This window comes from Solea solea, chromosome 20 (genome assembly GCF_958295425.1).
Source record: "Solea solea chromosome 20, fSolSol10.1, whole genome shotgun sequence".
NCBI classification, from domain to species: Eukaryota; Metazoa; Chordata; class Actinopteri; order Pleuronectiformes; family Soleidae; genus Solea; species Solea solea.
Genome location: NC_081153.1, coordinates 7449778 through 7732893, shown reverse-complemented (window position 1 = coordinate 7732893; position 283116 = coordinate 7449778). Strand labels below are relative to the sequence as shown.

The 283116-nt window shown below is 39.6% G+C and overlaps 22 protein-coding genes and 3 long non-coding RNA genes across 40 annotated transcripts in view; 16 read left to right on the top strand and 9 right to left on the bottom strand.

Moving 5' to 3' along the window:
* The window catches only part of trhrb (thyrotropin-releasing hormone receptor b), a 5696-nt gene extending 4547 nt beyond the window's left edge, over nucleotides 1–1149 (top strand). Inside the window, exon 2 of the mRNA XM_058618485.1 lies at nucleotides 1–1149. This exon is cut by the window's left edge and continues 1887 nt beyond it. The gene's annotated coding sequence lies outside the window, so the exon portion shown is untranslated.
* A 6947-nt stretch (nucleotides 1150–8096) lies between these two features.
* Nucleotides 8097–41008, bottom strand: nudcd1 (NudC domain containing 1). The gene is made up of 10 exons (XM_058619615.1): nucleotides 40784–41008; nucleotides 37919–38073; nucleotides 33150–33335; nucleotides 31021–31204; nucleotides 30018–30206; nucleotides 24190–24397; nucleotides 19090–19234; nucleotides 18567–18692; nucleotides 10574–10733; nucleotides 8097–8585 (listed from the first exon to the last, which is right to left on the bottom strand). The coding sequence occupies exons 1-10, from the start codon at nucleotides 40896–40898 to the stop codon at nucleotides 8296–8298; spliced, it is 1758 nt and encodes a 585-aa protein (XP_058475598.1). The 5' UTR covers nucleotides 40899–41008; the 3' UTR covers nucleotides 8097–8295.
* Nucleotides 41009–41144: 136 nt separating this feature from the next.
* On the top strand, nucleotides 41145–44796 carry LOC131447671 (transcription and mRNA export factor ENY2-2-like). Its single transcript, XM_058619616.1, has 5 exons — nucleotides 41145–41269; nucleotides 41363–41437; nucleotides 41549–41619; nucleotides 42367–42441; nucleotides 44519–44796. The coding sequence occupies exons 2-5, from the start codon at nucleotides 41370–41372 to the stop codon at nucleotides 44593–44595; spliced, it is 291 nt and encodes a 96-aa protein (XP_058475599.1). The 5' UTR covers nucleotides 41145–41269; nucleotides 41363–41369; the 3' UTR covers nucleotides 44596–44796.
* Nucleotides 44797–49864: 5068 nt separating this feature from the next.
* pkhd1l1.1 (PKHD1 like 1, tandem duplicate 1) lies at nucleotides 49865–95324 on the top strand. The gene is made up of 77 exons (XM_058619075.1): nucleotides 49865–49961; nucleotides 50594–50701; nucleotides 50806–50883; nucleotides 51609–51753; nucleotides 51838–51946; nucleotides 52694–52751; nucleotides 52831–52924; nucleotides 53747–53800; nucleotides 53962–54035; nucleotides 54669–54711; nucleotides 54814–54884; nucleotides 55173–55283; nucleotides 56557–56649; nucleotides 57600–57865; nucleotides 57974–58062; nucleotides 58157–58316; nucleotides 58961–59096; nucleotides 59249–59392; nucleotides 59605–59759; nucleotides 60085–60195; nucleotides 60302–60451; nucleotides 60695–60819; nucleotides 60894–61057; nucleotides 61143–61303; nucleotides 62399–62525; nucleotides 63548–63702; nucleotides 63896–64018; nucleotides 64276–64381; nucleotides 65325–65432; nucleotides 65523–65687; nucleotides 65814–65935; nucleotides 66401–66533; nucleotides 67522–67714; nucleotides 67926–68068; nucleotides 68802–68906; nucleotides 69035–69220; nucleotides 69957–70130; nucleotides 70552–70754; nucleotides 70886–71858; nucleotides 71991–72242; nucleotides 72937–73086; nucleotides 73854–74028; nucleotides 75056–75212; nucleotides 75310–75466; nucleotides 75794–76003; nucleotides 77256–77385; nucleotides 77929–78170; nucleotides 78767–78903; nucleotides 79056–80085; nucleotides 80661–80852; nucleotides 81793–81944; nucleotides 82042–82201; nucleotides 82556–82727; nucleotides 83398–83486; nucleotides 83621–83781; nucleotides 84572–84701; nucleotides 85547–85665; nucleotides 85788–85917; nucleotides 86040–86213; nucleotides 86705–86808; nucleotides 87205–87331; nucleotides 87986–88107; nucleotides 88202–88292; nucleotides 89171–89319; nucleotides 89634–89756; nucleotides 89851–89962; nucleotides 90694–90810; nucleotides 90905–91070; nucleotides 91184–91416; nucleotides 91523–91687; nucleotides 91772–91929; nucleotides 92436–92571; nucleotides 92766–93110; nucleotides 93199–93350; nucleotides 93444–93590; nucleotides 93962–94115; nucleotides 94624–95324. Exons 2-77 carry the CDS (start codon nucleotides 50629–50631, stop codon nucleotides 94875–94877), a joined length of 12654 nt encoding a protein of 4217 aa, XP_058475058.1. The 5' UTR covers nucleotides 49865–49961; nucleotides 50594–50628; the 3' UTR covers nucleotides 94878–95324.
* Nucleotides 95325–96444: 1120 nt separating this feature from the next.
* On the top strand, nucleotides 96445–101885 carry gdf6b (growth differentiation factor 6b). The gene is made up of 2 exons (XM_058618500.1): nucleotides 96445–96965; nucleotides 98603–101885. The coding sequence occupies exons 1-2, from the start codon at nucleotides 96569–96571 to the stop codon at nucleotides 99499–99501; spliced, it is 1296 nt and encodes a 431-aa protein (XP_058474483.1). The 5' UTR covers nucleotides 96445–96568; the 3' UTR covers nucleotides 99502–101885.
* A 21873-nt stretch (nucleotides 101886–123758) lies between these two features.
* LOC131447566 (deleted in malignant brain tumors 1 protein-like) lies at nucleotides 123759–132448 on the bottom strand. Of its 3 annotated transcripts, XM_058619432.1 has the most exons (13): nucleotides 132358–132448; nucleotides 131279–131374; nucleotides 129947–130228; nucleotides 128720–129034; nucleotides 128013–128327; nucleotides 127362–127424; nucleotides 127084–127224; nucleotides 126493–126609; nucleotides 125942–126064; nucleotides 125695–125766; nucleotides 125084–125251; nucleotides 124278–124361; nucleotides 123759–124182 (listed from the first exon to the last, which is right to left on the bottom strand). In XM_058619432.1, exons 1-13 carry the CDS (start codon nucleotides 132407–132409, stop codon nucleotides 124136–124138), a joined length of 1875 nt encoding a protein of 624 aa, XP_058475415.1. In that variant the 5' UTR covers nucleotides 132410–132448; the 3' UTR covers nucleotides 123759–124135. The 3 variants fall into 3 exon arrangements, with proteins under 3 accessions (XP_058475415.1, XP_058475416.1, XP_058475417.1); XM_058619433.1 differs by lacking the exon at nucleotides 124278–124361; XM_058619434.1 differs by lacking the exon at nucleotides 125942–126064.
* A 2325-nt stretch (nucleotides 132449–134773) lies between these two features.
* On the top strand, nucleotides 134774–136509 carry LOC131447232 (uncharacterized). Its single transcript, XR_009234009.1, has 5 exons — nucleotides 134774–134932; nucleotides 135012–135062; nucleotides 135913–136061; nucleotides 136160–136267; nucleotides 136388–136509. It is a non-coding gene; the product is annotated as an uncharacterized LOC131447232 (long non-coding RNA).
* An 805-nt stretch (nucleotides 136510–137314) lies between these two features.
* LOC131447231 (G1/S-specific cyclin-E2-like) lies at nucleotides 137315–142350 on the top strand. Its single transcript, XM_058618851.1, has 4 exons — nucleotides 137315–137406; nucleotides 137483–137617; nucleotides 140714–140825; nucleotides 141083–142350. The coding sequence occupies exons 1-4, from the start codon at nucleotides 137338–137340 to the stop codon at nucleotides 141265–141267; spliced, it is 501 nt and encodes a 166-aa protein (XP_058474834.1). The 5' UTR covers nucleotides 137315–137337; the 3' UTR covers nucleotides 141268–142350.
* Nucleotides 138940–139522, bottom strand: LOC131447233 (uncharacterized). Its single transcript, XR_009234010.1, has 2 exons — nucleotides 139269–139522; nucleotides 138940–139191 (listed from the first exon to the last, which is right to left on the bottom strand). It is a non-coding gene; the product is annotated as an uncharacterized LOC131447233 (long non-coding RNA).
* A 221-nt stretch (nucleotides 142351–142571) lies between the features above and the next one.
* ints8 (integrator complex subunit 8) lies at nucleotides 142572–152763 on the bottom strand. Of its 2 annotated transcripts, none has more exons than XM_058618847.1 (28): nucleotides 152610–152763; nucleotides 151511–151670; nucleotides 151237–151411; nucleotides 150999–151139; nucleotides 150736–150807; nucleotides 150417–150468; nucleotides 149567–149746; nucleotides 149345–149452; nucleotides 148833–148985; nucleotides 148566–148666; nucleotides 148297–148438; nucleotides 148077–148147; nucleotides 147700–147875; nucleotides 147471–147601; nucleotides 146758–146868; nucleotides 146448–146652; nucleotides 146226–146347; nucleotides 145949–146133; nucleotides 145823–145856; nucleotides 145673–145732; nucleotides 144953–145014; nucleotides 144750–144868; nucleotides 144209–144312; nucleotides 144070–144120; nucleotides 143868–143941; nucleotides 143716–143780; nucleotides 143570–143613; nucleotides 142572–142774 (listed from the first exon to the last, which is right to left on the bottom strand). In XM_058618847.1, exons 2-28 carry the CDS (start codon nucleotides 151662–151664, stop codon nucleotides 142658–142660), a joined length of 3009 nt encoding a protein of 1002 aa, XP_058474830.1. In that variant the 5' UTR covers nucleotides 151665–151670; nucleotides 152610–152763; the 3' UTR covers nucleotides 142572–142657. The 2 variants fall into 2 exon arrangements, with proteins under 2 accessions (XP_058474830.1, XP_058474832.1); XM_058618849.1 differs by having other exon boundaries at nucleotides 151532–151670.
* Nucleotides 152764–153197: 434 nt separating this feature from the next.
* LOC131447230 (probable C-mannosyltransferase DPY19L4) lies at nucleotides 153198–161612 on the bottom strand. Its single transcript, XM_058618850.1, has 19 exons — nucleotides 161221–161612; nucleotides 160947–161087; nucleotides 159520–159644; nucleotides 159339–159429; nucleotides 159113–159234; nucleotides 158551–158696; nucleotides 158123–158246; nucleotides 157890–158024; nucleotides 157508–157639; nucleotides 157298–157399; nucleotides 157117–157190; nucleotides 156860–157018; nucleotides 156605–156724; nucleotides 156401–156521; nucleotides 156096–156152; nucleotides 155913–155995; nucleotides 155671–155803; nucleotides 155238–155387; nucleotides 153198–154606 (listed from the first exon to the last, which is right to left on the bottom strand). The coding sequence occupies exons 1-19, from the start codon at nucleotides 161312–161314 to the stop codon at nucleotides 154442–154444; spliced, it is 2274 nt and encodes a 757-aa protein (XP_058474833.1). The 5' UTR covers nucleotides 161315–161612; the 3' UTR covers nucleotides 153198–154441.
* A 3228-nt stretch (nucleotides 161613–164840) lies between these two features.
* On the bottom strand, nucleotides 164841–170360 carry LOC131446939 (uncharacterized). Of its 2 annotated transcripts, XM_058618338.1 has the most exons (12): nucleotides 170013–170360; nucleotides 168957–169019; nucleotides 168732–168854; nucleotides 168513–168635; nucleotides 167767–167892; nucleotides 167570–167674; nucleotides 167341–167481; nucleotides 167141–167248; nucleotides 166897–167034; nucleotides 165831–165971; nucleotides 165423–165569; nucleotides 164841–165343 (listed from the first exon to the last, which is right to left on the bottom strand). In XM_058618338.1, the coding sequence occupies exons 1-12, from the start codon at nucleotides 170062–170064 to the stop codon at nucleotides 165267–165269; spliced, it is 1344 nt and encodes a 447-aa protein (XP_058474321.1). In that variant the 5' UTR covers nucleotides 170065–170360; the 3' UTR covers nucleotides 164841–165266. The 2 variants fall into 2 exon arrangements, with proteins under 2 accessions (XP_058474321.1, XP_058474322.1); XM_058618339.1 differs by lacking the exon at nucleotides 168957–169019 and having other exon boundaries at nucleotides 170013–170359.
* Nucleotides 170361–171349: 989 nt separating this feature from the next.
* LOC131447589 (lysine-specific histone demethylase 2) lies at nucleotides 171350–181780 on the bottom strand. Its single transcript, XM_058619468.1, has 21 exons — nucleotides 181627–181780; nucleotides 180771–180913; nucleotides 180226–180347; nucleotides 180017–180106; nucleotides 179482–179593; nucleotides 179273–179386; nucleotides 179140–179178; nucleotides 178419–178611; nucleotides 178087–178271; nucleotides 177254–177424; nucleotides 177074–177148; nucleotides 176829–176963; nucleotides 175691–175862; nucleotides 175146–175273; nucleotides 174728–174859; nucleotides 174539–174613; nucleotides 174216–174332; nucleotides 173996–174121; nucleotides 173616–173738; nucleotides 173162–173314; nucleotides 171350–172477 (listed from the first exon to the last, which is right to left on the bottom strand). The coding sequence occupies exons 1-21, from the start codon at nucleotides 181640–181642 to the stop codon at nucleotides 172394–172396; spliced, it is 2505 nt and encodes an 834-aa protein (XP_058475451.1). The 5' UTR covers nucleotides 181643–181780; the 3' UTR covers nucleotides 171350–172393.
* A 54-nt stretch (nucleotides 181781–181834) lies between these two features.
* Nucleotides 181835–195643, top strand: LOC131447588 (cilia- and flagella-associated protein 69-like). 5 transcript variants are annotated; one of them, XM_058619467.1, is made up of 24 exons: nucleotides 181835–182267; nucleotides 183567–183626; nucleotides 184636–184701; nucleotides 185569–185678; nucleotides 185783–185859; nucleotides 186082–186177; nucleotides 187214–187366; nucleotides 187636–187813; nucleotides 188437–188560; nucleotides 188630–188678; nucleotides 188784–188905; nucleotides 189065–189296; nucleotides 190100–190255; nucleotides 190356–190471; nucleotides 190608–190726; nucleotides 190847–190928; nucleotides 191645–191837; nucleotides 191936–192070; nucleotides 192306–192382; nucleotides 192484–192681; nucleotides 193348–193434; nucleotides 193542–193613; nucleotides 194104–194200; nucleotides 194614–195643. In XM_058619467.1, exons 1-24 carry the CDS (start codon nucleotides 182178–182180, stop codon nucleotides 194646–194648), a joined length of 2724 nt encoding a protein of 907 aa, XP_058475450.1. In that variant the 5' UTR covers nucleotides 181835–182177; the 3' UTR covers nucleotides 194649–195643. The 5 variants fall into 5 exon arrangements, with proteins under 5 accessions (XP_058475450.1, XP_058475449.1, XP_058475446.1 ...); XM_058619466.1 differs by having other exon boundaries at nucleotides 190356–190486; XM_058619463.1 differs by having other exon boundaries at nucleotides 186082–186246.
* Nucleotides 195644–195952: 309 nt separating this feature from the next.
* Nucleotides 195953–199593, top strand: LOC131447595 (uncharacterized). The gene is made up of 3 exons (XR_009234057.1): nucleotides 195953–196266; nucleotides 196870–196961; nucleotides 198446–199593. It is a non-coding gene; the product is annotated as an uncharacterized LOC131447595 (long non-coding RNA).
* A 1552-nt stretch (nucleotides 199594–201145) lies between these two features.
* Nucleotides 201146–213405, top strand: LOC131447914 (Na(+)/H(+) exchanger beta-like). The gene is made up of 12 exons (XM_058620005.1): nucleotides 201146–201807; nucleotides 207109–207569; nucleotides 208231–208481; nucleotides 209363–209580; nucleotides 209663–209859; nucleotides 210082–210171; nucleotides 210379–210449; nucleotides 210746–210919; nucleotides 211269–211383; nucleotides 211633–211731; nucleotides 212023–212095; nucleotides 212996–213405. Exons 1-12 carry the CDS (start codon nucleotides 201498–201500, stop codon nucleotides 213280–213282), a joined length of 2346 nt encoding a protein of 781 aa, XP_058475988.1. The 5' UTR covers nucleotides 201146–201497; the 3' UTR covers nucleotides 213283–213405.
* A 2424-nt stretch (nucleotides 213406–215829) lies between these two features.
* Nucleotides 215830–217500, top strand: LOC131447395 (fatty acid-binding protein, liver-like). Its single transcript, XM_058619152.1, has 4 exons — nucleotides 215830–215948; nucleotides 216033–216205; nucleotides 217148–217237; nucleotides 217324–217500. The coding sequence occupies exons 1-4, from the start codon at nucleotides 215882–215884 to the stop codon at nucleotides 217372–217374; spliced, it is 381 nt and encodes a 126-aa protein (XP_058475135.1). The 5' UTR covers nucleotides 215830–215881; the 3' UTR covers nucleotides 217375–217500.
* Nucleotides 217501–217850: 350 nt separating this feature from the next.
* Nucleotides 217851–223438, top strand: LOC131447340 (serine/arginine-rich splicing factor 10-like). 3 transcript variants are annotated; one of them, XM_058619070.1, is made up of 6 exons: nucleotides 217851–218010; nucleotides 219769–219875; nucleotides 220839–220940; nucleotides 221222–221393; nucleotides 221478–221531; nucleotides 222215–223438. In XM_058619070.1, the coding sequence occupies exons 1-6, from the start codon at nucleotides 217946–217948 to the stop codon at nucleotides 222429–222431; spliced, it is 717 nt and encodes a 238-aa protein (XP_058475053.1). In that variant the 5' UTR covers nucleotides 217851–217945; the 3' UTR covers nucleotides 222432–223438. The 3 variants fall into 3 exon arrangements, with proteins under 3 accessions (XP_058475053.1, XP_058475052.1, XP_058475054.1); XM_058619069.1 differs by having other exon boundaries at nucleotides 222209–223438; XM_058619071.1 differs by lacking the exon at nucleotides 219769–219875 and adding an exon at nucleotides 220035–220323 and having other exon boundaries at nucleotides 217858–218010; nucleotides 220834–220940; nucleotides 222209–223438.
* Nucleotides 223439–223843: 405 nt separating this feature from the next.
* On the top strand, nucleotides 223844–228622 carry LOC131447337 (gap junction alpha-9 protein-like). The gene is made up of 2 exons (XM_058619067.1): nucleotides 223844–225652; nucleotides 226080–228622. The coding sequence occupies exon 2, from the start codon at nucleotides 226104–226106 to the stop codon at nucleotides 227622–227624; it is 1521 nt and encodes a 506-aa protein (XP_058475050.1). The 5' UTR covers nucleotides 223844–225652; nucleotides 226080–226103; the 3' UTR covers nucleotides 227625–228622.
* A 173-nt stretch (nucleotides 228623–228795) lies between these two features.
* On the bottom strand, nucleotides 228796–230644 carry LOC131447338 (c-Myc-binding protein-like). Its single transcript, XM_058619068.1, has 5 exons — nucleotides 230267–230644; nucleotides 229923–229995; nucleotides 229366–229414; nucleotides 229090–229219; nucleotides 228796–228996 (listed from the first exon to the last, which is right to left on the bottom strand). Exons 1-5 carry the CDS (start codon nucleotides 230279–230281, stop codon nucleotides 228964–228966), a joined length of 300 nt encoding a protein of 99 aa, XP_058475051.1. The 5' UTR covers nucleotides 230282–230644; the 3' UTR covers nucleotides 228796–228963.
* Nucleotides 230645–231809: 1165 nt separating this feature from the next.
* On the top strand, nucleotides 231810–243901 carry si:ch1073-513e17.1 (sialin). 6 transcript variants are annotated; one of them, XM_058619782.1, is made up of 13 exons: nucleotides 231810–232013; nucleotides 233719–233812; nucleotides 234412–234463; nucleotides 235355–235454; nucleotides 235853–236073; nucleotides 236642–236875; nucleotides 236971–237145; nucleotides 237414–237532; nucleotides 238180–238341; nucleotides 239168–239300; nucleotides 239990–240137; nucleotides 240243–240333; nucleotides 241072–243901. In XM_058619782.1, the coding sequence occupies exons 4-13, from the start codon at nucleotides 235364–235366 to the stop codon at nucleotides 241237–241239; spliced, it is 1542 nt and encodes a 513-aa protein (XP_058475765.1). In that variant the 5' UTR covers nucleotides 231810–232013; nucleotides 233719–233812; nucleotides 234412–234463; nucleotides 235355–235363; the 3' UTR covers nucleotides 241240–243901. The 6 variants fall into 6 exon arrangements, with proteins under 6 accessions (XP_058475765.1, XP_058475766.1, XP_058475762.1 ...); XM_058619783.1 differs by having other exon boundaries at nucleotides 235303–235454; nucleotides 235856–236073; XM_058619779.1 differs by having other exon boundaries at nucleotides 235303–235454.
* Nucleotides 243902–252127: 8226 nt separating this feature from the next.
* Nucleotides 252128–255852, top strand: LOC131447405 (elongation factor 1-alpha). Its single transcript, XM_058619163.1, has 8 exons — nucleotides 252128–252282; nucleotides 253113–253267; nucleotides 253845–254024; nucleotides 254106–254402; nucleotides 254494–254644; nucleotides 254729–254985; nucleotides 255072–255306; nucleotides 255409–255852. The coding sequence occupies exons 2-8, from the start codon at nucleotides 253124–253126 to the stop codon at nucleotides 255528–255530; spliced, it is 1386 nt and encodes a 461-aa protein (XP_058475146.1). The 5' UTR covers nucleotides 252128–252282; nucleotides 253113–253123; the 3' UTR covers nucleotides 255531–255852.
* A 208-nt stretch (nucleotides 255853–256060) lies between these two features.
* LOC131447404 (elongation factor 1-alpha) lies at nucleotides 256061–263274 on the top strand. The gene is made up of 8 exons (XM_058619162.1): nucleotides 256061–256163; nucleotides 257330–257490; nucleotides 259682–259861; nucleotides 259936–260232; nucleotides 260351–260501; nucleotides 261153–261409; nucleotides 262155–262389; nucleotides 262900–263274. Exons 2-8 carry the CDS (start codon nucleotides 257347–257349, stop codon nucleotides 263022–263024), a joined length of 1389 nt encoding a protein of 462 aa, XP_058475145.1. The 5' UTR covers nucleotides 256061–256163; nucleotides 257330–257346; the 3' UTR covers nucleotides 263025–263274.
* Nucleotides 263275–263897: 623 nt separating this feature from the next.
* LOC131447457 (elongation factor 1-alpha-like) lies at nucleotides 263898–275878 on the top strand. Its single transcript, XM_058619256.1, has 8 exons — nucleotides 263898–263958; nucleotides 269247–269402; nucleotides 271123–271302; nucleotides 271377–271673; nucleotides 271749–271899; nucleotides 272501–272757; nucleotides 273918–274152; nucleotides 274347–275878. Exons 2-8 carry the CDS (start codon nucleotides 269259–269261, stop codon nucleotides 274466–274468), a joined length of 1386 nt encoding a protein of 461 aa, XP_058475239.1. The 5' UTR covers nucleotides 263898–263958; nucleotides 269247–269258; the 3' UTR covers nucleotides 274469–275878.
* A 525-nt stretch (nucleotides 275879–276403) lies between these two features.
* On the bottom strand, nucleotides 276404–282420 carry LOC131447456 (elongation factor 1-alpha-like). Its single transcript, XM_058619255.1, has 8 exons — nucleotides 282312–282420; nucleotides 280561–280716; nucleotides 279908–280087; nucleotides 279525–279821; nucleotides 279298–279448; nucleotides 278197–278453; nucleotides 277386–277620; nucleotides 276404–276631 (listed from the first exon to the last, which is right to left on the bottom strand). Exons 2-8 carry the CDS (start codon nucleotides 280702–280704, stop codon nucleotides 276510–276512), a joined length of 1386 nt encoding a protein of 461 aa, XP_058475238.1. The 5' UTR covers nucleotides 280705–280716; nucleotides 282312–282420; the 3' UTR covers nucleotides 276404–276509.
* Between the last annotated feature and the right edge of the window lie 696 nt (nucleotides 282421–283116).

The window sequence follows — 283116 nt, the reverse complement described above, 5'->3', positions numbered from 1 at the left end:
ATGTTGTTGTGTGATTGTTTGTAGGTTGATTATTAGTTGTATTGTCCATAAAATGACTGATTGGTTTTTAAAATAATTTTAATGTTAGGGTTTTGTGGTTAGTGTCATCAATAATTAATAACTTAATCGAATTGGACAATAGTGTATTTCCTTAACTTAATAACATTCACTATAAGTTAATACCTGGTTTAATGTGTGTTGCACCTGTGGCCACACCCACTGGTGATGTCACTGTTTACTGACACGCCTGCATTGAGGCCTGCATAGAGGCTGTTGCTCCTGCCAACGTAACCTTTAAAAAACACACAAATTAATGTATTAATCTTCATAAAATTTGAATGTGATGAACAGCACTAGTTTCAACTTCAAAAATATTGACACTGAATATTGACACTGAATATCTTAATTAAGATAATTCTACAGTTTTGAGCAGCATTGGATTGGTCTTAAACACAGTATGTTTTACATTGAGTATAGATTGTATATAGTGTTACAGAGCTGCAGTATTGTGTGTGTAAACGTGTGAATTATGCTGGAATCATTTACCTGAGGCACTATGAGTTCCACTGAAGCGTCAGTGTTTGTGATTCCAGGCCGAAGCAAAGTGAATTTATTGTTTTGGCTGTTTGTGGCGCTTTCTGTCATTTTATCAGTGGCTGCTTATGAATTTCAGAGCACAGTTTACCACACACTCACGCACACACACACACACACAAGGAAAAACAGTGTAATTGTGCAGCAGCAGAAAACACAGTGGAGAAAAATGAAGCTTTCACTCAATAATAACAGGGTTATTCCATTCACTACTGTATATGGAACATATCAAATAACAGCTACAGTGTTTGTTTATAATGATTGTACCAGTGCTGTTTATGCCTTGAGTATCAGTAAATGTATGCACTTGTGTATGCTCCCTGTGTATTTTAAGTGATTGTTATTATTATTATTGTTGGCAGCAATTATAAAGCAATGGTATCTGTAACTTTCATTGATGCACAGGAAGACAATAGAGTTATGATTTTTGTGATGTGCTATTTTAAAAACTGCTGCCACTTTTTTTTTTATCTTGTGAAGATGTTTATGATTGTCTAAAAATAATTAATTTGTATATTTTATCACTTTTTGTCCTGAATAAAGTTGCTTATGGGATTTTTTTTCTTTTTCTCTCTCCACATTTTTCTTTTTGGTGTAGAAAAATAAATAAATATTGGATGCTCATAATATATTATTAACTTCTAAATCTACTAGATTTATGTCCGTGAACAATCCAAGATTTTAAAAAGGACAAATTCAAAATATTTGGGAATGAATATATATATATAATATCAAGGTTATAGTTAAACCTAAAGTTGTATATGACTCTGTTAGCTTGTTTGTGTGCTGAAGAAAGTTTAAAGTAATTATTTTGTTTCAACCTCAGTAGCTGCTTAACTCATTGGGGCATTTAGTGGCTAGTGGCTAACTCTGTTGAACGTGGTGCTGAGCAGCTATTGTTTCTTTTAGCGAGCATTAGCTCATGCTAAATTAGCTAATGCTCATCTATATTTCTTTAGAAAATAGATTACATTTTTATGTATAATACCAAAATTATAGTTAAGTAAAGTTTATAAACTTACCAGGTAAGGTAATTGCTGTGTTTCCCAACCTTCTTAGCTGCTTGCGGCCAGTGACTAACTCTGTTCAACATGTGGTGCTGAGCAGCTACTGTTTCTTTTAGCTAAAAGCTCATGCTAACGGGAGCTAGCTGGCGAAGCAAACACAAAGTAGAGCTTGATTGGCATTTGATAAGCCAGTTATTTTTCTTGGAAGAGACCAAAATAGTGCTAAAAGGAAAGAGAATGTAAATCTCAAATTAGCCAGGAGACAATTAATGAATAAAAAAGTTGTTTTGATATAATGGGTTAACTTGTTTTTTTGATACACTGGATTAGTAAAAGCGCAAAAAGTGTTGCTCGGGGAACAACTGAATTACCACCACATTTCCTCTAACTTTCTTTGCTACTCGTTACTATCAAATAAAATCTATCTAAAAAAAAAACAAATAAAAAAAAGAAATCAGAAAATTGCCATAAATGTGATTTTCTGGTGGGATTACTTTTATTCAAGTATCAATTTTAGGTACTTTATACATGACTACCCAACTGTAAAATTGGCCATGATAAATATACAGAAGTGGAGAATGTGTATCAAACCACAGCTTTCCTCCCATCATTGCCCCATAATCACATGACATCTGTGTTCAAACATTGGATTTATAATAACGTCATCAAATCTATAGAACGCCACTTTCAATAACTTGCCTGAGAGCAGTTTCAGTAAACATCACAGGAATACAAAACTAAAACCTGTGTGAGTGTCATTTCAAAAAGGCGTCATGCAGTTTCGCTAGAGTGTAAAAAATTGTTCCTCACTCTCTCACAAATGCTGGTCTGCAGTTGGCTCAGGTCTCAGAGGTGATAATGGCTATAAAACACTACAGTGAGCAGACAGATGGTCCACAGAGACATTGAACCTTTTGTATACGAGGAAAAAATGGAGGTTTGTGATCACTGGCCCTTGTGTCATTATCACTATCATTTACAAAGCAATATGTGCTGAGTGGCTTGTACGCAGGTGTAGCCCAGTTAAATCGAAATTGACTCATTATAAAAGGTCCAATGTGTTCAGATTGTAGGTGATTTATTTTTCCAGTTGGCAGATATTGAGCGTCAAAAAATGATGTTTTGTTTGGTTGTTTTTGAATGTGCAGCGTTACATAGCGCTAAGTACAATCGTTTCTTCTTCTTTTACTCAAAATATATTAAGAGTTGAAAGTGTGATGGGCTAATAACTTGATTAAATAAGCCCACACAACCGTCATAAGCCTTAAAATATTTAGTGCACTACTCAGAAACACAAAAATCCATATAAGAGAGTGCTGCCAATGCTATGATTGACATGTGATTTCAGGGATATGTCGAGAAGAAAACAGCAATCAGGTAGGACATTTGAAAAGAAAACTGATTAGTACTTAAAATGATGTTCTCGTATGACAGGATATAATTAAGAAAACATTTGCGGGATGCAGGCCTTGAATTAAATGAATCACACTAGTGCCCCTCTGGAGGTTAAATAACAGCTTTATCTGTGCTACAGTATGATATTAACTTGTCTGAATTCAGCTCAATCAAGTGTCAAAACAGACAAGGTGCAAATAAGGAGAGGCTGCGGCGAAGAGTAAAGTTGACAGAGTGAGATGTGGCAGCGAGGAGGAGGAGGTGTGGTCGAGTCAGAGGAGAGGAAAATGAGGGAGGACGTGTAGCGAGAGGCGTGACCAGATAAGAAACTTTCTGGCTCATTAGCCATGAAATAATACAATAAAAAGAGCCTGTTTTGCGATAATGGCACTGTAATGTTCGTCATGACACCGTGGACAGGGACAACAACAAAGACAAGGGTTGGTGTGATTACAGCTCTCCTGCAACGAGGTCGCAACTTCAGCTTTTAGGAGTAATTACACACGGAAGGAAGCGCGAGAGACTGCCACGGAAAACTACTCTCTCGTCACACATTTAAAAGGAAGTAAACCAAGTGACCGTGCCATATTACCTGGTTGCAATGTTATTGTCGTGAAGAAATTCAAGTATCTTTTGTTTTGCACGGCTTTTCTTTTCTAGGTCTGTTGTGGCAATAAACGAACACACAAACATTAGCATTTTTCCTGTTAAACTTTAATACATCTTTATGATAATGGAAAAAGTCTAATCTGGAAATTAGGTAAACAGCTAGCCTGTCAAAGGGAAAGCCAATAAAATCACGATAAAAACGATCTCTAAAGTTCAATAATTTACACTTTGTAAGTCTATAAAAGACAGAATGTGACTTTACTGTTGTTTGTGTGTCCAGCTACAAGCTACGCTAACACACTGAGGCAGTGACTTTATATTGCAGTAGAGATAAGAAAGTGCACATTTTCAGTAGATGATCTGAAATTAAAATTAGAAAGAGAAATAGAAGTGAGAGAACATTAGACTTGTTTTTATCAGGGGCACAAAAGCACAGCTTTGCAGTGATTAGCACTTAGCTTAGTTTAGCCTAGTGCAAAGATTGGAAAAAGAGTTAAACAGATAATCTGGAAGTGCTACAGACATTAGAATCAGCATAAATATCATCTCTAAAGTTCAATTATCAACACCTTATGGTTAATAAGAACAAAAGGTAAGTAAATGAATGTGACTTTACTGAGGTTTTATGTGTCCAGCTACGAGCTAAGCTACCACCTTGTGACAATCACTTCTTCATTACAGTAAAGTGTGTAAAACTGTGTTTTATGTTTTCTACAATGCTGTCACGCTTCCTCCCCGTGTGGACAGACAGGATGACGTCCACATGGAATCATTACTTTCTTTCCGTCCACTGATCACATCAGTGAGCTCCATTCTCGACAGAACAATGTGCAATCAGCTGGGTTACAATTGAGCCACAGTGCGATTGTCTGACAGAATGAATATGTGAGTTTGTTTACTTTAATTGTTCAATCTTTAAAGGTGCCAATTACAGCAGCAGCTAAACTCACAGGGAGCAGATTTAGTTTTCTTCAAAATAAAGATGAAACAGTGTCACCTTGTTGCATTCGTATTACACTTTATTTCATTTTATCATTTTACGATAGACTAATAATTACAAGTGTGTTCCCACACCTTGGTTGACATCCAATTCAAATACTTTTCAAGGACTCCAGGATCAGGAAATTCAAGGACTGAATATGCTGACACAGCTTAAGATGGGAGGGCAACTTGTAAGCGCCGCTTCGTCCATGGCATCCACTTTTATTGATTTGCAGCACGCTCTGCATCTGGACAATTGATGGTCAGTCTTTTTTTTTTTAATTATACAGGTTTTCCATATCCATCCCTGTGGTGAAGCGGTTACCGAGTCACCCCACAGCAAAAAAGGATGGTGGTTCAAATCCGATCTACAAACTGCTTCTCTGAGTGCAGTTAACAAACTCCTCTTGTTTTTCCGTGCAGGTAAATGAACGTCATCAAAACAATTGAAATGCCATATGACTCAGTGTGCGGCTGATTTGAGTCATGCATTAATAACCCGAGTGTATACCTTTATTGCACAGCGTGATTGAAAACAACACTGGTGGAGAAATATGAGCCGGATCAGGTCCACGAGGCGGCGGCTGTCGTCGTCTCAGGAAACCCGACTTTAATTTAGAGCCTGATCAGGTTCCCTGACCCTGCAGCCAATTGAACTTATTCAGAGGAGCTGATTAAATCTTAGAGAGAAAGAGAGAACGCGAGACTATCAATCTCAGAAATGGTCTTTTATTAAAGTTTTTTTAAAAGCTGTGGTTTGGAGGCCCGGGGGACGCACACACAGCGAGCACTTATACTATCCAATTCTCTGTGTCAGGCGGCTCCATGACACTTTTTTTCCTCTGCACGTTTGAGCAAATAGAGCTCATCCTCCGAGACATTAGTGGACCTGACAAGATTGTCTCCAAGCAATTTAGGGATGCTGGTAAAGCTAATAAAAACAAGCAGTGGAGTCGAATTCAATTGTAAATCAATAATTAGATCAACGTGGGAGTAAAAAAAAAAGGATTTTCTTGTGAAAAACAATGACAGAGTTAAGAGGTAAGAGTGGTTACCCCTGGTCCGTCGTGTGGCTGAGCAGAGTCTCCCCAGAGAGTGTCGTGACGCGGGGGGGAGCAGAGGACACAAATTGCAGTCTTCACAAAATTGCCCATCCTGATGAAGACTATTGAACTGTGAAGCTTTTGACTTGGACAAGACGATGTGCACTCTTCCTCGGGTTGTTCCAGTTCATACATCACTGGCCTTTTGAGCAACTTGAGCAGTTCTTCAATCCTTTCCGAATATCATACACCTTCAACTGAACGTAAAAAAGACACTGCCAGGGATTTTAAAAAAAAGACGTTTTTCCATGTTTGATACCACTATCACAATCTTGAGAATCTTCCGATAATATCAGTCTTTTGACATCTTTTAAATTACTTTCTTAAGGAAACTACTAAACTGTCTGAGTGCATCACCAAACCAAGTCTGTGCTTAGTGAAGCATTGACGTGATATTTAGGGTTTAAAGAATGCATCAGATTCTAGGTTTTTCCTCGACATATCAGTTCATCCCTAGTTTTATTCAGGGAAAACCTGCCTCTGCCAGCAGAGAAACAAGGAAAGTTTGTTTGATTTCAGCCACTTAACTTAAGGTTCATAGATAAAATATACACCTGCTCAAGTCTATAATATCTTTAGGATTATGTTTGCAACTTTATATCATTATTGGAAAACCTTTTTTGACTGGAAATAGAAATAGTTTATCAACCAGTTACTTTTCTGCACCAAAGTCCATGGAGAAAATCCCCGTTTTTAGCCCACAGCAGGGACACAGGAGCTGCTGGTCCAGCGCTGCCTTGTTTCAAGTCCCTGCTGACAGCCATGTTCTCAGTGAGTGCACTCATCCACGTCTGAGGCTGCATCACACGCGTCAAAACATTTATCCCTTTCTCTCCTCTGCTTTTGTATCTCGGTGCTGTTCGTTTTTTTTAATTGAATGAAATAGAAAGAAGAGTTAGTGGATTATAATGTGTTGGAGTCCATTATCGCCCGTGTTGAATCTTTTCATACCTATTAGGAGGTCGAGGAGGATGAGAGGTCTTCTTCAGGGTTTCTCAGAATGGAGGAATAGAAAATGTCAGCCTTGAGCAAGGAAAGCAGAAATGTTTGTTTATCGGCTGGATGTTACCTTTTAGATAAATACGGAGAAAGCACAAAAGGTTAAAACATGAACTTTTCTCAATTATCTGTCCAAGGTTTCTAAAGGTGCAGACGTAGAGTGCATCAGATTCCATCTGCGGTGTTTCTAATAATAGCCTCAGCTTTTATTAAAGGTGCTACCGTTTCCATTTAATCCATCGTCACAACCAGAGAAGAGTTAAAGATCATTCGCTAATGACTTGATTGAACGTTTGTCCCTCTGGAGAATTCATCCAGCGATGTGTCCAAGATGGAGTCAAAGGCAAAAAGAGCCAAGTGTGATTTGTAAAACGTGTTTATGTAATGAATGGGAATAAAAATGGACGCGTGTGTGAAGGATTTCCTCCCCCTCCACCCTCCTACTCCCCACTGACCATCTGACACACACACACGCACACAAAGTCTTCAGAGAACTCATTATTCATCATCAGATGTACACTTTGTTGCACTGTAAATGTATTGATATAGTAATTTGGTTCTTGTAGGCTTCAAATAAACGTTTTATATTATAAATACTTTAAATAAAACCTTGCTATACTGAGGGCGCCATTTGTTTTTACAGTAACTTGAATGGACGAACCAGCCAGAGTGCATTTTTCATGTTTTAAAGCAGAAGCTTATGACGTAAACAAAGGCGAACAACATCCATAGCAGAATGTGAAGGCCATCATAGTTCCCTGATGTGTAGCGCTGTCACCTTTTCCAAGGATTAAGGACCCGTAATTCTGCGTAAAAACATCAAACATTTGAAATCATCTCTAAAAAAAAAAAAAAGTGACAGCCCTTCTGATGAGTTTAGGAAAGAGAATGGAGAGTGGAAAATTGTTGTTACAATCTACATTTTCACCATTAAATGTCACTTATTCTCAGACACTGGACCTAGGCTCCGCCCACCAGATGAGCATGGACAGGTGCACACTCTTCACACATGACAGATGACCCCGAGGCAATCACTCCATCTCTGAAAGGCCCATAATGACAATGTCTTATTACATTAAGTGTCTCCTTTTTCCTTTGTTTAACAGTTAAAAGCAAAGACAGGTGCGACTCAGGGCCAGCCAATAGGAGGCGCACTGTCTCTCTCTGAGCTGTCCTGTGATAAGTCAAAGTCAAAGAGGCTACTTTTCTCTGATTTCACATGATTAATATCTTGTGAAATGGATATTATGGAATTATTGACCAACACAATGTTGCCTACCGCAGCTTTAAAAGGTTACTGAAATGTACATTTATGAATAATCCAGTATGAGATGATGATATCCATGAGAAAACAGTGTCATTAATATTATTCAATCATTTTTTTCCCCCCAATAAATGTTTAAAAACATCAGCTTGTGAATATTTATTATGGTTTTGTTGATATTTTCCAAACTGCAAATGAAGATTTGCAGCATAAAAAATGAAAATTGAAGCGAATAAAAACCTCATTGTTGACAAATGCAGTCTTTTTTTGTTGCTGTTGTAGAAGAAAACAAATGTTCAGTGTGGAATGAGAGGCTTTTAGAGGCAAACGAGGCGACTTTAACCTAATTGTTATTGACCTTAAGAACAAAGAGGTTACCAGGGGTCAGGACGTACAGTCTTTCATTGGTCGCCCTGAAGCCCAGGATGGGTTTGTCGCAGTCCAGACTGGCCACTTGTTGCTTGGCAACCTGAGCCACCTGGCGGCCCTGCTTCCGGTTGAAGAGCACCGTCTCCACGGGCGACGGCTGGCGGTAGATGAAGGCGCGACAGAGACACTCGCAAATCGAAGAGTAGGAAAAGTTCGGAGCGCAGGATGCAAATTTTTTGGCTTGTTTGGACGCCTGGACGTATCCTGTGAAGACGGAGAATAAATCAGTTCAGAAACATGCACACTGTAACATTAATCCATTCATTGATTATTCAGAAGACCACAGGGGGGCGATAGATATTTAAATTGTTGATCGATTGTGAGCATCTTACACTTGCTCCACAAAATGTCAGAAAATGTTTCCCAAAACTTGAAATGTGTTGTTTTCTCCACAAACCAAATGTATTTGGTTTTAATGAGCAAATAATCCCAAACATATTCACATTTAAGAAGCTAAGAAGTCAAAAGGCTTGTTTTAATTATTAAACGTAATTAAAATTACTAATCGATAAATGGTTGCAGCCTTAAAAAATAGTGCATCTTAGCCAAGAGTCTCACGAGGGATTAATCTATGAAGCGAAAACATAATCCACCACATCACGCAGACTGATTTGAATGGTTAATGTGCACCATAGGGAGAGAGATCCGTTAATGACCCTGTTTTCAAACAACATCCATGTCTCTTTCAAGCTACAATCAGTGTCAGCGTTAACTCCCTCTCATCGTCAACTGCAGCCAGTTAAGACGTTCCTCCATCTTTCCAGTGCAGCGCTGTAGGCAGCGGAGCCGCGGGACGGCAGATGTAAACAGAGTTAATGGCTTTGAGGATGAATTATTCAGCTGGAGCTGCTGTGATTTATCAAAAATGGAAATGAGACTGCTGTTCAGTGAAACCTCTGATCGCACGCTCGTACTCGGGCTAATAAGATAAGATATGATGACTGGACCACTCACATCTACCTATAAACGTGAGGAAAGTCCATGTGACTTTTAATCGCATAACTGTCAAATGGTTCGCTTGATGGGATTGAAACTTGGCAGATGATTTACTAAAGGCACCAGTGTGTGCAGTTCCGACTTTGAGCATGTTTGGATAATGAATTCAAGAGATATCAGTGAAAGAATAAGGGGACTGTACTAGTACAAACCAAAAAAACAAGGGGGGAAGTAAACATCACATCGTGTGTCAGTGCGACAGAATAAGTCGGCAAAGAGATTAGAGAGAAGGGCTGCACAATTAATCACAGCACAGCCGAGTGTAACATCCAAACCCAAAGAGACTGTAGTTATTTGATAAAGATAAAGTGTGTGTCAAATCATCACGATGATGAAACTCTGCAGTGCAGCAAAAATCACTGGATCCAAAAAACCTGCGCTCTTCAGATATATACAAAAAATATATTGTTTGTTAAAGGGACTCAAAAAATAAATATCATACAATTTGTTCTTGCATTTTCATATATATATATACATATATACATACATATATACATCATATATATATATATATACATACATATATACATCATATATATATATATATACATATATATATACACATATATACATATATATACATGTACTGTATATATATATATATATATACTGTATATATACACATATACAGTACATGTTTATACATATATATATAAAAATGCAACATTTGAGAAGCCATGTTGATTAAGAATCAAATAACTGTCAATTTCAGTATTACTTAAATAATAAGATATTTATCTTTCCATAAACTTAGCATCTTCATAGACACAAAAGATTCTAAGCGCTGTAGTGTATATGCCAGGCCTGAGTGTGGCGCTGTAGTGCTGCCACGGAAATACACCAAAACAATGGTGGAGAAGATGGTTCTGTGTGAATTAAAAAGCAGATACAATACAAAATGGATTCCCCTGAACTTGCTCTTCACACAAGAAGATGGAGTCTACAGTCAATGAACAAAAAAAAACCTCCTCAAATACGAAATATTATAAGCTTTTCAAAGTTTTATAGCTTTGTACATGGACTTCGGGCAAAGGGCCTTGCTTCATTGTGGCAGCCATCTTGTGCCACCATGTTTTTACAGCAGCCGGAATGAACAAACCAGCCACGACTGCCATGGTAACAAACTGATGCAGTCTCACCATTGGGGCTCACTAATAGCTACGTGTTGGACTCCTGATGTTGGGTGCAGCTCTTACCCAGGGCGTTGAAGGTGGCGACGTGCTCCCACATGTTACTCGGCTGCTCGGGACGCGGCTGCCACACCAGAGCGTCCACGTCGTGTCGGAGACAGAGGCAGGGCATTTCCGAGGGATTCACGTCCACGGTGAACAGGTACTGATGGCTGCTCAGATTCACCTGGACACAGAGAGAGAATATTTGTATCATTTCTATTCTTTATGCTACACTGTGAAGACTAGCACCTGGATCAACAGATGACATTACACACATACACAGGTTTACACCTTGAAAAAAAAGGTGGTTTAGAAGTTCAGTTACACAGATTTCACCTCAGTGACTCAGGTCGTGTATATTCTCTTAAAAATAGAAAAATTGTGTGGTGAATATGATTATGCATCCCGTCTGAGCCATAAGGAATCCGCTTTTAAAAGAGGGCAAATTACTGTGACCAAAATTAAAATACACAAACCTAATACAATTTTGAATTGGTGCTGATGTTTCATAAAATTGATTGAAACCTATCTTAAAGCACATCATTTATAACATATACACATACATCTGAATTAAAAGGTTGGGAAAAGTCTGCAAATTAAAAAATAAATAAAAATCAACCGCGACCCAACTTTGGGTCTCAACCCAGCCTTTGGGAACCACTGACTGAATATAAGTTCCATCTTTTTGGTTATGTCAAAGGTTTTTACGCTCAATACTGGTCTTTTGCATCAGTGTTCCATACCCATTTCAGGTTGTTTAATTTTAATATTTCATGTATTTTATGATTCTCGTCTCATCTGTTGTTCGTGTTTTTTAGTTGCTCTTTGTTCTCGGGTCTCTCTCAGAAATCCTGACCTCAAAAAAATAATAAAAGTCGACAACTCCAGTTTGAAAATAATAGAGAAATGTGTTGATTCCAACTCATTTTCACAGGATTGTTGTTCCTCTGTTTATGTTGGTGATACAAGACGATAAAAAAAAAAAAAAAACATCAATAACATGCTTCTTCCCACATGAGAGATTCCCATCAGAGGCAGTTCTCCATCTTCAAATTGACCTTGGCTGTACTAGCCCAGGCTCTGTCTCGATCGCGGTGTGATAACAGCCATAAAAGTCTATTTATTTGCCGCGCAGTCGTCTCACTCTGATAAATGAGCTTGACGTAACAGCCCAGTGTGAGCGCTGCTGCTATTCTGGACTCTGCCTCCATTTGTCTCGAACAGAAAATGACCAATGCTGTGACACTATCGCTCTTCGGCATCTGCCTGTTTCACACTGATCCTCGACACCCTGAGTCAACACACCTCCTGGGAATCCGCCCGCCGACGCGTCTCCGAGTCCGTCATCTCGACGGACCCTTGACAGGCATTGAAACTTCAGCATGAACCAGCCCATATGTTGTTGTTGGTGGTGGCGGTGGATGCTTGATGGTGTGCGCACATTGACAAGCCATTTAGCAAACCATCACTCCTCCACTCAGAAACTCATTTTCTTGCCACTTGTGTGTTTGACTGAGAGCATGTGACAGTCGTGAGCGACATACTCGAGTGAGGCCCGTTGATTCAGAGTCGAGCGAGCAACAACAAAGTGTGATAAATACAGTTTAATGACAAGGGCTTAACCCGACCGTGGTCTGAGATAAGATATGGCGCTTTTACGTTACACGTTTCCAGCTCGAATCGGCTCGACTCTACTCTGTTTTATTATTTTTTTTTAAAGGAAGGAAAGGAGATCAGCTTTATTTTATTTTACAAGGGACCAACCTGACCGAACGTGTCTAACATTCTAACTTTCTATTCTATATAAATTCATATTTTTGCTTTTCCATTAGGGATGGTACCTGCTGCTCTTTATGGCAGCTGTTCTGCCGAGGTTCATGTGGGAGACACAGCAAACAGAGACCAAAACAAAAAAAACACTACATGTGGCAGAACACAGGGAAATCCTTGCACTACTCGGTACCTGGTGCTTTATTTGGTACCCAGTGATGTTCCAAGCGAGCTGAGCCGATACCAACATGTGACGTCAACAGACTGCACTGGAAGAGTCATGAGCGCGACGTCCAACAGTATGACTTTCTTTGACCGAGAATAAAGTTGTCTTAAATTGTGTCAGGAGAGTCCGTCACAGAGGGTGTAAAAGTCTCCACCTCCACCTAGCATTTTTATTAAAAACTAAATCATCAAAGAAAAACTATTCAACCACACACACACGCACACACAAACATGGGATACCGGATACTGTTAAATTGCTTTTCAAATTGCTTTTCAAATTCACCTTTTCAAAGCCAGTGACTAAGCAGTGTTATATGATGACTAATAAAGTGTATGACTGACTCTGTCATACCACTGGGTCTAGGAAAATAAAACCATTTCCTCTGACACCTTGGACTGGGCTTTTTTTTCCCCCCTCATTATTTGACAGCCAAACCTCAGGTCTGGATTATGAGGTTTTTCTCATAGGACAAGACATACCAAGACAAAGTAAACAGATCAGTAACTGTATAATAACAGCAGACAGTCGGATCTACTTTAGTTTCTTGACAAAAAAATCATTATTGAATGACGAGGATTTCGGTGCCAGAAGCCAAACCGAGCACAAGATTACATTTTAAAACACAGACAATCAATTCTCACCAATTCCTGTGAGAAAAAAAGGAGAAAATGAATTCAAGATAAGGAATAAAAAAAACCAAGCACAGATAAGCTCAGTGCCAAGGGTTTTTAAAAATGAATGACAAAGCACTTCACTACAGTAGTCGACCATTTAAGAAGTTGAATGTATTTAATAATATACTGCAAACGTAGAACGAAGGGGGATACATTTAATTAAATTACTAAGACATTTACTGTATTATATCATGTTTTATGTCCTTTGATGTCCAGGGAAGAAAAAATGACTGATCAAATCAAATGTATGTATTTAAGCCAAAAGCTATGCTGTGAATAAACATGGATGACGTGTCTCTACTTTCTCCCACTGCCAAAAATGAATTGATAACTATTCATCTTTCATGTGTCCAGTGACGAAGTTGACAGATTTGTTTTTATGTTGGTACGTATGATAAACCTGCTCAGATGAGTCCGTTCATTTACAGAGTGCCAAAATGGACGCAAAATCCAACATGGCCGACTTCCTGTTTGGTCAAAAGGGAGGCACTTAAGAGTGAGGCAGCAAACTCAGCAAGTTTCAAAGACTTTCAATCGGGGGCGCTATTGAGCCTTAATGCCAACACACAGGTCCATGCTTTATGCCACTATCACATTTTTGCCTCACCTGACGTTCGTGCATAGTTTCTAGAGTATTTATGGATCTTAACCCCCTCAAAAATGACCGCAAAGCCACGGAATAATAAAAATAATCTAAAGAAAAACAGGCTGTTTTCGAGCCGTTTTCGGGCCCGAATGCTCATGCTCAGGCCCTTATAAAAAGGTATATTTAAATTTGGTTAAAAATAGCACATAAACCAAACCAAACTATAGGTAGCACTGTGATTCTGTTTGCCCATAATAATATTAATAAAAAAGCACAGACAAGTACCGAGAGTGAATTACTGGGAGTCGCCTGAACCAGTCTGTAAAAAAGCTTTTAGTGAAAACTTATTTTCATCAAAGAGGTTTAGAGGCTTTGAAGGACAGGAAATGAGAGGGTGACATTACGAAATGAAAAGCACTTGCACCTGCACACAGAGGCCAGATGTCTGTAATAACAGCCAAAATGTCAACTCTCTGTCATCGCCTCCACTGTTGGCGTCATGTTCCTGTTAAGATTGCTGCTGCTGCTGCTGCTCACTCGCCTTCAGAGCCACAGGACAACGAGGAAGGACGAAAGGAAAAAAAAAGAAAAAAGAAAAACTATTTATTTAGACTCTCTCTCTGTGTCCATGACGATGAGCCTTTTAAAACCACCCACGCATTCACTGCCACTGAAACCAGATGGTTTCACGTCAGACATGATCAGATATGACATGTGATTTCTGAACACGACGGTCTCGTGGAGACGCCACGGTCCTGTCGGCACCCGAGAGCAAACAGGTTTCACACCCTCTTTGTGTCAACAGTGGCGTCACACCAGCGCTTACGCAAAGCATGACAATGGAGCTTATGATACACTGCGTCAGGCTGGTGTCATCATTTAGACAGACAGACTTTAGCAGTACATACAGTATATGCCGAGGCATTAATCTCATGCACTCGATCATAAGAACTCGACTGAATGTCTGCAAAGCTCTTCATGACGTGGTCAGCCAGGCTTCCATCGCTCGCCTTCGGATTCACAGGCATGAACACACATCACATCGACAAAAGTATTGGTCCACAACTGTTGAGTATTGAATTAAGGTGTTTCAATCCAGCGTTGGTCTAGTTCCCTTATCTCCAATTTTAAAGCGTCAGCGTACCAAGACATTTTGGACAATGCTATGCTTCAGTTTGAGGAATGCCTCTTTCTATTCCAACATGACTGTGTGCCAGTGCACAAAGCAAGGACTATAAAGACATGGTTTGACTTTGAGTTTGGCGTGGAAGAACTTGATTGGCCCGCACAGAACCCTGAGAATGTGAGCCAGGTGTTCACATCGTAAGGAAATCGTTAAAATAAAGCACAAATACATATTATCGGCCCCTAATAATCAGCCAGGCAATAATCAGTCAACTAATGCGAACCACTAATAATCCACATTAAAATCTGTAAAATGACACCTGGCACAAACCAAGAAACAAGCTCATATTTCTAAATCTCTGCTATGTCTCATTGTAAATAATATTACAATGTAAGATGTTCCAGAATATTCCCCCGAAAATGACATTTACTGAGTGCATTTCACATGTGTTAGACCGGTGGTTGTCAAATTTCTTACCCCAAGTATCACCTGAGAAAATATTGAGCTCCTGGGGTAACACCATTATCGCCAACGTTAAAATACAACATTACAATACAGTGGAACTGGCAAAGAGAGACAGTCTAGGCCTAGTCTACATATCAATCAATTAGAGATGTTCCCTCCCGATACCGATTCCGATACTTGTGCTGTGGGTATGGGCCGATACAGAGTACCGATACCAGAGTGTTATAAAAAAAAAAAAATATCATACATGCATGACTGTGATATGATTATCATTGGTGGTAAGGTTTGGCTCAGGTTAAACCCTCTGTAAAACATGAACAAATACAGCAAATGGACACCATTTATTTTTACCAGTGATATGTTATTCCGTTTTTCAGCTTGTACGTTTGTTTTGACTCTGGTCCAAACATCGCAGGGCTGGCAGAGCTTTCCATGACGACTGACCGGGAAAGGACGCGCGTGACATCATTTTTACATGACTCCAGATTGTTAAAATTAGTCTCTGAAGTAACGCTAAACTTTAAAAACAGAGGCATACATACGCAGGACACAGGTACGCTGGTTAGTTGTAGCGCTGCTCTTTTCGTTTAATAAAACGGGCCGCTCCAGTTTGACTGTAGGCGTGCTAATAATAATGAAATATGCAGATGTAGTACAGGGAGCAGAAATCAAATTGCACTTATGATTTGATATAAGGTTGAGATTCAAATTGTGTTTGTGTTCCTATTTGTTAAACTTCAAGACGTCATTTTGGTTTTAAATTATAAAAGAGAAAAAGAAGTTTGTCATAGTGGTACGAGAAAGCAAATGAAGGATTAAAGCAGATACGGTGAGGAGGGGGGAGAGTAAAGAAAGGAAAAAGTATGGCTTACTGTAAGACAAACATATAGGCGCTGACTCACATATACATGCATATGCAGACCAAACTGTCCTTCAAATGGAGGACGGTGTACACATAGGATTATAAGGCAGCGGCTCGACCAGGGTGCACTTTAGCAGCGTAAATGGAGGAGGAAACATAAAGGGCTTTTATACACTTCCAACTCTTCATCATAGCCTGGACACAGACACTGTGCATTATATTTAATACTCATTATCAGCCTTTCATTATATAATGAATGGCTTCTTTTTCACTCAGACTTTTGAGTCTTTGTGGTGTTTTTTTTTTAACCATAAACACAGAGGTTATTTAGTCCATTGAAACAGAAACTGAAAGAGGAGCACCAGTGATGGACGAAGACCAATGTCCACAGATGACCTCAGCTTTTGCAAAATGCATTGTTGGTGTTTGGGAAGAAACAAACATTCATCTTGGCTCATTATCCAGCATTTTCACGATAGAGAGTTTGTTACATCTGCTTCTACAAATACAATGTTTAATTTTGTGACACCAATTCCTTATTTCCATCTAAGGAATTTAGGATCCAAAGATGTCTAAGCCTGTTTTGAGATAAAAATGCATCGACCAGTGTTGAAGTAAATCTTCGACATGCGACACGTAGATTTTTCACCTTGAAAAGTAAAGCTGAGGAATGATTGTGGCAGTTTTTCTCTCACATGTTCTGTTCTGGATGGAAAAAAAGACAGATTTCAACCCATGGATGTATTATAAGAAATAGATATTCCTATGGAATTGCTCACCCAGCACATATGCCAACAAAGTTTCTGATTTCCTGGTTTATTTCCGGGTTGTGCGGCCCATAGAGCATGTGCAGTAGTGTTACTCCCATAATGCCTCTCGGCTATGTGAACGAGCCGTCCACATTCTCGACTTGCTCGGTGCGTCGATAAACCGCGAAAGGCATGATGGGAGTATGATACTGACTTGTGCAAGCAGTTTTCATGAATACCAATTGCACGTTTGCTTCAGGCTTCAAACCATGAATTTGTAAATGAATGTCAAAACCAACGACAGTGAATACAGTAAGCTGAAAAGTATAATGACATCATTACAGGTTCAAATTATCAATTTAATAACCTATATGGCTATTAGTTTATATGTGGAGTGAGGAATTATGTGAGCCACGTATAAATAACTAAAACCTGTTTTGTCCTAATATTTAAAAAAAATGTAAAAGAAAACCTTTCATTGCCTTCATTCATTCACATTTCTCATAAAGTTTTCACATCGTACACTTCCCTGACAGTAGCGCCGTTCCCGAGACGCCACATGACCGCGCTTTGCTGTGCTCGTACACACCTGTGACGTCACTCTGGGAAATAAGATTTATCTTGGCTTGTTATGGCCTTTAGGAAGGTTTTACAAATGTGAAACTCCATGAATTAAAAATATATTTTATAAAGATCTACACATGCCTATGTCCATGTCTTCAGGTGTCCTGTGGACACTTTTACAGGCGTCTCTTTTACTATTGTGGTCAATGGGAAAATTGCTTTTTGGGCCGCATGAGTATATTTTGTTGCAGTACCATGAGAGGCCACCATGACAAAATTCTCTTCAAGGCAGAGGGGGCGGTGCTCTATCCAGTTCTTATAATACATCCATGCTTCAACCTTTATTAATCCTTTCGATATTTAAGTAAAAAAAAAAATGGTAAAAAAAAAAAATACAATGAATGTGTAGAATTTCAAATTAAATGTTAGCAAACCCTCAAGCCCCAGCTCTTCAAGGTTGCTGTAAAAAAAAACTTAAGAATGTTAGCTTGTGCGTTCTTTGTTTAGTAATGGAAAATAGTCTCTTAATGGGTAAAGTGAGAATTTGGTTTAAATTAAATTAGTTAATAAAAAAAAATAAAAAAATGTGTATATATACACACATATATATATATATATATATATATATATATATATATAAAAACCAGCTCCACTGGTGCAAGTTCTTACTATTCTTACTATTCCTGTCACATAGGTGATGCAGATGAAGTGGGCATGAATGTTCCTTATTTACTGGGCTTATGGGGTGCTCTTTGCTTGAGTGGCTTGTGAAAGCCAAAGCCAGCAGTGGCTCACAGGCTCGCTTGGAGCTGGGCTGAATAAAAACAGGCTCTCACAGAGGCAGTGAGCATCAGGTAGCCAACAGCACACTTGAGGGGGGAATGAGAAATGGAAGGAGACGGCCGAAATGACTGAAAATGTTAAACAGGATCACTCAGACCTGAAGGATTGGAGACTCAAAGTGGTTGCGAGAGAAGCAGTGAGATGTTACTCACCACCTGAGTGGGCTTGAGTGATTCTCCGTCAAAGTGTGTGAGGCTGGAGCTGTCTTCTGGGAACCCATCACAGTCCTCCAGCTCTTGAATGTTACAAGCGGGCTTGTCCTTGTCAGGGTTTCCGTTCTGCACAGAAAGGAGAAAGAGTAATACAAATCAGAGGCTATGGCAACACTTGTTTTGCATTTATTAACATGTAAAAAAAAAGGCTTGATCTGTATTGTGTGCCTTGAGTGGACCCTGATGATACTAGTGGAAAATGAGTGCGAGACAGGAAGTGGCTTAAAATGCTGTCCAACGTAAGACTGGGAGTGGCGACTCTGGGGACAGTGTGACGATGTGTGCAAGACGTCAGGATGAAGAGGTCTCTGAGCAGCTGAAGAGCAAAGTGACAGAGTTGAGAGGCCACGTAGGAGAGAGGAAAGACGTGAAGCTAAAAGGTGGATTGAATAAACAATGTGTGTAAGGTCACGACACCTGAGAAACTAAAGTGAAAGCAAAAGTTTTGAGCTTGAGGTCTCACCAGGTCTTCAGATGTGAGGTGGGTCAGTCTTTCATGGATCAGAGCGGCCTGCTCTTCGTTCATCACAAGCTCACCCCTCCTGTCGCCGATCACCAGCTCCGGCCACATAGGTACCTCGCTGCGTTTCTCCAGCGTCACCTCCAGGCTGTGGACACACATTCATATGACATTTCTCATTCAAAGTGATTAAGATTAAGATTAAGATTAAGAATGATTAAGAAAGTTTGTTTAATTATTTGGTTTCAAATAATTAAAATAAATCAGTAACATCCTCTGCTTTGAGATGTTGGGGTTCGTCCTCTGGAGGAGCGGAACACTGAAGCGATGAAACTGATTACTAATTGATAACTAAATTAATTAATTGTAAACTATTTTGATAATTGATTAATTGGACTTTTGAAGCCTCTTAAATGTGAATATGTCCTTGTTTTCTTTGCTCCATATAACAAAGAAATCATTAAAAATATAGGTTTTTGGGGAAAAACATGAACATTTTATGGACCAAAAATTGACAAATGAATCAAATAAAAAAAGAAACGTTAGTTGTATACCTACACACACACATACTGAAGGTTTAGTGAAATTAAATTAAGATGGAGCGCGAGATAAGGTGACTCTAATTATTATTATTTAATTTATTATTAAAGCTCCACTCTGATCACATGCTCCGGTATATACACTAGAACAGTAGTTCTGATTTTCCTTCAAGTACCACCAGAGGAATCTTGTGTACCACTGGTGGTACACACGTTTGAGAACCATGCTTCTAAGCCACTAGCAGCATTTGCTTTACAGGAATTTTCAGTTGTTAGCATTTACAAGCAAGAAGAGTCGAGTCACTCCTCTTTCCTAAATGCCACGATCGGTGAGACACTTCAAAACATTTTTTTTAAGAACTCTGGTTTACGCCATTTTCAGAAATTGTACGAGAGCAAGAAGTGCACCTCAAATGAGAATGAAGCAATCAACCTGTAAACATCCAATCAGGAGCAGTGTAGTGGAATATAATGTAGTGTTGATGAGAAAGGTCAGAGGAGGGCAGACAGAGCTGCGTACACCCAAATACTATCTAAAGAAGGAAGTGAGCAGTTTGGAGTCGAGCAGCAGAATAAATCGAGGAAAAACAAACTCAAGTTCACAAATCCAAAAAAGCAGGAAAGCAGCACATGTCCGCAAATACAACGCAACATACAGGCAGAAAACACAGACATTTCGATTTGATTTATTCATTTCTATAACTAATAAGATGTGTTTATTATTTATTACAGTACAGAGCCAATAATGAGCTGTTTAGGATGCACTGTGTGTAAGGACATTAATTCAATAAAGATCAGGCTTCAAGGATTGAAGGAAAAAAAACGAGAATACTAGATCTGCAACTAACGATTACTTTCATAATTGATTAATCTGTCGATTATTTTCTCGATTAATCGCTTGTTCCATAAAATGTCAGAAAACCTTAAAAAAAAATGTTGATCGGTGTTCGTCAAACCTGGAAATGATGATGTTCTCAAATGTTTTGTCCACTAACGAAAATGAATAACTTTGAATGATTTCTTTGTGATCCAGAGCAAAGAAATGAAGAAAATTCAGCTCTAGAAAATACATTTGAATAAAATGATATTTTCTGGAGGTATGAGTATATATTTGCATGTCTTACATGTCATGATACCCTCACATGTTCCTATCAGAATTAACAGTCACGGCAGAGCGTTTGTTCTTCTCCGTGAAGCAACAAGGACATGGTGAGTCACGCTGGGGCTTCATTATGTGTGTGTGTGTGTGTGTGTATGTAGTTTGGCACTGAATGCATAACAATCTCACTAATGCATTCTGGTTTAACTGGGGAGTAGAAAGTTCTCCCAGTGGCTCCTTGGATTCTCCAAGACTCATAGGGATTTGTTGATACAACATTTGGGCCAAAAAAAATAAATTCTAATACTGGCTTGGAAAACGAAAAAATAAAATGTTAAGTCTTAAGTAAACATGGGTAACATGCTGTAAAGATGTTTTTGAAATAGCCGGTTATGGTTAGGTCATAAATGCATCAGCACAAATGTCTTTTTAAAAGCTTTCCGACACGAGAAGATGGTATCAGTCTATCCCCAAATATAACAGTTCAGTAGCTACTACTGATACTTATGATTGTCATTTGGCTTTATCAATTAACCAGCTAATCAATACAATTCCAATTAGAAACATTTTATATTACAATGCAGTAATTATGGTGATAATGTATATATTTCTAATGTAATATACAGGAAATTACTTCACATAAAAATGTTTGGGATATTAAACAATTATATTTTACCACATTATAGAGTTGAAATTCATCCTCGTTATGTCCCTCACATCCTTATTTTCAAGGTCATACGGCTGATGAAATGTTTGATGTAGGGACTCATGTTTCTATTTAATTTTAATACACTATTACAACGTTATTGCATGACCTTATACAAGAAAATGACAGGAAAATGATGGATGAAATGCTTTCCCTTTTTTTTTTTTTAACCAAGAAATAACAATTCAACACTGCTTTATTTCTACTGATCGTGATGTTTTCCTTCCAGGAATAAAAAGAACCTGCTGCTTCACAGTGAGCGCACACTGCAGCTCCAGCCTAAGACTGAATCAATCCTTCTCTATTGTCGTGGAGAAAACCACGTGTAAAGCTGGAGAACCATAAGAAGATATGAGAGCGACACAAAGGGCAGCTTGTTAATTCAGCTCCGGACAAAGGGAAGCAGGATGGTGCTCAGCTGTCTGATCTATGAAGAGCATCACTTAATGTCCATATAGAAAAACATGCTCGATATCACGACGGGGAGTGCTTTTTACTTTCCTTTTTTTTTTTTGGCCTTCATATTTACATTGTCAAAGGACATGCAAATGCAATCTACAAGCTTAATGCACAAAGATGCGTTTCCTCCGAATAGATTTACATCACAAATGCAAATTTAGCTCATAATGGAAACAAACCGAAACGAGTCTTATTTGCATTTTGTTTGGCTACTAATATGTCCTTTGAGTGTCCATGGAAAAACAGCTGTATTAAATGAATGAAAGTGTGTCCGGATATACACACAGCTGCCAATCAGCAGATATGAAGAGCAAAACAAAAAGGTCACAGGCTGGACATGTCATGCAGTAAATGCTAAATGACTAAATTTGGTAGATCCGCCGGGATAAGATTTATTTACAAAAATAAAGAAATAAAGCCTCCAGGACAAATACTCCTGAGTGCAATGTACAGTATTAGTATGACACAGCAATGTACAGTATGACATTGCACTCCATTATGCCACTCCTTTATTATTGCACTTTTTTCTTTTCTTACTGTTGCACATTTTACATTTTATGTTTATAATATTGTTTGTATTGCTGCTTTGTTAAAACAATTTCCCCTTGGGGATGAATAAAGTATTTCTATTCTATTCTATTCTATTCTATTTAGACTTCAGCCTTCAAACCTTTCGAGAGTTACCAGGAAACTAACAAACAGGCTTTGTAACGTCATGTTTTTTACAGTGAATGGAGGAAGAGGAAGAAGACAGAGCTCACAGAGACACAGAAGAAGGCTCTTAAAATAGGGGATATGACGCAACTTGTATTGACGAGTAGATTAATAGAATCAGTGCTTATGAAAACTGCTCAAACCATGTGTCGATGTTTTTTTTTTTAATATTCCTTAGTGTTATGCCACAGTGAATCAACGTGAATGTTGTTATATAAAAGTCTGAAAATAGAGCTTTACAACCAGAACACCTTCAAACCCTCGGCTGCGTCTGCTGCTTAGCAATCACTGCCCTTCCTGTTCTTCAGTGTGCTGTGTTTTGTTCTCAGACCATATTTGGAAAATCATGGGTGAACCTGACTGAGGTTCAACTTACTAGGCTCCAGTGCGTGCAGCAAGACATATCGGTAGAAATACAACCTATATATTACTAACAGAGCCACTTTTACCCCGTCTAACAAAGCACGCAACTCTCCGATAATTGGTCAACCACTGAAACAGATCATCTATTATTTACATTAAAAACAGCTTAAATTAATTCAGAAACACACACTAAATTTAAGTAACCTGACGCAAACCAAGACACCAAGCTCATAATTCCAATAGTGCTTTTCCATTATACAGTTCTAGCACCACTGAGCTCTACTCTACTCGGTTTGGAATCAGACACGGGCAAAGCAGTTGTTTTCAGTGTACTGAATCATTAGAATCAGTTCATTAAAAAGATTAAGATTCGGTTCTTCCTGCATGACCAGAGCGCAGACTCCGTCTGACACATTTCTGAACTGAAACACGACTGAATGGGTTGTAATTGGGCTCACGATCGCCGGCTTTCAGCTGTGTTGTCGCTAAATACACCAGACTCCTCTGTTAAATATTGAGATGTTAGAAATTCCCTTGCTAAATGTTGGAGATTAACGCATGCTTTCAGGATTTTTAAGTCTTTTTATCTGATCTACAGTTCCGCATTATTCGGTTTGATTCTTGTGTCGGACGTCACGCTCATGACTCTTCCAGTGACGGCGCTCTGTGACCAATCAGTGGCCAAGCAGTCTGTTGACGCCACATTTAAGTGTTGGCTCAGCTCGCTTGGAACCTCACCAGAGCAGGTACTTAAAAAAAGCGGCAGGTACTATCCCTACTATAAAACTGAGTGGAGCTGAGTCATGCTAGAATTGTATAATGGAAAAGTGTCATAAATCTGTCTCAGTCACTATGTTTACATGTACTACAGATGTAGCCCGACTGAGTCAGGCAATCGGACAACTTGCCAAGTCCGGGTAAATATGCGGAGGAGAAATTCGATTTATTGACCGTGACGCTGCATCTCTCTATAAGCTAGTGCTAGTGAATCAGTTTCATCTCAGTCCGACTAAAATCTGATTTTTACACAATGTAAATGTTCCATGTATTCCCAGAAAATATAACTAAAATGGACATTAAATGGGTACAATATGTGAGATGTATGTTTTTTTTAAGATAAAAACTGTCAGAGAATGTCATTTATATACGCTGCGGTGTTCCATTGTGCTCACATTCAGAGATCAATTTAGGGACAGCAACTGTGTCGATGCCAGGCTGCAAACCTTTTGTCGTTTTTGATGATCCAAGTGCTGCCTTCAGGGTCTACACTTCCATACATCTGACCTTCCAGCAGAGGAGGAAAACCCTGAACTCCAATGGAGATGTTGTCTGGTGTCAGCCGGAACTGCACCTCCTCTTTGGTGACACCCTCAGGCATGCGCACACACACGGTGATGTCCTCCGCTGTCTGCTGCCAGAAGTAAATGGCATCTGAATTGAAACAGGGGAGAGAAATGTGAGGTAATAAAGTTAATGGCAGTTTCTGTGCCAGCTGTTACTGAGTCACTCACACACACACACACACACACGGATGAGTGACAGCATGATGGAACTGAGGGGGAAATTACAGCAGAATATTCACTGACATTTCAGATGGGAGTCTATTACAATAAATCAGTTATTATAGCTTGAGAGGAGAACAAGAGGACTGGTCATCAGTCCGTTGCACAACAGCCATTTTGACATAATATTTTAATCTGGAAAGGCACAGGTCACACACTCATGATCACATTAATAACGGCTCTGTTCAGGTCAAGTAAGACAGGACAGTGTAACAGTGAACCGGCGTGTGAACTTGAGGAAGCTAAATGGAACTCAGCCTTCATTACTTTGATTATTCATACCTGTGATTTTATAACCATGACCTGACAAATGGCTGCTGTGAAAAGGTGGACGGATGAATAGATGGATATACTGTATGAATGGATGGATGGATGTATAGATGGATATACTGTATGAATAGATGGATGGATGTATAGATGGATATACTGTATGAATGGATGGATGGATGTATAGAATAGAATAGAATAGAATAGAACTGTATTGTGGAAATTTGCCTTTGGCTCACCTGCATGAAAATCATAAAAGGAGAAACAGAGGAAGTCATATAAACGCCACACAGTTAAAATAAGATAAGAGACTGTCATAAAAACAAGAGTGGTCACTTTGTGAAGTTAAGAATACTTAATACCAGGCCAGTATTAGACCAATATGTTTGCCTGCCAGGGGAACTCTGTAGTGCCTCCCAGACCTCAAAGGCAGGGGATTGGAGGTGTCTGCCAGAATACACCTGGCTTTTTCCCCCAGAGTTGAGACAGATTTCTGGGTATGGGTTGGATAAATGGGATAATGGATGGACAGATGTATGGAATACGGATGGATGGATATTAGAGGTGCCAAATGTAAAAATATATCCCATAATGCAAAGATATAATGATGTACAAATGAGGCTCAACAGTGAAGCACTTCTGCAGCGATGAGCCAACACCAGCTTTAATCTCAAACCATTAACACCAATTGATTTTTTTGTGTCATCTCTGTCGAGGATGAATGGAGGAGAGTATGTGTTTTCCGGCTGGTGAGAATGAGATCTCCAACACCACTTTCACATTTAATCAGATTTAGTGCAGCGGTCGGGCCACTGGCCAAGAAACGAAAGAGAGTTGTTTCTGAAGCGGAGCCAAGCCAAGTGCTGACTAATGATTTTTGGTTCTTTTAAGGGATCTCTTGATATTAAGAAAATGAACAGGGACATTTGTCATGAGCTGAAGACATACTGTGTAAAAATACAGCATGTCTTTCATCACTGACTACTTTTACGTGGACAGAATTCACTAGATTAAGAAAATAGCCTGACTAAGACACTGTCACGTAAAACTGTCACTTTCTTTCATTATATTAACCAGATTGGTTCTCAATTATTTTCTGTCATTTTCTTCATGCACCTCAGCAGGTCGCAGATTTACATCCATCTGATTTTTTTTTTTTTCTCCAGTCATCCCCGACGACGCCTGTACTGTGTGGTGGTAGCCCATAATGAAAAACACAATCATTTATCAGAGGGAGAGAGAGAGAGAGTGCTGGTGGACGCGAGAGCTGACGTATGAATGAGAGAAGGAAGGTCAGCGGGGCCGTGTAATGAATGGATGAACACCAGGTCTCTCTTTTTTTCTCGTGTCCACACAGATGAGAACATAACCATGAATGAAATAAAAACTGTGCTATCATATTGATCGGAAACAGTTCCGCTGCCTCATCTTTGAGTCACTGTTTTCTCACAAAGAGTCAGAGGTTTCTGGAGTTCAACAATAAACATTTTCATAAATACACACTGACGTCACGACAGCTTTCAAGAGCAAAATGATGCTTTTAACGAGTCTGACTGCACAGATGAGTCTGCCGTCATCATATTAGAGTGCATGCTTCTTCTTTTTCTTCTGGCATAATCACTGAACTTGTCAGGACCAGCACTCTGGTCCTAAAAGGACAGAACCTCATTTCTGAGAACCTGGTTAATTTTAGGACTCAGGTTTGACTTGTGCATGAGTATGATCAATCTGATTAAGCTGAAAATGAAGACATAAATCCAGAGTGGATGCTTTTCCTCGCTATTAATAATGAGGCACTAGTTAATATTATTGGACCGTCGCTTCCTCCTTGTCTTACTTGCTTGTGACCTCTACAACTATTATTCTTTTACGTTTATTTATGTGGCTCAATGAAGAAAATTGATATCTACACAAAATGTCACTACAGACGAGACTAAATGACCTTTGCAGTTGGACAGAGGTAAAAAAAACAAACCCAAATAGATATATTGACATACTGGCAAAAAGTCCAATATTGTGCAGCCCTATAACCAATATAAGTATTTCTGAATGTTTTTGTTTTATTTATTTATTTGTGGTAACTTCTACCACAGATTATTATTCATCTTTGCATCACACACACACAGGCAGCAACACACTGAATATGTAAATGTCGCCCTCTATTATAGAGTGTAAGTGTAAATAGTGAGGCAGAGCAATATGGCTTATAAATAATATCTGCATGTTTTAAGTCTATATCCAAATATATATAGGAGATATATGTGGATATAAAGGTTGTTTCTCTGGACTTGTGCAAAGTTTTCTTTTGAGACGTTTGTGCTTCTCAACGACTGAGAGGGACAATACACTGTAAATACACTCTCTATATAAAATAAAATGTTAACAAATGCAGATTTGTGCGTCGCAAACCATATTCAAATATTTTATATCTTAGGGTTTTTATTTTTATTTTTTATTCCATATAAATGCACCAAAACACCCAAGTCAAATTCCTTGTATGTGTAACTGTACTTGCAATAAATACAGATTGTGATTCTGATTACATTTAATTTCTTTGGCTTTTTAATGTTAAATAAAGTACATTTATGTGTGTAAGAAACAACAAAATTGATTGTAAATATGGTCAAATTCTGCAATAAAACAAATAATAAGGGTTAAAATTAAAGACGTGTTAAGTGCCTTGATTTTATTTAATTTTGTCAATTCCATGCATATTTTTTGAAAAGTGCTACCATCGATTACTTAATTAAGTGTCAACTACTTACAATCATAATCAATTATTCTGTTTTTTAAATATTTTAAAAAAAAATGCTTTCTGATTTTTCAGCTTCTTAAATGTGAATTTTCAATTCTCTGTTGTTTTTTTGACAAAAAATATCAAAATTTTTCAACATTTGATCTAAACAAATACTCCATTGATTGATCGATTATAAAAAATAATCATTAGTTGCAGCTCTAGATATAATATCAATATGTTGTCCAGATTAGTCCAAGCTTCATACACACATTTCTGTGCCAATATTCTCACAATAAACCGCTTGTTTAAAGCGAGCGGTGAGCCTGAAAGTGTCATATACTGCACACAGTAACACTGTGTGATTACTGGCACAGTCTTAAACACTGACACACAGTCCAGTTCTGATGAAACTAAGAAAAAAAAATAAAATAAACTGCTTCATATCTGGCAGCAAAGTGAGGAACTGAGACGACGTGTTCATGATCATTATCACCTTTTTGTTGTTGCCTGAATCAACAGAGAAACTAAAAAGGGGGGGAAAAAAAAAAGAGCAGCGCTGCCAAATCTCTCATTTCACTTCAGCGCCGCTTGTTTTTCTTCACTCGTCGTCTCTTTCACACTTTTCTGTTTGAACTCCGTAAACCGTCGACCCGCCGTGACCAGCAAATGGAAAATTTCGACCAAAAAAACACAACATCCACTTTAATTTCAGAGACTCTAACCACACTGTTTTTCCTCCTGTTTGTGTATAAATACACTTTACTCTGTACTCTGTACTGCGTCAGCTGCTTCCTCTCTTACCGTCTAATACACTTTTTACTCTTTCAAAAGAAGAAGAGAAGCAAAGCACCGATGAAAGGTTTGGCTAAAACACTGCCATTATTCTACATCTGCACCAACAGACACACACAGGTTTGTGTAGCTATTCTTCTTAGGACACTGCATTGACTTCCATACATATGGACAGTCTTAACAAAGCATTATACCTCACCTAAGTAAGTTTTTTGGACCTCACACACACACACACACATTTGCAAGGGTGACAGAATGTCCTCACTCCGTAAGGTTTAGAGGTTTTTTGGTCTTCACAAAGTGACCCATACAAGAACACACACACAGCTCTGTCAAGGTCACCCATGCCTTTTTTTTTATGTGTGTATTCAGACCTTTGTCAAAAATATTTTTCAGAGGTTTTAAATGTAACTGTGTTAAAAAACATTGAAAGGTTTAAAAAGAAAAACCAAACAAAACCAAACAAAAGAAGCGGCTGCACACGGACGGACGGACGTTCACTTTTGTTTTGTTCAGCTGTTCAGTCGAGTGTTTTGTGGAGAAAAGTTCAGCTGGGTGTGAAAACCGCCCCCGTGATGTGGTGACAGAGTGAGAGTATGTGAGATACAAGAGTGCAGCCAAGTCAATAATTCCACTGTAACCATGAAACACACTGTAATTACTGGAGAGGGATGAATTCCATGCTTTTATACCACATTATTCACTCGTCGTTTCAGGCCCAGTGTGTGGCATTTTTTGGCAGAAATTGGGTCTACTTATGGCGATCACAATTGTCATCAATATTTAGATTATGAATATTTGTGATAATTCATTGCAATAGAGACAAAACTATTTCATTTTAAAGTTAAAGCTATGAACAAAATCTGGACATCACGCCGTGAAATGAATTGAAAATATTCTGTCATATATGGCTGCAACTAATCTGTCAACTCTTAGTATTCTTAATTAGTTGTTCAGTCCATAAAATGTCAGAAAATGTTGAAAGATGTCTCCCAAACCTGTCACACAAACCAACATGATTGAATGTTAAGGAATGCTTTGTTATATGGAGCAAAGAAACCAGAAAATATTCACATTTAAGAAGCTGAAAAACACTCAAAACATTGCATCGATTAGAGACATTTATACAGAGACACACATTAATGTGAGAGTGTGTGTCTTTCAGACATTTTCAGGCTTTGTCAGCACCAAAACCTGGTCCTAATGGGACAGAAACTCATTTCTGAGTCATTTCTGATACCGTGAAGTATCAGTGATGACTCCTCCTGCTTTTAAAGGCTGTTGTGTTAATTTTTCGAGAGCCAGTGTTTTTAAATAAAAAATTCTGTCAAAGCGAACACCTCTTATTTAGAGGTCAAGGCGATAAAAACAAGGGATTTAATATTTTGTGCTTCACATCCAATAACTACGTCAAATGCGATATTTAAAAAGCCTTGAAAAACTGTTTGAAATATGTGAAGCAATACTTGAATTAATACATGAAGAAGTACACATTTGGAGTTCTGTCTGTATATATATATAGTAGTGTAGTATATCTGTATAAAAACCTTTATATGTGTTATTATCTCCTTTTATGTAAGTAAATGTCCTTCATGTTACATTAAAAAGCCAATGAAATGAAGTGTGGTTAGGTTACAATGAGGGATTAACTCGTGTCCTGACACAATGTTTTCTTTGCAGAGTTGAGACCCACCTATCTTGTCCACCTCCATCGCCTCTGGTTCAGGCTGCTCCACAGGACGTCCGTCCACGTGCGTGAAGACAAACGGTTTCTCCGACGCCACCATCAGTCCCTTCCCCTGCGGCTCCACCGCTGCATAGTGAGGCACCACCTTCCCCCGGAGGACTCTCTGCTTCCTCACCTCATACTTCTTCTCCTGACCTGCATGAAGAGACCAGACGATTTAGAGACTCAAGTGGAGAGACATTTTGTCCTCGGTTAAACTCTTGGAGTCTAGAGTGATTTCCTGCTCGACAGTTGATAACTACATCATCCTATCAGCCTATTTTTCTGCAAAAAAATGCCTTGAAATATCACATGGCTGAAACTTCACTCCAGATTTTGCCATATTTAGTTGTACATAGTATTTATTCTTACACTAAAAATACACATTTTTAGGTTATCTTTTTTATTTTATTACTTATTCTCACAAAATAAATACACGTTTTGAGGTTATATTTTGTTTTAATACCTATTCTTACACAATAAATACAGATTTCTTGGTTATATTTTGTTCAAGTACAAAATAAATATAAATGTTTTGGTTATCTTTTTCATTTTAGTACTTATCCTTACAAACTGTGAAAGAAATGACTAAATATTCGAAAATGCTGTTCAAATTTGACCAGAAACCATGCTACGATTGTTTTCTTACAATGTTTATTTGTAGATAAAACCATAAGATTATCAAAGTGCTGCATCTTGAAATCCAGCTAAATGAGGAGGAGACTCTCAAGTGACCATTTCTCTTTTTAGTTTGACTCATTAGTCAATTTAATGAAAATGTGTTTGACAAATGTTTACATCAGAAAACATTAAGCTCAGCTGGGATTTGATAATTAAAGCCCATTAAAAGGCAGGCCACGTCTACATTACTGGTGTTTTTCTTACACTGTGACAGACGCGAAGAACAACCTACTGCATGTTCTATACGTCATTCTATGTGAATCACGAGGAGATTCAGTGCTTCACTCGCCTTGTGCTGCGGTGTTGGCGACTGTGATCCAGTCCAGGGACACCGATTGTCCACTTCCTTTGGTTTCCTGCGGGTCCATCTGGATGCGGAGCAGCAGAACCTCCATGGTGTGGACGCCGGCCTGGGCGTGAGACACGCTGTGGACGATGATGAAAGGCCCGCCCATGTTTTCACTGAACATTGGCTGCAAGAAGACAAAGATACAGTCATTTTGAGTTGAACTAATGAATTAATAAGATAATATGGGGAGTAAAAATGTAGAAATAATGTAAGGAAATAAAGACTAAATATGTCCAAGTAGCAAAATCGAATGAAAACAAGACAAACGAGAATAGCTTCGCTATATACAGTATAAACAACAGTGCACTCACAGGGAAGACAGTGATATAATTTGCAGTGTTGCACAGGGAATGAGGCAGTTTCAGTGCAGGTGTGGTCTACTGACAGTGCTGGATGTCCAGGGAGGAAAGACCTGCGATACTTTATATAGACGTCCCACAAAAACGCCTCCCACAGTGGGAAAATCTCAAAACGCCAGCCTTGCGATTCCATGTAGACAGCGAATACGATCCTTAAGGAAAAGAAAAACAAGTCGCCGGGGGTCTGTAAAGTCGCTACATATGCACACGGAATCGACACTTCTCTGTTTTTTGGGAATAACGCAACTACAGTGCCGTCATATGTACTACAGAGTTTTGAGTCGTTTCCGGGAGTTCCGTGTGGATGGAGATGTTTCCTGACACGATGCCGTCCTTAAAGGGAACTTTCATGCCGTTTCCATCTGGACGTCAACGCCGTTTTGGCAGGCAAACAACGCTGTTCACATCCATTATGTTGTGTTGCGTCGTGTGTGATGTGTTTTCCTGGTTTTAAACAATAAAAACTGTCAAAACTGTCTCTGTAATTTGCACTCTAACAATTTAGTTAATGGCGTCAATGATTATTCGATTAATTGGTCGTCAACTATTCCAAATCAGTTTGCGTGTTCTGTGATTTTTCAGCTTCTTAAATGTTAATACTTTCTGTTAATACTTTTCTTCTTTGCTCCATATCACATAAGAAATTGATTATAAAAATAACCGTTAGTTGCAGACCTAGTAATTTGCACTTTCACTTCTTTCACTGTATTTCTCACCGAGCCTGTCATGTCCCGACTAAATTTCACATGTGTAATCGTGTGTGTCGTGTCAGCGCACATTTTCTCCCTGTTCTGCTCACTTCCCACTGATGAGATGAGATAAGACGTACTTTATTAATCCCCCGCAGGAAAATTCAGTCGTCCGGCAGTTTATAAAAACAGACAAGACAGTAGAGGAAATAAATAAATGAGCGCAGACATGAAAAGGCAGCGCAGTCAGTAAATAAAGGCATAAATAGAAGATGCAGTCAACAGGTCGGGTAACGACAAGTGAGATGAGCATATAAATGATTATAATTAATCAACATGTGATGTGTACTTTTGATATTTAATAACACTTTATCTCTGTGTCCTTGAGTGTTTTAAATGGTGCTTCTAAAATGTTTTATTATTATCATTATGATGATTATTACTTTATTTTGTATATTATATATTGCTAACATTATAGCGTAGTGTAATACTGTCAGAAATTTCCCAGTGCGGCTTCAATAAAGTCAAATCTAATGGAACTGAAATCAAAGGGTCAGAGTTAGTGTGAGTTTTTTTTAACGCATCCATGTTTGGCTTTCTCATTCCACCCTGATGCCTTTTCTAAAGTTATGGACACCGTTGTCTTCCACAGTCTCATCCTAAAGCCTCTGTTGATCGCCATGGCTACTGCTTCCTTGTTCCGGTAGAGCAGTGAGGGTGCATACCATAATCTAACTTGTCTTTTATTCCCTCCCTGTCTTCCTTGATTTGTCGGGACACTTGCTAGTGCAGTGGGAGTGGGTTTAGAGTCATATAAGACTGGGCCCCACTAATGGACTGTTCTTTGTGTCTTGTTGCACTTCTAATGTCTCACCAACAGAGGTCAGTAAAAGGTCACAAAGCAATCAGACCTCAACCTTCACCTTGGCTGCGGGATAACGTAACAACTTTCTACTCTATTGTTGTTGTATACACACAGAGAGAGAGAGAAACAGAGAGTGTAGGTTGCTGCTACACTCACCTCCCACTTGGTATGGGAGCCGTCTCCTCTCTTGCCGGTGCGTAGGAGGAAGAGGCGTCCGCTGCCGTCACTCACGGCAGCCCAGGTTGCGGAGGTGAAGCTGATGGAGGCACAGACACGATCCTCACACTGGCTCGAGGCAGCGGAAAGACAGAAAACTTCTCTGGGTTTCCCGAGGGCAGTGTCCTGGATTCACAACACACACACACATATATATAGAGTCAGTGTTGCGTCCAGGAAAACACAAAAGAATGACAGCAGATTCAGGGACTTTTGATTTATTAATTATACTTCATCAGGTTTATAAAATCAAATTATGTGACATGTCTGGGGATATTTTAGCGTTTTTTTTTTAAATAAGTCTAAGTCAGTGTAGATGGTCATTTATTATCCAGGTCATAGTTCTCCAAAAGCTATTCAATCAGTAACAAATGGACCTTTACATTTCACGAAACAGATTTCTTCAAATCTTTGAGTCCAGATGCTACTGATTCACTGACTTTCGGAGAATTTTGACTTTATATTCCACATAAAAATCCTCCAAAAGTCACTTGAACTCATAGATTTTAAGAAACCTCTTTCAGGAAATGTAAAAGTCAGCAGTGCCTGGTCTCCAGCACAATGTTGCCTCTATGACTGGACCATTCATTTGTCACTTTGACATAATATGCTTAAGCATACATTTGTGGAGCTTTAATTTTATTTACTGTATATGTTTGTATATTTATCTTCTTATGAGGAGGGTGGAAACACTGATTTTTCCGACATTTCCATTTTCATGAATGAAAGAAATTGACTTCTTTATTCCGAAAATTTGCCAAATCCATTGATCCACATAAATCGGGGTGCTTTTTTTCATTTGTTTTTAATAGTTAGTGGGGAACTAGTGGGGAAAAAGCAAATGGATGTCAGAAAATGGCTTTTGAATTATCTGTATACTAAAACAAAAAAAACAACCATTCAATATTCTTTTAGCACTGAGTCAAAGAAAGGGACCTATTTTAATGTGCAACATGTAGAGATGCAAACAACAAATAGTTCTATGTAAGACAAAACAAATAGTTCTATGTAAGACAAAACAAACAGTTCTATCCAAGACAAAACTGCAGATTTTTTTCAGGTCGTTCACATGATCTCGTTTCATGTGCCGTAAACAGCTTTGTAGTTTAAAACATTTAAGAATCAGACAGATTTAAGCATCGGTGGTAGGGCTGCAACTAAACGAGTACTTGATTGGTCCATAAAATGTCAGAACATTTTGAAAAATGTTGATTGGTGTTTCTCAAGCGTGGAAATGATGTTGTCAAATTTCTTGTTTTGTCTTGTTTTTGATTTATTTGTTATATGGAGCAAAGAAAACAGGAAATATTCACATTTAAGAAGCTGAAAAATCAGAAAACTTGCTGTAATTATTGAAAGAAAACACTCAAACCAATTAATCAAACCTATTCATTAAGACACTCGAGATTGTGATATCAGTATCGGGCATGAAACAGCCATTACTGAGAAGAAGAGAAAGTGCAGAATAATAAGATGGAGGATATACAGTATATACACGTAGTTGCTGCCATTAAATCAAATTATGAAGGCAGTCCAGTCATGTCTCACAAAGACTCAAACACAGAGACTTAATGAGAAGGATTTTTGAGCTAGAGATGCAGAGAAAGGCCACGGCTTTCATATCAAAGGGCAGATCCTGCAGGAAAACTTGGTGATTAACATCTGAAGTGAAAACACATTACAAGATCATTTGCAGAACAGTGTAATAATATCAAAGTGGCACAGAAGGAAACCTATGAAGCAGATCCTGAACATCGTGTGCTCATCACAAAGGGCCAAAGGTACCAACTGTCATGTGGCCGCCCGTGTGACTTGGCAGTGATTCACAACTCTCACAGCCGTATTAGTAATAGACAGATATGCAGCCACATGAGCATCGATTACTCATAGCATGAGGTAACAGGGTCTCAAAAGGACTGTGCAGCCGCAGCAGCCGTGTTGTTGCCATGGTGCGTGACACCGTCTGTGATACATCTCATGCAAGACGCACCTTTGAGGTGGTTTACTCCAACATCTGAGCCGTGACGGTCCCAAAGAGATTGCGAACCGTGGACGGTGCGCACAATGTGCAGGCTAGTGTGATAATTCGCCGTGAGCGCACACAAAGGCTCCTGCCTGGGATGATAATTATCGCGCGATGATTGTAATTAGAGTTTCGGCAAACGCATATCCATAAGGAGTCATTTAATGGAGCCACTGAAAGCTAGAAAATCAGTGTCTGATGACCATTATTTGCTACAGTTTAGACATGAAAGAGCACACAAATGTAGCAGCAATTATCTCTAATCATGGTCAATAATGTCTTGGACATAAAAGGAGCCTCGGAGGAGAAGGTCAGTGTCAGTGGGCTGATTCTGCTCGTGCTAACAAATCTGGATCAGAACCATGAGTCAATTCTGCAGGTAATCACACCTGTCATTAACCACAGGCACACACGGCTCTGAAGAACTTCATCTTCTGGGCTGATTCATACAAATGGACAAAAGACAGGGGGAAAAAAACTAATAAATAAATAAAAAAGGTACAGTGTGTCAAATTCAGCCACATTCGGTGGCCTTCCCTTCAAAGTGGGCTGGAGAAACTACGTAGGCTTCAGATTAAAAATGGGCATTTCAAGCAAGAATGTTACTCGAATATTCAACTTAATCCATATTTAAATATTCTAAATCCCAAACTTAAGAGTGCAAGGGTTTACGGGGATACAAAAATCCAGTGCAGATGAATAATCACTCCACTTCACTTTTAGCCTTTAACAGGCAGGAAATATTACTTGAATGTTCTGTAAAGAAAAGACACGCAAATCAGAATAAGGAGGGGAAACCATGGCTAACAAAAACATTGACAAATGCCTGCAAGAAGAAAAACACCCTGTATAGACAATACATGAGATTAAGGACGGAACAGTCAGAAACGAGATACAAACGATATAGGAACAAACTAAATAGCATCCTAAATGATTGCAAGAAAGAATACTACAGTAATCTGCTAGCAGAAAACATGAACTATACTAATAAACTATGGGATATTCTAAACGATGTGATCAAAAACAAAAACACAAAACCTAGCTATCCTCTCTACTTCAAGGACAATAACACGAAGGAAGATAACAAGGAAATCATAGCAGAAAGATTTAATTAACTCTTTGTCAATGTGGGGCCCAATCTGGCGAAGAACATTCCTGCCTCACTCCTTCACTGGGACCACTTTGATAAGGACAGAGACAGAAACCCCAGCCCAATGTTTCTCACCCCAGTGAAGGACACAGAGATTAGACACCTGGTCAACAAATGTGTAGCAAAAACATCCACGGATGTAGATGACCTCGACATGAAGCGAATTAAGAAAGTAATAGATGGAATCGTTTCACCTCTAACATATATCTGCAACCTGTCATTTCAGACGGGGACATTTCCCACCAAAATGAAAGTGGCAAAAGTAGTGCCATTGTTCAAGAAAGGGGACATACACACATTTACTAATTACAGACGAGTCTCAATACTACCACAACTGTCAAAAATTCTGGAGAAACTATTTAACGATAGGCTAGACAACTTCTTCACAATCAAACACAATCTGCTATATATTGATTGGATCATTTTGGGACTCTGAGTGCTACCTGATGCTGAAACATGTTTTTGTCAAAATGTCATACGAAAAAGAAAAAAGAAAAAATGAGTATGATGCAATGATGTATTGTACGAAAAATATATGTATTCTGTGGGTAATGGGGGCGGGACTAGATAAGCTTTTGCTTCTTCCGCTTTCGGTTATGTGTATTGTGTGGACTACACTAAGATGATGTGTGATGATGTGGGATCTAACTGACATGACCAAAATTAATAAACATACATACATGCATATCATTCACTTCATATCCTTCTAAACATTAATTTTGATGCATATATTAAAACCGCTGCTTGGGCTCAGTGTAATATTCGAGGTGTTTATCGGGCCTTCGTTTACCCGCCGCTGTGTTGACCGCATCGAGCCACAATAATTCATAACTCATACCATCAGTGAAAATAATTTACGGCTGCAACGAACGATTATTTTCATAATGATTCATCTGTTAATCAGTTTTCCCAAACACGGAAATGATGATGATGTTCTAAAATGTCTTGTTTTGTCCACAAACCAAAATGATTCAGTTTTAATGTTTTTTGTTATATGGAGCTCGTGTTAATCATTGGAAAAACACTCAAACCATTTAATTGATTATCAAAATAGTTGACAAATTATTTAGTAATTGATTAATCGCAAAGTTGTTTCAGCTCTAAAATAATTTCATACATTTTTTTGACACTGGACCTTTAATAAAAGCTTTTTTCCAAATCTTATCCTTGTCCGACTCTCATCTTAGCATGAGAACACATTTATCTGTGTATTTAATTGCATCCTTTAAAATGTGCAGCATAAAGAATGTGTTTGTTTGCACCTGCCAACAAGCCATTGTGGGCCTGATGCTTTTATTATCTTAAGTATTTGATCACCACCTACTGGTGTGCCAATAATAATCCACCAATAATCCCACTGTCACAACATGAGAACATCTGACTCAAAAGCATTTTATCTGACACGAACAGCGAACAGACAGTCAGTTGAAAGGACACGGTGACAAGTGACAATTAAAACAGACACACGTGTTATACGAGCTGCACGGGGCTGCGGGAGCACGTTGAAGAGCTGCTGAAGAGCATTGAACAGCTTACCAGGGTGACGCTGAGGCTGAGAACACGTCCTTTGCAGTCCACAAACAAAACACTGTCTTCATACCACGGATCAAGGTGCAGGTAATTGTACATGCCAAAGGCGCGCATATGTTCCAGGGTATACTGCGTGTCCTTCAGCATCACTTCACCTACAGCTGTGGCACAGATAAAAAAAAAAAAAGTGACAGGTTACACAAGACGTGACTTGGCACTACATTAATTTCTCCTGTCAGTTATGAATCAGAGTGAGCTAATGCAACAATTGCTGTCATTATCTTGAGCGAGCTATTGTTGTGTCCCACTGTCAATCAAATGCTTGTCTCATGTTATATATGTGATAAACATTATCTGAGTGGGAGAATAATGGTCCCGATTATGAAAAACCACAATCTAGCGTGACACGTGCAAGAAGCTAAACGTGTTTTTCAACGTAATGTTGTATAAGGTTTCACCCGCTTGAACTTTTCCCACACATTACAACCACAAATTTATATTTGGGGTTTTTATGTGGTAGACCAACACAAAATTGAGCATCATTTTGAAGTTAGGGGAAAAATTTTACGGTTGTTTCTCAATAGGATTTGCAAATATTCATCTGAAAAGTGTTAATCCCCCAAAGCCTTCAAAAGTCACATAATTAGTAAATAAAGTCCACCTGTGTGCAATTTAATCACAATGTATAATACACCTGTTCTGTGAAGGCTTCAGATGAGAACATTACTGAACAAACAGCATCACGAAAGCCAAGGAGCTCATCAGACAGGTCAGGGATAAAGATGTGGAAAGTTTGGAGCAGGGTTAGGTTGGAGAAATATGAAATCTATCATCTGATAATGGAATGAGTATGGCACAACCGCAAACCTACCGAAAAGCAACCGAAAGGCCAACGGTAACTTTGGAGGGGCTGCAAAGATCCACAGCCAAGGTAGCAGACTCTGTCCACAGGACAACTAATACATCTTCATAAATCTGCCCTTTATAGAAGAGTGGCAGGAAGAAAGCAACAAGAAGCCATAAGAAGTTCCATTTGCAGTTTGCCATAAGGGATTTGGGAGACACAGCAAACACAGGTGAGACAAAAATGTAACTTTTTGGCCTTAATGTGGCAGAATACAGGGCAACCTGTTATGGCGCTTTTACATTATGCAGTTGTAGTACTACTCAGCTTGGATCAACTTGTTTTTACATGGTACCAGGTGTTTGTTTGTTTTTTAGTGCCTGTTCTGACGAGGTTCCAAGCGTGCTGAGCCAATACTAAAATGTGATTTAACAATGCCAGCTAAAAAGACTGAAAAATCCTGAAAACGTGTTAATCTAAAAAGGAGAATAATCAACGGATAACAATTCATCATTTATTTTAGATATTTCTTGTGATTGAAATAGTTTGTATTTCAAGACAATGTATGCATCTGACTTGCCTAATATAATCAAATATGCAAACAATTGTTAGATGCATCTCTAGTAATAAGGATATGACTTGTGATTTAAAGACGGCAAATTATAAAATGTTAGTCTTTCTCCTAACAATAGACCCAACCAGTGAGTAGAATATGCAGTCATGTTAAAAAATACATGCATGTTCTGCTACCCTATCAAAAACATCTCTTGCTACCTTGCCTGTGAAAATAAAATTTTAAAAACTGAACAAGATATGGTTAAAATAAACGTACACATAATAATTCCAGGTGCAATGTCTATCATTGCAACTATGCAAGCAGTCTCATCTCATTTCTCTACACACCAAGCAGATTGATGCAAGTTGATGATTTTAAAGTTTAATCTACAGGTAACTAAAATATTACGGGATTGCAGCTCATTGTTCTCTGATGAGCTGAGGACTGATGCACTCATTTCACACCATCAGATGACACCAGGAAATCTCTCCATCTCTTGACAAGCTCTGCTGCTACTTTATTGAACTTATTGTTCAAAACTCTTTTAGACTCTTGGAGGTATTCTTCACATTGTAGACAGTTGTTGCCGGTGTTTGAATAGCAATCATTCAACAATGGGATCTGTATTCAAAGAAGTTACAGTGGAAGCACCTGTTCTCTCTTTGAACCCAGAATTAGCAAAGATTGTAAACACAGCACAAAGGAGGTTCAGGAAGAGTCACTGTCTGTCTCAGGTCTCTTGATTTACACGTGTCTAAAATGGTATTATGGAATTATTGACCAATGACAGCCAAATGCTGCCTACTTCCCCTTTTCTCATTAGCGATGTGCTATACTGCGTCTCATGAGTCTTATAAGGAGAGCTGCGTATATGATTTGAAACATCGATGTTGCAGTCTTTCAGTCATCATAAAAAAATCTGCTGAAACCATTTGGTTAGTGTGTACTTAAAGTCTTTTCAGAATCAGTAACTACTGTGAATGTTGTGTAGTGCAGGGTTTCCTCAGTCCTGGTCCTGAGGACCCACAAATGGGTCTTCATTAGGCTTCTGCAGTGCTTGCTGATGAGCTGACCATTTCAATCAGGTGTGCTGGATCAGGGGAAACGGGATTGAGAAACCCTGGTGTAGTGTGCCCCCAGTTTAAAATCTCAGAAAAAAGGCAACGCCCACAAATGTCTTTTGTTTTGTGTATCCCAGAGATATTCGTTACGGACTGCAAAGTATGACAAAGTACAACATCAAGCAATAAAAAATCTGTTTCCTGTGAATACAATAATCAACTGACAAAGACAGTTGCAGTTCATCACTGGGACATTAAACCTCACGTTTAACCACTTGGTTACAGCTACAGCAGCTTTAGCACACATTAAGTGACCACAGGACTTATTCAGTAATAAGTACGTCACATCAGATCAGTGATTTGTGGTATTAGTGTTGTGTTAGCAGACATGCTAACCAAGTTTCTCTCACCAGCATCCAGCTCTATTTTGTACGTTGGTATGGCGTCCAGGGACAAGCGGTAACTCTCAAAGTTTGGATCCAGCAGGGCTGGGTTGACCTTCAGGGAATAGTTGGCTGCAGCCATGGCCTGTGAGGCTGTGACCGGCTCCTTTTAAAAGTTGATAACAGTTTGTACAACACGATAAAAGCGGCGAGTAATTCAGAAGTATACACGTTTCCTAGTTTGTGGAACACGGAACTATTTCGCGGCGGACCTGCACGAGCGCTCACGGGAAGGCTTCTTCTAAAAAAAATGTATTTGAAGGATTGTCATTTTATTTTTTATGTTTAAATAATATCACCTAATTTAATTTTATGACACGACAAGTCAGAGTTGTTTGCAATGGCATGTCTGTGACGCGGAAGGGGAACGAGTAAGCAGTGCGGAGTTTTCCGACGGAATGGTTTAATGAAGGGACAGCGTGCTCCCCTCAGCTGATCCATCCCCGACAAAAGGTAACGTGTACTTAATTGTCAGCTAAATTAAATTAATATTTCCGCTGTATATTATTTACAATCGCACGTAAACTAACGGGTGTTCACTTTCAGACAGACCATGTCCAAAGACTCTCAAATGAGGGCTGCAATAAACCAGAAGCTGATAGAGATGGGGGAACGGGAGCGGTAAGCGAACTCTCTCTCTCTCTCTCTCTCTCTCTGCAGTGATTTGAATGTCTGAGTTATGTATTTTTAAACACTGAAAATGACATAATGTTTGTAAATGTGTGGCCACAGATTGAAAGAATTGCTCAGGGCCAAGCTGGTGGAGTGTGGATGGAAGGATCAGCTGAAAGCACAGTGCAAAGGTACTGTATGCGATTATGTGTGTGCGTGTGTAACACTCGTCTTTATTACCTTTCTAGGGTCTTTGCAGGACCAGTAGTCCTCATGGGGACCAAAAACTGGTCTTTAATGAGGCATAATCTCATTTATGTGGCTCTGGTCAAAATTAGGATTAGCTACACAAACCTATTCACCTCTCTGTCTCTCGGCCTGCGTGTACTCATTCTTGTTTCCTATGTACGACCCTTTCTTGTATTACCGCTGGCTTTTTTCGGGACTGGTAGTCCGCAAAGCCTGGTCCTATTGAGCCAGAATTTCTGAGATTCTGGTTTTAGGATTAAGATGTGAGTTGAGGTTAGGCATCAACTGGTTTTTAAAATTAGGAGTAAGACTGTTCAAACAATGAAGTGTCCTTACAAGAACAGCACAATGTGTGTGTGTGTATAGTCTTTATTGTCAGCTCTTTTTGTCATGTTCTTGTATAAACACCTTTTTTTTCAGGACCAGTAGTCCTCACGGGGACCAAAAACTGGTCCTTAATGAGGCACAATCTAATTTCTGGGGCTAAACACTGTCTTTTTCAGGACCGCTCGTCCTCAAAGCTTTGTCCTATTGAGTCAGAATCTCATTCGACGTTCTGGTTTTAGAGGTTTAAGGTTAGCATTAGACTTTAAGTTTAGGAATAATGCCTTGTTTAGACTGTGCAAATGAATAAAGGTCACTGCGTGTGTGTTCCTTTAAACCTGAATCTTGTCTCCTCTCGTGTCCAGATGTGATCAGAGAAAAGGGGCTGGAGCATGTCACAGTGGAGGACCTGGTCACAGAAGTCACGCCGAAAGGCAGAGGTATGTTTCACTTCAGATAGTTCACGGGCAAAACGGCAGCTTGTGGCAAAAACACAGGAATAATAAACATATGCTGTTTTTCCAACATTTGGAGAACGTTCAGAGCATCAGTCAGCACAAACTCACAGCTGCTGACTCATGCTGACGTTTGTAAAAAAAAATACGAGATTTATGAAGTCTGTCTTGCTCAGGGGAAATGCCCAGGCTTTGTAAGCCGCCGCCGCCGCTCTTATGTTTCCACCAATGAAACGTGAAGAACAAGATGATATAAGATAAGATGTTATCAGAATGATCTTCCATATTGTCTCTAGTGTCTGGAAGTGTGCACAGTTTCACATAAAAGCCAACACGAACAAAAAAGCATGAAAAAGCAACAAATAACTGTGTGCCAGTGATGTTATCACTCCCTTATTCTTCATTGCTCACTGGAATCCACTTAGATAATGTTGGAAATAATGTAATTATGGTTTTTCTCACTCAATTAATCAGCCTTGTCCTCTAAAACTATATTAATATATATATATATTAATATATAATATAATTCCTCTGAAGTAATGAACCACCCATCATTTTATCTCTACAAAAACATGAAATTTATATACATAGGGTTGTAAATACGGGAAAATACAACAATAAACAACAAGGAAACGAGGACACAAGCAACTTGTTTATTGGTGCATTTAATCAATAACACAATCAACTGTAGTGATTTTTGTTTTTCTTAACCAGACTGGCTGGTTCTGAGTTTTTTCTGAATGTGCTGATGTGGAATTGTCGCACACATGCTGGTTTCTAAGAGTTTTCTTTAGAAACACAGCAGTGTGTGCAGATGAAGACAGTGAGGAGAGTAAACACAGCCACGGTAACATCAGGTAAACATTCTTGTCCTCAACATCACATAGGAGAAAAGCATCACAGGACAGACTGTTACCCTTCGATCTTCTGCCTGCATGCTTACACCGCGCAAAACTGGTTTAATGAGTGAGTGCAGTGAACTCCATCGGCCTCCCCGGATGATCGGGGCGTGGTGGTGAAACCAGAGTCTCGGCGTGACAGTGCAGTCGACACACGAACACACGATGTATTCACGCAGTCACGGCAACATGGAGCAGAATCATGTGTTCTCACATCAAAGAGGAACAAAGTGTGAACGCTGTACTTTTGTTCCTTGAAGGACAGGAATGAGGTGCAACACGTACAGTGTGAGACGACAGAGCGGTATCGCGCATAACAAATCCACTATAGATGTGACAAACATAATATACATGAAATAAATTAAACCTAAGAGTGACATAAAGAATGCCAATAAACAAGACTTAAAATACACAAACGGAACCATGGAGCTTAAAATAAATATGGAAAATAACCACATAATGTTCTTTATTACTTGTTCACTAGTCTTTCCTAGTTTAAAACGGCAAAAGTGTGAAACCAATGGACCAGTGAAGTCTAGGTCGGCACCCACGGATGGGTCATAAGAGATTTTTTTTTTTCAATTTAAGTTTATAACATGACCTCGTTATAACAAATGTCTTCAATCACACTTCATAAACCCTCCAAAAAACAACGCTAAAGGCTGTAGTACACATGCCAGGCCTGTATGTGGCGCTGTAACACAGGCGTAATTGTTTTCCCAAAGTTGCGTATTGGTTGTAAATCCCAAGGGTTGGCGTTTTGGGATAGATTTTCCTAAACTTGTTTCTAAACCTTTTAGGTTTTGAATCGGACACTAAACTCACATTGAAATAAACGTGCAAGCATTACTTTTATTTTCTTGTAGCTACATGCTGAGACCAGTTCTACTCCGTAAACACTAACCGCAGAATTACACTAAATACTCCTTTAATTTTGGTTGCGTCTCTCGTTTTGATTAATTACAACAAACGACACAGTTCTATTCAACGATAGGCTGTAATTTGTGGTCTTGTAGCGGAGTGCACTTTAATTAAAAGGTGTTAATACAATAATAATTGTTTAAAATAATAAACCAGGCAAGTAAGCGATGATACACCGGACAGTATATGATTATTGAATTATTTATTATTGTTTAATTATTGTTTGTTTATTTCCTTCTCAGCACTCGTACCGGACAGCGTGAAGAAAGAGCTGCTGCAGAGAATCCGAGCTTTTCTGGCTCAACACGCGACCTTGTGAGCAACACGTGGTTTGTGTTCAGACACTTTTTTCTTTTTCTTTTTTTAAAACTCTCTGTAAATCCACAACTCAGACCTGTCTGTTCTCATTGTGAGAAGTATTGAATTTTATTTTGTATTGTGTGTTTTCATATTGATTTTAGTTGCTGCAGTTTTGGAAAAAAGAAAAATAACACAAATAAAAGTCATGCCTATTTTGGTCCTTTTTGTCTTATGCCTTGTTTTTTTGTTCTTTTTCCTCCTAAACTTGCTTTGCCCTGACAAAATGGCCACACTTTCTAGAAGGGAATACAAATACAGTAATGAACTGAACAGAACAGAGATGGAGAAGGTGTTAGACAGTGTTTGTTTGGTCCTTTATGAGACAGATAATGCAGATAATTTTAACAGTTTTTTTTGAGTATTTCTGTGGGGTTTTTTTTATTTTTATATCGTTTAGCGATAAATCCGTCTCATTTCTACTGGTATCCCGCGCATTTCTCATCCAAGCGACGTCAAAGTTGGCACCGTGTGCACCGGTGCGCTTAGTAAGTCCCCCGCCAAGTTTGAAGCCTGTCAAGCAAACCACAGGACCGTCACATGGTTAAGAGTCAAACGGACAAACAGTACTTGCATTAATAGGTAGGTTGTTTGTTTTTTTTTATGTAATATTTGTTTTTACCAAGCTCTTTATCTGTAAAATTAAACACAAGTTTAATGGTAAAATGGGTGAGCATCTAGTCTGGTCAGTCAGAGTGGTGCGATATGAGCTTAAAATGATATCCCTATATGATATTCTCTCATGATATCACAGTAACTTTATCCAAGATGTTTTGGGGGTTTTTTTTGACTTTCAAAAATAAAAAAGTGTTTTAACATTGCATGTTTATTCCAACTCTTCACAGGAAGTCCCACACATGCAGAGGACACTTGGACACTCTAGATTGCCCGTTGGTGGGAGTGAGTGGTTGTGTGTTTGCCCTGTGATGGACTGGTGACGTGTCCAGGGTGTGACCCCTACCTTTGGCCCCTATGTCAGCTGTGATTGTCACCAGCAGCTCCATGACCCTCAAGTGGTAGACAACGGCCGTAAGTGGTGGACGTATGGATAGAGTAAGTCCATTGAAATCGATTTGGAGGGGGCCACATGTGGCCCACGGTCCTTAAGTAGGAACCTCTGCACTAATGGTTTGTTCCATAAAGGTGTACAAATATGCCAACCACTGTGTTAGGAACCAATCACTTCTTGGAGAAACTCAAATGTGTCTCATGGTTCAGACACGTGACTGCTATGTCTCCTGCTGTGTTTGTTCTCTGTAAATTGAGCAGGCGCGGGGGCCAGATTCACTCACGCTCACACACATTGTTGCGTCGCCCCCTGAAACCAGCCAGACGGCATGGCTGTTAGTGTGTGTGTGACTTCTGACTTGAGAAAAGACTCTGCATTCCTGAAATAACGCAGACAGTGATGGGGTTATTTATACTCTTAAGATTTTTTTTACTGGTAAGATACTTACTCGAGTATCCCTTTTATGTACTTTATTCAAGACTGGCATTCAAACTTTGTCACAAAATTAAAAGTTTTTTCTATTTTCACCATTGAACCCAAAGGGTATTTTAAAAAGAGTACTTTTCATTCTTCATGTCCTCTTGAAGTACAGACGATGGCATGATGGATGATTTGAGCTAAAAATAGCACTCAGAGCGGAGAGAGAGAGAAAAAAGTTTGACAGGACTACAATTATGTTGTTGGCATGAAGCCGTGACAAAAGTATTGTTCTCATGGATGTCAGTTATATAAGTGAAGACAACATTTCTTTGGGCAATTACCTTTCCTATTGCACGACACCTGGGGAAAAAAATGCAGGGGAACATTTTATGAATAAGACAATAATGCACCTGCTGTATGTAATTATACCTGCATAAGCCTTTTTTATTTGCATGTCAGATAATACTCCTGTACTAACACATCACATGTCACCTTTGAATAGGGGCAGGTGTGAATAAATGATATTATATATTATTCGTTGTTGAGACTTAGTGAGACACTTGCACACAAAATAACCTTTCCGAATGTTATGATTATGCTTTTAAATCTGTGTTTTCTCCACGCTTGAATGATGCAAATAAAGTCATTCCTGTTTCATTGATGACATGGCTCACAGTAAATGTAACCCATTTTTATGACCCGACCACCAAGTGATAAAGAAAAGAAACATGAAACTTTGCCTGAAACTCTTTGCCGAATTATATTTATATATATTTTTGGAATATTTAAGTCCCCACCCTTTGAAAGTGAATGGAGTTTTTAATTCTCTCCACAGATTTAATGCTGTTAAATGCATTATGTTACAGTTGGGAATGCTGAGTCAGCACGATAAAATCCAACATGTCTATCTTACTCCTTTTTAAAATACTAATATTCATAAAAATAATACACATAGCTAGAACATGAGCATTTACCCAGAAAGTGTAGTTGTATTGCTGAGAGAGCAGAATAATCAGAGTAATTAATTTCCTATGGGAGAAAAAGATACATTTTTCAATATTGTTGTTGGAATTGGCGAAAACATGTAGGAGAATTCTCAAATAATAAAGAAAACAGGAACACTGGAAGTGCTGACTCAGCATTGAGGCTAGCCGTTGTTAGCAATACCGGGCGTTAACTACGTTTTAAATGGTATTTTGCTGTTAAACTTGCTTAAACGTCTTAGTAGCATGTCCATGGAGAAAAACTGATTTCACAGTTCTATGTGTACAACTCATTTACTGTGAAACAAACAAGACAGAAGTGCAATTAAAGAGTAAAATTTGCAGATTGTTTACTATTGATGTGAGTGGCAGCCATCTTGGAATCCTATGTTTGGGTTTGTGAGGATGCTTTGACTTTTGGAATTGAAAATATGACCTAAACTAAAACTTCAGATTAGTAACTCAAGAATCTCAACCACCAACGGCACCTGGAACGTACCATTAATCAAAAACTCACACACCGCCTGTAGCAGTGAGTAAAATGGCCGTTTGAAACCCAGCAATTTGCATAATGCTAAAGTCAGTTTAGTTGGACTACTTTTGGTTGTTCTATTGTTTATGCCAGCTAAACAAAAACAATAATACATGCATGAAGCAATTCATACATTTAAGTTCTCATCATTACATTTGAGTATCGCAAAAATAAATGTGCAATGACCTGTAGCAGGCAAAGAATCGCTAAATATTAGACATTTCTTTCCTAATCTACAGCACCATATTTTCTTCTGTGAGCCAATTAGCTGGATAAAAACAGAAAGATGACTTCATTATTTTGTGAGAAATGAGCTATTTCTCCTTTTTTTATTTTGTAGGAGTGTCGAGACATAGGGCCATCAGGTTCTCAAATATAAACACAGTGAGGACAAAATCTATTTTTGTCCTTATACAGGAAATGATGTAACTGTCCTCAATGTTTTCTATGGGTTTCGAAGGAAAATGAGGATATGGGTGAAAAGTGCATAGACAACATGATTCACAGTGAGTGTGTCAAGGTTACCGTAAATGTCTTGTTTCTGTCTATTCAGCAGCTAAATCAACAAACAGTCACCCAGATACAAGAAACAACTGAAGCAGACGCGTCAGAGAAAATTAAATATAGAATAAAGTTGATTAATGCTCAAAAGGAGGGCTGGTTGCAAACAAGAACTCAATTTGAATGGAAATCAATGGCAAAAAGCTATTTCTCACTTGATTTATAAGGTCAGTAAACGAGAGGGGTTAATGGTCCAAAACTAGTTTGAAGTCTTTTTTCAATAGATATGACAAAGACAGTAAAGCACGTCAAATACTGTATGTGTAGACTCCAGTGTAACTGACACTGTCCGTGAGGAGCCTATAGTCGCAGGTGCCAAGCGTGAATTTCCGGTTGCTAAAAAACTGTCGCGGTGCCACTGTCAAGGCTTTGCAATGTTTGTTTTGCAACTGGAAGACGACGTGAATATTTATGCACGGTCTATGGGTAAAAGATGGAGAAAAATACTTTAAATCCCATGATCACTTTTCATGTTCTATTCTTTAGTAACTGACAGTTTGGATGAAAACAGGTAAAATGGGTGTTTCAAATTATAACTTATCCTAGAAAACAACATTGTTATAAACAATAGTAGCTTAGAATGTGACTAAAAAGATTAAAGATTTATGGAGTAAAGGCTGAAAACAGTTTATTAAATTAAGGATTTGGTCCGTACTTTAAATATTAAAGGGCTGCTTCTCTATGTATTTGTTGAACAGATGATTTGATACTAGAATGTTTATGGTAATTTTTTATAATGCGCTCTCTCCTGTATTTGCTTCGTCTCGTGTTAACATTCCTGCATTGCAGTGTCACAACCCAGCTTTTATTTACCCAGGAGTCATCACCCGCATGAACTCCTGCTCTCCTGTCAGCACACACTATCTGAGTGAATGTTACAAGTGACAGGCTACTGTTCGAGACAATTACATTTCAGGGCAGAATGACCTACCATCTTCCAAACAAAGGAGGAAGTGGAATTCTGCCTTTTTTCTGCCAGAAGACATATGTTGCATAACACATATGTACAAAAAGGGTGTGGGCAAACTTAATATGTCACAAAATTACACAACACTGTTAACATGTATGTTGGGTGGATTTGACAAATAGAGCCAGTGAGCCTTTAAAATAAGTTTTCACTCACCAAAAGTGAGTATGCTGCGTCATGTATTCACACCTGAAATTATTAAAAGAAAAAATAATTTTACTTTAAATGCACTGGTTGCATCAAAATTCACCAATTAAAGCAAAAAAAAAACCAGTACTACTACTTAACAAAGGTCGTATCGCGTGTTCCTATCATTTTGTAATTGTGTAATCTGAACGTGTTCATAGATTGCACACAATGTACAGTATTGTGAAATTACTCGTAGGTGTTTGTCATTACTTGGTAAAAATACAGTATCAATTGTGTAATCATTAAATTAAAGTAAATAGTGCTTAGCAAATATATTATTTATTTAGAAAACTAAAATGAAATGAAAATAAAAAATGTTGGGAGAATGGAGAATAAATCCACTGTAAGCTCTGCATGACAGTGGTCACACTGTTTCATATCAACTCATCACTTTATTAGTCATTTTGAGTAAAAACCTTATTTTTCTTTAAACTTCCTCTTTTTACTGGCCTGTTTTGATCAGATTTCACATTGTGCTGGTGCTGATTTGATCTTTGCAGTCTCCTCCCACTCACAGGTGAGAGGTGGAGCAATGAGTGGCACTATAAAGACGACTCAGTGCACTTTACTGCTAGTGTCTCTCCCTCTCTCTCTCTGAGCGTGTGTGTGTATGTGTCTCACTACATACCTGAAACCCCTGATCACTAAACAACTAAACTGACAACAGGTAGGTTTTTATTCATTCATAAATGATATTCTCTTACAAATCCTTTAAATTATTATTAACAATATGGCCATTCTTTGTATTGTGAATGTAATTGATTTTATGTTTTATTTGATGTTTTGTTGCGCTGCTTTAAAAAATGTACATAAAGGGGAATGAATATGTTGTGCTGTCAAAATAAATAAAAATTAAGATATTCTTAAAAAAAAATAAATAAATAAAAATAAAAAAATAAAAAAATAAAAAATAAATGATATTCTTGATAGTTTTCATGTTGTTCTGCACGTGTAGTAGGTAAAATGTACCAAACACATTTGATATACATTGATATTCTAAAGAAATTGACATTGATTTTAGATATTTCTTGTGACTGCAATAGGTTTTCTTTGTTTTAAGTCAACGCATGCATTTAACCTACCTAATAAATAATAAGAGTACTATTTTATTTTTAATTAATTTTTATTTAATAAAAGTATTTAATGCTTTTGGACAATCATGTTGGAGTGTGTCATTAATTCAGTTTATTCCAACTAAAATTTTGGTAAATTTTAGGTTGAATTAAGTAGATTTGTTTTAAGGAATTACTAACTGAAGGCATTTATTTTTTAAAGTTTGTCAACCATTTTCTTTTCCAGTGTACAAACCCTGGAAATCTAATAAAGGCCGTTGCATGCGGGGAATCTCCAGCATGGAGTCCGCATTGAAATCGGCAGCTTTGCTGCTCGCACTTGGTTGCTGCTGCAGTGAGTAACTCAGCCGTTTGTAGTCTTTATCTTTCTTTTTGTGCATTCAATTTTACTGGTTTGAAAACGATACCCAATGTATTTTTTTTCTTTTTTTTTTTCAGATGCTCAATTCATAAAGTCGATCTCACCAAAACTTGGAAGCAGAGCTGGAGCAACAAGACTCACCATTTCAGGAAGTGGTAAGCGATTGAATCCACAGTCTCAATGGTTTTAATGGTCCAACCTTGTTCTTTTATTATTTGTTACTGTTCGAAGTTTTAAGAGATCGATCATGATCAATATTTATTTTAATTTACATTTAATATATAAAGAAAATGTGTTCATTCCTGATCTTGTACATTAGGTTGAGTTTCTTGTTCATAGTTATTGTAAAGTAAAGTTTGTGGTGAAGTATCAAGCCTCAATCAAGAAGTGTTATAGGCAATATGCTGGCATATTGGTATCAGATACTCTTCCAATGATGAGACATCAATCAAAAATGTTTTTTCTTAAAATGATTTAAAAGTCTCTTGGTAGGTAGAAAAAAAAGTTAAAGTCCAAATAGAAAATATTTCCTCCAGAACATCATAGTGTTAAGTTTCAGAGCAAATGACAGCCTATTTAAACATATTGGCATCATATTTGTATGTATGCTGTGAATGAAATATCATTTATTTATCTGTTACAATATTTTTTTTGGACAATCTTTATGTAGAAATGTACACTTACAGTGTGCTTCATTAGGACGGGGAAAACATTGTAAACTTTATTGATACTGGTAAGGGCATCACAGTTTCTATAAGATCAAGTTCAAAAACTATTATCCTTTACGAACTGTAATATCATTCAGAATCCAAAACGTAATCTATTTTTAATAGTAATTACCTACTATAAGGATAATAATGATAATAATTATTCTTTTCAGGTTTTGCACAGGAACAACAGTTCCAGCTGAATCCACAGGACGACACATTTGGAAACTTTGTGACCCTAGTGTCGGGCACCCTGTCTGTGCCCTGTGACGTGGAGAGAGACTCGACACACAGCACACAGATCATGTGCTACACCAGGTAGCACAGCATTGCACTCATTTGTACAGAACACACTGTGTGTTCATTCATGGCTGCATATAACCGAGTCTTTTCCTTTTACAGGCCGATGCCATATGAACGATATTATGTCTATGTCAGTGTGAATGGAGTTCCCATTCCTGACAGCAGCAGGTGTCCTGGCAGATGGCAGTCATACCACTGCAGCATCAGAGTACGTTTGGAGCAACGCAACACAGACACGCATGGATGGTTGATGGATAATCAGTTTATCAATCAGTGGGTGGATGGGTAGCTACGTACGTAGGTAAATAAATAGCTTATTGGTTAGGATGGTATGTAGGTAGGTAGGTAGGTACATGCATAGATAGATCGGTAGGTACATTGATGGTAGATAAGTAGATAGATGAATAAGTAGGCAGGTAGGTCAATGGTTAGGTAGGTTGTCAAATTGACTGGTTAGGTAAGTAGATAGATTAAAGCACAAGTAGGAAGGTAGATTAATGGGTGGGTAGGTAGATAGATGGATCAATGGGTAGGTAGGTAGTCAAATTGATGAATAGATGGGTAAATCAATGGGTAGTTAGGTGGGTAGGTAAGTAGATAGATTAATGGGTAGTTAGGTAGGTAGGTAGAGGATTTGGAAGGCAGGCAGTCATTGTTTGGTAGGTATGTGTGTAGGTAGGTAGGAATATTGATGATAGACAGGTAAATCGATGGGTAGATAGGTGGGTAGGTAAGTAGATAGATCAATGAGTAAGTAGGTAGGTAGATTAATGCATAAATAAGTTGGTAGATAGTGTTTAGTCCATAAAGATAATAGTAATGTAGAAATTTAGAAAGCACTCACACACTTTTGGTCTGGTTGAAAACAAATCAATTACTAACAAATTCATTAATACATACATACATTTGGATTTTCCTCACCTGTTTTCATTCTTCCTTTGTTTTTTACCCTCAGACTGTCTGGTATCGCACCCCGACTATCAAAACTATGACACCAACTACTGGTTTCCCAGGTACAGTGCTTACTCTTATAGCATTTTGTACTGAAAGCTGCTTGATCTTAAAATGAATGCCTCTTCAAAAACACTGCAGGCTCGCTGATCAGCATTAGGGGACAGACCTTCACAGACGTGTATGGAAGCAACGAAGTCGCAAGCACAAATGGCCTCAATGTCAGAATTGTCAGGTATGAAATGTAAAGAAAAATTTGGATAAAGAGTACAAGCACTTTGTTTTTGTGGTCCTTGTAACAAGCTGCAATTAAGCATTAATAGAGCTTAGATGCTCTTATTAGACACTTCTTAAATGTTCATATAATGGGGTAAACATTTCATTTTCATTTATTGGGATCTCCATTAGCTGGGCCATAGCCACAGCTCTTCTCCCTGGAGTCCACACAACACCCGTGCATCTATACATTGCCGTGCATAGTTACATTAAACAACAATCACAATAACAAAACAGTGATAACAAATATATATATATATATATATATATATATATATATACACAAAATATACTGTATGTAGACCTAGTCCTTCCGTTTTTTGCGGCAAATTAATGAAATGAAAATGAACCCACTTTGAAATAAATGAAGTAATATTTTGATTGTATGTAGTTCATGCTTGAAAAAAACCCTGCCTAGCATAAACAGGTATGTGAATCCAAAGATGGATGGATGTGTGTGTGTGTAAACATGACATATATCAATGATGGTCAGACGAAAACAAACAAACAAATAAACATAAAGAATTAACAACAAGAATTAACTGTATCAACACTTAATCAACACATTTGTCATTGCTTAAAAAAGTTGCCATAACATAAAACAAATCACAGGAATGGTGCCGGGCAACACAAGATTTAAACACTGCACTACTGAGAATTTTTGAATTTTAAATAAAAAATGTATATTAAGTAAAATAATTAAAATGTTCAAAATGAAAGCTGTAAAAGGAAGGTGTGTTTTAATATTGACATTTAACTTCAGTCTTTATCCATCTTGCAGATCCTACATGGGCGGTATGCCCTGTGAGCTGCTTAAACCTGACTCAGATGACCTGTAAGTGAAATGAAATCACATGAGAACACATTATGGAAAATTAAATAACATATACATATACATTTATCTATCTATATATATATATATATATATATATATACATATATATGTATATGTGGCCATTGTGTCCAGCAGTAAAAGTCTTTCAAATGTTTCCAAAGATACAACCTAAGCCTGGATGGAGATAAGTCGTGGTGGGGAAAGATGAGCTGCAAAATGACGGGAACATATGTTGGTGAGTTTTTTTTTTTTTCATACTTAAAGATGTTTAAATGTACATTATATATGTACACATACCACTGTATGGACAAAAGTATTTGGCCACACCTGTTAAGTATTTATGCAGGTGTTGATCAGACTTTGGGCTCTAAGCCCCTGATCTCCAGTGAAGGACAATCTTAATGCTTCAGCACACCAAGACATTTTGAACAATGCTATGCTTCCAACTTTGTGGCAACAGTTTGAGGAAAGTCCTTTTTTAATTCCAACATGACTGTGTCCCAGTCCATAAAGACAGGTGTGACTTTGAGTTTGGTGTGGAAGAACCTGAGTGACCTGTCCTCAGATCTTCTTGTCCAACATCAGTGTCTGACCTCATCACTGCTCTACGGAATGAATGAACACAAATTCACATAGAAACACTTCTTGAGGAAAGCCTTTCAAGAAGCTGTTATAGCTGCAAAAAGGGGACAGGTTCCATATTAAAGTACTGTATATGTATTTGAAGTCACTACAGTCCCTGTTGGTGTAATGGTCAGGTGTCCCAGTACTTTAGTCCATATAGTGTATGTTTATATCCATATGTCTTGTTTAGTAGAAAAGAAAAATTGAGACTAAAATACATAAATTCCCTTTTTGCTTCCACTAGGGCATCACAACCTGTCTTACATTCTGGATTCTAGCTTTGGAAGGTAAAAACTTCACATTTTAACTCTAGTTTAAGATTTGTGCACTTTCAGAAATGACCACTGGGCTGTATTAATGTTTTGTTTTTTTAAATTGACAATATACAGGTCTGATACCGAAATGGATCTGTACAGGGTTTCATCGTTGTACAAGCTTTCCATGTTCCAGACTTATGCAGGTAACTTAGATGGCAAGATTTTTAAACACATTATTTGTGTTGGTTTCCAGTGGGGCAGCCCAGGCTTATAAGAGTTCCTGCCAGGTCAAGGGCTGGGGTACCCCTGAGCAAGGTACCCAATCCCCATTGGTCATTGTAATTGGACACTCTAAATTGACCGCATGGCCGGTTTGTGCAACCCCCTAGAGCGGAAGAAAAATTCTAATTTTCCACAAGTAACTGCTCTGCATGGTGTTTCTTCTTCTTACTATGAAAAAAAACCTGTTGCTTTTTGTTTTTTTTAATCAGAGGTGAAAGGAGTCTCTCCATCCTCGGGTAGTGTCCTGGGTGGAACCCTGCTGACCATCCAAGGCCGCTTTTTCGACGAAACTGACCAACCAGCACGTGTTCTCGTCGGAGGTAATCGACGCATTCAGAGTGGAAATTTACAAAAAAAAACTCCAGCTTTAGCCAGTTAATAATCAAAATGCCCTGATACTGCTCTCACACAGAACGAATTGTTCAGCAAGAACAAATGAATGTGGTGTGTCTCCAGCAAACAAAACCCAACACATTGTCTTAAAGTCACGCATTGATAACAATTGCTTTCAACACAGCAGGATGTGCACATACTTCACAACAAAAGAAAACTGTGAAGAGAGAGAAACTTCAGAGACCACAGAGCACCCAGCAGACCATGACAGCGTCATTCATAATATTTCACTTGTCATTTTAACAGCCTGTTGACTCTGAATTACTGTACAGCTTTTGTTTTGGAAGCCATTGTTCCTCATTCAGCGCCCTTTGATGAGCGTGCTACAATCTGACATGCGAGCACGGAAATGTACGGATGATGAACACGGTTCAAAAACCAAGCATTCAGAATGCCTTCGTCATCACCGTTTTCAGCAAATTTAAACTCATCAAAGTTAAACAGCCATTACTGTATATGTGGCCTGTGGTACCTGAGGTTTCTATTTTTATTTTTTCTAAATTTCTTTATTACTATCATCTTTATTGTTATTTTTTCTTACCTAAGCTTCAGGGCAGCCCATGGCCAAGTGGAAGGGAATTGGTCTTGTGACCAAAGGGTTAATGGTTTGGATCCCTGCCAGGTCAAGGGCTGGGGTACTCCTGAGTGACATACCCATCCCCCATTTGTTCATTTCTGATTGGGCGCTCTAAAATAACCCCATCCATTGGGTTGTCCACCTCCAGTGTACTCCTAGTGCTGGGCCCCAAGCCCAGATAAATGGGAGTGTTGTGTCAGGAAGAATACACAACTTTTGCCTGCATGCATCATATATTGCATTTTACATTTTATTGTTCGTCTAAGTGCTTCTAATACCATGCCGAAATATCCACAATGACTGTAAATGTATGTATTTATGTAAAAACTATCAACCAGGTGTTATTATTGTTATATCACTCTGATGAAGTTAAAATATTGATATATCCCATGTATTTCTTTCCTTTTGTTAATATAAAGTAGCATAAAATGTCAATTCAGTACCTCAGAATTACACTGAAGTGAAGTAAATGATAATAAACACGTAGAAAGTAGATTCCCACCTGAAGCCTATCAGAAATGGTCACCAAGGCCTAAGGACTGTCTGTTGGTGGGCTATTGTTTTGTCAGTTTGTGGAAAGTTATCGTGAGCCTTTGTTCACTTGATATGTTTTTTTTCTTCAGGCCTGCCGTGTGAAATCCAGAGTTTGTCTGACGACATGATTACGTGCAGGACTGCCGAGCATCGTATGAACAACAAAACGAGCATCTACCCAGGTGAGCACTGCTGCACAATGCATAAACATCCCCCGTCAAGGTGATTAGGGGAAGAATTCAAAGTATCTGTCAACAAAACCTTTTCCCTCAGACGTTGATCGCATCCCATCGCCCGTCACAGTCCACAGAGTCTCAGACGACTTTGATGTGCCTTCTTCTGTAACCAGATAATCTGTTATCACAATGCGACGAAGGAACGTTTTTTTTTTTACACGCATTATACCAAACATCAACGTATCTGATGTCATCACATAGAGACACCAATTCCTTTTCGTCTTTGAAATGAAAACATTTAGATCAGCACATTTTAATGCTGCTGCCTTTCTTGGCCAGGTCACCCTTGTGAAAGAGATCTTGATCTCAATGGGTCTTTTTATCTGGTTAAATAAAGGAGAAATAATAAATAAAATAAAAATTAATACTGTTTTCCTGGACCAAAAGAACAAAAACAGAAAAGGAAAAGAGGGAGGCGAGTTATAGAGACAAAAGAGAGAGCAGGAGCAGATATATAACAGTTGCATTAAGATATAGACATGTATATAGTACTACAATGTCATTTATACATACAGTGGCATAGATTGTTGAAAAGAAATGATTAATGATGACAATATTACTACTGCTAATGATAATAATAATAGCCTTGCAACTGGATCTGGATTGAGCACCCCAGGAGTCACCTACAAATTGTGGGCAGAGACTTAGAGAGAACAGGGAGGAAAGGCACAAACTGGGCAGAGAAAGAATAAGTATGATATGTAATGAAGTCATGTGTGAGGGACAGCGTGTGACTTCACCACAGGAGTCCCCCCCAGCAGTTTAGGCCTAAAGCAGCATCATTTAGAAATGATTCCGGCTTTTTTTGCAGTTTGCATTCAGTTGTTACCATAAAATCCTCTGCTGCTTCAGAGCTATTTTTCGTTCACCGTGTCAATCGTTCTTTTTTTCCCCAGGTAGCAGAGGTTTGAAGATGGATGGGTGGAATAACACAAGACCCCGTTACTTGACTGACCTCTGGAACTACAATGAGAACTCAACGGGATATTGGTCGCAGTGGATTGACTCCATGCGCCACACCTTTCCTGATGAACAAGACAATTTCTGCACCCGAACCAGAGGCTTCCTAGTCCCACCGTCCACTGGCAACTTCAGGATCTACCTTAACTGCGATGATCGATGTGAGCTCTACCTCAGCAACTCCACCCAGCCAGAGCACAAAGTATGAAAGGAGACTCAATAATATAATGCTGTTAAATGTTTTTTTTTTTTTTTCTCTGATTAAATTTCAGTATCATATGTTTGGTTTTTTTTACATCCCCCTTTTCAGGTTAAAATAGCATACCAGCCATATTATGTCAATGGTCACCAAATGAGTTCACAGAAATCAGAATTCATGGCTCTAGAGAAAGGAAAACCGTGAGTATGGTTCACCACACCACAAATCATTAAACCATATTGTATCTTTTTTTTCCACCATTACTAAATAAACAAAATCAATGTATTTCTAAAGGTACTACATTGAAATGCTGCACCAAGAGGGTGGCGGGGTTGGAAGTATCAACATTGCCTTGTTCAGCAAAGATGGTACTTACACAGAAGCCCAGACAAAAGATGCTGTGAACGAGGTTCAGAGTATCGAGGCTGAATATGACGTGTTTGATGAGGAGCAGGTATGTGGTGGTTGAACTGATGCTAACTCGTTTATTTCCTCCAGCAAAGACATTAAGTGTTTGGCTGTGTTTGTATGTGAGCAACATAACTTAAAATTAAATGTATTCATTTGGCTGTATTGGCCAGAGAGGAAAGGGAACTTGGCTTGCAACCATACAAAATCAAATATTGAGTGTTAACTATGTTTTATACACTGAATGACAAATGCATTTTTATTTACGATGTATGATTACCTAAAACTACATTCCTTTGCTAACATGCTAACAGATGGAAAGCTAGCCTGCATGTGTCCAACAGAATATGATTGTCCAACAAGTTCCAATATTTCAATTTGTAGATATAAGAGATTAAGTACACACACAAAACAAATTTTTTTGAGAGATAATGAGCTTTAAAGAGTATTATTGGGCAGTGTCTGTTTTTCTCTTTTGCGACAGTTGTTATAGCATTTTTTGTTTAGTTTTTTTGCCCTTGTGCTAAGCTTTAGCAATGTTTGCATTTATGCTAGCACCATAAATAACGTCTGCTCTAAAGTAAACGTTGCAGGCTAAAGGAAGTCGGAAACAACCGAAAATAAATTCTGAAAAGTGTTAAACACATTGATATCTTTTTTCTGGAAGCTAACTTTTTTGCCGATTCTCAGAATGTGACCTTTGGCTCGTGGCCCACCGGTGTCCCCAGTGTCAAAGAAGTTCAAAAAGTGACTGTTAGCAGCAGCTGCGCTAGCTACCTGTGTGGAAGCACCTTCTTCATTCTGGGCTATGGACAAGCCATGACAGGTAATGTAAAAAAAAACAATAGTTGAAAAAGACTAAATCAGTCGCTATATTGTTCAGGTTTTTACCTTTTTGTGTGTTTTATTTATTTATTTTTTTTAAATGATGGAAATATTAAAGATGGAACCAGTGAGCTTTGTTTTTGTCTACTTTAGCACCACTCCCAGTCAGTGCCTCAGCAGATGTAGTGGAATTCGCTTTGAACAACCTCTGGTCCATCAAACCCGACACAGTTGAAGTCTCTAAACAGGACGACAGCGACGGATCTCACTTCACAGTCACATTCAATTCTGACAGAGGTAAGAAAAAGCAGCGTCATTAATGTCATTAATTCCTGCAAACTGTTTTTAAAACGTAGGCTAATGTGCTTTACATTTGCTGTATAAAGAATTTTGTTCAGAGATGTGTGTTTTACTTGGCAGGCGAGACTATTAGTCATCGTATATTTGGTTTCTGGAACAAAAATGCAACAAATAGTGGCTTGATTATTTCTCTCATTTTTTGTTTGCAGGTGATTTCGGTCCACTTCACTCTGAGGTGTTTGGATCTGACACTAACGTCACTGTTGTTGAAGTTACCAAGGGAATAAGCAACATGGAGTCCTTCACTCTGCTGTGGGAGGGAATCCCGACAAAGCCCATCGCCTTCAATGCAACTGAGGCCGAGGTTTGAGATTCCTTTTTACTCGCATATTTAGAATTTTCACTTATTCCCCTTGGTTTAGGTTAATGTACACAATGTATATGGGCAAAAGTATTGGGACGCCTGACCATTACACCAACAGGGACTGTAATGACTAAACACAGATAGCAGGTGTGTTAGAAGGGATAATACTTGTTTCTATAAAGTGTATAATCAATGGGGTTTAATGGATGTTTGAGAGCATATTTACCTTAGTTTCAGAAACAATCTCTAAAAGTGAATGTCCCTTTAAATCCAATGTGGAAACTTCACAAACAATACTGACGCACCTCTTATAACTGTGAAACAGGTGAAGTCAGCTCTGGACAACATGATGTCAGCTGAGTGTCCTCCTGAGATCCTGACCACCGAAGGCACCAATGTGAAATATTTCAAAGATATTGAAGACGGCGACCCTGACGTAAGTGAATGTTAATGTTGTTTAATATTAAAGTGTCCCGTATAACACTTTTTGTCTTATTTAGAAGACCAGTGTGTGATAAGGATTGTCATTGTGTCCTCACTAGTTTGACAAGGAACAGGAAGGGACTCCTGTCAAATACACTGCCTTCTGTGGTCAGTGGTCACTGAAGAATGCTCAGATCCTTTTCAAGGACACGTACACAAAAGCATCTGGAGGCAAATATGGATCGGTTTCACTGGACCAACACAACATGGTAAAACACGCATTTAGTTCATGTTATTGTTTTTGGAAACATTTTATATTAAGGTAATTGTAATAATCACAGTCAGTCCATATTAGTGTTAATCAAAGCTTAGTTAAAACATTTATTATGAACTTCCAGACACACAAATTGAACATTTGCTCTCACTGTCTCCACACTGTTATTGACATGTGGTTTAATTGTACATGTTTTTCAACATTATAAAAAAGGATGTCTCTGTTTTTCTTCTTTCAGCTTTGTTTTGCCTACAAGGGGAAATTAAAAAATGAAGTGGGAATGAAATTCACTTACACTGACAGCAGTGGCAAGAGCAGCACAGTGACTGCAAAGATTATCACAGTCTTCAATCAGGAAGAAAAGTCAGTGACCAAAAGACACATACTGTATATGTAATTCAAACACGATTGGAGCACTAATAATTACTTCTTCACAGATGGAGTTACAAATGCATGGACATGAAGAGCTCTTTGCAGACACTATACACTGGAACCAAATACAAGCTGCTGGAATTTTACCTCTACAAAGACGTCTCTGGAGAAGACTTCTTCGTGGATGCCATTCACATTGGAAATGCGGCCACCACATATGATGAAAATGGTAAACACATCAATAGTCTGATTGTACAGAGACTTAAGTGTTCAATAATTGACTTGATTGATAAAATTGTGTGGTTTTCTCTCAGCCCTTCCCCTCAGGAGGAGGCCCCCGCCTTTTGAGCTTGATGGTAAGGCCTTCCAGGAGATCTCTGTTGAAAAAGGCCTTTCCGACATAAGCTACAAGATTAAAGCCATACCAGTAGATTGTGCCTTCGGGTTCCCCATGTTCGAAGTTGGCTTCATGCAGGTAACTTGACATTTATGCGTATGAGCAACTGTTTCATATTGCAGATGAGGGACAGCGTGTCTGTCTAGTTCCGGTTCATCTTGTGATTTTAGCACCTGAAAACCCAAATATGGACGTATTAAAGTAAGCAGTGGACTCTATACACTTACAAGTGAAACTTGGATGTTTTAAAGCAGTGCTATGCAGGATTTTTACCCTAATTTAACAGCTTCCAAGTCATTGTTGCAGACAAACACACGGGAGGGGAAGTGTCTGTTGAAATGTGAAACGCTTGAAAGAAAGATGTCTTGAGGGTGAGAAAGAGTCTATGGGAGGAGACGAGTCCTCTCCCTGCCACAGTCAGAGAAACATGAAGCAACAATGTGGATTGCCTAATCTACTTGGCTTCTGTTCTGTGTCTTGAGAAATAAAATCCAGACAAGCCAGAGGCCAGAAATCAAACCCTCAGCACCACCCAGATTATGTACAGTTCTTTTTAAAATCTTTTTTAAAGTAGCTCATACTCAGTTGAACAGCAATTTACCTTGATAATGATTCTTAGCGGAGAGGGCATGGTGACTTATACAAACTGCTGTGATTGATTTAAATTAAATCTCCATTCTGCAAGTGTTTGTATTACTTTACAAGTTATGCTTTAAAAAGTAATTTAGCCTCTGTGGAGCTTTTCATGAGGACCAACTAAGAACATTTAAAAAAAATTTAAAAATCAATAATTAAAATACAAGATTAGGTTAAAACAATACAGACAACATGAATACAAAAGTATATAAAATGTTTTTAATAATTTGTTTGTTTTTCTCTTTGTTTGTAATTGGGATTATGTTTTAGTTGTTCAAGTTTTTTTCTCTGTGTGCTCATCTCACTTTATTTCTTAATTAACATAAAATTAATGCAAATACTGAAAAGAACAAATTTTCCTACACTTTTTTTGAATGGTGATTATGTCTTAATGCCCCTCTAACTAAAAAAAACACACACTTTAAAACAAATAAAATGGAAAAGTAGAAAATTTAGACATACAATTTAACAGTACTTTAAGGTTTTAAGTACATGTTGTAACTGTTTTCTTCTTTTCTTCTTTGTCTGACATTTAAGGTGACAAACAGCGGTCAGGAAATGGTCGAGTACAAGAACGCCACCGTCACCGTCACTCGCCCTCACAGAGCCTCTCCCGCTCTGACCGGAACCTTTGACGTGGAGATTTATGGAGGCCGAGCTGAAGGTCACACACACTAAACATGTGATACCGTGTTGTATTTGAATTGCAAACCAAAAATAATTACTGCTCTTGCTGCAGTTTACTAAACCTTTAAACCATTTAATCAGTGTTGGTTAGTTGTCAGTGACAGAAACACCTGTGTTTGTGTGGGGAGTTTCCAGAGTTTTCATCATACTCTTACCTACAAACCTCCAGCTCCTCCTCCTGACTGTCACTGACTCACAATCACTTCATTCATACGTTCACTTAACGTACTTAATTCAAGCACACGGTTACACACAACAATCACAAATGATTATAGCTTAGTCTAAACTGTAAATATTCAGATCTTATTGTTGATTTTCTGTACAGCACTTATACTTACCTCAATTAATTATTTACTTTTTTTACTTTATTTCTCACTTAATTACTTTCTTATTTACATATTTATTTATTTACTTACTCAGTTTCTTACTTACTTACTAACTTAACATTCTTACTTAGTTTTTAGTAATTTAATTATTTTTACTTACTTTATTACTTTTTTATTTACTCAATAACCTTACTTACTTACATATTCACAATTTCTTATTTACTCCCTTAATTTATTTTTTACCTACTTACTGTACATACTTATTTATTTACTTACTTATGCATGTACATACTTATACTTACTTACTTACACATATACATACTTATTTACTTACTTATTTATTTATTTATTACTGCTGTCAGCTTCTGCGAAAACATGTATAAGAAAGAAACAACGATCACACTCTTTTCGATCATTAATCATGATCTCGTCTAATCACATACATTGTAGACATCAGCAATTATTTTTCATATTCTTTGTACATAATCTGCTGCTTCAAGTGGAAAATACATTATATACATAATCCTGAGAAACAGTGAAACATGTAATAAAGTAAATCAATTACATTTAACTCACAAAAACTCGTTTTTACAGACTGTTGTGGAGTAAATCCACATTTATTTGAGATATTTGAGCAGAGAGGTGTTTAAACATGACTGCTTCTCGTCCCCAGGTCTGTCAGTGGACATCAGCGAGACAGACCTGAAATACGCTCTGGAGGGAATCGCAGGGATGGGACAACTCAAAGTCCAATGGCAGGGAACCTGCAGAAAACCCAAGTGGAGGGTTGAGTGGCTCACAAATCCCGGAGACCACCCTCTGTTCCAGGTCTGACAAAATACACTACATCATAGACATTCAGTGAATTTTTCCCTTATGGAATTTTATCGTGTTTTAATATTTAATTTTGGGGAAAGTTCCTGTGTTTAAGGCTGTATGGTATCTTACTCATACTGTAGCTACTGTAACCGCAGCACGTTTGGCACCGTGTCCACTATATTATTGCTTGTTGTCATTACAGATTGACAGCACATCCATTGTTGGCAGCAATGGAGTTGTTTTTGCCAAAGAAAAGAAACAGGGTGGAACGTTTATACGCAGCCTGACGGGCGATTTCTTCCGTGTCTGGGAAACTAAACCACAGGTACGAGAGTGATTTAAATTGGTGTCGCTATATTTTACCTGTCAAGCTTGCTGTTGGATTGTGCCTGCTCAAAAATCCTGCTGAGCTAGTTTTATTTTTGTCTGCTTGTTTTTCATCGGTGCCTCAGGGGGAGGAATTAGTCTGACTTAATAGCTGCTTTGTTTTGACAAGGCTGACACATACAAGCTCTTTGTAATTCCACAATAATGGTTAATGGCTTTACCCACTGTCATGTCTCGTTCTTATGTTCCTCGCAGGCGGAGGTTGTCATCAATGGCCTTCCCTCCAAGTGTACGGGTGACTGTAGCTTTGTGTGGTCTGATGAGCAGACACCGGTTGTGACTGGAATCAGCCCGTCTCAAGGTGACTATCTTAAATATTACTCAGCATTAGGCAACACTGGCTGATTTACAGATTTACAGTCACCTAGTGCAGGATTTTGGTACCAAAGACAAAAAAAAGACAAAACAAATTCTTTATCAATGACTGCATTTATAAAAACAACCTTTTTCTACTCCAGTTACTCCTGATTTGTGGTACATCTATTACCACAATCTGGCAGAGGCAGCAAGAATGTAGCTAATGTTTGCAGAAGTAATGACATTTACCAGGGTCTTTGAATGCATCTTGTTAGCTAATGTGCTGAATTCTAGAATATTCAAGTATTTAAATATTTGACGATTAATACCACTAAATATTCAAATGCCCATTCCTAGTACTCAAACACGATAATTTAAAGCACTTTACATTTCAGTATTAAATTATCCTAAAACAAACATCAAATCTTGGTTACTTTTTTTTCTCAATTGTCTGCTTTAACTAGTTAAAAATCATGTTAATATGCAAAATATAAAATCCAATTTATTTATAAAGCACATTTTTAAAAAAACAACAGCAGGTGACCAACGTGCTGTACAGTAGTTGAATAAATAAACGGATGTAATAACAAACAAATAACAAATAAATAAAAACATAAAATACTTACAAAACCTATGAATTTGAGAGAAAATAAAGCTCACTCAAAAGTAAGACTTTCCACTTATAAACTACTTATGTGGGTTTTTTTTTATTTGCAATTCTGTCACATTTGAGGAAAGTTGGTGGTCTCTTAAACTCCCTTCGCCCAATTGGGTGGCGCCATTGATGACCCCGCCCCCCACAAGAGGATTATGACAGACTTGCAAACAAATAAAATCTGAGGATGAAAAAGAGACAAAAGTTATTTTTACTCTTGTTTGATATCGAATGAGTTCTGTATCAAAGCATGGGCTCATATCTAATTCCATAACATTGCTCTTATGTTTAGGATCGAGTGGCCTCGGGACGCTGCTCACTGTCACTGGAACTGGCTTCAGCAGCGAAAATGCCAGCGTCATGGTGGGAATGGCCCCGTGCCAGGTTGAATCATTCACAGGTAAAAGGAAAGAGATTGTTGTTAAAAGTGAAATGAAGCAGATTTAAAAAATGAAATGAAAGGATGTGACTGTTGTGACTCGTATTTCAGCGACCACTCAGGTGTGCAGGCTGGGCCCAGCCAGTGCCGGCATCGTCCCTGTGTCAGTGAACTTCCCCTCTCTGGGTTACGCACGCTACATGGACGATAACATCCTCAACTTCACCTACCAGCTCATCGTTTCCTCATTCTCGCCGTTGTCTGGAAGCTTGGCGGGTACGTCACTGCTCAATCTGTCACAAAAAAAACAACATAACACTGTCTTTGAAAGTCTCTTATAAAAAGGGTGAGTACACATCATTTAAACAAACAGCGGCAGTAACTGTCACCTTCTGACCTCAGGCGGAACGCTGCTGACGGTGGAAGGTTTCGGCTTCAACCAGAATGCCACGGTTACCGTTGATGGCGAGGAGTGCACAGTGGTCGACGCCACTGACACGGAGATAAAATGCAGAACGCCAGCGGTAAGTGATCATGACCTTTAACCTTTAACCTGTTGGTGTAACATTATGATTCAAATATTTAGATTTAATATGGAAACAATTAGATTTAACATTTTAAGTTAACTAAGTTTAGCATGATTTTAGATTTAGATTATGTTTTTTTATGTGTTTTTGACTTTGCAAATATTGCCGTAAAATAAGCTATATATATTAAATAAGTAGTTAAATGTGGCAAAATGTTGCTGTTTAAATTCAGCATGTCATTTGTTCATGTCTTCACCTGAGCACAAGTTGTAAAGAACCACATTTTCAAATAAGCTTCTATTATCCCTTAAATATTTTATTTTATTTTATTTTATTTTATTTTATTTTATTTTATTTTATTTTATTTTATTTTATTTTATTTTATTTTATTTTATTTTATTTTATTTTATTTTATTTTAAATTAGTGATATAATGATGAAACTCTTGTTTGACTTATGTCAGAGTGCTGCGGGATCCAAGATGGTGACAGTGATGATGGGAAGCATGAGTCAAACACCCAGTGCCGTCTTCACTTACGACATGGCGCTCACATCCCAGGTCTCAAATCTGAGTCCTCAAACCACCACAGTGTTCGGTGAGTCCAGTCTTTATTTAATGACTTATCTTCACCTAAATTAATGACTCAAAAATAAGCACAATAAAACTGTGTAACTGAAAAGAGAAATTGCGTCACTCTTAAAATGACCTTGGTTTTCTGTATATGTGGTCGTTTGTTGATTTGAAATTTGTTTTTATGAATTAACTGTTATCAGTATTGTAAACGCACATGGTTTATTTAAAACAAAGCTTGAGTTCAATGGGGACAATGTAATCTGTTCATTAAGGTTAATTAACAATTAACAACAGTTTTTCAGCTTTCTCATTCTGAATATGTTCTGGTTTTTTGCTCCATATCACAAAGAAATCATTAAAACGGATTAATTTTGGTTTGTGGACCAAACAAAACATTCGAGAACATCATCATATCCAGGTTTTAGAAAAAAATTTCAACAGTTTCTGACATTTTATGGCTCAAACAAGTACTCGTTCAATCCGACAGATTAATAAATTATAAGAATAATTGTTAGCTGTAGTCAGTAGAAATCTCATCTGTCCACTGATAACTAGTGATAGGCAAGCTATTTTTCATCACATATGTGAAATATATTACATTACATTACATGTCATTTAGCAGACGCTTTTATCCAAAGCAACTTACAATGCAATTGAGTACAATCAGCCAGGGGTGGAGTCGAACTTGCGACCATTGTGACCATGATGTATATATATATATATATTTTTATATATATATATATATATATATATATATATATACTGATACTACTGATATCCATGTCCCTGAGAGCTGAAAACAAAGTGTCAGAACCTTTTGTTTTCACTGTTTTACCTTCTTAACATTTTTCCCCTCAGGTTGTGGCCTGAAGATAATTTACGTGCCTCTCTGCGTAATTACAGAAAACAATCCAGAGGCGTCCACGTTTTTTAAAAGAATAAAGTGGATATTTAGCATAGTCTGATCTTTTGATGTATTTTTTTTTTTTGTCTTTCGTCTTTTCACGCAGGTGAACGCATTCTGACCGTGCAGGGATCAAACCTGGGAGTCGACGCCAATGACACCGTGGTATTTGTCGGCAGAGAGGAGTGCGAAATAGTGCAGTGGACGTCAACAGTCATCACCTGTCATCTGCCCGTGCTGCCCCCGGGTCTGCACAAGGTGGAAGTACAGGTTGGAAATAATGGCTACACCAAGATGAGGTAACATTTCCATGCTTTGGAAGTACTAAAGAACACGCACACGAAAATTACATAAACTTTATGTGTCTAAAATGTCCCATGTTATTTATATTGAAATGTAGCGCAGGATTAATTCACAAAAGTCAATTTTTAACATTAATAATTCATTAAACTTGTGATTTGCAACTGAATTTGACTCCTTTTTTCTCTCTTTCTGTTACTTGTTGCACAGCGATGGCCTGAATGCCAGTATTGAATACGTCCTGGAGGTCCACAGCATCTCTCCACTGGTTGGTTCCTTAATGGGAAAAACCAGATTGACTATTTCTGGCTCTGGTTTCAGCAACGACACAATGGACAACAAAGTCTCTGTTGGTGAGCAACACACACACACACAGACACACACACACACAAACAAGGATGACACAACATGTGTTATTACCACAGCAATAAATGGAACAACAATGGAATATTATTTTCCTTTTGAGGTCACCAATTTATTGTTAGCCTTTTATGTAAAGTTAAATGTTTTAAAATTAGGTTTCATATCATGTAAACACACCGTCAGTCTGTGTACAGAATATTAATGTAAACGCACTTCTCCTCATCATCATTCACCTGTCCTCACCGTTCACCTGTCCTCATCATTCACCTGTCCTCATAATTCACCTGTCATCCTTCACCTGCCCTCATCATTCACCTGTCCTTATCGTTCATCTGTCTTCATTATTCACATGTCCTCATCATTCACCTGCCCTAATTATTCACCTGTCCTCGTCATTCACCCATCCTCATTATTCACCTGTCCTCATCATTCATTACCAAAGTTTCCTGTGCTTGAATAGTAGCAAAGTAGAGTACTTCCAAAAAATATATACTTAAGTAAAAGTATTATAACACATTTTAAGAATTACTTTAATAAGTACAAGTACACAAAAAAAAAAACCTACTCAATTACAGTAACATAAGTAAATGTACTTCTTTACTTTCCAACTCTGTTGATTATTAATAGAGAGTCAACAGTGGACTATCAAAATAAAAGAGTTAGCCACATTTTTAAAAAAAGTTTGGGAAACATTGTGTTCTGTGTTTCTTTGTGGTGTGACAGGGGACACCGAGTGTGAAGTGGACACGTCCTCGGCCAATGAGCTGCAGTGTGTCCTGCAGTCAGGGGAGAAGAGCCACACCGTCACCAACCAGGGGACGCACATCAGTACGTCTACATTTCACCTCCACGCTGTGTTTTCTGCTTTTGTAATGCTGCATTAATGGCGTTGTGTTTTCAGTTAGTAGTTACATGTACAGATAAGTCTTAACTTTACATACGTGTGTGTGTTCCAGCTTATGGACCAGGATTTGCATGGAGTCCTGTCTCGCTCACAGTGTTTGTTGGAGACACGGTAAAGTGGACGTGGGAGGCTCCGGCCTTCCAGAACGTCAATTACCGGGTCTTCTCTGTTTCCAACCCGAGTGGCGTCACGTACGAAGGAGGCCCATTCACCAGTGGAACTATGGGAACAAGCGAAGGTAAATAAAAAAAACTAAAAAAAAAATAACACACAAACCCTAGACAGAACTATATAAAACACAGAGAGCCAAAACTGAGATTATTCCGTCCTTCAGATGTTCTAGACTTATTGTCAGTAAATCATGGTCATTGTGTGGATTTTTAATGGGATTACACAGATGTTTATGGAGTGAAACTGTGGGATTATGACATATGAAGAGGAAGATGACTGCATGTGATTCAAGATTTGATTTGTACATTTACACAGTAAGAGTGACTAGGAATTTCTGATTCAACAGCATAAAAATAAACAGAATAAATAATAAAAGAAATATAATCCCATAAAACACACTTAGAATTTAAAACAAAAAAACTACATTGTAGTGGAAAATACAGTGGATTAGGTGTATAATATTGCATAGTTAAATAGCTGAAACAACACACACGATACGGATATAATTATTATTATTCTCAATTTTTATTCAGTTTTGTGTCCATAAGTGGAGGTTTTCAGATTTAAATGAATGAATAGATATATAAATAACCAGCTAATAAAAAATATTACTTGTGATTGGATTATTTATATATAACTACAAACAGTTTTGTAATTAATGAAGTCACTAAATAAGTGGAGGCCTTAAAATAATGCGTTTCTGTCTCATCTTTTGACGTTTTATTCCATTTAGTCCTAATTTCACACAAATACGCTTCATGGCTCCATGGGTCATAATCTCAGCCTCTCTTATTTTTCCTCAGGGGTTTTCAGCTACCGCTTCACCGCCCCGGGCGCCTACTACTACAGCAGTGGCTACGTAGACAGCAACAACGCCAAGTCGCTGCAGGGAGTCGTGAAGGTTGAAGCGCAGGAAGCGACAAGCGGCGCTCTGTCCGTCAGCGTGGGAGGAGTAGAAGCCAGACAACGCATGGGAGGTAAATGTACAGATGTGGATTTTATCCCACACTCAATCTGAAACTCTGAGATATGTTTTAGACACCACATGAATAAACAAGAAAAGATCGTGTTAAAGCTCCAGTATGCAACTCCTGTCAAAGTTCTATTGCAACATATCACTCATGTTTCAGAGAACTGGGGTTACTTCCTAAATTTCCACAGCCGTCTCATTTTACTAGCGTAGCTATTGTGCTTCCGTCTTCCCTCCGTCAGCCGTGACGTAAAGCACATCATTCTGTGTCTCCACAGACACAAAAACAAAACACTGCTATACTGAGAAACACAGTCACGTGGAGCTGACAGAAGTGGATCTTAAATCAGCATTATGTGAACACATGCACTGCAGCTTTAACAGTTTAAGTTCATAAAGAGTCCACTGATCTAATGTCTCCTCTTTAGGTTCACCTCGTACTGTCAGGGAAGCTCCAGGGTGCGTCGTGACCCCGGAGTGTCCGTCCAACACAACTTCAGGTGGTCTTTCTTTCACCACCTCTTCCTGCGCCACCCCGACAGTTCACTCCATCTCTCCCAACCAGGGATCATATCACCAGGTCATCCACATCCAGGGCAGCGGCCTCAGCGACACTGCTTGTGCTGTGGAGGTCAGTGGTGGTTTGTTAAATACTCATAACTCTGAAGACATTTAAGTGTAAAAAGGAAAAAAACGAAAAAGCACACAAACACACTGTTTTGTGTGTCACTGTCTTACGCGGTTCCTCTGTGTGTCCTGCAGGTGACTGTTGGTGATCAGACCTGTCAGGTGATCAACAGCTCTTTGACTGCGATCTACTGCCGCCTCGGTGCCGACAGTGAACTTCCCGTGGGTCTTGCTCACCCTGTAGCCGTCAAAATCAACAACCTGGGCAGCGCCATTATCGCCGTGGCAAACGAGCTCGAACGCCGCTTTGTTGTTCTGCCCGTCATCGACTCAGTCTCGCCCCAGATTGGCAGCACCACGGGCCACACCAGGCTCTCCATCCACGGCTCCGGCTTCTCTGAAACACAGGTGACGGTAGCGAGCGTGTCCTGTGCCCTCCTGTCTGTCAGCTACACCAGCATCGTTTGCGACACTGCTCCCTCCACGCCGCACAGCGGCGACGTCATCTTCCACAAGGGCCAGATCCGAAGCTCCTGTAACTCCATCTGCTCCTTCGAGTACTCGTCCTCCGTCACTCCCACCATCACCAACATTTCCCCAGACAGCATCAATGATGCCACGACTGTGACCATCTCTGGCACAGGCTTCAGCAGCAGTGTGGAAGACATGGCAGTTTTTGCCAGCAGCACCGAGCTGGAAGTTACTGCCTCCACCAACGACACCATTTCCGTCCAAGTAACCGCTCTGCCTGCAGGTGACCACCCGGTCACGGTGATCATAAGAAGCAAAGGCCTTGCGTCCGGTGACCTCACCTTGACCAGCACTCCCCAAGCCGCCCTGACCCCCAGCGTGGGCAGCCTGGCAGGAGGAACCCCGCTCGTCATCACAGGAAACGGCTTCGCTCCAGGAAACACCAGCGTTATGGTTGGCGGCAAAGAATGTGAGATTAAGAATATGACGGCGGCTCTTCTTCACTGTCATACGCCGCCGAACAGTGAGGGACAGGCGGCGGTCAACATCCAGGTATTCTCTGTGGCGTATCCTGCTCTCTACTTCAACTACTCTGCAGAGCACACTCCCATCATCAGCTCCATCAGTCCCACCACAGGTAAACATCATCCTCCCATTCATGTATTCATACTATTTAAATCAGCAGAGGGACAACACTTTTCTTGTACCACATTCCCACCCTTTCACACCCTGCTCTATACGTCTCTTCCACCTGTTTAATGTCCCACAGGTCCGAGCAGTTCACTGATCACAGTGACGGGTTCAGGATTTGGCACCGACTCGCTGCTCGTGTCCGTCTCCATAAACGACGTACCCTGCCTGGTGTCGTCCACACTCTCTGACACACAGCTCCAGTGCACGGCAGGAGAAAACCCGGGCGGGACCTACGGCGTCATGCTGCACCACCACGTCAAAGGTTACGCCCAGTCGAGCGCCATGTTCACGTACGAGCTGACACTCAGCAGCGTGCTTCCCAACGAGGGTAAGCAGAGATACACTTTAAATATCTTTGGGTCACACTTTACACTCCCACGTATCATCCAGGAAGAATACTTAATTATCTTACGGCAAATGTCGAGGATAATTAAGTATTCTTTTGACTGAAGCATTCTGTCAGTCAAATATCTAAATTAAGGGCCAAGGAGCTTTCATCCAAAGCTACAAGCCTTATAAAGGTAATAAAGGGAGGGAAAAGGTGATTTTACTTTGTAACTTAATGGAAAACCTAATAAACTCTAAAAGGGCCACAAATTCTAAAACCTACGAAGGGAAATTTCACAGCAATACCAACAAAAGATATTGTAGTATAAGTAGAATATGGAAGTGTACAAACTGTTTTGATGCAGACAAAAATACAGTAAAGTAAAACTTTAGTGTAAGGCAAGTCAAGTTTGTTTATGTAGCACATTTCAACAACAAGGCATTTCGAAGTGCTTTACAATAAAATATATATTTTTTAAATAGAGAGGTAAAAGAAAGTAAGGAAATTAAAAGAGACCAAAAGTTGCACTTACAGTGCAGCAGTGATAGTAATTCATTTTTTATTTAGACACAGTGGACTCTTCTGGGAGTTTGTTCCAGATATTCAGGGCATAAAATATATATTATACTGTCTGTCATTGTTGCTTATTTTAGAAATGGATTTAATCTAATCTCCCCTGTAATCTGCTTCTCAGGCAGCTTCGGCGGTGGAGCTCGTCTCGCCGTCCAGGGCTCCGGCTTCGACCCGCAAACGTCTGCCGTGACCGTCTGCGACGAGGAGTGTGACGTCGACAGGGAGGCGTCGACGACGACTCACCTGTACTGCATGTCTCCGCGCAGCAACAGTGAGTGTGGGCGATTTTATTTCACACGGATGGTCCAGGAAAGTGTCAGTGTTGCCGTGCAGAGAATGAGGAAAAGAGGATGTGATAATTCAATGTGTATGGAAGAGCTTGAGATATGAGCCTACAGCATGTTCTACATTTATTTATTTGTGTCCCCCATGTTTCAGAGAACTGGGTTGAATTCCTTAACCTAAAATTCTCTTTGAACATCCTTTTCACCTCACATGTTTCGGATAGTCTTGCTTCAGATAATCATGCCTCAGAAAATGTTAATTAACAGATGTTTAGTCTCTTCAAAAGCTACATACTACAGCTTTAAGGTTGAAGGGCCCATTAAGAAAGAATGTGTTCCTACAGGTTTGTGAAACATATATACAGTGGAAAAAAGTATTTAGTTAGCCACCGATTGTGCAAGTTCTCCCACTTAAAATGATGACAGAGGTCTGTAATTTTCATCATAGGTACACTTCAACTGTGAGAGACAGAATGCCTCTCACGGGAAATCACATTGTAGGATTTTTAAAGAATTTATTTGTAAATTATGGTGGAAAATAAGTATTTGGTCACCTACAAACAAGCAAGATCTCTGGCTCTCACAGACCAGTAACTTGTCACCAGCCGCAGTCAATGACAGTCAAGCTCATCAGATCCAGTGCAACAATAACCTGTCACAGATGAACAAAGAGCTCAGACTGGTTATTATATGTTGTACATGTGTGCCTGCCTGTGTGTGTGTGTGTGTGTGTGATGGTCCTGTCTCCTGTCAGACACTCAGGCACTGCTGAGCTGCACGGTCGCCGTCATCAACCAGCTGAATGCCGTCAACATATCAAGTGGCTTCACCTACAAATCTCTGCTGACTCCAGTCATCACTGAGGTGTCGCCTCGCAGAGGAGGCACCGCTGGAGGCACACGACTCACCATCACCGGCTCGGGTTTCAGGTAGAGAGAAAGGAAATGTGCCCACAGAGGACAAATACGGAGACACACCCGGATTATAGTTCTCCACTGACAACACAACACAATCACTTTTATTTCTTATGTTAACCTGAGAACATGTTTTTTTTGGCACGAACGAGAACAATACATGAAAGAATCACAATCCATTTCATTGCCAAGTTTATATTAATATACAATGAATGTGCTTCGGTGTTTTAATGCAGAACAAAGAGCACACTTTAAAAAGACTCTCGCCCTATGAAGATTAAAGCAGATTCACTTAAGAAGAAATAAAATATTCACACTTTTATGACTACATGATATAACGTTATATATTACATTGAGTCTTATTATGAATCAGTCAATTGACATAAAATATGTCTTAAATTATTAAATATTCATTAAGGTGCATTATATCATAACGGGACTATTATTATCATGCATTATTTTATATGAAATTACAATAAACTACTTCATTTATTTTCATGTAAAATGGTAATTTAAATGTTAATAAATTAAAATAACAGTACAACAGCTACTGTAATTGTAACAACAATGACTTATTATATATATAATATATATTAAAAGCAGTATTTCCCAGACTTTCAATATGCAATATTCGCAATATAAGCCATGACGAATTTGTGCATAATGTAGCGACTCATTTAGAGCCATATCTGTGACGTCCAATAGGATTTCAAGTTATTACCAAGGGATGTTTGGTGAATGAATTCAAACGTCATTTTATACATGTTATTTAAAATATATTCACAGAAATCTTTCCTAAAAAGTTTTGCAAATTTGTTTGGGCACCCAAAAAAAATACGTCCCGTGACCCATCTGGGGGATTCACTTTATAAAGGTATACTGTAGTTGAAACTACAATGATATCTGATAGTTTGTATATGACAGCATTACAATATAGGCAATTTATTGTATCAAATTTCAACCTGTCATCTCCACTGACTCACATGTTTCTCGTGACATTGACTGGTTTTTTTGGGGGGGTTTTTTCCACTTCTTCTTCCAGCACAAATGTGAATGACGTGGATGTGACCATCGCAGGCTCCGTGTGTGACGTCGAGTCCTCCAACAACACGCACATCGTCTGCGTGACCAACGCTCACAGGCCGTCAGAGGAAGCTAAAGTCAGGGTCAGCATCGGAGACAAAGGCATCGCCAAGATGGTGAGAGACGGAGACCCCCCATGACCTTCTGGACAAATCAGGAACGTCCACTGCTTTATTTTCTCAAATGTTTTTTTTTGTTTGTTTTTGTTTTTAGGACGATGCAAATTTCTTCTTCGTTGACGTGTGGTCGTCCAGGTTCACGTGGGGCGGCCTGTCTCCACCTGAGAAGGGCTCGTTCGCCGTCATCACCAAAGGCCAGACCATCCTTCTGGACACAAACACGCCTGTGCTGAAAATGCTTCTCATTAAAGGTAAAAAAACAGGATGTAAGACACTCTATACTGCACATTCTCATAGCCTCTGTATATACTGTATGTTTAAACATAGTAATGGAAAAAAGCAGCCGAAAAAGAGTTACATTTTTTTCTCTAAGTTTGTCCTTCTGTTTGCAACGGATCAATTGTTCACCGGACTATGTTCCCATTCCCATGTCCCAAGTTCTTTGGAAAGATTGGCAACTTCTTCAATTCATAATGAGCTTCCAGCTCCACTGTTCAGAAAACTACAGGTTCTAACAGCATGTGATATAAACAGTCAACAAATAATGAACATTTATGTATAAATTCCTTTCTGTTCAGGAGGGACATTGATTTTCGATGAAGCCGACATCGAGCTTCAGGCAGAAAACATCCTGATCACAGATGGGGGGCGGCTCCAGATCGGCCAGGAGGGGGCGCCTTTCCAGCACAAGGCCATCATCACGCTCCACGGACACCTGCGCTCACCTGAAATTCCTGTGTACGGAGCCAAGACGCTGGGTGTCAGAGAGGGAGTCCTGGACCTCCATGGTACGAACACACACAGTTCATTTTTATTTATTAAAAAAAAAAGTTTATTCATACAATTAAATAATCATGCTGGCCTTTTCAGAAACATACTGTTAGGTTAGATTAACACATGTGATTTGATCTTATTAAAGTGAGCAAAGCTAGTGAGCTGTTTCCTTTAGTTTCAAGTCTTTATGCTAAGTGAAGCTGCTGGATCTTGCTTCTGAAGATACAAATACAAGAGTAGGATCACTTGGATCTCCAAACTTCTTGAAGTGTTCCTTTAAAAGAGCTTGTATATGTTATCGTAGCGTTGTGGAGCATATAAGTGTTGTTTTAATTTAAGCACATTGTCAGTGGGAAAATCTGTCACGATAAAGTAAAAACATAAAGTGGTGAAAAGTAAATTTACCTAAGTACTGTATAATTGTATAATTTAAATGTCCTTCAATAGAGTGCTTTACTAGTTCAATCACTAGTTAAATAAAATAGATCAGGTTTATGCACCAAAGAGATTAAGTTTGTTTGTTTTTGCGGCAGGTTTATTGATTCATTCAGCACATTTATTTTTCTACGTGACATGTGAGACATGTGATGGGTTGTTTATCCTTGTATGACTGCCATTCAAGCTCCATAATGTTTTTCTCTCTTTTGTCAAGATAAAGTCAACACAGACTTGAGGGATTTGTCGGTTAAACAAACTGCTCAACCTCAGCCAACAATAACAAAACATCTGCTGCTGCCACAATAATGCACAGTTGATCATATGACCTTGATATGAGATCCCGCGACTCAAATAATTGCTATTCGCAACATGGTTATTGCAGTAATTGTTAAGAAGAAATATGCTTTAACAATCAAATCTCACTTGGATCACATTTTGGTGTGAAATACACATTTTTGGTGAACATTTTTGAAGAGGAACAAGAATTTTTGAAATGATAAATCATTTTCAAGTTCTGCATGTGAAATATTACTGATTTTTATCGCAGTTTACCCAGTTATTGAAATGTACCACTCTCAGCTTATTGTAGGTTGCTTTATTGCGCTAAAATAAATTATTATCAGTAATGTCTCCTGTGACTCTACAAAATTTGACATATGAATGTAGTCTAGACCCACGTTGTTACCCACCAGATTACATGTCGTTATGTCACATAACAATGACCAGTCAGAGTAATTTGAGTCCTGTGTCCTTTAAGCGAGGCATAATTAGTGAAACTTCACCTGCCCTCCTCAGGCGCGAGTCATTGTTTGCAACCTGTTTGTCCAGGTATTCCTATTCCCGTCACTTGGACCCACCTGGCCCAGACTGCGGCCAAAGGCTCCAGCTCAATAACCCTGATGAAGGGGGTGACCTGGAAAACCGGAGATGAGATTGTCATCGCGTCAACGGGCGACAGGTACGGTGATGCAACCCCCATCATATTCAGATATTTTTTTTCCAGTAGATGTGTGAAAACAAAAATGTATATACATATATATATGTATATAGCATGTTTTTGTGTCCATTTCCTTTATTTGAAAGGTAAAAGAATACAAGAATGTAAATAGATTATGAATTTGAAAATCAGTTAAAGTTGACTTTAACAGTCATATATACCAGGATTATACCTGCTATGAACCAATAAATCACAACAGTGCAACAGAGTACATACAGTAGAAAGTGAATCGCACAACAACAACAACGGTCCACGACGGGTCCTGATCTCAAGGGTACAACACAAAAAATGTGTCATGTACAACATATTTACTTAAATTGCAGATCAAAAAATTGGCACATCAGTAATAAACAAGTTTTAATTTACACTTTCTAATGCAAGAAAATGGGCGTCAAAGCTTGTCACAGTAATAATTCATCATATTCACAGATTTACTTTCAATTGAAATAAAAATGAGATGTTGGGCTCGAGCGATACTTAATCCCTCATTTCTTTATTCTTCAGGCACAGTCAGCGAGAGAATGAGAAGAAGAGGATTGTCTCTGTGTCCTCTGACGGGACGACTCTTACACTGGACGAGCCCCTGGAGTACGACCATCTCGGGGTGACGGTCACTCTGCCGGACGGGACGCTGTTTGAGGGCCGAGCTGAGGTCGGTGTCCTGACCAGGAACATCTTGGTTCGCGGCTCCCAAAACATGGAGTGGAACGACGTGATAGAAGCATGCCCTGATGGTTTCAACACAGGTAATATGTTGCTAAAATGCATTCAATTTTACATTCAATTAGAACGTAAAATTGTCATTCACCCACTCTTAGTTTACTCGATTCATATTTCAATCTCATCCTGAAATGTTAGCCCTAAATGTAAAGATGATCATTAATCATCGTCACATCTGTCAATGATCTGTGGTCAGAAGTGGCTAAAACCAAACAAACAATCTCATTATAACAACTTGAACCAAAATGTTTTTGACATTTTTGCTCAACAAAGCAATTTGTATAGTTCCAGCTCTTTTTTCAGTTAATAGTACTTTAAAAAAAATTAAGTCATAGCAATTTTCATTCATTCATTGTGCTTTTTTTCCCCATTACATTTTGGATTGGTATCATTAATGTTAACATAGGAAATGTTGTATTAGCATTTTACCTAGTAGAATGCTTATTACTCTTTATTTTCAATGTCAAATAAACCAAATACAGAGGGACAGAACATTACAGAGAAAAAATGTTATACATAGAAGTGTACATGTACTGTGGGCCTATACCAGTGATTTGACAGTAGAATATTATACGAGAAAAAAAGTACACAGTAATGAGATCATTCTCTCTCTGTGCGTTAGGTGAATTTGCCACCCAAACCTGTTTCCAAGGACGGTTTGGAGAGGAGGTGGGCAGTGATCAGTTCGGAGCCGCCATCATGATGCACGCTCCCAGGCATAGTGAGAATCTCGCGATTGCCAGACTGGAATATATCGAGGTGAAATGTTAAAAACATTTGTCTTCTGGAATGTCTTTACATGCACTGATAAGCAAAGAGGATTGTTTTGCTCAGAATATTTCTATATCCCGTTCATTTTCCTACTTTTTTAACATGATAACCTTTTATGTCTTGATGCTTTTGTGCCCCAGGTCTTCCATGCAGGACAGGCCTTCAGGCTGGGACGTTACCCCATACACTGGCACTTGATGGGAGACGTGGACTACAAGTCGTACGTGAGGGGTTGTGGAATCCATCAGACGTTCAACAGGGCCGTTACCATCCACAACACTCACAATCTACTGGTGGAGCACAACGTCATCTACGACATCATGGGAGGGGCCTTCTTCATCGAGGACGGCATTGAGACAGGGAACATCCTGCAGTATAACCTGGCCGTGTTTGTCAAGCAAAGCACCAGCTTGCTGAACGATGACGTTACTCCCGCCGCCTACTGGGTCACCAATCCCAACAACATCATTCGCCACAACGCCGCTGCAGGGGGCACCCACTTTGGTTTCTGGTACCGCATGCACGAGCACCCTGACGGCCCGTCCTACGATAAAGATATCTGTCAAAAGAAGGTTCCCCTCGGCCAGTTTACCAACAACACTGTGCACTCTCAGGGTTGGTTTGGCCTCTGGATCTTCATCAACTACTACCCAATGCAGGGTGGAGGCTGCGGCTCCTCAACCCCTCAACCTGCTGTCTTCGATTCCCTCACCACCTGGAACTGTGAAAAGGGTGCAGAGTGGGTGGATGTTGGCGCCCTGCAGTTCAACAGGTTTATCATGGTCAACAATGAGAAAGCTGGTATTGAATCCAAGCGCATCGTGTCATGGGCTGTAGCTGGGTTTGGAGAGGACGGAGGGGCGACAGTGTCCAACAGCACCATTGTGGGCCACGTGGATGAGCTTCAACTGGGAAGCTCCTTCTGCACAACTAAAGGTATCATCCTGCCCTTTGATGACGGCATGAGTGTCATCAACACCAAGTTCCTCAACTTTGATCGCAGCTCCTGTGCAGCCATTGCGGTCACGACAATCGACGGAACCTGCTTGGAAAACTGTGGTGGCTGGGCTGTCCAGTTTAGTGGCATCCAGTATTTCAACTCACCAAACAAGGCCGCCTTCAGGTGGGAGCACGAGGTTCAGTTGGTGGACTTGGATGGCTCCCTCACAGGTATGTTCTGTTGACTAAAGGGCCGTTCTCACACACAGCACATGAACCCATGAGCGTGCACATCGGTTCTACACCCGCAGATGAAATTATCTCAACTTTCTTTAATGTAATGAGTGTTTTCAGCGCGTGTAATATGTTGTTGGTGTTTTGACAGTTTAGTACTTTTTAGTTTAATGTATTAATTCGGTGAGACTGATGCAACTTCATCTCAGCACCTCAGTTCACCCAGGCTAAATAACAGCTGCTAAAGACGTGCTGCATGCAAAAGGCCCATTTTCACTTCTCAAGTGACCCAGAACCTCTCTATAAATGCAAGAAACATCTGTCTGTCTGTTAATCGCATAACTGTCCAACGGGACGCTTGACAGGCTTCAAATGGATATTCCCTTCATCCGTCTGTTAATACAGGTGACTGACTAAGGGCACCAGTGTGTGCCTTGCCAACTTTGCTGATGTTTGGATAAGAAATGCAAGAGAACGTGTACTGCACTCGTTGAAATAAAAATAATAAAATAAAGTAGAAACAGTGAGGCATGCGTCACCTTATTTACCTGCTTTTGTTTGATTGTTTTCAGGAAATGTGAACCACAAAGTTGTGCCCATGAGCGACCTGCTGGACCCGGCTCACTGCACCCAGAGTGCTGAGTGGAGTAAGGGTTTCCCTGGCGCCCTGTGTGATCACACAGTCGACTTCCATCGCCTGTCTTTCAATGAGCCCTCTCCAGTCTCTCTGGCGGGCAAGAACGCCATCTTCATAAACTCACACGGTATGAAAACACCTCTGTTTGTGGTTGGAGAAACTGTGAGCCATCTACATACACATTAACACAAACAAAACAGGACAATGATGAAAAATGAACTCCAATAATGGGATGGGGATGGACTGGAAATTATGGTTAACAGAGAAGAGTGCTGTGCCTCTGCTACTCTGAAGACAAATAAGTTTATTACAGTAAACTGGCAACCTTCATGTCTTTCATGGTGCCTGTTCCTGTCTGTGTTGTAAAGACATGCAGAGAGTAGCAAGTTGCTAGTAAGGATGAAAATGCAATCTTTATTTTGTATTTTTGCTCCATGTAAGCTGGGATTGGCTCCACCTCCCCCACGACCCTCATGTGCAGGATAAAGAAGTAGAAAATTGACAGGTTGAGTCCTCTTTTTTCTGTCAGAACCCCTTCCTGGACTCCAAAACCATGGTACAAATGGTGCCATGTTGACATCTTGTCAGAGGCTCCCATTGTACGACACCTTCAAAATCCCACTGGTGTCCACCCATTATGTTCCATCATTTATCATCTATTTTCCTCTAAATAAGGAACATGAATTACAAAATTTGCACTGTTCACTGAGACATTAACTCCTCGGGAAATTGTTAAATGACGTTCAATCAAATCAAGAGGAAAAGTAGAAGCTCTTTTTATCATATTAACTTCGAGGGATTGAATGCAATCAAGGAACTACATAGACAAACTGGCAGGGATCCAAGAAGGGGTTATATACAGTATATTCTACAAGAAGTTGGGAATAACAAGAAACCAGTGCAAACAATAAGGGCAGGGGTTAATAATCAAGCTACAGGAAGTAAATTATCTGGAATGAGAACTCAATACCAAAATAAAACTACAGGAACAGTACATGTCTGATTTTTTTTGTGTGTTTGTTTTTCATTGTTGAAACTGATGTTTTGTTTTCTTCACTCATTTACAGGGACCAGTGTCGTGCCCTACTTGAAGAAGAGAATGACCCACAAGCTTGGCTGGATGGCTCTGTTGCCCTCCCAGCAGACGTACAACTGGTTCTTTGAGAATATGGACCAAATCACCAACATCACGTACAAAGCTAAATTCTACGGCTTCAAGGTAAACAAACATCCCCTGCCATCATAGCCACTCAAAGAAAGTACTGTACAGTAACAGACCATGTCAGCTCTCTGACGTCACACGTGTTTCCCTGCAGAGCGATCAATACGTCATCATCAACCACAATTTCACCCAGAGTCCAGACAGTTTCTATATAACCGATAGGAGGAACGGTTCAACGACACCGCTGACCTACAGCGGTAACAATAACGGGGACTGGTACTTCGATGAAAACTCCAACAACCTCTACTACCTCGGTTAGTCACGCTGTTTAGATTTTAATGTTCTCATATGCGAGTTTCTGGAGTATTTTTTATTTCCTTTATTTCGATTTATGCCTTAGTAGATAGTAGATACCTTAACTAGATTTGTTAATGACATTGAATTGGCAGCTTGGATTTTGGCTCCTTTGGGTTAAAAAAAAAATATGAGTTTGTTTTTGTTTTTCTGTTATTAAATTTATTATTGTTTGCTTTTAATCCTTAGCTCAATCAATATATAAGATATTATAACTTAGCTTTACTTAACTTAGTAAGTAAAAGTGTTTTATGTGTTTAAATGCTGGTGAATTCTCTTCATTCTCTTATTGTTTTTCCTGATTGTTCTTCCAGTGTCTGGGAAGACAAGCATGCGGAGGCGCCGTAACAGCGTTGACCGCTCCAGGAGTGACACCAAGGTGGACTTTGCTGTCTACCGTTGCTTCTACCTCGACTGCATTACACCGACTGAGCCCCCTCCAGTCACACTGCCCCCCTTACCAAACACACGGCCAGACGACTTCATGTACGTTTAACTCTTTAGAGAGAAGTTTCCTCTTTTCTTAAATGTGATATAGTTGAGTGGAACATATAAAACATATTTCTTTCTGAAATAATAAAGCTACTAGCCAGTTAAGAAATCCCTAAAAGTAACTGGAAGAACATAGGTTGTATCAGAAGAGAGTATACAACATTTTCATATAAATAGTATCTATTTTTTGTGTCTGCGAAGAAGCACACAGTGCGAGTAATACTTCATACAAAACTTCATTCAGCAGCATTATGGCTGGAAACACAAAGAAGCGCCCTTAGATGTGGATTCTGCTGCTAAAAATAAACCTGGACATTAAGTGGGACTTCATAGTCACATTTCTTATTACAATAATAGCTCCCTGAGCAACCGCCTGACTACCAGACTGCATGTGCCAATCACAGCTGCAGATGTTTTCTGGATTCAGTCTGGACAAGTAATGCTATGTTAAAAAAAAACACATAACTTGAGAAAAAATAAGGTCATATACCACATGGTCTTAGAGACCACAGGCTGTTTTGATCATTATTCAGAAATCCATAAGGGACAATAAAGGACTACTTTGCTTTTGTAATCTTAAAAACCTGAAATTTATAAATAAATATTTTCACTTTGGTTTGTCTGTCCTTGCACTAAAATGTCCTCAACATGTGTTTCTCACCAGTGTTTGGTCTGATGCATCTTTCTGGGAAACTTCAGCTGAAAATAATTTCACAGCACCAACAGATGGCGCCGATGTGGTCATCCCATCAGGTAAAATCCACAGGGAACCAAAAACACATCAGAGCTGTTTGTTTGTCTTTTGTACTTCACAAGTTTCTTCCCAGAGATTCATATCGACTCTTAACGTAACTAGAACATGTACGTGTGTCTCTGTCAAACCCCAGGAACCTGGGTGGTTTTGGAGGGAAACACTCCAGCGCTCAACAAGCTGACGATCATCGGAGTTCTGGAGATCCCCGACACCAACATCTCATCCAGCAGAGTGGCTCGCTCTGTGTCCGACTACAACTCTGTGGTGATCAACGCTGTCTACATCTCCATCCAGGTCAGTGTGATTAGTTAAACGTCCCTCACTTTAAAGTAAATCACAAAGTCAATTGTTCTTAAAATTTTAAAATGCCACTTTTACAAGTCAAAGTTAAGCTTCTGGGCTAAAAAGAAAATAAAACAAAAATCTTGCTTAACCAGGAGAATTTGTGCCAAACAGAGGAAAATGGCTCAAAATTATAAATAGTACAAATATACTGTATACATAAAGTGTACATTTATATGTGTATATATATATATATATATATACATATAGTGTACATTTATATATATATATATATATATATATATATATATATATATATATATACAGTATATATATATATATATATATATATATATATATAGTGTACATTTATATATATATATGCACATTTGTGGCCAGTACCTACACAAGGAAAACATAGTATGAAATGCATGATTAAAAGAAACAAGCATTAGAGATTATAGTTACTATGACTGTGAGACGACAAAAAACAAGTTTATAATGGGTTTCAATGGTGACACTTTATGTACCTAAGGTGACGAACGTAACTATTTGTTTCACACAGCGTATTTTAGACCCATCATAGACATGTAAATATTATAAAATGTCATGCCATATGCACTAGAGGAGAGGAAAAAAAATTGCTTCTACAAACTGTTAAAGTAAACTGGTACCAAAGAGGAAAAGCATAGCAAACAGTTGATAAACCAGCATGTGACTGTGCTGTGTGTGTCGCAGCCTGATACAGTGTGTATGTTAAAATTGTGTGTGTGTGTGTGTGTGTGTGTGTGTGTTGTTTCAGGGTGGACGGGTGATTGCTGGTGAGGCTGACACTCCGTTCAGAGGTCAGCTTGAAATCAGACTGAGGGGGAACCACTCCACTCCAGACTGGCCTCTGCCAAACGGACCCAACCAGGGATCCAAAGTCCTGGGTAAGAAAACAGCATTTTAACCTAACATACACACAATGACCATCAGCAACAATGGCCTTCATTTTAGATTGTGCTACTTTTATGTTGACCTAATAACTATAATCTCTCAAAGAATCAATCATTGAAACTTTATTTATACAGCGTTTTTCAAATAGGTCAAATGTGAACTTAGAAGTGGCATGATTGACAAAAATTAAATAAAATTATACACAAAACAACTGGTAAGAGAAACAGTTGCGTTTTAAAATTGAAAATGATCAAATGTAATGCTGCATATTCAATTTAGCTTGTGCCTTAAAGTTAATATTTATATGTTATTTTCATTTTGGAAAAATATGGAATTTTCTTAATTGTCCATTTTCTTTGTAAGCATTTATTTATTCTTTTATTTATATATAAAGCACCCTTTGTACTATTTAATCTCTTTTGCAAATCTCTCCAAATACTACAAATAACGTCTTTCACTATAAGTTTACATGTTTTGTAAATAAACTGTAACTTTTACGTTAAAATTTTTACATTTAAGTTTTATCTGCGTTTTTAATGAAACGCTGTTATCTCAATACAGAAAAGATTAAGGTTATTTCAACAAATTTTTTATCCTTTTATCCTCTTTTTAATTATCTTTTTTTATCTAGAGTGTCAACCAGTGTTTATCCTTTCATCACATTGTTTTTTTCCTTTCTGTGCATTTTTATTCTGTATGTAAAAGCACTTTGTAAATTGCTGTTTTTAAATATATAAATAAAGCTTTACTTACTTATTACTTACTTACTTAATTGTAAATAATAACGTGTGATTGATTCTGTTGTGATGTTGTTGTTGTTTCTCTTGTCATACGACAGGTGTATTCGGTACACTGGAGCTGTACGGACAACCCCACAGCGTTTACCACACCAAACTGGGCGCCACCGCCACTGCTGGATCCACCACGCTGACACTGTCGCAGTCCGTCAACTGGCAGGTCTGAGTGCTTTGAATTATTTCACTTTAAAATCAGAGATCATCAGATAATAGTCACATATGAATGTTATGATCAGTCCAATGTCAGTTTTTGTTGACTTGTGTGATTGTGTGTGTGAACAGGCCGGAGATGAGATCGCCGTCTCCACTACCAGCTACAACACGTTTGAGACAGAGAAACGTCAGATCAGCGCCGTCTCCGACGACGGCCTCACGCTGACCCTGGACTCACCTCTGACCCACGCTCACATCGGTCAGCTCAACATCTCTTTTACCTCTTATGTTTCTTCACACGTGTTAACATTTGCACCATACTCGACAATCAGTCAGTGAGATACTTAAAATTCTGACTTTTGTTAACGCGCCTCTGCTCAGGTGAGACTTACAGCGTCTCAGGAACGTCTCGCTCCTACACTCTGGCCGCTGACGTCGCTCTCCTGACCAGAAACATCAAGGTCATTGGTGAGGGCTACACAGGAATGACAGCGGAGTCTTTTGGAGCCAGGCTCTTGGTTGGCGCCTACTCCTGGCAGGGAGTGGATTACACAGGTGTGGAGTTGTTTCGGTTTGTTTTGTTGTTGTTTTTTTTTTAAAGAAATTTGCATTAAAATCTATTTTAGTGCAATTAATAATATTAAAAGGATAATATGTTTTATTTTAAGCACTTTTCAAACCAGTGTTGTGACAAAGTATAAAAATAAAGCAGTACAAAGGTAAAACAGTACAACACAGGATAATGAAAGCAGTAGAAAAGCAGAATTATAATACAAAATAAATACTTAATACAAGAGACGAGGTTAAATAAAACAGTAAAATCAATAAATATGTAAACGATGCTGTTCTTGTCCAGCAGGAAAAGCACACTTGTTAGGTGAGGAAGCTAAATGTAATGCAGCCTGTATTCATTTGAAGGTTTACACTTGTGATTTTATTGTCTAATTGTTGCATATTTATTTGTTTTAACACTTCACTGAGTGAACATTTTTCCCCCTCATGCTCTTAAACACATCGCTGATGGTTTTCTTTATTTTTACTTGAAGGCAAAGCTCAGATCAGGAATGTGGAGTTCTTCCAATCTGGTCAGGAAGGCTGGACTGACTCATATGACCCCCGCTACTCTGTGGCTTTCCTTAACCTGGGCACGGTACAGTAACACACACACACACACACACACACACACAGGTTTGCACTATTCTTCTTAGGACACTGCATTGACTTCCATTCATTTGGACAGACTCAATAAACCCTTATCCCTAACCTGAACCATAACCACAATTCAAATCTGAGCCCTATACATAACCAGTTCCTCAGAAGATTAGGTTCTGCCTCATTAGGACCAGGTTTTGGTCTCCATGAGGACTCCTGGTCCTGACAAGGTCAAAATACAACATACATGCAACATTGCAACAGATAAGACAACACATAAAGGGTGTTAAAACGTATTTAGCAGAGAAATTAATTAGAACAATGAAACAAAAAAAATTCCTTAGTGTTGATTTTAGAGTCAGAGGAAAAACACTGTTTCCTTGTGTGTGCACAGGTTTCGTCCGACGACACGTACATCCAGGGCTGCGCTTTCCACGATGGCTACGCTCCAGCCATCGGAGTCTTTGGAACGGACGAGATGAATGTCGACGACAACGTCGTCCACCGCACTGTGGGAGAAGGTGATCACGAAAATAAAAACAAACTTTTGTTTGCAGGGTTCTCATGGGTCCTTGAAGTCCTTGAAAAAATAATTGCAAGGCCCTTGAAGGTTTTTGAAAATCACCCTAAATAGACATGGGTCATTGAAAGTGCTTAAATTTTGTCTAACAAAGAAGTGGTTTTTGGTAAATGTCTCCCTCTACGACGTTACGACGCCACCTACAGTTTCATGTCCTGCATTGCTTGATGTACGTAGACTAACCCTACGCAGAACAAACGTTGAGTCATAATTAGTAGCGGTGTCTGCCGTTGACGTGAGTTTCCATGCAGAACAATGAGCAAGTAAAATTAAGCAAGAGAGAGCAAATGACGTGATGTCTGGGAAAAGAAAATTTCAAGATCTCTGTCTCCCCAAAGAAAATCACAAAGACTGACTTTGACCAAGATCCCAAGGACAATCACTTGTCCAGATGCAGAGTGTGCTGCAAATCGATAAAAGTGGACACCATGGATGAAGCGGCTCTTACAAGTTGCCCTCCCATCTTAAGATGTGTCAGCACATTCTGTGCTTGAATTTGAGAGAAATGGTCATGGAAAGTCCTTGAATTTGTTGTCAACCAAGGTGTAGCAACCCTGCAAGTGTTTAAACAACATACGTGTGTATGTGTTTGCAGGAATCAGAATCTGGGGTGACAAGATAAAAGTCAGGAGGAACCTGGTGATGATGTCACAGTGGCCCGGATCGTACCAAGGCAGAGAGGAGCCTTTTAACTATGAGTGGTCCGCTGCCATCGAGGTCCGTCTCCTCAAATAATCTGGATACAATTCTTTCACTCTCCAACGTTCGCCTGCATTTATGACTGTTGTTGTTGTTGTTGTTGTTCTATCAGGTCAACCATGGCACAAACGTTGTGCTGCAGCACAATATTGTTGCAGGTTTTGAGAGAGTGGCGTATCGCATCAATGGTGAACCCTGCCCAGGTAAGAGCACACTGATTTTTGTGCTAAACCAAAAAAAGTTGTCTTATGCCAGGATCAGACGACACGATTCCAGGACAATTTTCAAGCGATTTGGAGCGAGTCGGACCAGATTCTGAACATCGGGAGCGATGAACGGACGTGTAGTGAAACATGTAGCAGAACAGAGATTTGGGGCTCTGCATTACCCCGACAACAAGTCTAGCACACGTTAGAATTTTTTCCCCACACAACAAGACACGGCAGGAATCCGTGCCAGTGTGATTGATAATCTGACAAACATATCATGTGGTCTGATCCAGATGTTCTGTCAGATTTTGCTGCTCCGTCAAAAAAATCGAAAGCAGACTCTATCGTATTTCGCTACTCTATAAAAACAAAATTCCATTTTCACTTAAAATGATAACAGAATGAGTATTGGTAAAATATGACCACATTTATTAGTGGGATTATTATGTGATGGGTGTTATTGGGCTGTCAGAATATGCTACCCCTGAAATCCTGATTACAGATGTGAGAATAGATAGAGACTATAAAATATACTTAGTATTGGTAAAATATTTCTATGCCATGTTATATAGCTAATATGACCTTTAGTTAATGCTGCTGATGTGTCTTTGAGGTGCGGAAAGACATGCGCACGCACCCATACAGCATGCACAACTTTCTCATGTGACAAATTCACGTTTTGTTTTTTAAATTTAAACTCAATATGAACTAAACATAGACTTTACTTTAGAATATCAAAGTTACTCATGAATTAATCACCGACTACACCATGAAGTTGCAGAAATGATTTACCATGCAGAAATGCAGAAACTATGGTTACATGTTAGCAGTGGAAGACGTCCACAAAGGCATGAATGTGTTCTCTTGTTCAGGTTCTGTGAATGACAATGAGAACTGGATGGAAAACGAGGCTCACGCCGGTCTGTTTGGGATATTTATGAATAAGGACGGTTTGCCCGGCTGCAGCCTCATCAGAGGCTTCTTCATCTGGAGGAGCTTTGACTACGGCGTCTACATCCAGGTTTCAAATATAACCTTATTGTCTTTCACAAATTATTTGATTTATGGTTTTTCTTTTGGTGTGTTGTAGAAAATATGTTGATCTTTTTTTCTTATAATCTTTAAAAGCCCTTTTGTAGTACCTGCCTGCCCCTTTTGGGGGCCAGAGCCTACACAATGAGAATCACTACTATTACACTGCATTATAGACTGCACATCAAGCACCTGAAGCCTCTGCTGTTTATATTTATGCTTTTGTTTTGAAAATACACCGTTATCAGTGTGCCAACTGAAATTAAAATCCCAGCTAAACCTCCCTCCTCATCTTCCTCACAGAGCCCCTCGAGCATCGTTATCGACAGCATGACCCTGGTGGACAATGGGATGAGCATCTTCCCGATCATCTACGGTCCTCCTTCTCTCACACACATGTTCGCCGATAAATCAGTAGAAATCCAGGTGAGAGGGTTTTAATTGAATTCATTCATCTGTTTTCATTCTTGTGCGTCACTTAAACTCAGTTTCATTTTCCTTATGCTCTTCTTTTCCCCAGAATTCCTTGGTTGTTGGCAGCAGCCCGAACTTCGACTGTTCAGACACTCTGTCCACCAGTGACTACAATGTTTTCATTAGTGGTGAACACCGTGCTCCCAGACCACCCAATGGTACAGTGTAAACTCCCTGATTGCAATAATATAAAATACTATATATCGCCAGGGACAGTAGTCAGTCTTTTCTGACTGGAAATTGTGTTGCTTTGTAAACCTTTTGCTCCCCCCACACCAAAGTCCATTGAGAATGTGTGATTTTACATCACTGCTGACTCCATCGGTGAGTTTAAATGCCGTCCTTTGTGATGTCAGGGTTTTGAGTCCCTCGTTTGGATTTACTCAAGTGACTCAAACTTACCAAATGAGGCAGCCGATCAAAAGCAGCACCTTGTAGTCCTGTGAGTTAAAAATTTTGCTTTTCGCTATGGACTTTGGTGCAGGGAGTGAGCAGATCACAAACGTCAGATTCCGATAAGAATCTGAACACCAACCACGTGTTGTTGCCCTAAACGTGAACATCATTTATAACATCATCATGTTCTGTTGAAGAAGAGCTCAAACCCATGATTGAGACGATGAACTCCTCAGGAAAATGTTTACCAAAGTTATAAATCAAGTGACGAGTGGAAGCTCATTTTCTCATAGACTTCCGTTCAAACAGAGTTCCATTTGCAGCCATTGGAGGCGCACCCTGGTGGCTATTCATTATATTCTTACTCCCTGGTTGGCCTCAGCGAGCAAACCAGAAGTCCACTTCCACTTTTTATGTACACTTTTATTTCCCTTTTGATTTTTCCCTTACATTGTCTCTTGAACTTAAAATAGTTTTTTTGTGTTCTGGACAGGAGGCAGATCTGGAATCTGTTGGCCAACATTTGAATCTTCACACAACGCTGGTCCACGTATGCCGTATCCCGGCCTAACCTCCTACAATGCCATTAAAGGAATAATGACAGTCAAGGGTGAGTTCAGGTTCACTGTAATCCTACGCTCCTACGCTGCTGCTGCCACATTGATCAGTACTGTCAACAACTAAATTGTTCACTCCCTTTGCAGACACAATGTTCGTCGGTTTCAAGAATGTCTGCTCCAGTGAGACGAACTTCATGTTTATGACCAACCCGTCGAACGAGGACCTGCAGCATCCAGTGCAAGTTTCAGGCATACAAATGTTTGACAGCACAGAGGGCGCTCAACTCTTCATCCACAGGCCTGATGTTGGGTAAGGAAGAGGAATCATTCAAAACCAAACCTGACCTGACATTATATATTACATTATTACGTCACTTGAACTCAGAGTGAGACATAAGACTCAATGCTGTGTCTGTGCCTCAGTAAAGCGAACCCGTCTGACTGCGTGGACATGGACTGTGATGCCAAGAAGAAGACCATGCTGAAGGACTTGGACGGCTCGTTCCTGGGCGCAGTGGGATCCGTGGTGCCGCAGTCCGAGTATGAGTGGGGCGGCGATCCCAGAAGGGGACTGGGTGACTACCGTATCCCCAGTGTCATGCTCACGTTCCCCAACGGCAGCCGCATCCCTGTGAACCAGGTCACTCAGCACAGAGGTAACGGAGAGGTCTTTTGGTTTTTGTAAATGGAAATCTAACAATCTAACCCTATTGGGAAGAGAAAATGTCAGCTGACCAACGGCGTTGCTGTATTTTTCCTCAGGTGTTATCAGGGACGACTGTACATACATGTACACCTGGCAGAGCTACAAGTGCTTTGGGCTGAATTACAGACTGCTGGCGATTGAGAGTCTTGACGCTGATACAGAGCTCCGGCGTCTTTCTCCCGTTGCCTTGCTTGGAAATGGCTATTTGGATCTCATCAACGGTGCGACGACTCCTAAATCTGATCAAAACACTCACACTGTGAATTGTCCTATGTATCTGTGTCTTCATTGTGTTTTGTCCACAGGCCCTCAGGATCACGGGTGGTGCTCTGGCTACACCTGCCAGAAGAGATTGTCCCTCTTCCACGGCATCGTGGCCACTGGTCACTCTTTCGACGTTTACTTCTCCAGCGTCAGCCCTCAGAAACTTCGCCTCATGATGCTCAACGCTGACCCGTCTGAGGTCAGCACAGAGGCAGCTGCCTTAAACTTAAGCTGCCTTGACATACTAAGGGCACCAGTGCGTGCAGCCGCGACTTTGACAGTGTTTGGATTAAAAATACCTGGGTTTTGGTTGGCCGGCTAATCATCAGACCATGTCTGTATTACCAAGAGAGATTAGAGAGTTATAGATTAAAGTGAGTATTCTGAGATACAAGTCAGAATTTGATCTCAGAGTTTTGCGGGGGAAAGTCAGGTTCAAGAAAGAATTCTGAGATTTAATTCAGAATTTGATCTCACAATTTTGTTTGAAAAAAGTCAGATTAAAGTAAATATTCTGAGATTAAAGTCTGATTTTGATCTCAGAAATCAGTGGAAAAAAAGTCAGCATAGTGTGTCTAATGACACATTATGGTCAGTTTATGTCTTAATATCAAAAACATTTTTTACATATAGCAACTTTTAGCCCATTTAATTCCAGATGGAGATTTCTCCTCAACTGCCTATTGTTTTATTGACTTATTTCAGAGTGTCTTGGTGTCAGTCTTCTACTCCAAACCTCAGCGGTTGGACGTGTACTTCAACAACAAGCTGGTGGCTCCGACAAACGCCGAGTGGAACGCTGCTGCAACTGACTACACCTTGAAGGAGCCCACCACTGCAGGTACTGATGGTTCTCACACGCGTGGATCAATTAAGTCAATAACAAAGTTTATGGAATCATAAAAAAATACTCACGATGTATTTAAAACGTTCATGAAAAAGAAGGAATAAAATGCAGAATAATATAAATGATCATATTACCCAATAATCATTAACTATGAAAATAACCTGTTCTTCCTCATTGGATGTCTTCAGGTCAGTACTTCCCCCAGCTGAACGCCACTGAGGGCACAAACTACTTTGACTCAGTCTACAAGATGCTCAGAGTCTTGGTCAGGGGCTCCGAACCAGTTGAGATCCGAACCTCGCCGCTCCTCTTCCTCTCCTTCGATTTGCCCGCCATGAGTGAGGATGAGTTCTTCGGAGACAACTTGATTCAGAACCTCGCTGTGTTCCTCGGCGTTCCATCGGATATGATTAGAATCACGAACATCGTCCGGGAGGATGGCGGCGCGCGGCGCAGGAAGAGGTCGACAGGCCTGAAGGTGGAGGTGGTGATCCAGGCCCCTCCAGTCCAGCAAACCACCAACACCACCAACAGTGAGTAGGCTCTCATGTCTGAAGTCGTCTTCCGGAGATGTGTGAGATGAAGATTTTTAACATCTCTGCTCACTCCTCTTCTTCTCAGATGATGAAGAATTCAATCTGCTTCAGAATCTCGCTGATAATATTGGTCAAGCTGCAGTTACGGGAAACCTGAGTCAGGCCATCGGCTTTAACGTCTCCTCAGTGGGCGTCATCGCACCCCCTCCTCTTCCGGATGACCCTGAGTGGAATGAGGTGAAGCTCGAGGATGATTCATTGACAGCAGCAGCAGCAGCAGCAGCTCTGCATAAACTGGACTAACTAGCGTTTTCCTGTTTTAAATGTCAGGTGGCCACAGAAGAAGTGTCGAGGGAGGATCCCACTCCGAGCCGCGTGGCCTCTGTGAATGACCTGCTGCTGATCCAGGAGCCCGTCACCGGGAAGTACGTGGGTCTTCTGCAGCAGCAGCCCATTCTGATGGCTGTGGATGAGGAGGTGAGGAACTGAACTGGTTGTTTTTTTTTATACTCTCTCTTTTAGGTACATCACTTATGCTACCCTTTATTAAATGATTGTTTGCAACTTGCAATTTCTTAATTGAATTATTTAGTGGCTTGCTCTCCCTGCTGTCTTTTTGCATCTGTGGACTGATAAATCTATTTAATGTTGTCTAATATTTTAAATAGTAATATCAGAAGAATATCATGAAAAAATGGCTTGTTTTTCATTTATAAATCAAATTTCCAAATATTCAGATTTAAGAAGCTGAAAATCTGCCAACTTATTAATCAGTTATCAAAACAGTTGAAGATTACTTTCATCAACGATTGACGAAAGTAATCGACCTGCGTCGTTGCTGTCTGCAGGGAAACTGTGTCTCTGTGGGAGTGACCACTCTGACCGTCACAGCCAGCCTGAAGGACACAGCTGGAAACCCGGTGGACGCTCTCGAAGGAAACACCACTATCCGGTTCAGCAACTGCTGGGCCAACTTCACCGACCTGTCCATCAACAACAGCGGTACGTTTGCATGCGACCACACAGTTTTCACTCGCAGGTGATGCTGTGAAGTTTAAATGCCCGATTTTCACATGGATCTCACTGAGTTTGATGTTAAATGATGAGAAAAGACAGATGATTTATGATGACTTGATCATGAGCAACTGTTTCGTTTTCTGGTGTGTAATATTTAGGACGGTTTATTGGCAGAAATTGATTCTGTTACCTATAAATATATTTGTATAAGTGTATAATTACTTTAAAATAAAAAAGACTGTTCATAACATAGCTTGTTATGTTCCATTTTCAATGGAAGTTGGAACAGTGTCCCGAGGAAACCAAAAAAAGGTGGCTAACTAGCCACTAGCTAATCTTGTAGAATCTGTTACTAGCTAGCACTTACTCTTAGCTAACGCAGCTGCAGCAAACACTAACTTTGGCCAACCCACTAGCTCCTCTTTGCCATTTTTCTGTCCACTGAAACATCATTTTAATTGTTTTAATCATATAAATCTGTCTCCCCCTGCAGGTGAGAACATGACGATGGTATTCACTCTGAAGACGTGGGGCGCTCAGTCGCGCAGCTTCAGCGTAATGAACACTCCGACCACGCTGGCCCCGACAACCAGCGGCAACTTCACTCAGCCTCCGGAGACGACGTCACCCGACGACATCTTCAGCTCCAGTACGGCGACGACCGCCAGCAGACTGTGTCTGGTCAGTGTCATCTACGCCGTGGCCTGCTGCTCTGACGGAGACTTCACGTGTAACGTGATGCCGTGACGACCGCAGCTGCTCCACCAGGGTTTTAATGAAGTATAACTTAACACATTCTCACTTTAACTCTAAGAAGTTTACAAAGACATAAACAAATAAACATGTTATATACGTTTTTTTAAGGTTTAGATAAAATTATTGGGATCAGGCGTCTTGTGCCAAACAAATAAGTGACAAATCATATGAAAATAACCATTTTTTTCCTTTTCTTTATTTATTTTATAGAAAAATGAAGGCATTGTTTGTACTTTATCTTAAAATAATTTTTCTCTTTTTATAAGGGTGGTTCTTTCACATTTTTTTTATGTGTGAATGTTTGTGAACTGCGTCTCTGTATCAGGTGTGTGAGCAGATTTTCTACTTTAAAACAGGTGCAATAGTAAAGGACGAAATTAAGATTGAGAAGAAATGTTTTTCCCTCTATTCAATAAATTCTGTTTTCCGTTAAACACATTCTCTGCTGTGTCATGTGTTTATTAGACAGTAGATCACAGTTAGCTAGCTAGACTCCTAGAAAGCTAGCGAGGTAGATAGATATGTGGCTAAATACTTAGCAAGTTAGATGGCTAGATGCCTATAAAGCTAGCCATATACCTAGCAAGGTAGCTAGATGCATGATAAGCTAGCTAGATAACTAACAATGTTGCTAGATAGATATCAAGATATCTAGCATGCTAGATAGCTAGCTGAGTAGCTAGAAATTTACCTGAGGAAACAATGTCTCATATCACTATACTTTTTTAAATGCCATCATGGTTTTAAAATGTTGACTATAATTCATACCTTATTTGACTACATTTTCATGTTTTGTTTCTGGTATGTGTTGTTAAATACATTAAAATGTAATTTATGAATTGGACAAATTGTGCCTAAAAATAATTTTACGGATTTACTCATTAATACGTTTAAAAACATGTTGCTTAGCCCAGCTTTAAGTTACACTCATAATAACGACAGTCACCAAACTAAAGAAAGGATTGAAATCAAAATGACACCAAAGCTGCGGTTTTAAGGTTTAAAGAAAAAGAAAAAAAAGTTGCATATTGTTGCTTTAAATTAATTGCCCTTAAATGCAGAGTGTTGACTCTGTCCATGGTGCTGAATGAAGCTGCCTGGCTGCATGTTCCTTCCTTCTGCATTGTGCTTCACTTCCACCAGAGGGAGTAAGACACCGTGACAAGAACTTGACCATGCAGGGTCTTCACATTTAGACTCCTGCTGGAGCAGAGAGAAGAGAGAACAATCAGCGTGAAGAACATGTCTGGTTTTGTTTGTTGAGCAGGAGTGAAATCAGCAGCAGAAGTTGAGGCGCATCTTTTGTGCGCACATCTGCTTTTCCAGGAGGAGGAGGAGGAGGAGGAGGAGGAGGAGGAGGAGGAAGGTGACAGAGGGACAATTAGTTTTACAACCTTAATTTGCGCCTTCCATTTATCCTGAATGATAACAGCACAATGTGGGCGTGGCCTCATCTCCTTTCTTTAAAATACTTTGCACCGCCTGTCCTCCTCCTCCTCCTCCTCTTCCTCCTCCTGAGCGGTGCACACTTTGCGCAACAGCTCTCTCTCTCTCTCTCTCTCTCTCAGCTCCTACACACACACATACAGAGAGAAAGTGTGTGTGTGGATGTGGATGCAGAGCTGAGCTTGGTCCCTGCATGGTCTCTCCTGCAGGCCACAGCTCAGGACACAGTGCAGAGGATGGATTTCTCCCACTTCACTTCACTCTGCGTGGCTCTGCTGTTCGCGTGGGAAACTCCTGGTTTTCACTCTCTTGTTATTTCTCCTCCTGCTTCTCCTCCTGCTTCTCCTCCTGCGGCGGCTGCTGCTGCAAAGAGCAACAAGCTGGTGAAGATCTTTGATGGACAAGAGGCATCCAAACATTTCAAGGAGTTTTACGCACCGCCACCATCATCATCAGTGTCCATGATGAGCAGAATCATCAAAGCGACGTCCAAAGACGCCGTGGAGCCTCACGACTACATGCTCTCCATTTACAAGACTTTCTCCACAGCAGAGAAACTGGGACTCAACGCCAGTTTCTTCAGATCCTCAAAGGCTGCAAACACGATAGTGAGTTTTGTGGACAGTGGAGAAGGTACGTGCTGCTCGTCCACCAAAGTGTCTCCACTGTGACACACAACATCAAGCCTGTTCCAGTCAGAAATTTGAGTCCTAAGAGAAGTCATGTTGTTCCAACACAGTAGGTTAAGTTGTTGTGTCAAAGTTTCCTTCATATCACACTGAATCAACTCATATGATGATATTAGATTAGATTAAATTAGATTAGATTAGACTCTATTGGTGCCACACTGGGGGGAATTCACTTGTTCGTACACTGCAAAGTAAATAGAATAGAAATTTAAAAATAAACAATAAAATTAGACGAATATAATGCAATGATAAAGTGTAAACAGGAATATGTACACGGTGTTTGCTGGAAAGTGTTTAAAAGTATTCAAATATAATATAAAGCAAGATGAAATGTAGCATTTATTTGAAGGAGAACAATGTAACGTGTCGTTCTTCCTCACTCTTCACTGATTTTTTTTCTCCTGCACGTCACCATCCAAAAGACAGAATTAGTCAAGACTGTTGATAACAATTTCATGATATTTGGTGTCAAAGATAAGAAATGACTTTCTGATGATCATATGTTGGAGTGAGTTTTTGGGTCAAGTATGACTGAGCCACAGGGGCGTTCACAGGGACTTGGAAAGTAAAATAGTTGATTTTCTCTTTGGGGTTTGATGCAGGAGGAGCGAACGGCAGCGACACAAACTTCAGTTTCTAGTCAGTGCGAGACAAAGCAAGAAACGTATTCTTAAGATACTGTAGACTTAAAAATAGGGATGCACAATATTGGACTTTTTGCCGATATCCAATATGCCAACATATACATATAGTATGAAGGTTTTTCCCTGTGTCCAACACCAGAGGTCAGTTAATCTCCTCTGAAGTAAAATTAACATAATATTCTTTACACTTGTGTCATTTGTTCTTTCTTCATTCATAAAAATAAATAATAGTGAGCAAGTAGCAGCGTATTCTGGCTACTGTTTTAGTCCTTAGTCCTTTGGTGCGTTTGCTGATATACAACAATGCACTTTAATTCAAATTCTATGGACACAAATATCTCAGGGCAGTCATTAGACATGGTGAGGCAAGAAGAAACCGGAACACGGGGAGAAATCTGTGACAGAACCAGACTCAGAAGATGTGACGTGAAGCATCTGCCTAGGCCGGTTGTGGTGAAAGTAAAAAGGGAAACCAGGAGCAATGAAGAGACAAAATCTGAATCTGTGCAGTCAATAAGGTTTTTGGACATGACTAAACAAGGGTTAAATAATAGTGTTGGAAAAGACTGATTGAGATTTTGGGATCTCAAAGGTCGGACGGGAATATGTTTATTTCAAAGTTTGATGCTACAGATAAGAGCGAGGCCGTTTAACGCTTTGAAAGTGAGTGAAAACAATGGGGAGAAGTTTGCCCTTCACAGCTGAATCAAACAGGACATTTACGTCACAGATCATGTTTGTATTTATACCAAACCTTTGAGCGGTTTGTACAGAGTGTGTGTGTGTGTGTGTGTGTGTGCGTGCAGGCAGGAACTGTCTAAAAACCCATGACTCGTTTTAATTCAGTGCAGACAATAGTCCGATTCCACATCTCTGTGGTACACACATCATCTCCGTGAGAATGCGACTGACGCTGCCGCTTTAATGCTTTCCACAGATGACCTCCCACTCTCCCCTCTGAGGAGACAGCGGTATCTGTTCGATGTCTCAACCCTCTCCGAAAAAGCAGAGGTGCTGGGAGCCGAGCTGCGGATATACACCAAAGTGTCTGGGAATTTCAGGATATCTGAGACGGACCCTGTCGACGTCCAGCTCCTCTCCTGCCACGACCAGCAGCTGCTCCACTCCAAGACGCTGGACCTGCAGGATTCCCACAGGCCGAGGTGGGAGGTGCTGGACGTGTGGGAGATTTTCAAAGAGCAGCATCAGCACCTGAGACGTGGCGAGCCCTTCTGCCTGGAGCTCAGGGCCATGCTGGACAACCCCGAGAGGGAGCTGGACCTGCACCTCCTGGGTCTGCACCGCCAAGGCCGTCCTCAGCAGAAGAAAGCCATCTTAGTGGTCTTCACCAGGTCCAAGAAGAGGCAGACGCTCTTCAGCGAGAGGAGGGAGGGGAGGGCGTTGCTGGGCTTTCAGAAGAAGAGCAAAGAGCGAGGCCCCGGTGTCAAAGTCGGCAGGAGGAGGAGGACGGCGGCTGCATCCAGAACCCGCCACGGGAAGAGGCACGGCAAGAAGTCCAAGTCCAGGTGCAGCAAGAAGCCGCTGCACGTCAACTTCAGAGACCTGGGCTGGGACGACTGGATCATCGCCCCGCTGGATTACGAGGCATACCACTGCGAGGGGGTGTGCGACTTCCCGCTGCGCTCCCACCTGGAGCCCACCAACCACGCCATCATCCAGACTCTGATGAACTCCATGAACCCCAGCAACATGCCGCCGAGCTGCTGCGCGCCGTCCAAACTCAGCCCCATCAGCATCCTCTACATCGACTCAGGAAACAACGTGGTCTACAAACAGTACGAGGACATGGTGGTGGAGTCGTGCGGCTGCAGGTAGTGGAGCCGACACGCGGAGGGATCTTAACGTTCACCTCGTTCCTCGTCTGGTCCAGGTTTAGTGGACTCCGTGTGGTGGGGAAGCAGCAGAACTCACTTGGTTTGTGTTGCAAGATGGAGACTGGAAACCATGCACCTGACGCAGTAATACCTCACACATTTGTGCTCTTGCTTTCTCTGTGCGTTCCTGTTGCACAGAAGCTCATTCAGTTGCCTTAAATTCCTCAGTGCCTGCAAATTCATCAAGAAATGACAGCTCGGTGCCACGAAAACAGTAAAACTACCCTTATAAAGTATGTGGAAATGGTCTGTAGTTAGTTGTAAAAGTCATATTCTAACACCCACGAACCAGACTGAGTCACGGTGACTCACTGTCTTTGTAAACTGCTAACTCTCCTGCACCAAAGTCCCTTGAAAAAACAAATCAAGGTTTTTATCTCCCAAGGTTCCTGCTGCTTCCTTTGGTAACTTTGTGTCACTGAGGTCAATCCAAACAATGGGATTATTTTAATGACGGAGTCCCAAAATAAGGTGTTTTAAGTTAGTGGTGAAAACAGCAGTGGATCAACAACTCCTGTGTGCTAACAATTTTCTCTATGGACTTTGGTGTGGGAAGGTCAGAGTTTTATAAAACAAAACTTTTACTTTCCAGTCTAAAAATACTTTCTAACCACAGGTAAAAATGCTATTTTCACAGGTGTGAATTTGACGAGGTGATCCTTTTGTAAAATCAGCTTTTCCTTGTGTCCCCCAGTGTTTGAGGGCCTCATACAACTTCATACACCTGAACTATCCCTTTAATATCTTATAAATAGTGTTATAACACATTCTATAATATGAGCATGAGTGAGCCAAACAATAAGTGTGTGTGTTGCTCTATTAATAGTCATTAATACTCCTTTTTTTTTAATTATTATTATTAGTTACCCTTTAATTTATGAATAGAAACTAATTGGCGCGATTAAAGGTAGGATATACAACACACATCATTTAATAATTTAAAGCACAATTTATTTTAATTTTTGATCAAGACATGAAATTATTTCCATAATCCTACCAAGTATCTCCTGCCAAATACTGAGACTCTATAACTGTTTTAATTTGTCTATAATAGGCAAATTATGCATTGTTAAACTTACTGTAAAGTAGTAACAAGTGGGCGATTTACAATAGAGATATTAATCCTCTGACACACTTGCAGTATAATCTAATATTTGAAATTAAGATTATGGTTTTTACACAGTTCCCTGTCACTATTGTGCACATTAGTGCCGTGTTAAAACCTTCAAGGACATCCAGTACGATGAAAAAGAATTGATATGAGGCAGAACTTACTTTATTAAGTAAATATGACCAAAAACCTTAGAAAAATGTGGAATCTCCTCATCTTCAAAGCAGCTCGGAAAACCCTTAGAATAAATAAATCCAGATTCATCACAATAAAAACTCCAAGGCTTTAATGTTTAACATCCAATGACTCGGCGAATTTACGCATTTCTTACGTAGAACGGAATAATGAAGTTCAGATAAACAGCCGTTTCCCCTCAGCGGACGTTTCAAACCCACTTTTGTTTTTGAAAGAAAGGTTTTTATTTTCTCTCAAAAGCACCTGACGTCGTCTTGTGACTCGTGCAAAACACTGTGGATGAAACATTTCCACCACGACCCACAGCGGGGTTTCTCAGACGCTGCCCCTGTCAGCTCTCATTGAGGAGATGCATAATTTTGTCTGTAATGCACTGATGTTCAAAGGTACCATGTGTAAATATTTGATATGGGAAAGAAAAGAAAAGAGAGAGAAAAAAAAAGTCTAATTTATGATCTATGAGTAAGTTATTGCTTTTTTACTGTCCGCTTTGTTCCGTTACGGCTTCCAGATGCCATGAGTCACACATCTGGATGTTCAGGTTCAGATAAACACATGTGGGTAATGTTTTTGTAACCAAACGTGACAGCTACAGTGCGTTGTGCTCACAGACTGTGAAATATTACAGCGTTATCAGTGTTATTGATGTATATAATGACAGTAAATAATCACAATTGTTTTGTTTTTTTGTTGTTGTTTTTTTAGGTTGTGGCACATTTTTTTTTTAGCCCCCTTTTTGTTTTGTGTTTTTTTTTTGCTTTATTTACTGTAATCTGAAAAAAACAAAATAATAATATATTACACGGATCAACACGGAAAAAAAGATGGATGAATAACACAGTGTGTTTCAGATTTTATTTGCTAACCAGTGTCATCAATGACAACGTGACTCCAGTAGTTATACATGTACAGAGTAAATTAATCATTTAAAATTGTTTAACCGAAATAATCTATTCTCATAAACTGTATAAATTGTAAAGAAAAACAAATATATAGAATACGTGACAAATTAAAAATGACTTGAGCTATATTTGCTGGTGCCACGTTTGTTTTTATTCAAATCTGTCTTATTTTGTTGAATGGTACCTTTACAACACGCACACATGCAAATACTGTAGTTTGGAGTTAATCTAATCCCAATCTGCATGTCTTTGAGCTGTGGGAGGAAACTGGAGAAGATCCACACAGAAAACATTTTTGCTATGTGGCGCCAGTGCTGATCACTGAACCACCGTGCGTAAAAGCCTCAAAAACTCAACTTAAAGGTCATTTAAAGATAGAACATATGAAAACAGACGGTTCATTTGTTTAATTTATGAAACTGTTTAAACAACACTTTCAGATGAACTAGTTGTTTCAAGTTAAAGTTCATTTCAATCAAGTTCTACATTTGATGTTCTCCTTATATTTCCTTTGTTTACCTCAAAACTCACAGACATGACTCAAATGAACGGAGACAAAATGTAATAACTTGCGTAAATTGTCGTTTTGTTGTCTGTAGTTCTCTCTCATTCTTCATGAATCACAGACATGAGATGTATTGAGTCGCCACCAGGAGGCCACCATGGAAGTCTATGTTAAAATGAACTTCTTCTTCAGTTCAAACATTTTCCTGAAGAGTTAATGGTCTCAATCTCTAGTTTCGGCTCTTCTTTAATGAAACATGACATTCATTTTGCAAAAATTGTCCCCATTTTAAAGAAAATATATGATAAATTGTGATTGACAGCTGGTTTCATTCCAATAGGAGCCTGGTGCGAGGCGACGTCTGCAAACGTCGGGTTCGCAAAACCTCAACACGGCCAAATTTGCGAATCTTAAATAGGGTGGTTTTCTATGGAATTAGATTTGTGTCAATATTTTCAAACCACACTTTTTAACAAGCAAACAACACGCAAAATTCCGATCATTGCAAACAGAACGTGTATTTTCGAACAGATAAAATACAATATTTTTGAATAATTAAATCTTAAATCTTTTTATTTTTAATTTGTGTATTTCGATTTTGTAGTTCATTTTTGTTGTTTGCTTCGTGAAAGGTCTCCACACGCCATAGTTTTCAGTTTGTTGCAATCTCCACTCTCACCATTAGATGGCACTACTTCTTACACACTGGACCCCTCAGGTGAAGTAGGCACCGGTACGTTACGATGACACTCTTCTTCATCTATAAAGCGGCTAATCTGTGAGAGAAAATGATAAATTATTGAGATTATTTAAAGGTACAGTGCACTCCAACATCAACATAAACAAGTAGAGAGGAAGTTATTGTGTCATTTGACAGAGAGCAGGGTGAAAACAGGGTCAGCAGACATGACGAGAGTGCCATCTTTTCCTGGGTGGCCTCCGTGTGTGTGTGTGTGTGTGTGTGTGTGTGTGTGTGTGTGTGTTGCACTATGTGACAAACAAATTGGTGGGCAGATGCACTGACCCCCTCCTCCTCCTCCTCCTCCTCCCTCTCTAGTCTCGAGCCACATTGGTTCTCCTGTCTGCGACACAAAGGCAGTGAAGGATCCAAACATCAGATTAAACCTGTGTTTTCCTCACTGGGGTCAAAGATCAAGTGGCCTATTGTCTCCACAGGCCTGTGGACATTAAACAACGTGCATGAAGGGGGGGGGGCACAATCAGGAGAGTAGAACGGGGGGGGCGGGGGAGAGGAATGTGTGTGATGTCCTCTCACTCCGCTTAAACAACAAGGTGAGATATAAAAAAGGGGCGTCCCAGTTTGAAGCAGCTGCTCCGAGCAGCCAACTGAGGACAAAAGCCTGGAATGTAGCGTCTCTATAGCGGCGCGCGGAGGCGTTTCTGTGCCGCGTCCCACTGTGGCAGATTTGCAGCGAGATGGAGGAAAAAATATTTGCCGGGGAAACAAAGACGGGTGTAAATCTAGTGCAGGATTCAGCTGTTGTTATCAGACTGGGGACGAGTGGAGGGTTTTAACTGGGAGCTCGGGGTTCTTTTCAGTGTTTTCTTGCTGTGATGTTAAATGTTTCACACATGTCCAACATGCAGTCAAAGAGTGCGACAAAAATATGGGGAAAACAATACAGATCTGGAATTATTTCAATTCAGTACAGGCCCTTTCAGTACTACCCAAAAAAATGTGGGAAAACAGAACAAAAAAGACCCAAAAATCACATAAATATGTGTGTGGTTATTTTTTGTGACATGTTTGACCATTATTATATTAATGCATCTCCTGTGAGAGTCAGTGTAGTGAGTGGATGTCACTTGGAAAACACAAAGCTGGTCTTAGTTTACGACTTCTGACAATAACAGACATTGTTTTTTTCATTAGTTAACACCATTAATTTGGTTGTTTGTTGACTCAGTTCATGTTTGTTCTGACAGGAAGTCCAGAATGTGGGATCTCTTTGTAACGGAGATGCTGGAAAATCTTGTTAAGAGCTGAAAAATATCCAGTGAGAATGTTTTTCCTCCAGCAAACGTCTCCGCAGCTGCTTGAAAACCTGCATCAGCTGTGAGGAGTTTCCCTGTTTCTGTTTGCCAGTGTGTTCCTGCGATAATGACGTCCATCAACACCACATTAAAAATGGTGTTTTTACTCCATGTGCTGCCATGACACTCAGTCGGTGAGGGAGGGAGTGTGCAGTTAACACACGCGCTCACATGTGTCCTCATCATCACCAGGATGACTGACACCTGTTTAATAAACTTGTTTTTGACTTCACAGAAGATACTTTACGGACGGACGGACAGCTATAGATAGATTAGATACAATTAGCATTACAGGTAGCTAGATACTTAGCAAAGTAAGTAGCTAGATACCTAGCAAGCTAGCTGGATACCTAGGTAGGTAGGTGGGTTCTGACAATTGGCTTTACAGCTAGCTAGATACTTAGCAAGACATGTAGATAGCTGGAAAGCTAGCTAGAGAGAAGGTAGGTAGCTAGACACATAGCAGGCTAGTTGGATATCTAGCAAGGCAGGTAACTACCTAAGTAGGTAGGTTCTGACAATTAGCTAGCTACTAAGCAAGTGATGTAGATAGCTGGAAAGCTAGCTAGAGAGAAGGTAGGTAGCTAGACACATAGCAGGCTAGTTGGATATCTAGCAAGGCAGGTAACTACCTAGGTAGGGAGGTTCTGACAATTAGCTTTACAACTAGCTAGCTATATCTAGCAAGTAAGTAAGGTAGACTTTCCTACCATTTTTTTTCTTTTTCATTCTTAATAAAATAATATTCCATGAACACGGGACCTCTAAATGACTCTCTCTCTCTCTCTCTCTCTCTCTCGCTCCCTCTATGTATGCACATATATATATGTATATATAAATATATGTATATATGTATATGTATGTATTGCCAGGCCTGTATGTGGCGCTGCAGAGTTGCAACAGAAATACAACAACCACTGAGAAGAAGATGTTGAACATGTGCATAAAGCTCCAAACACATGAAGAGGATGACGATAAAAATGGCGACAACAGATGCCAAAGCAAGAGAGAGCGAGAGACAGAGAGGTGGGTCTATGACATCATCGCTTTCCCAAAGTAGCGTCGTGGTTTTATACGTAAAAATTGACGTGTGGTGTTTTTAAGATATTTTCACTCTGGGACCCGTTTTCCAAAAATAGCGCTCTAGGGCTCCCAAGATAACAGTTTGGCGTATGATAAAATAGCCAAAACGATAAAAAACGTATTTGCACAGACCCTGAAAATCTGTGGGTTCTGGAGCGTCTGTACACGGAGAGCAGGTCACAGATGTATCTTCAGATCGTGTGTGTGTGTGTGTGTGTGTCAGCTCCCTGTTCCTGTTGCAGTGCCCCATGTGTCCGGCCTTTTTGGCAGCAGAACAAACCGGCACAGTTACTTTTGTAGCGGGTGTTCCCCTCTCCTCCTCTCCACAGCCTTTTACTGTCATACAGGGATCTAAATGATGAGGACACGCAGAACGCACAGATGTTTGCAATATCTTCCTAATATGAACTCTCTCATCCGGACACACCTGGCTCTGATTTGCCTGAGATAGAGCATGTAGCGTGTGCACTTGACATCAGTTTTTATGTGTGCAGAAAGATACTTAAAGGGAGGAGGAGGAGGAGGAGGAGGAGGAGGAGGAAGAGAAGGGACCGTAAGTAAAAACAGAGAAACTGTCGCTCACATTCCTAACACAGAATGATAATCAGGGCCCAGGCCGCTTTTGTACAAGAGCCGCTTTGGTTTTGGGTGACAGCGCTGGTAGTGTTGTTTTACAGTCAGTCTGCAGTTGGAAAATAAAAACCAGACGTGGTGAGCTCCGCGGCCAAAATCTGTCCCCCCGGTAATTAAAAGTGCCTGCTGAGGGCTCTTTACTACACGCAGCCAGATCACTGATCATCACTGTCCGATCACATCAAAAGGAAATGACACAGGACACAAGGTGAGCCATTAGTGAGTCGATTTCCCAAAAAAGATCACAGACAGTCATTGGGCGCTTTATTACCGACAGATTCCTCCTCTGTCTCTGCCTCTTTTTTTTGCCCGTGGGGATTAAAACACTGAAATAAAATCTCATTTCTTAAATTTCTTCCCCTGTTATAAAACTTTTGTAGAGGTGAACGGTTTAATGGCCCAGCGGTTTTTCATCTGGGGCATCAACAACCATATGTCATATTTGTTTCAATTGCAGTCAGACCATGGCTGAACGGCGCCCCCTGCGGTCACAAGCTGTGATTACACCATTCAATTTATAAATGCGATTTTCCTGAGATTATCTTTAAACAAGGCAGATACTGCTCTAATATCTGTCCATTCAAAGGTCTATTAGGAAGATTTACTTTAACAAACATCCCATAAATGTTTGAATAAATGTATAATCACTTTGAAATAAATAATTATTTTAATTTTGTAGCCTGTAATAAGTCGTTTACATGTTACATGTTCCTCTACCTTGTGTGTGTTAGCACTTTAAAGCAGAAGCTTATTAAACAAAACTTTCTGGCATGTGTGAGTAGAGGATTTTTTATTTATTTATTTATTGAATACAAAACCGTACTGGATGAACTTATATTGAGCAATTTATCGCATACTGATATTTGATATATGATCAAAGAACTCTTTGAGAACCATCGTTTGAACAGAATAAAAACATCAAATAAACTTTAGAATCATTCAAAAAGCAGTGCACAATTAAAATGACACAGTAAATAATAATGATGATAGTAATGTGGATCCTCTGAGCTGCTGCTGCTGCTCAACTGAAGGCTGAATGTTGTTGAACACCTTGTTAAATGAGTTGCAGGTGTAATCACAGCAAGACAACACCACTTTCAAAACTCCTTACTGTAATGTAATTTATTCCCCTTTAAGAAACGCAGGGGGAGTGGGAATTTGGGCAGAGGAGGAGGAGGGTGGAGGAAGGTGGAGGCCGAGTCTTTGGGTCAATAAAAATCAAAAAAGCACTTATTGACTTTGAAGCCCTTTTGCCGTTTGAGGGAAACCCAAAACCGGGCCGATTGTGGCGAGCCGGTCTGGTTGAGGCCGGAGAGGAAATGCAGTGTGACACTAACAGGCTAAAGAAGGAAGTGTTGATGGACTGAATTAAACAAGGGGGGAGGGGGGGAGACGAGGAGGGGGCGGCGGGCTGGTGTGTGGGGGCATGACACTAATGTTTTCCATTGACAAGACGGAAAAGCCCTGCTGCTGCTATGCCACACACACACACACACACACACACACATTCTCACTCTACATTCTTACTGAGGACACTCATGGACATAATGCATTCCCTAGCCCCTTACCCGAACCTTAACATCACAACTAAGTGCCTAACCCTAACTCTTAATCTAACCCTAACCCTAAAACCGGGTCTTAACCCCTCAAAAGACCCTTAAACTTGTGAGGACCAGACAAAGTGTCCTCACTCCCCATGTTTTTTGGTCTGCACAAAGATACACATACGTGAACACATACTCACACACACAGTCTGGTTTCCATGACTTCGGGGGACATTACATTGACTTACATTTGTTTCCTGGAGATTTAGTCTAACCTTAACCACAACTACCACTGTCCTAACCCTAACCTTAACCTTCATCTTGAAATGTAGTAAGGAACGTTCTGGGGACTTGATTTTTGTCCCCACAAGAAGACAAGTACCCATAATGTGACTGTGTCGACAGATTTCGGTCCCCACAACACAAGGAATACACACACACACAAAATGTCCTCACCTATATATGTTTTTTGGTCTGCACAAAGATACACGTACAAGTACACACACACATAAACTTGTTTTCGTATCTTCCTGAGGACACATCATCGCCATAACGCATTCACTAGCCCCTTACCCTTAACTTAACTCTTATCTAAACCCAATTCTAAACCTAACTATAAAGCCAGGTCTTAACCCTGAAAAAGCCCTTTAAAGTTGTGAGGACCAGACAAAGATAAGTTTGCAGGTTTTTTTAGACCTCACAAAGATATAAATACACAAAAAAAGGACACACACAGAGTCATATAGTCATGAGTGTATTGACAGTGAACACTGAGTGAGAGACGTCTGCGGGGCCACTTTCCCAGGCATATTTTAAGAAATACATACACAAACATTTTAGTTTTAAACTGCAGCTTGAAGAGTGACAGATGCCTCCAATCAACATTCACCATCAACCGCTTTTCCCACAGCAGATTGATTCAAGTCTAAAAAAGAACAAAATGCCCATCACTCGCTCCCGGACTGAAAGAAAACAATAAAGATTTTAACATATTTCAGGCTACTGTGACTCGTGAGAAGCACAAAAGACGCCTGTTTCCAATTATGGCCTCGGTGCAGTTTGAGGAAACGGCGTGGAAATATTTTAACATGTCATTGACGTGATAGAGGAGCGTTGTGCTTTTGTGTAAACGCTCAGTTCTGGGTTTTATCTGCGGATGGAGAAGAAGAAAAAAAACTGCAGCAGAGGCAAAACAAAGAGTGTTGACGGGAAAATAAGCAGAGGATGAATGAAACAAGACAGAAACGCCGATACGTGCCAGGGTTTTATTGGAAATGGACTTTCATTTTCTCTTATTTATTTGTTTTGAATACGACAATGAGAAGCAAATCCAGCAGTGAAGCAGGTTTGACTTGACTCAAGTATAAAAACTGTTGTGTTTTATAAAATGTTCGTCCAAAATGGTTATATTTGTTAATTTATTCAATTGTAATAATATCTTATTATATATGTATACATATATATATATAAAATGTTGGATTTCAATACCCAACATTTTTTTTGTTTAAATTTATAATATTCTGAATATAAGAAATCATTTTCTAAAAATGTTATCATATAAATATATGGGTCTATTTATTTATATTAGTTTTTCTGGGTGAAGGATTCATATTAAATATCTGTCACAATTTGTGTCATTATTGATAAGATGTTGTCAGTCAGACTCTGTGATGGCCATATTAAATCAGCTGCATGGACGTATAGATGACTGATGTAAGTTATTTATTGTGCAATAACATTATTTAATATAATAGCAGTGGATATTTTTAAACATCATGGCTCTATAAATTCACAGTAACTGTACTCGTAGTCTGGTTCCCAGCACATGTACAGAGAGGGTTCGACCTCTTCCCATCACAATATTTCACTTTCATGAGGTGAAAATCCCGCTTTTATTCCCATAAATCACATCTCTGATTTCTTTCATACACATACACTCGAGTCTGTTTTCTCTTTATGTCTCTGACGTAGTCTGCTTTATGTGCGGTGAATAAAGATCTGCTTCATGAGGAGGGAAAAAAGCCAAATCATCAAAGTGAACAAAAGTCTGGGGTTGTTGTTTTTTCCAGCTACTGTACAGAAGTTACTGTAATTACTGACACGATTCTCAGCGACACATGGTAATGACATTATTTTCCTCCCTCGTCGTCTTTATCTCTGCGAGCGCAGTGATGAAAGCATATTTTGATGCGTAAGCCACTTTTCATATCTGGATTTGGGAGGCACATGGCATGGGAGAGGTCAACGTTTGCGGGCATTAGCGACTCACACAGACCTCCCACCATGTGTGCATTCATCTAATAAAGCAGGTTTACACAAGAGTTCCCTTCACTCCGGAGCCGGTGGCACATTTCTGGACGTCAGCGTTTCTGATCAGATCATCACAAATGAACGCATTAACGTCGAGGGCACATCGGGATCTAAATCTTCCGTGGAGCCTTTTAAGTCGTGGGTTCGCTCGGTGTTATTCTTTGCTTTAATTAACAGGATTAAAGTGAACTTTGATCAGTATCATTTGAAACTATGTCTTGTTGTCAAACCGCTCTTAATCCACCCAAATCTGTCAGATTGTATCAAATCTGCAGATGCAGAGTGGGTTCAGAGTTGTGGCCCAGAGTCACACGGTGAGGCTCTGCAGACAAAAAAAAGGAAGATATTTATGTAACTGTGTCACCATGAAAAATAAAACAAGTTAATTTTATATTCCTCTACACAGATATTTTGAAAAGTAGTGGCCGATAACTCTGTTGTTTTTTTTACACTTCAACAATTTGAAACCCCCACAAATGAAAACTTTAAATCTAAATTTGATCCAAAAGTTGACATTTCCAGCTTTATTTTCTGGTATTTTTATTTTAAACATACTTTTTTTTCAAGTGAGTAAGAGACCATCAGGTGTTATCCAGGTGAAACCTGTTTGGTTAATTAAAGCTCTGATTTTCCACTCCTTAGGATTCACCTGTGTCGACTACTAAGGCCTTTTCCACAGGGAAACACAACTTTTTGGTTCCTAAAAGGTTTATTCAAACATGGCATCATTCAAGAAATGTCTTCAAACTCAAAAAAACTAACAAAAATGACTCTTAAAGCTGCAGTATATACCGTATGCCTTTATTTAGTTTTTTGTCTGTGCATGGGAATGTGTTTCATACACCATGGATGAAGAAGTTTTGTGAGGATTTTACGCTGCCCATGCTGCCCACACTGAAGATTTTGTTGTTTTTTTTTCCTGCTGACTTATTCCCTCTCAGTTACGTGCAGCCAGCGAGGTAAGTTTATTAAAATGTCCTTTGTCTCATAATGTAATTGCGTACGTGCATATTAACAGTTCAGCGGTGGATTTTGTCTCAACTGATTATACATCTGCTCCTGGATCTCTCTTTTGTCTCCCCTCCCTCTTGTCCTTTCTCTCCCCCTTCCTGTCCCCCACCTCTCCTCTGTCCCCCATTTTTCCTTTCACCACAACCGGTCGAGGCAGATAGCCGCACATCTTTGAGTCTGGTTTCTGTTACCACACTGTTGAACAGACTTCTCAAATGTTGTTGAATAAGATAAAAATGTATTTCTCCCAGATTGCATTTGTTTTTAACATATAGCCAATAGTCACATTGTTCACAAGTTCAAATTTATCAACGGCAGAAGGAGGAGGAGGGGACAGTGGGGACAGTGTAACAAAGAAAAGCGTCCAACTTGGCAGCAGATCTTAGTTTGAAAACAAATATTGCAAAATATGTTTCAGATCGGCTCCAATGAAACACATTTTGGTGACTTTAAATTGAACTTTGTGATGCTGAACCTGATTAAATTCCTAACCAGGAAATGGTCGTCCTCACACTCATTTCAAAACACTTTGATAAGCATGACTGTAGGCATGTAGATTATAAGTGATAACAAAATATTTAATATTTTTTACTAAACACACTGTGTGGGAATCTTCTTTTTAGGAGACAAGTTGCGACTGGAACGTTCTGAAATTCCTCATTTGCAATGCTCACATCTGGTTTTGTCCTCCTCTGTTTACAAAAATAGCCATTTATTTTTTTAAGTTACACAGTTTTAAAAACTAGGATGTAGCGCTGGTGTGGACCAAACATTTAGCTCAATTAATACCTCATCAATCCCGTACTATGTCCGTCTTGCGGCTATTTCTGTTGACGTTACTGTGTGTGTGCATCAAACCAATTTCCCTGTGGGGACAAATAAAACAGCCAAATAGACTGAAACTGCACTGAGAAAGAGACAAGCTGATGACAGATATATTGTGAGAGAGTGGCAAGGAAAAACTCAAAAGCAACATCCAGCAACATCGACTTCTGCAAGGGAACGGCAAAAAACCTAAATTTGGAGAGTACAGAGTTATAAAGGTCACGGAGTAACATGTAAAGAACTCATCAGCAGTAAGAATCTGAGGGTTGCTCGGAAGTTAGCACAGAAGTGCAGAGATGAGCTGTAAAAACACGACAACAAAGTTTTATGGAGTGATGAAGTGAAGGGTTGACCTCCACCACAGTGGATGTAAAAGGCCAAAGTGTGGAGAAAAATAAGCAAGAGGATCATTTCATGTTCATGATCCAGAACATGCTACACAGAGGAGGTGGTGTCATGACTGTGGCTCACACGGCTCCTGGAACACACTCAGTCTAATCTGTCCTGATGACGTAACTCACGGTGGTAGAAGCAGAACGAATTCAGGAGTCTGCAGAGACGCTTCGTCTGCCAATTTACAGAGAAACGCATCCAAACTTCATCTCGAAGCGAGACAATGAGCCCCGAAAACCGCACTGCTGCTGCTGCGGCTAACACAACAGAGAACAGGGAGAAAATGGAAAGTTTTAGACCACTCGGCCTGAAAGAGGATAAAGCTAGCATCTGTCATTTGTTTCTGAAACGACTCTTGATCCTTTTTATTTTTAAATATTCTTTATATCGGGACACTGTCAATACATAAAGTTGCCCTGAGAAAGGAAACTCTGTCATGATCCTACTTAAGTGCACAGTCTCTGAGCCCTTGTAGCATGTGACCAGAGATGAGATAAGATAAGATAATATGAGAGAAGAAAATTTTGTGTTACGAGGACATAAATCATCAATAGTGGGCTACGTAAAAGAATAACGTAAAAAATAGTAACATGAAAAGTGCCCAAAAAAAAGTCACAGTTCTACTTTAGACAACTTCCACTGGTTTGAGGGTGGAGCTCTAACAAAATGGCAGACTGGGGGGGTACAGACGAAAGTCCCCTCCATACTTTCCATGTTTCACGTTCAACGACAAATTTCCACATGCGTGTACATGGCCGCGATTACCTTCATACTAAAGTGACAGACCGCATTATTTCAAGGGTTACTAAACTCCCTCCTCTGAGACTAACTCCACCCAATGCCTGATTTCGGAAAATGCCAGGAAGTGGGCTGAGAGTGGGTGGCGGTCAAATGAGTGGAAAATCCCCACTGTAGGTGGGAAAAGTGGTGGAAAAGAGAACGTCGACAAAGCAATACCTTGTGTGTTTATTAAAGGGGAGGAGTCTGGGAAAACGAGTCTTGCTCTGATTACAGGTACGGGTTACGGGGGTAAGGCTAAGGGTTAGCGTAAGGGGGAGTAGGGTAAGATTTAGCGGTTAGGGTTCGGGGTAAGGGTAAATCCGATTTTCATCAAGACTTGAATACATGAAGATTTGCACCTGGATTAGCAAATAGTATTATATTAGATACACATACATTTCATAGGTTTACACCTATGAAAAAGTAATGTAGGGGTTTAGTTACACTTTAAATACACACAAAAGTAGCATGTACAGTTGGTCTTATTTACTTACTTTTTTATTGTGTGTGCGGCAACAACTGGACTGGAAAGTATTATGCTACATAGAACCAACACAGTCTGCAGGTACAGTCCACACAGTCACAAAATGTTGAGGTGCTCACATTTGCCTGTCGGGGGTTTAGCGTGCACGACATGGACCATGATTGGACTCTGTGGACTGGTGTGTGCACAAAGTATGACTCATGTCTTACTGACCTTTTAGCTTTACAGGCAGAAAAATGAACTCAAATACTATACATTCAGAAATGCAACAGTTTGATGATGCATTGCAGCCTTGTGAAATCAAATATCATGTTATTTTATTTATAGTGTTTACCTTTCTAATGCAAACTATGACCTAAACATGAAAAATGTCTATTTCTTTTACACACAAATCACGCTCTAATCCTCGATGACACCTCTGCACAACAGTCTAGACTGTCTGTGATTTAAAGGCAATAAATAACAAATGTCATGTAAAGTATTTTAACCCCCAGAGCAGGACATGGTTTGTTATGGAAGTGGAAGCCCTGAGTTGTTTTTCTGATAAAGTGTGTCTGTGTGTCTCCCTATGAAAATGATCAGAGTGACCTGGTGGCGCTGACCCCGGCTCCCCTCCTTCACCTTTAGGTGTTGATTGCATTTAGAGCCTTAAATCCAGATTGAGGGCTTTTCCCATGGAGATTAGACGATCTGGTTTAAAGCCGTTTCAACAGGTCGCTTGTGAGGGGTCAGAGGTCAATTACATAGTAGTGCCTAATGGTAGCAAATAATGTCAATCACCTTAAACAGACCAGCGGCGAGACTTGTGCCTGACTTTGAGCTGGAATTCGGGGAATCCAGGGGTTAAGCTGGTGGCATGGAGTGTCTGACCGGACACACACACACACATGCTGGTTTTGCATTCTTTGTGCGGACTCTCATACACATAATGCATTCCCTAGCCCCTTACCCTTACCTTAATCATTACAACTAAATGCCTAACCTAACCCTAACCTAAATCTTATTCTAACCGTAAAACCAAAAATCAGGTTTTAATCCTGAAAACGTTGTGTGGACCAGCCAAAATGTCCTCACAAAATGTCCTCACAAAGATAGGTTTGCTTGGCAATTGGTCCACACAGCCAACTATAAAGACATGTACACACACATAAACTTGTTTTTATATCTTAGTGAGGACACCTCATAGACCCAATGCATTCCCTAGCCCTTAACCCTAAAATAAACCATCACAACTAAGTGCCCAACTTAAACCCAATTTGAACCTTAACCCTAAAACCAGGTCTAAACCCTGAAAAAAACCCACTTTGAAATTGTGGGACCCAAACAAAATGTCCCTATAAGGTCAAACTGTCCTCACAAAGATGTAAATACAACACATACACTCACACACACAAAATTCCTTGTAGCTGTCTGCGTTCACTCACTCACTTACCAGCATCAGTCATGCAGTTACCTCATTCAATCACACTACTGTGGAGAAAAAGACAACAAATACATGAAATACATGAAAGCAAATAAATGCTATAAAATCTGCAGTGGTTTATTAAACATTTGTTCTTGACCCAGTCGAAAGATGAGTAATGTTACAACAAAATAAACCAACTAATAAATGCAATATAAATCTATGTAGCTTGTTAAAGCTTGAATTTTTGAACCAGAAAAAAAGAACAGATATTCGGTGGACTGCTGTGTAATGATGTCAACATTCTTGCTTTTTTGGTTAATTAAGTTTTATAAGTTCATTTTATTTCACGGAATACAATTTCAGTTAGTACTTTTCAGTAGTGCTAATGTTAGCATGACTAACATGCTGAAAGCTCCCCATGGGCATGTTAGCATGCGTATGCTAGCACCACAGAGGTGCTACTGCTAGCATGACTGTAGAACTTGGCACAGGAAGTTTCTAACAACTTAAAGATGGTGAAATAATTGAAGAGCCTACAGCACCGTGAAAGAGTGTCACTCACACTTAGCTGCGTGATTTGTTCAGCCTGTCTTTAAATGACTGTAATTAATTAGCTCGCCTGAGGCCCACAAACAAATGACGACGCTGGGTAACCATGACAATGGAGGAGTTCACTCATAACCACACACACACACACAACAATAACTTATTTGTGTAAATTCATGTCCTAAAAACACCTTTTTTTTGTTCTGTCATATAGCGGGCGTATACAACTGTTAATACCAGATGCAGGTTTATTAGATCAATATAGATAAATTATAAAAATATTATCATAAATATTTGAAACATATTTGAGGGGGCGTTAAGTTAAGGTGTTAGGTGTTCAAACAGGACTAAACAGCTTGTACAGCTAATTTAAAATAGCTAACATGCTCACGTTTGGCAGATATAATTATTATATCAAGACGAATTATGATAGTTATGACTATAGCAGCAACTAGTAAAAAGTGTCCACTCAACAGTTGCTGCTCCTTATTTTTCAAACAAAGAGAAAAAGACAGCAAAGACATTGCTGCTTTCTTGCTATTGGCATGCTAACATTCAACAACCACTTCATTCTTTAGCTGGGACAGAGTCAGTTTTGTAGTTACTTGATTTTGATTTAATGAAAATCTAATGTATCAGTATTTGTACCATGCTATAACTGTATAACTGTACATCCAGTTTTTGCTTGAAAAATGGTTAGCTGCATCCACCACAGCCTATGCTAGTATGGCTATAAAACTACATTTTTAAAAATGCATAAAACTCGTAGCCAACAAAATTTATTTATATTGTTTTGGCTTACAACTTAATCGAACAGTAAGATATTTTATAACACAGCACAGCATGTAAGTTTTAAAATCTCCTTTCAGAATCAGAACGTCTGTCCTCATTGTACGTACAATGTGATTAAGGTAGAGCTCTCAGCTATAGTACTATATAAAAAGCATTTAAAAGTTTAAGTGACATACAGCAAATAGTTAATAGATAAATAAATGTGTTGTAATTTGTGCCTATATTTATTGAACTTTTAAATAATTAAAGATTATTAGGATTATGCAATAGTAAAATGGTTTCTGATTGTTGTTGAACACAATTTTTTATGTTTTATTTACTGAGATTGATGTTGTTTTGTCTTTAATGCAGCTGTTTTTGTTACTTATAATGTATTATGAGCAAATGTGCCTATGGGACAATAAATTATATAATGATTGATCGAAATTTTAAATTTAAATCTATCATTTTTTAAATGTGGGTGTTATCTCACCACAATATAATTTAGCACTTTTCTGTGTCCCATCCACAGGTGTTCACACCACCTGATCATCACCTGCTGCTCAATTTCCTTAATCAGTGAATCAGCATCAGGGCACAACTGCTCACTGTAACATCCTCCAAAGCTCAGTCATCCATGTTCTGCTCTTGAGAACACCCAGTGTTCAGTGTTGCTCTCTGACACAAAGGTCACCACACCTACTCACTGTTTCATTTATGCTGGAAGTGAACTCAGCCTCATTGACAGTTTGCTGGTTTCCAGATTACACGCTTGAGGGATTTTTGATCGTAGGCCATGGTTTCACCCAGCAACAAATGACATCAGCTTGTTGTTTCCGAACAACAGAACAACTGCTTTTTTGTTGCTTTTTTTTAAAGTTTAATCTTGTCAATTAAGATAATGATTCTGCAGGGTGCAGACTGCAAACCATCAATTAATGGTGTTTGGTCTTGACTTTGGATTTATTTTTTTTTGCTTTGCTGCATCAGGAGATACTGTTTTTTCTGGTAATATTTTTTTTCATGTCATTTATATAAAATACTTTACTGAATGTTTATATACAAAAACACACCAAACCTCCCATTAAAAAAGATGGTGACTTGTTTCTCAGAATTCTCGCTTATTTATTTTGCTTCCAAAATAATTTAATTTGACCCTTTTCTTTAGGCATCTTTTTTATGCACTGAATTCATATAAACTAAAGTCAAAGCTCATGTTTCCAGATTTGGAAAATATAAAAGAAAATCTGTTCAATCAGTTTATGACATATAATACTCCGCTTATTGATACAGATTGTCGTAAGTAATGTTTATTTTCCAATATAAAGATTTAAAAGACAAAAACGTTTTATCCTTCTCCACACTTGCAGAAAATAGTAACATTTACAAAATGCAGAGGAAATGTTTGAAAAATGAATATGTTTTAGTGTCCCAAATAGAGACAATGTCACTGTTTTGGACCATAATTCATGTGCCCATAAAGTTTCTTTGTTTTACGTCCCTTAGTTTATCAATCTGTCTTAAACTTCACTGTGCAATCATTCACAAATCTTAACAGGATCAGTTTGAATGACAAGAACAAAAAACTAAATTAATCACTTTGGTACAGCACTGGTGCAGACATGCTAAATATCTTACAGTGTGGCACAGCTCACACTGTCCCACACACGCTGTTTGTATCGGCAGGGTTTTTGTTTCCATGCCTCCCTTGGACTGAAAACTCTTCCGCTGGGAACAGCACAGTGCAATCAGGGCCTGCTTTATGGCAGCCAATCTGCCATTCACCTAAGACCAAGATTGATGACGCCTGTCCTGACTGACTGGTACTCGCAGAGAAACACCGCTGTCCAACATGCACCACACACACTCATAAACCGCAGTCCATCTGGTCCGAGACAAACAAAAAAATGTGTCCATAAATTCTTGCTCGCTTCAGACATGGGACTGTTGAAGAAGAGAAAAAAGAAAAATTCTGAGCCTTCAGTCTGGATGATCACACAGGTCGTGTTTAACTCAAACAACTGCAGCTCCTCATGTCCCTTCAGTGATGTTGCCCTTTTGACCCACTGACCAGACTACTTACATTAACTAGACACAATGTATTCTCCCATGAATGCAGCGTTAACCACCACAGGCTCCCATTGACACTCAAGCGGAAGTATTTTTACGGCCTCCAAGCACCACTGAACAAGTTTAAAGCAGCTTAATTGCGGCGTTGACCTGATTGGCAGCTTCATGAATGTGTCTTGGTGGGGAAGAGGCCGCAGACTGTTAACTGCGGAGGTGCTAAGAAGAAAAAAAAGGTTAATGAGCTAAATGCTGCACGGCCAGGTCGACTTTCAAGTGGGGATTCGTTTCTTTATACAGACTAATAAATGCGTCTTATGAGAAACATGCGATCGCCCCGAGGAGGAAAACACAACAACGTGAACAAAACATTAAAGTAACGCTACGTAACATTTGCTGGAAGAGCTGACGCTGCGTTGAAAGCACGTGTTTGAAGTCTTTTTAACTGAGCTCATTTCAGCTTTACTGATTGTGGCAGCTTGAAATTACACTCTTCTCACAGAGTGACTATACACTCACCAAAGCACAGAGCAGGAACAGAGGTTCAGGTGCACGAGTTACTGTTATACGTCACTGACATGTTGACGTGATTCTGAAGCTGTTATTACAAGGTTATAAAGAAAAAGATACATTATACAACAAAAATATGATACGAAAATCAGTTTGGCTAGTGGCGTTTGGCTAGTGGCGTTTTAAGAACTCTGGTTCTGATTTGAGCTCTGTTCAGATCTGACTCCCTCAAGTCAGGTCTGACAACATTGCTTGACAGAGCCTGTTTTGAGTTGTTTTTGACACAAATGTTACAGACCAAACAAATAATAACAGCAACAGCGAAAAATCACAAAAAAAATGACATAGCTACCACACTTTTAAACAGAATAACATAAAAAATCCGATTACACATCAGTTTATGACATATAATACTTAAACAAAAAATGCAATCTTACATACTACAGCTTTAAACATAAACATACATAAACAAGAAACAAGAAATAACTTTCCTTTTAAGAATTGCGGTTTTGATTTGGGCTCTGTTCAGATACGCTAAAGTATAGCAACTCCATTTCAAGCTCTGTATTAGAATTCTGCTCAAATAAAGGCAAGTTTTATTATTAAAATGCACCCAAATTATCAAAAAATAAGAGCTTGTCATGCAAAAAACAACAACAAATGTATTTTGGAGAGCTAATGCTGGGCTCTTAGTGTGGAGAAGCTAGCAATAGCATGCGACAGATTGACAAAATGTGCCCTCAACACTCAACATCACCACATTCAGTTAGTGACAGCGTGCTAGCAAATGATACCATTCACATGTATTGAAATGATTGGTTGTTATTGTTTCAGTAGTGTAAAGGCTTCAGACACCTGCTTTTTTTCGTTTTTTCTTCTCCAGATGACTTCATGTTTTGATGGCTAACAGGATTTCAACAAGTAAAATTAAAAAAAAGATTGATGCCTTTGTTTCAACTTGTTTTGTGCGGGTTTTTAAAAATGATGTTTTTCTGCTCACATGTTTTCAATAACTTTGTTATTGCGTGCACTCCAGTGTTTTTGTGTTTTTGCACCTGAGAGCCACAGAAACGGAAAATCTTGACCGATCTTCACGTTTGTTTACCCGAAGACAAATTCAACATGTGTCTCACTCGAGAGTTTTAATATATATCGTCTCTGACAAATCTGGTAAACATCACACACGCTGCCAAACCATGAGGTTCCAATGTGTCTCTGGGACAATGTAAGGACAGAGGTTCAGGTGCAAAGTGGTCTCTCGTCTCCCTGTTACAACATATTCACCCTTTCATCATGATTTTTAAGGTGTTATTTTACGTAGGGGGGGGGGGGGGGTTACATACTATCACTTTAAACTTAAAGTGTAACTGACAGGGGCTAACAACGCAACTGTTCAATCTGAATGAAAATATCGTTCAAGAGTGATTTAAAAGTTCGATTTGCTGATATGTCGTCGTCCTTCCTCGTACAATATGACACCAGGGCAAATATCAATATTTTACTTAACAACTGAAGGCGCACTTTCCCTCACCAGGCAGCGATACTTCATGTCTCCTGACGGTGGCACTGCTCAAATGAATGAGGGGAAACTAGGGTGGAAGTTACCTAGCCGAAGAAGAGGGAGTTTACGGCAGGATTATGGCAGAGAAAGCTACGTTAAGAGATGCCAGGATGACAACACTGTATTTCTCCATTCACAATCTAAGTGGCTGCTTGGCCCCTTTGATCACCAGGGGCCCCCCAGAGTGTTGAGTGTAAGTTATTTGGTTTTATTTTGTAGTTGAAGCTCATTTCGTACACATTTACACATTTGTTCTCTTCTTCTTTTTTTTACTTGTTTAATTCAAGTTCAGTATCACCACACTTGAATTTAAATTAATACTTGACCACTTGTGATTTTACTGCCCTCTAATATAAAAAAGAACAAACAAGAGTGACACTGGTTTGGTGTAAATAACTATAACAACTATAATTAATGCAATTTATAGAGTTACATTTGTATCAGTAAAAGTCAAGCACAGTCAATCAACAACTCTACTACTACACTTGGGGGGGGGGGGGGGGGGGGCTAAATCAAATTCAGCCCTGACTTTAACAAAACTGTCATTTTGCCTGTGATTAAGTGTTTTTGTGTTGTAATATATGCTTTCTTAATGGAACAACAGAGTAAGGGAGATTAGTATTTAATTTGTTCATAATTTATACGTATGTTGCTTTCATTATGAGTTTTGTTTTTCTGTTCGAATGAACAACACATAAAAAGAAAGTAAAAAAAACACAACCTAAGAAATGGCTGATGTATGAATTTGTGGTTATGAAATTGAATTTTTCTGTTTTTCTGCGCACATGTTTTCAATAATACATATTCTTTTGAGAAATATCATCTGTTGATAGTGTGTGTTCCAGTGTTTCTCTGTTTTTTTGCAGCCCAGGGCCACAGAGACGTCAAATAATGAGCGATCTTCACATCCGCTCTTCCCCCAAAGACAAATTCAACACTTGTCTCATTCGAGGGTTTTAATATATCATCTGTGACAAATCTAACAAACGTCACACGGCCAAACCATGAGGTTCAAACGCCTGTCTCTGGTACAGTAGTAACAGGAAATGAGGTAATGAGGGCCTCTCTGGGAGCGCACAGCATGATGGGGAGCGATGCACTGACCCGGGACAACCACACAGGTCTGCTGAACTTTAAAGGTGAATTGGATGAGGGCCCCCCGCTCGACCGCTCGGCCAAAACCCCCTGATGAGGGCTTAGCCGCGACAGTGAGAGCGAACTAATGAGTGAAGAGTAATCAACACTATTACTGGGCCTCACCGTCGCACCCAGGCTTCAGCCCAGCAGCCTGTAATGGTGTGTGAGGCCAAACTACAGACTAATCAGAACAAGGGAATACTGATGAATTTAACGGCTTCAGTATAATTCTTGGCTGTTGCTTAACAAAAAAGGAGAAAAAAAGGCTTTGATTAATGAGCTGAAGTGGATTTCTTTTTCTTTTTTTTTGCCCAGGTCTGTAATCATCTGGGGCTCTACCTAAACTGATGACCTCACTGCATTTCACTGGCTGCAGTCCATCCAGCAACATGTCAAAGAGCAGTGCCAATACAAAGGCCGAGTCGAGAGCAGAACCTTCAAGGTCACGGTGAAGTAAGACACTAATTAGACACGTGAGAGTGTGTTTTTCTCCTAACGCCTTATTGTTGTAATGGAACATGAAACCTACTTTGAAGTGTTTATAATAATCCAGAGCGTGTTCTTATTCTCAAAATGTGAGACTGGCTCACAGAACCTGAAATTAGCTCCGGAATTGGGAACCTTAAAAAAAAAATCTAAGGAAAGAACTATTTGCCTTTCCTTCACCAGCTGATTTTTAATTATGTCTTTCAGGTGATTAATAATAGATACATCTTATATATAGAGATTGGACTAAACAACAAAATGTGTAATTTCCATACAATAAACTACAAGAAACTTATATACTTTTCATGTTATATTAAAATGGGGGTATTTCAAGAGAATCTGGGGGCATGCTAGTTTTACTGGGCAGAGTTAGGGGGTTTCCAGTCATGGTGTCATTGCAGTCTCATATACATAGCTGATCATAAAACGTCTCATTTTTGCAAACTTTGTCTTTGCTGTGGACTAACATAATCAACTTGTGGCAGGTTGGGCATCCCTCTTGGCCCCCCGGCCCCTGCAATAACTGCTAAATGTGTTTACCGTATTGTACCACCCCTCCATTAAAGTCACAGTGTCACTCAAAACTATAGTCAACTGATGTTTTGATCAGTTGGGGGCAGCAACAACAAGCACAACACTGACTGAGTACCTAAGGATGTGGAGCAAACATTATTGAAACAGTTTGATCATTTCCATTTGCATTTTCTTAGCACTCATAAGCTAATTAGATAGTTAGCAACATTGAACTTAGTATTGTAGTAGTTTGTATTTTTTGGCATATGCTTAAAAAAACATATTTTACTTTTCATATAAACTTTAATACATGATTAAACAAAGAGGTTTGCGGGCAGGTACAATGGTCTCCGCGCCTCCTGTGCCAAAACTGAGTTCAAAAGTTTAAACTTGGGCAGGATCTGTTGTCGGGACGCTTTAAGCAACTTACGGACTTAAGGAGCCGTAATCCTCTGTGTGTAACTGATTTAATGAACAAAGTAAAAACAGAGGCTTGGTCTTCTAATCCCTCAAATACTACAAGCTACTTGAAATACTAGTGAACTGCCTTTCTCTCCCCTTGATGTTAATCAGGTCTGTAAATCCACAGATTTTCAGATTCTGACTTATCAGTCTTTCAGAGCAGAATAAAACAAAAGCAAAATGTTGGAGGAGGATCTGTGATATATCATGCCGCATACTTTTAGATGGAATCTCTGTTAAGTGGTGTGTGTATGTACGTGTATGTATGTGTGTGTGAGTGAGTGAGTGCTGGATTCTCTGGCATGTGAAAGAGATTGAGTTTCATAAGGAGATCTGGTCGTTAATTCGCCTGTTTATCTTGATGCAGAGCTCTGGACCCAATTCAAGTGTAATATATATGATTCTCTAAGACACTTTTTATCTTTGCCGTCTTCTCTTCAACTCCCTCCCCTTCAAACCAACATACACACACTCGTCCTCTTCCTTGCCAAATCATTTTTTATTTAAAAAAAAGCACACCATATTCTGCTGGTTATCAGCCAAATGCATCATCGCCCCGACTTCTCCTGTTAACTGAGCAGAAGTTAAGCCTTGTTTATTCAGCGCTTCCCTCCCATTTGCAAGTATAGCCGCTTTGACGCACTTTATCATATTTACTTCTACAAAACAAACCATCGCTTTGATTCAGGGCAATCAGGAGGAAGTGTTGATGCTCTGCAGCTGCTGCAGATGTAATGGACCAGGAAGAGCCGTGCCAGGTCTGGTTTCAGGCCACACTCATGGTTTATGTTGGCCCCCGATCAGGAGCCAGAGTTCCCGTCTCAAACATTTTCACAGTGCATTGGTATGACTTCTCCCTCAGCACAAACACGTATGTGTTACAAAGTGTTACCGCCTGGAAAACATTGCTGTGGCAAACAGGTTTTTATTTTTTTCCCTCCTTTACATGAAAATGCTTCACTTCACTTCACAGTATGGGACTTGATCCTGAAGCTTGTGGTGCCACCTTGTGGCACAACCTTTTTATATACACAATACACATACATGATATACAAAATAAACATAGTCAGAATTAGTTCTACTATATAAAACAGACTTTAGCTTCTTAGTTTGTCGTTTAGCTTCTTAGTTTGTCGGCTGGTAAAATAACCTGTAAAGAAATCCATATTATTTGCTACTGCTGTGTCTGAATATGCCTTTGGTTTTACAATAAATGTGAATGGACAGTGTTTTTCAGTGAAATATTATCTCAGTATCTTCTCATTAGCCCGTCACTCTATTGGGTTTCATTCAGGACTCACAGGTGAGTAATCAGAGTCATCGTCTTCATCACCTGAGAATCAAAAGATATATAAAAACAAAATCACCAAAACATGTTACATTGTGTTATTTTCAGATTAAAACTGATGCTTGTTTGGTGACAATTACTCAGGTCTGATGTTTGTCCACAGTTTGGCTGATAATTGTTGTTGGGTCTTGAAAGATCTAAAGTGCCGTTGACAGCAGGTGGATCTGTAATTAGTCATATGAAAGTGAAACACACAGTTTTAATTTATGACTCTTATCTTCATTCACCCACATATTTGGTTTAGGGGCTGTCCCAAAAGCATTGGGGGGACAGAAAAGGAATTAATCTTATATTTAATGTAAAGGTGGAAGGGGGAAGAAATAGGAGAAGAAATAGAACACAATTTCCATCCCACTTCAGAATGACTTTGTCTGTTTGGACTCAAACTGGATTTGTCTTTCATTTGAATGGATTTTAAACACACTATTTCCTGTTTTACTTTGAAAATACTTACCTCATGCGTCTGTTCCTGTTTTACCTCTTGTTCTTCCTGTCTGGTTTCCTACTTTGCCTTAATTTTTTTCACCTGTGCACAATTATCCACACTTCTGTTGTATTTACTGTTCTTTGCAGGTTCCTGAGGTTTTCCTAACTTTGTTGTAAGACAAGATACTGTACACTATAGAATATGATTTATAATTATACTGTAAACTACTGTATTGGATTCAGTGACTGAGCTCTCGGTTGGATGACACAGATAAGTCACATTTTTTGCCTTGATGTTGAATTTATGTTATGTTTTTGTAGCATTGAAATACATGAATCGGGTAAGCTCTCTAAATGACAAATATTTGAACTGAAAGGTGTTGACTTTTGATTGTTCTCCCAACATTACAATGCCACTATATCTATATATCTGAGTGGTGCGTTAGTGAAGTAAACTGACCAGGAGTGACCATGACGTAGCCGCTCTTGTTTACGTTTTCGTAACATTCTCCAGATGAAGTGCTGGTGGTTTCGAACGAGTCCTCTGAGATCTTTGACGCCCTGGCGTCTTGAGGTTCACTGTTGTGAAACGTAAAAGCTGTCGTCTCGTTAGTTATTGGTTCAGGGCCTGAAAATTTACAATGAAAGATTATAGACAAATAACCGTATAAAAACTGATTGAATTGTAACAGAATTAATATTCTGGATGTGGATGTAAATGCGCTTCAATGAAGGACGCAGCTAGCTGCTTAAGCTAATGTGAATTACAAGGCTAAGTTTATAAGCTAATTGTGTCTCTTTTACCATCAAAAACTGGCTTTTATAGCTTTATAGCTTTTATAGAAACATTACATTTATCAGCCAGTTAAGGAAAAATGCTGCTCTATGTTTAATTATTTTTGGTATTTTTTTAGTTTATTTAAAGTGGAATTGTTGACATTCCAGTTAGCCATTATGCTACCAGGGGGCAATTGTAAAACAGTATATAATAATATTAATTTATAAAGTTATTTATTTCCAACACATCTATGAACTTTGAACTTCTGTGATCATTAGTCAACTATAACTCACCCTCCTCATAAAGGCTGTTGAGAACTGAAGGCTTCATCAAAGGGTCTGTGTTGTTTTTGTAGCGCTGAGAATCTGAATAAAAAAAAAAAGATGCATACGATGCAATATTTTAATCACAAAGCATTCTGCAAATATTCAGTGCACACACACGTGCTGCAGAGCAGTTTCAACCGCAACAAGGAGAAGAGTACACACTGAGACAATGTCACAGACAAAGATAAAGAGGGAATGAAAGAATGTGTCTCACTCTGAAAGGTTGATAAAGGGAAACACGGGTCATTGCTTGGGTCAAACTGCTCATAGTCTGTATCTACTGACGTGCTGTCAACACTACTATGCTGCGTCCAAAGATACCTGGGATTGGGGGGGACTATTTGAGACAAACACACAAAAAAAAATAAAAAAACGTGAGATGTCGGCTGCAACTCTGCCACCATGATGCATTTATTCTGTATATGTAAAAACCAGGTTTGAATTACTAAAATTACTAAATTACTGAATTACTAAATATATTGTTTATTATTTTGATACATTTAACTGTGTTTTGTTATTTTGTGTCTTGTTAAATAGGAGCAGTATTAGCTTTTTTGTGCTCCTTTTTATTCAAGTTATGGGATTTTTCATTTTCTGATTTCTCCACTTCTTACATGTGAATATTTAAAAAACATTTTTGTTTTTTGGACAAAAAGAAGACATTTAACATTTTATGAGCCAAACAACTAATCAATTAATCAAGAAATGAATCAACAGATCTCATTTAATGAATTATCAAAATAATCGTGAGTTGCAGCCACTGACCGTTTGTGTGCGGCTGGTTGGTGGTGACTTTGACGAGGTCAACCGTGTCCTCATAATTGTTTTGATGATGTCCAGAGGGAAGACGAGTGTTGGTGTGTGTCTGCTGGACCAAGAAGGCTGTGAACACATTTAAACAAGGTAAAGATTATTAATATAAAACTGCTTAAAAATGTATTTAACTCATCCATAGATACCAGAAGTTATTTGTCCTATCAGCTGTGATTTTCCAATCCAATGTTTCAACAAAATGTCAGTGTATGTGTTTCTTTGTTCCTGCATTTTCACAAAATTCAAACAAATGTTTCCTTCAAGTTATGTAAGAAAAAAGTTTTTTTAGTTTAAGACTTCCTCTATCTATCAAAGCTTAGCTTAAACAGTGATGTGATCACATCTTTACTTTGCAGTTAGTTTGTGGTTTTGAGGTGTTTTTGTTTTTTGTCATGACTTCCTGCTTCATTGAGGAAATCATTTTAGACTCCAATTCTAATTTAGATCCTGGAACTCAATAATACAACCTTGGACTGCTGCATTACCCTCCAGATTAAAGATCTTTCTTTTTTTAGTCCAGGCTGAATTGAGGAGAAAACCCACCGTGTCGTCTCCTGTAGTGGCAGCAGAGAACAGTGTTGATGATCAGAAACAGGAGAAGCAGAAGCGACACAGTAACGCTGCCGAGAAAAAGTGTAGAAGCTGAGATGAAAGGAATGCCGTTGGCGACTGAAGGCGTGGATGCTGGAAATAACAATACAGAAGAATACATGTGAGTCTCACTTTCTGACATTTAATTAAAGGATTGTTTTCTTTATTGTGTCAATAAGTTAACATTTATAAATACAATCTGATATGAACAAAGATAACCTTATAATTACCTGTCGTCCAACTGGTCATTTCAGTTGGATTAGCTGTGGTGGCGTTAAGAAACCCAAGAGAACCTGCAGGACAAAAAAATATATATATATATATATTATTTAACAACAATAAATTTATATTTCTGTGTGACTAAACAGATTTTAATAAAGATCACTTAAGAAAAATTAAATATTGAATTGGGAACAATTTATCGCTTACTAAATTAATCGTCAACAATTTTGTTTTTTAAAGAGTTAAAGCAAGTTTTCCTATTTTCCAGCTTCTTCAATGTGGACCTTTTCTGGTTTCTTTGTTCCATATAGCGAAACGTTTTTTTTAACTAAAACTGAACGCTAACACTGAACGACACGATTTTCTGTTTTTTCATCTTAAATGTGAATATTTTCCAGTTTCTTTGCTCCATATAACAAATAAATCATTAAAACTGATTGAACTGATGAAAATAATCTTTTATTGCGTTCCTACTAATTCAATTTTTTATGAAAACAGCCTGTGAAGTGACATGATGCCCGGTATCTATGTACATCTATAAATTTGAACAGCGTGGCTTCCTGCCAAAATGGCGTCGTTTTTGATTCTCAGTGTTGCATGATGGGATTGTGTGACATCAGAGCTACCAGAGCTCTGTGGACAAATAACCAAATACTCACCGTTACAGATGACGCCAGATGCCTTGGAGCCGCTGCACGCGTGGGCGCTGTTTACGATTTCCCTGCACTGCCACAGGCTCTGCTCTGCGGGGCTGCACTGATAGAACCAGAGCGGCGCGTCGTTGTGGGCGAGAGGAGGAACAAACTGGGTGAATTTGAGTGGCTCGGCTCCACACTGCAGCATGGAGCACACCATCGACGCCATGTGATTGTTCCAGCAGTTGTCGCACACCGTCCCCCACGTGCCGTTACGGTGAACCTCCAGTTTACCGGCGCAGCGGTCCAAACCTCCACTCAGTCTGATCGCTCTCATCTCTGCACAGAAAATGCAAACAAACAACTTTTTCAATATTTATCATTAACTAAAAAATAAATATTTCATTATTGGCTTGAGTGTTTGAATGCTGCTTTGTTTACTTCCATTTGACCATAATCTGAATAAAACCTCATAATATTAAGGTTTGAGAAACTTTTTTCTATTTTCTGACATTTTATAAACAAAACAACTAACCGGTTAACTGAGAAAGTATTCAACAGATTGATCAGTTCAAATCCCCACCAGGTCATGCAGCAAGGAGGATCAAAGTGTCATTTTTTTATTGGACACTTTAAATTGACCCCTGCCACTCTGTGGTGACCCCTAGAGGTGGATAGGCTGAAAGAATGGAAAAAAAAATCTAATCAAATTATCAAATAGACTGTGTGACCTGAGCAAATGACACCAGCGTCTTCTTTGTGTCCACAGTCAGACTCGTCCTCTGCAGCCAGACAGTCCCACAGGTTCTCCTCTTTTCCGGTGCAGTTCAGCTCGTCCAGGTGAATTGGGCCTCGGCCCGCGGGAAACAAGCCGCCCTGTCCCGTCACATTGAGGGCGTAACCACAGCCGAGCTGCGCGCAGACCACGTCTGCGTCTTTCATGTCCCACTGGTCGTCACACACAGTCCCCCATGTGCCTCTGCTCCACAGCTCAACACGTCCAGCGCAGCGGTCAGGCCCTCCTGCCAGCCGCACAGCCTGGTGGCCTGAGTGTGACATCATCATACTGTCAACTTCCAGTATGTTTAACACTTCTATCATGACATATAGTTAATTATCTGGTGACATTTTAAACTGGATGGGCCCTAAACACAGCAGCCATTTTGAAAACAGTTGGCGATTCCTCTAAGACAGCAAGAGTAGCTCAGCGTCCTCTAAAATGTCAAATATGTTCTGTGCTGTATTAACATTTCAATACTAAACTTTATTAAAACAATTTCAAGCTTCAACTGTTCTCTATAGGACAACACATAATAGTTTTTTTTCACTTCGGTGAGCTCGACACTGATTGGACAAATGCGGGCAAAAATGTCACTTCCACTGAAGCTCAGCTTCTCTGGGAGTCAATGGAGCAGTGGGCGGGTCGCGGACGCTGGGTTTCTGCGTGATGATTAGAGGAACTGTCTAAAAGGCGGAGCCAGTTTTTGATTGACAGCGTTGCAGAACCATACAAGAAAATTGAGCCTTTTCTGCCTCAGTCCTGTGTGGATTTTGTGAGGGAAGTCTGTAGACAAATAGCTCAGCGATATAGACCATTTTCATTTGTACATATACACTGTAAATAAAACACTATTATAGCATTTCAGTTTTACATAATTATAGCTTTTCCTTGTTCTAGTTTATGTTTGGTTTAATTTATGTAAAAAAATTTGTATAAATAGCTTCTCCTAGTCCTGCCTTGTATGAACTGACCAGAGCTATTGTTAATGTGACCAGTTAAGAAATCAATAATGCTCTGCCTTAATTGATTCACAAATTTTAAATCAAGTGAGGTGAGACAATGTTGCCAAATTTTACACACTGCACCTTTAATGCCTCACTGTTTCTTCTTGTTGCGATATGTGTGCAAACCTGACCAACTCGCGTGCACTTCACAGGTGAACAAAAATAAACCTTACCACAGACCGCTCTGGTGATCACCACACAGTCGCTTCTCACACTCTGCGAACAGTTCTGTAATCTGCGGCCTCTGTACGAACAGTCATGAAAGCATGTGGCGTTAGGAGGGGAGCTGGCTTTAGTCACGTGATGGACGCCGCCACAGTTTAGATCCTGACAGATCTTTTCCGCCAGCACGTCCGTGGACCTGGGCGTGAGTGGCACCATGTCACTGCTCATGTTTCCAGGCAGAGACAGATTCCAGGAACATTTAGCTGTGAGGTGGTGAATGTAAGGGTCACCTGAGGACACACATCAGATATGTACGTTTAATATCACATACAAATATGACATGAATATTTATTAAATTAAACATAAGTTATGGCTATTTAATGTATGCACTGTGTTCTGAATTTGATTTGAGGTGTCTAATTTAACTTTGACCAGGGCCAGCCCAAGCTTTTGTGGGGCCCTGAGCTGAATTTGATTTGCCCTCCCACCAACTCAGAGTGGGCATGAAGCCCTGTCTAACTTTTAAAAAGGCAGACCAACAGAAGGTCAGAAACTCAACTAATAGCTCATAAAAAAACAACATTCTTATGATCATCAAACAGAGTAAAAACACCAATCAATCAAACCAGCAGGTGTAGAAAAACTGTCTGGCTCCACAGAGTAAATCGTGGTAGTAAAGCGATAAAAAAAATTCTGAACAGTTCAAGATTTTCTGGGGCAAACTGAGCTGTGGAGGTTATATGTTTGCGGTGCGACATTGCCTCACGGAAACAAGCGGCAACAAAGGTCGCTTGCAGAGCATGAACAGTGTGTGTGTGCATGCGTACGTGGGGGTGGGTGAGCTGCAGCTCTGCACCTGCAGAATTCACCAGGATGTATTTGACAAACAGGTCGGCCCACATCCTGTGACAATATGAGCAAGCGTATTCTCACAGCCTACATATTGCGTCTTTTATCCTGATTCTACAGCCCCCCCCCCCCCCCCCCCAACACACACACAAAATGAGTTGTTTTTGTCAAAAAACAGTGAGATTTAAACAACCAAATGTATAATAAATTAAATAATAACTAGAGTCACCTTATCTCTCGCGCGACCTTAATGCAATTTCATTGTACAAATGTGTGAAGTATATGTGAGGAAGAGGAGGATGATGAGAGAGCATATTATCTTATTGGGATTAAATCTGCCTCTTTTGAAAAGTCCGCAGCTGACTTTGCTCGGCCTGTTTACACCACTGTATTTTAACGTTGGTGATAATAGTGCTCAACATTTCCTCAGGCGGTACTTGGTATAACGACTTTGAGAACCACTGGTGTGGATGACTAAATATCTAACTTACTGTTGAATTCCTCCAGCATTACCCCTTTAGTGTCATTGCTCTCTGCTTTCCTGGGGCCCTCCGATTGGTCAGTTTGTTTGGATGTGCTGTGGGACGCTGTAAATTAAGCAGAGAAAAATCTCTTTTAATGACATTTCAGTTGAATACTGGTTTCTCCTCACCAGTGAAACCACGTCCAACGCAATCACAACAGGACTGTTGAAGCATAACAATGTGGTCAAAGTTGTGCATATGTGGAGAGAAATTACTCAACCTCAATCATTTTATATACTTCTATTTTCCTCTGGAAAATGTGTCTGTATTTCATTAGAACCAATGTTGTTTTTAATTCCCTGAGAATTATTCTTACACCAGAAAGAGTGTTTTTTTTCTTTATTCTTTTTGTCATATTTACATTTTCCTAGTTAATATCTTAGTATATAGGCTGTTCATCTATCTTCTTGGTTGTAGTAGCTGTAATGAAAGCACTTTCTCCCCTGGGGATCAATAAAGTATTTCTGAACAAAATGACATTTAAATATTAAATAGCTCATGATTAAAAACTAACATTACTATGAATATATGTTAAAAAATGTAATTCCTGAGCACAGTTATGTCTGTTTTCAGCCATTACATTACTTTTAAACTCAAATGGAATTGTCTGAAGTAAAAAATTAGTAAATGTAAACAATAAATCTGGTCAAAAATGAAGACAAACTAACTGGACCACAGGAAAATGCTACTTTCTCCTAAAGGAGCAACTCTTGTATTTCTTCTAAAATGTATTAATATCATTTTAAAAATAGACAATATAGGACTAGGGATTAGTTATTGTCTGTATTGTGTTTGTGTTCTGTGTGTTGTGAAAATCTTAAATAAAAATACCTTGTTGAAAAAGAAAATAGACAATATAGAGCATTTTTTATTTCACATTTCTCACTGAATTCGTTGACACTATTTTTTTTTAAAAAAACACTTGCAAAAACGTAGAAATATAGACAACTTCACATCACAAAAGTATGAAAATATCTTATTTACATTCCAATTTCATAAAACCAAAGTTGGTGACTAAAGTATGACATGGAAAGTGTTAACTTTACCTAGACAAAAACAGCTCAGGTGGACGATCACAATGTATTTCACCAGCTTCATGTTTGTTCTGTGGGAGAAAACGGCTTCTGTTGTCTCTGCTCAAACTAACAAACTCTTACTTCCTTTCTTTTGTTCATTTAAATATCAATTGACAGATCGTCACCCAACAGTGTCGTCATGACAGGAAGTCATTTTTCAGTGTTTGTGTGCAAAAACATTACCCATGAATTGGCATCAGTCCATTAACAATTCATCTCAAAATCAATCTGAATTTAAATTCCGATATACACCGTATTATCAAACTTTTAATGACTTTGGGGTTTGTTTTTTTTTAAATAAAAAATAACAACAAAAAACCAAACAACTTAAGCGCAACACTATATATGTATCTAAATATATCAAAAGACATCTAGATTTTTTAATGTTTTTTTTTTGGTTTTTGGTTTTTGTTAAACAACTTTTCACCCCACACTTTTGGGTGTTTTATTGGTAATTTTCTCACATAAGGCCTTTGTTTTCCTCTGATTGAAGAGTATGGGGACATCTAGTGTCGAAAAGTGTCAGTTCATCACCACTAGTTTATTATAATTATAAAAGCATAACTGTTTTATAATTGCCCAATAATTAAATAGATAAAAAAAATAACCACATAAGGCATATGCATATTTAATACGTGTCATCATATATAATATTACGTTCATACATACTGTATATATATATATATATATACATATACACACGCACACACGCGCACAAACACACATATATGATATCGAAATATTATCTATTTGTAGAGCTAATCTAATGTAATCCAATCTAATCTAATCTAATCTAATATATACAACATGTTGACAGTTCCTGCTTTGTTTACATCCAGCTGCGGCAGCACGCGCTCAATTCAACTCTCTCTCCTATTGGCTGTCCTGCTCTGTAGCCCCGCCCACTACGGGCTTCTCCCACAAATCCTACAAAATAAAACCAGGGGAAAAAAAGAAAAGTTAAACGCACAATGATTTAACGATTTAATAAAACATTAATAAACACTTGAACCAAAAATAAGATGCGGGCAGACTAAATATATCTTCCTAAAAGCACCGTTTTGCAGTTAAGATGTTTGCTGAGTGAGTTTGTGGCATTGAAACTAATCGGTGTTACTTTATTTCATTATATTTTAATTAGTTTGGAAACACGATTATATCTCAATCTTGAACGTGTTATTTAATGCTTAAATTGTTTAAAGTTGGTTTTTAATACACATGTGCATTGTACATTAGTTGGCGCCAGTGGCTGCTGGAGGCAAGTTTGATTTGAACTGAACCACAGGAGGGTAAGCTGTTTAAAGACATACTAAAAATGTCGTCTTTTTACTTATATATTTAACCTGAAACGGCCTTTTAAACACGTGTAAGTGATGTTTTAGCAGCAGCAGCGAAGTCTTATTGTCGTAGCTTTGTTTTTGCGCGTGTATTTTATTTTCATGTTTGTTTGTTGTCGCTAACTAAAGCGACGACTACTGTTAGCTAAGGTTAGCTAAAGTTAACTTTCACTGACTGCTGCAACAGTAGCGTTAGTCGGCACAGAATTGTGTTTTTTAAGGAGGAAACGTTAAAAGTCAGTCTGTGGGTTTTAAAGAGCGAGTTAAAGTGACTTAATTTCGTGTTTAAACTCGCTGTTGGCGACACACGAGTGAGAACAAACCATTAGAGAACAAGTGTGTAGTTCCTCTTCGTGTTAAATCGTTTAAATTGTGTTAAACTCAAAGATATTAGTCCACACTCCCCAGGACAAAATATACTCCTTGCAGGGGCGACCCTAGCCATTTTGAGGGCCCCCAAAAAAATTCACCACAATGGGTTGGCGACCCATTTATGTACTCTCATTGGAAACACGTTTTTACTGTCTTTTTACTTATATGATTACCCTGACATGGCCTTTTAAACATGTGTAAGTGATGTTGTGTTTGTGAGTGTATTTTATTTTTATGTTTACAGTGACTTAATTTGTGTTGATAGTAGCGGGTGGCGAGACACAAGTCAAAATAGACAACGAGAATGAGTGTTTAGTTGCTTGTGTTTTTAATCATTTTAATTATGTTAATTTGAAAGTTATTAGTCTAAACTTCCCTTGGAAGGGGGTGACCCCAGCCATTTTAAGACCCCCCCCCCCCCATAAAATTCACCACGATGGTTTGTTTGAATAATTTAGCTCTAGTCCAATCAGTACAGAGGAAATGCTTGTTTAGGCCTTTGTTTATTCTGTCTCATGCCTCTGAGCTTTTAGAGGCAGAGTTGTGTTGCAACTTATGGGACAGTACCTTGACATTTGATATGGCTGTTTGTATGAGAACTGAGGTATATTTGTGTTTTTTTTAAGACTTCCTGCTTTAACTTTGCTCGTAATACATTTCCTGTTTTTACAGACCGCAGCAGCCACAGCCATGACCAGACAAAGATAATAATCACCCCCAGGCATAATTTTGCCAAATATCAAGCTTGATATTGAATTCATTTTTACTGTCTGTGCAGTGGTCGTCTGCAGAAAAGATCTGAAAATATTGCAGGGCTTAAAAACAAAGGTGGTAAGGTAAGAGTCCAAAAGATATTATTATATCATAAATGCCTTAAATGTCCTCTAAATACTTTGTCACCATTATTCTTTGCAGCAAATTAACAGGAAAAAGGTCCAGCCACTGTCAAAGCTGCTATGTGAGAAGGTATTTCCCTTCATTTTATTTTTATTCATTTTATTTTACTTTTGTTGTTTTGTTTTTTATATAAGCATGGCCAAGTCAACTTAATGATAAATAATGTAATCTTTGATGTTTTCTAAAGTAATTAGTGAGCATAATCTGTTTGGAAAAAGTGTGAGCTGTGATGAAATAATTCCAAGAACCAAAAAACAATCGGTATAAACTCAAAAATAAAGCTACAACTATTGTTTTCATAGCCAATTAATCGGTTGATTATTTTCCTGATTAATCGACCTTGTCGACCGATTAATGTCGATCAGTGTTCCTTAAACCTGGAAATAATGTTTCTCAAATGTGTTGCTTTGTCCACAAACCAAAATGATTATTTCAGTTTTGATTATTTCTTTGTTATATGGAGCTAAGACACCAGAAAATATTCACATTTTAAGAAGCTAAAAAATCAGAAAACTGATGAATTGATGATCAAAAAAGTTGGCAATAATCTTTGCAGTCCTGCGCAAAACCAGTCATTCTCAAATACCAGGTCAGGATCCATAAATGGGTTACAGGAGGTTTCTTTTTTGGGGGGTCAACACCTAAATATGTAGATTTTTATTTTTTTACAGCCTTAAATTTGGATTTACAAAATATCACATGCGTAGAAATGAGTTATGATTTAATATCTCAAATGAATCGAATGTAAGATGCTTGGTTCAGAGTCAGTCATAGCCAGAGACAAATGTGAACATTTGGTCTCTCAGTACTTCTATTTTATGTTTGGGTAATTTTTAGTTAGTTTAGTCAGTTTATTATATAAAGAAAAATGAGAAAGACTGCTCTAATAACCTAACTCTAATTTTCTGTTCTCTTTCAGAACCAGCGTGTACTTGAAGGTGTTGCCAAGCCTCCTATTGTCTTTGAGTCTCCGGTGAAGGGAGCCCCGATCCAATGTGAGGCACCCGACTGTCAACTTCATACCGCAGGCGATTCTTTAATTCGACCGTCGCCTCTTCCTCATCTCAGGTTTTCATCGTCATATGTTACTTCACTGTGTTTTAGCTGATTTATTTATGCTGGCCAGTTAAACAAATGTGTGTTTTTCCCCTCCTGTTATGTCACAGTTGTGTCTCTCATGAGGACGTCCGGGTGAAAATGGTTGGTAAAGAGCAGAATGACAGACGCAGTAAGAGCTTCATGCAGAAACATCCCAGCTTACAACCCAGAATGAGGTCAATTGTACTAGTTTTTATTCACTGATTTTAAATTCCAAAGTTTTATCTGAAATTGAATGGTTTTAAAAATGTTTATGTGTGTCTTTTCCTAAAGAATGTTATGACTGGTTTCCGTAGGTAAGTGAGGCGTACACTCTTCAGCGGCAGACGTTCTACTTGGCACAGGACTACTTTGATCGTTTCATGTTGACCCAGAACAATGTGGAAAAGGATGTGCTGCAGCTCATAGGCATCACCTGCCAGATTTTTAATCTCACTTCTTCCGAACCAGGCTCCTATTGGATGATACTCGCTGTCAATCAAGCCCCTCTCTAGCTGTCAATCAAGCCCGTCTCCACTCATATGTGCCGTAGTTTATCATCTGTTTTCTTCATAATTTACAGAATTGATAATATGTTCTGTTTAGAACGACCTGAAACTTGTGATTTAGACTATTAACTATTACAGTAAAATGTTAACTGACATTATAAATTAAGTGAGAAGAAGAATAGACTTCTTTTGCAAGAGTTGCCCCCTATTGGCTGTTCTATAAATGATCATTTTCTGGTTGGTTTCAGAAGAGTCCATGATGCAATTGACACATGTGTTTTTGTTTGAAATTTGGACACGCAACAGATTTAAATTGTGTTTAGGGCTGGAATTTATGATTATTTTCTCTATTAATTGTTCCCAAACCAAAAAAAAAAGTCACAACGATTTCTGTGTTGGATAGAGCAAAGAAACCAGAAAATATTCACATTTAAGAAGCTAAATAAAATCAGGAAATAAGTTAGATTTAATAGTAATCATTTGATAATTTTTGTTTGATATGATCTCACTTTAAAACCTCCATTTACTACGGTGGCCTTCATGTCTTTCTTTGATTGTGTAGTAATCTTTCACTTCAGAATGTGTAATTGTTATTATTTTATAACAATTATACGTTGTTATGGTTGTTGGATTAAATTTCTGCCAATAATCTCTCCTAAAATGTACACACTGTACCTTTTTTTTTTTTTTTTTAAATAAAAGCACAAATGTTTTTTGTATGGAATGTGCAGGAAGCGCGTCCTCCAAAGCTGTCACAGATGGCTTATGTGACAGCAGGGACATACTACGAGGAAGAGATTCTTCAAATGGAGATAATCATTTTGAAGGTAAGACTTTTTTTTTTTTTTTTTTCACAGGATCGTCTTAACTGAGCGTTCACTCTGTATTTTCGGTGTTTTTCAGGCTCTGCGTTGGAAGCTCTGTCCTGAAACAGCCGTCTTGTGGCTGAATCTTTACCTCCAGATGTTGTGGATGAACGCCAGCTCTGACCTGCTGGAGCCACAGTTTCCACAGGACATTTACATACGAATGACACGGGTAGGTGTTTGGTTCAGTGTCTTTTATTTATTTTTGTTTTTAAGTATCTGCACTGACACAAATCTCGGCCTCAAAACTGACCTTCATTGAGATGAGATTAATGAGTGTTTGACTATTGGCTTGATTGTTAAAAAAAAGTCGATCAGTTACTGTGATAAATTAACAAGATACAAAACAAATTTATATCAATGTTTGCATTTACAAAAACAGATATTTCAATTTTTTTGGGAGCAGCAAGCATCTAGTTAATTGGCTTCATGTGTGGTATTCTTACATATTTTATTTGTTTTTATTGTACAGCTGCTGTCTTAATATATTTAAAAATGAAGGATAAATCATTATGATGCTGCTGTGTTTGTGTAATTTGACCAAATTGGACCAGTTTTTTAACTAATTTATATTATATAAATAATTATATTATATTAACTATTTGTATATTTTATTTTTTCAGATCTTTTACTCATAAAATTTGACACAATCTTCACAGTAAAGAGCAGTTTAGGGCTTTTATTTTCTTGACGGAAGTGACTTTGACGTCGACTTTTTGTCCACTATATTTATTTTTTTCTCAGTCCCAACTTCCTCTGTTGTTGTGGGAATGAGATATGTATATTTTAGATCCACTGTCTCATGATCAAATAACACATCTGTGGCAGTGGGGCTTGGTTAGAGCGACGGCTGCTGGAGGAAAGGAAGGAGTGGCTCAGCCGGTGATCAGACAGCTGGACAGAATCAGGTAATTAGTCAGCTATATAAGCATGTTTGTAACCTGGTTCTGATCTCTTGCAGTAGGCTGGGTCCTCACGCGGACACACAGAGAGAGAGAGAGAGAGAGAGAGAGAGAGAGAGACGGAGAGACCCAGAGACACAGAGAGTGAGGGCAGCGCAGCGCAGCAGAGCGCTGACATCACAGCCAGCCACAGCTGACTGCTTTTGGTTTTGTTTGGTTAATTGTTTTCAGTTGACAATAAACTGAGGGGTATTCCAGAAAGCGGGTTATGTGAGAACTCTGAGTTTGTTAACCCTGAGATGAGGGAAACTCTGAGTTATCCGTTCCAGAAAGAGAGGTAACTTAAACTCTGGGTCTGTTACTGCGGTAACTTACTCTGTGAACATAACCTGCTCGCTGGCAGGTTTACTATAAGAAACCCAGAGTTTCTACCCGTCTTCTCCCACACGAAGAAAGCAGTTAGACATGGATTGCCCATTCATTAGAAATCCAATCGACATCGAAGCCGTATTTATTAGAAATGTATTACATCGTGAGAGAATCTTCCGACCCAGATTAGACGTTTTGATTAAAATTAAAAGACAAATTCACATGTGATTTGGTTCTTCTTTATTCTCTAAAAGTACAAAAGCAACAGTCAGGATTTGTAATATAGTTCCAACTATTAACATATTTCACATATTCACCTGTTTCACCATGACAATGCACCCACCTCAACTGGCGTTCAAGTAATAGAATTTACAAGTCTGTTTTTCTGATTTGCCGGTCCAGGTACACCATTTCTTTCTCGGTTTTTTGAATGGTTTAGGGTTAGGTGCACCCTGTACAACTCTTTTACCGGCAACTGGGAAACATATGGACGACATTTAATTCCTGCAGTTCTATATACAGATTTAACATGGTATTGACTGAAAATCTCACTGTGTCAAGCTGTGCTCTAGAAGTTGATGGACCCTCCTCTTGGTGATGCCCAACCATGTTCTGTTGAAGGACAAGAATGTGCTAGTTTGTCCATTATCTATGCTCATCACTTCAGTGTACATGTCAAACTCCAAATTCCACTCAAGAATGTAAATGAATATGAACGGGTAGAGCAGTGCCACTAGCTATACATAATATTAAGACACACTTCAGTAGGCCCCTCCGGATCTCTCCCTGTGGCAGCAGACAGCGTCGTCGTCTCCTCCTCATATATATATATATATATATATATATATATATATATATATGTATATATATATATATATATATATATATATATAAGTTTTATTTAAAAAAAATACATAAGTGTATACTTGCATCTGATGTATGCACTTGTGTCCTGGGGGTGACAGGCTCAGATGAGCTTACCCCAGGGATGCCTTCAGCCACAGGGCGACCCCTGTATTGGCTGAGAGCCAGCTCCTCAGCCTCTGTCAGAGGTGGTGGAGGTGGCCCTCCACCCGTTTTTCGGGCCTCTGCCTTCTTTCTGTTGGCTGAGCAGAACTCAATGTTTGCAATCTGAATTAATATTTACGTTACGTTTAATAGCCTTAGTCAATTAAAAATAAAAAAATAAATCAAAGTGAGGTGCAATCATAGCCTAGCAAAATATGCCTTACCTTTTTGAATGATGTTTTTATGTTTCATTTTGAGCTGCTTCCAAGTCCTCCTTTCTCCTGTTGGATTGCACCTAAATGAAAAACTCAGATTTCATTCCTACTTATATTCATAACTATAGACTATGTTATGATCATACGGTTAAATGTTACGTCAATGGAATAGTACATTCAAACTTACGCGTTGACTCGGGCAGCAATTTTCTCCCATGCGGTCTCTCTCTCCTTCGCTGCTGCAGCTGTGTTGCATTCGCGGCGAAATATGTGCTCATATTCTCCGTAGCCCAGCATAAGGATCTCCAACTCCTTCGCACTGAAATATGTTGATCTTTTTTTTTCTCGGTTGTCATGGTGACTCGTGGTATCGGGGCTCCATTGATGATGGCTTTTTTCAGTGGTTGTGCACGCGCGTACCTCGAGGTTAACATACTCAGAGTTGATTGAACTAACTCAGATCAGCTGTTCTGGAACCGGATACTCAGAGTTTCCCGACTCAGAGTAAGTCAACTCAGAGTTCAGGGATAGACTCAGAGTGTGTTGAACCTGCTTTCTGGAATACCCCTCTGGTATATTTGCTCCCTCAACGCCGCCTCCTCGTCCTTCCCGAACCCCAGTGAGTGGGAAAAGCTCACAACATCTATCAAAAAAGTGGGGGTTTAGAACATTGAAAATTAATTTTTGCCACAAATGCTCATCCTTACTCTTGATGCTCCGTTTTATTTCACTGATTCTTTGTTTTCTTTTTTTTTCTTTTTTTATCTCTGCCAGCTTTTAGATCTGTCTATCCTCAGCATGAACTCACTGGACTTCCAGAATCGAGTGTTGGCTGCATCAGTCCTCTGTCATTTCCTTCAGCGGGAAGCAGTTGAAAAGGTTTCAGGTGAGATTAAAATTGCAAAACTCTTTTTCAAATTCTTATTAAAGTGATGATGTTTAAGCCTTTAGGCCAGAGGTTTCAAACTTGCACACTCGCAAGTAAAAAACATGTTCACTAGACCAGGATACTATAAAAATAAAGAATATGATATAGAATCCCCGACACACAACAGCATGTCACTATAAATATTTGCTCTGACTGATGTTGCACAGACTTATGCAGCAGTAAAACCATGTGCCGTGTTTCCACTGTGTTTTCAGGTTTGTGTAAAGACGAGGTCCAGCCGTGTGTTAGCTGGATGACTCCTTTCGTAGAATCGGCGTCTCAGCACAGACGAGCGAGTCTGAAGGACTTTGCTCAGATAAAAGTGGACAGACACAACATCCAGACTTATACGGAATACTTGACGATGCTAGTGAGTATTCTCTCCATCTTGATAGTTTGAGAATTGTTTCAGTGTGTTCTGTAAAATATGAAATAGGCAGAGATGTTTTCACTATGTAGTCCGTCTCAACCTCTTTTTTGGAAGATTTTGGACGACATACTATAGCATGACTTTTTGGTGTCATTTTGGATGACATACTATAGCATGATTTATTTGGGGTGATTTTGGACCACATACTATAGTGTGACTTTTTTGGGTGATTTTGGACCACATAATCCAGTATGACTTTTTTGAGTGTGTGTGCGTGTGTGCGTGCGTGCGTGCGTGCGTGCGTACGTGCGTGCGCACAGGTGCAGCTCGATCGATAGACAGAGGCCGTGTCACTCAGTTTAATCTTGTAATCCAAATAAAATTTTCCCTCTATCGACCTAAACAACGATCTGGCGATCCTCGGGGACTACTTAATTCTTACTTTATTAAAGGTTTTTGCCCCTATAACTCCGCAGTTTTTATGATCAGTGTTTGCGCTGGGCATAGAAAAGTACGCTTTTATTACATCTCAAAATTGATAATTTCGTATTAAAAGAGTGTAGAATATAACAGAAATTTATTACTGTAGCAACCAAAGTATTCACGTTTAAGAAGCTGAAAAATTTAGAAAACAGACAGATTATCAAGGTCACACGGTGGTGTAGTGGTTAGCACTCTCGCCTTGCAGCGAGAAGACCCGGGTTCGAGCCCCGGTTGGAACAAGGGCCTTTCTGCATGGAGTTTGCATGTTCTCCCCGTGTGTGCGTGGGTTCTCTCCGGGCTCTCCGGCTTCCTCCCACAGTCCAAAAACATGCAGTGTGGGGATAGGTAAATTGAACACTCTAAATTGACCATAGGAGTGAGTGAGAGTGAATGGTTGTTTGTCTCTATCTGTGTGTGGCCCTGCGATGGACTGGCGAACTGTCCAGGGTGTACCCCGCCTATCGCCCGATGTTGCTGAGATTAGCACAGCACCCCCCGCGACCCTCTGGCGGAGGATAAAGCGGTAGATGATGACTGACTGACTGACTGACAGATTATCAAAATAGTTGCAGATCTTTTGGGAATAATTGATTTAAGACGACGTTGTTCCATTTTGACTTTTGTCGGAAGATTTCATGTCTTTTTTTAACTTTAACTTTTTTTAACTTTTTTCAAAAAGGTGTTTGCTGCAGCTAATTTTAATACTGAATTTGCAATTGTTTACCTTTTTTAGCTTATGAAATATGTTCATAGGCAAAAAGATGACCTTTGGCATTTGTTTGTGTAACTCAGGGGATTATGTCAATAGTAAACATGATTGAAATTATTACAAAAGAGCAACTGTATTTTTTTAGAAGTTTATTTTCTACCACAAAATAAGAAAAAAAAAAAAGTACACATTTAAACTCCGCCTCCCTAAAGCCTGACTGTGACTTTCTTAGAAATAGAGTTTAGCCATGGCCTGCAAGAATCTCTTCTTCCTCTTTTGAGCAGCGAGCTGCAGCACTTCCTCTGGATTGCTGGTGTTCAGCTCCGTCTGTCCGATCGCTTTAATCTGAAGACAAAAAAAAAAAGGAATTGAGACAGTGTTTCTCTAAGGTAAGCCAGTGGAGCGCAATTAACAGAGGGGAGACGTGCACTTTTTGGCTAATTAAAGACCAGACACACTGCTGTTTCTGGACCCTCTGTAGTGGTTTCAGACCATTAGAGCCTGCACTAGGAGCTTGTTAGCCTGTTGAGTTAGGTACGGTCTGATTTTTCTTATATTGAATTGTGCAAAGCGACATGACCGGGCGACAGAAGAAACATGATCTGTTTATCTGTCGACTGATAAGTGGTCAGTTTAGGCAGCAATTAAGTCAGCCTTGTCCACTGCCCTACAGAAAACGAACTGCCAGTGAGTGAGGTGTGTTTTAAAGAGTGGAGGTTTGCAGGGTTACGATGCCGAGGGATTTACCTTTGTTTGGGGGACATGCCTGTCTTTACCCGATAATGTCTTCACACAAGAAGGGCTGACGCTTCAGGCTTAACCTCCGTTTCTATACTACAATAGTAATTGGACGCAGCTGTTCTTGCGTTTACTGATTGCATCCAGCTGAGACCGCCCACCGAGAGTTTCACCCACTGATTGGTTTCAGGTGTTTCAAGGCAGGTACCGCCCCAGCAGATTTTAGCTAGTAAAGAAGCAGAAGGACTGCACTAGCAAACACTCATCAAGGCCCTTTCCTCTAGCTTCCTGTTTGTGGCCTTGGTTGATTTTAACTGAAAACGTTTTATTCTAATAATCAGTTAATCCTCATCATAACTTTTTACCACAAACAATTTATGACTGTGGGTGTGAAAGTCTTACCGCTATTTGTCTCTTCTCCGCCTCGCCCCGTTTTTGGTGAATATCTGAGCGCATGTTAAGGAGAATCTGAATACGATTTTTGTTTATTAAAAGACAAGAGGAAGGACAAAACTACACGTCTCACTGTGGAGACAGAACAAGGATACATGTGAGATATTCCAGGATGGTGACGTCCCAGATGTAGTCGTAGAGAGAGTCCATGGCGTCGTGACTGCGGAGACACAAGACCACGTTACAGATGTTCACAAACCGCTGTGGCTTTTTGTTGTTGTTGTGATGATAATGTGATGTGTCGTACCTGGTCTGTTCTTGAAGAGCTTTAAACGCCGTCATGTAGTCGACTTCTCTGAGGAACTGGCAGAGGACGGCCACCTGAAAATGAGACGCAACACTTTAAAAAGGGACACTTAAAGTCACCTGAACTTGCTCGTTAATACTGAGAATCAGGTGCTACCACAGAGAAATGGTGAATGTCACTATGATGTAATGTGTGGTCTTACCTGTGTGTGACAGTTCATCATGGAGCAGCACTTGATCATCCTCTTCAGAACCTGAACACAACAGTTTAGTGAGCGAAAGTGTTAAAAGAAACCTGTCGTTATAGTAATTATTAGTTGCGTACAAACTGATGTGACGTACCTGGTCAGTGTAAACGTCAGGGGCCACAACTTTGGTGAAGAAGTCGGAGCAAACAGCTCCAGCCATGAGGTAGAGGTTCAGTGCAGCAGAGTACTGATTGGTCACTGCAGAGACCGAAGATAGAAAATGTCACTTAAACTTCAAAATGTGTGGAAAATCGTGTTCTCTAATGCACTGTTTCTCAAAGGACTGGCTCAAGACTCATGGATAAGTCATGGGGATAAACAAATTAACTGAATGAGTTGTAAATAAAAAGTTTTAAAACATTAGGTGTTACAGATATGGCTGTAACTTGAGAAGGTTTTGTGTGTTTTATGTTTGTTGTTGGTTGTTTATGGAAAAAATAAAGCCTAGATTTTTACATTTGATGATTTAGACCCAACTGTGATGTGTCAAAATGGCTGCTGTGTAAAGGGTCCAAGGAAGGTATTTCTTTTTAGGATGGAGATCTAACAACAACAACGTTCCTAAATGTGCTTTAAATGCACAAAAGCATCTTTGATTGGTGCCACCATGAGTGTCTTTCCTGACACACTCTTACCAAAGTAGATGTCAGCCTGTGTGATGAGCCACGACTGGTTGTTGTGGTTCAGTATGAGAGCGTAAGACACCAGCTCTTTGACCGTCACAGCTACCGCTTCTACATCCACCGCCTGGATGCTGCTCAACACACACAACACTGTCATGTCCTTCATGGTTGTAGATAATAAAAACTGTTTTATATGGGGGGGGGGGAGTTCTTACTTTGGAAGAGAAGAAGGCCAGATGGAGAGATGTTCTGCTGTCACTTCATTCACAATATCATCCTGAAGACAAAGACAACAAAAGATAGTTTAGATAGACGTCCCTACAGTGATGGTACAGTAACATACACAGTTTAGACGAGCAACAGTGGACCTATAACATCAAAGACCATAACAACTTTAGCTGGCAGCTGGTTGGTACAATGTCCACCATCATTTAAAGATATAATATGCAATATTTATGCATTAAAATTATTACATTTGCCAAAACACTCTTTAAATCCATAGACACGTGTATTTATAAAGACTTAAAAAGCACAAAATGTACTCAATAATAAAAGCCACAGATCAACTGGGCTTGCACATATTTCACAATAAAAGCCTTGTTTATAAGACTAAAGAACAAAGAAAAGGGGAAGGGAATTGAAATGCTAGAGTGCTTTTACTTTGAAACGGGTACAGGACGTATTGCATTTTTGAAACTAAGAACTGAGATTGAGTGAGGTGTCGAATCATACTGTTCATAGTGACTGGAGAGACAGACTGCATATTATGTACTGTGCTTTTAAACCTTATATTAAAATTTCTACATGTTTTTTCTCACTCATCTTTTTCTATTATTATTTCCAGGTCAAAGGTCGGGGGTTGGGATTTGTGGGGTAGCGTGCTAAAGCACATTTTTAAACCAACAATTGTAGGAAAACCGCGGTGTGAGACGTACCCGCACTAAACTGTGGAGCCTCACAAACAGTGAGATCAGGGTCGTCAGCACCAACGGCTCCTGTAAGAAATAAGAGGAAAACTCGTTAGCAGTGCGTCTTTAACCTCCTCCAAAATGTACTGTTTCTACCGTTTAAATTTTTATACTTACTCGAAGTTTCTTGACGAATGTGATGAATTTGCTCCTAAATGGATTTAAGAATATAAAAAACACCAGAATCAGACACAGTCAAACATGTGGAAAGCAAGCGTTGGTGAGGTTAGCAGGTGCGTGTACCTGGGTAAGATGCCCATGGAGGACTCCCTGTGTTTGATGAGTCCCACTCTGCCGTCGTTGTTCCTCTTGTGTTGGATGGACACGCTGCAGATCTGCACCACCACCTCCCACAGCTCCTTGGCGGTGCGTCGACACTCTTTAGGACCGGGAAGCTCTTTACACGTGGACGCCAGCAGCTGACCCAGCTAACGGGAAAAACAAACAAAACAAAAAAAGAGTGATTGTGTTTGAATCAACATTTCTTAAAAGTAAGAAAGAATCCCAGCTTTAATCTAACCTTAATGTACGGGTTGTTCATGACCAGAGACGGTGGCACCTGCAGAGTCAGGTAGTCGTTCTCCCTCCAGTTCAACATGAAGGCCACACACTCTTCTCCAACCACCTGACGTAACGGCAGATCTGGAGAGAGAAAAAAAAACACGGACGTAAAGTCATGTCTCGTGTGATGGAATAATCTCAGGTTGGTTTAAATCAGAAGATTAAGTCAAAATCGTCTCACCATGAATCCTCATCTCCAGGTAACCTCTGACCCTGCTGACCAGGTCAGGGGGCGGTCGCTCCTTGCTGCCCTCGGCTGCCATCGTCTCGTGCGCTCGAACCTCCAACAGCAGCATCTCGTTCAGCATCACCTGCCGCAGCTTCGGCGAGAACTCGGTCACCAGCTCCAGGCAGGCTGAGAAAAGCTGCCGCGCGTGGGCAAAGTCCTGGGACGACGCAAAAACAAATAAAATATCATTCAAGGGCTAAAAAGGATCTCTGAAACAATGCTCGCTGCGCTCCATTTCAAATCGCACAGTGTGTGATCCCACCTTTATTGAAATGCAGTGGAGTCCTTTGGACAACAAGATGTAGAGAAGGTCCTTGGTCAGGTTGTCTTTAATAGCAAGGATGACGTTGATGTAGTCTGGAGGAACCTCCCACTGTCAGCACATGAAAAGTACAAGTGAGTCAATGTATTTAGAATTCAATCTATTAGTTTTTATTGTGTTTTATTGTGCGGCTGCTACTTTGACCCACGTTTTATTTTATTGCCTCGTGTAAGCTTTTATGTCTTTTATTTATTATTCTGTACAGCACTTTGTTTAACTGTGGTTTTAAAGTAATTAACAAATAAAGTTGGATTGAAAATTGAAACGTTTCTATGTAGAGTCTCTTATTAAAGCGCAACTAAACCCACAGATCTGAAGACAACTCCGCCCATTCCCCCGATTTTTAAAAAACCCAGAGTGAGGGAGAGGAGGCAGCTTCCTGGCATTTTACAAAATCAGGAAATGGGCGGAGTTAGACTCAGATCTGGGGATTTGGTAAGGCTTAAGAGTAAAAGGATCCTTAAAAAGCTTCTTTTGAGCAATTAAAAGGTCCAGTGTGTAACATTTAAAAGCTTTTATTGTCAGAAATGTAATCCACAACTCATAAGTATGTTTGCTGAAGGCCACCATAGTTAGCCGACGAGCTCCTGAAAGGGACCATCTGTGATCTCACCCATTAAATTCTTACACACTGGACATTTAAGTGTAATTACCTTGCTGTTGACTCTCCAGTAGGGTCGTTCAGCGATGCCATGGAGCTCAATCAGAATCTGCCGGATCCTGCGCGGCTCCAGTGACAGAATCAGCTGCTGCTCCAGCTGCCCGATGTTCACACTCGGCGAAGCTGTCAAAGAGCCAACAAAGATAAAAAATATAAAAAACAGGAAGAAAAACACGGCTGATTTGAGCACACAGCGCAGGAGAAATCTTTTTTTTTTTTACCTGGAATGTCGTAGAAGGACGGCAGCGGTTTGGCAATGAGGTTGATGGGGCCCGACTTCTTCCTCATCTGCTCCACCAGCACCTTCTTCTCCTCCTCCCTCAGCAGCTCCATGAAGAGCTTATGAGACACCACCACAAACACCAGCGTCTGGTCATCAAAGCTTTCACACAGAGTCCTGCAGCACAACAACAAGAAGACTTTAGTTTTAGAGTCAATTTGTCATCCTTTTTGGTCTGCAAAGGCCACTGTAGTTGTCTGACACACAAGCGGAAAATGAGGAGTGAGTGGAGGAGTCCTCAGTCTTCAGTCTTCAGTGTCACCATTAGATGTCACCAATGCGCTCTCTGGACCTTTAAATCTGGACTAATTCACTCACTTAATGAAATTGGCCATGTTTCTTCTGGAAGTCTCCGTCGACCGGTCCTTTTCCAGCGAACGCGTCGCCACCTGCATGACAAAGAATTCAGAACTCAGGTATCCACTTTTACCACCTTGACAGAATTTCACTTTGGTCCAAAATAGAGCAACTTTACTGTGATTCCCTTAAACTTGAACATGGGATAATGAAATGTAAAATGATTGTCTGTACTCATTACCTCTAAAATGAAGTCCACCACTCGTTTACTGGGTCGGTGGAGCAGCTGCAGGAAACGCACGCTGTGGATTTCTCCTTCCAGGGCGTCTCGTACGGCGTTACAGACGCACAGCTTCTGGCAAAACTCGTCCAGTCCAGTCTCCCTGCACAGTTGTAGAGGTAAATATCTTCATCACCACAAAAGAGCTTCATTTATTTAAAGAGGGGACTACTGTGTACAGTGGACTATAGGTTTATGAGCTGTGGTCATGGACTGGATTGTGGTCTCACCCTTGTTGGACCTTGTACAGGAATTCCCTGAGGACAGATCTCCTGAAGTTGTTTGGTAAACTGCGCGTCACGTTGTCTCTGATGAAGGCGTTGATGACGGCCTGTGAGAGTGGACGTGGAAATAAATCACTTCAGTGACTCATTTCCTTATAAGCTTCAGTTTTGACTGAGATGGCAGCAGGTGTGTGTGTGTGTGTGTGTGTGGTAGGTGTCACTCATGTTGTGGGGATTTAAATCTGTTTACGTGCATGTGTGTGTGTGTTAGACCTGGTAGTTGTTGACTCTGATCAGACTGTTGATCTGATCGTACGGTGACGTTTGAGAGTCAGACGGGTCACAGTCTCCGGTCAGAGCTTTGCAGGCGTTCCAGTATCCAGCCAAACGCTTCTCATCCAGATGAACGTGAACAGTCAAGTCCAGCTAAAAGAACAATAAACAAAATACAGGAATTATTCAAATATGGGCCATTATGTGTGTAGGTATATATAAATTACTATTTTTTGTTCTTTAATCTATTTTCTATGTAATCTTATTTTTTATTTATTGTTGTACTATTATTTTGAATTATCACATTTTTTTCCTGTTCCTGCTTGAAAAAAAAAAAAAGTATTGCTGTAAAGTCAGATAAAAATGTGTGTCATTACGTCTGCATAAAGAAGAAATATGGACCATTTTCCATTCATTTTGGACGCCTTTTCACGATGTTTTCACGTGTGTACGATTATATACAGTGTAATTCAATTCCACAAATCTGGACATGGTGACGTCAAAGTGTCTACCTTCTTCAGCAGCTCCTTCGTCTGTCTGAAGTGTCCCTTCGCTTTCTGAAAGGCCGACTGGTCTGTGCAGCCCCGCTGGAAGAAAATGCCTCCCAAGTCATAATGAACCTAAAACACAAAATTTAGTACAAAATGAAACAATCACACCCACATGTTTTTCTTCCCAATCATCCCGTGAGTTCCGAGTATTTGACAACACATGCAACAGTGTCGTCCTCTGACCTGACAGTGCAGCTCGTCAGCACTGATGCAGAGCCCTGCGGTCGAGGACTCTGTCTCTCCGTTCGCGGCGGCGTCAGCAGCCAGCAGGTCCAGAGTCCTCAGCGTGTGGACGTAGAAGTCTTTCTTCAGACACAGAGCTCCTTCCAGGACGCTGATCGAGTCGGCCGCCTGCTCCTTCAGCTGAACATATGATGGTAGAAGATTAAGTTTCATTTAACTTAGTGGGTCGGGATCCACAGATGGGTCACGGGTGATTTTTTTTGGGAGCCCAGACAAATTTGTGGATTTTTCCCAACCTTTTAGTCAAGAAGTAAATATTATTTTCTCAATAAATCAAGTCAAGTTTAGTCCCCAATATGTCAGAAAATGTTTCTCAAACCGATGATGTTTTCAAATATGTAATTTTGTCCACAAACCAAAACAAGATCAATCAAATCGAATTTTATGAATTTAATGATTTTTGAAATACGGAGCAAAGAAACCAGTAAGAATTCACATATTCAGCTTAATTTAATTATTTAAAAAAAAAGATCTAATCGATTATCAAAATAATTTTAGATTAATTTGGTAATTGATTCATCGCCGATTTATGGTAAATGACACATTATTATGCAGACAAAGAGCTCTTGGAAAATTAATTGCTTATATTATGCACAAATTTGCTCGTGTCACGATGTTGGTCATGGGCGTTTGCCATCTTTAAAAAGTGAGTCAAAAAGAAAGTTTGAGAAACACTGACATAATACAAATGTATTAGTTACAGTTCGCAAAAGTATATTTCATGCCGGTGTTTGAAAAGATTTCCAATGAATGAATAAATAAATGAGAAAAAAAGCAAGCGCAAACTCACCACAGCAAGAATGTTGTCAGTCATTTCTTTCTCCTGTTGCACGACACTCAACCTAGTTCAACATAGAACAATAAAAAAGACAAAAAGAAGACATTCAGACACATATATAAAGTAAATAATCCAGCGATATATTTTGGTCGCAAAGAATTAAAAATTCCTCTTTTAAAGTCCACTCATATGTGACACATGTTATTGTCTATCATTTACAAAAACCAACAGCATTTACTATTGAAGAAGACGTGAAACTGGTGAAGAGAGTTGCCCCTGGTGGCTAAATACTACAGCTTGTACAAAATAAGAGGGAGTCGTGAGAACGTACATGTTCATCTGGTGAGGTCCTGGTTTGGTCTGTTTCTCTGGAAAGCTGCTCAGCACAATGGTTCTGATGGCCCTTTGAGAAGGGTTTGGGAAAAATATACAAACATCACGTTCATTTCATGCCAGAGTAGCAGTGAACTGTGTGGAGTTAATACAGTAATATAATAATGAGTCTGAAATGGGAACTAAAACAACAATACAGAAGAGCAGAATGGTAATTCAACCCTGAACAGACTGAATACGGGTTTGTGTTTTCTCTCTCACCAGCGGTTGTAGATGATAACAGCCATGGCGGTGGTTGGAGGCAGAGTAGAGAGATCCAGATCCACATGTTTCACCCCAGGAGGAACTTTGCTCACACACAGCAGCTCGTTAAGCAACATATTTAACACTGGGATGGTCAAACTGCGAGGAAACACGAAACAGAAAGATATGTTTTATTCTGTTTTCAGATAAAGCAAGAATAAAGTTTTCATATAAATAAACTGCACCAAACACAGACCCTTTCTCTAATACGTCCAGATCCCACTTCATGTGCGCAGCTACTTTCAGCGCCAGCAGCTTCAGAGTGCGGTTCCTGCGATTATCTGCTGGAGGCTGCACTTGATTCTGCTCATTCACTGAGGGCTTTGACGCCTGCTCCAGGAACTGGATGATCAGCTGCAGCGGTAACGGGTCTGTGAAGAGAGATTACACACCGACGCTCATGTGCCATAACAATCTTCATATATCGGCCAATTAATCAGCAGCTCAAACGAGGGGCTGAATAACAGAACCTGTAGTAACTGCGAGCTGACCTGGGTCTGACTTGCGAAGGTGTGTCTCCAGCAGGCTTCCATCCAGCAGGAACTCGAACCATGACGTCTGAAGAGGCGTGCTGGGCCGACCAGTAGCCACAACAGCCACGCGGTCGGCTGCCTCAGCACTCATCCTCCCCTAGAGAACAGTGAGACAGATTACATTAGTGTTATAATCTCTCTATTATTACGCTTCCACCCCATCTCACATTGAGGTACTCTTCTTCTTCCAGTACAATCGAGCAGGCTGTACACTACGAGGTAAAATACTACCCTCTCCTGCTGCCTTTGATCTGCACACGGACTGATCAGTGTTACAGTGTGGCTTTAACTTTGGAGAACAAATGCAGAAGATGTCTGTCCGTCTGTCTGTTAATCAGATATCTGTCAAACAGTTTGTTTGTCTTCCAACTTGGCAGGTAAATAACGGTTCCAATGTTTGTGCAATGCTGGCTTTGATGTGTTTGGATAAGAAATGAAAGAGATTTCTGTAGAAATTGACATAAGAGCTGCTTCTGCATGCCATAACACAGTCCTGTCACATAAAACGATTAAAATTATGACTGAAGATGGATTTTGGTCAGTACATGTAGAAGGTAAGGTAGTAAGTCATACTGAGACTGTAGAAACTGTTCTTCACTCAGTAACATATTCATATCACGTCATAGTTATCATAGGTGTAGGATTAACACATTAAAATGACAAAACAATGCATACGAATAACAAAAACACTTCTATTTCACTTTTAATCACGATAATTAAGATGGAGTATAACCATTACACCAATAAATCTTTGATAGATACATTGACTGACATGGATAAATCTTTAATTTTCTGACATGTTGTCAAAAGGAGCTTTAACGTTATTGAAAAGCGTTGCCGAGTGGGCGGGGATTTCATCTTTGCTCTATCAGACTAACTAAATCCCGGCGGCCCGGTCAGCCACGGTAGTTAAATCGAGCGCATCCTTCCACTCGCTCTCTGTTGTGTTTGACGCTAACACAGTTTAAGCTAATATTCCTGCTAACTGGCCAAACTCTACAGCCTGGTGCGCTCACACAGTGACGGGTTAACTCACCTGAACCGGCCGAAATGAAAAATCAGACGATAAAAGTGCTAAATAGGGACGAAAATTTCCAAAATAAAGTGCTGGAACAGCCGGGCGGACTGTTTGGTTCTCACATAATTCATTCTGCGCTTCGCCATCTCCGGCGCACTTCCGGTTCCTCTGTGTCACCAGCGGGGAAACACAGTGCGCCACATTTGCGCATATTTATACACTAATTACCAGCACATAAACCTGAAAGTGAATACCTTAGTGTTTGATTTTGGTTAAATTGTTATGTTTAATGTAATCCAAAAGTAAAATGTAAATGGTGTTATTCTATTTCTATTTTTAAATCATCTATTTGTATGTGCTGTTTCCAATGCTGTGTTTCTACTCATTTTGTTTGGTGATTTTACTTATTGTGTTTTCTTGCCGCCCTTAACCTTTTTTAAGCATGTAAAGCAACTTTGGGACAACAGGGGTTCAAGAGACGTTTTGTATTAAAGTAGTCAAAGCAGCACATGTTGTGAAATAAATTTCAATAACAACAGATACATATAGACACCTTAGAGAACTCCTTTAAATATTTACTAACTCTCACTCACACACACAGAAAAGTTTGATTTCCATCCGTAATTTAATAAAACTTAAAATTCATTACATGGCCTTTTGGAAAAGGAACAGTTACTGGTGAGACAATAGCACCAGTACAAACTGATGAATACTTCAAGTAACAGCCAGGTTGTGGGAAATGACAAAGGTAAAGGTGATGGGAACAGTCTTGAAAGTGAATGTCAGTTCTTTCCTCTGAACATAAGGCAACCAGACACAGAGCAGAAGAGGAGCTTCATAACCAACCACCACTCACAGATACAGACATCATTGCAATTGTTGCAGGTTAAATAAACTCTCCCGTTGTGCCAAACACCATGTGATATTACGCGTTTTCTGCATCTTCCAGTGTCAAAAGTTTGTCGTTTATTAAAAATGTATTCACTGGCTGAAAACTAGACTCCAGGAATAATTGTATAATTGTATCTGACCTCCGGTGCTCCGTTGACAGTAGAGCTGTGCTCTTACTTGAAAACTTCCTTTTTTTTACAGAATACATTAAGTCAAAAGCTAAGGATATGGAAAAAGCAGCAGTGGGTTAAGGACACAGTGTATACACATGTCCTGCATGAGTATTTGTTGAGGGGTAAAAAAAAAACAATGAAAGAAAAGTGAAGTAACGCAGCTGTGATAACACTTAATGTTATTTACGTCTGAATTAGTAGTCACGTTAGTCTTATATTAATACGATACATCATTTTGTGACGTAAATATCATATTTTCTTAAGCAGGACCTAATTAAGCTGAGGTCTACGTGGTTTGTAGTTTTAACCTTTTTCTATTGAGGCAACAAAGCGAACCTTATGAGTTAACCAAGTCGGACAGACTATGGTTATCTGAAAGACATTTAAGACAAAATAACAGTAAAATCAAATTGACAGTCCTAAAAAATTTAAGAATAAGCTGAATTTATATTCTCCAGATAACAACAGAAGTTGTCCCGACCATAAAAATAGGTCCGTAAGCGAAGCTGCTCTCAATTCTCACTTGTGAACTTTACATGGATTATATATATATAAAAAAAAAAGAAAAACACACAGTAAAAGTGATAAACATGGCACATTCAAATCTTCAACTTTGTCCATTTAAACTTTAACAAAACAACCACAGACAACACATGGACCTTCACTATCCAGGTCCAAACTGGTGCAGAGAGAAACGCCGCCGCTGCCCGGTGTAAAAACACTGCAGAGGGACAGAGTCAGGCTCAGTGGAGTGTCAGCAGGGAGGGAGGGAGATAGGAGCTGCTGTCAGTACTGGAAAGAGATGACAGAGTTCACTTTGTACACGTGGTACGAGCGGTTCCAGAAAACTCTGGTGAAGTAGTTGGTGTACGGCGAGTAGTTCATCTTTATTTCATGGCAGAATCGGCCGTGCTTGGAGAATGAATACATCTCTCCTCTGTCATACACAACCTGAAGGGGGAAAAAAAGAGGGATAGAGAACATAAATTTCTTTTTACAAGAAGGAAAAGGAAGGCCTGCTGAAAAACTACGTAAAAGGGCTAGTGCGTAACATTTTGGTGAAATTATTTTTACTTTTTTACTTTGGGCAAAAACTGTAAATTCAATCATTTTACTTACTAAGAAGTGAAGTTTTTTCATTACCCCAGAATGGGCCTAATATTTATATAACTATGTTTTTTACAGTAGCTCATAATGGATAAACTCAAGATCCTTGAATCTTGAAAAGAGGTGACCCATGACCCCTGACCCATGGAAGAAATTATATTTTAGAGCAGATCCACTTTGTAAGAAAGAGCGTTAGCCTTAGCAACAGTATTTGCTTTCTAGTTTTAGTCCCTTTTGTTTTTATGCATAAATGCTAGGTTTTAAATTATTTTGACCCAAAGGATTAATATTATGTCACTAAAACAACTAAGTGGTTATGTTTATGTTACAATAAAACAACTGCACTCACAATATATTCATATTAAGTATTACTTTTAGGATTTTTCTCAAATAAAAAAATAAACCCAATGTATTTTTACAGATACAGTAGTTGGCGTCATCTTTGTTGTGGTATGAGTAAATAAAATAATCTCACATGTCCGTTAGAGACGTCAAGCAGGTCTTTGATGCTACAGCCCTTCAGCTCGGTACAAATTGACTCTTCAATGATCACGTAGTTCGTCTTCTGGGATGTCAGAATCTTATAGACTTCCTCTGCAGATCTCATTGCATACACCTGATACGTCTACAGGGAGAGGCAGAGAGGAAACTGAGGCTGAAAACTCAATATTTGCTCATGAACAGAAATAGTATCTGGACAAAACAAGACAACAGTAACATGACGATCGTTCAATCACAGACAAGATTCACCAGCGCATCACAAGCTTCTCAGTCCCGTAATTTCTTAACAGTTGAATAACTGCCATAAAATCTAAATAAATCCAGACAGCCTGATTCCCATAATGGTCATAAGAGGGTTAAACTCCCCAGCCTCCACAAGTTTTCACATCTGTGTCCCCGTCACTCACATCTTCACTGCGCCTCAGCAGGTTGATGTCAGAGTACAGCGGTAAACTGGTCACTGCCGAACCCGAACATAGCTTCACTGTGCCCAACAGCTGTGGGCTTCCAGCAAACACGGCTGCCAGTGGAGTCTGTGACCTGGAAGAGAAGAGGAGAGAAAGCGGTCAGTTCAGAGTTCACACACACACACACACACACACCTTTAAAAACACCTTTGTCCAGAATTTCAAACACTCCGACATCCCACCTGATCCAGCTGATCAGCTCCACTGTGTCTGAGTCGTAGAACTCCTGCAGATCGGACAGTTCGGCTAAGACTCGAGGGCAGTACTGTGAGACAGAAGAGAGCAGCACACACACAAGAGTGAATATTATAAATAAGACTTGTTCAGAGCCTGGACATTGGAAGATTAAGAGCTGAAAAACTCACCTCTCTCCATAAACTGAAACCAATGATAGTGGGAATGGCTGTGCTCAGGATCAGAGACTGCAAATTAAAAAAAAACAAAAAAGATTTAAGATTTTTAAGATTGAGATTAGATGATTCTGTATGTTAATATATAACAATACGACAGGGAAGGCACAATACATTTCAGCTATAAACTATTTTTGAGCTAATTTTAGGGATGTAAGTAAGAATGTTAATCCATAAATGAGTTCATTTTTATTTTTCAATATTACTCTGAGCATGTTTCTACAGCTGATAGAGCTAAATGTTTCTTTAGAACCACTCACCAGCACCACAGGATGAACAGACTTCAGTTTGAGCCACCTGAACACAGTCATCCAGAGATTTGGAGAGCAAACGCCGAAGGCTGTGAACATGCAGACGTACGGCGTCCATAAATACTTCACCCTACGAAAAGACAGAACATGATAAACATCTCAATGTGTCATAAACATTGAGAAAATGACACATGCTGAGGAAATGTGACTTACCCGTCAAAGAGCAAAGTCAAGCCTCCAAAAATCAGTGTGTGAAAAACGTGATAGACGACCTCGGGCTGCTCTCCTATTCGTCCATCATCAAGTCTGTGACTGGTTTTCATTGGCTGACCACTGCAGAGAAGAGAAGAGAAGAGAATGTCACCTCAGGATCACGATATCAAAGGCTACGATAAATACTATTGAGGAAAGAAAACAAATAGGACCGCACTATCTGTTAACTCGTGTTTTGTAGTACAAGCATCTGACCTGAGTCTTCTGTAAATGGTCTGCAGCGTGGACAGCAGGCAGACAGTCAGCACCAGGAAGTAAAAGGGAAGGACAGAGGCCTGCGTCAGTCTCAGGAATAAATCCTCTCCAGGTCTCTGGAAACGCTCTTGGCACAGGAGGAGGTTGGTGACAAAGTCACTGACACAGAAGAATAAAACATGTTAGTTTACATTAGGCAACATGGTGTAAATGCCTGTATAATAACAAGGTACTTGGCTGATAGTGTTATAACTTACGTCGTTGTGTTGAGCCCAAATTTCACTTCAAGGAACTTCAATATGAAGTCGCCGTCACTGACAGGTAAAAGTTTCTGTGAATGGAAAACAGTGATTATCATTTAAACCCTTTACAGCCACCACTACACATGATATTTACTTCTTTCAAAGTGAAAAAATCTGACAAAGCTCACGGCATTACCTTAACCAAGTAACTGAAGGTGATTCCTGTGGAAAAGACCAGGTGGAAATGCAGGAACAGCTTCATCACTCTGGCCACAATGGGGCCCATCTTCATCCTTTGCTAGGAATAGAAATAAAACATTGAAAATCAGTACAAGTACAAGAAATAAAGAAATAAAGAAAGAGAGAGAGAGAGAGAGGGAGAAGAGGGGAGAGTTGCTATCTCTACCTGGAAGTACCTCGCGAGCATGGAGCCAATCAGGAGACTGAGCAGCGGCGAGCTGAGCAGAGTCTGGTTCTGGAACTGGAACACGTAGGCCAGGAACAGAGAGCTCAAGTACACTTTGTGGATATCGGCCATCTTAATGTGTACGGGATGAAAAGATGAGGCGAGTAGAGAAGCAGAAAAGGAAATTATGAGTCTATTGCAGAATTTGAAAACACAGCATAAACAGGGGTTTTAAACTGTATACACACCCAAAAAAAAGCTGGTGAAAAGAAAAAAATAGCTTAGTTTAAACTTTAAAATGAGGTGAAAAAACCTTCTGTTCTGTTTATACAAGTTTTCAGTCTATAATGTATGCTAATGTCTCAGGACATGGCTGAGTTACCTTGCGTGACGGCACCAGGTCAAAGGAGTCGAGCAGGAAAAGACAGAGGCCTTGGATGAAGAGCACATAATGGCTGTGTTCCCACATCAGGAGGAAGGTGAAAGTGGTGGTACTCATGCTAAGATAGCATAACATCTGCAGAAAACATACAAATGTTTGTGTGTAGAAACAGTTTCATCAAACTGATTCTGCAGTAAATAAGTATAAAAAATAAGTATAATGGAGTGGCTCACCTCAGTGGCAGAGGAGATATTGTTACTCAAGAATCCAGTCAGAGCTGCCACCTGACACGAGAAGTAAGGAAGAGCCCAGTTTTCCCTCAGAGGAATAGCATGATCCATTTTAGTTGTGTCTGCTCTGAGGTATAAAACATGGAAGAATGATAAAGTCACAGTAATGCAGTTGTAGGAGCTATTTGTTTGTTATGGTATTTGGTTATTGCTGCAAACAATCCCCACTATAGGTTGTTCTGCGGCAACCAACATTCTGTTATTTGTCAGTTTACTAGTGCCACATACTTCAAGGACCAGAATATCCAGATATGATGCAGGAGGGGAATTTTTATGCTTCATCAATAACAATTTTCAGCTCTGTAACAACTCTCTATGCATTTGACTTTCACGGGAATAAGAAAAGACCTCTAAGAAAAAAATCCTCTCACCTGTCAATCACATACCAGGCCACGGCTAACATGCCGGCAACCCACGTCCCGCTCATCACCCAGCTGCACACAAACAGCGCGGTGACGTAAACCGCCTGCAGCCCGAAAACCGCTCCGATGTAGAAGTAGATCGGCTCAACAACGTCCTGAAGGCAAAATCACAGCTGAGAAAATGGTTTCAAAAGCTACTTGAATTAAACTCCGACAGATGAAAACCTCCACAAAGAGGTCACATGACAGTTCACATCCAGGTCTGTCCAAACTCATAATATACTGTATGCAATCCAGATTATGAAGAAATCTAACAGTTAAATGTTAAGGCGCTCTTGTTGTATTGGCAGACATCAGGTTAAAGTGTTAATTCAATGACAGTGTAAATAGGAATATCAATTTCTTCTATCGTAATGAACCAGAGGGTCAATATAAATTGATATTTTCAAGCACTGTATAAACTCATTTTGAGGTTTAGTCTGACTGACTGTGAAGTATTATTTCCCACAATTATCATCGTCACTGACAAAAACAGACATTGATCATCGATAGAAATGTGGTCGGAACTGACCTGACTCCCCATGACTCTGTATAAAAAGCTTGTCATGAGCTCTGGATACAGAGACAGACGCTCCACTGCATTGATGGTCTGGCCTGAAATGGTCCTGTTATCTACCATCAGCTCATAAAACCCTGGAGAAAACAAAAACACACAGAAAGACATGTGATTACAGTAAAAACAATGACAGTCAATGAGATGTTAGAGACATAATGAGAAGCAGAAAGGACAAGTGTACCTCTCTCAAAGGATGGCGCTGCCAGCATGTGTTTATAGTAGTAGTAATAGAGCCCACTGCCTGCTTGGAAGGTCAGTTCACGCTCCAGCTCCTGCAATACATCAAAGTTAATTTTCTTTAAAATACTGTAATATAATGAGGGAATGTGGAGAAAGCAGAGGAAAGTCACACACACACACACCTGTCTAGCTGAAAACCAGAACTTCCTGTCATGATATGTTGAGAGATAAACAGCGTAAAGCATGCCACAGGCAACGGCCGCCAAACATCCAAAGAACACCCTCAACAGACGCTGCAGGAAACCGGCTGAGGAGCAGAAAGACACCAGTCAACATCACAACAATATAATACGTGTTAGCAACAGTGATAAGCATTTAGATATTTTCACAGCCTGTGCTCAGTGAAGCATTCATGTGATTTTTACGACACATTATACGCTGCAGTGATCTTTGCTAGTATCAAGAAACCGATACCGGGTATCATTTTGTGTCATCCCTGTAAAATAGATTATGTTCAAACATACAGGTGTTGTCTTTCAAAATGTCCAGTGTCCAATTATGCTTATACATGGTTGAATGAATCGCCATTTTTTCTGATAATCCATATCGGTTGCAGTGTTTTGTTATTTGGAGCAAAGAAACCAGAAAACATTCAATTTAATTACAAGAAACAAAGAAATTATTAAAAACATTTGAGAACATGGTTATTTCAAGGTCTGGGAAATACTTCAAAATTTCTTTGACCAAAAACTCAATTAGCTGTTGATTATTTTATCAATGAATTGGGGACGTTGGTCAAATATTCACATTTAAGAAGCTGAAAAGTCCGAACTTGATTTAGTTATTAAAAAGAACACCCAAAATTATCAATTTATCAAAACAGCAGGAAATTATTTTAATGATACCAAACAGACAGAAACCTTCACTGATCAGGATATAATCAATAACACATTGACTTTCTTTAATAAAGCTGGCTTTGAAGCTTCAGAATATCTGATTCTCCAAGAAAGAGGAAACTTTCCTTTTCACTTAAAAACTTCCCTTACCATTTCCTTATCTGACATTTGTCTTTATAAGTTTCTGTCAACTATTTTCTTGATTAGTTATTCGCTTATTTGGAAATTATGACATTCTTATTTTTGTTTACAAACCAAAAAAATTCAATTTGACAGATCTGACAGTCTTTGTTATATGGAGCTAAGAAACCAGGTTTTTTTCACATTTAAGAAAATCTGAAAACTTGTTTTAAATCTTTGAAAAAGACACTCAAACCGATTAAAATAGCTGATGATTAACTTAGTAATCGATTAATTATTGCAGCCCCAGTGTGGATATTATAGCATAATGATGGTATAAATACAGTTTGAATTTTAACTAAATACATTTGTTTTAAATTGGATTAAGTCATGAAAACAACAAAGTTGTGTATCTTAATATACAGTACAGAAACAGTATAGAAGAACAGAGGCAGTGCATGAAGGTATTTACTCTGAAACTGAATATCTGAATTATAATTTAATACACCATGTGGTGGGGAGTCCTTGGCTTAAATAAAAAATGGAGGACATTTACTGACACAAAGTGTAGGTAAATATAGAGGTAAACTCACATGATGTAGCAGTAGTTTTGGGTCTTTGGACAGGTGTTTCAGGTTTAGTTGGTTCCTCTTCCTTATGGTCACCATTATCTCCTTCACCTCCATCTTTTTGCCCCAGATCATCACCTGATCCACCGCTGGGCTCACTCACAACTGACACAAAACAGGGCAGACATTGGCGCTTAGTTCAGACCAGACCACCACACTTTACTCTGGAACACATATCTGGACTTTTAAGATAGCCGGTGTTGAGTTAGCGAACTGCTAAACAATGAACTCCGCTTACTTTGAGTCTGCAACTCCGGCTCAGTTTGACGCTTCTCGCCTTCTTCATCATCTCCCTCCAGAGTCTCTGTTTTCCGACATCTTACCTCAGTCATGGCGAGATGAAGTTAGCACGGGAAGCGCAGAAGAGTTTTCAAAAGTGTTCCGACAGCGGCATGCTAGCTAGCTAGCCGTTAGCTGACCACAGAAAGATGTCAACCAGTGATCGTATTCAGCGGCGCGTCCCCGGCAGGTGGAGTCAACACAAGCCGGGCTACAAGCTCATCTACTTCGGGTTGACTTTTCCAGCATGAGTACAAAACACTTATAATAAAGCGGTGGTTGAATGAGTTTAGTTCAGTTCCGTGTGATTGTTCAGCTGGAGGAGTGGCCGGAACAGGGCGGAAATTGCCGAAGGCACCGCGGCGAAATTAGTTTCCACGAGATCAGTGTTTCTTTTAGGGACCGTCAACACATATTAGATAAAATTACACATAACCTTTTTCTTTTTCGAAAAATTAGACGACAGTAATACTAGGGATAGCACTCTTGCCTTTGCAGCAAGAAGACGCGGGTTCGAGCCCCGGCTGGAACAAGGGCCTTTCTTAATGGAGTTTGCATGTTCTCACATGGTCACTCTAAATTGACCGTAGGTGTGAATGTGAGAGTAAAAGGTTGTTTGTCTATGTGGCCCTGCGATGGACTAGCGAACTGTCCAGAATGTACCCCGCCTATCGCCCCATGTCAGCTGAGATTGGCACAGTTCCCCTGCGACCGTCATGTAGAAAATGGATGGATGTATAATACTAGAGATGGGATGATACCCCTTTTTGTGTATGATATCACAAACTCAAGTATGTCCTCATACCGATCAGTGGCGTGCACAGACATTTTGGGGGGCAGGTGCTGAGTGAAAAATAAGGGCCTCTTGTGTGGCATGTGGATCGGCTGTCTTATTATAGCAGTGGGAGATTTAAACATTACAGGCACTGTAATATGTAATATGTATTATGGACAAATAATATAATTAGCTAATGATTTAGTGCCACCAAACCCCTTTGTGTAGTTCAAATTCTACTTTAAAATCTGAGCTTTAAAAGGCCCTAGACTCTGACTTTAATCTCAGAATTCTGACTTTAAAAAGAATAAAGAATAAAGTCAGAACTCAAATGTTTTTTTCCTCTGTGGCCCTAATCCTCTTCCGATGATCATGTCAGCATGAGCCACATAGAACTTTCAAAACTTGGTCCAGAGGGCAAAGGGCAGGTGCTATAGCATCACCTAGTGTCTACCTGTGCACGCCACTGATACCGATATTAGTCTGATACATTACATATACATTTTAGACCATTTATGAACTATGAAGCTGTTAATTTGTGTCATTTCAAAGACAATTCTCCAACTGTGTAACAAATGTTCAAAAAGGCAAACAGCCCAAACATCACTCAGCTAAGATGCATTTGCTGATTTGTATTTACATTTTCACAATCTGTGCATAGTGAAGCATGCGATTTAACGTTTTCATCTGTCCAATATCCGAACCAGTGATTTTGACCTGTATCGGACAGATTCCCATCCCTAAATAATATGGTCACTTTTTCAATCATCTTATATTAATTTCATATCTGTATACATATATATATATAGATATACATATATATATATATACATACTGTATATGTGTGTATACAGTTGCAAGAAAAAGTATGTCATAAAGTATGTAATAAAATTGGTTATAAAATGTGATGTGATCTTCATCTAAGTCACAACAACAGAAAAACACGGTCTTCTTAAACTAATATCTCACAAACAATTATACGTTTTTATGTTTTTATTAACACACAACATAAATATTCACAGTGCAGGGTGGAAAAAGTATGTGAACCCTTGATTTAATAACTGATTGACCCCGCCTTTAGCAGCAATAACCTCAACCAAACGTTTCTGTTAGTTGCAGATCAGACCTGCACAACAGTCAGGAGGAATTTTGAACCATTCCTCTTTACAAAAGTGTTTCAGTTCAGCAATATTCTTGGGATGTCTGATGTGAATCGCTCTCTTGAGGTCATACCATAGCATCTCAGTCGGGTTGAGGTCAGGACTCTGACTGAGCCACTACAGAAGCTGTATTTTCTTCTGTTAAAGCCATTCTGTTGTTGATTTACTTCTGTGCTTTGTGTCGTTGTCCTGTTGCTTCACCCATCCTCTGTCGAGACAGGTGGCCTTAAGTTCTCCCGCAAAATGTCTTGATAAACTTGGGAATTAATTTTTCCATTGATGATGACAATCTGTCCAGGCCCTGAGGCAGCAAAGCAGCCCCAAACCATGATGCCGCCTCCACCATGCTTCACAGTTGGGATGAGGTTTTGATGTTGGTGTGCTGTGTCTTTTTTTCTTCCTTCCAAAAAACACAACTTTGGTTTCATCTGTCCACAGAATATTTTGCCAGTAGTGCTGTTTTTTTTGGACAGCAGTGGCTTCCTCCGTGTTGTCCTGCCATGAACTCCATTCTTGTTCAATGTTTTACGTATCGTAGATTTGTCAACAGAGATGTTAGCATGTGCCAGAGATTTCTGTAAGTCTTTAGCTGACACTCTAGGATTCTTCTTCACCTCATTGAGCGGTCTGCGCTGTGCTCTTACAGTCATTGTTACAGGAAGGCCACTCCTAGGGAGAGTAACGACAGTGCTGAACTTTTCAATTTGTCTTACCGTGGACTGATAAACATGAAGGCTTTTAGAGATACTTTTGTAACCCTGTCCAGCTTTATGCAAGTCAACAATTCTTACTTGTAGGATTCTGAGAGCTCTTTTGTGTGAGGCGTGGTTCACATCACGCAGTCCTTCTTGAGAATAGCAACCTCAAAACTGGTGTTTGTTTTTATAGGGCAGGGCAACTTTAACCAACACCTCCAACCTCATGGCTCCAGGTCAGCTTACTCCTGACTCCGATGAGCTCTTGAACCCATAGGCTCATCATTAGCCTAAGGGTTCACATGCTTTTTCCACCATGCACTGTGAATGTTTATGTTGTGTGTTCAATAAAAACATAAAAACATATAATTGTTTGTGAGGTATTAGTTTATGAAGACTGTGTTTGTCTGTTGTTGTGACTTAGATGAAGATCAGATCACATTTTATGACCAATTTGTGCAGAAATCTAAATAATTCCAGGGTTAGGGTTAGGGTTCACATACTTTTTCTTGCAACTGTATAATATAAAATCTCAGAGAGCCAGGGTTAATGCAGATCAAGATTAAACATTTTAACAAAATACACTGCAACAAAGACGTATATCAGGTACTGTTTTGAAGTAACATTGAAATAACTGACCGAAATTTTTGTTAGTTTTTTTTAAATATTCTGAATCCAGATCCATGTCCAAAGCACCAACAAATTCTAATAATTCACCAAATCTGTAAAAAAAAAAAAAAACATAACCTATGTCCTAGGTAGAGATCATTTTTTGTATCTGTCAGTTTGGTAGCTCCCATGTCATTATTCCAGTTGTTCAAAAACAAACTAAATTATTAAAAAAAAGGGACCACTTTGTATAAAAATGTCTTCTTGTATTCATATAACCTTGTTTAATTACTACTAAAAAGGTACAAAACCTCATTGTGTGACTGAAAAATACACAAACTTCTCCGAAGTGGGAAAGCAGTTTAATCCAACATGGGAGATTGTCACTGCTGCATGCAGAGTGAACATTTAAAGGCAGAAATGTAAGTTACATCACCAACAGTAAAATCATATTCTTAAAAAAATGATCAAATTGAACAATAGGCACAAATAGTACAACAACATTAAAACACCGTGCCTTTTTTTTTTTTTTTTTTTTAATCTTACAGAATATGTTCCCAAACCTCAAAATTGGAGTAAAAAGACTTAGTTTAACATTGTATATATATGAAATATAAAACATACAGTAACTTTACTCTGTTGTTTGGGAGGTGTCTCTCCGTGTCATTTAAAAACATCGTAACGTCCATTAAATGTGGAGCCACTAGTCACTAGTTCAGAGGTTGAAAGCTAAAAATTAACAATTATATTTTACTGTGTAACAACTTTACGATTCTTCTTCTTCTGACGATTGCACCGAAACCTCAGATTCTTCCACAGTGGCATCTCCGGTGATCGATGTCTCTGAATAAGAATAATGTCATTTTAGAACGTGAGATTTTCAGTTGCAGCAGCGGTAATGAAGGTGTCACATGATCAGTACCTGCTGTAGTTGTTTTGATCAGGCTTCCTGTTGGCCTTGACTCTTCAACATCACACCTCTCCAGTATTATTCTCACTCGTTTGGTCACTTCTGGGTGTCTGGCTGTGTCGAGTACGGGTTCGTCATCCGAGCTGCCACTTTTCAATGCTGAGAACAAATATGATAAAATAAAAATAAAACACAATATCTATCACACACACCAAAATATTATCTTCTTTTTAGCATTCAGCTAACAGCTTCAGATACATTGTGATGGTTTAATGTCTTGTTGTGGGGAGATTTAGGCCATCCCTACTCCACCGACCCAGAGTCCGACCAAGCCAGAGGCCACACATGAGTAAACAACGGACTGGCTTTTTTTCAAATGGCAAGAAGTGAAAAACACTGAAGGATCCACATGATCTGTACCTTTATCTGAAACGGGCGTCTTTCTTGTCCTTCTGGAAGTGGTGTTCTTTTTTGGAGGTGAAGCCTTTGTTTGTTTGTCTGTGTGCTTCTTTTTTACAAGGTTGACCAAGGGTTCATCCTCTGAGCTCTCATCGGTCACTCCTGTAAGACAACCACAGCAACAATGACGAATTAAAGTAAATTTCAGCACAATGTCATGAAATTTCATCATGCAACAATATGAGGTCATTTTGGCAGGAAGCGACAATGTTCATGTCCACAGACTAACCCTGGATTTCCACTGGACGCGGAACGGCCGCGGAACGGCAGCGGCCCGGTAGCCGTTGCAAATCGCTTCCATTCTAATCAATGTGAGCATTCCCACCGGCCGCGCTGCGGCGTGGATCAGCAGCGGCCCAGAAGCGGCTCGCCGCGCCGCAGCGCTATCGATAGGAATCAGTTCTATTTTTTCCGTTGCCGCTGCTGAACCTCGTAAATTTCAACGAAGCAGATCGCACAAGACAGGAAGTCCGACACAGTATCAAAGTAAAACACTTCCGCCCCCCTTTCAAAATAAAACACAATACGCAGGTCACAACTTCACCTCAACGTTACGTCATAACCGGTGCTCCCAGGTCAACAGTCATTTGATCCGAGGGTCTCGGAGACAATGGACGACGAGAGACTGATAATGGAAGTGGAGAAATATAAAATCCTTTATACACACAGTCTATCGCGGGATCTCGCGTCCGTTCGAGATTATCGCGCGATCTTCCGTGAATACCGCTGGCTCCCAAGGCTCCGCGCCGCTGCCGTAACGCGCCCGGTGGGGATTGACGTTTGGGAGAGGACGAAGCAGAACCGCGCCGCGGCCGTTCCGCGGCCGTTCCGCGTCCAGTGGAAATCCAGGGTTATACAACCAGCAGCATATATACTGTATATGCAGTATACATATACCAGACCATATGTCAGGCAACTGATTTTAAGTGTAGTAAGTGAAGTGAACTTATATGCAGTTTTCCTGCCAACATGGCAGGGCGAGTAAAAGTCCGGAGCTGTGAGTGTTGAAATTAAAGCTCATGTTTACCTTGTGTCTTTTTTGAGGAACTACCTCTTAGTTCCCTTGTCTTCTTTGTGTCCTTTTTTTTGTTTTTGGCCACCAAGGGCTCATCATCGTCATCATCCTCATCCTCATCATCATCATCATCTTCATCCGAGTTGCTGTCTGAGGAAAATAAATCCAAGAGTTTCAGACTTAAACATCTTATAATTACTACAAAAGTCCATGAGGTCAGTCTAATAAAGATTCTGACGACCTGTCACTGCTTTACCTGCAAGTTTGGCTTTTGTTTTCACACCCGCAGACCTAGTGCTCTTCCTCTTGATTGTTGCCAGTGGTTCATTGTCTGAACTGTCTCCTGAAGACTCTGCGTATTTAACTGGATCAAATAAGAAACAATTGTTTTTAGACCAGGTTCAGATGAGGAAAACAAAAAGTTTCATGTTCAGAATTTCCACAGCTCACACCCACCCACTTTTCTTGCTGCGGTCCTTTTGGATTTCGTGACTGGACTTGACTTTCTCGCTTTCCTCGTCGGACGTTTGGATCTAAGTTTTCTGGCGACTTTGCTAGGAGGCTCATTGTCCCAACTGTCCTCGTCAGCTGATGCTTCTGTGTGTAACGACATAAAACTGTCTGAATAATATATTTCTATTGAGGCTTTAGGTTTAAAGGAAAGAAGGAAAGAAAACTGTTTTACCTTTTTTCTTTCTGTTAGTGGATTTTTTTGGAGACAAAGGCTTCTTTGCATTCCTGGAAGACCTTTTGGCAATCTTTATCAGAGGCTCATTATCAGAGCTGTCGCCTGTCAAATATACAACAGTGGTTACATTGAATCAAAAATACAAAAGCCACAAGACATAAAACAAATCGCTGAGGGCATTTTGGTGAAGCCACCTGTGTCGTCCTTCTGTGAAACATTTGATCTGGAGGATGTGTTTTCTTTTTTTGCAGATTTCTTAGAAGACGCAAGTTTTGTTTTCAGCTTTACCAGCGGCTCATCGTCTGAGGAGTCATCAGAGTCTACAGCAGGAGCAGAGAACAAGAAAAAATTAAAGACCATTATATAATACCTTTTTACTGTTTGCCTGACCTAGTCCTAGACCTTTAATAAATGTGTGCTCGCTTACATAATTCCAAGCAAGGCCACTGTCTCTGTATGATATCAGAACTTTAATAAACCAGCTCAATGAAATTGTGTTTTTTTTTCTTCAAAGACATAACATATCTATAAAGGCTCAGAATTCCCCCTTAAAATTTTTTTTTTATAAAAAATTACTTTTACTCATTAACTTACTTTTTAGTGTGCCCTCTTACCAAAATGCCAATTTATTGTTGGATGCTATCCATTTACTATTTTTTAGTGTGTAAATGTTATATGATCTGCAGAATTTCATTAACATACACTTGTATCAAGAAAGGTCATAAGTATAAGAAGACAAAACAATAATTTCCCCCTTTGGGAGCCTTAGAATGCCCCCAATCACCTCAGATTTTCAAAAGTTCCACTACACTCTACATATATTTGTTTCTCAAGTCAAGCAAGACTTCCATAAGAGTAGATCATAAACATTTCTGCCGTTTCCTCACTTATTTTTCACTAATTTTGATGGTGCTGGTTAATGTGTGAATTTTTTTTTTACCTTTTTTCTTTTTATCCACAGATTTCTTTGAAGGTGCAGAGAAACGCTTTTTTGCAACCTTGGAAGAAGCTTTTGTGTTTTTCTCCAGAGGCTCGTTCTCGGAGCTGTCGTCATTGTTTGAAGCTGAAAAAGGCACAAAGCAAATAAATTTAGCTATTCACTCGAGACAAAGATTAGTAGACGCAGGTAAATGTGCTGTAGTTGATGTAAGGACGTCACCTGCTTTCCTTTTTGTGCCATTCGATGATGATGTGTTTTCTTTCTTCACTGGTTTAGTCGCAGCTGCCAAGTTTGTTTTCAGGTTGCTCAGTGGCTCATCGTCAGAGGAGTGTTTGGAGGCTTCTAAAGGAGAAAAGAAAATCTATCCAAATTTAACACAATGTAAAGAGGGCAAGACGTTTCACACATGTTTAACTAATTTCTCGCATTATTGTTTCTCCTCACCATTTGTCCTTTTCAGGAATTTCGAAAGCGGTACAAGTTCATCAGAGCTGGCACTGTTCTTCCCTGATCAGTTAGCGATATAATGAGATCATATCAGTAAGTATAATATATATCAGTAATATACAAAATTTGCTCTGGTAAACTAACCATAAAAATTGAAAAATACCCCATAAAAAATACAAGAAAGTTTTTTTTCTACTCTTCATGTCCTGAATTAATTGTACAGAACTTAGAGTGAAGAACTGTAGACAGCCTTCTACTAACAATATTATTGTTGTAATAATAATAATCATCATCATCATCATCATCATCAATGAATCTGTCTGTATTATTTTCTTGATAAATTGATTGGTTGTTTGGTCCAGAGAATATCAGACAATGTTGAAACCGTCAAACTCTAGGGTTTGTCCACAAACCAAAATTATTCTGTTTTTATGATTCACTTGTTACATGGAGTAGGAGTCTAATGAGTCCCCTGATTTACCAGACCTTTTTTTGCCATTCTTAAATGATCACCATCATCTGATTATTATTATTATAATATAATCACACATACATATTGTATATATATATATATATACACACACACATACATACATACACACACACACACACACATATATATATTAATCTGTCGATTATTTTCTTGATGAATCGTCAGAAAAATGTCAGAACATGTCTTGTCCTTTTATTATATCTCCATTATAAAAACATGTTCCCTGTTTTTTCAACTTCCTACATGGTAATATTTTCCTCGTTTCTTGCTCCCTATAACAAAGAAAACATTAAAACTGACGAACGATTTATCTTTTATCAAAACAGATGACGATTCATTTGCAGATCGTCGATAACTGGTAATTCTGTATTGCAAAACTGAAACTGAAACAATGGATTTAAATTACTACCACGTCTCCCAGCTCTACACTGTCTGTAGACTGGCTGACAATTTAGCTTTAGCTGCACTGTTAATTAACGCGGCTACGCGCGGCTAAACATTTTTTTTTTTTGTTAAATAACACCATAAACAATAATAATTATCATAATAATCTGGATTACCTGGAGAGTCCGGTGCCGCGTCAGAGGGCAGGTCGCCTGAGCTGACGTCCATCTTGTTTTCTTTATAAGATTTTCATCCAAAACGCGCCAACTTCGTCTCCTTCTTCTTCTACTGTAGTTGCTGTTAGCTTCGCGTTTAAATTAAACGTTAGCCTCGTTTGCGCTTGACGGCGGTGTTTTTTTTTAGACCAGGTGAGCTGGTCTGTCAACCCTCCTTCTCGTTACCTACACGGGGCGTCATTAAAGTAAAATAAAACCAGTTTCTCTAGTCTAAAGTGTGCTGTGGTCCAAGTAAACACCGTCTGGTAGGGTTTTTCTTCCGTCTCGTTCCCTTGTTGGAGGAAGGCGCCAGGGCGCGTGTTGATGACGTCTCACAACGCGATTGGCTTACTGACCTAAGAATTTTTTTTTTATAAACTTTATTTAAAAGGATTTTTTAAAACAGATATTACAAATTAGACTATTAAAGTCTCGCGGAGGATTTTTTTAAATACATTTTAAGGTTATTTTGAATAATAGCGATCAGATACAGAGAACAATACATTTTTCCTGTGGCCATTGCAAATGTCACATTTTATAAGAAATTCTTTTTATTGAACATATACAAAAATAAAAGATTTCAAAGGTGCCATTGAAACATTTCAAGTTGTTGTTTTCTTTGATTTAGCATACAAAAAATACAAAACTACAAAATTTCTCACAGGCCATTAATACGGAAGAGGATTAGGGCCACATGAAAAAAAATTGGAAGTAAAATCGATTCTGAGATTAAAGTCAGAATTTGGACTTTTGTGATTGTGCAGCACATAACAATAATTATCCCTCCAAAATTAAATGAAGAATGTATAAAAAAATATTAAAAAGTGCTCAACCATAAGCATATGAGAAAATAAAAGTATATATATATATATATATATATATATATATATATATACATATACATAGCAATATTGTGATACTTAATGTATCGGTCAGTCAGCTACAGGCCTAACATTTCAGTATTTGCTAATCACAATTGTAATCTGTTATTTTTTTTGTTTATGGTGACGGATTATTACGCACTTTGTTGTAATGATAAACCTTTCAAATATGATGTGGAGCGGATATATATGTATATAAATAAACATACTCTATATATATATATATATATATATACAGTACATGTGTGGGAATTATTGATCCTAGTCGCAAGTGTTGATCAGAGTCTTGGTTTAAGGTTTGGGTGTGGACCTCTGAGGATTTTCAGATTTCAGTTCAGGTAATAGCTCGGGTATAACAATATTCATGTTATACATAATAAACATGTTCTTCCACAAGTAAAGGCGATCAACTGATGGTGGCAGTTCAGAGCTCAGTTTATTACACACAGACAAGTTTAACGAGATAAATACTCAGGCAGTGAAATGTCAGACAAACAGAACTGACAGATATGAGTGTGCATGTAAAGCGTCAGTCAAAAGAGAAAGTGAGAACATTGCTGTGATTACCTTGAAACCCTCAGAAGCCAAGGTTTAGTTTCAGTTACTTATGATACAGGAGCAACATGGAAGATTACATTTTCCTCCTTTGGTTGCTAGTGTTGCCTTTTATTGACAATAATCAATAACTCCAATTATCTTCTTGCAGTGAGGTGATGTAAACCTGATCAAAACCCTGAGAAAGTACAGTATGAGGGAACGCCTGGTGTCGTCTGATCTTCTCAACCACAAGAGGATTTTATCTTTACATGTAAATTATTCATTCATTTTTTTCCTACTTTTTTCTTTCTTTTTTTTCAATCAAACAGTTGATCTAAATAAAAGGTGCTATCACAGAAGGGCTAATAAAGATCTAATCTTTTATCCATGTCTGTTTGTACCAAAACATTAATCACATGCAATACAATGCTAATGCATGACAGTTGTATAAAACATTGGTCGATAAGACAAGAGACTGAGACAACTAACCAATGTTTCATGCAGCCTAATCCATTGAAATGAAAAAATATGACCATTTCCTCCAAGTACAACAAACATTAAACTCATAACTAATGCACGATAACTTAATTCTGCTTTCCAACACAACCCATGAGACGAGGATTAATTTTTCTCTTCTTAACAAAAAAACATTTCAGGGACTGGATTTTTGTTTTTCTCTCTCAAATAAATAAACGCACTTTTGTTAAATATGTGATGCCAGCTATGTGATGATTTTGCCTTTAGGAAAGTGACTCTGGGCATCGTGGCGATCAGACGTACAGTATCACAGTGTGGTGGAACTTTAAGTGGAACAACGATGGTAACACAGTCAAGAGTTACAGTATATGAAAGGTCTGTCTCTCCGTGTGACCCCTGGGTGTCGTCCATGCTGGTGTTTTTGAGTGTTCTGTGGTTAGTGACAGTTTACATAGCAGCCATCTTGCTGGCCTCTCGGACCCCGCTGAGGTATGCGCCTGTCACAGTCTGGGGGAAGTGCCTGTTGGTGGCCTGGTTAAAAATAAAAGAAGAATGGGATATTATTATTTTACCCAGTAAACAATTATTTCCCAAAACTTTCTATTGGTGCTTTTCCATTATACAGTTCTAGAACTACTCAGCTCGGCTCGACGCGACTTCTTTTTCCATTAGGGAGTACCTGATGCTTTTTAGTACCTGCTCTGGCGAGGTTCCAAGCGAGCTGAGCTGATACTAAAATGTGACGTGGACAGACTGTCGGCCACAGAGTGTCTTCACAGAAAGAGTCACGAGCGTGACGTCCAACACAAGAATCAAAGCGAACAATGCCAAACTGTATATCAGTTAAAAAGTTAAAGCAAAGGAAATGTCTCAATATGCAACAGAGGTTGGTGTATTTATCGACAGCACTGCCAAAAGTTGGCGATCGTGAGTCGAATCACAACCCATGTGAGACGGAGTCTGTGTTCCGGTCATGCAGGAAGTACTGATCGATTCTGTGAACTAATCTTTTTAATTAACCGATTCTAATGATTCAGTAAGACTGCTTTACAAGTTACTAGTTTATGTGTTTGTCGCATGTGAAATGACAGCAGTTTTGCGCAGTAATTTCGTGGAGTTGTGCTAGAACTGTATAACAGAAAAGCACCATAAACTATACACTGAGAAATTTCATGTTATGTTAAAAAAAAAGAAATCAAAAAAAGGTGATGTTACCTCTCCTGCAAAGAAAACTTTGCCTTGTATGTCTTCGGCGAGAATATCATAAGCCTCACCGCTGCCCCCTGTCTTTACAAAGCTGTAGGACATCTGAGACCACATGTCTTTGCTCCAATGTGTGACAAAGAAATGCACTGGCTCCGGGACCTCCTGAACATCAGAGTAATGAACATGGTGTTTCTGGCAAATGCTTGATTAATTAAGCAGTTGATTAATAATCAAGTAATTGTTTCAGTCCTAATCTACAGTTTATGGTCTTCACTACACATAACAGCAGCTTAAATCAATATAGATTATCTCAATATAGAAGAATATCTAACCCCATTATTTATCAATATTTATAGATTGAGGTATTAATTTTCTCTGTTTAGTAAAAAGTGCATTAAAATCCTGTTGTTGTTTTTCAGCATGTAAATGTGTTACTGTTAATACTAGAATGTGACAGCATTACCTGTTCTTTGAAGAGTTCTCGAAGAACCTTCATGCACTCGTCCACCACCTCCTTGTCCTCCATGTCCCGGACAGCACGCACAGCATCACCAGTGATGACGGACATGAGGACGGCTTGCTTTCCCTGCAAATATATACACACAAAACATACATCACACTGTACATGTAAAAGTAATATATGAATAAAGTGTAAAATCAGAAAATGATTAAAGCTGTAGTATGTAACTTTTTAATATAATGTTGAATGTATAATGTGAGCTTTAAGTTTGTATGTTTATATCATAGTTGCAGTTCAAAAGTCTTTAACATTACAGTGTAACAATGTATTTATCATCAGTGTAGGCCTGTTTGTGGAAGGAGAAGAAAAAAGAAAAATCAAACCTGTGGATTCATGTCATAGAAGACACTGAACATGCCTCTCTTGTCAGGACTTGGCGGGATGTGACCAAAGTAATCTGCCCCTTGGATTTTTTTGTCCCAGAATTTGTACGGGAACTGAAGAGCGATCTGCACATCCAAGATACCAGATCAGGCTTTTTTTTATAATCTCAAGTATCTGACAGAGAAGTGAAGGCTGCACTTATAGATGCTCAGTCATTACCTTTTCTATGATACCAGTTCCCAGACTGTGGATCGCTTTCAGTTTCCTCTCAGAAAGTGGAGGGTTGAACTGAATCATGTTCTTCTGCAGTAATGTCAGCGGGATGGTAACGAGAACCTAAAAGAGGTTCAGGAAAAAAAGACACAGCCAGTTGCTGACCAGTGGACTACAGTCTCACACTCCCTCACATCTTAAGACAAGTCAAGAGTAATGCTGTGATGTGATGTCAGATTAAAAAACACTTCAAACATCTGCTTTCATTGTCCAGTAAAGGTCACATATTGTTGCTTTACCAGAGATTAATAAGAATAAAGTAATATCACCTTCTGTGCTGTCCACTGGGTTCCGTTGGAGGAGGTAACTCTGACAACGTCTCCTGAGTAGTCAATGGCCTGAATCTTAATTTGAAAGAAAGTCCATGATAGTGAGATTTGCCTACAACTTCACTCAGTGAAAGTAGCAGCAAAATGCAACTTGTATACAGGAGATAAAAAAAGGAACTGGAAACAAACCGGACACTTTGTGCGGATGTCGAGGCCCTCGGCCAGTTTGTGGAGTAAAACAGAGTAGCCCTTAGTGAGTAACGTGTGGTCTCCTGAGAACTGGGCAAAAAACTCATTGTGGTCCCAGGATCTTGCTGATACCTACAAACATATATATTTCAAAACATTTCCTTTCGCTTAACAGTATGAGTGTAACACTTGTTTGTATACAGTGTATTTTAGCCCACACATAAAATTATCAAAAAAAAGGAAGAAAATTGCAAAAATGATGTGCACAAAAATGTTTCATGTTTCAAACACAGTTTGTTCGAGTACAAAGACAAATCATGTTTAAACCTACAAATCTGGTGTCACCAGACTGTTAGTAATAAATAAATGACTGATGATTGTATCTTGTAGCCTCTGTTGAGTTTTGAGTTTTCCACACCTGTTCTAACGTGCTCCCGCAGGCAAATTCCAAGTTGCTGAGATGAAACTGAAGCACTTTTTCCTCCAACTCACTGAACTGGATCCCAGACTCCTGCAGAAAGTTCTTCTTCACTTCCTGGACTTTTTCTGTAGAAAAATACAAACATATGACTGAGGTCCAAAGGTCGTGGAAGAAACAGGAATAAATCTTCTCTGACTTGTGTAGGTGTAAAACTTGAAAGTATGTTTGAATAAGTATATAACCACATTAAAATAAAGATCTTTTGGCTTATTTAAAATAAGAATTAGACTTTCTTTATGGTGGCTGAACAGAAAAAACAGCCAGAATGTCACATCTTAAAGCAGAAACTACTTTGCAAACAAAGTACAGCAACAATGTCTGTGGTATGTAAAGGCCACAGTAGTTCACAGCGGAGTAGTCCTCCATTTGTTGCCAGCTGCAGTCTCACCATTAAATGTTACTCATTCTAACACACAGTCCATGATGGAATTTTGTTTTAGAATATAACAGTTGCAGTGCATTGGATGATCATGGTTGAGCACCTCCCAGTGGTAAGTCCTGGTTCTGTGACTTGTCCTTCCTCCACTCTGAGACCACGTCCAGGATGGCGTTGAAATGGAAGTCCATGCGCTTGTCAATGGCAGTGTCTGTGACTTGTCCTCCCTCCTGAAAGAGGTCACACCGCTCTCCCAGCTTGTGCATCTTGATGCTCATCTGCAACAGACGAGTGAAGACGGAAGACGCATTAGAGATTACAGAAAAGAAAAAAAACAGAGGTTAGGTTCTTTGTCGCATGTTTTAAAACAAACCAGGATTGACCGAAAGTACTTTAAATGGTAAAAGGGTACAGTAAGAACACAGTTAATCATTAAATTAAAAATTAAAATAGTATATAATGTATTAAAACAGTAAAATAGGTCCACCAAGGATTATTGCCTCATAGCAAGAAGGTTCAGATCTCGGCTTCCTCCCACAGTCCAAAAACATGAACACACTTTGGGAATTTTGTTAATTGTTAAATAATCCAGTTAATTGGAAACTGTTAATTGTGCGCAAGTGTGAATGTAAATAGTTTTCTCTGTATGCTGGCCCTATGTTAGCTGCAATTGTCTCCACCTCCCTCTGTGTACCTCAGATTAACTATTAAGCGGTACAAGATGGATGGATGGGAAAACAGTAAAGAAGTAAAGTGGTAAAATTAAGTAAGATCTGTCCAGAGAGAAGAGATGGGTCTTTAAAGGCAATTTAAAATGTCCACTAGTGGAGGCAGGTTTAATATAAAAGAGTAAGCCGTTCCATAACTTGAGGGCAGCTACTGAGAAAGCTCCATCACCCCCAGGTTTGATCAGTGGATGATTTGACCTCAGTGCTCTAGACGAGGTGTGAATATAGAGGAGCTCAGACAAATAAGATGGTGCCAGGCCTTTAAAAGCTTTAAAACCATCAACAAAATAATAAACCAGGGTTCCAGGTTTATTTCCCTGGAATGACATAATTTGCTCTCTCTTGTTTAATGTTACTCATTGTTCTGCATGGAATCTCACGTCAGCAGCGGAGGAGAGAGACAGTGGACTTTTAATAACCCATGGCTATTGAGGACAATTTTCAAAAACTTTCAAGGGCCTTGAAAACTAGGATTTGATGGACCAGTAAAAGATGGAAGTACGGTAAAATCCTGACCTGTTCACACATCAGGCCGATGGGGTTGTTGACACAGCCGTTGACAATTTGAGCTCCTCGACCTACAGTGACACCCAGAGACGCATCGTCCCACACTCGACCTCCGATTCTCTCCCTTGCTTCAAGCACCACCACCTGTGAACCAATGGAAAAGAAGGCTGTAGCTCTGCCACCATAAAGCAGCACAAATTTAAGTATAATTTCGGGGGAAGAAGGTGCCAGATTTAGGTGAAGTATTTTTTAACCTGAGTGCCAAAGTTCTGCAGCTGTCGAGCAGCAGCCAGACCTGAGGCTCCTGCTCCGATGACGATGACGTTTTTCTATTAAAAAAAAAAAAAAAAAAAAACAAGAATATGCTAGAAAATTGTGAGCTTTAATTATTTAAACTGATCAGAAACATCTACATGTGCACTGAGGAAACTCACAGAGCGAAGTCTCTCAGGTAGGAGAGGCTGCTTGACTGCCAGCACACCCGTGTTGATCAAACCCTTCCTGGTCATGAAGTTGAGCACACGCTCCATCTCCTGCACGCAGCGCACACGCACCAAACCGCGCACAATGATGTGCTCCGCACATTTCTGAGGAGTCAGCATCTCCTTTAGGGAAAAAAATAAATAGATTAATACTTCAATATATGTGTCATTTCATTGAGTTATGATGATATTCTAAAAGGTGTGTTTTCATCCAGATTTAACATGGAAAAGGGGTTTAAATGTGATTGGATTAGACTAGAATTTATTGATCACTTGGGAAATTCAATAGAAAAAGGATGAGAATAAGCAAGGAAAAAAAAAAGTACAACATAATAATATAGAATTAAGAATTTAAACATAGAAAATACAATATAGCGATAGAAGTATCAATAAAAAGGAATTAAAATAAGAATATATTGATATTTGATGCTGATTTGTTTTTGGCCCCCATATTTAGCAGATTTTTTTCCCTCCAATAACAAATAATATTACTGTGCTTACTGTGGTTATTGAACAACACCAATGGTCTGTCTTTCCAATCTTCATTTTAAGTCTGTACTGCAGTGCAATTATATGCAGTATTTTCAATAAAAAATAATGTATAAAATAAATAAAAAATACTAGTGATTTAGCAACATTTATTATGTTTCTGAAAACAAAAATACATAATTTGTAATAATTTGTAGATGAATAAACAATAATTGGCCATGCCAATTATAGTATAATAATAGTGGCCCAATTAATCAGCCTACCTGTAATTTACATATACACAATATACAGTGTACCTTGCAGTTCTTGTGCCAGGAAGCTAGAATAAGGTTCCTCAAAGCCAAATACATGGTGGGATCACGGGAAAACTCTGGAAACTCATACAGCTCATCCAGCTCCATCATGTCCGGACGCACACACAGAGCCTTGCCGCACTCGTTAGGCTGGTAGAAGGGCTGGAAGTACGGACACAGACCTGGAACTGAGGGATGGAGTTATGGTTAGTAAACCACATTCATCTGAACAGGAGGACGAGACAGGAAAAAAAACACAAACAGTATCTGTAAGTGACAGCACAGTAAAGAGAGGCTGAAGAACTGTGCTGTCTCTCCTGTACTCACAGACTTACTTTGTGGTGGTACGGCTCGACAGTGATCTGCCCTCAGGTCAGACTGGGCCATGTTGCTGAGTGAACCTGACGGACTCATGCCCACACAGTCGGGATAATAGGCTGCGAGGAAAGGGCCGGCCGGACTTTCTTTAAACAGAGGCGGCAAAATCAGCATCGAATGCCACCAGCTGTCAGACACCTCAGCCACTCTCTGTGAGAATGAAAAAGAAATTTTAGTGATCATTTGTGTTTAACTTTAGACTGTTCCAGAGCTACTCCACATGTCCATGTGTTGCTCTCCATGTTCTCCAGCTTCCTCCCACAGTCCAAAGACATGCAGATTGGTTTAATTTGAGAATCTGAGATCTTTGTCTGGAATTTGTCTGGAGGGGCTCCATATGAGAACACAAAATGTCCACAGAAGTTTGCTCTGGACATTTTGTGCTTCTACCTGCTCCCTAATTAAATCGCTGCAGTTAAAGTCAAAGTAAGCTCATATGAGAACACAGCAGGACAAAATCCAGATGACCCACAGTGAGTAACTGGAAGAATGTGCTGATCCCACCCCCTCTAATGGATTAGAGCGAAGCTCAGGATCCATTTTTATGTCCGGACCTGAGAACCTGAGACAATATTGACCAAACGCAACCCAAACCCAATAAACTTTGGTTAGTATGGTTAACCCTTGTTGTGCTGTGATAACTACAGGGACAGATTATAGCAAACATCACCATCTTACCAGGTCTTCTGGTTGGGAGCAGTGGTCCGGTCCCTCACTCTGTAGACAAACACACAATAACATTACAACCAAAAAATAAATCACTCAGTAAAAGTCCTGTTTTGCAGCTTCCTGTTGTTGTCGTTGTTTTTACCTTGATGTTGTTGAACTTCATTCCACAGCGATACGTTGCTGCGAGGGAAGCAGTGAGCTGGATCTCCTTGGTCAGTTGACGCCACTTCCTACACTCCGGTTTGGTGCATTGAACCTGTAAAGATGAACATGTGTGTTTATGACATAGTAAAGCAAAAAACAACCACAATCAGTTGTTAAACAGTAAGTGGGAAAACTGCTCACACGGACCCAGAATGGCAGCTGCTGATCGGCCATGAATGCTTTGAGACTGGGCTCACTTTTCCCGTTACTAGTCCACACTTTCTTCCATGATGCAAAAGTCTCATAACCGTCTTTATGACTGAAATGGAGGGGGACAAAGCAATGAGTATATACAGAGTATTGTAATTTATTAGGCAGTGACAGCACATAATCGATACAACAGCTCCTCTTGCAGTCAGTCAGCTGTGTGTGAAGTGTTTTGAGAGGATGATTTAACATCTTCACACATCACCTTTTTATCAAATTCAAAGTAACATTTACAGTACATTACAACATGCAACCAGCTATTAGAGTTAGCATGTTTAGTAGTAGTGACATACTAGGATAGGCTAGCTACATTTGCAGCTAGCATGGCTAATAAATAACCTTACAGAGAACTAAACTTAGCAGTGGATATATCACACACTACTACTGCTGCTACGGTAATGGCAAATATAACTTTTATTTTTTGATGAAAACATAGCCAGAATTGTATTCAGGTTGTCTTCAGTGTCAACATTACCTTCTGTAATAATGGTCGAAGCATTCGTTGCAAAAATGTTCGCCACATGACAGATGATACCATCTAGACGTGTATCCATTTTTAGCACACCTGAGAGGAATCAGGAGAACAACCATCTGTCAATCAATCCATCAGTATATATACAGTGATGTACTGTATAGTTCAACAGCTGGGTCCTTAATTCTGTTTTACCAAAGAGACCCCGCTACCTTTCTGATGCGCTTGCAAAACAAACGGGATACGTGGCTGAGCACCCGGCCTTCTCACACTTCCTGTACTTCTTCTCAGACTGATCGTCTTCCTCCTCCGTATCTGTGGCTTTTCTTTTGCTCTGGAAGAAAGAGATGACGATTCAATCTTAGAATTGGATGTATTTGGATACATTTTTCTCAGTCTCGGTAGTAAAAGCCTCAAATCTTGACCCAACAGACCACAACTGATCTATTTATATAAATCAATATTGCAATATCGGATGTAGAGTAACCAATAACACAAGTAATTAGAGTCTCTGATATTCCTTTAGCTTCTTAAATGTGAATATAAAGGATGGACCAAAGAACTCATTAATTAACCTTGAAAATAATCACCAGATTAATCGATTATAAACCCTAGCTGCTGCCCCTCTTCATTCCCTTTCACATAAAGTAAAGCCGTGAGTTAGTCTGAGGGACAAAAAGTATTCTTACGGAAAACAAAATATGCTGAAAAACAATATCCAGTGATCAGCAGATGAAAGTGCACAGTGCATGTTTACCTGTCCAGGTGGAGGATTGTTGGTGCGCTTCACCCGGACGTTGATCTGCCGCCCAGAGGAACGCAGAGTCTGGCTGTCGCCCGGTGACTCACCAGAGCTTCTCTTCCTGGCTCGCCGAGCACCGGAGGCGTTCCCCGAATAGTCTAAACATCATTAACAAAAACACAACCATAACAAAAGGAGACTTTCTTTATAGTTTATAGTTTTATAGTTTCTTTATATATAGTTATGGCAAGGCGTTCCCTCAGGAGAGGGCGTACAGTGATAATGGAGCGACTGTGGGTTCACTACTGTCTAATGTATTACCAATTAAGGCCACATATGAAATAACATTTTAAAAATAAAAAAGACATTTTTCTCAGAATTCTGGCTTTAATCTTAAACAACAAAACACATTTAAGTGAAAAACAAGAAACATGAGTTTTGGGGGAAAAAAACGCAGTCTCCCCCTTGCGGTCCTAAAAAAACAAAAGGCTGTATGTATGTTTAAGAAATGGACACTAATTTCAAATCGCTTGCGTGAGATGTGAATACTTCAATGATTACTTCCTCAACTCATGTAAAATAATACATAACGACATAAATATATTTTGAGTGCTTTTATCGCGAAGCGCGATATTATCGTGTGTGGATACTGTCAGTGTGGACAACCTGCTATGGACATGTCCTATGGTTTCACGCCACTAACTACAACTAAGGAAGGAACAGTGAGGTGAATGAGTGCGTGGACGCAAAATACACGCAGGAACAAGCGCGTGAATTCTTCTCGAGCCCTTTAAACCAAACAATCAGGTTCAATCTGTCACGTTTAGCATGTAGCACAGAGCAGCAGCAGCGCGTTCTAATAAACACTGACCTGCGTCCGACAGCATGGCTGTCCACGTTGCGTGTGGATTTAAAACCCCGGGGATATTTCCACGTTCATGTGAATTTTATAAAAACCACTTCAATCCCTATAATTGTTGTTGTAGAAGAAGAAGAAGAAGAGGAGGAGGCGGAGGAGGAGGAGGGGGTGGTCAATCGCTGTTGTTGTTAGCAGAACACCACTTCCTGTTTTAAAGAGGAAATGGGCGTGTCGGTGGTGGGGGTGAATTTCGAGCCGCGCCGCTCGCCGTACTATACAGTGGCCATAGCAACAGGTGTACGCTGTCAGATTCTGGGCTAAACACGGGAGATTGTCGGCGATAATGTGTCATTTCATTGTTTTATTCGGACTTTCGTGACGTAAAAACACCTTTGGCTCGTGTCAACTTCGTTGTGAAGTCATTTTATTGTCATTCCTTGGAGGTAGTGAAGTGAATTGGGGACAGCTTTAAACGTTTATTAACGCGTGAAGAGAAAAGAGAGAAAGGAAGATGCCGAGGTGAAAAGCAAAGTCAAACAAAGTTCTCTGATTGTTGCTTGCAAATGGACTCAGCCGCAGTTTTACAGAGAAAGAAACCGGACTTTTATGTTGTTGGACCAAGAGCTCCAGGAAAGAATCAACACGCCCCACAGGTAAAACACACAGTTTCTGCTTTTGTAACAATAATAATGATAATAATGTGGAAATCAGGGTAGCTGATGTCTCAAATATGATCCTGATTTATTTATTTAGATTTGTTTGGCTGTTTTTCGATTTTTCTTTTGCTGAAAAAATCTGATAAATTATAAATTTCAAAATCTGGACTCACATATTTTATGCTGTATGAACAAAACATCAAGCATTACATCACAGCACAGATTTGTGTTATAATAATAATAATAGCACTATTCTAATTATTCTATATTATTTACTGTATCTAAACAATGTTACCAAGTGAGGAGTTTGTGGCTTCCTATATTTTGAAGCTCAGGGACAGAAACAAGGGGAATGTGGAGTAAAAGCAAATGCATGTGCTTTTTAGGTCAAATGATACAAGGTCAATGGCAAGTTTTACCTTTTATCCTTTTATCTTTATTTAAGAGGGAGAAGCTCATGGATGATTCAATCCAGATGAGGGCCGTAATGTAAGATTACAGATGCCCTCTGCTGTAAAACACCAAAGAAGAAAAACAAGAGCTTAAAGTTCTCCAACTTTTGTTCAAAGTTGGAAAATGGATATTCCAAATTTAGAAACAGCAGCAGAGAACGAGGAGGTTCAGGAGGAGGAGGAAGAAGAGGTCAATGTCTTTACAAAATACATAGGAGTTAAATAGTAGAACAAAATTATGACATAAAAAACATTACAGGTGTCATAAAGGAAATTGTCTCAACATTTCAGTCAGGCATTAAAGGATTTTACAATAAAAAATATGTTACATATGTTATGCAACGATATTTGAATGAAGGAATTCTACATCAAAATCGGATTTAACATGTGTGTTCAACATTATATTTCTTCAAATAAAACTAGTTTATCCTCAGTAAAAACATGACCAGGACTGTGGTTTTGTATCGTTAGATGAAACATCTTCTCTGAGGCATCCACTGTACATGACAGGAATTTAAAAACAACCCTAACTGGCAACATGGAGCAGATACACTATAAATAGAGTTATAATAATGCAAAGTATTAGATTGGACCAAGGGACTGGAAATTAACTAAACATTTAACATTTACTTTAGAAAAAGTATGTTTTGATACTTTTTCTAACCTCAGTTTTTGTCATGTTTAATATAATATAATTTATATTTATTTATTCTCAGTTTTATTGGGGGAGTTTGTAGAGGGAGACTGACAAAGTAAGGATTCCATTACATGGTTTAAATTTAAAGTATCACTATGAACACAGTGATGCCTTTGACAGACGGTGTAAACTCTCTTGTCTCAACAGGTCCAGAGTAAAAGTCTTGACGTCACTAAGGTTCTTCATCTTCTTGAAGATCCTCTGACGGTAAGTTAAAACTCTTAAATGCTGTTTTATTTAATCTTTTTGGAAGCATATTGCTGCCATGCTATAAGATTAATTATGTCATTATTTGTCAAAAGGTTTTCTATCATTTTAACATGAAAATATCTTGTAATAATATGAAATTCTTCACGTCTAAGATGTTGTCATGATATACAAATTTACATTATCCAGAATTTAAATACACACACTGAAACTCCACATGTTCCCTGAATGTCACGGCAAAATTCAGTGTCACGTGACCACTAAAGGACCTACATGAGCACATGACCTTTCGCTGAACTCTGCAGTCCAGTTCTAAATCTCTGAATTGTCACTTTAATGTTAAAGTTAAAAGAAAATCTAATAGTTGTTCTCCTTAAAGATTAATTTTTATTAATCCCCTTAAGGAAAGTATTCCTCTGCATTTGACCCATCCTAGAATTAGGAGCAGTGGGTTGCCACACTGAGTGGCGCCCAGGGAGCATTGGGGGTTGGGTACCTTGCTCAGGGGTACCCCAGCCCTTTTTGGCCAGGTGGGGATTTGAACCGGTGACTCTCCGGTTACAAGCCGAGTTCCCTTTCCACTTGGCCACAGGCTGTAATCATTGTGTCCATTGATATAATCTGTAAACAAGAGGTCTCAAAATGGCCCCCCAACATACACACACTCGATTCTATGCGTCCCACCCATAATATCTATATATGAATATATGACGACCTGTAGCTAGATTATAGACGGAATATAGTACTAAACGTGATTGTTAGCTATTGTCATGAACAGTGAGCAATATTTTTGTAATAATAATACTTCTATATTATAACAAAGACTTTTAACATCATCATCATCATATCGCAAATTTCCCACTTAGTTGAATTTTTTTTCCCTTATAACCAGACTCGACATTCCAATTATTTTTTTCCCATATTGCCCACCCCTCCATATTTATTTTTCTTATGTGACAGCAGTGTCTGTGTCTGTGAAATCTTACCAAACATTCTGTTCTGACTAAAGGCAAACTTGAAGGAGAGGCACATTTTTGTCCTGAAGAAACTGCTGAAGAGAAACCAGATTGGCTTTGTATCCTTTTACCGCTGTGACTTGATGTGATTACGCATACTTCTCTCTACAGTGGGACCCTGTCTTATAATATCCTCTATCTCAGGTGTGACACACTGCAGCAGATTGTCAAATGTTCCTCATTAATGCTCCCCGGTGCTGGCATGAATTGCGCTCATGCTGCCCGAACATGGAGCCAAACATTGTTCCCAAGGCTCTCATTTACACACTGAGTCTGTCAGCATTTTCCCTGTTCAGAAATGACCTCAGCTATCACGATTACGCTCTTTTTTCCGCCTCCATCACTTCTTGTTCTTTACCTCTGTGCTTGAGGAAACTCTCTGCCAAAATGTCCAAACCCAGTCTTGTATAAAGTAGGGATACTGAAGAAAATGTCTTTGGTAGAAGTTCAAGTCACGTTTTATTATACTACTTACAGTAAGTAAAAGGCTTAAAGTATATGGCATTTACTGTACTTAAGTATCAAAAGTAATTTTCTGATATGCCATGGCGGCTCAGTGGTAGGGCGAGTTGTCTTTCAACTGGAAGGCTGTGGGTTAAATGGTTCTGCTAGTCTATACTTGTCTTTGAGCAAGACACGAAAGATGGGTGAATGGCAAAACTATAGTGTAAAGCAGCTCGTCAAGACTAGAAAAACTCTATATAAATACAGACTATTACCAACTATTCTTCTTCTGATTTTATTTTATAGTAATGAGAAACAAAGATAGTTAGAGGAAATGTAGTGGAGTAAAAGTAAAAGTTGCTAAAAATATAAATAACAAAGTAAAGTACTGATATGTGAATTTTATACTTAAGTACAGTATTTGTACACGTATTTGACACGTTACGACACTGTTAAAACCCCTTAATTGAGCTAATTTGAAGCTGCTGAGGGAGCTAACAGGCTTGGCCAGAATACTCGACATCTGCGCAGAGAAAGTGACGGATCATCCGGAGTACGTGCCCATTGTATGTGAAGCACTTAGAATTTGTAGGTAAGAGAGATATCACAAATAATTCAACCTTAAATCTATTTGTCTCCAATGAGAACATATGAACGTTAAAAAAAACAAATGAATGTCGCTCTGCTTCACCTCAGGCTTCCCTTCCTGAAAGAGAGAGCATCGGACGAGCTGAACTATGCTCAGGACGTCATCGCGTTCATCTCCCACCTGGGTGGGAAAAAACTGCTATACTGATAACTTTCAAAAGCACAAATATGTTATGAAAATTAATTTGAAGTCTGGAAAATTAAAGCTGCTTAAACCAACTTTATGTCTGTTGCTGCCGTTAGCGTTCTTGGGCTAGCATAATAATAGTAAGATATGTCAGATTTTGGCTCCACAAGCTCTGGAGGACATTGTTCTCTGACTGTGACTGACGTGTCTCTGTTTACAGGTTGTCTCATGAGGGTCTCCGAGGCTGATGTGAGACTACAGCTTCTTGAAACTGTGAGGTCATTCTTCAGCAATGTAGCTGGACAGCCGCGCGACGGTATGGACCGTGCCACCAAGCTAAAGCCTCGGACTTTACCCCCTTACAGATTTTCTATACTTTCACTAAGTGAGGCTCTCTCATGGCTTCTGTGGTGGCATGCTTGTGATTTTTCTTCTCTTTGTTTTCTCCACTGTTTCTTTTCTTCTCTTTCTTTTGAAGAATCTGGTTGAATATTTATCAATATTGGCTTCTAATTACTGGTTAATGTAATTGTAAAAGTCTTCATTTAACTGTTAGACAAACAACTATAATCTGATGAAAAATCCCAGCTCATGTATGTAAATTAGAGATTTTAGGCAGCATTTTTTAAAAATAATAATTCATGTGACACATTTAAGGTGCATTCAATGACCCTGGTAAATGTTATCCCTTCAGTGGAGTTCACAGCATGCTGAGCTTAGAAGAGCAGCTTCAAGATGCATTCAAGAAACCTCATAAATTCTCTTACTTCTGCAAACATACATGCGTTCAACTAACCAAATGTTCACCTTGTGGTAGTAGATGCCCCGCAAATTTGGTAGTAGTTAAAGAAGTTTCAGTTTTGTCTCTTTTTTATTATAATCCCTTTCCTAATTTTCATGTCCATCCCTAATGTGAATATTCACCAGTTAAAACCAAAGTACATCAGTCATCAGTATAAAACTATATGGTGACAAAACTACAATATTCTTATGTTCAGCTTGAATGGTGTTAAAGATAAGATAGGATTGATACAAGAGTTAGAAGCAAAATGCAATACAAGATAAATAAGATTGTCAGGGAACATCAAGGAGAAGAAGTGAGTTTTCAGAGGTTTTGAGAGTTATTTTCATCTTAAATTGCTTCTCACTATATTTATTTATTTTCTATCACTTTTAGTTATTGGTGTTCTTATTTTTGTTCTTGATAGTGTTGAATAATGTGTGAATATTAGTGAATATCGTTTCCTTTTTTTTTAGTCAGTCATTCGCTTGTTTCTTTATCACTGTTTTCACGTCATATCCATTAATTCCAGTTTATATACCAGTAAATATTTCCCTCTCTGGCGCTGCAGGTCTTCAGCCGACTTCTCCTGGTTACAGGCTGCAGCTGCTGGAGCACAGCGACCTGACACGGTCGCTCCTTCTCTCCATCACCCTGCTGGAGGACCAGCCAGCCGTCAACGTGCAGCTCTTGAAGACACTTCAGCTCCTCTCGGGCTCCTCTGGTCAGTCACTGTTTATTTAGTTTTTATTATTATTATGGACCTTCTGAGAAAGAGGAGGGGGAGGAGGAGGACAGACATGTCAAACTCAACAAACCTTCATTAGATGAAGTAGCCAGACCTCAAGAGCACAAATCATCTCATTACCAAATAACAAAAGGCAAACCACTCAAAACAGTGATTTAAGGAGTCCTTGTATGAAAGTCAGGAGGTCAGTGAGTGAGCTGTTCTGTCATTAATCACGTCTTATTTCTTTATTTTTACATCCACAGATCTGAATTGTGCCTTGATACTGAATGTGCGGGGCGCAGAGGCCATATGTCTTCGCATGAACCAACCCGACCTGTCGGGTCAGGTGCTGTTCCACTCGTCAGAAATCCTCTGGAACCTGCTGGAGAGCGGCAGCAAGGCCGAGGTCACTGCTCAGCTCAGCCGCATGGAGTGTGTCATGTAGGTTCCACGTTGTTTGTCTTATTCTCAAATGGAACGTGGTGAACTCCCAGTTCCGATGTAAACGGAACGCAGCAGCAGACGCCGTGCTGACCATGCTGGATGTCTTACTACTGTGCTGCCTGGTGCCAAACACATCACTGCACTTTTCAAGCAAGACCCTGGGAAATTAGTAGCATGTTATACTTTACATGAAGTATAATATAAATCGTTAAATATAAAAGCAATCAAAATGACAATATTTTGTTCTGAAAAACCACAGTTTCCACATTTACAAACTAAGATGGCGGATGTGATGATGCATTGCTGCATCATGCAAAAACAGTCAAGGAAGCAGCTAAGTATACATGTCTATGGTTGCCTCAGTCTGTCTTGACATAAGACGAATCACTTCCTGTGTGCAGCGTGGGAATGTCACGGGAAGACATGAGATCTAAACCCTGCAATACTGACAAAAAATAGACAGACCGATGTGGAGCTGATCGGCTTAATTACCACTGTGTGACATCTCCTATCAATTCAAATGTTAGGTGCTGCAGATTTAAATGTGGGCGGACGTTTAAAGTCTGTGCTCCTGTTTTTGCACAAATAGATATTTCATCTGTTTGGTTTTTGTGCCCTAGATCTCTAAAAGACGCCTTTTTCCACAAGCTGATGAACAGTTCCCTCCCGCCCGACCTCCAACTCAGAAACGATCTGCTCGTGATCACAACTCTCATCGCTGAAAACCCAAACTCTCAGCTCCTCGTGAGTACATAAAGAGTGAATACTGTAAATGTGCTGCCACACTCTGATATGGTGTTTTTTAATTTTCAGGAGAGTTTATTTCTCATAGAGCTCATGGTTTTCATCACATATCCGGAGTGTGAGTCAACTCTTTTCCCATGAATTCACAGTTTGTTCATTTTATTTGCCATATGGGACAGTTGCATTTTTCTCAATGCCAACTTTTCTTTGTTTCATATTACAGTGAAAAGTCACAATCCTCTGGTTCGCAACCTCAAGCTCAGCTACAACAACGAGGACTTGAAAATGAAGAAGCTGATGTTGAACCTGTTGGTTTTAATGTCGAGGGATTTCGCCGCCTTACAGGTCAGGCACAGTCCATAGTCGGAATGTACCGATTTATCAGTCGTACACCAGTATTGGCTGATATTCTCCTTATCGGCTGTATTCTTTGTATGCCTAGTAAGCGGCAGAAACATGGCGATCTAACTCTCTGTACTTTCCCTCTATCCTCTCCCCTCATAGCTCTACAGAGAGGCACAGGTGATGCGGGCTCTGCTGGTGCTCGTGAAGCCGCCTGCCACCAGAAGAGAGCGACGCTCGGCTTCCCGCCACTGGTCCCCCGTCCAGCAGGAGGAGCTGCAGCTGCAGGCGCTGGCCACCCTCTCCACCATTGCCCCACTCATTCTGGACGACTACATGGTGTGCCAGGGAAACACACACCTGCTGCTCCTGCTCGACTGGTGCGTGAAGCAAGGTGAGGAAAACGATGTGTCTGAAAAGTCGCCAACATTCATGAAATGTTGCTGCTTCTTGCCCACTGGAAGATGTGCAGGATCGGCTACCTCTGTCAAACTAGTTGCTACAGTCAGCTACCACTGATGTTTTGATTTACATTTAAATCTAAGTTTATTTATATTAATTTGTAACGTCAGTAAACAGTTTCCTGAGGAGTTAATGGTCTTGATTGCTAGTTTTGGGCCCTCTTCAATAGAACATGATATCAGTTCCGTAAATCATATTCCCGCTTAGAGGTAAATAGATGTTAAAGCATGGCACCTGTGACTGGACACCAGTGTGATTGACAGCTGATATCATCCAGTAGGAGCATGGTTGCAGGTGAACTTCTGACACAGATTAAATCATAAGTCTCTGGGCTTCAAAATAAGAGTTCTTATTCTACGTTATGACACGTTGCCACTTGTTCAGGGCAGCAGCATTGAGTTCCTGAAGTGAGATGGTTGCAAAGAGGTTGGAGTTTGGCTAAAAAACACAGAGAAAATTTTCAGAATTTAAGTAAAAAATAAACCTACTCGTTTAGTTGTTTTAATGATTAACACTTCTTGTTCCCGCCCGTCCCTGCACAGCTGCTGTGTACAACCAAACGCTCCCTCAGTCAGGTCTGATAGTTTTGCTTGACAGAGCCCAAAGTCCAAGCAGAGGCAGAAATTAACAACAATCACCAAAAGTTACATACTGTTATTTGTCATAAAAAGGGTCAAACACTCAGTACACAGTCAGAAAGTATACTCATTTTATTTTTTTAAATGTATATTTCAGATCCCTTGTTTGGTCAGGGCCACGACTCTGGACGCAGAGGCAACAAGAAGCCACAGATGCGTCACTGTATCAGACTTCTGAGATCTGTGACGTTTACGGGTGAAGAGTCCGTCAACCAGGATCTCTGCGACCAGGGAACCATCAGTCAGCTCCTGGGTACATTCGGTTAAGATTACGTAATGGATATCATTAGCAGAAAGTCATGAGTTCACGTTATAATAAACTTGTTTATTTTATTTTTTTTAATCTGTCTCAGGAATTTTAATGCAGATGGAAGCGTGTCCTGATGAGGAGGATGTTGTCACACTGGAGATAAAGTCAGACATTCAGCTGATCCTATCTGTGCTGTGTGAGAACGACATGCACAGAAAGGTAAAAACTAATAATGTATGTACTGTATGTGTGTATGTAAGCTAATAATAATAATAATAACTAATAGGATAAAGTTACAGTGTTGTTTAATCATTTTGGATGTCATGCTCTTACCATCTGCGATGTTGTGCCTCAGGAGCTCTTTGGTTCAGACGGAGTTGAGATGACTCTTCACTTCCTGAGGAAAGGCTGCAGCAAGTTCTACAGCGGCCTGGGACACAACAAGCTCATCCTCTCCACGGTCGACTGTGTGTGGTCAGTGCGGCTACATCTCAGCACACTTTGAACAAAACACACTTCAGTGTCTTTTCCTTTTTTCAGCCTTCAATTCCATAAATGCAGGAAAAACAACTGCATTTGTCTTGATCCCATCAGGTCCTGTGTTGTGGGCTGCTACACAACGGAAGATTTCTTTTTGGCTAAAGATGGAGTGGCCCTTCTGCTTCACCTACTCATCGTAAGTAGATTATTTCCTAGAGTGTGAACCAGGGTTATTATAGGTAACAAAAACTAAAATAAAAAAACATTTTTGTTCACTGAAATAAAAAATAAACACTAGAGTTTAAAAAAACAAAACAATAACTAACTGAAACTGAATTGTGTGTTAATAAAACAAACTAAAATTGTAGCGAAAATGTGCTTAGTTTTCGTTTGGTGTATTTATTTTGTGTAAATTTTACGGTTACAGGAACGTTCTGGGAACCTTTAGAGAATGTTCTCTAAAGCTTATATGAAGGTTGTGACAAAGTAACGTTCTGGGAACCTTTAGAGAACGTTCTCTAAAGCTTATATGAAGGTTGTGACAAAGTAACGTTCTGGGAACCAAATGTGCAACCAAAAACTAATATTAGGGGAACATTAGGAACACTTTCTATGTCAACCATAGGAGAACCTGGGGGTGGGGGAGGGGGGGCTTCAGGGAACATTCCCGCAACTAAAAGGTAAAGTTCCTGGAAACCAACATTTTTAGCTGGGAGTGTATTCCCAGTGCTAGTCCCAAGCCTGGATAAATGGCAGGGTTGCATCCAGCACAAACATCTCTGCCAAATCAATCCGTGGCAAATTTTAGAGAGAGAGCAGCCAAAAGAAAAACAAGAAAATATTGTTGATTGTTGTCTCTCTCTCTCTCTCTCTCTCTCTCTCTCTCTCTCTCTCTGTCTCCCTCTCTCTCAGTCGTGCCCTAGATGTGTACACGGCATCATCCTCGCCACTCTGCTGGAACTGTGCGACAACCCGAACACGGCGCCTCACATCCGGAGCTGGAGAGATGGCGTGGGTCACACGGCGCCCAGACTCCTGTTGCACCTGTGGAAGCAGGAGGAGCAAGAACTGGGAGTGACCAGAAACAATGGGGGAGGGATCGAAGGTCAGCACACTCAGAAACAGTCAAGACCAAAGACGTTTACACCCAAAACTCCTTCTATTCCCTCTGAAAAAGTTTTTTGTGTCTCTGCTTTTTTTAAGATCCCCAAAACCCCATCCTGGGTCAGTACCAGCAGGACTTGCAGCTCTCGTTTCCTGCTGACGCTCCCAGTGCAGCAGTGATGGAAATATCTGAGAACCTGCGTGCCAAGATTTACTCCATTTTCTGCAAAATAGGTAACACAGTGAATGAAGAGTCAGACCAGTTCAGGTGTTATGTAAAATTATTAGTGTCACACATGGAGCCTGAAATATTTATTTAATAACCCAATTACCTCTTATATGGAGCAAAGAAACCTGAAAAGTATTCACATTTAAGAAACTGAAAAAGCAGAAAACACTCGATCCAATAAATCGATTATACTTCATCAGACTTGTTCACAACGACTTGTTTTAACTTGTGTATCCTCAGGTTTCCAGGACCTTCCTGGATTGTCAACAAAAGATTATGTGATTTTAAGCATCGTCAGGAGATATCTAGACTTCAAGGTGCAGGAGAAACCACAATGTCGGGACTTAGATTTAACACAATATAAATACATAGCAGTAGCTAAAATAACTGTAACCCTACAACTGTGATGGTGCTGCAGGTTAGCGAGGTGTGGGAGGAGATCAGCAGGGAGCTGGTTCTGGACGACGTGAGGCCGGTCAGTCCGGACTTGGAGAGTCTGGGCGACATCTGCGTGACTGCGGAGGACACGGCGAGGAAGGCGATGGCAGAGCAGGAGAGCATTCTGGAGCAGCACGAGAAGGAGAACATCAGCGAGGAGGCGCTCATGTACACAGAGGTGCCCACACTCTAAAGACGTGACATTTCTGCTTTGTAATGTCTTAAAATGTTCTATATTTTAATGAAGGAGTGGACATACTTTAGAGAAGAGAAAACCTTTGAAAAAACCTGCGTAAAAAATGTATATATAGGGATAGTAAAAAAAGGCACAAGATAATTCTTGATTAGTCCTACAACAGGGAAAATTACATTGTTACAGCAGCAAATACAGTCAAGGTGAAGGTAATGAATAATAAACATGTATTTTCTATGAATGAACAATGTAGAAAAAATAGATATTCTATTATATGTACAGTAGAAAATACAGTATAGAAAATAAGTTACCAAAATATGATAATCATATATGCTAATTTTGAGAAATCAGAGCAGCTGATAGGAAAAAAATGATGTATATGTATATATATATACAGTATATATACAGTATATATATATGTATGTGTATATATATATATATATACATATACTGTACATGAATCAAATAAAGAGAAGCATGTTCTAATATAATTAGTAATATGTCATGTAGCAAAAGCAAACCAGGAAGAATAGACTATAATACATACAAACATTAAAGGATTGTGTATTTTTAATAAAGTATAGCCCATGTTAATTTCAATTTCATGCAGATTATTTTGTGCTTATTTTTGTTGCTATTGTTGTTTCACAGATAAAGTCTCACTGTAAACACAGGGAACTCAAGGCAAAGTCATGGGACAATTATGTTTCCAAAACTTCAAACTACGAAGTCCTGAAGGTCAGTCCTTTTATCTTTATCCACATTTGACATCATATTTTATATTTGTTTGTGTTTTTTGTTCTTACCTGTAACAACCAAGCTCTTCTTTTTCTTCTTTTTTCCAGGAAATAAAAGCGCAGAGGAAGAAATCCATGGAATCATCCAAACTAGAAGACGAGGGTCTTATTCCTGAAGAGGTGAGGATTTTATTATAAACAATAATTTGGCTCTTAAGGCAAAGTGGTTTTATTTGTTTCTGAGGAGAAATATATCATCAGACATTTACTGACTTCTACTGGCAAATAGTATGAACTGCAAGAGCAGCTTCTGCTCACATTTCTCTCAGGAACCTTCACTTGCAATAGATTTGCCATCATTAACTTCACTCTCCTTACCATACATAACAGATATTTATTCATTTTCTTACACCTAATGTTTTTGGGATTGTTTTTAAGCAAAAAACACACAAAAAGTTAAGCCTGGGATTGTAAAGAAGAAAAAAAAAGTCGAGGGAACTAGACATAGTATATTTGAATATGGCAATTCTACAATACCTCCAAGGACCACAGGGGGGCCACACTCACACTTGGAGAATCGTGGGCAGATACTGAACTTTACTGATGATGATGATGATGATGATGATGATGATGATGATGATAAATGATGATGAATGTATTTTTGCTCCAGAATTTTGTCGGTCGTGTCATCGCAGTGGAGAGAACTGAAGGTCACGGTCCTGAAGGAGTGAACGTGACTGTGGCCAGAACTTCAATGAAAGGAGCAGGTGAATGACAAAGTGAACGTGGAAGCAGCAACATATTCTCACACTATAAAAAATAAAAATTGTATATATATATATATATATGTGTATGTGTAAAATTTTTATTTTTATTTGTTTATCTCGTATTTTCTGCAGCACTTTGTCATAATTCAAAAAAATGATGTCCTGATTTGCATTAAATGTTTATTTGGATGTAGTTTATGTCCCATGGAAGATGAGAACGAGTGGATTTTGTTGGTGTAAAAACAATTTGTGAGATACGAGAGTGTAATGGTTTTGTATCCATAACCCTAACTCTATCCATACATGTTTGATGAATTATTGTTTACATTTTGTAATTGTAAAATATTACAATTGTAAAATGAACATTGTTTATTTCACTATTGTAAAATAAACAATATGTTTTGTGTTTGCAGATATCAAATTGAAAAGGCAGCAGATGTCGACGTGAAGTCACTTGATGAGCACAATCACACACACACACACACACACACACACACTATTTATAACTTAGTGAGGACACCTCATAGACAGAATGCATTCGCCAGCCCCTTACCCTAACCCTTTTCCCTTAACCCTAAAACCCTTATTCTCACCCTAACCCTAAAACCAGGTCTTAACCCTGAAAGAGCCCTTTAAAGTCAACGGGCCCAGATAAAATGTCCCCACAAGGTCAAAATGTCCTCAGAAAAAAAAGGTTTATAGGTTTTTTAGACAAAGGTATTCATAAAAGTACACACACATCTGTTTTTATATCTTAGTGAGGACACCACACCTATTATGCATAATGTATAATGCATTGTCACTAACGCCTTACCCTAACCTTAACCATCACAATTAAGTGCCTTACACGAACCCTTAGTCAAACCTTCAAAGTCTTAACACTGAAAAAGCTCTTTAAGGATGTGGGACCAGACAAAATGTCCCCAGAAAATTAAAATGTTTCCGGGGGATTAAAATGTCCCCATAGAAATAGGTTTTTAGGTTTTTTGGACAAAGATATTCATAAAAGTACATGCACAAACCTGTTTTTATATCTTAGTGAGGACATACCATTGACATAGTGCATTCTCTAGCCCCTTACCCTAACCTTAACCATCACAACTAAGTACCTAACCCTTAACTTAACCATAAAACCAAGTCTTAACCCTGCCCTTTTTTTGGACCTCACAAAGATATGACCACAGCTGTCCTCGTTGACTTCCATTCATTTTGGACAGCCTTACCAAACTCTTATCCTTAACCACAATTCAAATTAGCCTTTAAACTTAACCAGTTCCTCAGAATTGAGGTTCTGCCTCATGAGGACCAGGTTTTGGTGTCCATGAGGTCCCGACAAGGTCAGTGTTTATGACAGAAAAGGTCCTATAGAAGAAATAAACACAAGAACACACCCTGTCTCTTATGTTTTATTTTAATCACATCTAATGCACAGAACTGTAAAAAAAAAAATTATTTTAAATTAAGAGTTTAAGAAAGAGACTAATTGGAAGATATATATAAACACTGCTGTTGTTGTTGTTTACGAACTATAATTAAAATGGTTAAACTATGTTTCTGTACGTTTATCCTCCGGTCTGCGGTCTGTTGTTGTGTTTAAGACCAGTGAAGCAACGTGAACTGTCAGTGCTGTATCATGGGAAAACGAAGCCTTATGTAACCAGAAAATGACAAGAACATTATTATATAAGACTACTTTAAATGTTATTAAAGCAGTCTGATCATGTCCTGTAGAGGTCAAATGTGACATTTACCAGCTATGACCCCAAAAAGGTTTATTCTGTAAAGTTTTTTTTTTTCTTACAGTTACATAACTCACTGCAGTGCATTAACACAAATGTTCCTTCAAGCGTGCAACATGCTGCACTGAGCCACCTCGCCTGCTCTCTCTCTATCGTTACTGGCTGTGTGATCAAATCATCTCTGACAGGACGAGGCTTTTCATGTGTGTGTGTGTGTGTGTGTGTGTGTGAAACTAAAGAGCAGGGACACACACTCAGTATGACAGTGTGCTGTCAGTCTGCTACTGAAGCTGAGGACGAGCAGCAGCGGCGTATCACCTTCAAACTGTGAGACAAACTATGATTTACTTTTTTTCTGGAACAACTTTACACCCCACTTTTAAGAATTTATCTGGACTATGTTAATGTTTAAACGTGGCATTGTGACACATTTACAGCACGGTAATGTAGCATGTGTATAGTTTCTATGACTCTATTATGACTTGAATGAATGAGAATCTACACAGACAGTACATTTTGTTTTACACAAATAGGGAGAGTCATTTGTGTCTTTATTCTCCAACCAAAATTTTAAAATAAATGATTGAAAATTATCAAAAAGTGACTAAAAAAAGTTTGTTTGCAAAGTTTTATGATTATTTGTAAATCCTAAGATTCCGATTGCTCTCCATACACACACACATAGGTCTGGGTTATCAATAATATTAGGTTTTGAAATAGTAGTACAAGAAAATTCTACTATGCACCAGTTTGCTCTTTATGTTGTGATTTGGGTCGCAATAGTAACATCTTGTGGGTAAGCATACAAAAAAAACTTTTTTTAAAAGATATTTGGACATATTTCCCACTGGATAATTAGTACTATCTTTAACAATGAAGTATTGTGCTTTTCTGGGAGTGAGAGTATACAGTTTTGATTTTCTCCCGCAGGAAGGTTGTGTCGACTTGTCGTTGAAGCTCCGGCAGCAGAAATGATCATCAGACTGGGGAGACTAACACCAGGCTACTTCCGTCTCCTCCAGGTTTGTCTCTGATTTTTTTTCTCACGGCCTCTTGAAGCAGAAAATCACTTCAATATTTTATCTTACTTTATTTAAGCTCTTTAGATAAATCTTTTTTGCAGGAATGTTCTGGCCAAAACAGGCAGCGTATTTTAAACAGAGTACTATATACATAAAATATACAATATAAAACCATATAATCTGTAAATTAAACAAAATAATATCAAGTTAAATCCGATGCCTCTGCCTCAGAGTCATTTCAAAACTATTTGAAAGTGTCCAATCCTTCAGTTTAGGATAATTTTGTAGATTTGTCCAGTCAAAGGGGAATTTAATTACTACTTTAAATGGACTGAGTGCAGCAAAAAAAAGAAAACACATAAATTATTAATATTTCATCGAGCTGCCTGGTGGAGCTCATCTCAGCACGTTATATAATAACTTTTATATAATAATTCAGACTCCAACTCATAACTTTAAACTTTATTTAAAGTTATAAAGATTGAGGTTACTTTAAATGCACATTTCTGATCTGTGGGCGACAGAAAAATAACTTAATAACTCATTTTAATTATGTGGTGTGTATAAAAAATATTCTGTTTAAACAGCAGACAATCCTCCTCATTAACAAAAAATATAACTCATATATTAAATAAACAGTGGGATTTTTCTGTTTGCTGTTTGAATCCTTGTTCTACACCAGGAATACAAATAAAACTCAGTGTTCTGGCCAAGAAAGACAGCAGGATTTATACAGGTTACAACTATTCAAACATACAGCATAAAAATATACAACATAAAAATCTCACAATCTATTTTCCGCTAAATCAATATGCTGTAAAGTTAAATCAGGCCTCAAAGTCAATTAAAAACCGATTTGAAAGGTTCCAAATAATTTTGTTGAAAGTTCCATTCAAAGAGGAACTGTATTCATCCTTAGAAGATAAGAAAAAAACCAACAGAAAATAAATACTTCAGACTGTCTGAGTACGGCAAAAATATCCACACATAAATTAATATTTCATGGTGCTGCCTGGTGGAGAAGCAGGTTACATAATAACATGTTCAAACTCCACCTCAGACCGTGAGTCACACGTGTGACAAAATGCGATGAACACAGTCGAGTTATCACATCTTTATTTAAAGGTGTGAAGAGTTAACATCACTTTGAATTCACATGTCTGATCTGTATAGGCAGCAGAGAAACTGCACTTATGCATATAGTTTCTTGCACATATTTAGTACTCTTATTTCATTACCATATCTTTAATATGAATCTTAAATAAAGTGCATAATTGGTTCAGGAACTATATGACCATGTGACAAGAGCCTCTTCTGTATTGGCCCCTTAAAGCTGCAGTGTGGAACAAACTTTTCTAAACTTAATGCCACCTAGTGGTTGTATGGAAAATTACTCTTACTCCATCTTGTCAGGATTAGGGTGAAATAAAGGATAAAAACCTTAAACATGCTGGTTAATCTGTGTTTCCGTCCTCCATCTTTAGCGGCAGGTGTCAGGTGAGGTCCGGATGCAGCCGCAGGGAAACTTTGTCGACCCCATCGCCATGGTGATGGCAACTGTCGGGACGGGGGTGTGTCTGTACAGTGCCAGACAGATGTCAGAGCGGGTCCAGCTGAATCAAGACGCTTGAGATCAACTACAAACCCCCACCCACCGTCTGTCTGTTTGATCGATTGTTTTATCGACAGAATGTTTGTTTGTTTGTGAAAGTCAGAGGAGGTTAAAGATGGAGGAGGGTGACGATGTTTTTGTGTTTGCGATGTCAACAGAAGGGAAATCTGTAGTGTGTGATGAGAGGAAAGTGTGAGTTGTTGTCCAGCAGGAAGATTTATTTAGAACACATTTATACACAAAAAGTTTCAGAAAGAGCCAACAACCATTTTAAAACCCACATTTTCTGTTCAGAACAACACTAGTAACACCAGATAAATAAAATAGAAGAAAAGAGATAAAAAAAACAACTGTTGTTGAAATCTCACCAACAGGCTGATTCTGAAGAGATGAAGTTTAAGCATTAGCTAGTTCCTATACATTTGTTTACAACACAAATTTTCAATGAAAATAATTAAAAGCGGCAGAAAATACTGTCGCAATACTGCCACGTTAGCGTTCGAAGATAAACGTCAACTTTTGCTTTATGAGTAACAGACTGAAAATGCTGTTGGCAGATTCATAATGAGTTTGCATTAGTGAAGGTAAAAAACAGAGAAGTCGGGGGGAGAAAACATGCACGCTCGCCATTGTTAGCAATACTATTCAGTTATTTTGCACACGGAAACAGCGTAGCAACATGTCTACAGTTAAAAATTTTAAAAATTCCACTCTATCAACAAACTATTCAGTTGTTGGTAATTTGATGTAACAGTTAAATAAATTGTGTTTAAAATAATGTTTTTGGTGTGTGTGTGTAGATTTATTTTCTCTGGTTTCATCCACCAAGTGGAAAAGGTCCAAGGAAAACTGGTGCTGTCGGGTGACTGCACAAACTGTACAGAGTGATTCATGTGAATAAAACTCACACAGGAAGGGGTTTCACTGTGAATGAGATGAAAGTCAACGTGGTCTTTGACCGAGGACTGTTCTCCCTGTTTTCTTCGGTCTAGTTTTATGTGTTTGAATAAATTGTTTTTACTCCTCTGAGAGACTCCAGTTTTCAGTGTTGAAAGTGTTTGTTCTGTAACAATAATAATGTTGGGCTTTCATTTACATTTCTGGACCCTAATTCGAATTTAATAATCTCCTAAAGGCATGTAGTGATTACATGTTATTCAAAGATTAACATACAACTCAAATGAGTCAATATGTTTAAATTAGCAAGAAGAAAAATGATTTCCACTGTGCAGCTCCTGTCAGCTTAAAAGAGCATTTTGTTGTTTTTAGCTTTTACGACGTGCAATTTTAATATTTGGGCTCAGTCTCATTCCTTCCATCAGCACTTTTCATGCAATTTTCATTCAAAAAATGATTTAAAAACTGCACTTTGTTCATATTCAGCACCAAACAGCAGAGAGACACAGTCACACACCCACTGGTGAACAGTGTGGAGCACTAGATGTGGTGGAGACCAAAAGCTGAGGCAAAGGAGAGTGGATTCATTCATCAGTTAAATACAAATAACACAAGAAAACAACACACAGTGAATAATAATGTTGCTATTTTAGTGTTTCTTTAATAATTAAAATTATAGTAGAGATTCCAGGTTCCAGATGGTTCAGTCTCTTTGGACCAGACAGCAGCAACAGGATGGGATTTAACTCTGTGAGAAACAGCCTCAGTTGTTGGTTTTACGGATTATTCACTGTCGCGGTTTGACAGACACTATGAAAGAGCCTGAGTGAGCAGGGAAGCCTTTGTTTAGTCTGACATGTGAAAGTGGAACAGTCCATAGTTTAAAACTGTAAGAAATTCATATGTAGAAAGAGATTAATAACAAGCATTAGCAGCCCGACCTCACATTTGACATTATGTGACAATATAAAAGGCTAATTATTTTAATTTTAAATTGATTATACACTTTAACAATTATCCTCAAAACTCCCTTCAGAAGAGCCTATCCCTTCTTCTTGTATTTTTTTATATTTGTATTTAAAATTGTATTATGGTCTGTCTGACCTTGTCTGTTTATATCTTAGCTTTGTTTGATTTATCTTTTCTTATTTTGTGTGATGTAATGTGACTTTGAGAGTTTTGAAAGATGCTTATGAATGTTATTATTATTATTATGTTCATATAAATGCAATTGCCAATGGTTTGTAATTTTTGTGATATTTTTCAACGGCACAAGAAGTAAAAATGCAAAACAAGTCAGTGTTATTGACAAACAGTGACAGGCAAGCAGTGTTATCCTTGCAAACTTAATCTCATCCTCATAAAAAAAAGTTGCATGATTTGTATTTAAAACTTTGGAAATATGTTTAAAACACATTTGTCAAGGATTATGATTGTGTTAGGATCCGGTTAATGATTTAATTGAAAGTGATTTTTTAAAAATAAATATCTTGTATATTTTTTGTTTTAGGAATGTTACATTTTTGCACTTCAGATGCTAAATGTTAATTTTTAAACGGCTGCAATAGTGTGGGAAAATGTCAAAAGTTTTGGGAAAATGAATTATCTGCCTGCTGCTCCTCCGCCCCAGCAGGTGTCGCTGAACCGCAGACACTGCTGTGGATGAGCTGAGCTGTTAAATGAGAGGAAGTGACTGAGTGGAGATTTCTGTGTGATTGATGCTGAAGTTCGTGTTAACTTCACTCTGTTTTGAGAAGAAAACAACAAAAGAAAAACAGTAAAACATTACGTTTGACTGCGAATTATAAACGTGGTGTGGTTTTAAAATCACCTCCCGCTCATGACAGGAGCTTTCTTCATGCTTCATGTTTTACGCCTTAAAACCGCCGACATCCGTTGAAGATGCCAGTGGAGTATGAACGTAAAAGTACGGATCTCTTCTCGGTGGCGCACCACGCAGCTCCTCCTCATCCTCCTCCTCATCATCTTCATCGGATCTAGTGCAGAGCAGAGGGTTGAGTCTGAAAATGGCTGTGTCGCCGCAGTTCGTGCGGGGGAGCAGCTCCGCGTTCTTAACGTGTCTCCTTCTGTTCACCACGTTTGTCTCCGTCTCCGTCGTTGCGGGAGAAAACAACGGGACGTGGGGAGACACGTCCCGAGTGTCACAGGTGGCGGAGAAGAAGGGGGAGGAGGTGGCGGACTCCTCCGTCACCCATGACCAGAGTAACTCCAGCGAACACAAGAAGGTTTTCCCCGTCCTGTCCTTCAACTACGACCACGTCCGGACGCCCTTCGAGATCTCGCTGTGGATCCTGCTTGCCCTGCTCATGAAACTGGGTGAGCTGCTGATTTCTCTTAAATTAAAGGTGCTATATGTAAGTATGTGGAACTGTGGCCACCAGTGTTTTAAACATGTACTGCAACCCAAACTTGCAACAGCGGATAGGGTTGGTTGCCAGGAAGTTAGCAAAACACGGAAAACATGGTGCATTCTGGTCCGTTATGTTCCGTTGTCTTCCACTTACCCAGTCTGGGTAGCGGGGTCTGCCCTTAGCAAGGAATCCCAGACAGCCCTCTCCCTAGCCACTTCTACCAGCTCATTTGGGGGTTCGCAAGGGGTTCCCTGGCAGGTGAGAGATATAATCCCTCCAGCATGTCCTGGGTCGGCCCCGGGGTCTCCTCCCAGAAGGACATGCCTGAAACACCTCCCCAGGAGGCATCCTAACCAGATGCCTGAACCACCTCAGCCTGAACCACCTCAGCAGCGGTTCTACTCTGAGCCTCTCCCAGATGTCCGAGCTCTTCACCCCATCTCTAAGGCTGAGCCCATCTACCCTGTGGAGGAAGCTGTATTCGCAATCTTGTTCTTTTGGTCTTTACCAAAAGAAATCGAAACTCCGAATTTCTGTGTTCCAATTGAAGCAGACTGTCCTCCAATGAAACGTACATATAGGTCGTATGCAGGAATTACGACCTATGTTTACGTTTTCAACACCAGCACCCCTAGCGGTTGTATACATAATAGCAACCACTTCCGCCTTAGACACGGTATCTAGTGGCTTCACTGATGTCGGCACCGGCAGTCGGCTCAGTGGCGAGAGCACTGCGCTGGAGCACCGTCGGCAATGGTTCGATTCCTAACTATACCACCTTTTTAATATGTTTTTAATTTTTACTACCTAACCCTGTCTTTTTTGCCCAAACCCTACCCTCAGTGACATCTGTGCATATTCGAGTTGGAAAATACTAGTAAAAACATAGCTTTACGTCGCATTCAGGGGTTAAAAAAAAAAAAACGACCCACAGTCACGTTTTCAGAAAACGACCTATATGTACGTTTTCAGGGGTTGAAAAAATTACCTATATGTACGTTTCAGTTGGAGGACAGGTTGCATTGAAGGAACTGCCACTCACATCAATAGAACAATCACTCTGCTACTTTTTTTTTACTTTTACAAAACACCAAACCAAAACACAAACAGAGTTAGTGGGGATCTAAATTTAATTTCAAGTTGGCTTGGCTTTAGCTTGGCTTGGCTGTATTGTGATTTCAGTAAAACACACATAATATACCTTTTAATGCACTTTTATTATCCAGAATGAGGTAGGATCAATTTAATGATCTCTTTTGGGTAGGCATGATAATATATGAACATATCCTTTCACGATTATCCACAAGAAAATCATGAAAATATTAAACTAAAACATTTTTAGATATTAAAATGTAAACAGGCAAACTTTCTGTTCATACTAAACCTTGACAGAGTTGTATGTTTGTTTGAGTTGTATGTTTGTTGCCTTGGCAACTGTAGTGGGGAATTTCACACCCTGACATTCACGGCAGGTGCAAGGGCCCAGTAGCTTATTCTACTCTGCACTTTTATTTATTGTTTTTTTTGTTTTATTGTGTTTAGTTTACTAGCTGCCCCTAAAGTGCACTTTAAAGAAGACGGCTTGCTACTGTCCCAGAGGATGTTTTGTCCATTTTCACATGGATTTTATTTTTTTAGAACAGGCCTATAGTTCTGGTCTGTAGTTCAAGCAGCTGTTGTGGGATTATCTTCAGCCTCGACAAGGAAACTGAGAGCAGTTGTTCAGACTAATTAAAGTGATGATTAGTGAGAGTTTTATAATGACTGATCTTGTGCCAGTGACCTTCAGCTTTGATGCAGCGACACTGAGGCTGTTACTGAAAGTTTGCTCTCACTTCAGTGTTATTTATCCCACACGCTTAATGAGTCTTAAAGGTCAAGTGTGGAGCATTTGGGAGGTTTATTAGCAGTAATTGAATATACTATGCAACATAATGATTGTATAAGTGTATAATTGTTTTGGATTTTTTTAGAAAAAAGTTCTTTTTATGTACATTAGACAATGGCCTTGCTTTGAATCAATGGACTTAGCATATTATTAAAGACTGCAATTTAATGTTTTTGTTTTTTTTTCTTCAAGTTCTCATTCTTACATATGGTTAACTAATATTTTATAGGGCTGAAACAATTACTCAATACTAAATGAACCGTCAACTATTTTGATAATCGAGTAAGCATTTTAGCCCTAATTTCCAGCTTTTTTCAGTTTCTTAAATGTGAACGTTTTCTGTTGTTTTTGCTCCATCAAAAAAGAAGTCATTAAAACTGAATAATTTTGGACATTTAGGCCCCGTTCACTTGAGGACACTTGCGTTTTGTAGTAGTTCAACTTCTTCATCTGACCAGACGAAATTCTTTTTCCCGGCAGTTGCCATGTTTTGCTTTTTCGCGGAGAGGAAGGAAGATTCTGCGCATGCGCTCATACATGGCAGTGTTGTGTGATAGTGTATCACAGTGCCACCTAGCCACCTGGCATGCATACCCAATCGAATTCCACACACTTTTGTGTCACCGTATGCACGCAGATTTTCTCCCTAAAACACTTGTCTAAACGGGGAATAAAAAGACGCAACGCTACTTTTGTGTCTTCTGTTTAGACCGTCCTCATGTAAACGTAGCCTTAAGCGCATCATTATTTACAGGTTTTGTAAACACTGATCAAACTTTTATGAACCAAACAATTACTCGATTAACGGACACAGTTTTATATTATGAGTTTCAGAAATTAGGCTGCGTTCAAGTTTCCCTGAAACATAACAAAAGGCTTCATTTTCTCAATACTTCGTGTATCGGTTGCACAAAGAAAATCCCCCGTGTGCTTGGTCAGTGGTTGAACGAGCATAGTGTGGCCTTCTACCGTGTTATCACCCCGTCCAGCTGTACGTCTCCGAGGGACGGTCCAACTTCCTGTTCACGTGCACTGCTTGATAACAAAGATCTTAGTGTGCAGAGTCAGAGTGGTGGCAGGGCACACTGTGGAAAACAGCGGTTTACAGTAGCAGCCTGGACTCCAGTCATTTGACTGAGAGACCTCATACAAGGCCCCAGTGACACTGATGGAGGAAGAATTTAGATCATTTACTGAAGTTTAAGTGTTAATAATCATTTGTAGAAACACTCACCACAAGGCAAATCATTGTATCAAATATCAACTAAATAAAGTGTGTAATACGAAGTCTATGAGAAACGGCATGTAAAGTTAATTAATATTATCGTAAATTTAAATATCTTTTGACAAAAAAAGAACATTAAACTCCATAACCCCAGACACTAGAGTCTTGCCTCTATGATTTCCTGAAATGAAAAGACAGAAAGATCAATCACTAAGACAAAAAAAATCAATAATTTAAGTGATTTCTGTCTCTTTATTCTGCAAACATGCCCACAAGTTATTTGTATGAAGAGTCAATAATTTCCCATTTGCTTTTTCATGTTGAATATTTCATGAGGATGTTGTCGTGAATCACAAATGACTTGTTTTTTCTAATTTATTGTTTCACTCTGCCTTTCTAATGCACAGAGAGATGTTTATTGAATGTGGATTCTTCTCAGAGTTATGACTCTAGGAGTGTGTGTTATATACATTATACTGCAGTGACTGTGGTGTCCTGTTGTATTTATACAATTTAGAAGTATAACACAAGTTCAGGCCAAAATGAATGTCCTAATACTAGTTTTTGATTAAACATCCAGAAGAAAAATCAAAAAGAGGAAACTCATTTGCATTTTTTATTTATTAAACATTTGACATTTACATGATGAAATGTTTAAAATAACTAATATTGGAGTCTGTAAACTGTATGAACACGCAAATGTTTTGTCTTGTATTTAAGCCCAGCCTTTCAGGCATTTAACACTCTCTAATTCCTTGAAAGAAAATAGTTTATTGTGTATGCAGATGACATTGTTATTTTTAAGAGAGAGTTTTTCTTATAATTCTTGCCATTACACATTGGAATCGGAATCGGCCTTTATGTGTGTATTTGTGTCCATGAATGCGTGTGTGTGCCGCAGTTCGCGGGATGCCATCGCGATAACACAGCAGGTTGCCATGGAGACGTCCTTGATTGGGTCCCAGACAACAATCAACAGGTGTCCGTGAAGGAAGGAAGGAAGGAAGGGAGGGCGGAATAGGAATACAGAGCGTCTCACTGCAGTGATCTCCTGGCGGAGTTGTTCCAGCAGCGGCCTTGTTCGAGGCCAGAGCCGCGGGGTACAAAACGCAGATTAGATTATGATGGTTGTTTGGGTTAGGGCGAATAGTCGCATTTCAATAGACTCGACTTACTCTGTTTGTCCATTCTGGTCTCCAAGTCGGTTCATTCGCTTTTCTCCGAAAGCTTTTGCCGAAAGCTTCTCCAAGATGTTATCCATGTGGCGGTTAGTAACCATAGTCTGAGCACTGACAGCTGCCCACCCCCTCAATCATGTCAGGCAGCTTCCTGGGGCTTTGGGCTGCTGTCACCGTCTTCTGAATTTTCACCAGGGGCAATGCCTAATCCAATCATCAGATGACCTGTTATCATGGTTCCGAATATGTAGATATCCTCGATGTCCTCAATGGAAAGAATCGCCAGGCACACAACCCTCCACTTCTCCCACGGATCCATCATGTATCCAGCGGCAAACATTCCGTCAGGACAGACGGGTCCCCCCGAAATCGAGTTTCTCGTCGAGAAAATTCTGTCAATTGTGCTGAGAGACCAGTTGACCAATTCCATGATTAAAATTTGGAGAGCAGTGCAAAGAGAGGAAGACAGGATGAGACAAAAGCAGGGAAGATAAGGGAGAGGGGAGAGAGGGAGCGATACGTCCGCCTTCGTTAAGAGCAGGAAGAAATGATTAATCCGTAATGATTAAAATGTGAATTTGCCAGTAAATATATGTAAAAGAATAGGGTTAATGTTGTCACAGTGTAACATCAAGAAGAAGATGTAGAAATTAGTTTTCTTTTAAAAGTGAAGGAATGTTGCTATTATTTTAAGTATTGGAGATGCAACAAATTAAATAATTGATGAGTTGACTTCTGGGAAAATTATCATTGTAACTAAATACTTGTTTTAGTTATTGGTTTCAGTTTCCTAAATGTAAAGCTTTTACACTTTTCTTTGTCATACAGTGATAAACTTGATAGAATAGCTTTAATTTGCATTTTGTGCTACTTTTTCAAACTCAAAAAAAAAATCAAATCATTGACAAATGAATGAAAAATTAACACAATCATTTGTTTTTACCTAATTCCATTTAAAAAAAATTCTCTGTGCAGGTTTCCACATCATTCCCAGAGTCTCAAACGTCGTTCCGGAAAGCTGTCTGCTAATCGTCGTTGGTCTGCTGGTTGGTGGCATCATCAAAGCCATCGGCGAGGAAGCACCAGTCCTCGATTCCAAGCTCTTCTTCCTCTACCTGCTGCCTCCCATCATCCTTGATGCCGGCTACTTCCTGCCCATACGACACTTCATGGAGAACATGGGCACCATCCTGGTGTTCGCGGTGGTGGGCACGCTGTGGAACGCCTTCTTCGTGGGCGGGATGATGTACGCCGTGTGTCAGATTGAAGGAGCTCAGCTGGGAAATGTGGACCTGCTCTCCTGCCTGCTGTTCGGCTCCATCATATCAGCCGTGGACCCCGTGGCCGTTCTCGCTGTGTTCGAGGAGATTCACATCAATGAGCTGCTGCACATCCTTGTGTTCGGGGAGTCGCTCCTCAACGACGCCGTCACCGTGGTGAGTGATTTGTACAAGAACTGTATTTTAAAGTAGAATTTTGTCTTGCAGATATTTCAATTTTTAAGACAGTATTTCTCCACATTATTTCTGTTATTTTTCTGATTTTTGTGTCGGGACAAAGAACAGTTCAGGTTTAGGTTTTTATGAAGTGTGGTTGTACGACTGACACATTGTCAGTGCCTACTGTGCTGTGAAGGGAACCAGCATGAGACCTCACTGAAAACGACTAGAATCTGTTGAGATTTTAAACGGCTCAATTCTCACACCAAATTCCATAGAGAAAATCAGCGATTTTGCATCATGGCAGGCAGAAAGAAATGGTCAATTCACTGCTGACTTATCTGTAATGTATTATTATTTTTTGACTTTAGTGTTTGAAATCCATCATTCAGATCTTCCTTAATGACACAAATATGCCAAACAAGGCAGCAGTAGACCAGCAGCTCCTGTGTGTGCCTGTGGGATAAAAACGCTGATTTTCTCTATGAACTTTGGTGAAGGAGAGCGAGCGGTTTACAAACTGGGAAAGGCTATACAACGATGAAATAACATAACTCTTTGTTAGTCCCACCACTGGGAGATCTCCAACCTATTCTAAAAAAAAAAATACTTTTTGGAAAACCCGATGTTAAAACTTACTCAGACTCTCTGTGTGTAGGTGCTGTATCACTTGTTCGAGGAGTTTTCCCACGCGGGAACTGTCACCATCGTCGACGCCCTGCTCGGCGTGGTCTGTTTCTTGGTGGTCTCTCTGGGAGGCATCCTGGTCGGGTTCTTCTACGGCATCCTGGGCGCCTTCACCTCCCGCTTCACCTCCCACACTCGCGTCATCGAGCCCCTGTTTGTTTTCCTCTACAGCTACATGGCCTATCTCTCCGCAGAGGTCTTCCACTTGTCAGGGATCATGTCGTGAGTAGTCAACCTCCGGAGTCAATCTCCTCGGTCTCTGTACTTACTGATGACATACCTCTGTGTGTGCGACTGATCTGACTTGGCAATGAGAAACAGATGCTCAAAGTCAAAATCACTTGTTCCAACAGTCTGTAATTGAACATGTCCTGAGCCATGATGAATTACAGACTGGAAGATGTCAGATTTATGGTTTAAACTTAAATGTTTGTCTTTTTCTTTTTAGATAAGAGCACTGATTCTGATGAAACCCATAACAATTCCTGTTATGTATTTTCTATTTGTTTGATTTTGTTTAATCACAAGATATTTTTAAAATGAGTCTACTTAGTCTACTTCAAATTTTCACAAAAAACTAAAACAAAGTTTATACAAAGTTTTTATGTTGTAAAGCCAAAATATTAGATTTTACGGTTTTTATTACAGTTTGAAGGATTGGCTGCTTTTTACTGTTTTTATTTATATCATGAATTTAATGTGATTTAATTTACTTTGCTTTAGGACTAGAGCTGAAACAATTAACCGATTATTAACTGATTACTAAATTAATCGACAACTATTTTGATAATTGATAATAGGTTTAAAGTTTTTTTCATGATCAAAACAAGTTTTCTGATTGTTTAAGCTTCTTAATGTGACTGAGTTTTATTTGTTTCACATTAAATCAGTCATCCAAGTAAAACAGGGTGCCATCACTACCACTTCTGACTTCCGAGTTCTGATGTAAATGGAACGCAGCAAAAACAAGCAAATTAAACATGTACCATGTTCGACTGCTGTAAAACAAACAAACCACTGATAAACTGAAAAATGAATGCAACTCTTAGCTGCAGACTGAGATTGGCCTCACTTTCTGTCTTCCCCTCCTTGTCTTGAACTAGGTTGATTGCGTGTGGCGTGATGATGCGGCCGTACGTGGAGGCCAACATCTCCCACAAGTCCTACACCACCATCAAGTACTTCCTGAAGATGTGGAGCAGCGTGAGCGAGACGCTCATCTTCATCTTCCTCGGTGTGTCCACGGTGGCCGGTCCTCACGCCTGGAACTGGACCTTCGTTGTTTTCACCGTCGTCATCTGTTTGGTGTCCAGAGTCCTGGGTCAGTACAAAGAAACACAAACACTGAAACTTAGATCTTCTTCTTCTCCTTCTCTTCTCATGTTGCTGTCTGTGTGTTTCAGGAGTCATCGGTCTCACGTATGTCATCAATAAATTCCGTATCGTGAAGTTGACCAAAAAGGACCAGTTCATCGTGGCCTACGGTGGCCTGCGAGGTGCAATAGCCTTCTCACTGGGGTTCCTGTTGACCAACAGTCAGATGAAGAACATGTTCCTCACTGCCATCATCACCGTCATCTTCTTCACCGTCTTTGTTCAGGTGGGAGCTAGAAATGGATTAGAAGTCATTTTTATAAAGAAATACCTGGTCCTAATGAGGCAGAACTTAATTTCTATGTCCCTGGTTGAATTTAGGACTAAAATTTGAATTGTGGTGAGGTTATACTTAGTGATAAGGCTTTGTTTAATGCTTCTAAATGAATGGAAGTCAATGCAGTGTCCTCAGAAGAATAGCTGTGTAAACCAATGTGTGTGTCCTCAGGGAATGACGATCAGACCCCTGGTGGAGCTTCTGGCTGTGAAGAAGAAAAAGGAGAGCAAACCATCGATTAATGAGGAGATTCACACACAGGTGAGATAATCATAACCTTCTCATGTGCAAGCTTATGTCATATATGTAATTTACTTTTAGAAACAGTGGGAATGTGTGTGTCTGTGTGTGTGTCAGATCACAGTGGGAAGGTGGGAAAATGTGTGTTTTCACATGCCTGATGATCTGTGGAAAGAAGCTGTGTGACAAGCTGTCTTATTTATATAAATCAACTGAATTTGTCTCCAGTTCCTGGATCATCTCCTCACAGGAATCGAAGACATCTGTGGACATTATGGACACCATCACTGGAAAGACAAGTATGTCAACATGTCCTCTGTCTTCTATGTCCACGTTTCCCGTGTGGTGTCTTCTTTTGTCTATGTTGTTTAAATTACACTGGTGTTTAATTAATTCACTATGTCTCAAGAGACAGTGTTGTCCACTTTATAAACCTGAGCTCATTCACAGACACAAGAAATTAGCAGCATTTAGTTTTTAAGCACAGAAAAAGACTCTGATTGCCTGCACGATGGTGGGCAGTGACTGTATAAACAAAATTATCTTTAAATGAAACTCATTTGCTGACTGTCTTTATATTTTCTGCTGTGCTCAGGCTGAACCGCTTCAATAAAACCTATGTGAAGAGGTTGCTGATCGCGGGCGACCGCTCCACTGAGCCTCAGCTCATCTCCTTCTACAACAAGTTGGAGATGAAGCAGGCCATGATGCTGGTGGAGAGCGGCAGTGCCGCTAAGCTGCCCACTGTCGTCTCGTCTGTCTCTGTGCAGTAAGTATGGTTTTGGTATCCTACAGCGTAACATCTATCCACCATCTTCACTTTTTATTATTACAGCTGATGAAGTTGCCTGGTATACAGAATATGCTGCTGGTTATATATGTCTTTGGATTTGAACAGTGTGGCTTCCTGCCAAAATGGCATTGTTTTGGTCCCAAGTGTTGCGTGACAGCATTGCGTAACATCACCTCTTTAGATCAGCTTTACTTCAGGATTATTTTATGTCTCAGACAAAGAGAAATAAAGATATTTTATAAAAAAGTAGTGAATGAGATTATCTGTTTTTATTTAAAAACAATAATTAATACAAGACATATGTTTTGTGTGGGTGTGTGTGCAGGAACATCCAGCCAAAAGACTCATCCAGACGACGGGCAATTCCAAGCATCTCCAAGAGCCGAGAGCAAGAGATCAGGAAGATCCTGCGAGCCAACCTGCAGAAGACCAGACAGAGGGTAAGAAAAGGAAGAGTGCTGATTAGATATTATCACTTTAATAGAAGAATAATCACAAGAATTACTGACACCAAATTGGACACTCTAAATTGGCCGTAGGTGTGAGTGTGGATGGTTGTTTGTCCCCTTATGTGTCCCTGTGATGGACTGGTGACCCCCCCCCCCCCCGTGACTCTCATGTGGAGGATAGTGGTAAAAGATGGATGGATTTACTGACACCATCTTTATAATGTGTTTGTGTCTCCTCAGCTTCGTTCCTACAGCAGACACGACCTGATGATGGATCCTTTTGAGGACAATCTGAGTGAGGTTCGCTTCAGGAAGCAGCGAGTGGAGATGGAGAGGAGGGTGAGTTTTATACTGTCAAATTATTGGTCAATCAGTCAAACTGTTTCAGTACAGCGCCTTTTTATACAGGTTAGTTTGATTCCTAGGGCTTCACAGATGATTTACAAATCAAAACACGATAAAGAACAAGACTAAAACTAATGCTCTATATATTTGAGTTGTGTAATTGCATTAGCCAAAATGTCTCCAACACTCTTTATCTACCTTTTCAGTTTGGTCGCCTTTTGGTCCCTTTTAATGACACATACAGCTTTGAAAAAGATTTCTCACAGTGTCACATGTTGTTCACAGATGAGTCACTACCTCACAGTTCCTGCAAACCGCCAGGAGATGACGCCAGTGAGAAAAGTCTGCTTTGAACCAGGTCAGTGAGATTTCTTACACCACTAAAAAGTCACTTTAAAGAGATATTCCCCTTTTTAATTGGTCACTTTTGTGTGAAAATATGTTGTAAGTTGAGATATGATTGAAAATTATTGGGATAAATATTAAAAGATAAAGACATAAAACAGGATTATGTAACAGCAAAACACCTTGTATTTTTGTCATCAATCGTATTGGTCAACAAGCACTGCTGTTACACTATTTGAGGTATAATGAGGTATTTCTTGAAATAGCAACTTTGAAATAATATAAGTGAGTGTAAATAGTTGAGTATCTTCGATGGAATCTTCTGAAATTGTGTTTCAAAATACAATTATACAGTCTTGTATTTAAAAAAAAAAAAAATACAAACATCACTGTATTTCAAATTGCTTATTTGTATTTTTTTTTAAATGTGGTGAAATGTACAATATCTCAAGTCTCCATACATCTACTCAATTAAAACTGTGATATCACTGTATTTAACTTTTTTCTTTTACTTTTAACTCGTGTTCTGCTACATTTCTGAGGTAATTGCTTTCCTTTTTTACTCCACTATCATTTTACCCGACAAAAGTCTTTTCAAATGAAGATTTCCAAGAATATAATTTACATATTTTATGCTCATTATAAAAGCTCAGCTTTTATGTTTGAGGCACAGATGGGAGAAAAAATAAATAGAGTTTAACAGCACTTTTAGGACTAAACTAAATGCATATGCATAATAAAATTGTCATGTACCTTTTAATACTTACTGTAGGATTTTTAATGCATGACTTGTAACAGAGTATTTTTATTTAGTGGCAATAGTCCTTTTACTCAAGAAAGCAATCTTTTCTACACCGGGTCAGATTTTTTTTTTCTTACACTAATGTATCACTGGACTGTATCTGTTTTCTAGAACACAAGGTTTTCACCTACATCACTGACGGTGAGAGTCCCAAAGGTCAGACGTCTCGTCCTCATCCCAGCTCTCCAGACGCAGTCAGCCTCTTACATGAGGATTCTCAGAGGGACAATCAGAGGAGCGTGCTGAGAGCTAAAGGAGACACAGAGCTGAGGGCCAAAACACCGGACAACCAGGAGCAGCAGGAGCAGCAGGAGGAGGAGCAAGTGAAACTATCACGCTGCCTTAGTGACCCTGGTCCAAACAAAGACGAGGAGGGGGACGGCTCCTTCCACTCGTGATAACGCTCGTACTTACTTGAAAGTGTTTTTGTTTTCATCTGTGAGTGAAGACGTTTCAAAGCCTTAATATTTATGTTTTTTTTGTGTGTGATATGGGATCATATCAATACTTTTCTTTTGTTATTTCTTTGACTAGTCTTTTTTTTCATTAGTTGGGATTTTATCAGACTTTTTTGCCAAAGCATGAAACCATTGGCCATTTTTATATGACTGTAATGAGTCCACATGTGAGTCATATTGCACAAGGAACAAAAAAAGCACTTGTTTAAACAAACTTGAAGCACCAGTTGGGCGGAGTTTACCTCCTCAAAGCACAGTATAGAAGGACTGCCATAAAATAGATCATGACTGAATAATCACCTTTAATATATATATATATATTTATTTTATATATATATATATATATATATATAAATATATATATATATATATATTTTTATATATATATATATATATATATATATATATATATATATATATATATATATATAATATGGTGGGAGATATCTGGGTCAATAGAGCTGGAAAATTTCCAGAACCTCCAGGTGAAGTTTGAAGCTCTAGGTTCGGACATACAGGAGTCTGACTCGATTTTCCAGAGTTTTCCAGCTGTACTTGAGACATTAAAGAAATTTCACCTGCGGACAGGCTCCAAAAAGTTCCCTGAAAAATATACATGCTTTACAATTTCAGCAACATTCAGCCCACCCTTCAGTAAAGCACACGTAGAAAGAACACCTCCAATGGTATGTGGAACATACTGCACATACTGCCTATAAACTGGGTGTTAACTTTCATGGTCCCCAGAGAATCACATACTGACTATAATGATCCTCTCTTGTGAATGTTTGTGTTTTCTGTCCAAACACCTGCTTCAGTAACCACTCTCCCATCAGCCTCAGCTTCTGTGCCGAGAATAACGCTAAACCGACGCCAGGGCGGTAAACATTATACCAACCCAGAATTAGTGTGTTAGCATGCACTGGTACATTGGCATTTAGTACAGCTCTATCGGCAAAGACTCGTAAACTGTAAAAATGTGCTGTTGTAGCATCTTAGGCAAAAAAATCTTTAAAAGAAAACAATATGTTAATATTTGCTTCAAAAACAAACACATTCCGGGCCGTTTTATACTTTAAATTTAAACAATATCACAGTAGACTAAAATATCTTGAGATTATAACTTGAGATTTACTGTTTAAAGCTGCTGTCGGTAATGTCATTGTTTGGATTATGTTTTGGCTAACTTCCTGTTATTTGCTTCCTCCTCCTTATTTTATTTCTAATGAACGTGTTTGGAGAGGGATTCCGATTCTGAAAAAGTATCCCCGAGATTTACCTTTAGCGCCCTAAGACTAAGGCACTATAAGACCTGCTATTAGCATCTGTCCTGAGTTATCTGATGGCACAGGGGACAACGTTAATGGTGCGTTCCAGGTGTCATCGGAAGACACCTTCCAAATTTCCTTCAAATGTCGGATTTCCAACTCGGAAAAAGTCAGCCACCTGACAAACCTCGATATAGCATTCTAAGATGGCTGTCACTCGCGTAAATATTTAGTTAATTTCACATCCGTATTATTTTTTTCACATTAAATCAGTCGTACACATAATACTGTTACATTTTTATCCGTTGACATGTGTCACATGCGTCCATGATTTTTTACTGACTTAACTGGAACAAGGTCATCTCCTGGTTACGAGTTCTGACCTTCGATTTAAAAGTGTGACACCTGCCATTAAAATACATCCTGGATCAGTCGGCTATCAATAACCACATATAACTCTGCTTCAGGACACATTGTGTTCATATCTGTTTTGTACATTTTTAACTTTTAATATTTCACTGGCAGCAGCTTTAAGAAGAAACGCTCTGGATTCAAGAACCTATAAAATAACCTTACAAATCATTTGTCTATCAGATGTCACTTGTGTGACTGATCAGTGTTTTTCTCAGGGACTGCAGCCACTGCAGAAAGAAAGAAACAAGCTTTTTGTGTCTTAATTGTGATCCACAGTGATGAATTTGTGATGTGGCTCAAAAGTGTTTGTCCTGTTAAGAGCTTCAGTAACATTCCCACAGTGTAAAACAGGATGCTGCACCTCTGTAACAACATTTCTGTGTTCGTGTTAACTGAGCATGCTTGAATCAACTCTTCATATATGCGTAGTGCACAGCACTGAACTGCCTGAGCTTCCGCCGCCTGCACGTTTGCCTTAAAATGTTGCGCTTGTTTGCAAAGTGAAGTCTATTTTATATTTGGAAGAGCGAGAAAAAAAGTGTTGAAGTCATATAATATTTATGTAAATGAAGAAAAGCTTTAATTCCTGTCTGAAATAAAAATATGTGTCATTGTCAGTGTGAAAAACTGAATATAAATAATGTGCATACATTTGTGTTTGTTTCTATTTATCTGTTGTACTTGTTGCGTCACAGCCTGTGACAAATGAAAGTTCCATGTATTGTTGGTCTCTTTGGAAATGCCAGTCCAAATAACAGGGACTTTGAAATCCCCAACATGGCAACCACTTGTTGGTGATGGGATTATGACAAGAAGACCAACAAACATCCTCAGGCAAGCAACACGGTCGCAGGGTTATGGCTTTTAACGGCACCTGGGAAGTTTATTCTGAGGAAAACCTTGAGGGTTTCCTTAAAGCAGTTGGTAAGAATATTTCCTCATTTATAACGTATGCATTTTCCTGCATTTCTTCATGCTGATTCCTTTTTATTTTTGAATGCTTTAAAGGTGCTCCTGAAATGGTCGTGAAAATGCGCACAAACATCAAACCGGTGATAGTGATCGAGCAGAAAGGCAAAGACTTCACCTACATCCTGAAGATGGCCGGATGCACCCAAGTCAACTCCTTCACCATTGGACAGGAGACGGAGATGACGGCTGTGGACGGCAGGAAGTTCAAGGTAATTTTAAACTTTGAAAGGTGTATTTTTAAATGAACTCAGTATATTCAGACATCAGATTTTAGTTTTGTTGCACTGTACATATCAAAATGAAGTGTCAGCAATGTAAGCATAAATCACCCTGTGGCTTGATGGGTGAAGAAAATCAGATTCATGCAAGATTCATTCAGACAGACAGAAATGTGTAATAAGAACATGGATGGATAGACCTTTGGGAGGATAGAGAAAACAAATATAAGACTCACTAGACTGAAACAATTACTCAATTATTAATCACTAGTTACTAAATTAATAGTTTTGCTCAATATAACAAAGAAAATCATTGAAACTGAATCATTTTGGTTTGTGGGCAAAACAAGAGAATAGAGAACATCATAATTTTTGAAAATTTGAGAACTGATCAACATTTTTCAACGTTTTCTGACATATTACGGACCAAACGATTGCTCAATTAATCGAGACAATAATCGTCAGATTCATCATTTATGAAAATAAAATAATCATTAGTTACAACCCTGTAGAAAGTCTTTCAGTTTAATTTTGCATTTATTTTAACTGGATACTGTAAATGAATACATATACATTGTAAACATCAAACCAGTGTCACTCTTCAGTTTAATGACTTTAGTCTTCTACTAAAACCGCAGCCAGTTAGTTCGCGTCAGTCTTGAGTCATCTTTGATTGTAAACATTTTCTTTTCTTACAAAACCTTTAAACACCTTTGATATATGCAGTGATTTACCCCATTCATGTTTCTATTATATTTAAAGGCTTTTTTCCCTTTGTTTTCACTTTACTATCCCTCATCGTTTACAATAAGATTCTTGGTTACAACCAAATGGTATGGTTGCATTGCTTCACATTTAGTGGACAGTATTCACATTTACTGGAAAATCTTTTAATGTACATGTTTTTAATTGACGGGTTTCGTCTCGACTCAGTGCACCGTCAGAGAAGAGAATGGGAAGCTGGTGACTGAGAGTGCAAAGTTCACCTCCGTTCGAGAGATGCAAGGAGAAGAAATGGTGGAGGTTGGTGACTTTTAAAAGGCAACACAGAGTGCACTTCTGCATCGTGTTAATGTCTATCTTGTTCTTTTTCTTCCTCTCTGTTCAAGACCGTCACCGCAGGCTCTGTGACTTTCACGAGCAAGAGCAGACGAGTCTGACCAGCGCTTGGCAGCTCACACATCGCCCTCAGACCTTCTTGGCTGCGAACGAGGGACCATCTGGAAACTACAAATAAGTCAAAATATATTTATGAATAAAGCTGGATGTTTGAATAAACCAAAATGATTTTTTGTTTTTTTTTATACAGACCTGTTAAGAGCACCCCAACAAAGGCTGAAAGACTAAAGGATAGAATAGAATACATATTTTTGTCTTTGAAATTAAAAAAACAACAAGGGGGAAAAGGTCTAATTCAAACAGTCAAAATAGTAAAACATTCATTTGCATACGTTTATATATTTCATACATAATTAATAATACTTAAATGTCAACGAAAGTGCTGGCAAATCAGTTCAAGTTTTTTTTTTTAATTTATAAAACAGTAAATACTCCACACCAGGTGGTGGCGGTAAAACACCAACTCGCTGTTTGACAACCGCCATTTTAAAAACGGAGAAACAGAGGACGGCGCTTTTAAAGTGCGCACGCGCGGCACTCTATTTTTTACCTCTCTGTTGGTCTTTACGTTGCCAACGCTTGTTTTCCTCTGCCGAGTGTGTGTTTCAGTTTATGGCCAGATACATGAGGCCTCCAAACACGTCTTTGTTTGTGCGGAACATCTCCGATGATTCCAGGTGAGTCGGCGTCCTGTCGAACTTTACAGCCGCCGTTCGTTCACTGACTGACGCCATTTGCGAAGTCTCTTTTGTGAATGGCGGCTAGCTCTGTTAGCCAAACAGCTCACGGCTAACGTGAACATAAAGCATCTTTTATAATATAATTTAGCGCACATTATCTCGTGTGTATTGAAACTAAAACAGCGTTTGTATTTACGAAGCTTCTTTATGTGAGATTTTAACCACAGTGGAGACTTTTCTTTGTTTGCAGCGACAAACGTGCTGCACATTTTAACGGTTTTAAATGAGCCTATAGAGCGAGCTGCTGTAGCTAATTCATTACCCATGTTTACTAGGACTACAACTATCGATTGTTTAAATAATCCATTAATCTCTCGATTATTTTCTTGCCTTATTGAGTAATAGTTTGGTCCATAAAATGGCCGGAAACGGTGAAAAAATGTTGAATGTTTCTCAAACCGAGAAATGATGATTTTCTAAATCCAAATTTATGATTCAGTTTTAATTATTTCTTTGTCAATATGGAGCAAAGAAACCACATTTCACATTAAAGTTAATTCTTTAAAAAACACTCACATTAATCAATTATCTTAATAGTTGAAGATTATATGTAGTAAATCGATTAGTTGATTCACCCCAAGTTTTTACAATAAATTCTGTGAGAATTTGACAATAAAATCGCGACCGCAAATTTCAATTAACCATAATTTATAGTAACCCGTATTAATTAATATTTACCTGTCTTATAGTTGTATTTATTATTATTTATATCAGTGGTTTACTGGTATATACCTTAGCATTGGTTAACAGCGTTCCATGTGTGAAATATTATATACCATTTAAAGCTTTAAACTTTTCTATGTTCTGTTGGTGTCTAAATATTATGGAAGTATTTAATTACTTTACTGCAAAAACGTGATCAAAGATATTGTCATCAAAAGAACAATGGTCCTGCAGTTTTAACTTCCAAAATGATGTGTTGTTGTTTTTTGTCATAACTGTTTACTACCTCAAGCTAATACTGTTGTTGTTAACTGTGTTGGTGCTTGCGCTTAACTGTAGATTTTCTCCTACAGACATTGATATGATAAAATCCTACAGTATTTGCTGAAATGTTGAATTTGGTGTCACTGTAACCTGCTTTTATGTCGCTGTTAAACGTGTTCTTTTTGGTCTTGCTTCTAACTCCATATTAACAATTAGTTTGCATTCCCTAAAGGGACAGTTCACCAAAAACACAATGCATAATCACTGCTGAAATACACATTTCTGAGCTGACAACAACTTGGTCTCATTGGGCAGAAATTGAAGATTGTGCTATTTTTTATTACCCCAGATTGTGCCTTTTATTTATACATCAGGAACAGTTTTACAGTAGTCGTGGAGAAACGTCTTGTCCAACAGGTGAGGGATATTCAGCTGCGATTTCACTAAATGGTTATGATTTACACATTTTACCTTCATCCTACCTTTTTTAAGTTAATATTGGATCATTCAGAATGTGTCCTTTTTATTTAATCCAACTTTATCTGGCAACAGTTTGAACCTTTACACTTAATGGAACAACATGACAACCACACGATTAGGTAGATCGCTCTCTATGAAGACGGAACAGACTGTGTGGTGTTGTGTTTTGGCATGAAATGTCCCTTTAGCTCATTCTGCAGCTGCTCTCAGCTGCTGTTAGTGGTTGATGATGTGGGTAGAGTTGCCAGTGATGGTCAGTTGAGTCATACTTGTATTTACGGTGTTCAGGCCTGAGGATTTGCGGCGTGAGTTTGGCCGCTATGGGCCGATAGTAGATGTCTACATCCCACTTGACTTCTATACACGTCAACCAAGAGGATTTGCATACATTCAATATCCTTTCCCAGCAAGTTCAGTGACTGTGTTTCTTTCTAACAATTTAATTCTCTTTCAGCAGAGAAGACATGTTTTCTTTTGTAATGTTTTGTTTCTTTTTTTCCTCTTGCACATTAACTGATTTATCTAACACAAATATTTCTCTGTTATTGCTTCAGAAAATGTAAAAGCATCCAGTTGTGGAACCGGCCACACAGAGTAACAAAGACCCGTGTAGAGTAGCTGTAAAGCCGTGTCACACAGAGGCCTTCAGGATCAGAGGGAGGGAAAAGGTTGAAAAGAGAAAGTAAAGCATGAAGAGGAAAAGGGAACGGAGACAAAGCTTGGATATGGCGGCAAAGAATGGGCAAAAGAAAAGAGGTTTAAAAGTCAAGCAGGACACCCGAGTCTCTCTGGGAGTCGATTAAAGAGTGTAAAGGTCAAGATGAAGTTCAAAATCAAGCAAAGGTAACAAGTCTGAATTATTTTTGTATCCTCCCAAAGCCAAATCACAGAATTTGACACAACAGCAAAATCAGCTCTTCCTGCGATATCAATGACTTATTTAATTTGAATCAAATCTATTTAAGCAGCTATTGATATGTTTTGATTTGTTGATCCCTCACATTGATTTGATGTTTGACAAGTTTTACAAAAGAGTCTGTATCTGTTGTTTTACTGTATGAATTAATATTATTTACACATTAATTTGTCATTGTCACTGTCTTAGTCTCATGAATTAAGCCACACAAATGAAATAAATATGTTTGTTCCTCTTACATAAATGTAAAATGCACTACAACAAATGAGGCACTACATTTGATGAAAAAAAAAAATGAATCACACTGGAACTAATTTTAGATGTTTCTTTTTGCCCACTTCATTTGTTTGTGGGCAAAACATTTATTTTTATTTATGTGGCTGTTAAAAAAAAAAAAAAAAAAAAAAAAGACGCAAACAAAACCCTTAACCACGCAGCATATTTGAGGATGTGCGTGATGCAGAGGATGCTCTTCATAGTCTGGACAGGAAGTGGGTTTGTGGCCGGCAGATTGAAATCCAGTTCGCCCAGGGCGACAGAAAGAGTAAGTGTTTCACTTTATTTTTTAATCTGTGGAATATTATTTTCCCAGTTACCCTAAACAAATGTCAGAAACTGTTCAGTTTTACAGATGTACTGATAAATGGAGCAAAGAAAGGAGAAAAGTTTCACACTAAAGATGAAAGATTAATAATTTTGTCAGTTGAACAAGTTTTTCTGTTTGAATCTCTTAAAAAGCACTCGTATATAATAATTTTCTGATTCTTTAATGTAAAAAGGATAGTTTTGTGCGTCGTTTCCTGATCAGTAATTCTATTACAACAGCACCAAATCAGATGAAGACAAAGGAGAGGCATTCTCCGAGCAGATCGTCCCGATACGACGACTACGACCGAGATGGCCGGCGCAGACGCTCGCGCAGCCGCAGCCACGACAGATACAGATCACGCAGCCAGTCGTATGACCGCCGTCGGAGGCGATCTGAAAGTCCACGAGAGTGAGTCCCCCCCCATAAACTAAAAATCTCGTCCATCAGTGACATTTTACTGAAATTTATAAAATAAACGTTTTATCTCCTCAGCTCTCGTGGTCGTGTGTATGCAAGAGGAAGGAGCAGGAGTCGTGAGGATGAAAGGTACACAATCGGCCTTATTAGAATGGTGGAATATTCAGTATTTATTCAGGGTTCCCACGGCTCCTTGAAAGTTTTTGAAAATCACCCCAATTAGACATGGGTCATTGAAAGTGCTTGGATTTTTTGCAAGAAAGAAGTTTAGTTGATATTTAGGTTAAATGTCGCCCTCGTTTGCTATGACGCCACCTACTATTTCATCGTTGCTTGATGCATTGAGAACAACCATGGAGTCATAACTAGCGGTGTTGTGGACACTGTCCACTGCTTCTCTCCGTGGTTGACATGAGATTCCATGCACAACAATGAGCTAGTAACGTTAAGCAAGAGAGGGCAAATGACGACGTGATGTCTAGGAAATGAAAATTCCAAGATCTGTCTCGCCAAAGAAAGTGTGCTGCAAATCAATGAAAGTGGACACCATGAACGAATCGGCTCTTACAAGATTAAGAGCTGTGTCAGCACATTCAGTCCTTGAATTTGAGGGTATAGGTCTTGGAAAGTGTTTGAATTTGATGTCATCCAAGGTGTGGGAACCCTGAATATTTCAATTTTTACACTACACACAAAAATGCCTTGATTCGTGAATAAAGTCTTCTTTTTTAAAAATAAAAATAAAAGCATCGGTGTTGTCCTCAGTACAACCTTTTCCCGCAGTCATCAGTCTTGTTTGTCGTCAGATACAGACACAGACCTCGGAGAGAGTCCAGGGGCAGATCTCGATCACACTCCAGATCTGCGTCGCCTCAAGAACCCGTCAACCCAGCTTCCACTTCCCATTACACCGAGGAGGAAGTGCGACGCAAGCGCTCCCCGTCCCGCTCCAGATCCCGGTCGGCTTCGAGATCACGTTCTCGTTCACGCTCTCGGTCCTGGGCTGGGCGCAAGTCAGGGGGGCGCTAGGAAGTATCCGCCCCCCTCCCCACCTACCACCTCCCCACTAACCTTCCTTCTGTCAAATGGACCGGAGTCGGTCATTTGTCAAGAAAATTCACGTTTGTTTGACATGAATGTAACGTCCACTGAACCGTGTGTAGAGAGGTTGTCTTTTGCGGCTCCATTTTTAAGAACAATGCTGGTCCTTTTGCTTGTTTTTATAAGATTTATTTTGGTAACATTTCCTGATAGGAACGTGATTCAGTCGGAGGTTTTTATGTTCAGTGATAGTCAGCCAGGAATAATCTGTTGTCGTTTTTATATACACTTCCTGATCATATTGTCGCCTAAACCGTATATCCCCTTCTTTCTGCAAACAACCAAGAAGCTCATTAAGTATTTTAGAAGAACACCAGTCTTTCAGTGAATCAGAACAGTGTTTCAGTATTTTCTAGCACATTATAACAAGATAACCTACTTTTTACAGATGGATCAGTTTCTTCAGTTTTTGTTTAACTCTTTCGGGCAGCCACAGACATGTTAATTTGACATTATTGCTTATTTATAGGGTGTGATATTCACTGTGATGAATTAAAACCTCAAATCATATAAAGTTATTCTTAATTGACCTCTAACTGCCTTGAAGGAATGAAATACAAAAACTGAAAAAGGTGTTTTTTGCAATTGAAGGACACTAAATGCACAAAAATACTCCAATGACCCTTTTTAAGTGTTAAAAATGTTGTCTGGCAGAAACTGAAATGTTTGTCAACCTCCTAATTTTGTGATGTTTTCTTTATGTTTGCGCCCCAGTTTTTGTTCTTATTGGAACATTTCTGTACAAAGAATCAGTTCTAATTGGAGGAGGGGGAGTTTGTCGTTGGTGCCGACTGTTAATGGTTTTTCCCCCCGTCTGGATGGTTCTTATCGCAGCATGTTTTATCCTCCTATCATTAGTAGAAAGAAACTGTTATTTTGTGTAATAAATGAAAAACATTCAATATAAAAAAATAAAAAAGTACAGTGTGACTTTACTTCATGAACTTCATAAACTGACCAAAGCTCTATGCATACAGTGTAGGATCAAATTTGACACAAAGGTTAAAAGACCCTAAATAAAATTCCGTTAGCCTGCAATCTGATTATTTTTAGTGGACAAACTTGCAAAATTATTAAAGCCACATTGCAATAGGTGCTGCAAATCTCTCGTTGAATCTGGAGTGAGATTACAGTAAAAATGACTGAAAGTTGCCCAAAATTAACAAAAATCTGATGTTTAAAAAAAGTACTTCTGAAAGTGTGCCTTTTAGTAGAAGTTGTAATCGGGCGACTGCTGTCAAAATAACAAAACCTTATCAAATTTCACCAAACGACCTACTGCAATGTCATCATTTGACATTCATAGATTCACACTTTGTTAATTTTTTTTTTCTTTTTAAAAATGTATAACAACCACTAAAGTCATCAAAAATTCACTGAAATCAAACAATTTACCTCAAATCTTGCTTGGACGGGTCCAGTTTGACACGTCATGACATCTCTTCTATTTGCTAAAACTTGATTACTTGTGTATATACATTTACACAATTTAAAATGTGTACTTTTTTTTTTACTTGAAGCTATTCTGGGTCCAATTTGGAACTTTGAGAGCAGTAAAACACCCACAATTTGCTTTTCATGCTTTTGTTAGCCTGAAATTTCACGACTTTTACTAAAGTGACCAGAAATTCACAAAATCTAATACTTTTTGAGAAGATACCTCACATTTTTGTACATTAGAGCTTAGGCAGGTCAACTTTGACATGTCCTGGTGAAATCCCTTCAATAGCTAAAATTTGATTACTTTTTCACAAATGCATTTATGAAATTTAAAATGTGTACTATTGATTTTTCTTTTTTTCATCAAAGCTGTTCTGGGTCTAATTTGACAGCAGTAATATACCCTAAATGTCCCTTTGTTAGCCTGAAATGCCCTGACTTTTACTAAAGTGACCAAAAAAATCTTAAATTAGTGCCACAAATGTGTGTACATTGACGTTGTTCTGGCTCAAATTTGGCTCAAATTCTCATTTAAAAAGATTTTAGATCCAACACGTGGTGGTTTCCAGGAAATTTGAACCTTCAGAATATCAGCATTAAAGGGTCAAAAGGACAGACTGAGTGATTTTCCTGGTGCTTCACTCAGTGTTACAGTATGAGCAGACTCACAGTTTGCATGTCAAACAGACCAGCACGCTCTCAGTTGACCAGCCTCGTCCATTGATTTCCTTTTAATGGAACAGTAGCTGCGAGGAATAACTGAGATTAGACTCGGAGTGTAGGTGCATCCATGTATAAAAATCGGACGTGTCGCATTGATCAGATGGATGCCCCATATGAAATTTGGATGGTGACATTTTTTTACATAAAAACATTGCATTGATAAAATAAAAAAATATATAAGAATTATGATTGTGTTTTGGAGATTTAAGAGTAGAAACATTAAAAATTATGATACTCTCACATTGTTTTTCTCAAGCATCATCAGTACTTAATGTAAAATGAACCAGACCATAAACTCAAAATATGAATCCTATAAAGATGTGTGTTCCACCAACTAAAGTTACAGTGTGTAAAACTTAAAAGGACTTAAGTAGCATGAACTCAACAGATGTTGGGTATGTCCACTGTGGGCTACTGTAGAAACATGGTGGTCCAAAATGGCCGCTGATATAAATATTTAAAGACTTGTTATGAGGTAACGGACAAAAACAAGAATTTATATATTTGGACACAAAATAAACCATTGTTATTTTATATTAAATCTCTGCCAAATTATATATAAGTTGACTAAAAATTGTTATACACTGGACCTTTTAAACCATCAAAAAAGTGTGGGGTCCTTTAGGTTCAACCAGGAATAAACAACAAATGATTGAACGCGTTAGTTTCCGTTTCACCTCTAATGACTGTGGCAGCTCTGCTCACTCACTCTGTTCAAACTGCTGCGAGGCAACGCAGCGTTTCCACTGTATCGACGTGTGTGCTGTGTCTCTGGCTATAAGTTGTGAACAACCAGAGGCTGGGGGGATTCTTTGTGTTGGTCCGGTTTTCGGCAGAGACTGAAAATCTCTGCCACTGTGAAAATTTTTACCCTCCTTTTTTTTCCACAAAAGGAAAAATGATACATTTGTTTTTTGTGGGACTGACCTGAACGGCATTGGCGCCAAAAATGCCTTTACTGTTTCATCTCATATCCGAAATAAAAGGTGAGTTGACTCATTTGAAAATTAATCTGTGACTCTTCTGTGTTTGTTGTTGTTGTTCAAATATGACCACAGGAATTTCTTCTTCTGGTCAGTATTTGTAATTTTTTTTCTGGTCCTGTTTTTCTGACTGAAGGAAAGACGGAAACAAAAAAAGCTGCTGTAAGAAACAATAGAAAAGCAGACCCATAAAAATCGTTCAGGAAAAGTGATCTCATGAATCCAGAAAAACAGCCTTTTTTGATGTGAATGCAATATTCTTCTGTATTAGATCCATATGGCACAGAACGTTTACCAGAAAACTACTAAATTGTAAAAATATGGGTACTTAATAATGAATACTAGCTTTGTTATTCAATTTTTAGTTGCTGGCGAAGGTGAATCATATTTTAACTGCTTTTTCTCGACGACCTTCATGCTGTTGTTCCAGCACTGCTTCTGTAAAACAAAGAAAATGGGAGACTGGAACTTCCTTGGTGGGATCTTGGAGGAGGTGCACATCCACTCCACCATGGTGGGAAAGATCTGGCTCACCATCCTCTTCATATTCAGGATGTTGGTGCTGGGCGTCGCCGCGGAGGACGTGTGGAACGACGAGCAGTCGGACTTCATCTGCAACACCGATCAACCCGGCTGCAGGAACGTCTGCTACGACCAGGCCTTCCCCATCTCCCTCATCAGGTACTGGGTGCTGCAGGTGATCTTTGTCTCCTCGCCCTCGCTGGTGTACATGGGCCACGCCATCTACCAGCTGAGGGCGCTGGAGAAGGAGCGGCACTGCAAGAAGGGGGCCCTCCGTCGAGAGCTGGAGGCAGTGGACGTGGAGCTGTCGGAGGTGAGGAGACGGATCGAGAAGGAGATGAGGCAGCTAGAGCAGGGGAAGCTCAACAAGGCTCCTCTGAGAGGTTCTCTGTTGTGCACCTACATGGCCCACATTGTGACTCGCTCAGTGGTGGAGGTCAGCTTCATGATGGGCCAGTACCTCCTCTATGGACACCACCTGAGTCCTCTTTACAAGTGTGAACGGGAGCCGTGTCCGAATGTGGTGGACTGCTTTGTCTCCAGACCCACAGAGAAAAGCCTCTTCATGATGTTCATGCAAGCCATCGCCTCTATCTCCCTCTTCCTCAGCCTCCTTGAGATCATGCACTTGGGCTACAAGAAGCTTAAGAAGGGCATCCTGGACTACTACCCCCATCTGAAGGACGACCTTGATGAATATTACGTGAACAAGTCCAAGAAGAACTCAGTTGTCCATCAGGGTTGCATGGGCACCTCAGCGGGACGCAAGACTACAATCCCCACAGCACCAATTGGGTACACACTTCTGCTGGAGAAGCAGGGAAACGGGCCTAACTACCCTCTGCTCAATGCCTCCTCTGCCTTCATACCGATACAAGGAGATGCTGGCGCAAAACCAGACAACCACAAGGACAGCAAGGGGGAGGTGCTGTCGAGTCCCACAGAGCAGAACAGCAACTCAAACAACACCAGCAGTGAGACACGTTCACCTCCTGTCGACAAGCAGGAAGAACCAGAAGAACAATCCTCTCCCCGCCATGAGAACCTGGAGTGTGCACGTTCTGAGTATCCCACCCTGCCTGTAGCAGATGCCTCTTCCTGCGCTGCACTGACAGCAATTGCGAGGAAGTCACGGAGGGTCAGTCCGCCATGGCACTGCTCCACAGTGGTAGAGGGGAACGGTTCGGACAGTGGCGACTCCTACCACGGGGTGAGCAGCAGCATGAAGCTCCGCGGCGGCTGTGTTGGCCCCAGAGCGAGGGTGCTGTCAAAGTCGGACATGAAGAGACCAAGCAGGTCTCAGAGTCCAGACTCAGTGGGGGAACTGAGTTCTGTGTCTCGGCACAGTCGCGAGAGCAACAGCCCCGTCGCCTCCTCTCCTCCGAACCGCAGAGTGTCAGCGGCGAGCACGACCAGCAGCAGCAGACGAGCTCCCACTGACCTGCAGATATAAACACGCTAGGTGCTTCTCAAAGGCCTTGTTTAGACTGCAGTCCAGATTGGATTTTTAAGCACATCCAGATTGTATCTATAGATAGATTATTTTGCCAGTCTGAGCGGACACAAGATCCGATTTTTACAAAGCCGATTTAAACCAGATAGGGAGTCGGTTGCGAATGCAATTCTGATTGGCTTTTTACAGATCCATTTCAATCTGAATGTCTCAGCTGTTCAGATAGGATTTCAAAGTGTCTTCTGCGTCACTCCCAGCGTGACTCTAACAAAAACAACAACAATGTAGATCAAGAGAGACAGAAATTAATTCATTGGAGCCGTATTAAACAAAAACACAGTGGAAGACAATTGTTTAAAAATCAGAAGAAAGTGTGCGCCATGTTTTTTTTGCATAATGTCTGTGGGTTTTGTCAAAGCTTGCGTCAAAATTCTGGTCGAAGACGAAGAAGAAGCCCAGTTGGTTTTAGTAGTTCCTGCTTTGATCTTCAATTTTAGCAGGCACTAATGAACATAAACGGCTCACACACTGCATGGCTTTAATGTCAATAGCAGCTTCATCAATTAATGACATGCACATGCTAGCCACTTCCATTTACACGTTACCAGGAGTTGACATTACTACAGCTTAAATGTAAGCTGAAAAAATGTCACTGAAACAAGGTGGTTAAAACCACAGCACTCTGTCTCTTTTTCCCAGGTCGTTTCCACGTGGACCTTTAATGATTTGCTGTTTGTCTGGAACAGATGTGTGAATGGAAAAAAACACAAATCTATAATGTTGTTTCACACTGTTACGCAACCCGATACTTTTAAATCAGTCACAAATGGATTAATGCAGCTACTGTTTAACAAAAAAAAACCATTGCATGAAAACAGTCAAAAATATATCTCTGTTTTACTTCTTTCATCAAGGGCTGAGTGATATGAGTTTATCATAATAAAAAAACTGTGGTAGAAATGTTGTAGAAACCAATTAATTGTAGTTTTAAAATTATTCATGAGCAGAAAATTACAAAAACTTGTAAAATTTTCAAAAATCAGACTTTTTTTAAATGTATTTGATATCAATTAAAATGTTACTGACCAATCTATGTTTTTTTATTGTCTGTATTTCAGATGAACCATGTTTTAAGGAATAATGTCTCATAAACAGGACACCAGACACCAAATGCTGGGAAAAAAATGTTTATTATTCTTGTTGCAAAACAAAAAATAACAGTCTTTGTGTTCACTGTACGACCATGACTGTAACAAAAAACATTACATACTCAACAAAAACGGCTACGGTTTCACGTTTTTCTAATTTACACAAATATATTTGACAAAACTCCACTTCTTTACTCCGCAGGCGACGGTTCATACTGCATCAGCTGGACAAAGATAAGGAGAAGAGGTCAGAGGTTAGAGGTCAGAGCAGAAGATAACGTTTCGATGTGTGTGTGTGTGTCTAAGCAGCTTCTCACCTTGTTCCTCAGCTCTTTGTTCTCCTCCATGAGCAGGTTGCACTTCTGCTGAAGATCAGCCATCTCCGAGCGAAGAGTCTCAGAGTCTGCTGGCTCTGGACCAGCTGCACCGAGGTGAAGCTTTATGAAGCTGTGCAGGTCGGTCAAGGTCAATGTCAACATTCAGTTAAAAGCTGATGTCAGTGTTGTCGCTAACAAAAACACTTATATTTTGGCAGAAGTTGCAAGTGACACTCTGTGTGTATAGTATGTTGCTAGTACTCAAGAAAAGGATACTCTAGTGCATTGTTGGGTTTGTCAGTTTCCTCATAAAGTGCCACGAGAACTGCAAAAGAGAGACAAGATGGTGATGAGGCAGCTCAGCAGAGATGAAGGTGAATAAGAGGTGAAGCAGGGAACTGTCTCAGTATCATGGTAAAACACTACTCAGAATACCCACTTTCAGAGAACACGTGATGCGTTTTTGTTTTGTTTTGGTTCTGTCTCAAGTCAGGTTCAGTCATGTCAAATAATATGGTAATATCAAATTTTTACTCAAAAACTCAAATGGTGTTATTTTAAAAATTACTTCATTGAAAAAACTGCATAAACATTTAATAAATAGATGCATAACCGGAAAAATACGTGATAATACGTCAAAACTTTATAACATTATAACACTGCCTGCCCCCCCTTATAGAAGACATGACTATGTGACTTTTTATGGCGTGATGGTTGTTCTGGTTGATTTTGGGTCCCCTGAGGCCCCAGAACTCCTCGAAACGCCTCTGAACTGTCACCTCCACCGTGTTGTGTGTGTGTGTGTGTGTGTGTGTGTGTGTGTGTGAGCTCACCACTTGTTAAAGTGTCCAATACTCCCGATTTCTCCAAGTATCTTCTGAACTGCTCTCGTTTCGCTTCTGGGGCCTGAAAAATCACAACAAATATATAATTTCCAACCGGAAGTCTGCAGGACACAAATGAATCAAAGACATTTTGAACTCTTTTGAGAGTTGTATTACGTAGGTCGTCTAAACGACAACAAGATAAAGACGAACTAAGCCTGTGGTGCGTTCACGGCCTAGTTTCTACATTGCTACGATGCTACACAGTTAGCACATGCTACGTCGGACGAACCATAAACTTTTATTTGTGTTAACTTTGTAAATAAAGCTTCTGCCGCTGCACGTGTACTTACTCTGTAATGGGCCATGATTGTAGTGACAGCTGTGGGGTTTCCGTAGGTATGAAAACTGTCAGGTTAATTAAGTCAGACTTTCACCAGCTGTTTGTTTGTGTCAACACGCGACGGAGTCGTTACCATAACAACACGACAATGACGGTAAACGTGAAGGACTTGTTTTTTATATTCTTTCTATTTTTTTCTTTTTTTAACCTAATTAACTAACAGTTTGTTGAAAAAAGCCACTAAACTACAGAGAAGAGTTTAAACGAGTTGCGTTTGAACGGAGTTCTAGTGTGTGTGTGCTGCTGTTGTATTCACATGCCAACTGGAGAACTGGTGTTGCCAGGTTGGACAAATAAAAATTAAATTAATCAAGTATCTTTCCCACAGACTGGGTGGTTGTTTGGTTGATAGTCCATGTCCCTTTTATCCTTTGACCCTTTTATAATTTTTTTTCCCTTTTTGTTAATTTTATCTTTTATCTTTATCTTTATACATACATGTACATATATATATATGGTTTTTTTCTACAGCTCTTTATTTCCTACAGCTGCCACAAAACACACACACACACACGCAAAAGTTGATGGAAAAAGTACAAAATTGTTTTACAAGCTCAAAAAGAAGAGCAACCTTTATCCACATTCGTGGAGCTAAAGGAATAAGAGCTAATATTTAAAACTGGTCAGTTACTCTTTTGAGCTACAACTAGCAATTATTTTCACAATCAATTAATCTGTTGAGTACTTACTCGAATAACTGAGTCGTTGTTTGGCCCATAAAATGTTGATTGTTTCCCAAACCTGGAAATAGTGATGTAAGCAAATGTCTTTTTTTGTGTCCACAATCAGACTTAATGATTTGTATGATTACGTAGCAAATAATCCCGAAAAATCCACTTTTAATATGATGAAAATAAAAAACTTTTCGATTGATTTTGGTGTTTTGTAATAAAAGGACTGACTTTGATGGGCTTTTCCTTTTAAAAAATCAACAGTCAAAAAATATGTTTAACATTCATTAATACAGCTACATAACATTTGATATCTGTGAGGGTGGTTTTTTGTTTAGTTTTTTACAATAGCATAGAATATTTCTACAGTCGCTGAAATCCACACAAGCACAAGATAATGTTGAATTACAACAATAATATAATATAAACTGTATTAAGTGACCCATTGATTTGAGTTGACACACTGTATATTTATGGAGGACAGGAAAAACAGAATTATTACTCAAGAAGCGATTGATTTGTTTAAAAAAAAACGAGAACCGTTTTGTACGTAAATCAAATTTTACAGTTGCACCAAATGTTTTTTTTACAGCTCCCAAACACTGCTAATACATTAAGGGCTAAGTGAACAAAAATACTGTTTTCGTTTGGTTTTTAAGTTTTTTTTTTGAGTGCATTTTTTGTCAATTAAAAAGCAGAAAAAAGGCCAACCTGGCAACCCACTGAAAATCCACACTACCGGGGAGCCTCCGCGTCACATCCTCAGCGCTGATTTATAAAACATAAGAGCAGGCGGTTTGACAGCAGCAGTGTGTGCTCCAGTCTGTAGAACGTCAGCGTTTCTGTGAAAACGTAGAAAAGCGGAGTTTCTGGCGAGAGAGAAGAAAAACAACAGCCGAACCGGTTCGTTCGTTGTTTCACCGGCTCTGACATGATTCACTTCGGCCGGTTTCACGGTTTAGAGGTCGTTTTGTGTTCTGCTTCACTTCGTTCACCGGCTTTTTCTGGGTCAAACTCCTCGAGGAGGTGAGTTTTATCAAAACAAAAGGTCCATAGACTAGCTGTTACTAGTCGAGTGTTACAAAGCTCACTAAACTGGTTTTGACATTAAAGGGATAGTTAAGTCAAGTGTATAAGGTGTTACGCATAGTTAGTGAGTCACAAACAGTAAACAGCGATGTGTTTTTAAAGAAGCTGACAGAGAACAAGAACACGGTTTACGAATTTCCTTGATGTGAACGGGGACAGCAGAGAAGTTGAATTGTAGCCCTTTAAAAGCCGCACCAGCCAAAAAAAAAACTAACATTCAACAATTGAACGTTCTATTTTGCATATTAGATTTATTATTCACAGAATATTAAAGTTTTATCAAGGTTTCTGACCACCCATTTTAGTTACACACTGGCACCAAATAGCTGCCTGAGAACATGGTAAACCACTGAAAGTATTGGAAATATACAGAACTGACAACATCTCCATTCATATTACATCAATGCATACATGTCCTCTTCAAACAGAAGGAATGATGACGTATTGTAACCTGCCACAGCCACCTCTTCCAAAACAAAACCCTGAACTGATCCTTTAATGCCTGCCAACATTATCCTCATACACATACCCTGTCTGTAATTAAGGAACTATGTATATCCTGTATTTAAGCAGAAGTAACAATATATGCCATTTGTGATGATGCTGCACTTCTCTCAAAAAAGGAAATAAACTGCCCAAACATGACTCAGCTAAAAATGCTTAGTGAAACATGCAGTATACATATATATATATTCATTTGTGACTGATTTGAAAGTATCTGGTTGCGTAACAGTGTGAAACAACATTATAGATTTGTGCGTTTTTTTACATTGACAAATCTCTTCCAGACAAACAGCAAATCATTAAAGGTCCACGTGGAAACGACCTTGGAATGAGACAGAGTGCTGTGGTTTTAACCACCTTGTTTCAGTGACATTTTTTCATCTTACATTTAAGACGGCATCTGCGAGAGCAGGGTTTTAAGAACAAAAAACGTCTTCAAAGGCCTCGTCTCCTTCAATGGCACAAAATTGCCCGTTTGGAGTTTGCACGAGAGCACCAAACATGGGACAAGGATTTTTGCATTTTATCTATCCGATATCTGATCCAGTGATTTTGACCAGCATGGGACGATACTGATTCCCATCCCGGTCACAAATATAAACAATATTTTATATGTTTGGTGTGCAAATACCCAGAGACAACACAATACAATATTATCATGATGTCGTTACGATATTGATATCTGATTTCTCTTAGACAGGACGCAGCAAATTTTGATTTCTCTGACACATGATGCAGCCAATTATGTCAGTTTGTTTGACAAAAACAACTTCATTTCTGTTGTCTTTCAGTTACATTTACTGAAAAATTACAGTTTCATTCACGGCTCAATGTCGGAAGCAAAAAAAGTCAATTTTTTTGGTTAAAATACAACACTGTGATTGTTCCACACGTGAATTGGACTTTTTCTCTCCAAAGATCTCATGACAGAGTCGCAGACTCTAACAGTATCACCACACACGAGTCACATGGTATGAAGCAGTTTAAGTTGACTAGAGGTCAGAATCAATGGTGAAACAGTGATAAACAGCTGTACCACTGATATATACAGGGTGTGTGAAGGTAAATATTGAAAGATTATCTTGTTTTTTTCCCTGAAATACACAAATACCTGATGTGGCTGATTATTGACTTACAGATAAATCATCCAGTTCGCACTACGGAGAATTCTCTCAGTCAGCCAGTTTGTCTCATTTCCTGCTGGATTCCTCGAACACATGATGCAGTAAATTGTAAGTCAAACAAATGAAGAAAGTGGATTCCATAATCCACTTTCTTTTACAATGTCAATCTATTTTTTAAACAAACATTTAAACTATTATGATAATCTATTGCTCAGGAATCAAAAATACCCAAAGGACAAAACACGCCAACATGACCAGGTTTTTCTTTCTTAAACATGAGACAAAATGTTCAGTTAAACATTTAAAAGACGCCTCCCTGGGCTTAGTACATTTGTTGTTGCTTTTATATTATTGAGTTTTCTTAGTTGAGGAAACAAATGACTGAAAATAATAGTTATTGGGACAATCCTTTCATGAGATTTAAAGTCACTCCAGATCACTGAATATCTCGGACTTAAGTCACTGTGTGTTTCAGGGAATTCCCTCTGATACGTTGTCTCTAACGTCACCTTTAGCTCTCTGTTGATGTTCAGTCTCATGAAAAGTTTTAAAAAAAAACCCACTAGGAAGATTGTAAAGAATTTGGCATCGAGCCAAGAGAGCAGGTGATTTTCTTAGGTCATGAATAGTTGATATTGTGAGGAGGTTGTATCAAAAAACCATAACAACAATGACAACAAACCCTTTTTTCTTTTCTGTAATGACAGGTTCCAGCTCCTGATTCGCTGAGGTGAAGCGTTTCTCTGAGTATCTTAACCTGTAAGTGCAGGTTTGGTGAAACTGTATGAAAGAGAAGGAGGTGTCATAGTATGTGTGTGTGTGTATATCAAGGTTATTAGTTAGTTAACGAAAATAATGAGAACTGAAACTGCAAAGACATTGTTGTTAACTGAAATAGAAATAAGAACTAGACTTTTTTCTTTCTGTTTCTTAACGATAACTAACTGAAACTGAATTGTGTGTTTATAAAGCTAACTAAAATTGTAGTGAAAATGTGCTTAGTTTTCATCATACATGATCCTTTTGGGTTCACATGAAGGCAATTTCAAAGGGTTGTATTTTCATTCATAACATTTTTTTTTTTTCAATTAAGGGACATACGGCTATGCAAGTCCAACATAACGTGTTATGTAGTTAATTGGTTTGAGTTGGTTCATCTAAGTGAATCAAACCTCTAGTCTTTTATTTTGAGCTCCTGAGACTCTTGACTCATAAACTATGTGATTTGTCTTATGAGGGATATTTATTATAATGATTATTTATGTTGTTATGTTCATGTGAGTCTGTTGGCTATAGTTTTTACCTAACTGCACTTTAACTGCACCCAACCTCAGCTGTATGATGCACATTTTGCACTTCAGTCTAATTTCCTGTAGACTGTTATATTTGATCCAGGGTTTTTTATGACACAATACTAATTATGACCTTTTTGGTAAGAACAAAAATGACCTTTTTGAATTTTGCACGTGGCAAATACTCCATATTCCAAAAAAAACGAATAAAAAAACTAGCAAAACTGCTCTCAAAACTATTTTAACTAACACATTTTTTATAACCTTGGTGTCAGTTGCACGTGGTAATGACTCATCTGTGTGTAGATCCTCTGGGCGACACCATGACTCACTGATTTTTTAACCTCCGCCGGGTCAGCTGACTGCCATGTCGCCACCTAATGGCCACTCCATCAACTCCATCGATGCCCCCGCGGACGACAACGAGGACAGCGAACCTCTCATCAAGAGCGATGCAGGTGTGGGGGATTTTTTTTTATTATTATTATTGTTTTCTCATCAGAAAGAAGAAAAACGGAACAAAGGCAAAAACAGTTCTCATCCTGTTTTGGTCCATTTCTCTTAACAGTGTTCCTCTTGTGATTTTACTGCTTCATAACATATAATGATCACGACAGAAGCACTCAGGACAATCAGAGTGAAACCGTTGACGTAAATGAAACTATATGCACTACTTACTTGTATATTGTTTGTTTTTTATCTATTGTTGAGCTGCTGTAACGCCGTTTTCTCTCCACTGTGAGATAAATAAAGCTATCTAATCTAATCTAATGTAACATCTATAATAGAAATATATGCAAAATTAATCAAATTTCTCCATAAATGAAACATTTAACGTGAGGTTGTGTTTTTGAAGCAGTGTCTCCTCAGTGCTGCTCGGCTCGCCTCAACCTCGCCGTCCTCATGTTCTTCGGCTTCTCCGTGGTCTATGGTCTGCGGGTCAACCTCAGCGTTGCCATGGTCGCCATGGTGAACAACACTGATCCCACGCCAGCGAAGAACAGCTCCATCGTGCACGCGTGTCCTCTGCCGTCAGCGAGAGGAAACACAAGTGACTCCTTCGTACAACCTGATGGGGTAAAAAAAAAATTATTCATGTTTTTTAAAGTTTTAAAGGACCAGTGTGTAAAATTTAAGAATTTCTTTATCTTCGCTTCATCCTCATCTCTCTGCCATCTCTCCTTCTTGTCACCATCGACTCTCTATTCTCTCTTCATCCCGCTATCCCTCTGTTCTTCATCCTCTCAATGTGCTTTCTTAATCTCTGTCTGTCTTTTCCTGATCCCCTCTCCATCTTCACCTCCTCCTGTCTTCATCGTCTCTCCATCCTCTCTTTGTCATCTCTTTATCGTCCCTTCGTCTTCTCTCCATCCTCTCCGTCTTTTCTTTGTCCTCTCTCCGTCTTCTCCTCGTGCTGTCATCCTCTTTATCCTGTCATCTTTCCGTTCTCTCTCCTTGTCTTCATCCTCTTCCTGTCTTTCTTTATTCTCTCTCTATACATTCTCTCTTCATCCTTTTTTCATCCTCTTAACGTGCTGTCTTCATGCTGTCTCTCTCTATCTTCTCCCCTCTCTGTCTTCTCTTGTCTCCTGTCTTCATCGTCTCCCCATCCTCTCCTTATCATCTCTTCCTCCTCTCGTTCCAGGTCCCTCAGTATCCCTGGGACTCGGAGACTCAGGGTTGGCTGCTGGGGGCGTTTTTCTTCGGTTACATCTGCACTCAGATCCCGGGAGGTTACCTGGCCGGTCACTATGGGGGGAGCATCTTCCTGGGTTTGGGTGTTCTGGGCACAGCTGCCCTCACCCTCCTCACCCCTCTGGCTGCTCAGATGGGCTCCTACTGGCTGTTCGCTCTGCGAGCATTGGAGGGCTTTGTCGAGGTGTGACTGCCTTAACCTCACTCTGTCCTCCTTTTTCATATTTTGGTAAAGTTTTTGTGTTTCACTCAATGAGTCTGCCTCGCTGTGTATTTCAGGGTGTGACGTTCCCGGCCATGACGGCAATGTGGGCTCGGTGGGCGCCCCCACTGGAGCGCTCTCGCCTCATGACCCTGTCGGGCTCTGGCTCAAGCTTTGGAGCCTTCGTGGCTCTGCCGCTCACAGGCGTCATCAGCCAAGCACTGGGCTGGCCCGCTGTGTTCTACATCTGTGGTGAGGGACCGATGTATATGTATATGTATATGTATATGTATATGTATCTATGTATATATATATATGTGTATATATATATACACATACGTATATATATATATATATATATATATATACATATATGTGTGTATGTGTGTGTATATATATATATGTGTGTGTGTGTGTGTGTGTATATATATGTATATATATTAAGCATGTAATTGTATTATATAATTATTCACCATGTGCAGCAAAAGTCTGACTCTCTGTCCCTCTCTTCTCCTGTCAGGAGGCGCCGGTTGCCTCTGGGCCGTGTTTTGGTTTATTTTGGTGTCAGATGACCCTCGGACCCACCGTCGAATCAGCAAAGAGGAGCGCGATTACATCATCAACTCTATCGGAACTCAGGTGCACATTAATTATTAATGGATATTTTGTTTTCTGCAGCAAGCGGTTCGCAAGTTGTTGTTTTTTGGTTATTGTCTAGATTAATTATATATTAAGAAAACAGCATCAGTATTTCCTGAACCTCAAATGTCTTGTTTTGTCACCAGTCAATCAAATATATTCAGTTTATAGTAGCTATAATCACAGAACTAGTTTGTGTGACTTCATTATAGTGAGAGACTCGGGTCCAGAAAATGAACTGAGTTCAAAGGTCCTCTCTAACTTCCTGTTTCCATTTCCCTCACTTTTTTTTATTTTTTTTTTTATAATACTTTCTCTTCCTCTCTGCTGTTCTGATGTGAAATTGTAGTTTCTTCTTGTATTCGCCTTAAAGATGAGACAGTACAGTATGTTTAAATGGCAAGTAGCAGAACAATGGGACAACAGAGTTTACATAAATGTCATATATTTATGTGGGTAGTGTAAAGTGGCGTAATAATAGCATCTAACACTAAATCAGCATTTTGATAAGAGGGCGCATGACAAAAGTAAGAGGGGACAGCGTTCCTGTGTTACCCAGTGCAAAATGTAAATTCTTAAATTTATATGTACACATATATGTATATATGTGTGTGTGTGTGTAAATATTTGTGGTGTCATCTCATCAGGGCACGGGTCACGGTTGGTCGGTGCCGGTGCTGCAGATGCTGCTGTCCGTCCCACTGTGGGCGATCATCATCACCCAGATGTGTTCAAACTGGTCCTACTACACGCTGCTCACCTCTCTGCCCACGTACATGGACAACATCCTGCACTTTGACCTCAAATCGGTGAGACACGGACTCATCAGAGTAACATTCCCCAGTCACAAAGAAATACTGACCTGCAGCTCAGTTTGTCCTGTTTTAGAAATGAAATCTCATTTGTGGCGGCCGTGGATCAGTGGTAGAACGTGGACGGTTGAGGGTTTCGATCCCCGACTTCTTTAGTCTACATGCTGACGTGTCCCTGGGCAAGACACTTAACCCCCGAGTTGCTCCTGCTGTCTGTGTCAACGGGTATGAGAGACGTGTGAAAGACACATAGATGTGTGGGTGAATTAAAACACTGTCGTGTAAAGCAGCTTTTAGTGGCCATGAAGACGGGGAGTGCTCTATAAATAGAGGCTTGTTGTTGTGTGATTTAGTTCCAGTTGTGTTATTAAATAGAAAAGAATCAGTCGTAGCTTCTCAAATGTGATTAATTTGTTGCAGTTTTCTGTTTTATATTTTTGTAAATCAAAATAATTGATGTTTTTATATATAGTTAATAGATCAGGAAGTGGCTGAATGGAAATTCATACATCCACTACAGTCAATTTGATGTCACAGCCCATGATGATAGGTTGTCATTTAATCATTTGCTGATTGAATTAATGAATTTAAACACGCACAAGAACTTGTTTGGTTCATAAAATGTCAGAGAATCTTAAAGAAATGTTCATCAGAATTTCAAAATAATGTTCTTCTTTTGTCCACAAACCAGAAATATTAAGTTTGAATGATTTCTTTGTTGTATGGAGCCAAGAAAACAGAAAAGAGACCATTCAAAACAACCTTCATTCATGAAACATCTGAAGTAATGTGTCTTTGTCTCTCTCTCTCTCTCTGTCCTCAGAACAGCTTCCTGTCCGCTGTGCCGTACCTCGGTGGCATGCTGGTCTCGCTGCTGTCGGCCGTTGCCGCCGACAGCCTCATCGAGAGGAGAGTGTTGAGCGTCACCGCCGTTCGTAAACTCTTCACATTCACCGGCAAGTGACCGGCGTCCTTTTTAAAGATTCCCTCATCGTGCCGTATGTCAGTCTGATTCACCTGTTGCGGGGTGAGTGTCCCAGGGACAGCAACTGGCATTGGTTTGGAGTCACTGAAAGTATTTGTTTATTTTTTTAAAGATAATTAAGCATATCAAATAGAAAAAGGCTCAACAAACTTTTCATATAAAACATAGGCACCTTTGAAATCCAAAAATAAAAGGTAGCAAAACATCTATGTGTCCTCAACAGGTTTCTTTACGAAATCAAATATTTAAGGACTGTAACATGCAATCACCTCATCTAATTTACCAAACTCTATCTACTGTATATGTGGACCCACTTTTTAAAGATTTACTGCTGTATCAGTAACATCGTATGTACGACTCATTTCCACGTTTGGTTCCTTTTTTTATTCATGATATTTAAATCATACAGTATACACATTGATAAATAAATGAATGAAAACATTTTTGGGGACCCAAAACAAATCCCGTACGACCCATCTGTGGGTCCCGACCCAGTCTTTGGAAAACACTGTACTGTACAACAAGTTTTGAATAATATTGCAATGCTGAGATTCCTTGAAACAGAATTCACATTTAGAACAAACAGCCGTTTTCACTTTTAGTCAGTGTTTCCCACTGACTTTTGTTTCTTTATTAAACCCCGTCTCCTTTTCCTCGCAGGCCTCTTGTTCCCGGCTGTGTTCTTGGCCGCAGTGGGTTACGCCGGCTGCAGCCACGTCCTCGCCGTCACCTTCCTCACACTCTCCATGGCCATCGGGGGGATCAGCGCCCCCGGAGTCTTCATCAACCAGCTCGACATCGCTCCTCGGTGAGATTTCCTCATTCATTTGGATTATTTTCCATCTTTATGTTGTCTATCATATTTAATAGCTGTAAAACAGTGTTATAAGACATTGTTGTCTCTGGCCTGCAGATATGCAGGATTCCTTCTGGGAATCACCAACACATTCGGGACAATCCCGGGCATCGTGGCTCCCATCGTGACGGGATACTTCACAGAAGATGTAGGTGGATTCACTCAGTCATGAAATCAGTCATGTGAACAGTGTTTGGGGCTTTTCTCGATTAACTGATTGTTTTTTTGTGTTGTTTGTAATGGAGCAAAAAAAACAGATAATATTCACATCTAAGAAGCTGTAAAGTCAGAGAGAAATCTTTGTTTTAATTATTAGAATAACATCCAAAACGATTATTTGACTAACAAAATAGTCAGTGGATTAATTTAGTAATCGATGAATAATCAATTAATTGTCGCAGCTCTAATTCAGTTTGTTTTGTCGATGTCATAATTGTCACCACTTCCTGAATCTCCATCCATTCTGATAAAATGTGCATGTGTATTACCATGGTTTTTCCTCATGGTGGCACTGTTGTGCTTCTCAAATGAGTACATGAAATTAAAACATGGATTTACACAACAAAGTCACAGTTTGTTTTAACGTAGGGAATAGTCATTAATGTGATCTACTTGGATTGAGTACAGAATAATAAGAAGTTTAAATGGAGCATAAAACAATCATTTACATTAAATTAAATTATTTTAAAAAAAAAAAGAAAATGTTTTACAGTGCAGCAAAATATGAAAATTGAATGTGCTTTAAAAGAGCTCAGTCATCAGCATCATGAGATGTTTTAACTTGGATTTAAAAACATTCACATTTGCGCCAAATAAATTATTTACACATTACTCTTAATCACAGGAAACATTTCTAGTAATCCTTCTCTTTCTTCCTCCTCCTCAGCACACACTGTCCGGCTGGAGGACGGTGTTCTGTGTCGCAGCCGCGATCAACGTGGGCGGAGCGTTCTTTTACACCATATTTGGCAGAGGGGAGATTCAGCCGTGGGCCGTCACAGAGGAGGAGAGAGCGGAGGCCGAGTCGAGGAGGAGCAGGTCCATCTCCACATGATCCTAAATCCTATACATCCAGAACCTCTATTTTTATAAAGACCAAAAAAAGAAATATAGAGTTTTTAAAAAGACAGATTCACAGTCAGAGGAGGAGACATATAGGAGGGCAAAGTTATAGTTCTACCTCTGTTACATTTAAATGCATTTTAATACGTGGTGAAGAATGTGAGAGGTTTATTTCCACAGAGAAGGTTTAATAAAGTGATTAGTTTTTAAGTGTGGTTGTGTGAGGTACTGACGAAACATGGAAAACCAGATTTACCTATAGCTCATCTACTGTATACCTACTTTAGGCCTTTAGACCGACCGCTTTCTCCTGCTGGAAACTAAAGTTTGTTCCACTCCAACTTCCCTTCACCAAATTCCATAGAGTGAATCAGTGATTTTACATCACGGCACACAGGAGTCACTGTGATTCCCTGCTGCTTCCATCCAGTAAATTCAAAACATGTTATTCCTTCACATCCGAGTGTGAAATTCTTCAAGTGGCATAAACTTACCAAAACAAGGCAGCAGTAGAACGCTCCCGTGTCCCTGAAAGCTAAAAACGCCTGATTTTCTCTATGTACTTTGGTGACTGGAGAGTGAGCAGTTTATAAACTGCAGTTTCTAAGCCATAAAAAGGCTGTTTTCGACGATTTCTTTTGGAAAAAGGTCATCAAACAGTAGCAGAAATATTCGTGATATATAGACTGAAGTAAAAAGTGTTGCCATGTGTCACTAGCTCATACAATCACACTTAAAAAAAAAAAATCCCTCAAAAAGTGCACATGTACAAGAATGTCTTTGTGGAGGAGTGTTGGTTTCTACAGTGTCTGCACTATTTTTATTTAAAAAAATATGTTGCTGTTGTTACAAGAAGGCTTTTTAATTGTTGGATAGAACCCGGGTTCTTAAACTGTGGTAACAGAAATACTGCTCTACTGTATATACCAGGGTCTTAATGCCACTATACCAGTGTGTGAAGTATATGTGATGAAGAGGAGGCGGAGGAGGATGATGAGAGAGCAAATTATCTTATTGGGAATTCATCTGAATAAAAACGAACCCATTGTCTATTCAGGGCAGTTTTCACAAACAGGTACACAAACTTTGAAGGATTTCAAGGACCCGTCTTGGGAGACCGGTGTATTTTTATTTGCGCCGACTCTTACTGCCTCAATCGACCGACAAACGATTCATTCCACCTTTGTTTTTTACTGTAGAAGAGTTCAGTTTAAAGGAAACGGTGCCTTAACTCAGACCAAAATGTATGTGATTTCTACCAAATCACTTGGTATGTTGAACATGTTGAACATTTTCAAGCTTTTCTTGGAACAGTGTTTTAATGGGACCAAGTGTTTCTTTTAATGCCTCAATTACTTTCCAGTGGGACTGAAACAAACACTGTCCACACAAAGAAAAGACAAGACAAGACAAGACACATCACCTTAAATGCCTTATATTTGATGTGGTGCCAAAGAAGAAGTGTTTTTAGTCTCACTCACTCAACCTTTTTACTGCTAGAATGTCAACAATGTTCAGCTCCTTTAAGGAATAACGTGATCACACAGCACAAACAGGACACTGTGTAAACACTGTGTAAACACTGTGTGCACTGATGCAATAATTTATTTATTTACCTTCACTTCACTGTGAAAATGTGTCACACGCACTAAGATTTAGGTTTATAGTTTTAGCTTATCTTTTGAAAACGATACAACTATCGGGCTCGTTTTGAGAAGTTAAAATCATGACACAAAGCCTCTAAATGTGTTCATTTATTCTTAATCTTAAATGTTTTATCTTCATTTCTAAGTATCATCGTAGATTCTGTATAGGGTTGGAAAAAAGGGTGGGAAATTCCAGAAACTTTCCATGGGAACTTTAGCCAGGGAATTTAGGAAACTTTCCGTATTAAATAGTGTGATGTGTGCCTGTGGTTGAGGAATTGCATTGATATTGAACTGTATTTGCATCAAATCTGACTCGTTTTAAGTTCCAAACGATCCATTTTGAAGATTTCCAGTTTCTTCCCCTTAATTCCCATGGAACATTTCCCATTTTGAGAATTACCAGGAATTCTGCATCTCTGATTCTGTTACTTTTATCTCATCACATCATAAAATACAGTATATATTATGTGTACATAGCCTTTCAGTGGGTTCTCTTTGTGTTTTCATGTCCTTTTTTTTTTTTTATCAGTGATTCTGATCATTGTGGTTATTGTTTACAGTTGTGGATTATTTGCTACCAAATTACAGAATAATCCGGAATAATCTATATGTTTATGTGGGTAAATATTGAGACCACACCAGTTGCAGAGTATGTATGTCTGTATGTAATGTCTGTATGTATGTATGTATGTATGTATGTATGTATGTATATATATATATATATATATATATATATATATATACATATACATATATATGTATATACACAGTACATGTGTATATATAAAGTACATTGAAATGTATGCTATGTTTCCACATTTAAATCTTCTGTCATTGAACAAACACTTTTGTTGTCACATGTGTACAATTTACACTGAAACCTTTTTTTTGGTACAACATCAGTTAAATTTATTTTATAAAATGTTCACTTGCTTGACAGTTGAACTGCCAGAATTCTAGAATTGTAACTGTTACTTAAATATAAAATAAAAGTCTAAGAGCAAATACATTTGTATATAATATTGTTAGTAATATAATATTTTAGTTAAAATATCAGAAAAATAGACAAATTCTCCATTTAATCTTGGGTTATAATTACTTAGAAAATAGTTATATTTGATTCATTTAGTCATATTCATCACCTTACAGCAGAGAAAATAAGTATTGAACGCGTCAACATTTTTCTCAGTAAATATATTTCTGATGGAGCTATTGGGATGACATTTTCACCAGATGTCAGTAACAACCCAAGTTATCCACACATACAAAGAAATAAAAAAACTGAGTCCATAAATGAAGTTGTGTGTAATAAAGTGAAATGACACAGGGAGAAAGTATTAAATACACTTGCTGAAATTTATTTAATACTTAGTAGAAAAGTTTTTGTTGGTAATGACAGTTTCAAGACGCCTCCTGTATGGAGAAACTAGTCGCACACATTGATCAGCTGTGATTTTTGCCCATTCTTCCACACAAACTGTGTTCAAATCTTGAAGGTTCAGGGGGCATCTGCTGTGAACTCTGATCTTCAGTTCTTTCCAGAGGTTTTCATTCGGATTCAAGTCGGGTGATTGACTGGGCCATTCTAACAGCTTGATTTTCTTTCTCTTAAACCAATTGATTGTTTCCTTGACTTTGTGTTTGGGATCATTTCTCGTTTCATCTTCAGCATCCTTGTGGATGGCAGCAGATTCTTATCAAGAATATCACAATACATTTCTCCATTCATCCTTCCTTCAATTACATGAAGTCTGCCAGTGCCAGATGCTGAAAAACAGCCCCACACCATGATGCTCCCACCTCCAAACTGCACTGTTGGTTTGGTGTTTTTAGGGTGATGTGCATTGCCATTTCTCCTCCAAACATAGTGTATGTTATGACAGCCAAAGAGTTCAATTTTGGTCTCATCTGACCAGATTATATTTTCCCAGTATAACATTGGCTTGTCTAAATGTTGTGCAGCAAACTTTAAGCGAGCTTCCACATGCCTTTTCTTGAGCAGTGGTGTCTTGTGTGGTGGGCGTGCATAGAGGCCATGGCGGTGGAGTGCATTACTAATGCACTAATTGTTTTTTTTTAAACAACAGTACCTGCTTCTTCAAGGTCTTTCTGAAGATCTCCGCGAGTAGTCCTTGGTTCTTGGACAACTCTTCTAATTATTCTCTGGACTCCTCTGTCAGTAATCTTGCGAGGAGCACCTGGTCGTGGTCGGTTAATGGTGTAATGATGTCCTTTCCACTTCCGAAATAATAGCTCCAGCAGTGCTCACTGGAACATTCACAAGTTTAGATATATGTCTGTAACCAATGCCATCCGTATGTTTGTCTACAATAAGCTTGTGAAGGTCTTGGGATAGCTCTTTGCTTTTACCCATCTTGAAATGCTTCTTGAGTGTCACCTTGGTAAAGAGAAACCTTTATCGGCCACCAATTAGGACTTATCCAGCTAATATTAATTTGCACTGATAGGGGGCAGGATTGCTTCCTAAATACTGGCTTCCTGTGCCTTCTTGCCCCTTTTTTTCTTCATGTGTTCAATACTTTCTCCCTGTGTCATTTCACTTACTTACACATAACTTTTGTCATGGACATTCATGTTTTTATTTCTTTGTATGTGTGGATAACTTGGGTTGTTACTGACATCTGGTGAACATTTCATCCCAATAGCCCCATCAGAAATATATTTACTGAGAAAAATGTTGACGCGTTCAATACTTACTTTCTCCGCTGTATAAGCAGTCAAAATGAACTCAGTGTCTTTTTTTTAAACAGTTCCTGGTTTCAACCACCAGGTGGGGCAATAAGACCAATTTGAGCATCGAGATCTGGGGTTTAAATCATATCTAATTTATGTTTTTATTTTTGTCTTACTAATTTACGCGTTAAATTACATGAAGGAATTAAGGAATACACTTTTACTCTCATGAGAATATTTGAATGTGAGTTTCTACTGTATTAATTCATAGTTGTTTCGCTTTTATGTGCCTTTTTGTCTTGATTCTCGCCATTCTCACACACACACACACACGTGTTTTGAACTCGCGTCTCATATTTTCCAGGTCCGTGTTCGTTGACTCACAGGGTGGACCTGTCCCTCTGTCCCTCTGTTCCTCTGTCTTTCGGTTGCTCTTTTGTTTCATGGACGAGGCTGAAGTTTGCGTCAGATTTTTATTCTCGAATGAACCGGATGATATTATGACGTAGCAGATGTGGTGCGGCAGCATTTATCCTCCGTGTTGCACTACCGCACTAGTAGTAAACTACTGCACTTGAGTAAAAGTAATTACTCAAGATTTATTCTGATCTGTGTGTAATTCATCTGTGTGTATTTCATTAAATAACTTCTTTGTGAACTTACTCCCTACTATGCAAGGCAGTTTTAAGGTTTTACATTCAATTTCTAGGTAAATCACACTTTATCACACATTTATGTTGTTTGACTGCATACAGAACATTTAAAGAAATGTATTGTAATGTTTTAATTTTACAACATAAAAATACAATATATGAATACAGACAATGCATGTATACGTACCTACCTCACAATCAACTTGTAAAATCAGAAAACTTTTTTTAATCCTTAAGAAACAACACTCAATTTAGCCATCGCTTAATTGTTTCTATGATTCTATGATTCTATGTAAAATTGAATAAAACAACTAACAATTACTCAATAATAAATCAAAGAAAACTGTTTAATTGTGTTTTTCATAAATCACATTCATTATGAAATGATAAACCTAGGCTCTGACAGACATATGATCAAACCTTTAGTAGGAAAAAAGGCATAGTTTAACGGTATTTTAACAGTTTATGTAAGGTGAACTACTTCTGGGCAAATCCATCAACACCTGAAGAACCACTTTCACTTTGTGAGTCGACCTGAGGCTACAGACAGAGGCAGAGGGTGAGTCACGGCCAAACGTGTAATCAAGGAGCTTCTCTTCCTCCAGGCTGTGAAAAAGATGATCTAGTCTTTCCTGTGATTGACGAGCCTGTGAGTGTGAAGGATTAGCCTGGAAACCAAAAGGGAGACAGTTTAGTTTCCATGTGTGGATCAGTGGGGGGGGGGGGGGGATTAGGGGTGGTCTGTGTGTTGTAAATGTGCTTTATTTGCATGAACTGTTCCCTCGGGCTTTAGAGTGTGTTTGCATACACTGTGCTGACATTGCAATTCAGATTGAGGTAAAGTGCCTGTATGTATATGAATGTCAACGACTGAGGGCTTTTTCCTCATCGTTGGCATTGATCAGATTCAGGCACAGGTTGTTGCTGGGGTTTTTTCTTCACCTGCACCCACACAGGCACCAAATCGTGATTCTTAAAACTGGCAGTAGGAGCTGGTTGATGCAGCAGCCCACGACGACTGAAATACATAGTGTTTAGTTTAGTGGTTCTCAAACTTTTTATACCAGGAACCACCTGAGAAAATATTCAGTTCTTGAAGTCACAACATTATCACCAACATTAAAATACAGTGGTGTAAGTATAGGCCAGCTACTACACAGGAGGCAGATTTATTCTCTCATCCTCCTCCTCTTCCTCACCTATACTTCACACACTGGTATAGTGACATTAGATTTAAGATGGAGCGAGACTCCAATTATTTTTTGTTTAATTTTCTACGCACTCTGGGCAAAATTGCTCAGCCCCACTCCGATCACATACCCTGGTATGTACAGTAGAGCAGTATTCCTGATTCTCCTCCAAGTACCACCAGAGGAAGCTCGCACACCACTGGTAGTACATGTACCACAGTTTGGGAACCGTGAGTTTAGATAAATACATGTATGTGGACGGCAAGACTTTTTCTGCAAAAACAGCCCTACAATAAATCGGTAACTTGATTTAAAATCACAAAAATAGTCTGCCAATGGGGAGGTCAGTAATGTTGCTTACAACTAGCTTGTAAATCTGCAGCCACTTTCAGACTTGAAAGTCTCTGAATCAGAGACAAAGGGTACAAAAAGGAACATTACATTGGAACCTTGAAACAGGTGAACTGCAGCAGCAGAAAACCACACAAGGTCCCTCTCCTGTGTCCTGTGTACCTAATAAAGTGGTCACTTCCTTGCGTTTGCAGTCATGTACCTCTTGACATAAAACAAAGCACTTCCTGTACGAATGTGAGAGAGAGGGAGTCGTGTGGAGCCGGTAGACGATTTAATCAGCATAGTGTGAACTAATTTGACAGTGATTTGAATTGAAGTGACGTTTGTTTAGTTTTAAGCAGGTTCTTCTCCTGAGACAGTCTGAGTTAAACATTCAGATCTCCACCTCACACACGATGAGTCATCACTGACGTCCTGCTGCCACGCTCTGTCTGCCAGTCTGCCTGTTGGATCACATTCTCAGTTTCCTTCAGACTCACACTCACACACCCCCTCCCCTCTCTCCCCGGCCCTGCTCCAGTTTACAGCCTGAAGTAATGACACAGCGGCTGGTTGTGTTTGCTCTGATTAGTCACCAAATCACCGGAGGCTACATCTTTACGAACACTCAGACCTGTCAGAGTTCAGAGTCGTTGTGTATCCCGAGGTCGTCTCCAGTCGATCAGGCCCCCCACAGTGGGAACTTTGAACTTCATAGTTTCTTCATGTATTCTATTCTATTCTATGTATTTACTGTTGTGAACGACATAGATACATAGGTAGTTTTTAACTAGCCTGTGACTGTGTTAGAGTAGGTTTAAAAGCAGACAAACACTTGGTTTTCTTCCCATACGCTTCTACAATCACCTACAATCACACGTTTGAAGTACATTAGACTGTGTGCATTGAAAAGCAGCAGAACTGGTTTGTGACCTATTAATAACTTTCTATGCCCACAAAGGAATGTGGACTTAAACATCTGAGGTTCCCTGGAGGAGACGTCTTCAGCTTACATAGTTTTCAGTGTCATGGCCTAAATGTTTTTGTTTTTTTTCTCACAAACGTCAGCAGAGGGAAACGTTTTTCTAGTTATTTCTCTCACTTGTTGTGACCCCGTCGGCACGTTGCCAGTCTCTATCTCCTCCGTCCTGTCGCCATGTCTCATATCTCACCCTCCCTACCTCCTTCACCTTCACTGTGCTGAGTGAACGCAACAGCTGCCAAGTTGAATCGGCCGTTACCTGCATTAAAAGGAAAAACCCAGCGAGTTGTTTCATATGTGTGTGTGTTCTTGATTTTGTCAGTTGACTAAACTGGGCAACGTGCCACAGTGATGGAGGATGAGGCAGAATTTGACCTCCTCACCTTCCCAAGCAGCAGCCTAACGACAACATTCGGTATTTTAATCAGAACTAATTATTCATTTCTTATCAACTCAATGCACTGGACAGCTTGAGTAATAAAGAAATGTATGAACTTAAACTATGTTTGGGTGAAACCTGGTTCTGATGAGGTAGAACCCTCATTTTTGAGGAACTGCCGGTGAAGTTTAGGGCCTTTAAGTTGACCTGCACACCTCCCCAAACAGCATCCTAATGACAAAAAGGCCAGTTTTATCCATTCATGTTGTATGATTTCTGTATTTTAATCAGCCTAGTTATTCATCTCTTATCTTTTTGGATGCACTGTTTTCAGTTCCAGAAAACCCAAGCTACTTTTTTCAATTTGTAAAGAAGAACATAAGAGACGATACCCTGCCCCCCTGAATATTCACTTTTAATCAGTTCACACACTTGCGTATGTGGTGTGAATGTAAATGCCTGGCTGATAAGGAATCTTGAAAACAGCTTGAGTTCATCTTCTCAGGGTCAGGCATCTGTTTGAATTTAAATCTCAGATGGATTTAAATAATCTTGTCAGGGTGACGAGCTGGGGTCTCAGTGGGTGATGAGCTTTGTGCTCATGTAGCTTCTTTTGTAAGTAAATGATTGAAAAAGTCAAAAACTCTAACCCATCTTGGTTCATTGTCTCACCAATATCTGATTTCCCTTTTAAAATGTGCCCCAAATTGTTTTTTAGAATTGCAGTCCCAAAACCAAATATATTCAGCTTATTGTCATAAATGTCAAACATGTGTGAGGCTGGAACCAGTTTGTGTTTGCCAATTGTTACAGTTACAGCAAAAGTACAGCAATTATGTTTTTTGTTCCATTCTCTGTGTGTCTACAAGCATTTTTTTGTTGTACTTTTCCATAAAAAATCAGCCTTGATGTACCATGATTACAATGTAGACTCTGCTTAGCAGCTGCATATAAATGGCTGTGTATGGCGGCCACTTTAACTCAGTTGTGTATGACTTACTGTAGTGGCATATTTCATGGTAATAATGTGTTGTTGTTTCCCTGCCCGACATGTGAGATTTGTATTTTGTCCTATCTGGAAAGTGTGGTCAAATATCTTAGCCACCATATAGTTTTTATGATTTATCACAGTGTTGTAAGATGTATGTTGAAATTTGAGGGGAGTTTTCAAAAAGGTGTTGTATTCAAAAATACAAGTATATATACATGGAAATGTATATGAATATGTATTAGAAATGCTAAAGCTATTCTACGGCTTTTTACAGGCTTCTGTCTGTCTGCAACACTTGCCTATCAAAGGCAAGAGTTCTTTGATGACTTTGAGCAAGAACATTACTAGAAAACATTACTGAAAAGTGGAGGATTGGACCACTCAGTGTGTACAGCCTGCCACAAGAGGAGGAAGAAGAAGAAGTAGACGAAACAGCGTTTTTGGATCGCACTTGGACACAGAAGTTGTTGGTTTACTGGTGAGTTTGGGCCTCTAATGTCAACCTTAATGGAAGATTTTGTGTTAAAACGGCACATTTGAAGATTGATAATGTTTTAGTTGTTGTTTTAGACAAGTCTGTCTGTTATTCCGTCTGTCAGGTAACCCGCATACCTTGACGGGCTTCAAACTTGGCAGGCGACCTCGATCTGACTTAAAACTGTAATCTCGGTCTTCAGTATGTGATTGGGAACTTCAAACTGTGGAGGGCAGCATTGCACCTCTAAGTGTGCAGCCTGGAGAAGAAGAAGACTAACAGCGCTCAGGTCACCGTATCACTTAACCAGTCACTTCCACATGCCTAAAGATGAATATGCTATGTCTCATTAGCGGGACTTCTCTCTATTAGCGCGACTGTCTTCAGGCGTGCAGAAGCGACTTGTTTAGCGATACACCCACCACACTTGCACACACCGGTGGTCTCCGTAAGACACCTGCCAAGTTTCTAAGCCTGTTTAAGCGCGCTGTTGAACCAATCTTGTGATCAAAAGGTGGAATGACGGACAGACAGACAGTCTTTGCCTCAATGGAGGAGTGATGTTATGCTAATTTCATCATCAAAGGAATTTACTCACCACATAACAAAGTGCTTCTAAACCTTTGCCCTGACATCAAAGAGACACAGACAGACCAAACACTCCTGGAATTAATAGAGAGATAAAGAAAACTGGAGCACTGTTGCTTCACAGCAAGAATGTTGCTGTGGGGTTTTCTTTCATGTCAATGGTGGTTCTACGTGTTGGCTCTGTGATGGACTGGCAACCTATCCAGGGTGTGACCCCTGTCTTTTCTCAGCTGGGAGTGGCACAGCCTCCGGTGGAGGATAAAGCGGTAGATAATGGATGGATACTATAGATAAGGAATCAAATATTATAATGCAATAATGATCACCATGGGGGCCCAAATGGTGTGTGGAGAAATATTTTTTGGAGCATATTAAGGAAATCTATATATATTAAGGTACATCAAGATATCTGAATAATGCTGATCTTAAGTTTTATTTTGGAGTTGGAAGATTTGCTCATTTAGTGCACATTTGCAAATCTGTTCTAAGTCCAACGTGATTAAACTGGTTTACTAACAACGATAATGAATGGAATTTATAGATTTACACTGGTATCAATAATAGTCAAGAACCAGCTACTCTGAGGTGGTGGAATGGTGGCCCCCAAATGAAGTCCTGCTTAGGGCCCCATAAAGGCTAGGGCCAGCACTGTTTCTGCAGTGTGCAGAAAACTTCGTCCTCAATAAAGTCGAATTTAGAACAGAGTCTTAAAGAGTATTATGTTCCAATCTGCTGCTGATCAATAAAAACTGAAGAAGCAGGTGATTAAATGACTGTAGAACTACTCATCAGAGTGCTCGCTGTTCGTCTCAAAGATGATGATAATGATGATTGTCGTGTTATCTAAAGTTCCTCATGTCACTGAGACGTGACGGGAATGACGTGCCGGATGAGACACGCGTGTTCCAGGCGGTTCATCCGGTGACGTGCTGACGTTTTTTGGCAGGAATGTGTGTGATTTGCGGGGTCTGATATCAGGGAGGGCGACGGGGACTGAAGCCGCCTCCCATTCGGTATAAAACCCCCGTGTTGAGCCGCAGACTTCCTCTTTCTGTTACCTGGCTAGGGGCAGCAGCTTTGGTGATAAACCCAGAAACACCGGTAAGTTCAGCTTTGATTCATTAGCAAGTTCCAGAAGCGTGGACGAACTTTTACCGATGTATAGCCACAGGAATACGCGGTGTGTGTGTGAGGGTTTTTCCTTCGACGGCCCGTTAATTAACGGAAAACTTTGTCTCGACGGTTATGTAACTTGAGAATAACCTGTGGATTTCAGCCTTTTCAGTTAATGTAGTGATCACGCGTGGGTGTTTAAATTGGCAAATGTTGGCTTGCTTCCCTGGTTTTCGAACGTTCTAACGAGGATGTGTTTAACTGATTGAACAAAAAAAGATGTTATTTGGAGCAGTGGGCAAGGGAACAAAGAAGGGAGGCTGTTGAAAGCAGAGCCGAGGATGTTGGAGGACGGAATTTCTTTCTCATCTTCTCCCTCCTTGATACCACCAACCTCCAGTGACAAGTGGTGGAAGTCTGGATAGCGGTGCCAATGGATATTTGGCGATCTTTGTAACTTTATACGACGTGGCCCACGGAGGAACACGTGTCTCGACTGGCCTGTGGCCGAGTGAGGCCTAGCTGCAGCAGCAGCCGCCGACGCCGCCCGTTAGCGGCTTAGTCTGAACCGTTACTTTTGACAAGTGATGCTGAAACACACAATTCGAATCAGTTTTTTTTCAACGTGAACCCCATATCGCCACGTTTTAAATCGTCTACGGGGAAAGTTGTGTTATAATCGCACCGGCACGTCATGGTTCTGGTTCACGTCTACGCCCCACGCTACCCATAATTAAAAACCGTTAAATATGAAACGCCAATGCTCATTTAATTGTTTCAATGAGTGGAGTTTAATGGATGGGTCTCTTTTATGGCAGAAATTACAACAATGGGAAAGGAAAAGACCCACATCAACATCGTGGTCATTGGCCATGTCGACTCCGGAAAGTCCACCTCCACTGGTCACTTGATCTACAAGTGCGGAGGAATCGACAAGAGAACCATCGAGAAGTTCGAGAAGGAAGCCGCCGAGGTGAGTTTTGTATTACATGTTTTAATTAAGGTTACTGGGGCTTATTTGTCCCCCGTATTGCCGTATTAATCGACGTCCCAAGATGGCGGCATCAGCGTGCCCACTCTTTAGCTGAGCTTCCCCCGTCGCGAGGGTGTTGTGGCAGCGTGCACGCGCACGTTGGGCGGAGCTTAACAGTCATCGCCGTCGGCTCAATGCATTTATTTATGGCCTCAGGGTGTGTATTTGACTTCCTCAAACGCCAAAACGTCATTTCTTCAAACAATGATTTATAAATGGTATATTATGTGTGTTTATATATATATATATTTTTTTTTTTAATTAACATTGATTCAAAATTAAATGGTTTCATTTCACAATTGTAGTTTTTAAAGTTTGAGATGGTATTTTATGTTAAAATGTAAAAAAAATTTTTATCTTTACTGAACATTTTATTATTCAATTTGATTAAATGTTGAATTCAATTAATTGTTAAATGGTATGTTGGAAATGGAACATTTCTTAATTGCTATGATTCTTTTTTAATGGTGCCCTTATGTTTTATTAAAAAAATTCTGACTTGTGAATTCCTCCACAGATGGGCAAGGGCTCCTTCAAGTACGCCTGGGTGCTGGACAAACTGAAGGCCGAGCGTGAGCGTGGTATCACCATTGACATCGCTCTGTGGAAGTTTGAGACCGGCAAGTACTGCGTGACCATCATTGATGCTCCTGGACACAGGGATTTCATCAAGAACATGATCACTGGAACATCTCAGGTAAAAACATATGCTATGTAGTCCTTCCAATTGATCACCAGCACATGAAAGCACAAGGTTTACCAAGTTCTGTCTGTTCAGGCTGACTGTGCCGTGCTGATTGTTGCTGCCGGTGTTGGTGAGTTCGAGGCTGGTATCTCCAAGAATGGCCAGACCCGTGAGCACGCCCTGCTGGCCTTCACCCTCGGTGTGAAGCAGCTCATTGTCGGAGTCAACAAGATGGACTCCACCGAGCCCCCTTACAGCCAGAAGCGTTTTGAGGAAATCACCAAGGAAGTGAGCGCTTACATCAAGAAGATCGGCTACAACCCAGCCACTGTTGCCTTTGTGCCCATCTCTGGATGGCATGGAGACAACATGCTGGAGGCCAGTGAGAAGGTGAGATTGTCATGCTGCAAGAAAAGCTGTATTGGTTGAACCGGTGGCGAGTAAGGACTAATTTTTTTTCCCCTCATACACCTTTCTGTAGATGAGCTGGTACAAGGGATGGAAGGTTGAGCGCAAAGAGGGTAATGCCAGTGGAACCACCCTGCTGGAGGCTCTGGATGCCATTCTGACACCTTCCCGCCCCACCGACAAGGCCCTCCGCCTGCCCCTGCAGGATGTCTACAAAATCGGCGGTAGGGAACATAATTTTATTCTGTAATGGCTGAAGTTCATGGTGGAGTTAAGAATGCATTCTAATAATATTCTCAATTTATAAGGCATTGGAACAGTACCTGTTGGACGTGTTGAGACCGGTCTCCTGAAGCCTGGCATGGTCGTCACCTTCGCTCCCCCCAACCTGACCACTGAGGTCAAGTCTGTGGAGATGCACCACGAGTCTCTGACTGAGGCTTCTCCCGGTGACAACGTGGGCTTCAACATCAAGAACGTGTCCGTCAAGGAAATCCGTCGTGGATACGTGGCTGGTGACAGCAAGAACGACCCACCTAAGGCTGCTGAAAGTTTCAATGCCCAGGTGAGTCTAAGCACATGAAATGCATCTAAAAGTGAAGGAAATGAAATAAATGGATGTTTATTGAATAATATATGCTGTGTCCATAGGTCATCATCCTGAACCACCCTGGCCAGATCAACGAGGGTTATGCCCCCGTACTGGATTGCCACACTGCTCACATTGCCTGCAAGTTCAAGGAGCTCATCGAGAAAATTGACCGTCGTTCTGGCAAGAAGCTTGAGGACCACCCCAAGTTCGTCAAGTCTGGAGATGCTGCCATTGTCAAACTCATTCCACAGAAGCCCATGGTTGTGGAGCCCTTCTCCAACTACGCTCCCCTTGGTATGTTATGTACCGAAAAATGTCCAGTGCATGATTCAGGAATGTGTATTCATACTACAGCTGAATAAAGCAAATGTGCTCATCCCCTGAAATGTTTTACAGGTCGCTTTGCCGTGCGTGACATGAGGCAGACTGTGGCTGTCGGTGTCATCAAGGCCGTGGAGCACAAGGATATTTCCGGAAAGACAACCAAGGCTGCAGAGAAAGCCCAGAAGAAGAAATGAATAGTTGTGCAGGACATCCAGCAACAAAATGTGTTCCGGCACCAACGGGCCACTTGTCCATCTTCCCCCCACCCCAGAACATCCTCTCTGAGGCATAGCTCTTTACTTAAGGACTGGCTTATGCTGATTAAAACCCATCGCAAAAGTTTTCGCAGGAAAAAAGAACAATGTGGCATTGTCACTTACCTGAATCACATGACGGTGCCTGTACTCAGTTAAGTTTAAGTTGGAAATGGTTAAACTATTGTTCTTAATGCCACATTCGATTGGAAAGAAAGCTGCTGGTAACTAATAAAAATAAATGTCTTTGAAAAAATTGAAATTGGCTCGTCTTGATCCTTTTCTGCTGCAGTTAGAGTGACGGTTTTACTGTCATAGGCAAGCTACCCTCTATCCTGTGTTGCAGCCGTTTTTGACCATGCTATCTGTGTCCAGTGATGCACTTACCATCCAATCGCCTTGATAGGAGTTATGCAGCCCCAGCCAATAGCACCCCTTAATTTTTAGTCTGACAGCAACACGGGCATGCACAGCCCTCCCTCTCTTCTAGTTCAGTATAAAAACTAAGGACGGCTCACGTTCTGTCCTTTTTTCCCTCCGCTTCATATCAGGGGACGACTTGCTTTTACACAGGTTGGTGTTTTGAGATTTGCTGCGAAATGCATGTTCTACCATTGAGGCAGCATTCAGAAAAAACCATTCATTCTTGACCTTCAAAAGGATGACTTGACTGTATTTACCAATACTGCTTGGCTGTGTTTAAAATAACTCTGCTTACTCTGAAAGGGGTAAAAATGTGCAACCTTACCTTGTCTAATGTTATCCAATTTGATGTGTGTCTATTCGGCTTTGTTTTTATGCTGCTCCACTTGAAGTACATAACGGGGAAGTCAGTTTTCCCTTTTCTGCCAGTCATGGTAGCCCATTCTATCCTCGTGAACGCGCACCATTCCACCCAAGTGCCTGCTGTAAAATGTCGGGGTGCGCGCCCTGAGCAGAGCTAACATGGCGGCTATGCGCTAACGGCGCAACATGGTGGCTGGGTCGCCGGTATCGAGCACATGGTGCATGACTCATGCACGCAACTTTTATGCGTCGTGGACGAGTCTTTTTGAAATGACAGGGGTTTTATCAGTGTATCGTGTTCATTTGCTGATTATGTCCCCCATAACTTGGGTAAAAACAGGTGAAATTTAACTACGCTGTTAGTGGGACATGTGACTGCTGCGTCCACGCACCGTCAGCAGAACAGCTTGCGGACAGGCGTTTTTAAAATGCTGCGTGTACTCGGTGTCGGCACAACAATGACAAACGCCTTTTATGAGTTTTGTAGCTAAAGTACGTGCTACAGCTTATTTTCAATTCGCTATATCGAACATATGACACCATCCGTTTGATTTCTGTCAATATTGGGGATTTTTACTATGCCTTTACAGCCATTATGCGAAGAGCTAATATACCTGATCTTATAGAAGTCGCGTCTTTATTCGCAAGTGTGGGTCTATCTGATTTAAAATGGAAAATAATGAAGCTAAAGTGAACGTTTCCCACTGTGATGCTTCTAATTACAACGGTGAACGCGGCATTGTGTCCACTGCGTTAAAAAGGTTGATTTACGTCACGTTGTCTTGCGTCAGTTCCAATAAGACAATTTGTTTTGTTAAAAATGAACCCACTTACGCAAATCCCCTTCCACACAGAACGCTGTTGATTAATTAGACACCAGTTAAAGATACATTTGTGTTTTGACCATCACATACAATCAACACAGCTTTTCTCTCTCTAACCATGTTGTGTAGAGAAGCATTAAATCAAAATGGGAAAGGAGAAGATCCACATCAACATCGTGGTCATTGGCCATGTCGACTCCGGCAAATCCACGACCACCGGCCACCTGATCTACAAGTGCGGAGGAATCGACAAGAGAACGATCGAGAAGTTTGAGAAGGAAGCCGCTGAGGTTCGTTCACCAGGCCATACGCTCATTTAAAATGCCTTATTGTGATTATGATTACAAATGATCACAATGTTGAACATGTAATGACACCGCTGATCCCACAGACTGTTTGTATATTCATTCATAATTGAGGGGAGACGGGTGTGGCGGTGACGGTTGACTGAGATCAGCCGGTCAAATACTGCCCCCTACTGTTCAAATGTGTCCCATCCATTGACACATACAGAGAAAAGGATAACAAATATATTGTATAGACAGCTTTCAGCAATACAAACAACATATAGTCAACTATCTTAAAACTCGATTACTGGGTATCAAGTTTCCGATTTTTCAGCTTCCTAAATGTGAATATTTTTTGGTTTCATTGCTTCATTTCACAAATAAATAATTAAAACGGAAACATTTTAGTTTGTGGACAAATCAAGATGTCTGAGAACAACATAATTTCCCAGGTTTGGGAAACACCGATTGACATTTTTCACTGTTTAACATTTTAAGTCCAGACAAAAGACAACAATTGTTTGATTTAAACCCCACTGTTAAAGCCAGAAGACTGAGACTTAGACTTTACTTGATTGTCAGATTAAGAGAGTTACAATGACACTCCTCTAAAATAATTTTTTGTTTCTCAGCCTAAAAATGGCAGCAGTTGTTTTCAAAGAAAAGATAAAATGGTACAAAATATAAATAAGAAATACTTTACAGGAGTTATAAATAAAACTAACCTAAGATCATATGAATATATATTAAAAAATATTCCTAAAAGACAATCTGTTGCACTGTCAAACCACTCACCTTTATGTGTGTAATAATAATAACTGAGGCTGAAGGCCTGAGTATCTTGAATATAAACCACACCCTTAAAACTTCATGTAAATGAGGCAATGCTTGTTACTGAAGGTGTACTTCCTGTTGCCATTACGTGGCACCAAGACCGGCTTTGTGGTTCACTATCATCTTAAAAAGAAGATGTAATAGAGAATAAGAAGAGGAATAGAGGTGGGGCGGTGGCCTTCTGCGTGCTATTCCTGCAAACATACTTTTTAGCAGCTGCCATGGTTGCTGTGGTAACCCGCATACAAATCAAAAGGAAGGTGAGGGCTGGCGCCTGTCTGGGCCTGTCCAGCCACGTCTGTGCTCGGGCCCTAACAATAATAGTGATCATAATACTTAGATCATAATACAACGCATTTCGTGACACTCAAGGTCACTGGACAAATTCAGCAAGCAATAAAATCCAAACAGCCAGATACAAATGGATGAATAAATTAGCATTTGTTACAGACAAAATGGGATTTTTAGAGATTACTCTTTCAAAATGAAAAGAAAGAACATAACACAGCAGTGTTTTTGTGTTTATAAATTATGATTTGCAGTTCAAACGCTCACATTTATTAACCATAACCCGCTAGTTCAGAAACCATTCCTGCTCTATGTTTACATTTTTTCACCAACAATATTATACTTAATTGATTTATTTCCGCTTTTATCATAACATGCGTCCACACAGCTGATCACTGCAGCCTGGTGAGACATGTGAAGCCCTCACTCACACATATGCGATATTCAGGGTTTGTGGATTGTATTAGATTGTATAATCTTAAAGGTCCAGTGTGTAAAATGTGGGTTGAATTCAAGATACAATATTTTACAATCATCTGCCTGTATGAATTTTTGTTTTTCATTACTCCAGAACAAACCATTTATATTTATATCAGGAGCTGCCTTTGTGGATCATTTTACAAAATGTTTTTGCTTTAATTCTAACTTATGGCTGCATAATGTTCTCCAACACACTTGAAAGGGAAGGGTGAGGTGAGCGATGTTCAGCTGCAGTAGATGCTGCAGGGAACATGTATGAAGCTTAGTGCTGGGTAATGACCTTGAGTACTCCTGTGTATCGAAATTGAAATCAAATATTAAGGCTTGTTTTTTTTTTTTAGTTAGTATATTATCCAGATATCTGAATTATTATCTTGTATTTGTCACTTGTCCATCTCTGAACCCTTTCACTGCTGTAACAATGTGAATTTCCCCAGTGTGGGATCGATAACGTCAATCACAAATCATTACTTTCAGTTATTGGAAACATGTAATAGTGACATGGTATTAGGTCAGAAATGTTTTTTTTTGGAAGTGTCTAATTGATTCGTACATTTCCATTTATATTTGTATTTTCCCAACAACACAACAGATGGGCAAGGGCTCCTTCAAGTACGCCTGGGTGCTGGACAAACTGAAGGCTGAGCGTGAGCGTGGTATCACCATTGACATCGCTCTGTGGAAGTTTGAGACTAACAAGTACTATGTGACCATCATTGATGCTCCTGGACACAGGGATTTCATCAAGAACATGATCACTGGAACATCTCAGGTAAATACATTGATTATTGAGCCTTTTCAATTCACCACCAGGATATGAAGTTTTACCAAGTTCCGTCTGTTCAGGCTGACTGCGCCGTGCTGATCGTTGCTGCCGGTGTTGGTGAGTTCGAGGCTGGTATCTCCAAGAACGGCCAGACCCGTGAGCACGCCCTGCTGGCCTACACCCTCGGTGTGAAGCAGCTCATTGTCGGAGTCAACAAGATGGACTCCACCGAGCCCCCTTACAGCCAGAAGCGTTTTGAGGAAATCACCAAGGAAGTGAGCGCTTACATCAAGAAGATCGGCTACAACCCAGCCACTGTTGGCTTTGTGCCCATCTCTGGGTGGCATGGAGACAACATGCTGGAGGCCAGTGACAAGGTGAGGAAATCTTTGCTGAAATATCTTTTGACTGATTATAATCATTATTTCATCCATTTTGCTCTCTTTTCTTGAAATCTCACAATGTCGAACAAACAAATCTCGCAATGTGTTTTAGATGACCTGGTTCAAGGGCTGGAAGATTGAGCGCAAAGAGGGCGGTGCCACTGGTACAACCTTGCTGGAGGCTCTGGACTCCATCCTGCCCCCCTCTCGCCCCACCGACAAGGCCCTGCGTCTGCCCCTGCAGGACGTCTACAAGATTGGCGGTAAGTGTGTGTGTGTATATATATGTATATGTCACATTATGTCCTGTGAGTTTTGAGTATGAGTCTGAAAAGGTGTAGTCAACAAGAGGCGTGACCAACAGACGTAGATCGAAATGCCTTGGATAGACGTAGTTCGTAGATCGAATTGGATAGACCTACAGCCAATCGGACCAATGATCTGGATGTAGATGCAGAGTGATGAAGAAAAATGTGTAGAGTGCGAAATCAAATTGCTGGCAGACCCTAAGCTACATAATAATCATAGTAATAATGGAATAATGGGCACTACAACTCTCAAGACTTGGGCCTGTCCTGTACGAGACCACCCACCCTAAACTCGGATGCCCAACTTGGAGCAACCTCTCAAACCTGGACATGAGATTCCAAGATTGCTGTCATCATACAAACACTGGTACCTTTACCACTTACCGCACTTCTGTTGTATTTGTCGCTTCAGTCTTGAGCTCGGAACTTGGCAGTGACGTCACTTCCGGTTCCGATGTATTTGAAAATGCAGTATATGTCTGTCCCTTTGATTACCACACACAGTGTATCATTTTAGAAAAAATGTGTATAACACTTCTTCATTCATGCTTGCACATGAAAAAGTAAACGGAGATCATACTGGTGCCCCGTTCTGTTCCCTCTCAGGTATTGGAACAGTTCCCGTCGGGCGTGTTGAGACCGGTATCCTGAAGCCTGGCATGGTCGTCACATTCGCTCCCCCCAACCTGACCACTGAGGTGAAGTCTGTGGAGATGCATCACGAGACTCTGACTGAGGCTCTCCCCGGTGACAACGTCGGCTTCAACATCAAGAACGTGTCCGTCAAGGAGATCCGTCGTGGAAATGTGGCAGGTGACAGCAAGAACGACCCACCAATGGCTGCTGACAACTTCACCGCTCAGGTGCGAGTCAAGAGGAGAGGAGAGTGAAATCACAAAGTACTAAACAGTGACTTAACTTACTTATTTGATTGCTAATAGTGGAGTGATTTTAACTTGTTTGCTCATGTAACGCAAGGTAGAAGCAGCTGTGTTGAAACATCCAGTTTACACGTCACGTTCAGTAATACATTGTGAAAAAAACCCTGCAGCTTTAGGGATGGTTGGAAAGCGTCAACATGGGCTGGGTTAAACCAGTTCAACATGTTTCGCTGCCAACTCCATCCATGAGTGATAATGAGTTGTGCGCAGTGAAAGAAAGAGGAACTCTTCCCTGTCAGAGAAGCGCATTATTTGAGGGTATTTCATTCGCCTCAGTAACCCGGTCAGTGACCATTTTGAAAGTGAGCTGAATACAGACGCCCTTATCAAACAAAAATGTTGGCTTAGCACGGTTACATTGTCCTATGGTTGTCCCATGTACTATACAACTTGTTTTACCGGATGCCATTTTGTGTGACACATTTTCATCACCCACTCAGATTTTTAAGATGTTAGTTTTCTTCTCACTTATGTCTGAGCACACTTTTGAAAAGAAAAGAAAAGAATTCACATTAACACATCTTCCTCCTCCTTGCTCCTCATCACCCCTCCTGCCCATCTATCAATCATGTCTGAACATGAACATGTTTGACTCCTCACTTCTCGTTATCACTGTGGTTGTTTTGTTCTTCTTGGTTATCAATGTCCACGTTCATCTAAATTTCAGGTCATCATCCTGAACCACCCGGGCCAGATCGCACAGGGCTACGCCCCCGTTCTGGATTGCCACACCGCTCACATTGCTTGCAAGTTCAGCGAGCTCAAGGAGAAGATTGACCGCCGTTCCGGCAAGAAGCTTGAGGACAACCCCAAGGCTCTCAAGTCTGGAGACGCTGCCATCATCACCATGGTGCCTGGAAAACCCATGTGTGTTGAGAGCTTCTCCCAGTATCCTCCACTAGGTGAGTAAGACTCTTTGGACTGGGATTGTGTGAACTGCTGCCTTCGTCAGTGAGATCAAATGTGTCATTTTGTGATTTTGGCAAGTGAAATGGTTCATTCTAATTTACCTTTTATGACACAAAATAACCAAACAAGGCAACAGGACCCCTGCAGCTCCTGTGTTGAGTTTCTCTATGGGCTTTGGTGTGGGAGAGTGGTTTACAAACTTCAGTTTCCAGTTTGGAAAAAGCTGTCTAATGGTGATCTATGGCGGTGAACATGTTAAGTCAATGTAGATATAAGCTGACATCATAAGGTTTTCAATGAGGTTGCTTTACTCTTTTTAATGGTGTTTAATCAAAACAACAAGGTCAGAAGAACATATTTACTTAACATTTAAATCAAATAATATGCACATTTGTATTTAATCTATGATACAAATACCAACCTTCCTTAGTTTGTGTTCCAGTGGATTTCATTATGATTACACTGATTTGTTTATTGCATTTGTACCCTCCTGTGCCTCTCAGGTCGCTTCGCTGTGCGTGACATGAGGCAGACCGTGGCCGTCGGTGTCATCAAATCTGTCGACAAGAAGGTCGCTTCCGGCGGAAAGGTCACCAAGTCTGCGCAGAAGGCAGAAAAGAAGAAATGAATTGTCATTCGGGATGTCCAAGAAAATGTCCCGTCTCAGCAGCAGCGGGCCACCCCATCCCTTCGTCTTCCTTGCCACCCAGCGTCGTCTTCTCTGAGGCAGAGCTCTCTACTCAAGGACTGGCTTATGCTGATTAAAACCCATCGTAAAAGTTTCCGCAGGAAAGGAAGGTACGCGCCTTCTAGGGGAAACTGTGATCATGATTAAGTTGAAACCAAAATAATAAAAATCTTAAACATTGCCAAACTAACATGGTTCTTATGTGTTCTGTCACATCACCAGTGTTAGACAACAGCAAAACTTGTTTTGGTCCACAAACTTGTTATTATATCTTAGTGCGGACACATCATAGACATAATTCTGACCCTAACCAAAACCCAGTTCTAAAACAAACCCTAAAACTAGGTCTTAACCCCAGAAAAAGCCCTTTAAAGTTGTCCGGACAAAATGTCCCCACAAAGATATTAATATACATCCACACAGGCACAGAAGGTGAGGCATTTGAGTTGTTTCACATTTCTTTCACATAGGTGTGTCCTTTTGGCAAGACATAGGCTTTACCAACTGGCCGGTTGGTTAAGTTAGCACATGGGAGGCGTTCCGTTCAACCTGCTGGGACACGTACCTGCCAGTTTGAATCAACTCTACTATTTATCTGTTAACATCTTTCCATCTTTTCCTCCTCAATGTGACCTCTAAATAAGCTCTAAAACATGCAGAGAGTGGAGTTAAAGTTGCTGAAGGTCCTCTCGTCAACTCGTTTTTCCTCACAGAAGTAGTATGTGTGTGAAATCATGCAGGGACAGACAATTAGGAGGAGGAGCAGGAGGAGGAGCAGGCGTTGTCCTCACATGATTCCTGTACAGATAAAAAAGCTATGAGTCAGGTTAGAGAGAACAGAAGAGGGCAGGTATCCATCACCTCCATTTGGCAAGTAAGTGACCATCTTTAATATCTTCAAAACTGATATAACGATACTTTAAAAAAGAAAGAAAGAATGTTTTACTGAACTGTGTTGGATTCTACAATCAATTAAAACAATTTATCCCTGAAAGCAACTGAACACACAACAGGGATTTTTAATGATCTGTTGCTTTCTAATAGGAAGTAATATTAATGTTATAGTTTATTTGTCTTTAATCACATTATATTGTACAAAATTCATCGGAAATTCTCTTGTCTTGGATCTCTAAGCCAAGCCTTATTCGCGCGTCCTGTCCCAACTACAATTACCAGTCGAAATATAAATATGTTTTCTGAAGTTTAAGGTAATGCGGTTTAATGTAATATTATAAACGTTAATACAGACGCCAAAAAAACGACTTTCCTTCATGAAGAGTTAGGTGCTGGAATAATGGCGGCAATACGAGTCCATTTCCGTCTTTGTGTAAGAGCACGTGGAGTCCCCTCCCTGTGAAAGCATCCAGCGAGGACTGCTCCATGTTCTTGGACAGCTTTTATTAACTGGATTATTTCCCATTTCATCTAGTTTCAATTAAAAGTACTCATTATGAAAGTGAGTTACATAATAAATAAGGAAATTAATAAGAAAACACATTAATGAGGGGGATAAAAATTCAAAAAGTAATTCTGAATATGTTCTCTACATTTCAAAACTTTTCTTTTTTTTTTTTATTAAATGAGCTCCATGAAAAAGAAAGGTCTTTGAAACAGCTCAACAGTTAACACGTAAGCTACAGCTCAAGGCAACGTGTTCTTAGGAGCAGACGTCCCAAACAGTTGGCACCTCTCCTCGTTTTTGGTTTCTGCCTCTTTCTTCCTTTTCTTTTTTCTGTCCAGTGACGTCTTTCAGAGGGCGTGGACACGAGAGACATGCCCTCATGCCATGGTGATGTGTGGCAGGTGAACTCACTGACAGCAAACTGTTGACTCAGAAAATGGTGTCTCATTGACTTTAGTACTTTAGGACTTAAGGGGCCCCAGGTCCCTATTACCTGGGGCCCCTTAAATCCCTTGAAAAGCCCCTGCTAAGAGTGTGCTGTGATGGACAGTGTTGGCCAGTAATCTGTTACTCATTAAATTTTATTCTACCGTAATATTACCACTTAGCCCAGTAACAAGTAGTGATTGTCAAAAACTGGGTCGGGGACCCACAGATGAGTCGCTGGAGATTTTTCTTTTGGTCCCCAAACAGTTTTCACAACCTTTTACTGTTGTTGTGTGTTTTAAACCTCATTGAGCAAAAATAATAATGATAATGATGAATAATGATCACTATCATTGAATTAACTATAGATTGTTTTGTTGACCTTTAAAGGGAATCTGCAGAAAACAATTAGGGGAGACGATAGACCGTAAATATAGAGTGGATGCAGTGTCCCTGTTCTCCAGAGGACACCAATGTAATAATTATTATTTCAGCTGCCTCCTATAGTTCGAATTCCTTAATGACAGTTCTTCTCCGCAGTTGAAAGTTCTTCATCACAGTCCAAAGTTCTTCTTCTTATTATTATTATAATAATAATAATAATAATAATAATAATAATAATAATTCCAGCAGGCTGCACACTGAAAAGTGTAATGCTGCCCTCTACAGTTTGAGGTAGTTTCTCTATTACAGGTCAAATTCCTTAATCACGGTTCTTCTCCGCACTTGAAGGTTCTTCAACACAGTCCATAGTCCTTCTTCTTCTGCTAATCATTTCCAGCAGACTGCACACTGAAAAGTGCAGCCCTCTACAGTTTATAGTTCTTAATCACAGTTTGAAGCTGCCACTATGCAGCTCAATTCTCTTCAACAGAGTTCTTGATTTTCTCATAGAGCCAACGGGAAAATTAGCTCCTACTTCTCCCTTGATTCATAACTATTGATAAACATTTATGTGCGGAGTAAATGGTCTCAATCATGAGTTTTGGGTCTTCTTCTATAATGTAATTATTTTTTTGTAAATTGTGTTCCCATTTAGATGGAAAACGGACCATAAAATACAGAACATATGAGTGAGCAATAGTGTGATTGACAGATTTCAATCAGCGTGGTGTCGTCAAAATCCTGATTCTGGAGGCTTTGTTTTTAATCCGTCAATCCGTTGGAACACAAACCTGAACATTGCTTTGCCTTTGCTCTCTTAGTCTTTAAGCATGTGGACGGTGGCTTGTTTAGTGATATATCTGTCACATTTTTACCACACGACACACACACACAGGGCACCTGTAATTAGTCGTGTCATTAGTAAACAAATTGTAAAAATGTAATTAGTAAGCCACCTGCCAATTTATTATAAAGAAAAATACACATTAAGGGTTAGGGAAAGAGTTTCTTCTTTCATTTTATGTCAGACGGCGGCCACAACTGTCATAAAACAACAGGAAGTAACTGCACTTTTGCACATGCAATGTTTAAGGGTACAAAGCAGACAAGAGAGGACAGTCCATAGCAGTCAACATACCCTAAAACCATGGTTTCCCAACCCGGGGTCCAAGTCCCACCTTAGGGGGCCACCAGAGATTACATGGGGGGCGCAGAGACATAATACATTTAGAAAATCACACTCACACACTCTATTGCAGTGTTTCTCAATCCTGGTCCTGGATTGCATGTTTTAGATGTTGCCCTCCTCTAACACACCTGATTCATACAAATGGCTCGTTACCAGGCAGTGTTTGCTGATGAGCTGAACATTTGAATCAGGTGTGTCGGAGGTGTTGGCAACATCTAAAACATGCAGGGCAGTGGGTCAGGACCAGGACTGAGAAAACCCAGCTCTCTAAAGATAATCAGAACTCAAACAAGTCTCAGCAGGTCAGTTAGCGGCTATCCCGAATCGCGTTCCTGTTGTGAGCATCTGTACAACAAAACATCACGTCTGAGAAATTGAAAGTACCAAAGACTCACCAGTAGCAAATAGGAAACCAAGGCAAAATCTCATGACTTACCTTGTTTTTGATTTTATCCACATAAACTGTGAGAATAAGAACAAAAACCTACAACGGCTGCTTATTTTTGCATATAAACATTTGTAATTATTTACTTTCTTGTTTCGATGTGTGTGTGTGGGGGGGGGGGGGGCTGGTTTGTCTGGACACAAGCACGGGGGCTTCAAGGATAGGTTGGGAACTACTGTCCTGAATGTCCATAATGTTGGAATTGATAATTAATCATCCATGGGCAGGTACACAAAAGGAAAGGGTGTTAGATGTAACAAAAAAATTTGAGGGAATTACTAAAGACTCAAGAATAAATTGTCCCTCTTCCTCCATTGTGATATTGTCTGTGTGTGTGTGTGTGTCGGGGGGGGGGGGGGTTGTTCTGTAGCTTCAACCAGGAGACTGTGATCATGGTTTTTGGCTTTTCAATAACTCACTAACTTATTGCACTTTCACTTTGACCCAGGCAGGAGCAACGAAATGGTAGAGATTGTGTGGTTTTTCCTTGGTTGTGTGTTTATTAATGACAACTTTCACTGGACTGTCACTTCGCAGAGAGCAAGGTTTGTTTTGGTCCCACATGCTGGTCGTAGTGCGACATCTAGTGGCGGCAGGACAAACTGATCTAGTTGCAGTGATGGGAGTATAGAGGAGGCTGACCTCATTTGTGCATTAATGGTTAGTGGATTAACAGTAGTTAGTAGTCGCAAATGGCTCAACATCAGTATATGATTTGTAGTGTGAAATACACTCAACAGCCACTTCATTAAGAACACTTTACACTAATGAGTGAATGTTCCCCTTTGCCGTAAAGGTCAAAGTGGCTTAGCCTGCACAATTTTAGCCTGTAGAACTCCATTTAAAGGTCCAGTATGTAACATTTGAGATGGTTTAACATCCTGCCCCAAAGAATGCTTGTGTACATACGTAGGGGAGACCAGGGACAGTTGTAGAAAGGGACTGTTGTAACACCTTGAATTCCTCCAATCAGAAACAACTTAGAGTGATGACACTGTGCGCATGCTAAGTGAGTGTCCCTCCATTCCTGCTAAAGAGAGAGTCACATTTGAACTCTCTGTAACGCCCTGTTACAACCGTTTCATTTATATTTTGAAAACTAATAATAATAATGCTTATTGTTTATTGATTGTTTTTTACTTGATGTAAGGCGACCTTGAGTGCCTTGAAAGGCGCCATCAAATAAAATGTATTATAATCAATTTCTTGCATTATAATTTGACAGCTTCACTTCTTATTCTTTATTTCATAAAAACCACATGAATACATTATTTCAACAGTTGACAGATTTAAGTTTATAATAAAACAAATTGGTTATTCCAGTGTAAATGGTTTTTGATGTATTGGTGAAAATTGCAAAACGTGTTACATCTGTCCCTGGTCTCCCCTACGCTGCAAGGATTGTGCACGTGTTTTGCGCTGCCATGTTTCTACAGCAGCCCAAATTGCTGCATCGAACCTTTGAATTGCTTTTGGCTCAGAGCGTTTTCTGTTTGTCAGAGTCAGAGATGAGCACTGACCTTGTTGAAAGTGAAGTGTGTTAGTCCCAGATGCTGGTGCTAGTGCGCCATCAAGTGGACATAGGACAGATCTAGTTGTTGCTCACAAGAGTTCAAACTTAAATATTTCATACATTAACTGTTAATTAACTGCTAATTATCTATTAAGTAAGTTCCACTTAAGTTCCACTTACTTAATAATAGTTATTATTTATTAAAAAATAATGAAGGTAATGGCGGCTGCAGAGTCACAATTTCAGTGTCAAGAACTTTAAACTCTGTGTAAAATTGGTTGAATTTTTTTTTTTTATTGGTTTTCACAGCCTGAGAATATGCCTATGATAGAGAGTCCCTTGTGTAGAAGTGGTTTCAAAAGAAAAAAATCTTTGGTTTTCAGATAGAATCAAGCCTTTTATATGTACCACATGCAAGGATTGTGCTTTAACAAAAGCTTTTGCTAAGCCATGTTTCTACAGCAGCCACCAAGTGGAAAGCAATCAACAAATATGCTCCTACCCCAAAGAGTGCTTGTATTGGTACACAATTGGTTTAAATAAAAATAAAAAATTTCGCATCCTTAGAATAAGCCAAATGCCTATGACAGAGTCCCTTGATGTGATATTACAACCAAATGTCTTATTATTACTATTATGAAAACATATTCAGTATTATATTCTATGTTTACTAGGAAAGGGAGGTGTTTTCATATGAAATTAAGTGGTGGGCTGCATGTGCACAAGTTTGACACCTCTAAGACAGACAGACAGACACGTTCCTTGAATTAACAGAGATTTTTTTTCTCCATGTCGTTTATTAGCAATAAATCAAAATGGGAAAGGAGAAGATCCACATCAACATCGTGGTCATTGGCCATGTCGACTCCGGCAAATCCACGACCACCGGCCACCTGATCTACAAGTGTGGAGGAATCGAAAAGAGAACCATCGAGAAGTTTGAGAAGGAAGCCGCTGAGGTTCGTTCAAATGATGACGAAATGGCTTAAAATTAGATTTCAGGCATTTTCTGCAGCATGGTTGTATGAGGTGATTGTCCTTTGTGCACCCTCAGTGTCAGGAACTAGCCTCACTCCAACTGGCCATAAACATGGCTGATAATGGGGGTCACAAGAAAGAAACAGAACTCACTTAATGAAATAATAAATCAGTGGTTCTTGAACTTTTTATATTGGTATAGTGAAACTAGATTAAGATGGAGTGAAAGATAAGGTGACCCTAATGACTAAGTGACTTTTCTACGCACTCTGGTCAAAATTCCTCAGCTCCAATCCGATCACATACCCTGGTAGAATAAGTATTTCTGATTTTCCTCCAAGTACCACCAGAGGAAGCTCGCGTACCACTGTTGGTACACGTACCACAGTTTTAGAACCATGGTTCTACGTCATCCGAAGAATACGTTTATGCCATCGAACAGCCTTTTCTGACAGGACACTGTTGGTTGTTTGAGTCGATATGTAAATCACTCACTTTCTGCATTCTCGAAACTCAAATGACCTGGGGAAATTTTAGTCTAGTCAGGTGGGGGACACTTAAGTAAAAAAAATGTCCTAACAGTTTAGGAAAAATCAACTGTTCAATAGTGAGGGATGAGTTGAGCTTAAAATGATATCTTGATATTCTATCATGATGCTGTTGCACACCATTTCAAAATAAAAGTGTCCGGTGTTCAGATATGGGAACGATGTATTGTTCATGAAAAAACCCATATGTATGTGTCCCTGAAGACTATAAAAATGAAGTACTCCTTTAAGGAGTCAGTCCATAAAGGAATACTTCATTTATTTGCATTTCGCTTTGTATTACTAGAATAGGGGTAGTCTTTTTGAAAAATTGTGCTTCCCAACCTCAGTTTCCCCTGAGTTGAGAAAAAATTATTTTCTTTGTTACATGCCCAACAAGTGTCACTGGTGGGCAAGTAGTAGTAAAAAGAATGAAGATATTTCTCAGCACAGGGGAAACTGAGGTTGGGAAGCATTTTTTTTTCAATAATACTACCCCTATTTTACTAATACAAAGCTAAATGCAAATTGGTGAAGTATTTCTTTAAATTTCTAGTATAAAAAAATAGTTATTTTTTTTCCTTGTGTCTCTGCAAGCAGCAACGTTTTCAGTGCGTTTGAGCCTCCATGTCTCATGCTGGTGTCTCATGTACTTCTTTGGTGGTTTTTGACAACCACAAACAACCACAAAAAAAACAGAGCTTTCGCTTTAAAGTAAAGAGCAATCACAAGAAAGTATTCTTATTTGCTACATCAAAGATTGAGACTGAATCCCATTTCACACCTTGCTTCTACCACTTAGGTTCACGCGAGTATTCGATATTTGGCCTTTCAAATGGAGATTTGTTTTCCTCATAGTAACCCAAATCCAAGGAAACTAGTGTTCCTGTCATGCTAACCACAATAAAACCTGCTTGCAGTCTTGACACCATAAACCTGTTCACCAGTATTTCCAAGTATTCTCAAGTCTCCACTTTGCTGCAGAGATCCAGAAGGTGATGACAAATAAAATTCTGGAGGGGGATCCCATTTTGTATGGCTAAATTTTAGCCTCTTCCCTTTGTAACCCAGGTCCAAATGGGAAGGGGACAAAGGTCAGGGCAAGGGGTAATGAGAAAGAAGTTAATAATACTTCCTAATTCCTATTCCGTTTGTATTTTCTTAACCACAACAGATGGGCAAGGGCTCCTTCAAGTACGCCTGGGTGCTGGACAAACTGAAGGCCGAGCGTGAGCGTGGTATCACCATTGACATCGCTCTGTGGAAGTTTGAGACCGGCAAGTACTATGTGACCATCATTGATGCTCCTGGACACAGGGATTTCATCAAGAACATGATCACTGGAACATCTCAGGTAAATACATTGATTATTGAGCCTTTTCAATTCGCCACCAGGATATGAAGTTTTACCAAGTTCTGTCTGTTCAGGCTGACTGCGCCGTGCTGATCGTTGCTGCCGGTGTTGGTGAGTTCGAGGCTGGTATCTCCAAGAACGGCCAGACCCGTGAGCACGCCCTGCTGGCCTACACCCTCGGCGTGAAGCAGCTCATTGTCGGAGTCAACAAGATGGACTCCACCGAGCCCGTTTACAGCCAGAAGCGTTTTGAGGAAATTAGCAAGGAAGTGAGCGCTTACATCAAGAAGATCGGTTACAACCCAGCCACTGTTGCCTTTGTGCCCATCTCTGGGTGGCATGGAGACAACATGCTGGAGGCCAGTGACAAGGTGAGGACATTATCAATATGTGTTGATCTGATTATTGTGAACATGGACTGATGTCTTATTTAAATCTGTCTGTAGATGAGCTGGTTCAAAGGATGGAAGGTTGAGCGCAAAGATGGTAATGCCAATGGAACAACCCTGCTGGAGGCTCTGGATGCCATCCTGCCCCCCTCCCGCCCCACAAACAAACCCCTGCGTTTGCCCCTGCAGGATGTTTACAAAATTGGGGGTGAGCTTACTCCATATTAATGCCCATATTACTACACTGTATGACAATACTACTGGGACACCTGACCATTACACCAACAAGGACTGTAATGATGTATTCAAATATATATACAGTACTTTAGTATGGAGTTGGTCTTCCTTTGTAGCTATATATACAGCTTCTTGGAAGACTTTGAAGAGTTTCTATGTGAATTTTTGCCCATTCATTCTGGACAGCATTTATGACGTCAGACACTGACCTTGGATGAGAAGGCCTGGCTGACAATCTCTGTTCCAGTTCATCCCAAAGGTGCTCGATGGGGTTATGGGTCAGGGCTCTGTGCGGGTCAAGTTCTTCCACACCAAACTTGTCAAATCATGTCTTTATAGTCCTTGCTTTGTGCACTAGGACACAGTTGGAATACAAAAGTTGCCACAAAGTTGAAAGCATAGCATTGTTCACAATGTCTTCACTGGAGATAAGGGGCCTAGAACAAAGCCTGACTGAAACACCTGAATTCAATACTTTTCAGGTTTGGCCAAATACTTTTGTCCACACAGTGTATCTTGATGCACTATCTTGGGAGCGTTTGATAAATACATGACCTCCTTTTCTCTCTCAGGTATTGGAACTGTTCCCGTCGGACGTGTTGAGACCGGTGTCCTGAAGCCTGGTACAATCGTGACGTTTGCGCCCCCTGAACTCACCACTGAGGTGAAGTCTGTGGAGATGCACCACGAGTCTCTGACTGAGGCTCTCCCCGGAGACAACGTCGGCTTCAACATCAAGAACGTGTCCGTCAAGGAGCTCAAACGTGGCTTTGTGGCCGGTGACAGCAAGAATGACCCACCCAAGGGGGCTGACAACTTCACTGCTCAGGTCAGTCTGAGGAAATATAAAGACAAAGAAAGATGAGAAGCATGCCAAAATGATTGATGCAGAAATGTTAGGTACACAAATACCTAACATTTCTGCATCAACACATTCAAAAGCAACAATATGTTTAGTTGACTAGTGTACTCACATTAGCAAAAACATACCAACCACTCTTTACATCCATAGAAATCGGTCATTTTTGGTCGTCATCGTTATGACATCATCTGCCTTATAGTTTTGGCTATAACTTCCTGGACAAACCACCAATGAAACACCAAAGTGAGAAATATTCGTCATGGGGTCTTTTGTTTTTCCATTTTCTCGCTGATTGTGACTAGGGGCCACACGGTTAGTGTAGTTCTTAGCGCTGGTGCCTTGGCAGCAAAAAGACCAGAGAGTTTCCATCACAGAGCAAAGGATTTGCATGGATTTGCGTGTGTGTGTGTGTTGGGGGGGTTTCTTCAGGTTCTCCGGTTTCCTCCCACAGTCCAAAAACATTTCATTCTAAATTGAGGTTTGAGAGTGAATGATTGTTTATTTCTGTTAGCCCTTTCATACCGGCAGGGCTCCGGGTGGGTTCCCAAACCTGATTGTGTGTGGTCAAACAGAAAAAAATAGTTGGTTCAGAACCTGAAAGTTGATTATCAGTGGGAGCCAAAAAATAGTTTTGCTGGTGTTGTGTTTACTTCCGCCTGAGTAACGCGGAGTAACATCCTCCCACTTTAGTTCCTGGTGTGAAGCACCATGGTTCTGAGGCTCCAGAACGGCAAAGGAGCGAGAACCAAATCCGTGTTTGTCTGAAAGCCCTATTTGTGGCCCTGTGATGTACTGGCGACCTGTCCAGGGTGAACCCCCTGCCTTTCGCCCTGCCTTTGTCAGCTGCGATTGGCTCCAGCTGCCCGCGACCCTCATGTGGAGGATAAAGCGGTAGACGATAATTAACTGAATCGTGACTTCTTGTTGCCATTTGCTGCATATTCTGCTGTCAGAGTTCTCCTAAGACAACAATTCCCTCGATCCCACGTGGCTTCCCCACCCATCAAACTAGGTCTTTTGTTATTGTTTTGTTATTGAGAGACTTCTAGAGGCAGAAATTACATTCTGTGCATTCAAGTGACTTGTTTTCATCATTTCTAACTGCACACCAACGTTAATTTTTCCAGGTCATCGTCCTGAATCACCCTGGCCAGATACAGCCAGGTTACAGCCCTGTGCTGGATTGCCACACTGCTCACGTCGCTTGCAAATTCAGGGAATTCCTCCAGAAGATTGACCGTCGTTCTGGGAAGGTCCTTGAAGAAAGCCCCAAGATACTCAAGTCTGGAGACGCAGCCATTATTAACCTGTTTCCTAGTAAACCCATGTGTGTTGAGAGCTTCTCCGAATATCCTCCACTTGGTAAGTGAAATAGGTTTTGCACTTGATTGCTGCATTTGTGGACTGTATTTTAATGATATAGGGAGGGTTTTTATTCTTTGTTTTTTTTTCATCATCACGTTTAATCGATAGTGAAGTGTAATACAGTTATTATCCACAATTTGATTCAGATTCGGTTTGACTCCTGATCATTTCTGTCCTCGTCTTCTTCTCAGGTCGCTTTGCCGTGCGAGACATGAGGCAGACCGTGGCCGTCGGTGTCATCAAGAAAGTCGAAAAGAAATCTGCAACTGCAGCAAAGGTCACCAAGGCTGCAGTTAAGGCTCAGAAGAAATGATCTTTAATTCTGGGTGTCCGACAACGGGGCCACATTAGGATTTATCTCAACATTTTTCACTGGATGCATAGATCATGGTGGAGCCAACTGGAATGGCTTCAGCCACTAAAAACATTTGTTCTGTATAGGGAAAACTAATGTGATAATTGGATTCAAATCAAAGCAATAAAAAAAGCCTTTAATCACACCAAATGAAGACCTTTCTTTGTTATCCGATTAACCTTTTCTAAATTTTTTGATTCTGATGCTTCACTGTACATGTTCCTACTCTGATTCATACACGTAATGATGAAGAAACGTAACACCTCACTCTCTTGATCTGTGAACTTTAATTGAGGACATGTTTTGTGTGCATTTTCTCGGTACATTTAAAGCAAAAACAGGCACTTTTTTTGCCTTAAACTTGTCATTGTGATGTTAACACTGACTGCAGTGTACTGCAACTGTGATAGTGTAATTACTTGGCCTCCGGGTAGGGGCGTTGCAACAGTGGAGGAGAGACAGAGGGATTTTTTTTTTCTCAGCTCCAAATGTTAACTTAACAAGCCTTTTTGAAAGTGCCTGACATAATTTCCTCTAATAATTATAATAATAGTTTCCAGCATGCTGTGCAGCTCAAAGTTCTCCATCACAGCCCAAATTATATAAAAAACTGATTAAAAGAGAGACTGGAGTAAAAGATGCAACATAGTAACCACCCTAACAGTTGTGTTGTTTTTCTAATTTTATTGTGAATGAGACTTTAGGCTGCTTTTTAAAGTCCAGATATTTTCCTGAAACTGTCCTGAAGGGGCTGGACATGCAAATATCTCCAAACGTCATGGTGGATTTTTATGTGAATTCTCCTGCTGACGGCTGCCCCCAAGTGGCAGAATTTGGGTGATACGTCGCTGTCCGTTCAATTTAAAATGGTTTGATATTTGCTTGAATATATGCATAATTTGTTTTAGTGGTTGAATGTTAATTCAACCACTTGATAAATTAATATAAAATAAAATAAAAAATTGTTATTTATGTTGATGGGTAGTTAAGCACTTTTTGTGCACCTTGACCTTTTGTGAAGCCCAGCCATCATAACCACACGCACGTGTTGTTAAAGTGAAGTGGATTTATGTATCCCCACGTTCATGTAATAGTTAGTACCCTCGTATGTAGAAGCTCTTTAGCCAAAATGATATTTTGAATGCTAAAATATAATTATTATTGTTATTGTTTCACAAAAAAGGGGGAATTAAGGTGTCAAATTATAGTTATTTAGTTGCATTCCTGAGCAGAAAAATTTGCTTTAGTGGTTGAATGTTGTGCTTGATTCTTTTGACCTCTCAGAGAAGGAGTCCAGTGAGCTGACTCACATTTGGGTATAAAAAGGTGAATTCAGTTTGATATTTGCCAAATAAATAAATAACATTTCTTTGGTTTTAATCAAGTTTTTGAACGATTTCTAAAATATGTATGTGATGGGTAAGTGTATATATACGTATATACATATATACGTATATATATATATATATATATATATATATACTATGGCTCTTAAACTTGTACCACCAGTGGTACGTGAGCTACCTAAGGTGGTACTTGGAGGAAAATCAGAACTATACTGTTCTACTGTATATACCAGGGTATGTGATCGGAGTGGAGCTGAGGAATTTTGACCGGAGTTCTTAGAAAACAAAAAATGGTACATTAAATTAAATAATAATAATCAGTCACCTTATCTCTCGATTGATCTTAAACTAATTTCACTGTCCAAGAGCTCAATATTTTCTCAGGTGGTACTTGGTATAGAAAGTTTGAGAACCACTGGTCTATAGAATACTTAATTCTACAAACAGGTGACATGTGGTGGCACATCCGGATGAGAATCCCGATTTTACATTCACTGAGGTGGAGCCAAAATGCCCATGAAAGATGTTGCAGATGAAAAGAGACATCTTTATTATTTACTATGCTTTATTGTTTTTATTGTTGTTTTTTTTCTATTGTTTTCATTTGAACCTATACAGCAGTTAATCCAAGGAAATGTTTTGGGTAGGAGAACTCATTTCTTCGTAGCTTTAACTGCAGCCTTGGTAACTTTTCCAGATGTGGGATTCTTCTTGTTGACGGACTTGATGACACCGACAGCCACCGTCTGCTTCATGTCACGCACAGCGAAGCGACCTGAGAGGAAGAGGAGTTAAAGGAAAGGAACAAACGGATGGGGAGTTGGTGAGAGGCACGATAATGATGGGAAAATGAAATCAAACTCATGAACATGGCTCGTGAGAAGCAAGCGTCCCTAATCCACAAATAAAAGGTTTAATAATCATTAAAAACCCATTTTTATATGCAACATGCATATACAATCTTTCACACTTTAGCTCTCTGACACGTTTCCTTTAAAAAATAAAAGTCTAGCTTTGTTTCACCAGTTACATGCTGTTAATGTGAAGGTGCTAAACTAAAATGTTTGCTCTGTGTTTGCAGTAACTCTCAGATCCCGAGCATTGTCTCTTCACGTGTCTCACCATATCAGACTTTGAACAAGACTGTTGTGACAAAAATTATATCACAATAACAATATTTGTGACAATATTTCACAGAATTCCAAAATAAAAGTGCTTGTGTTGTGTTTTCGCAAGTTTGAGGCCTCTGTGCTTGAGCAGGGTTTGCTTTGTTTGTTTTAGATGTTTCTTTGCTCCAACACACCTGATTCAAATAAATAAGTCTTAATCAGGCTTCTGTAGAGCTTGCTGATTACCTGACCATTTGAATCAGGTGTGTTGGAGCAGAGCAACATCTAAAACATTCAGGGCAGTGGGTCCCCAGGACCAATATTGAGAGACCCTGTGCTAGACGGTGTTCTGGAGGACATGCAGGAACCCTGGTCCCTTCTCCAAACAGAAAAAGAAATGCGTTGCAAATTATTACTTACCAAGTGGGGGAAACTCTGCAAACGCCTCAACACACAGGGGTTTTGAAGGCTCCATCAAGACCATGGCTGCATCTCCAGACTTGACACTTTTGGGGTTTTCTTCCAGGGCCTTACCACTACGACGGTCGATCTTCTGAACGAGTTCTGCGAATTTGCAGGCAATATGAGCAGTGTGGCAATCCACCACAGGGCTATAACCCTTGTTGATTTGACCGGGATGGTTCAGCACGATGACCTGCGGGGGGAGAAAACAAGGTGAGAAATGCAGATTAACCCTTAGAAACAGAGGCCATAAGACTGTGCAATATAGAGTTGCACACAGAGTGTTTTATATCCTTTTTCAGCACAACCTATAGGCAATGTGATGAAAAAGATTTATTTTTGAATTTCCTATGCTTACTTTGTAAACACATCTGAGCAAAAAAAGTACTCAGAACCAGGTTCGGTTCACAGTGTCACTTACAGTAGTAACTGACTGAGTTTAAAGGTCCAGTGAGTAAAATGTAGGTAAAAGGATTTTTATCATAATTGTTTGGAAGAAATTGAAAATAAAACATTTATACTTAATTTTGTCTAGGGTGTACAATCACCCATCTATATGATTCTGTTTTTCATTTACCCAGAAGTTGGGTCAGCTTTACAGAGGCCACCATTTTGGACCACCAATGTTTGACATAGCCCACATTGGGCAAATAAAAATTTTTTGAGGGTTTTTTTATTACCCAAGGTAAACTCATTTGAAAATATAGGGTGAGGTGAGGCATATTCAGCTGCAACATGCAACTTCCTCCCTTCTCTTCCTGACTCGCACCTGAGCAATGAAGGTCTCTGCAGCCATAGGTGGGTCGTTCTTGCTGTCACCGGCCACATTCCCTCGACGGATCTCCTTGATGGACACGTTCTTGATGTTAAAGCCGACGTTGTCACCGGGGAGAGCCTCAGACAGGCTCTCGTGGTGCATCTCCACGGACTTCACCTCAGTGGTCAGATTGGGGGGACTGAACGTGACGACCATACCAGGCTTCAGGATACCAGTCTCAACACGTCCAACAGGAACCGTTCCAATACCTGAGAAGGAACAGGAGGCCAAATGTTTGTATATACTCTATTAAGAGTTATTAATGAACTAAAAGTGAGATGTATGCCAAGTTCCACTAAACCTAACCTTGATATTTATTCTAACCTTAACCTCAGTCCTATCTGGGTCCATAACTTTGAAGGAAAAATGCGGAGATGAAGTTAAAGATGGCGTCACAGGAAGACAACTTTGAGTAAAGTACTGGCTTCATAAACAGTCTTCTATCGAATCCAATTAGTAATGGACACTTTGGTTTGTCTAACCCTCTCCTCACTACCACAGAAGTGAAATGTTGTTTTGAGCCTGACAGTGGTTTTTAAAATAGCGATTTGTCTCGACGCAATGATTTGCCCTGTGCAGTGCCATTTTAGGTCTTCCCGTTGAAATCGCAAAAAAATATGAAATTTACCAATACAAAAATCTGAAAATTGACTTAGAATGTCTGTAACTCTGGATTTTTCCTTCAATGTCATATGCTGTGTTTCCATCATGGTGCGCTTCCATTTGGTACAGTACGGTATAGTTTAGAACAGTAAAGCCCTGGGTCAGGCTTGTGTTTCAACCCGACAACAGTACCATGACTTAGTAGGTGGGTGTCGATGGCGGTCAAGCTGTGTATGAGAACAGACTGCAGGAGTTTGCCTTGACTTCCTTGCAATATCTACACCGATCAGCTGACTGTACTGTATCATTTTACTCTGCTAATACAAGGGAAAGGTGCCAAAGAATGGGGCCAGTTATTTTGGTCCTACTGGAAATACAAATGTTATGGAACCGAACCATTCCACTCAGTGGAAACACAGATTTTTTCTCCCTTGAAACAACTCTGCTCACCACCAATTTTGTAGACGTCCTGCAGGGGCAAACGTAGGGCCTTCTTGACGGGGCGATCAGGTGGCAGGATGGAGTCCAGAGCTTGGAACAATGTGGATCCACTGGCCTTACCTTCCTTGCGCTCAATACTCCATTCCTTGTACCACTTCATCTACAGACAGATTCAAAGATAGAAATCAGTCCATGTTCACACTGATCTGATTAACAGAAGTTGGAAGTTTCCTCACCTTGTCGCTGGCCTCCATCATGTTGTCTCCGTGGAACCCAGAGATGGGCACAAAGGCAATAGCGGCAGGGTTGTAGCCAGTCTTCTTGAGGAACGAGGTCACTTCTTTTTTAACTTCCGCAAACCGAGCTTCGCTGTAAGGGGGCTCGGTGGAGTCCATCTTGTTGACTCCGACAATGAGCTGCTTCACGCCGAGGGTGTAGGCCAGCAGGGCGTGCTCACGGGTCTGGCCGTTCTTGGAGATACCAGCCTCGAACTCACCAACACCGGCAGCAACGATCAGCACGGCGCAGTCAGCCTGAACAGACGGAACTTGGTCAACTGTGTGTACATCAAACATTAACTGAGTCAGTTGAAATGATGACATATCATATCATATTTTACCTGAGATGTTCCAGTGATCATGTTCTTGATGAAATCCCTGTGTCCAGGAGCATCAATGACAGTCACTTGGAACTTGGTGGTCTCAAACTTCCACAGAGCAATGTCAATGGTGATACCACGCTCACGCTCGGCCTTCAGTTTGTCCATCACCCAGGCGTACTTGAAGGAGCCCTTGCCCATCTGTTGTGGTTTAGAAAATACAAATGGAGAAGGCAAAGCAGGTATCAGTGAGTGAGGAATTTTCTTCCCTGTGGTATCCCATGTTCTTATTAAAGTTCTACATTTACTACTATAGTGTCCAACTTAGTAGGGTTGCTGCTGCCGGCAAGATCTGATGCCTGTGGAATTTATTTCTTGCCATTCCATGAAACAAACAATTCAATTTTACTGTTTTTTTGGTGGGATATATTTAACTTTTCCTCCATTGAAAACGATTGGCACTGCCTTCGTCTAACTCTGATCTGGGTTGCCGTGGCACATATGTGGCAGGGAATTTCATCTACCTCCATCTGTACAGCACAGATGCAAAGCAGCTGTGTCTCAAATGATCATCGATCGTGTGATTACACTTATGATCGGGGATCCACTGCGGGAGCAACCATTTTATTACGTGTTATACAAACTAGTGTGACATTGACGTCAATTGAACGGACCTCGGCGGCTTCCTTCTCAAACTTCTCGATGGTTCTCTTGTCGATTCCTCCGCACTTGTAGATCAGGTGGCCGGTGGTCGTGGATTTGCCAGAGTCGACATGGCCAATGACCACGATGTTGATGTGGGTCTTCTCCTTTCCCATTTTGATTTATTGCTAATAAACAACATGGAGAGAAAAGTTATGTTGACTTTAAATCTCTGTCTGGTGTTTTAAAACAGTGGTTCTCAAACGTTTCCTACCAAGTACCATCTGAGAAAACATTGAGTGCGAGATAAGGTGACTATTACTATTATTTGAATTGTTTATGAATCATTTGTTTCATTTTCTATGCACACACTCCTGTCAGTAGAAAAACAGTATTTCTGATTTTTCCTCCCAAGTACCACCAGAGGAAGTTTGCACACCACAGTTTGAGAACCATGGATTTAGATCAATGACAGCTGATAATCGACTATAGTTAACTGACTGATTATCTTAATGTTTTTATAGATGATAATAACAATAATAATAATGATATTTAATTAACTGTTTGTGTGTGCAATATTTAAGTCTGAACACTTACAAGTAACTACAGTAATAACTGCAAGAACAAGATCTGTCCCACGGCCACTAGATGTCACACTAGCACCAGCATTTGGGATTGAAACGCACCTAGACACTGGTATGGCGAAATTGAGCGAGACTCTAATTTATTATTATTTAATTTTGGTTATTTGTTTCGTTTTCAAGCACCGTGACGTCCAATCTGTGATCTGATGACGTTGCCGTGATTTTACAGTATTTCAAAACTATAAAAAATATGCAAAGGTACGTTGGGTCAAAGTATTTTGGCACAAAATATCAAGGCATTTTCATCATCTCGACAAATGACAAATAACAAAAATGATATCTCGTCATTTGAAACACGTGCGTCAGAAACACGAGGAACTTCTTCAGGTCGAAGGTGACATTCACTGCCACTAGATGTCAGTGTTCAGTGCCACCTGAGACCTAAAACCAGAGCTTCATTCTTTGGCCACACCTTTACTCCCCCCCACCACCCACAATTCATGGGCTCAGCAAAGAGAAGCCTTAATTTTTTTTAGCCCAGTAAAATAAGAGGTTCCTAAAATCAAGTAACAAGATCCTCAACTCATGCCGTACACAGGCACATCAAAAGAAATAGCAAAAACCTATAGAATGCAGTTTTATAAGAGCAGCAAACAATAGGCACATTATATTGCATCACTTGCTAAAAGACACACACAGACTAAAGCTGAAAATGGGGGATAAGAGAGAAATGGTGAAACTGGTAGACTAAAAGGCTTTTGTTTAAAGTCTTAATTTGTCAAAAATCCACTTCAATTTGAAAAACCTTAAATATACTTCCTGCTTTGTCACATGGTTACATTATACGTCCGTTTCCCCCCCCCCCCCCCCCCCGAAACAATCGAATCGTTTTAGTGTATTGTCTGCATTCGTTTGTAATCTGATTATCATCATTAATCAGCAGATTCTTTCATTCATATCACTTATGTTTTGTATTGTTCAAGTCATTTCCCACGAGTTGCAAGACATAAATTTGTGTTTTCTGTCTAATATTTAAAATTTCCCCATTTAAACAACAGCAAAATAATGGCTTAAATGAAATAAAGCCCTGTAGTTTTTGGCAGCTGAAAAACTAACATCATCCAAAGCTTAAAGTGTCTAATTTCCATTCATTCATTTTAAGCAGTGGCAGAATCTTTTTTAAAAGTGGCTTGACTCACCTGTTAAATGGAGGTAGTGGACACGTGTGCTCCTCTGTTCACCGTGGATCTTCACTCAATGCTTTTTATCTCTGAACAAAGTCATGTGAGGGTGAGGTCTTCTCCTAAACTCCTCCTCCTGGATGTTTGAGTACCTTAGCATGTCTTTACATCCTGAGCTTGAAAAGGTGTGAGCCGTTCTCTTCTGAATGTCTGGATAATAATACAACTTGGCTGCCTGTCAGTGACGACAGAGCAGGAGCAGAAATCTAGAGTGGACGTGTAACTACTCCCGAAATAATATGTCATTCAACATCGTTTGCTAAATCGTTTTTTTTGGTACTTTTCAAAGGTGAGAACCTGTAAAACGCAGCAAAGCAGGAGTTCATATGAGAGTTGTAAAGAGGGGGGGGGCCTTGTTTACACACTGCAGTTAAAAGTCATTGTCTTTCAAAACAACTTTATTTACACCCCACACCTTCAGTTCACATGTATGAGCATTACACTCACGTCATTGTTCAGAAGCCTCCAAACAGGATCGACCAAAAGACCAGGAGACGTGGTGTCTCTCAATCTGCACAGATTGCACAGATAAAAGTGGTCACTGAATATAAAATGGAACTTGTTTTTGCCAATAAGGTGTTGGCTGTATTTAGTAGTGAATTAGATCCAGTATTTATTTTAGTCTGGAAAAGTAAGTTGTTCTTTTATATTAAAGTTTTCTTCTGAGAATGCTGTTTAATTTCTATTTATCTTTGTATTGTAGAAGGGGTAGAATATTTGTCTGACCGTTCATTGTGATGTGTTGGACGGTCAGCTTTGTATC

Excerpts from the sequence above, each read along its gene's own strand:
- nudcd1 (XM_058619615.1), bottom strand. The coding sequence starts at position 40,898 with ATGGCTGCAGCCAACTATTCCCTGAAGGTCAACCCAGCCCTGCTGGAT. Across the intron at positions 19,235-24,189 it reads ATCATCAAAAACGACAAAAG|CCTGGAGGTGACGCTGGAGA; the intron begins GTTTGCAGCCTG and ends GTGTGTCCACAG. Across the intron at positions 8,586-10,573 it reads CGCCACCTTCAACGCCCTGG|GATACGTCCAGGCGTCCAAA; the intron begins GTAAGAGCTGCA and ends CCGTCTTCACAG.
- LOC131447671 (XM_058619616.1), top strand. The coding sequence starts at position 41,370 with ATGTCCAAAGACTCTCAAATGAGGGCTGCAATAAACCAGAAGCTGATA. Across the intron at positions 41,620-42,366 it reads GCTGAAAGCACAGTGCAAAG|ATGTGATCAGAGAAAAGGGG; the intron begins GTACTGTATGCG and ends TCTCGTGTCCAG. Across the intron at positions 42,442-44,518 it reads AGTCACGCCGAAAGGCAGAG|CACTCGTACCGGACAGCGTG; the intron begins GTATGTTTCACT and ends TTTCCTTCTCAG.
- pkhd1l1.1 (XM_058619075.1), top strand. The coding sequence starts at position 50,629 with ATGCGGGGAATCTCCAGCATGGAGTCCGCATTGAAATCGGCAGCTTTG. Across the intron at positions 52,925-53,746 it reads CTCAATGTCAGAATTGTCAG|ATCCTACATGGGCGGTATGC; the intron begins GTATGAAATGTA and ends TCCATCTTGCAG. Across the intron at positions 54,885-55,172 it reads CATGTTCCAGACTTATGCAG|AGGTGAAAGGAGTCTCTCCA; the intron begins GTAACTTAGATG and ends TTTTTTAATCAG.
- gdf6b (XM_058618500.1), top strand. The coding sequence starts at position 96,569 with ATGGATTTCTCCCACTTCACTTCACTCTGCGTGGCTCTGCTGTTCGCG. Across the intron at positions 96,966-98,602 it reads TTTTGTGGACAGTGGAGAAG|ATGACCTCCCACTCTCCCCT; the intron begins GTACGTGCTGCT and ends TGCTTTCCACAG.
- LOC131447566 (XM_058619432.1), bottom strand. The coding sequence starts at position 132,409 with ATGAAGCTGGTGAAATACATTGTGATCGTCCACCTGAGCTGTTTTTGT. Across the intron at positions 129,035-129,946 it reads GATCACCAGAGCGGTCTGTG|GCCACCAGGCTGTGCGGCTG; the intron begins GTAAGGTTTATT and ends TGTCACACTCAG. Across the intron at positions 128,328-128,719 it reads CGCTGGTGTCATTTGCTCAG|AGATGAGAGCGATCAGACTG; the intron begins GTCACACAGTCT and ends TTTTCTGTGCAG.
- LOC131447231 (XM_058618851.1), top strand. The coding sequence starts at position 137,338 with ATGGCTTATGTGACAGCAGGGACATACTACGAGGAAGAGATTCTTCAA. Across the intron at positions 137,407-137,482 it reads TGGAGATAATCATTTTGAAG|GCTCTGCGTTGGAAGCTCTG; the intron begins GTAAGACTTTTT and ends GGTGTTTTTCAG. Across the intron at positions 140,826-141,082 it reads AGCAGTTGAAAAGGTTTCAG|GTTTGTGTAAAGACGAGGTC; the intron begins GTGAGATTAAAA and ends CTGTGTTTTCAG.
- ints8 (XM_058618847.1), bottom strand. The coding sequence starts at position 151,664 with ATGAGTGCTGAGGCAGCCGACCGCGTGGCTGTTGTGGCTACTGGTCGG. Across the intron at positions 147,876-148,076 it reads AACATGGCCAATTTCATTAA|GACTCTGTGTGAAAGCTTTG; the intron begins GTGAGTGAATTA and ends GTTGTGCTGCAG. Across the intron at positions 144,869-144,952 it reads TGGCCTTCTTCTCTTCCAAA|CATCCAGGCGGTGGATGTAG; the intron begins GTAAGAACTCCC and ends TGTGTTGAGCAG.
- LOC131447230 (XM_058618850.1), bottom strand. The coding sequence starts at position 161,314 with ATGACTGAGGTAAGATGTCGGAAAACAGAGACTCTGGAGGGAGATGAT. Across the intron at positions 159,235-159,338 it reads AGCGCCATCCTTTGAGAGAG|GGTTTTATGAGCTGATGGTA; the intron begins GTACACTTGTCC and ends TGTTTTCTCCAG. Across the intron at positions 158,025-158,122 it reads ATATCTCCTCTGCCACTGAG|ATGTTATGCTATCTTAGCAT; the intron begins GTGAGCCACTCC and ends TGTTTTCTGCAG.
- LOC131446939 (XM_058618338.1), bottom strand. The coding sequence starts at position 170,064 with ATGGACGTCAGCTCAGGCGACCTGCCCTCTGACGCGGCACCGGACTCT. Across the intron at positions 167,675-167,766 it reads TTCACAGAAGGACGACACAG|GCGACAGCTCTGATAATGAG; the intron begins GTGGCTTCACCA and ends TATATTTGACAG. Across the intron at positions 167,249-167,340 it reads GACCGCAGCAAGAAAAGTGG|TTAAATACGCAGAGTCTTCA; the intron begins GTGGGTGTGAGC and ends TATTTGATCCAG.
- LOC131447589 (XM_058619468.1), bottom strand. Across the intron at positions 179,594-180,016 it reads TTCGACCATTATTACAGAAG|TCATAAAGACGGTTATGAGA; the intron begins GTAATGTTGACA and ends CCTCCATTTCAG. Across the intron at positions 175,863-176,828 it reads TCGGCCTGATGTGTGAACAG|ATGAGCATCAAGATGCACAA; the intron begins GTCAGGATTTTA and ends CGTCTGTTGCAG.
- LOC131447588 (XM_058619462.1), top strand. The coding sequence starts at position 182,178 with ATGGACTCAGCCGCAGTTTTACAGAGAAAGAAACCGGACTTTTATGTT. Across the intron at positions 185,860-186,081 it reads CGCGTTCATCTCCCACCTGG|GTTGTCTCATGAGGGTCTCC; the intron begins GTGGGAAAAAAC and ends CTCTGTTTACAG. Across the intron at positions 192,682-193,347 it reads AGGCGCTCATGTACACAGAG|ATAAAGTCTCACTGTAAACA; the intron begins GTGCCCACACTC and ends GTTGTTTCACAG.
- LOC131447914 (XM_058620005.1), top strand. The coding sequence starts at position 201,498 with ATGGCTGTGTCGCCGCAGTTCGTGCGGGGGAGCAGCTCCGCGTTCTTA. Across the intron at positions 208,482-209,362 it reads CACTTGTCAGGGATCATGTC|GTTGATTGCGTGTGGCGTGA; the intron begins GTGAGTAGTCAA and ends GTCTTGAACTAG. Across the intron at positions 211,732-212,022 it reads GAGTGGAGATGGAGAGGAGG|ATGAGTCACTACCTCACAGT; the intron begins GTGAGTTTTATA and ends TGTTGTTCACAG.
- LOC131447395 (XM_058619152.1), top strand. The coding sequence starts at position 215,882 with ATGGCTTTTAACGGCACCTGGGAAGTTTATTCTGAGGAAAACCTTGAG. Across the intron at positions 216,206-217,147 it reads TGGACGGCAGGAAGTTCAAG|TGCACCGTCAGAGAAGAGAA; the intron begins GTAATTTTAAAC and ends GTCTCGACTCAG. Across the intron at positions 217,238-217,323 it reads AAGGAGAAGAAATGGTGGAG|ACCGTCACCGCAGGCTCTGT; the intron begins GTTGGTGACTTT and ends TCTCTGTTCAAG.
- LOC131447340 (XM_058619069.1), top strand. The coding sequence starts at position 217,946 with ATGGCCAGATACATGAGGCCTCCAAACACGTCTTTGTTTGTGCGGAAC. Across the intron at positions 218,011-219,768 it reads AACATCTCCGATGATTCCAG|GCCTGAGGATTTGCGGCGTG; the intron begins GTGAGTCGGCGT and ends TACGGTGTTCAG. Across the intron at positions 221,532-222,208 it reads AGGAGTCGTGAGGATGAAAG|ATACAGACACAGACCTCGGA; the intron begins GTACACAATCGG and ends GTTTGTCGTCAG.
- LOC131447337 (XM_058619067.1), top strand. The coding sequence starts at position 226,104 with ATGGGAGACTGGAACTTCCTTGGTGGGATCTTGGAGGAGGTGCACATC.
- LOC131447338 (XM_058619068.1), bottom strand. Across the intron at positions 229,415-229,922 it reads ATTGGACACTTTAACAAGTG|TTCTCGTGGCACTTTATGAG; the intron begins GTGAGCTCACAC and ends TCTCTTTTGCAG. Across the intron at positions 229,220-229,365 it reads AAACCCAACAATGCACTAGA|CTTCATAAAGCTTCACCTCG; the intron begins GTATCCTTTTCT and ends CGACCTGCACAG.
- si:ch1073-513e17.1 (XM_058619781.1), top strand. The coding sequence starts at position 235,364 with ATGTCGCCACCTAATGGCCACTCCATCAACTCCATCGATGCCCCCGCG. Across the intron at positions 237,146-237,413 it reads CGCTGTGTTCTACATCTGTG|GAGGCGCCGGTTGCCTCTGG; the intron begins GTGAGGGACCGA and ends TTCTCCTGTCAG. Across the intron at positions 239,301-239,989 it reads TAAACTCTTCACATTCACCG|GCCTCTTGTTCCCGGCTGTG; the intron begins GCAAGTGACCGG and ends TTTTCCTCGCAG.
- LOC131447405 (XM_058619163.1), top strand. The coding sequence starts at position 253,124 with ATGGGAAAGGAAAAGACCCACATCAACATCGTGGTCATTGGCCATGTC. Across the intron at positions 254,025-254,105 it reads TGATCACTGGAACATCTCAG|GCTGACTGTGCCGTGCTGAT; the intron begins GTAAAAACATAT and ends CTGTCTGTTCAG. Across the intron at positions 255,307-255,408 it reads CTCCAACTACGCTCCCCTTG|GTCGCTTTGCCGTGCGTGAC; the intron begins GTATGTTATGTA and ends AATGTTTTACAG.
- LOC131447404 (XM_058619162.1), top strand. The coding sequence starts at position 257,347 with ATGGGAAAGGAGAAGATCCACATCAACATCGTGGTCATTGGCCATGTC. Across the intron at positions 257,491-259,681 it reads TTGAGAAGGAAGCCGCTGAG|ATGGGCAAGGGCTCCTTCAA; the intron begins GTTCGTTCACCA and ends ACAACACAACAG. Across the intron at positions 262,390-262,899 it reads CTCCCAGTATCCTCCACTAG|GTCGCTTCGCTGTGCGTGAC; the intron begins GTGAGTAAGACT and ends TGTGCCTCTCAG.
- LOC131447457 (XM_058619256.1), top strand. The coding sequence starts at position 269,259 with ATGGGAAAGGAGAAGATCCACATCAACATCGTGGTCATTGGCCATGTC. Across the intron at positions 271,674-271,748 it reads TGCTGGAGGCCAGTGACAAG|ATGAGCTGGTTCAAAGGATG; the intron begins GTGAGGACATTA and ends ATCTGTCTGTAG. Across the intron at positions 271,900-272,500 it reads GGATGTTTACAAAATTGGGG|GTATTGGAACTGTTCCCGTC; the intron begins GTGAGCTTACTC and ends TTTCTCTCTCAG.
- LOC131447456 (XM_058619255.1), bottom strand. The coding sequence starts at position 280,704 with ATGGGAAAGGAGAAGACCCACATCAACATCGTGGTCATTGGCCATGTC. Across the intron at positions 280,088-280,560 it reads TTGAGAAGGAAGCCGCCGAG|ATGGGCAAGGGCTCCTTCAA; the intron begins GTCCGTTCAATT and ends AAACCACAACAG. Across the intron at positions 277,621-278,196 it reads CAGAGACCTTCATTGCTCAG|GTCATCGTGCTGAACCATCC; the intron begins GTGCGAGTCAGG and ends CTCCCCCCGCAG.